A 288,358-nucleotide genomic window follows, 5' to 3' on the forward strand; every position below is an offset into this window, starting at 1 on the left:
CCAAAATATCCAAAACAAGTACAATAACCCATTCCTGGGCCACATCTTATTTACCTGGAATACAAGACTACAGGTTTAGCCTTTACTTTGGCCCGTATACATCTCAAAAGAAACGTAGGCCTACGGTTTCCTGGCGTTTCGGTTCAAGTTCATAGTTATGAAAACCACCAGGTGTGGCTGTCTCTTCATATATTCCTTAAAGGGATACTTCACCCAAAATGTGAAAATTCTGCCAATTCCTTCTGATGAACACAGAGAAAGATATTTGGAAGAATGCTTATAACCAGACATATTTTGCCACCAATGAAAAAACACAATATAGTACCAGTCTAATCCCTGTATGGGAAATTGTCTTTATAAAATATTATGCTTACAAATGTCAGGAGGTATAGTGTTATCCTAAATGTGAAATAAATTCATTGGTGACGGTCTGCGAAACAGAAAAACTCTTCAGAACACTGAATCGGAACCAAAAATAATCAGTTTGACTTGCTTGAATATATTTGATGCATTGATATATTTTTGAAGGGAAAGTTGATTGTTTGTTTTTGTGTGCATACAATAGAGGTCAGAGGGGTTTGGCTACCAACATTTTTCAAAATAACTTTTGTGTTTTGCACAAAGTTTTCTGGTGAATTAATTTCTTTAAATATAACTTTTTTTGCATTAAATTGTTGTATTTCCAGTGTTGCCGTTGTGAATTTCTTGCTCCTCAAAGTCCACAATTTTAATTCCAGTTTACTGGAACAGGTCCCCCTATTGCATCACTTCAGACAAACAGATGAAAAGATGTGTTCACGAGTTCACTTTAGCAAATAATTAAATATGCGGCAATTAATTAAGCAGAGAATGTAGTATGTGTAATATTTGGAGTTAGATGTCTGATAACTGATGCTGCTGCCAACATGACAACATGTGCCAGCATCCTGAATCTGCGGCACACAACTGCATAGCACATGCTCTAAACCTGGTTGTGAAGAAGGCAATAGAACAAACACCCGGAGTAGTGGATATTACACTAAAGGCAAGAAAAATAGTTGCTCATTTCAGTTCCAGCACAACAGCAAGAGAAAGATTATTGGTGTTACAAAATCAGATGGGCAAACCAAATCATAAATTGACACAAAAAGGTTTTTGTTAAATTGCTTTACATTCTGACTTCATTGAACATGCCTTCAACAAAATAACTAATATATGTTTAATTAATGGCTAATGTTTTTACAGATCAAGTCGAGGAAAAAGTATGGAATCACTAAATGTTGAGTAAAAATTGTGGAACGTAGCACCGCCTGTACTGCTGTGATTGCTAATGACAGGCAGCTGCGTAATTATGTGCACGTGCTCCTCCCAAACTTTGTTAATAAAACATCATGCCTACATAAGGCACCTGTACCGCTCTGGCAATACGACAACATTATCTGAATTGGTCTTTTAGAAACGCTGCAATGTCTAACTGGTTTGTCTCAGCGGCTCTTCTGTGCCTTTTCTGTAGAAGTCAGGCCACGGTGTCAGAGTGCGAAGAGGTCACAAAACCACTCGACCTGAAAGATGACTACAAAAGTGTAAGTGACCTAATGTTTTTTTGTACATTTTAAATTCCATTGGACACTTGTCTATTGGTTAGCCATATCACAATTTTCAGACTGTTATTGCATTGCTGTATTTTCTTTTACCCAGATCATGGGGGAATGGATCTTCCTTGAGGGCATAGCTGATCACCATTTCTACACAAGCATTCTGAAAACAGTGACCAGCGCCTGGATAGTTTTTGGTCCCAGTTCTCATGAAGACACTGTGACCCTCAGTCAGGGGACCATGCTGTAAGAGTTTAAAAACGTTACGTTCCTTGTCATGTGTGTTCTGGTTAAGTCAGTATGACAATTGTTTTGTGTTTACTAATATTTGATGATTCGTCCCCGTTAGAGGAGGAAGGTGTGCTTATAAGACCCTTAACATAACTGTTGAAGACAGTACAGGTTATGCTAATGGTAAGTTATAAATCTTTTTAATTTAAGACTCCGATGTTCTGAGCTTTAATATATTTTATGCTGATGTTGGTTAATAGAGACAGACACATCAAAAGAGGGAAGATTTTTGCCGTCGTGTCAAAACTGCCTCACCATTAGCATGAACGGCACAGTAGAAAATGAGACCATGAAGTTGCTCTACTTGTACAGTAAGTTACTTGTGGCATGTAGACTGTTTGTTACATTAGATTTTTCAGATTCATAGATGAGTCTTAAGGTTAGACCTAGACTAAAATGAATGTTTGAACTATCTTTACTAATAACTTGGCCCTGACAACCTTTAAAACATGTCAGTGCCCTTTTGTCAAGATGCACGCCAGTAATGTCTTATGCATTTTTATAAATGTGACAAATCTTTTAGTTTAATTTGGGTCTAGTCCTGGTTCTAGCTAAACCATGTCTGTAAAATCGGGCCATTGTCCAGTAAGTTAATATTATATAGTGGTTGACTGTTGTTGAAAAACATGTGCATATGATATTTCTCATTTGGTGCTACAGCGAGAAAAGGTCACCAAAATGAAACCGATTTGGCCTTGTACTGGAAACAAGCTCAGTGTCTTGGCTTCAGAAGAGAACCCAAGTACTCGTATGATGGTGTATCAGGTTTGGCCAAAATAAAGACTAATTCACTTTAGAAATTGTTCAAAATATAAACTGAATTGCAGTGTAAATTACATGTTTTTCTTTGACTCTCTGCAGACTTGTGTTATATGGAAGAGACTGACCAGGAGAATGTGGACAAATTAGGTTGATTCTAAATGATGGAAAATAAAATTATTATAAAAAAATGTCTTGTTTGAAATATTTGAGTATCTCAAACTTGCCTCATCACCACATATACAGGTACATCTCAAATTTGAACATGAAAAGGTCAATATTTTATTAATCATTTCAGAAAGTGAAAATCATATACTATATAGATTCATTACATGTAGGGAACTATTCAAAGCCTTTGGCTTAACCGACGGTCTGCTTGCCGTCTCTCGTTGCAGAACACACTAAATACACATGCGCTAATACTTTCTCCCAAACATCATAAAATAGAGAATGTGTCTGTCCCCCGGATTAGCAAACATAAAATAATGCATAAACCTCTCAAAGGTAATTTAATTAACGTTTAACTAAACATGAACATATTACAAATAATCAACTGTAACGACTCGGATTGCTAAATATTAGATCTCTCTCTAATAAAGCACTTTTTGTTAACAATATGATAACCGATCATAAAATAGACATGCTCTGTCTAACAGAAATATGGCTAAAGCCAGATGATTATATTGCTTTAAATGAGTCTGTCCCCCAAGATTATTATAAACGCGAGCCTCGCCTAAAAGGCATGCTCACCGTAACTCTTTTAGCATTTCTCAGAAGTCTAATCCTAAATACAATTCTTTTGAAGTCATGGTACTTTCATGCATCAATACCTAATACTAAGGACAAAACATCTAAAATTTATTCTGGCTATTGTATATAGGCCTCCAGGGCACCACACAGATTTTATTAAAGAATTTGGTGGGTTCTTATCAGAACTAGTACTGGCTGCAGACAGAGTCCTTGTTGTTGGTGACTAACATTCATGTAGATAAAGATACAGACGCTTTAGGAATGGCTTTTAAAGACACTCTTACTCCATGGGCGTTAGTCAACATGTGTCGGGACCTACTCACCTTCGTAATCATACTTTAGATTTAATATTGTCTTACGGTATAAACGTGGACGACGTAAAATCCTTCAGCAGAGCGAAGACATTTCGGATCATTATCTGGTATCATGCTTGCTTCACTACCCAATGGTGGCAAATCAAACTCCTAGTTACAAATATTGTTGAACAATAACTTCGACTACAAAAGGTGCGTTTCTTGATAATTTGCCTGAATTGTCTCAAATCTCTAGCATGAGTAATAACGTTGAAGATCTTGACTTTACCATTGAAAATATTAATGCCACCTTCTCAGAAACGCTAGACATAGTTGCTCCTCTGCGCTTGAAGAAGATTAAAAATGACGGACCGACACCGTGGAATAATGAACTCACTCAGGCTCTAAAGAAAGCGGCACGAAAAATGGAGCGCAACTTTAAGAAAACTAAATTAGAGGTATTTCGTACTGCCTGGAAAGATAATATTAAAAAATACAGAAAAGCTCTAAAAACGTCTAGATCTGCCTACCTTTCATCGCTAACAGAAGAAAACCAGCATAACCCTAGGTTTTTATTTGATACAGTGGCTAAATTAACCAAAAATAAATCGTCAGCGACTTCTGATTCTGTATACCAGCATAGCAGTGATGATTTTATGAACTATTTCACAAATAAAATCCAAGATATTAGAGAAAAAATTATAACTATGCAACCAGAAGTGAATCCCGCTGAACAAACGACTAACTACAACGCCTCTGAGGAGAAATTACGTTTATTTTCTACTATAGATCACGATGAACTCTCTAAAATCATTAGATCATCTAAATCAACTTCATGCATGTTAGACCCTATACCTACAAATCTACTGAAAGAGATGCTCCCAGAAATAATAGATCCTCTACTTAGCATTATTAACTCATCTCTGACATTATGACATGTGCCTAAAGCATATAAGGTGGCTGTTATAAGGCCCCTTGTCAAAAAACCCCATCTGGACCCTGGAGAACTAGTTAACTACAGACCTATTTCGAATCTGCCTTTCTTATCTAAAGTTCTGGAAAAAGTAGTCTCAATTCAAATATGCTCCTTCCTCCAAAGGAATGAGATAAATGAAGATTTCCAGTCTGGATTTAGAGCACATCACAGTACAGAGACTGCTCTGATTAGAGTTACAAATGATCTGCTTATGGCGTCCGACCGAGGTTGTATCTCCTTATTGGTGCTGCTAGATCTTAGTGCTGCATTCGACACCATTGACCACAGCATGCTCCTACATAGACTCGAAAATGATGTCGGTATTAAGGAAATAGCTTTGAAATGGCTTAGATCTTATTAATGCGACCGTTTTCAATATGTAGCGATAAACAATGAGGTATCACGCAAATCGCAAGTCCAGCACGGTGTACCACAGGGCTCAGCCTTAGGGCCTATGCTCTTCGCATTATACATGCTACCTCTAGGAGATATAATAAAGCGACACAGAGTAAGCTTTCACTGTTATGCTGATGATACGCAACTTTATATTTCCTCGAAGCCTCATGAAACACAGCAATTCCATCGACTAGTGGAATGCATAGTCGATATAAAAAAGTGGATGAGTAGCAATTTTTTATTACTGAACTCGGACAAAACTGAAGTGTTACTTATCGGACCGAAAACCCCCCTACGTAACAACCAAGAATACTGCTTAACTATTGATGGATCTTCCATAAAACCCTCATCTTCAGCTAAGAATCTTGGCTTTATATTCGATAGTACTCTGTCATTTGAGAACCAGGTCGCCAACACCTGTAAAATTGTGTTTTTCCATCTTAAAAATATATTAAAAATATGGCTGTCACCATCAGATGCAGAGAAGCTTATACATGCCTTTATGACATCAAGACTAGATTACTGTAATGTACTATTAGGTGGTTGCCCTGCAGGCCTATTACAAAAACTCCAACTGGTCCAAAATGCGGCAGCTCGAGTTCTTACGCGTACAAAAAAGTATGAGCATATCAGCCCGGTTCTATCAACCTTGCACTGGTTACCTATAAAGCATCGCATAAACTTTAAAATCTTGCTTATTACATATAAAGCCTTGCATGGTTTAGCTCCTTACTACTTGAGAGAACTTCTAACGTATTATAGTCCATCACGTACACTACGCTCTCAGGTGTCAGGTCAGTTGGTAATACCTAGAATTTCAAAATCAAGTGCAGGCGGCAGATCCTTTTCCTATGTAGCGCCTAAACTTTGGAACAGTCTTCCCTGCACTGTCCGGGAGGCAGACACACTCTGTCAGTTTAAATCTAGACTAAAGACGCATCTTTTTAATCTTGCATACACTACACTATCATAATATATATATTTCAAAGATCTAGGCTGCAGTTATATCAACCGGAACCAGGGACACTTCCAATAACAACTGATGCATTTATTGCATCAAAGAGTGCAGAACAGTACTCTATTCTCAGCCAGTCTTGTCTCATTGTTCCAAGGTTACCAGAGCGGGCAGGATGCAGTCCATGTCATGATTCCGCTATCATGTAGTTACACTGTACTTGTATATGTGTAATGACAATAAAGTTGAATCTAATCTAATCTAATGTCATGTTTATTCTTGGTCTTGCAGCGGAGTCATGGCATAGCCTTAGGTTTTGTGTGAGAAAGACATGGCTTTGTTTTGATTCTGACTTGCCATGTGCTTTCTCGTGTCTCGTCAGTGTTTCCCGCCCTTTTGTCTCGTTAACCTTCCCTGAGTGTTTCAGTACCTGCACCTGCCCCTTAATTATCCTGTGTTTGGTCCCCTATAAGACATCCTCGTGTTCATTGTCCTGTGCTCGTTCATTGTATGCTGTACATGTTTCCTGCACCATAGGTAGAGTTATTTGGTCATGTCAAGTTCTGGTCTGTTAATGTTAAGTTACCTAGTGTTTTGTTATTTTTGCCCCCCTTGTGGGAAGTGATTGTTTTCGGTTTTTGTATTTAGTTGATTTAGAGTTTTCCCCCATCGTGGGTGTTTGTTTTGTATCTATTTTGTTATTAAAGTCTGTTTGTTAACCCCTTCATCCCCGTGTCTGCCTGCACTTGGGTTCTTCCACCACGTCCACCCTCCACGTTCACGACAGAATGAACGAGCCAAAGCAGAACCCAGCAGGCAGATTGGAGGCAAGGCGAGCGACCCAGGCTCGTCGCCTCCTGTGTTTACGTCAGGGGCACTCTGACGTTTTAGAGTTTGCGGACCGCTTTTTTGAGGTGGCAGGGGAGATAGCCACAGTGAGCAGGAACAGATGGTCCTGTTCAATGGCGGACTCAACCAACCTCTAGAGGGGTGGGAGATGCAAATGCTGAGACTGCTGGGCTTCACTGACCTGATCAGGTATGCCATGAATCGGCCGGAGCCCAGGGTCTCAGCTCAACCCAGTCTTTCCCCCCCGCTGGCCGCCATCCCCGAGGGCCGTACCCTGCAAATCGGGGTTGTGGGCCTCTCCTCACCCTCTGCGACCTCCACCTCATCCACCACACCATCTCCTACAGTCTCCCCACCTGCAGTCAGCCTTCGGGGCAAGAGGGGAAGGCGAGAATCTTGGGGGTCCTCGTCAGAGGCCTCCAACCCGGAGACAGCCACGCCATTCACCTCCTTCCTCCAGCCGACCACCAGACGGGTGCCTCGGCTGAAGAAGAAGAGGCAACGGAGGGTGGTCTCAAGTCCGGTGGTCTCAAGTCCGATGGTCTCAAGTCCGGTGGTCTCAAGTCCGGTGGTCTCAAGTCCGGTGGTCTCAAGTCCGCTGGTCTCAAGTCCGGTGGTCGGTCCTGCCTTTCAGCCGGCGTCAAGTCCTGTTCCTCAGCCAGCCTTTCAGCCGGCGTCAAGTCCTGTTCCTCACCCGGCCTTTCAGCCGGCGTCAAGTCCTGTTCCTCAGCCGGCCTGCCAGCCGGCCCCTCCCAGAACCTCTGGGACTCTGCGCTCTCGAGCGCCGCCCCCCAGGGTGTCCCCTAAGTCCCCTGGGACTCCGCACTTCCGAGCGCCAGGGACAAAGACTGTTCCCCCTTGTCCCAACCCCTTTGGACTTCCCCCCTTTGACTCATTTTTTCCCCCCATGAACTTTGTTGTTCCCACTCCCCCCCTCCCTTGTTTGTTATTTTAATTATGTCACCTCAACCCTATTGTTATTTATTCTTGTCTGCCCATAATCTTGTTTAGTATGTTTTGCCTTGTCGTTGTCCCAGTCTGCCTTGTCTTGTCAGTCTACCCCTTGATGAACACCTGGAGGTGTTCATTTAAGGGGGGGGGGGGGGCTTATGTCATGATTCCGCTATCATGTCATGTTTATTCTTGGTCTTGTAGCGGAGTCATGGCATAGCCTTAGGTTTTGTGTGAGAAAGACATGGCTTTGTTTTGATTCTGACTTGCCATGTGCTTTCTCGTGTCTCGTCAGTGTTTCCCGCCCTTTTGTCTCGTTAACCTTCCCTGAGTGTTTCAGTACCTGTACCTGCCCCTTGTTAATTATCCTGTGTTTGGTCCCCTATAAGACATCCTCGTGTTCATTGTCCTGTGCTCGTTCATTGTATGCTATACATGTTTCCTGCACCATAGGTAGAGTTATTTGGTCATGTCAAGTTCTGGTCTGTTAATGTTAAGTTACCTAGTGTTTTGTTATTTTTGCCCCCCTTGTGGGAAGTGATTGTTTTCGGTTTTTGTATTTAGTTGATTTAGAGTTTTCCCCCATCGTGGGTGTTTGTTTTGTATCTGTTTTGTTATTAAAGTCTGTTTGTTAACCCCTTCATCCCCGTGTCTGCCTGCACTTGGGTTCTTCCACCACGTCCACCACCACGTTCACGACAGTCCAAGGTTACCGGAGCGGGCAGGGCGCAATCCATTCCCAGACCTGACAAATGCTGGACGAAGGACGTGGCGACTTTACAAAACTTCAGTCGCTATTAGATTATTAATGATAATTTTAAATCTAACTTTTTTTATTTTGCCTTGTTGTACAAGCACTGTCGAGCTTGTGCAGAGGCAGCAGTTTTTGCCAGAGGGGAACTGGAATCCTCTGGTTAGGCCTGGTTTACCTCTGAGGTTTTTTTCTCCTCCAATTGAGTTTTGGGTTCCTCGCCACCGTTTGCATACTGTTTTGCACTGTTTGCCTGACCGGGGGGGGCTGCTAGAATTTGATAGTCTTATTTAATTAACACTGCATATAGGAATTTATTGTGTGTCTGATATTTGACCTGTGTTTTGACTTCCATAACCTTTTATGTTTTACTTATTATAGTCAATGTTTTCTTGTACAGCTGCTTTGTAACAATGAAAATTGTAAAAAGCGCTATATAAATAAAGCTGACTTGACTTGACTTTATCTGTAAACCAGCGCAATTACAAGAAGTAAAGAGAACACCAAATTCTGTCTCAAATTACAATATTTAATGGCATCAATAAACAATTCTATTTAAACAGAAACGTAAGGCTTCTGAAAAGTGTTCATATCACTCATTATTTGGTTGGGCCTCATTTTGCATAAATTTTGCACTCTTCAAGACTCTGGGACCTTGATTTCCAAATGAAATGCAAAATTACTTTCATCTGAAAAATGGACTTTGGTCCAATGTTTTCCAAAGTATATATCATATATGGGTTTCACTTTCTGTATTGAGACAAAAAATATTGACCTTTTTCACCATATACATTTTTTTAGATGTACCTGTAAGTATATAAGCATTTGTGCAGATGGTTTGAAATGTGAAGATGAAAAGTTTAAAATCTGAATGCCATTTCAAGCATTATTTAAAGTGAAAATAATAAAATATATGTTAAGTAGGGTGGATTTCCGATGTGCTAAATTTGAAGACTTTTGATTTTGAAGTATCATATCCACAGTTTAGCAGCAGATGATATTATGCATTGCAATGCAAAAGACGACAGTGTGCTTTGTATGATTCAACTTTACTCTCTTCTATTTTATTCTTAGGCAGATTTTCTTTTAATAATAATTTGCTTGCTGATTGTGATTTTAGTTTCTTACATATACTAAAATAAATGTAAGAGCTGTCCATATGGAAAACAACTTGTACGGACAAATCTTAAAATACATAATTGTTTCCTCTCAAAATGCACACATGTAATGTTTTTAGGAAGTCGTGTCTGTTAAAATCACTTAAATATCCCAATTAAACTAAAGCCTAGTCTTGGTTTAAGATAATCCACCCCGTTATGAATTAAATCACATTTGTGCAAGAGATCTTTTGATCTCAACGTATAACACAATAAAAATCTCACAAATATTAATATGTAATATTATGTACATGTGTTATTGCCACTTTATTTGGCACAATAAAGACAGACGCACTTAACTGTTAATCATTAAAATTGGGTCATTTGGTAGTATACAAAACCAGAGGAAAATATTGCAGGATTGACCTATCCTCAAACTTCCCAAACCATCTGACCACTGTATTTTCATGACTTTGTCTGTCATTTAAAAATCTGTTCCCACCAGACAAAATAGTTTTAATCTGAGCATAACTAGAACACAATGTGCTCATAATATGCAACATTCCATGACTTGTCAATGACCTTTAAGAATTGTATTAAATTTTCATAATTTTTCCACATCTGGAAATCCCAGTTTTATAAACGGACCATTCAAGGTTTTACATGTCCTATTAAAAGGACACTGTACATAAATACAACTTTGTAACTTTTAAAGTTGTCTTGCTTTGATCAGAAACTGAATGCCAAGTTCCTAAAGTTGTTGTGTTAAAGTGACAGTTAAAAAGTCATAGTGAGCAGAAATAAAACAAACAGTAGTAACAGAAAGTGTCCAGTAGGGATCACTGCAGTGTTCAGACATGGACAGTCCCAGTGATGATGTTTATCTCGGTCCGATCGTTCGATCTGATTTACATAACAAACATAAAAGTAACATAAACTAGATGATAAAGGGTGTTGGACTACTGACCACTAATAAAGATGATGGCATGATCTGCGTGTCTCTCCAGAACAGCTCGCAGAGGAAGAGAAGACGGAAGAGCTGAGCAGACCAACTCTGCTCACACCCCACATACTCTGCCCTGAAGAAAGAATGAGAGAGAGAAACTAAATTTATATTAATCTAACCGTTCATTTTTTAACGCTTCAATCTCAAACTTTGGCTGTATATCGTAATCTTGGGTTGAAACGTAAAATTGCAGGTTATTTTATGAATTTATCTTTACTTGGATTAAAATCACATTTTACAAAATTTTGCCCCGACAGCTCAATTTATGAATCATAAATATAAGCCTACCAATGAGAATATTATAGGTTAAGGAACATTTATAACCCTGTGCCAGGAGGTTAACATCAACATACATCCCAAAATATCCAAAACAAGTACAATAACCCATTCCTGGGCCACATCTTATTTACCTGGAATACAAGACTACAGGTTTAGCCTTTACTTTGGCCCGTATACACCTCAAAAGAAACGTAGGCCTACGGTTTCCTGGCGTTTCGGTTCAAGTTCATAGTTATGAAAACCACCAGGTGTGGCTGTCTCTTCATATGTTCCTTAAAGGGATACTTCACCCAAAATGTGAAAATTCTGCCAATTCCTTCTGATGAACACAGAGAAAGATATTTGGAAGAATGCTTATAACCAGACATATTTTGCCCCCATTGACTACCAATGAAAAAACACAATATAGTACCAGTCTAATCCCTGTATGGGAAATTGTCTTTATAAAATATTATGCCTACAAATGTCAGGAGGTATAGTGTTATCCTAAATGTGAAATTAATTCATTGGTGACGGTCTGCGAAACAGAAAGACAGGTCCCCCCTATTGCATCACTTCAGACAAACAGATGAAAAGATGTGATCACGAGTTCACTTTAGCAAATAATTAAATAGGCAGCAATTAATTAAGCAGAGAATGTAGTATGCGTAATATTTGGAGTTAGATGTCCGATAACTGATGCTGCTGCCAACATGACAACATGTGCCAGCATCCTGAATCTGCGGCACACAACTGCATAGCACATGCTCTAAACCTGGTTGTGAAGAAGGCAATAGAGCAAACACCCGGAGTAGTGGATATTACACTAAAGGCAAGAAAAATAGTTGCTCATTTCAGTTCCAGCACAACAGCAAGAGAAAGATTATTGGTGTTACAAAATCAGATGGGCAAACCAAATCATAAATTGATCCAGGAGGTGGATACGCGATGGAACAGCACATATGCCATGTTAGAGCATCTTTCTGCTCAGAGGGAGCCAGTAGGTGCTGCTTTGGTAACTTTGAAGACAAACCTCACACCTTTGACTTCAGTAGAGTATCAGATAGTAAATGAATGTCTTGGTGTAATGTGTCACTTCAATGAGGCTTCCACTGAATTGTCAGAGGAGAAGAGAGTGTCAGGGTTAAAGGTTATTCCACTAATACAAATGCTGAGGCATGCAATGACCTCAAAGAACTCACAGGTTCAAAATGAGACAGCTTTGCAATTGGGCAAATTATGGAATCAACACACTTTTAGATGATGTTCATCAAGGTTTTTTACTTTATAGCAAACAGAAAAATCACAGATGTGACACAAAAAGGTTTTTGTTAAATTGCTTTACATTCTGGCTTCATTGAACATGCCTTCAACAAAATAACCAATATATGTTTAATCAATGGCTTATGTTTTTACAGATCAATACGAGGAAAAAGTATAGAATCACTAAATGTTGAGTAAAAATTGTGGAACGTAGCACCGCCTGTACTGCTGTGATTGCTAATGACAGGCAGCTGCGTAATTATGTGCACGTGCTCCTCCCAAACTTTGTTAATAAAACATCATGCCTACATAAGGCACCTGTACCGCACTGGCAATATGACAACATTATCTGAATTGGTCTTTTAGAAACGCTGCAATGTCTAACTGGTTTGTCTCAGCGGCGCTACTGTGCCTTTTCTGTAGAAGTCAGGCCACGGTGTCGGAGTGTGAAGAGGTCACAAAACCACTCGACCTGAACGATGACTACAAAAGTGTAAGTGACCTAATGTTTTTTATACATTTTAAATTCCATTGGACACTTGTCTATTGGTTAGCCATATCACAATTTTCAGACTGTTATTGCATTGATGTATTTTCTTTTACCCAGATCATGGGGGAATGGATCTTCCTTTTTGGCACCATTTCTACACAAGCATTCTGAAAACAGTGACCAGCGCCTGGATAGTTTTTGGTCTCAGTTCTCATGAAGACACTGTGACCCTCAGTCAGGGGACCATGCTGTAAGAGTTTAAACGTTACGTTCCTTGTCATGTGTGTTCTGGTTAAGTCAATATGGCAATTGTTTTGTATTTACTAATATTTGATGATTCGTCCCCGTTAGAGGAGGAAGGTGTGCTTATAAGACCCTTAACATAACTGTTGAGGACAGTACAGGTTATGCTAATGGTAAGTTAAGAGTCTTTTTAATTTAAGACTCCGATGTTCTGAGCTTTAATATATTTTATGCTGTTTTTGGTTCATAGAGACAGACACATCAAAAGTGGGAAGATTGTTGCCGTCGTGTCATAACTGCCTCACCATTAGCATGAACGGCACAGTAAAAAATGAGACCATGAAGTTGCTCTACTTGTACAGTAAGTTACTTATGGCATGTAGACCGTTCATTACATTAGATTTTTCAGATTCATTGAGTCTTAACGGTTGGCGTAGTTCAAACATTCATTTTAGTCTATCTTTACTAATAACTTGCCCTGACAACCTTTCAAAACATGTCAGTGCCCTTTTTGTCAAGATGCACACCAGTAATGTCTTATGCATTTTTTTAAATGTGACAAATCTTTTAGTTTAATTTGGGTCTAGTCCTGGTTCTAGCTAAACCATGTCTGTAAAATCGGGCCATTGTCCAGTAAGTTAATATTATATACAGTGATTGACTGTTGTCTATTGACTATTTCTCATTTGGTGCTACAGCGAGAAAAGGTTTCCAAAATGAAACTGATTTGGCCTTGTACTGGAAACAAGCTCAGTGTCTTGGCTTCAGAAGAGAACCCAAGTACTCGTATGATGGTGTATCAGGTTTGGCCAAAATAAAGACTAATTCACTTTGCAATTCAGTTTATATTATGAACAATTTCTAGTGTAAATTACATGTTTTTCTTTGACTCTCTGCAGACTTGTGTTATATGGAGAAGACTGACCAGGAGAATGTGGACAAATTGGGTTGATGATAAATGCTGGTATCTTTTAGAAATGATGGAAAATAAAATTATTAAAACAAATGTCTTGTTTTCATAAGCTGTTTGAAGTATTTGAGTATCTCATCTTGCCTCTCATCACCACATATACAGGTACATCTCAAATTTGAATATGAAAAAGGTCAATATTTTATTAATCATTTCAGAAAGTGAAAGTCATATACTATAGAGATTCATTACATGTAGGGAAATATTCGAAGCCTTTATCTGTAAACCAGCGCAATTCCAAGAAGTAAAGTGAACCCCAAATTCTGTGTCTCAAATTACAATATTACAAGGGATCAATAAACAATTCTATTTTAAACAGAAATGTAAGGCTTCTGAAAAGTGTTCATATCACTCATTATTTGGTTGGGCCTCATTTTGCACACTTCAAGACTCTGGGACCTTGATTTCCAAATGAAATGCAAAATTACTTTCATCTGAAAAAAGGACTTTGGTCCAGTGTTTTCCAAAGTATATATCATATATGGGTTTCACTTTCTGTATTGAGACAAAAAATATTGACCTTTTTCACCATGTACATTTTTTTTAGATGTACCTGTAAGTATATAAGCATTTGTGCAGTTGGTTTGAAAGATGAAAAGTTTAAAATCTGAATGCCATTCAATCATAAAAGTGAAAATAAAATCTATGTTAAGTAGGGTGTATTTCCGATGTGCTAAATTTGAAGACTTTTGATTTTGAAGTATCATATCCACAGTTTAGCAGCAGATGATGTTATGCATTGCTATACAAAAGACAACAGTGTGCTTCGTATGATTCAACTTTACTCTCTTCTATTTTATTCTTAGGCAGATTTTCTCTTAATAATAATTTGCTTGCTGATTGTGATTTAAGTTTCTTACATTTAGTCATTTAGCAGACGCTTTTATCCAAAGCGACTTACAGATGAGGAAACATTGGAAGCAATTATAACAACATAGGCCACAAAATACGTAAGTGCATCAAACTAGTCCATTAAAGCCTAGCACAGTATAAAAAGCTAAGAATAGTGAGGTTAGTACCTTTTCTTTTATAAAGGAAAGGGAAGAGAATTAGGAAAAATTAATCAACGACGTGTTGACGGAAGAGATGCGTTTTAGGCGTTTTTTAAAGATGGCAACCGAGTCTGCTGATCTTGTAGCAGCGTGTAGATCATTCCACCAATGTGGAACAGATCCAGAGGTATGGGAGAGTGACTTTTTTCCTTTTTGGGATGGTACCACTAGTAGTTGTTCCTTTGCAGACCGCAGTGATCTGGCAGGAACATAGATCTGCATTAGCGAGTGGAGATACGATGGTGCGGACCCGGTGGTGGTCTTGTAGGCCAGGAGCATAGCTTTGAACTTTATGCGGGCGGCAACAAGGAGCCAGTGTAACCTGAAGAAGAGCGGGGTTACATGCGCTCTCTTCGGTTCATTGAAGACCACTCTTGCCGCCGCATTCTGGATCATCTGGAGAGGTTTGCTTGTGCAAGCAGGAAGTCCAGCCAGAAGCGCATTGCAATAATCCAGTTTGGACAGGACAAGAGCCTGGCCTAGGACTTGCGTAGAGTGCTCCGATAGGAAAGATCTAATTTTCCTAATGTTGTAGAGAATGAATCTACAGGACCGGGTGGTGCTGGCAACATGACTTGTGAGGTTAAGCCGATCATCGATTACCACTCCCAGGTTTCTGGCTGTGCTGGACGGTGTAATCGTTGATGAACCTAGTTGAATGGCAAGGTTGTGGTGAATCTTTGGGTTGGCTGGGATCACAAGCAGTTCCGTTTTTGCAAGGTTTAGCTGCAGGTGATGATCCTTCATGCAAAGCGAGATGTCACTCAGGCATGCCGCAATGCGAGCAGCGACCGTCGGATCGTCCGATTCAAATGACAAGTAGAGTTGTGTGTTGTCGGCATAGCAGTGATAGGAGAAGCCATGCTTCTGAATGACCGAGCCGAGGGATGTCATGTAAATGGAGAAGAGTAGCGGTCCAAGCACTGAGCCCTGTGGCACCCCCGTGTTGAGCTGTTGGGACGCGGAGAGCTCATCTCTCCAGGATACTCTGAATGACCTACCCGAGAGGTAGGATGCAAACCATTGCAACGCCATTCCAGAGACACCCATAGCACTGAAAGAAGCCACGAGGATGTGATGATTGACAGTGTCAAAGGCAGCAGACAGATCCAGTAGGATGAGCACAGATGACATGGATGATGCTTTTGCCAGTCTCAGGGCTTCGATGACTGAGAGCAGTGCAGTCTCTGTGGAATGACCGGTTCTGAACCCAGACTGATTGCTGTCTAGGAGGTTGTTTTGCATGAGAAAGGAGGAGAGCTGGCTGAACACAACTCGCTCCAGGGCTTTGGCGATGAAGGGAAGAAGGGAGACAGGCCTGTAGTTTCCTAGCAGTGTAGGGTCCATGGTGGGTTTCTTTAGAAGCGGTGTGATGCGGGCCTCTTTGAACGCTGTGGGAAATGTCCCAGTGGTGAGCAAAGAGTTGATGATGTGGGTCAGAGCAGGCACAACCATTGGAGAGATGGCCTGGAGGAGATGGGTGGGGATGGGATCAAGTGGGCAGGTGGTAGGGTGGTTGGAGCCAATGACCTTGGAGACATCAGCTTCAGACAGAGGAGAAAAGGTGGGGAGCACACACGTGTCAGGGATGTGGGCGGGTTCGACAGGTAGAGAACTGGCTGCTGATGGCAGTAGTTTTCTTTACGAAGAAAACTACTTCTTACATATACTAAAATAAATGTAAGAGCTGTCCATATGGAAAACAACTTGTACGGACAAATTTTAATATACATAATTGTCTTGTCTCATAATGCACACATGTAATGTTTTTAGGAAGTCGTGTCTGTTAAAATCACTTAAATATCCCAATTAAACTAAAGCCTAGTCTTGTTTTAAGATAATCCACCCCGTTATGAATTAAATCACATTTGTGCAAGAGATCTTTTGATCTCAACGTATAACACAATAAAAATCTCACAAACATTAAAATGTAATATTTACATGTGTTATTGCCACTTTATTTGGCACAATAAAGACAGACGCACTTAACTGTTAATCATTAAAATTGGGTCATTTGGTAGTATACAAAACCAGAGGAAAATCCTGCAGGATTGACCTATCCTCAAACTTCCCAAACCATCTGACCACTGTATTTTCATGACTTTGTCTGTCATTAAAAATCTGTTTCGACCAGACAAAATAGTTTTAATCTGAGCATAACTAGAACACAATGTGCTCATAAAATGCAAATTCCATGACTTGTCAATGACTTTCAAGAACTGTATTCAATTTATATTACATTTGTAGTGAAATTTACTCACTTACTTACTTCAATGAGGCTTCCACTGAATTGTCAGAGGAGAAGAGAGTGTCAGGGTTAAAGGTTATTCCACTAATACAAATGCTGAGGCATGCAATGACCTCAAAGATCTCACAGGTTCAAAATGAGACAGCTTTGCAATTGGGCAAATTATGGAATCAACACACTTTTAGATGATGTTCATCAAGGTTTTTTACTTTATAGCAAACAGAAAAATCACAGATGTGACACAAAAAGGTTTCTGTTAAATTGCTTTACATTCTGGCTTCATTGAACATGCCTTCAACAAAATAACTAATATATGTTTAATCAATGGTTTATGTTTTTACAGATCAAGTCAAGGAAAAAGTATAGAATCACTAAATGTTGAGTAAAAATTGTGGAACGTAGGACCGCCTGTACTGCTGTGATTGCTAATGACAGGCAGCTGCGCAATTATGTTCACGTGCTCCTCCCAAACTTTGTTAATGAAACATCATGCCTACATAAGGCACCTGTACCGCACTCGCAATATGACAACATTATCTGAATTGGTCTTTTAGAAACGCTGCAATGTCTAACTGGTTTGTCTCAGCGGTGCTTCTGTGCCTTTTCTCTAGAAGTCACGCCACGGTGTCGGAGTGTGAAGAGGTCACAAAACCACTCGACCTGAACGATGACTACAAAAGTGTAAGTGACAATTTTTTTTGTACATTTTAAATTCCATTGGACACTTGTCTATTGGTTAGCCATATCACAATTTTCAGACTGTTATTGCATTGATGTATTTTCTTTTACCCAGATCATGGGGGAATGGATCTTCCTTGAGGGCATAGCTGATCACCATTTCTACACAAGCATTCTGAAAACAGTGACCAGCGCCTGGATAGTTTTTGGTCTCAGTTCTCATGAAGACACTGTGACCCTCAGTCAGGGGACCATGCTGTAAGAGTTTAAACGTTACTTTCCTTGTCATGTGTGTTCTGGTTAAGTCAATATGGCAATTGTTTTGTATTTACTAATATTTGATGATTCGTCCCCGTTAGAGGAGGAAGGTGTGCTTATAAGACCCTTAACATAACTGTTGAGGACAGTACAGGTTATGCTAATGGTAAGTTAAGAGTCTTTTTAATTTAAGACTCCGATGTTCTGAGCTTTAATATATTTTATGCTGATGTTGGTTCATAGAGACAGACACATCAAAAGTGGGAAGATTGTTGCCGTCGTGTCATAACTGCCTCACCATTAGCATGAACGGCACAATAAAAAATGAGACCATGAAGTTGCTCTACTTGTACAGTAAGTTACTTATGGCATGTAGACCGTTCATTACATCAGATCTTTCAGATTCATAGATGAGTCTTAACGGTTGGCGTAGTTCAAACATTCATTTTAGTCTATCTTTACTAATAACTTGCCCTGACAACCTTTCAAAACATGTCAGTGCCCTTTTTGTCAAGATGCACACCAGTAATGTCTTATGCATTTTTTTAAATGTGACAAATCTTTTAGTTTAATTTGTGTCTAGTCCTGGTTCTAGCTAAACCATGTCTGTAAAATCGGGCCATTGTCCAGTAAGTTAATATTATATACAGTGATTGACTGTTGTCTATTGACTATTTCTCATTTGGTGCTACAGCGAGAAAAGGTTTCCAAAATGAAACTGATTTGGCCTTGTACTGGAAACAAGCTCAGTGTCTTGGCTTCAGAAGAGAACCCAAGTACTCGTATGATGGTGTATCAGGTTTGGCCAAAATAAAGACTAATTCACTTTGCAATTCAGTTTATATTATGAACAATTTCTAGTGTAAATTACATGTTTTTCTTTGACTCTCTGCAGACTTGTGTTATATGGAGAAGACTGACCAGGAGAATGTGGACAAATTGGGTTGATGATAAATGCTGGTATCTTTTAGAAATGATGGAAAATAAAATTATTAAAACAAATGTCTTGTTTTCATAAGCTGTTTGAAGTATTTGAGTATCTCAAACTTGCCTCTCATCACCACATATACAGGTACATCTCAAATTTGAATATTATGAAAAAGGTCAATATTTTATTAATCATTTCAGAAAGTGAAAATCATATACTATATAGATTCATTACATGTAGGGAAATATTCGAAGCCTTTATCTGTAAACAAGCGCAATTCCAAGAAGTAAAGTGAACACCAAATTTTGTGTCTCAAATTACAATATTACATGGGATCAAGAAACAATTCTATTTTAAACAGAAATGTAAGGCTTCTGAAAAGTGTTCATATCCCTCATTATTTGGTTGGGCCTCATTTTGCACTCTTCAAGACTCTGGGACCTTGATTTCCAAATGAAATGCAAAATTACTTTCATCTGAAAAAAGGACTTTGGTCCAGTGTTTTCCAAAGTATATATCATATATGGGTTTCACTTTCTGTTTTGAGACAAAAAATATTGACCTTTTTCACCATGTACATTTTTTTAGATGTACCTGTAAGTATATAAGCATTTGTGCAGTTGGTTTGAAATATGAAGATGAAAAGTTTAAAATCTGAATGCCATTCAAGCATTATTTGAAGTGAAAATAAAATCTATGTTAAGTAGGGTGGATTTCCGATGTGCTAAATTTGAAGACTTGATTTTGAAGTATCATATCCACAGTTTAGCAGCAGATGATGTTATGCATTGCAATACAAAAGACGACAGTGTGCTTTGTATGATTCAACTTTACTCTCTTCTATTTTATTCTTAGGCAGATTTTCTTTTAATAATAATTTGCTTGCTGATTGTGATTTAAGTTTCTTACATTTACATTTAGTCATTTAGCAGATGCTTTTATCCAAAGCGACTTACAGATGAGGAAACATTGGAAGCAATTATAACAACATAGGCCACAAAATACATAAGTGCATCAAACTAGTCCATTAAAGCCTAGCACAGTATAAAAAGCTAAGAATAGTGAGGTTAGTACCTTTTCTTTTTTTTTATAAAGAAGGAAAGGGAAGATAATTAGGAAAAATCAATCAGCGACGTGTTGACGGAAGAGATGCGTTTTTAGGCGTTTTTTAAAGATGGCAACCGAGTCTGCTGATCTTGTAGCAGCGTGTAGATCATTCCACCAATGTGGAACAGATCCAGAGAAGGTATGGGAGAGTGACTTTTTTCCTTTTTGGGATGGTACCACTAGTCGTTGTTCCTTTGCAGACCGCAGTGATCTGGCAGGAACATAGATCTGCATTAGCGAGTGGAGATACGATGGTGCGGACCCGGTGGTGGTCTTGTAGGCCAGGAGCATAGCTTTGAACTTTATGCGGGCGGCAACAGGGAGCCAGTGTAACCTGAAGAAGAGCGGAGTTACATGCGCTCTCTTCGGTTCATTGAAGACCACTCTTGCCGCCGCATTCTGGATCATCTGGAGAGGTTTGATTGTGCAAGCAGGTCCAGCCAGAAGCGCATTGCAATAATCCAGTTTGGACAGGACAAGAGCCTGGCCTAGGACTTGCGTAGAGTGCTCCGATAGGAAAGGTCTAATTTTCCTAATGTTGTAGAGGATGAATCTACAGGACCGGGTGGTGCTGGCAACATGACTTGTGAGGTTAAGCCGATCATCGATTACCACTCCCAGGTTTCTGGCTGTGATGGACGGTGTAATCGTTGATGAACCTAGTTGAATGGCAATGTTGTGGTGAATCTTTGGGTTGGCTGGGATCACAAGCAGTTCCGTTTTTGCAAGGTTTAGCTGCAGGTGATGATCCTTCATCCAAAGCGAGATGTCACTCAGGCATGCCGCGAGCAGCGACCGTCGGATCGTCCGATTGAAATGACAAGTAGAGTTGTGTGTCGTCGGCATAGCAGTGATAGGAGAAGCCATGCTTCTGAATGACCGAGCCGAGGGATGTCATGTAAATGGAGAAGAGTAGCGGTCCAAGCACTGAGCCCTGTGGCACCCCCGTGTTGAGCTGTTGGGACGCGGAGACCTCATCTCTCCAGGATACTCTGAATGACCTACTCGAGAGGTAGGATGCAAACCATTGCAACGCCATTCCAGAGACACCCATAGCACTGAGAGAAGCCAAGAGGATGTGATGATTGACAGTGTCAAAGGCAGCAGACAGATCCAGTAGGATGAGCACAGATGACATGGATGATGCTTTTGCCAGTCTCAGGGCTTCGATGACTGAGAGCAGTGCAGTCTCTGTGGAATGACCGGTCTTGAACCCAGACTGATTGCTGTCTAGGAGGTTGTTTTGCATGAGAAAGGAGGAGAGCTGGTTGAACACAACTCGCTCCAGGGCTTTGGCGATGAAGGGAAGAAGGGAGACAGGCCTGTAGTTTCCTAGCAGTGTAGGGTCCAGGGTGGGTTTCTTTAGAAGCGGTGTGATGCGGGCCTCTTTGAACGCTGTGGGAAATGTCCCAGTGGTGAGCAAAGAGTTGATGATGTGGGTCAGAGCAGGCACAACCATTGGAGAGATGGCCTGGAGGAGATGGGTGGGGATGGGATCCAGTGGGCAGTTGGTAGGGTGGTTGGAGCCAATGACCTTGGAGACATCAGCTTCAGACAGAGGAGAAAAGGTGGGGAGCACACACGTGTTAGGGATGTGGGCGGGTTCGACAGGTGGTGGCGTAGAGAACTGGCTGCTGATGGCAGTAGTTTTCTTTACGAAGAAAACTACTTCTTACATATACTAAAATAAATGTAAGAGCTGTCCATATGGAAAACAACATGTACGGACAAATCTTAAAATACATAATTGTCTTGTCTCAAAATGCACACATGTAATGTTTTTAGGAAGTCGTGTCTGTTAAAATCATTTAAATATCCCATTAAACTAAAGCCTAGTCTTGGTTTAAGATAATCCACCCCGTTATGAATTAAATCACATTTGTGCAAGAGATCTTTTGATCTCAACGTATAACACAATAAAAATCTCACAAATATTAAAATGTAATATTATGTACATGTGTTATTGCCACTTTATTTGGCACAATAAAGACAGACGCACTTAACTGTTAATCATTAGAATTGGGTCATTTGGTAGTATACAAAACCAGAGGAAAATCCTGCAGGATTGACCTATCCTCAAACTTCCCAAACCATCTGACCACTGTATTTTCATGACTTTGTCTGTCATTAAAAATCTGTTTCCACCAGACAAAATAGTTTTAATCTGAGCATAACTAGAACACAATGTGCTCATAATATGCAACATTCCATGACTTGTCAATGACCTTTAAGAATTGTATTAAATTTTCATAATTTTTCCACATCTGGAAATCCCAGTTTTATAAACGGACCATTCAAGGTTTTACATGTCCTATTAAAAGGACACTGTACATAAATACAACTTTGTAACTTTTAAAGTTGTCTTGCTTTGATCAGAAACCCGAGTGCCAAGTTCCTAAAGTTGTTGTGTTAAAGTGACAGTTAAAAAGTCATAGTGAGCAGAAATAAAACAAACAGTAGTAATAGAAAGTGTCCAGTAGGGATCACTGCAGTGTTCAGACATGGACAGTCCCAGTGATGATGTTTATCTCGGTCCGATCGTCCGATCTGATTTACATAACAAACATAAAAGTAGCATAAACTAGATGTTAAAGGGTGTTGGGCTACTGACCACTAATAAAGATGATGGCATGATCTGCGTGTCTCTCCAGAACAGCTCGCAGAGGAAGAGACTCTGCTCACACCCCACATACTCTGCCCTGAAGAAAGAATGAGAGAGAGAAACTAAATTTATATTAATCTAACCGTTAAAAATTTTAACGCTGCAATCTCAAACTTTGGCTGTATATCGTAATCTTGGGTTGAAACGTAAAATTGCAGGTTATTTTATGAATTTATCTTTACTTGGATTAAAATCACATTTTACAAAATATTTGCCCCGACAGCTCAATTTATGAATCATAAATATAAGCCTACCAATGAGAATATTATAAGTTAAGGAACATTTATAACCCTGTGCCAGGAGGTTAACATCAACATACATCCCAAAATATCCAAAACAAGTACAATAACCCATTCCTGGGCCACATCTTATTTACCTGGAATACAAGACTACAGGTTTAGCCTTTACTTTGGCCCGTATACATCTCAAAAGAAACGTAGGCCTACGGTTTCCTGGCGTTTCGGTTCAAGTTCATAGTTATGAAAACCACCAGGTGTGGCTGTCTCTTCATATATTCCTTAAAGGGATACTTCACCCAAAATGTGAAAATTCTGCCAATTCCTTCTGATGAACACAGAGAAAGATTTTTGGAAGAATGCTTATAACCAGACATATTTTGCCCCCATTGATTACCAATGAAAAAACACAATATAGTACCAGTCTAATCCCTGTATGGGAAATTGTCTTTATAAAATATTATGCTTACAAATGTCAGGAGGTATAGTGTTATCCTAAATGTGAAATTAATTCATTGGTGACGGTCTGCGAAACAGAAAAACTCTTCAGAACACTGAATCGGAATAAAAAATAATCAGTTTGACTTGCTTGAATATATTTGATGCATCGATATCTTTTTGAAGGGAAAGTTGATTGTTTGTTTTTGTGTGCATACAATAGAGGTCAGAGGGGTTTGGCTACCAACATTTTTCAAAATAACTTTTGTGTTTTGCACAAAGTTTTCTGGTGAATTAATTTCTTTAAATATAACTTTTTTTGCATTAAATTGTTATATTTCCAGTGTTGCCGTTGTGAATTTCTTGCTCCTCAAAGTCCACAATTTTAATTCCAGTTTACTGGAACAGGTCCCCCTATTGCATCACTTCAGAAAAAAAGATGAAAAGATGTTTTTACAAGTTCACTTTAGCAAATAATTAAATAGGCGGCAATTAATTAAGCAGAGAATGTAGTATGTGTAATATTTGGAGTTAGATGTCTGATAACTGATGCTGCTGCCAACATGACAGCATGTGCCAGCATCCTGAATCTGCGGCACACAACTGCATAGCACATGCTCTAAACCTGGTTGTGAAGAAGGCAATAGAACAAACACCCGGAGTAGTGGATATTACACTAAAGGCAAGAAAAATAGTTGCTCATTTCAGTTCCAGCACAACAGCAAGAGAAAGATTATTGGTGTTACAAAATCAGATGGGCAAACCAAATCATAAATTGACACAAAAAGGTTTTTGTTAAATTGCTTTACATTCTGACTTCATTGAACATGCCTTCAACAAAATAACTAATATATGTTTAATTAATGGCTTATGTTTTTACAGATCAAGTCGAGGAAAAAGTATAGAATCACTAAATGTTGAGTAAAAATTGTGGAACGTAGCACCGCCTGTACTGCTGTGATTGCTAATGACAGGCAGCTGCGTAATTATGTGCACGTGCTCCTCCCAAACTTTGTTAATAAAACATCATGCCTACATAAGGCACCTGTACCGCACTGGCAATACGACAACATTATCTGAATTGGTCTTTTAGAAACGCTGCAATGTCTAACTGGTTTGTCTCAGCGGCTCTTCTGTGCCTTTTCTGTAGAAATCAGGCCACGGTGTCGGAGTGTGAAGAGGTCACAAAACCACTCGACCTGAACGATGACTACAAAAGTGTAAGTGACCTATGTTTTTTGTACATTTTAAATTCCATTGGACACTTGTCTATTGGTTAGCCATATCACAATTTTCAGACTGTTATTGCATTGCTGTATTTTCTTTTACCCAGATCATGGGGGAATGGATCTTCCTTGAGGGCATAGCTGATCACCATTTCTACACAAGCATTCTGAAAACCGTGACCAGCGCCTGGATAGTTTTTGGTCTCAGTTCTCATGAAGACACTGTGACCCTCAGTCAGGGGACCATGCTGTAAGAGTTTAAACGTTACGTTCCTTGTCATGTGTGTTCTGGTTAAGTCAATATGGCAATTGTTTTGTATTTACTAATATTTGATGATTCGTCCCCGTTAGAGGAGGAAGGTGTGCTTATAAGACCCTTAACATAACTGTTGAGGACAGTACAGGTTATGCTAATGGTAAGTTAAGAGTCTTTTTAATTTAAGACTCCGATGTTCTGAGCTTTAATATATTTTATGCTGATGTTGGTTCATAGAGACAGACACATCAAAAGTGGGAAGATTGTTGCCGTCGTGTCATAACTGCCTCACCATTAGCATGAACGGCACAATAAAAAATGAGACCATGAAGTTGCTCTACTTGTACAGTAAGTTACTTATGGCATGTAGACCGTTCATTACATCAGATCTTTCAGATTCATAGATAAGTCTTAACGGTTGGCGTAGTTCAAACATTCATTTTAGTCTATCTTTACTAATAACTAGCCCTGACAACCTTTAAAACATGTCAGTGCCCTTTTTGTCAAGATGCACACCAGTAATGTCTTATGCATTTTTTTTAAATGTGACAAATCTTTTAGTTTAATTTGTGTCTAGTCCTGGTTCTAGCTAAACCATGTCTGTAAAATCGGGCCATTGTCCAGTAAGTTAATATTATATACAGTGATTGACTGTTGTCTATTGACTATTTCTCATTTGGTGCTACAGCGAGAAAAGGTCACCAAAATGAAACCGATTTGGCCTTGTACTGGAAACAAGCTCAGTGTCTTGGCTTCAGAAGAGAACCCAAGTACTCGTATGATGGTGTATCAGGTTTGGCCAAAATAAAGACTAATTCACTTTAGAAATTGTTCAAAATATAAACTGAATTGCAGTGTAAATTACATGTTTTTCTTTGACTCTCTGCAGACTTGTGTTATATGGAGAAGACCGACCAGGAGAATGTGGACAAATTGGGTTGATGATAAATGCTGGTATCTTTTAGAAATGATGGAAAATAAAATTATTAAAACAAATGTCTTGTTTTCATAAGCTGTTTGAAGTATTTGAGTATCTCATCTTGCCTCATCACCACATATACAGGTACATCTCAAATTTGAATATGAAAAAGGTCAATATTTTATTAATCATTTCAGAAAGTGAAAGTCATATACTATAGAGATTCATTACATGTAGGGAAATATTCGAAGCCTTTATCTGTAAACCAGCGCAATTCCAAGAAGTAAAGTGAACCCCAAATTCTGTGTCTCAAATTACAATATTACATGGGATCAAGAAACAATTCTACTTTAAACAGAAATGTAAGGCTTCTGAAAAGTGTTCATATCACTCATTATTTGGTTGGGCCTCATTTTGCATGAATTTTGCACTCTTCAAGACTCTGGGACCTTGATTTCCAAATGAAATGCAAAATTACTTTCATCTGAAAAAAGGACTTTGGTCCAGTGTTTTCCAAAGTATATATCATATATGGGTTTCACTTTCTGTTTTGAGACAAAAAATATTGACCTTTTTCACCATGTACATTTTTTTAGATGTACCTGTAAGTATATAAGCATTTATGCAGTTGGTTTGAAAGATGAAAAGTTTAAAATCTGAATGCCATTCAATCATAAAAGTGAAAATAAAATCTATGTTAAGTAGGGTGTATTTCCGATGTGCTAAATTTGAAGACTTTTGATTTTGAAGTATCATATCCACAGTTTAGCAGCAGATGATGTTATGCATTGCTATACAAAAGACAACAGTGTGCTTCGTATGATTCAACTTTACTCTCTTCTATTTTATTCTTAGGCAGATTTTCTCTTAATAATAATTTGCTTGCTGATTGTGATTTAAGTTTCTTACATTTAGTCATTTAGCAGACGCTTTTATCCAAAGCGACTTACAGATGAGGAAACATTGGAAGCAATTATAACAACATAGGCCACAAAATACATAAGTGCATCAAACTAGTCCATTAAAGCCTAGCACAGTATAAAAAGCTAAGAATAGTGAGGTTAGTACCTTTTCTTTTATAAAGGAAAGGGAAGAGAATTAGGAAAAATTAATCAATGACGTGTTGACGGAAGAGATGCGTTTTTAGGCGTTTTTTAAAGATGGCAACCGAGTCTGCTGATCTTGTAGCAGCGTGTAGATCATTCCACCAATGTGGAACAGATCCAGAGAAGGTATGGGAGAGTGACTTTTTTCCTTTTTGGGATGGTACCACTAGTAGTTGTTCCTTTGCAGACCGCAGTGATCTGGCAGGAACATAGATCTGCATTAGCGAGTGGAGATACGATGGTGCGGACCCGGTGGTGGTCTTGTAGGCCAGGAGCATAGCTTTGAACTTTATGCGGGCGGCAACAAGGAGCCAGTGTAACCTGATGAAGAGCGGGGTTACATGCGCTCTCTTCGGTTCATTGAAGACCACTCTTGCCGCCGCATTCTGGATCATCTGGAGAGGTTTGCTTGTGCAAGCAGGAAGTCCAGCCAGAAGCGCATTGCAATAATCCAGTTTGGACAGGACAAGAGCCTGGCCTAGGACTTGCGTAGAGTGCTCCGATAGGAAAGGTCTAATTTTCCTAATGTTGTAGAGAATGAATCTACAGGACCGGGTGGTGCTGGCAACATGACTTGTGAGGTTAAGCCGATCATCGATAACCACTCCCAGGTTTCTGGCTGTGCTGGACGGTGTAATCGTTGATGAACCTAGTTGAATGGCAAGGTTGTGGTGAATCTTTGGGTTGGCTGGGATCACAAGCAGTTCCGTTTTTGCAAGGTTTAGCTGCAGGTGATGATCCTTCATGCAAAGCGAGATGTCACTCAGGCATGCCGCGATGCGAGCAGCGACCGTCGGATCGTCCGATTCAAATGACAAGTAGAGTTGTGTGTTGTCGGCATAGCAGTGATAGGAGAAGCCATGCTTCTGAATGACCGAGCCGAGGGATGTCATGTAAATGGAGAACAGTAGCGGTCCAAGCACTGAGCCCTGTGGCACCCCCGTGTTGAGCTGTTGGGACGCGGAGACCTCATCTCTCCAGGATACTCTGAATGACCTACCCGAGAGGTAGGATGCAAACCATTGCAACGCCATTCCAGAGACACCCATAGCACTGAAAGAAGCCATGAGGATGTGATGATTGACAGTGTCAAAGGCAGCAGACAGATCCAGTAGGATGAGCACAGATGACATGGATGATGCTTTTGCCAGTCTCAGGGCTTCGATGACTGAGAGCAGTGCAGTCTCTGTGGAATGACCGGTTTTGAACCCAGACTGATTGCTGTCTAGGAGGTTGTTTTGCATGAGAATGGAGGAGAGCTGGCTGAACACAACTCGCTCCAGGGCTTTGGCGATGAAGGGAAGAAGGGAGACAGGCCTGTAGTTTCCTAGCAGTGTAGGGTCCATGGTGGGTTTCTTTAGAAGCGGTGTGATGCGGGCCTCTTTGAACGCTGTGGGAAATGTCCCAGTGGTGAGCAAAGAGTTGATGATGTGGGTCAGAGCAGGCACAACCATTGGAGAGATGGCCTGGAGGAGATGGGTCGGGATGGGATCAAGTGGGCAGGTGGTAGGGTGGTTGGAGCCAATGACCTTGGAGACATCAGCTTCAGACAGAGGAGAAAAGGTGGGGAGCACACACGTGTCAGGGATGTGGGCGGGTTCGACAGGTAGAGAACTGGCTGCTGATGGCAGTAGTTTTCTTTACGAAGAAAACTACTTCTTACATATACTAAAATAAATGTAAGAGCTGTCCATATGGAAAACAACTTGTACGGACAAATTTTAATATACATAATTGTCTTGTCTCATAATGCACACATGTAATGTTTTTAGGAAGTCGTGTCTGTTAAAATCACTTAAATATCCCAATTAAACTAAAGCCTAGTCTTGTTTTAAGATAATCCACCCCGTTATGAATTAAATCACATTTGTGCAAGAGATCTTTTGATCTCAACGTATAACACAATAAAAATCTCACAAACATTAAAATGTAATATTTACATGTGTTATTGCCACTTTATTTGGCACAATAAAGACAGACGCACTTAACTGTTAATCATTAAAATTGGGTCATTTGGTAGTATACAAAACCAGAGGAAAATCCTACAGGATTGACCTATCCTCAAACTTCCCAAACCATCTGACCACTGTATTTTCATGACTTTGTCTGTCATTAAAAATCTGTTTCGACCAGACAAAATAGTTTTAATCTGAGCATAACTAGAACACAATGTGCTCATAAAATGCAAATTCCATGACTTGTCAATGACTTTCAAGAACTGTATTCAATTTATATTACATTTGTAGTGAAATTTACTCACTTACTTACTTCAATGAGGCTTCCACTGAATTGTCAGAGGAGAAGAGAGTGTCAGGGTTAAAGGTTATTCCACTAATACAAATGCTGAGGCATGCAATGACCTCAAAGATCTCACAGGTTCAAAATGAGACAGCTTTGCAATTGGGCAAATTATGGAATCAACACACTTTTAGATGATGTTCATCAAGGTTTTTTACTTTATAGCAAACAGAAAAATCACAGATGTGACACAAAAAGGTTTCTGTTAAATTGCTTTACATTCTGACTTCATTGAACATGCCTTCAACAAAATAACTCATATATGTTTAATCAATGGTTTATGTTTTTACAGATCAAGTCAAGGAAAAAGTATAGAATCACTAAATGTTGAGTAAAAATTGTGGAACGTAGGACCGCCTGTACTGCTGTGATTGCTAATGACAGGCAGCTGCGTAATTATGTGCACGTGCTCCTCCCAAACTTTGTTAATAAAACATCATGCCTACATAAGGCACCTGTACCGCACTGGCAATACGACAACATTATCTGAATTGGTCTTTTAGAAACGCTGCAATGTCTAACTGGTTTGTCTCAGCGGCGCTTCTGTGCCTTTTCTGTAGAAGTCACGCCACGGTGTCGGAGTGTGAAGAGGTCACAAAACCACTCGACCTGAACGATGACTACAAAAGTGTAAGTGACCTAATGTTTTGTACACTTTAAATTCCATTGGACACTTGTCTATTGGTTAGCCATATCACAATTTTCAGACTGTTATTGCATTGATGTATTTTCTTTTACCCAGATCATGGGGGAATGGATCTTCCTTGAGGGCATAGCTGATCACCATTTCTACACAAGCATTCTGAAAACAGTGACCAGCGCCTGGATAGTTTTTGGCCTCAGTTCTCATGAAGACACTGTGACCCTCAATCAGGGGACCATGCTGTAAGCGTTTAAAACGTTACGTTCCTTGTCATGTGTTTTCTGGTTAAGTCAATATGGCAATTGTTTTGTATTTACTAATATTTGATGATTCGTCCCCGTTAGAGGAGGAAGGTGTGCTTATAAGACCCTTAACATAACTGTTGAAGACAGTACAGGTTATGCTAATGGTAAGTTAAGAGTCTTTTTAATTTAAGACTCCGATGTTCTGAGCTTTAATATATTTTATGCTGATGTTGGTTCATAGAGACAGACACATCAAAAGTGGGAAGATTGTTGCCGTCGTGTCATAACTGCCTCACCATTAGCATGAACGGCACAGTAAAAAATGAGACCATGAAGTTGCTCTACTTGTACAGTAAGTTACTTATGGCATGTAGACCGTTCATTACATCAGATCTTTCAGATTCATAGATGAGTCTTAACGGTTGGCGTAGTACAAACATTCATTTTAGTCTATCTTTACTAATAACTTGCCCTGACAACCTTTAAAACATGTCAGTGCCCTTGTTTTGTCAAGATGCACGCCAGTAATGTCTTATGCATTTTTATAAATGTGACAAATCTTTTAGTTTAATTTGGGTCTAGTCCTGGTTATAGCTAAACCATGTCTGTAAAATCGGGCCATTGTCCATTAAGTAATATTATATACAGTGATTGACTGTTGTCTATTGACTTTCTCATTTGTTGCTACAGCGAGAAAAGGTCACCAAAATGAAACCGATTTGGCCTTGTACTGGAAACAAGCTCAGTGTCTTGGCTTCAGAAGAGAACCCAAGTACTCGTATGATGGTGTATCAGGTTTGGCCAAAATAAAGACTAATTCACTTTAGAAATTGTTCAAAATATAAACTGAATTGCAGTGTAAATTACATGTTTTTCTTTGACTCTCTGCAGACTTGTGTTATATGGAGAAGACTGACCAGGAGAATGTGGACAAATTGGGTTGATGATAAATGCTGGTATCTTTTAGAAATGATGGAAAATAAAATTATTATAAAAAATGTCATGTTTTCATAAGCTGTTTGAAGTATTCGAGTATCTCAAACTTGCCTCTCATCACCACATATACAGGTACATCTCAAATTTGAATATTGTGATAAAGGTCAATATTTTATTAATCATTTCAGAAAGTGAAGGCCATCTACTATATAGATTCATTACATGTAGGGAAATATTCAAAGCCTTTATCTGTAAACCAGCGCAATTCCAAGTAAAGTGAATCCCAAATTCTGTCTCAAATTACAATATTACATGGGATCAATAAACATTTCTATTTTAAACAGAAATGTAAGGCTTCTGAAAAGTGTTCATATCACTCATTATTTGGTTGGGCCTCATTTTGCATGAATTTTGCACTCTTCAAGACTCTGGGACCTTGATTTCCAAATGAAATTCCAAATTTTCTTTCATCTGAAAAATGGACTTTGGTCCAGTGTTTTCCAAAGTATATATCATATATGGGTTTCACTTTCTGTATTGAGACAATAAATATTGACCTTTTTCACCATATACATTTTTTTTAGATGTACCTGTAAGTATAAAAGCGTTTGTGCAGTTGGTTTGTAATATGAAGTTTAAAATATGAATGCCATTCAAGTATTATTTAAAGTGAAAATAATAAAATATGTTAAGTAGGGTGTATTTCCGATTTGCTAAATTTGAAGCCTTTTGATTTTGAAGTATCATATCCACAGTTTGGCAGCAGATGATGTTATGCATTGCAATACAAAAGACGACAGTGTGCTTTGTATGATTCAACTTTACTCTCTTCTATTTTATTCTTAGGCAGATTTTCTTTTAATAATAATTTGCTTGCTGATTGTGATTTAAGTTTCTTACATATGCTAAAATAAATGTGAGAGCTGTCCATATGAAAAACAACTTGTACGGACAAATCTTAAAATACATAATTGTCAAAATGCACACATGTAATGTTTTTAGGAAGTCGTGTCTGTTAAAATCACTTAAATATCCCAATTAAACTAAAGCCTAGTCTTGGTTTAAGATAATCACAATAAAGACAGACGCACTTAACTGTTAATCATTAAAATTGGGTCATTTGGTAGTATACAAAACCAGAGGAAAATCCTGCAGGATTGACCTATCCTCAAACTTCCCAAACCATCTGACCACTGTATTTTCATGACTTTGTCTGTCATTAAAAATCTGTTTCCACCAGACAAAATAGTTTTAATCTGAGCATAACTAGAACACAATGTGCTCATAATATGCAACATTCCATGACTTGTCAATGACCTTTAAGACTTGTATTAAATTTTCATAACTTTTCCACATCTGGAAATCCCAGTTTTATAAACGGACCATTCCAGGTTTTACATGTCCTATTAAAAGGACACTGTACATAAATACAACTTTGTAACTTTTAAAGTTGTCTTGCTTTGATCAGAAACTGATTGCCAAGTTCCTAAAGTTGTTGTGTTAAAGTGACAGTTAAAAAGTCATAGTGAGCAGAAATAAAACAAACTGTAGTAATAGAAAGTGTCCAGTAGGGATCACTGCAGTGTTCAGACATGGACAGTACATAACAAACATAAAAGTAGCATAAACTAGATGTTAAAGGGTGTTGGACTACTGACCACTAATAAAGATGATGGCATGATCTGCGTGTCTCTCCAGAACAGCTCGCAGAGGAAGAGACTCTGCTCACACCCCACATACACTGCCCTGAAGAAAGAATGAGAGAGAGAAACTAAATTTATATTAATCTAACCGTTAAAAAAAAATTAACGCTGCAATCTCAAACTTTGGCTGTATATCGTAATCTTGGGTTGAAACGTAAAATTGCAGGTTATTTTATGAATTTATCTTTACTTGGATTAAAATCACATTTTCCAAAAAAATTGCCCCGACAGCTCAATTTATGAATCATAAATATAAGCCTACCAATGAGAATATTATAAGATAAGGAAAATTTATGACCCTGTGCCAGGAGGTTAACATCAACATACATCCCAACATATCCAAAACAAGTACAATAACCCATTCCTGGGCCACATCTTATTTACCTGAAATACACGACTACAGGTTTAGCCTTTACTTTGGCCGGTATACACCTCAAAAGAAACGTAGGCCTACGGTTCCCTATCGATACTTCACTCGTGCTGCGTAGCAGGACGCTATGGGGAAAACTCCTTTTTCTCCGATGACTGAAGCAATTCAATAGCGCAGTAAAAACTGCACGGTGATTGGTTGGAAAAAAGTAAAACTTTAAACCAATCGTAGCGAAGCTGCCGGACCAATGGCGATGGCACCCGCCAAAATGGACGGGGCTTATGGCTATATAAGCAGACACATCGCCATAGGGTCTTCAGATCTCTTCTCCTTCAGCGACGACCTAATCTTCGCTTCCTGAGACTGACTGCTTCTTCGTCGAGAGAGCACCTGCAGCGGATTCGACCTCCTGCTCAGCGTCTTCGCTCAGCGGCTTCGTTCAGCACTTCCCCTCCGGTGGATTCTGTTGACGGCTTCGATAGCGAACGGTTCGCTACTCAGCTACGGTCTTTTCCCTGCCGCTATCCGGCGACGCTAAAAGAGTAAATTTCTGAGCAAATTTCCTGCGGTAATTACGTGCAGTTTTCACTGCGCTACAATGCCGCGTCGTCCCTGTCGCTCGTGTGGGGTCTTCCTACACGCCGCTGACGGGCACGACGAGTGCGTCTCATGCCTGGGTCTCTCCCACGCAGAGAACGCGCTCAAAGAGACGGAATGCTCTCACTGCGAGAGTATGAGTCTCTCCTCTCTGCGCTCGCGGATAGCTTTCTTTTCAGAGAGTGACTCCACCCCTCGATCCCCGCCGACTCTGCCCGCACAGGCCTCTGTGCGAATGAAGCAGCGGGGTAGAGGAACTAAGCGCTCGGGGAAGCGCGAGCTCACGCCGGCTCGCCGTTCCTCGCCTTCCCCGGAGAGAAAGCTTTCCCCGGTCTGTTTCACCCGGACAGATCAGCGTCCACTGGCGGCCGCCTGTGACATGATCTCGTTCGGTGGAAACGAACTCGGGGAAGACGACACCATGTCGTTAGCGGCTTCAGACGGGGAGGAGCTAGCGGGCTCGTTAGATGACCTCGCCGTCTCCAGAACCCAGCGGACACGGCTCAAGTGCGGACTCCGAGCTCTTCCGAGTCCTCACGAAGGCAGTCAACGAACTGGGTCTAGAGTGGTCTCCCCCAGAGGAACCCACTCGTAGCCGCCTGGACGAATGGTTCTTGCCGGGGCGCCGTCAGGCCCCTCGTCAAAGAACTTCACCGTTCTTTCCGGAAGTTCACGGCGAACTCACAAAGTCATGGCGCGCCCCCTACTCGGCCCGTCTTCGACCTTCTTCCTCCTCTGCTCTCACCTCCGTGGACGGCGCAGAGGAGAAAGGGTATGAGAAGCTGCACATCTGTGTCCGCCCACCGCCATCGGATGGAAGGCAAAAGCATCTCATCCCTCCAAGCCGTGCAGTACCACCTCGGCCCTCGCTGGACGCGCATACTCGTCCTCAGGCCAGGCGGCTTCAGCGCTACACTCCATGGCGGTGCTCCAAGTATACCAGGCCAAGCTCCTCCAAGGAATGGACGAGTCCGACCCTGACCCTGTGCTCTTCAGAGAGCTACGGAGCGCAACGGATCTTGCTCTACGCGCCACCAAGGCCACGGCCCAGGCGATAGGGAGATCCATGGCCAGCTTAGTAGTGCTCGAGCTTCATCTGTGGCTGACGCTTACGGAGATCAAGGAAGCAGACAAGGTCCCCTTCCTAGACGCTCCTATTTCAACTACCAGCCTCTTCGGACCGGCGGTGGAGGGTTTCGCAGAACGCTTCACGGCTGCGCAGAAGTCTTCGCAGGCCATGAGACACTTTCTGCCAAAGAGACCCGGATCCAGACCGGTGGCGACCCACCCTAAGCCAGCTCCGACGCAACAGCCGGTGAGAACCCCTGCTCCGCAGAAGGCTCCTCGAGCTGACAGCCGTCAACGCTCCCGATCTGGACAACGCTACCCGCATCCTCCACGACAAGGTCCCCGGCCTAAGATCACGCTGGACCCTACGCCTCAGGCCCCATCCTGAGACCGATGCGAGGAAGAGGAAGGCTACAGGGCCCGCTCCGGCTGGCCCTCCTTCAAAGACTGCTCTCATGTCCGCCTGGTCACCCCGTTCAGTTCCGGGTGCCGGCAAAATGTTGACAATGTGCAAAGTTGTAAGTGCGGGGCCTTTTCTAACGCCCACACCACATTCTGCAAAATGTTTAATAAAACACAAACATTGTCAAAAAAAGAGCGAACTTCCTCTTCCATTGTCCTTGGGAGCCAAGCCCCCAAAAGGTGACCTACCTCCTCATTGCACCCAAACCCTTGCCACCCGGGGCAAGGCCTGGAGAGCCATCCCCGGTGTGTCAGATTGGGTTCTGGATATAATATACCGAGGATATTCACTCCAGTTTGCTCGTCGACCCCCGCGCTTCCGCGGGGTCGTCCCCACCCGAGTACAGGACTCAAATTCACACGTTCTGCGCACGGAGTTGAGGAATTTACTGGGAAAAGGAGCCATAGAAATGGTTCCCCCAGACCAAATCGAGTCAGGCTTCTACAGCCGGTACTTCCTCGTGCAAAAGAAGGACGGCGGCATACGCCCCATCCTCGATCTCAGACATCTGAATCGCGCCCTATGAAACGGTGCATCAGAATGCTCACGATGAAGCAGATCCTCTCGCAAATACGCCCAGAGGACTGGTTCTTCTCTCTGGACCTGGAAGATGCTTACTTCCACATTCAGATAGCCCCCCGTCACAGGCGATTCTTGAGATTCGCCTACGAGGCAATTGCTTATCAATACATGGTCCTTCCATTCGGACTCTCTCTAGCTCCCCGCACTTTCACCAAGTGCATGGATGCGGCTCTTTCCCCTCTCAGACAGAAGGGAATCCGCATTCTGAATTACCTCGACGACTGGCTTGTCCTAGCCCAGTCGGAGGACGAGCTAAGGTCCCACAGATCCCTCCTCCTCAGCCACCTGGAGTGCCTGGGACTCAGGATCAATCTTGCCAAGAGTGCACTGTCACCCAGCCAATGTATTTCGTTCCTGGGGACAGTCTTCGACTCAAAACCCATGACCGCCAGAATATCGCCAGAACGAGCTCTGGTCACTCGACGGCTTGCGGCCTCATTCACACCCGGGGTTTCACGCCCCCTCAGGGTTTTTCAGAAAATGCTGGGCCTTATGGCCTCTGCATCTCAGGTGCTGAGTCTGGGCATCCTCCGGATGCGCCCCCTCCAGTACTGGCTGAAGCCCAGAGTTCCTCCACACGCTTGGCGTCTTGGACGTCTGCGTGTTCTGGTGAACCAAGCCTGCGTAACCGCCCTAGCCTCGTGGAAAGATCCCCTTTGGCTAGAGCAGGGTATACCCATGGGCTCCACATCCAGCCGGAAAGTGGTCACGACAGACGCCTCCAACACGGGTTGGGGGGCTCTGTGCGATGGCGATCCGGCCTTCGGCCTCTGGTCGAACCAGGAAAGAAGCCTCCATATCAACTACCTGGAAATGCAGGCAGTATGGTTGGCTCTCCGCTACTTCCTATCGGTGCTAAAGGATCGTCACGTCTTAGTCCGATCAGACAGCATGACGGTGGTATCTTACATAAATTACCAGGGAGGCCTCTCCTCAAGACGCCTTTTTCCCTAGTATTTCACCTCTTGGAATGGGCCCAGTCTAATCTGCGCTCACTGAGGGCAACTCATGTTCCAGGCAAACTGAACCGGGGAGCAGATATGCTATCTCGGAGCAATGTTCCTTCGGACGAATGGACGCTCCACCCCATGTCGGTTCAGCAAATCTGGCAAATCTTCGGCAAGGCAGAAATCGACCTTTTCGCCTCAGAAGACAAGACTCATTGCCCGACGTACTTCTCGAAGGGCAAGGACGCCTTGGCCCACACTTGGCCCAACCGGCTCCTCTATGCTTTTCCCCCGATCGCGCTCTTGCAGCAGACGATCAGGAGAATCAGGGATCAAGCGCACCGAGTGCTATTGGTAGCCCCTCTGTGGACAAACCAGCCTTGGGTCGCAGATCTCTCCCAGCTGCTAGTAGCAGCCCCGTGGCCCATTCCCCTGAGGCGGGACCTCCTCTCTCAGGCAGGGGACACGATATGGCACCCCCAGCCAGAGCTGTGGGCTCTGCACCTTTGGCCTCTCGACGGGAGCCTACGGACCTCCCCGAGATTGTTCTGAACACCATATCCCAGGCTAGAGCCCCGTCCACTAGATGCCTCTATGCCCTCAAATGGTCTATCTTCGCCTCCTGGTGTGCACCACGCGGCGCTGACCCGGTGTCCTTTGACATATCGCTGATACTGTCATTCTTACAAGAGTTGTTGGATAACGGCCGTGCCCCTTCCACGCTCAAAGTCTATGTGGCAGCTATTTCAGCCTCACATACCCACATCGGAGGAAAAGGAGTGGGCAAGAACGACCTTATCGTTCGTTTCTTGAAGGGCTCCAGGCGGCTACACCCCCCTTGCCCTATTACAGTTCCCACTTGGGATCTGCCCACGGTCTTGAGGGCTCTAAAGGGTCCTCCCTTTGAGCCTCTGCTATCTGCGGACCTCCGTTCATTAACGCTCAAGACCGCTCTGCTTCTCGCTTTAGCATCGGTGAAGCGTGTGGGTGACCTACAGGCTCTCTCTGTGAGCCCACCCTGTCTTGAATTTGGGCCTAACGACGCCAGGGTCGTCCTCAAACCAAGGCATGGCTATGTACCTAAGTTGCTCTCTACTCCGTTCAGAGCACAGGTTATTACGCTCTCTGCTCTCTCCTCCTCCGAGCGGGACCCAGAGCTTAGTCTGCTCTGCCCAGTCAGAGCATTAAAAATATACATTGAGCGCTCCGCCCTATTCAGACGGTCGGAACAGCTCTTCGTGTGCTTCGGTGACCGCACCAGAGGGTCCTCGGTCTCGAAACATAGACTATCAAAGTGGATAGTTGAGGCTATATCGCTGGCGTACTCTTCCTTGGGCCTTCAATGTCCCACGAAAGTTAGAGCCCATTCCACTAGAGGCATTGCCTCTTCCTGGGCATGGTATAGCGGTGTCTCTATTAAAGATATCTGTGCGGCGGCCTGCTGGGCTTCGCCGTCCACTTTTACAAGATTTTACAATCTGGATGTTCCGGCCCTTCAGGCCCGGGTCCTTTCTACTTGAATTAGGTCGCTGAGCCCTGGCTCTATAGCCACGCCAGCGCTTAATAACTTTGGGACGATAACAGGACTAGGCCACCTACTAGCTTGGCCTTCTCCGCATTTCAGGGTTTCCCTGTTTTACCCCGTCTCCGAGCCAAGGCTCTGAGACTATCTGTGTTTTTCGTTCCATCTGTAGCACGGCGTGATTATACTGGTTCCCCATAGCGTCCTGCTACGCATTACGAGTGAAGTATCGATAGGGAACATACTCGGTTACTAACGTAACCTCGGTTCCCTGAGATACGGGAACGATTACTGCGTTCCTTGCCGTGCTACGAGCTGCATTGTCGTCGCTTCAGTCGAAGTAACCTGAAGACCCTATGGCGATGTGTCTGCTTATATAGCCATAAGCCCCGCCCATTTTGGCGGGTGCCATCGCCATTGGTCCGGCAGCTCCGCTACGATTGGTTTAAAGTTTTACTTTTTTCCAACCAATCACCGTGCAGTTTTCATTGCGCTATTGAATTGCTTCAGTCATCGGAGAAAAAGGAGTTTTCCCCATAGCGTCCTGCTACGCAGTACTCGTTCCCGTATCTCAGGGAACTGAGGTTACGTTAGTAACCGAGTACGTTTCCTGGCGTTTCGGTTCAAGTTCATAGTTATGAAAACCACCAGGTGTGGCTGTCTCTTCATATATTCCTTAAAGGGATACTTCACCCAAAATGTGAAAATTCTGCCCAATTCCTTCTGATGAACACAGAGAAAGATATTTGGAAGAATGCTTATAACCAGACATATTTTGCCCCCATTGACTACCAATGAAAAAACACAATATAGTACCAGTCTAATCCCTGTATGGGAAATTGTCTTTATAAAATATTATGCTTACAAATGTCAGGAGGTATAGTGTTATCCTAAATGTGAAATAAATTCATTGGTGACGGTCTGCGAAACAGAAAAACTCTTCAGATCACTGAATTGGAACCAAAAATAATCAGTTTGACTTGCTTGAATATATTTGATGCATCGATATATTTTTGAAGGGAAAGTTGATTGTTTGTTTTTGTGTGCATACAATAGAGGTCAGAGTGGTTTGGCTACCAACATTTTTCAAAATAACTTTTGTGTTTTGCACAAAGTTTTCTGGTGAATTAATTTCTTTAAATATAACTTTTTTTGCATTAAATTGTTGTATTTCCAGTGTTGCCGTTGTGAATTTCTTGCTCCTCAAAGTCCACAATTTTAATTCCAGTTTACTGGAACAGGTCCCCCTATTGCATCACTTCAGACAAACAGATGAAAAGATGTGTTCACGAGTTCACTTTAGCAAATAATTAAATAGGCGGCAATTAATTAAGCAGAGAATGTAGTATGCGTAATATTTGGAGTTAGATGTCTGATAACTGATGCTGCAGCCAACATGACAGCATGTGCCAGCATCCTGAATCTGCGGCACACAACTGCATAGCACATGCTCTAAACCTGGTTGTGAAGAAGGCAATAGAACAAACACCCGGAGTAGTGGATATTACACTAAAGGCAAGAAAAATAGTTGCTCATTTCAGTTCCAGCACAACAGCAAGAGAAAGATTATTGGTGTTACAAAATCAGATGGGCAAACCAAATCATAAATTGACACAAAAAGGTTTTTGTTAAATGGCTTTACATTCTGACTTCATTGAACATGCCTTCAACAAAATAACTAATATATGTTTAATTAATGGCTTATGTTTTTACAGATCAAGTCGAGGAAAAAGTATGGAATCACTAAATGTTGAGTAAAAATTGTGGAACGTAGCACCGCCTGTACTGCTGTGATTGCTAATGACAGGCAGCTGCGTAATTATGTGCACGTGCTCCTCCCAAACTTTGTTAATAAAACATCATGCCTACATAAGGCACCTGTACCGCACTGGCAATACGACAACATTATCTGAATTGGTCTTTTAGAAACGCTGCAATGTCTAACTGGTTTGTCTCAGCGGCTCTTCTGTGCCTTTTCTGTAGAAATCAGGCCACGGTGTCAGAGTGTGAAGAGGTCACAAAACCACTCGACCTGAACAATGACTACAAAAGTGTAAGTGACCTAATTTTTTTTGTACATTTTAAATTCCATTGGACACTTGTCTATTGGTTAGCCATATCACAATTTTCAGACTGTTATTGCATTGATGTATTTTCTTTTACCCAGATCATGGGGGAATGGATCTTCCTTGAGGGCATAGCTGATCACCATTTCTACACAAGCATTCTGAAAACAGTGACCAGCGCCTGGATAGTTTTTGGTCTCAGTTCTCATGAAGACACTGTGACCCTCAGTCAGGGGACCATGCTGTAAGAGTTTAAACGTTACTTTCCTTGTCATGTGTGTTCTGGTTAAGTCAATATGGCAATTGTTTTGAATTTACTAATATTTGATGATTCGTCCCCGTTAGAGGAGGAAGGTGTGCTTATAAGACCCTTAACATAACTGTTGAAGACAGTACAGGTTATGCTAATGGTAAGTTAAGAGTCTTTTTAATTTAAGACTCCGATGTTCTGAGCTTTAATATATTTTATGCTGTTTTTGGTTCATAGAGACAGACACATCAAAAGTGGGAAGATTGTTGCCGTCGTGTCATAACTGCCTCACCATTAGCATGAACGGCACAGTAGAAAATGAGACCATGAAGTTGCTCTACTTGTACAGTAAGTTACTTATGGCATGTAGACTGTTCGTTACATTAGATTTGTCAGATTCATAGATAAGTCTTAACGGATGGCGTAGACTAAAATGAATGTTTGAACAATCTTTACTAATAACTTGCCCTGACAACCTTTAAAACATGTCAGTGCCCTTGTTTTGTCAAGATGCACACCAGTAATGTCTTATGCATTTTTATAAATGTGACAAATCTTTTAGTTTAATTTGGGTCTAGTCCTGGTTCTAGCTAAACAATGTCTGTAAAATCGGGCCATTGTCCAGTAAGTTAATAATATATATAGTGATTGACTGTTGTTGAAAAACATGTGCATATGATATTTCTCATTTGTTGCTACAGCGAGAAAAGGTCACCAAAATGAAACCGATTTGGCCTTGTACTGGAAACAAGCTCAGTGTCTTGGCTTCAGAAGAGAACCCAAGTACTCGTATGATGGTGTATCAGGTTTGGCCAAAATAAAGACTAATTCACTTTAGAAATTGTTCAAAATATAAACTGAACTGCAGTGTAAATTACATGTTTTTCTTTGACTCTCTGCAGACTTGTGTTATATGGAGAAGACTGACCAGGAGAATGTGGACAAATTGGGTTGATGATAAATGCTGGTATCTTTTAGAAATGATGGAAAATAAAATTATTTAAACAAATGTCTTGTTTTCATAAGCTGTTTGAAGTATTTGCGTATCTCAAACTTGCCTCTCATCACCACATATACAGGTACATCTCAAATTTGAATATTATGAAAAAGGTCAATATTTTATTAATCATTTCAGAAAGTGAAAGTCATATACTATATAGATTCATTACATGTAGGGAAATATTCAAAGCCTTTATCTGTAAACCAGCGCAATTCCAAGAAGTAAAGTGATGCCCAAATTCTGTCTCCAATTACAATATTAAATGGGATCAATAAACAATTCTATTTAAACAGAAATGTAAGGCATCTGAAAAGTGTTCATATCACTCATTATTTGGTTGGGCCTCATTTTGCATGAATTTTGCACTCTTCAAGACTCTGGGACCTTGATTTCCAAATGAAATGCAAAATTACTTTTATCTGAAAAATGGACTTTGGTCCAGTGTTGTCCAAAGTATATATCATATATGGGTTTCACTTTCTATATTGAGAAAAAATATTGACCTTTTTCACCATATACATTTTTTGAATGTACCTGTAAGTATTTAAGCATTTGTGCAGTTGGTTTGAAAGATGAAGTTTAAAATATGAATGCCATTCAAGCATTATTTAAAGTGAAAATAATAAAATGTGTGAAGTAGGGTGGATTTCCGATGTGCTAAATTTAAAGACTTTGATTTTGAAGTATAATATCCACAGTTTGGCAGCAGATGATGTTATGCATTGCAATACAAAAGACGACAGTGTGCTTTGTATGATTAAACTTTACTCTCTTCTATTTTATTTTTAGGCAGATTTTCTCTTAATAATAATTTGCTTGCTGATTGTGATTTGTTTCTTACATATACTAAAATAAATGTAAGAGCTGTCCATATGGAAAACAACTTGTACGGACAAATCTTAAAATACATAATTGTCTTGCCTCAAAATGCACACATGTAATGTTTTTAGGAAGTCATGTCTGTTAAAATCACTTAAATATCCCAATTAAACTAAAGCCTAGTCTTGGTTTAAGATAATCCACCCCGTTATGAATTAAATCACATTTGTGCAAGAGATCTTTTGATCTCAACGTATAACACAATAAAAATCTCACAAATAGCACAATAAAGACAGACGCACTTAACTGTTAATCATTAAAATGGGGTCATTTGGTAGTATACAAAACCAGAGGAAAATCCTGCAGGATTGACCTATCCTCAAACTTCCCAAACCATCTGACCACTGTATTTTCATGACTTTGTCTGTCATTAAAAATCTGTTTCCACCAGACAAAATAGTTTTAATCTGAGCATAACTAAAACACAATGTGCTCATAATATGCAACATTCCATGACTTGTCAATGACCTTTAAGACTTGTATTAAATTTTCATAACTTTTCCACATCTGGAAATCCCAGTTTTATAAACGGACCATTCCAGGTTTTACATGTCCTATTAAAAGGACACTGTACATAAATACAACTTTGTAACTTTTAAAGTTGTCTTGCTTTGATCAGAAACTGATTGCCAAGTTCCTAAAGTTGTTGTGTTAAAGTGACAGTTAAAAAGTCATAGTGAGCAGAAATAAAACAAACAGTAGTAATAGAAAGTGTCCAGTAGGGATCACTGCAGTGTTCAGACATGGACAGTCCCAGTGATGATGTTTATCTCGGTCCGTTTCGTCTTTGTGTCTAATCTGACCGACTATTCTCTCTCCTTTCTCCTTAAGTTCATGTTGACCAAAGTGAGAGATCAATGAGATGTCACCGGGGCTATAAGATGAAGGCTGAGGGCAGTCCAACCAATCAGTGGCCAGAGGACGGGGGTATCCATCTTCAGGGGTGGAGCCAGGGTGAGTAAATTTCCAATAGGAAGCGCCTTTGAAAACGTAGGTTGAACCTGAATGATACAGAGAATAAAATCATACAAATACATCAGTATTCACTAATAAATATTTTTGCTTGTGTTATTTCAAATCTGTATGACTTCATTTATTCTGCAGACAAAAGAAGATCTTGTGAAGAACACTGACAACAACATTGACCTCCACTGACTTCTCTTGTATGGACACAAAACCCCTGAGGCATCATCTCTCAAAACATCTTCTTCTGTGTTTCAAAGTCATGTACAGGTTTTGAACAACATGAGGGTGAATAAATGATGACAGAATTATCATGAGTTGATAAACTATTCTTAATATCACCTTTGAAATGTCCATCCTCGTCTCTCTCGTCATTCTCTGTGATAATTCCGTTCACTCCTCCTTCAATGAGCTCTCTCCAGACTTCACTTTCCTCTGGGTTTCCCCCCTTTTCTCTTTCCTCAATCATGGACCCCCACACCACACCCCGTGTAGGATCCCAGTGCAGTCCTTGCCAACCTCCTTGTGAATCTTCTGCATCCAGAGGCTGTGGAAAGCCTTCTTGAAGCGAAAGATCCTTGAACAGCCAAATTTGGGACTCTGTACATGTACAATACAAAGAAAGCCATTGGTGGAACTGATTTACATAACAAACATAAAAGTAGCATAAACTAGATGTTAAAGGGTGTTGGACTACTGACCACTAATAAAGATGATGGCATGATCTGCGTGTCTCTCCAGAACAGCTCGCAGTGGAAGAGAAGACGGAAGAGCAGACCAGAGTCTCTGTATAGAAACAGCCCGGATTGACACCAGACCAACTCTGCTCACACGCCACATATTGTGCCCTGAAGAAAGAATGAGAGAGAGAAACTACGTTTATATAAATTTGCTAACCGCTTGTGTGTCATCACCCTGCCCACTATTATCTTCCCTTGATATTTCCCTTATTTAATGCCCTTGTGTTGGCGTATTCCCAGTCCTTGTTTTTGCCCCCACCTGGGTAGTATTTATGTTTCTGTTTTTGTGCCGTTCTTATTTACACCATCGTGGGCTTTTGTTTTGTGTTTCAATAGTGGTCTTTTGTGTAAAGTAGCGCTGACTGCAATTGGGTTCTTCCCTCCCCGTTCCTGACACATCAGTATAAGCCTACCAAGGGGAATCATATAAGACAAGGACCTTTTTTTATTTAAATAAAATTCTTTGATGTACTTGTTCAGTACCTGAGCTAATGGATTTCATCTTACATTTCTAAATATAAATATAAAAATAACACAAATATCAACCTTTGAAAAAGAAGATCTCTCCTCGGATCTTGGCAACGGCATCGAAACTGGAATTACAGCGATCCACGGAACTTAAGACAAAAAACTGAGTTTTGTTTTCTCTTCATCACGATTATTGAAATGATTTGAACTGTAATATACTTCTTAGCTCAAATAAATCTTGTGTCTGTACATGTGTGTGAGTCTGTGTACACCGCCGTGTCGATGTTGTAGTTGAGGTTCCGTTGCAACAAGAGGACTGTCAGTTGGAATATGGTTTCCCCTCTTACCTAAACAGAAAACATTTTCAATCTTCACATAAAATTATATGTGAATTGCAAAGCTTTCAAAGAATAAAAAAATATTTTCGACAAGAGATTTACCATAAAGAGCTGTTATATGTTGAAGGTCATGATGCCCCAGGCGGAAGTGTAGGGGGTCTCCCAGAGGTCCCTGGTAGTACGGCCGCATAACAGATTGTCGTGCCGATGAATGAGTCAGTCCGAGGGCGTGACCAAGCTCATGCACAAGCACTGTAAACAGATCTGTCCCCTCTGTTGCTATTTGCAGATGAACACACAATGATAAATGCAAGTCTTATTCAGATCACCCTGTTGAGGTAAAATTTGTCTACCAATCGTCCGATTATATTGCTTATGAATGTTAAGTGAAGTTACCTGGTTGTCTGAAGACCCATTCCTCATCTGCATCCAGGTGAACTCCACCCGCCCTGTCTGGATCTGACGGAAAGAAAGCATGACCAACAGATCCACCTGCCCCATCAAAGGAAAATCCATCTCCATGGGGACCACGCAAGAAATCTATCTGGAGGTCAGCCCCATCTGGTCCTCGCACCTATTGGATAAACATACGAATAACGTTTTGAATGTGTATTGCATTAAATAAATAAATTATACAAGATTTACTTAGTGAATAAAATGACTATAACAAATATCATGTGCGGGTCAGAGAAGTCAGTGCTTGTTGAGAATCTTAAAAGCACACACAACCTCATGGAATTCAAGCAATGTCTGATCAGCCCACACTCTCAGCGAGTAGTACACCAGGGAGCGAATCATTTCTCGTGATAGTTTGGAGGATTCTGGGTAAGAGCGCAACCTGAGAAAAACAAAAGAAAAACCGCTCAAAAAGGAACTCTAATTTAGCTCAAACTCTTATTACCTGTTGACTATGAAAATGACGGACGGGTGTTAGACTGGAGCTGATGTTTCATTCATATTGTTGTATTATTTTGAGGGCCACAAATAATAAAATCATAAATGGCATCAGTCAACAACAAAAAATGTTTTATAAAAACTGTAAAGTGTCTTACATTTACATCCTACAGGACAAAGATGATTTGCAGTAACATGTTGCATAAACAGTAGCAGTTCAGTGTTATATTTTCTTATATACTTGCACTTTTTCTCAGGCTAATTAAAGCACTGCTTCCACTTTATTTGATCATTTTAGGGCAAGGATCAGGGCGGCATGAACACCCCAGATTCTTTTCTTTTCTTTTTTAAATATCTAATCGTGAATATTTGTGCCTAAATTAAATAAATATATTTTTAACTCGAATAACATTTTCAAAGCAAATAGACATTGATTTAGGTGCATCATCTGACGCGTTGTTCGGCATTAGATTAGTTTGTTTGCATAACTGTTGGCTGTCTGCTCTGTGTGCTTGGATATAGTCTTGATTTTTGAATAGAGCCCTGGTGGCGGGCAGGTGGTCTTCTTTTCACCCCATGATCCCACTAAAAGTTAGAAGTAAGGTCTGTACTGTAAGGTGCGTGGGTTGGGAAACAGTGTAGGCCCTAGATTTTTTTAACATTTATTTCAAGTATCTAATGGCGAACACTTTTATGGCCTAAATTAAATGAAGATCTTAAAAAAATATTCAATGCAATCAAGCCGCTTAAGGCCCAAAAAGAAAAATATTCCTTCTGACCTCCAGTTGATATTTCGTCTGGCCCAGGTTGACATGGCCCTTTTAATCCTTTGACTCTGTGTATCACTGTGTAACGCTGACAACTGAACAGTTTGGTCATCCGGGAGTGAACATCGAGGGGTCTGAATTAATTGAAGTGTCTCTTCATCTGTGACAGGAAAGAGGAACAATTTAATGAGGTAAATTGGAAAGGCAGCAAAGGAAAAACAATGCTTTTCATACCTAAAACTCCAGTGTCATCCAATCCAGCAAATCTCTGCATTTGCTTCACCGCTTGAGTGACAGCTGTCCAGGCCTGTAACTGACCCGTTGATGGATCAGGGGGTGGGAGGTATCCATATTTTGTGAGCCAGTCCTGCCGAAATTTAGTAACACACATGAAACCATAAAAACACTTCATGCATAATCATACAACTGTATATAATGATAAAACTTCAACGCTGCTAACAGCACTGCATTTTTTTAGAGTTAAGGGTTCTTGCTATTATTGATTTTAATGCAGAAAAACATATACAAATATATTACATTGCAACGCATGCTCTTACCACAAGTTTGATACTCTCATCTTCTGTTGGTTTAATAGTGGATAAAATAGTAGGCGTCACAGCGCTGGTCAAGCTGGCTGGTTCCTCCTTACCAGCTGTTCCATAAATTTCCACTGTGTTACCACATATGCATACAACAACCGCTGTCCAAAACACTGTCATCATACTTAGAGTACATGGATCATCAGTTTGGAACCCTTTACCAACAAAACCAATGGCAATTTTTGATAGAGATTAATAAATGGCAATCCTCTTCACTCCAGAAGTGATTCTGATGATGTCATCTTTGATCAATCTGGTCTGCCTTGTGTTGTAGAATTTTAGAATTGATGCCAGCACTGTAAATACACAATGTAGGGATAATTTAGTGATAATTATAACAAAACCACACAGAATTATGGTCTATAAATAGGCGTAAAAATTAAAAGATGAATATTGCAATCACAATAGTAAAGTCATATAACAAATCTGGTCAATCCATATAAAGTCTACTAAGAGCAATGCATTTTTAATACGTTACTTCATTGATGACTGGTTATAAAGATGCATCATTGAATTGAATTGCAGATGCTTTATCAAAGACTGGGGATGTAAAAGGTTGCAGAGGCTTTATGTGTTTCATTTTCTAAAACATGTAAAAGACATGGAACTCAGGGCATCTGAGCCTTTGATTAAATTAAGAGGTGTCGTTTCATTAAAGAAATGGGGACAATGGGGGTGGCGGCAAGTTGTAAGACTAAAAGAAAACGGATGCAATGACGGCATGTAAAGGAAGAGTTATGGAATAATGGAATTAAATGAAAGCGCTGCTGTCCCAGGGGACGACTATACAGAGGACAAGTAAAAAGGGGAGTGACGGGAATGATAGGAAAAACGGGAAATGACACATTTATGAAAGATGAAGGTAAGCATGTTCCGACCCATTCTGGTAGTGGATGCAAGTCTAGAGTAGCGAAAACATGTATATAATATGTATCAATTTGTGGAAAATATACACTGTAAAATATTACCGTAAAAATACGGCCAATTTTAACGGCAAAATACTGTTCTTTTAAAAAACGGTTTAATAATGTTAATTTACAGCCATTGATCTGTAAATTAATTACTCGCTAGTAAAATTAGAACATTCAACTGTAAATCTGTTTACGGAATTTAACCGCAAAGAGCTGTATAGCAAACAAAGGCAATCAGAGTTAATCTTTTTTTAGTCTGGATTTACATTTAAACAGAGTAATTCAAAACATTACTGTGATAATTTACACAATCCTTTATTACAAAGTAAAATAAGTTTGCACAGTAAGAAATATACAAGTTGTACAATTTAACTTTGCCCTCAGTTAAAACAATTTCCCCATGGACAAATAATTAAAGGGATAACATAATTAAATCCCCTATTTAAAGGGTTTTTTCAGGGGTGAAACAAAATGACCCCATGTTTTACTCAACCTTAAAGTATCGATGATCCTTAGACAAATACAGTCGATGATATAGAAATAAAGTTTGGAAGAGAAAGGCTAACGGGTATGATAACTCAGAATGTATTCATAAAAAATACACCCTTTAACAGAGACATCACAGCCAGCGGTGAGTTTAAGAAAGACTTGCCGAGGTGAGGCTGCGTTGGGCGGGGTGCATAAGTGAAATCGACTCACTTGTCCGAAACAGTTGGAGCAAATTTTTTAATAGACGCTATCTTTATTAAACGACAGCAGATCTGAACTTTATACACATACATTCTCGTCTAAACAACTCTCAAAACTACATTTTGTTACACAAAACAGTCATATTTTGAAGCTCTTGGCTCGATGACAACAGTAACGTTACTTGCGCAACTAACGTTAGCTAATTTACGGATGACGTTTTTACAAGTCAACGAGAACACGAGTACGCCAGGAGACGGCCATATCTTCCAAGACACTGTCAAGGTAAGTGTTTTTATTTGTATTTATCTATTATTTTATTATATTGCGCTTCGAAACTTATATATTTTGACTGAGCTGCGTGGCGCGAATTACCTAGACTGACACACAAACCAGAGAGTTCTCAAATGGCCACCACTGACGAGCATCAGAAGCGGTGCGGAAGGGGGAAACTGTTAGATAATTCAACGACACTCCTTGACTAAAAGTTGTAGTAGAAACGTTACAGATTCAATCTCAAATTGAAGCTATTTACAAGGTAGTCGATCATGGGAACTAAACCAGTCTAGTTGCTCTCCCCTCCCCCGCCGCTCGGGTTCTTACTCCGCAGCACAAGAGTCAGTGGCGGACCTGCTGAATGAATTCTAGTCAGTGTGACACCTCGCGGTTTTCGTAGCTGCATACATTTTATTTCAAGTCTCGTCTGAAGAAACTCATGGGATTCAAGTTTGATTATTAAATGAGTTTTGTGTCTCCACACACACGTTCTGTTGCAAATACGGTACAGTAGACTGGTGGTTTGCTTCGTTAAATTGGCGGTAAGCGCATGCAGTACAACGTCGATATATAACATAATAATTTACTTAATAACTTCAAATAAAGTAAAAAATACAGTTTTGTGTGTGTTAGCGCAATATATTACATGTGTGGTATGCTTTTGTACGTTAGCTAGACCAAGAAGACTTGGTAAATTGCCGTAAAGTGACTATTACCTGAGGTAACGTTAAATCCCTCCAGATATAAATGAATGAAATTCAGACTTGTGCTGTTTCGTGGTGTTAAAGATAAGCAATGTTTTTTTGCAAGCTTTGTGGACACATATGTAGTACTACACCTGCATTTCTGAGACATATGCATGTTTCTCATGTCAGGTTTAATTGTGCCTGTTTGCAATAAGTAACTCACTGTTATCCGATCTGTGTCAGTGACCTTATTTGAATTAACATCTAATGTTTTTTTTGTGTCAAGTCAGGTGTAAACTCTGAAGGACCTTTTATAAGCACCTTAAATCACACATTAGAGACGGGAGGAATGAAGACTGTTCTGTCCCATACGGATAACACAGAGATGGCCCACCTGCTTATCAATCTTCAGCGGTCCCGTTTTCAGGAACATGAAGATGGACTTGTTTTATGCATTTTCTTTCCACTAGTAATTTATAAAAATTTCTGTATTGAAGTAATTTTTTGATGTTTTTCCATGTATTGTGTTTTCTCTACAGATTACTGCATCTTCATCTGATGTTGAGAAGACACTCATTCTACCTGCCAGTCCTCGTCTGATTATGCTCGGTTAGTGTCACCGGTAACCGGTTGTTCAAATGAAGCAATCTCAAAGGCAGTTCATTGAAATTATAATGTAAATGTTTTTTTTTTTCATTTTAGACATTGGAGGGCAGGCAAATGTTGTAAGATGGATGCTTAGTCTAGAGGGCCGTATTATATTTGAGTGTACATCTTCCATCTGCAGTATCAGGAGGAGGCTGGTTGCACTTAAGAATTTCTTCAAAGGTACGACCTCTAAGAGTTTTCCATCCTTTCACTGTTTAGTGTATATAAATTCTTCAATCAGAATGATTAACAAATGGTTATTGTATTCTGTGAAAATTTGTTGAACCTAGACGCTTAATTGGAATTAAACCAGAACGAGTCTCCAATACCTGCAGAGGAAAGGTCTCCAAGAAGACCGGCAAGGTGGTGAGTAAAAATATTCATCAGTTAATCCAAAGGTTGCCTCTCTACTGAATTGCATTCTGTTATAAAAGCAGGCCGTTTTATTAAGTAATGTACTCTGTGTTGCTGAACACACCGCGTTTTTATAATTTTGAGCTCCATTGTCTTTCTCATGGATCAGCATAGTCGTGGCTGTTACACGAAAATTCACAAGTTACACAGGCAGAGCATCATCATGCAACAAGTCTGCGTTATTTTTGGGGCAATTTGTTTGACGTGACCATCGACACACAGTGCACATTTCATTCATTTTAAACACCGTGGCGAGACTGTAGCTTTCCAAGAGTAGGGTTAGAGATACCTTCTATAGATACTCTGCTTAAAGTTTTTTTTCCTATCTTTCAGACTACCAGCATGTGAAGTTGGTCACAGATGGTGGAAAGTTCTTTGCCCATTCAAGGTTTAATAATACAATGTTTTCTATTGTTTAAGAAGTTTAGATAATATGTCTATAGACTGTTCTTTTTGCACAGTATCTGTTTATGGAGAAATAATAATAAATTTTTATCTGTTTAAATATGTCTATAGACTGGGTTCTTTATGCACAACATATCTGTTTGGTAATTTTATGGTTCCTCTTCTCATCTTTGCCAGTCTGTTGTTTAATTTATTTAAATAAAAAGCATTCATTCAGAAACTCTGCTGCTAGTATTTTACTGAAAATATGCTATTTAATAAAACTGTAAAATGATGGTACGCAGCTGGAAACCATATTGCCAGTACTTTACCGTTAATTTACAGAAAGCCGTAAATGAGTGAAACCGTAAAATTACGGTTCGCAGCTGGAAACCCTGCTGCCAGGATTTTACCGTTAATTTACAGAAAGCCGTAAATGAGTGAAACCGTAAAATTACGGTTCGCAGCTGGAAACCCTGCTGCCAGGATTTTACCGTTAATTTACAGAAAGCCGTAAATGAGTGAAACCGTAAAATAACGGTCCGCAGCTGGAAACCCTGCTGCCAGTATTTTACCGTCAAATTACGGCAGAATTTTTTACAGTGTATATATAACAATAATATATATTTAACTATATATATAACAATAATATGTTCAATTTGTGGAAAATATGTCAAAGTCTTGCTGAACTAAAATGACATTGTTATGCATTTATAATTCATATCAACATATTTATCATGTGTTTTTGACTGCCTTACAATACTATACACATAACATTGTGAATAGACCCATTTTAGCTATACATTTACATTCTGACGTGCAGCACTTACAATAAACATCTCACTATTTACATACAAATCTTTTATTTTGCCATGATGGCCAAAAGACAGAGATTCTAGTTCCACTTAATACTTGGTACGTATTGTTCTTAAAAACGTGATTTAAAGCTAAAATAAAATTGTGTATGACAACAGGACTATAATCATAATCATTTAAGCTCAGATAATTTATACAGCAATGATAAGTTACTAGAGTTTATATGAGAACAAAATAAAAGTAATCATTTAAATCACAATACAGAAAAACAAAACTTGCTTACCTTTCCACTTTCAACAACTTCAGACTCTTTCCTCTTTTGCTCTTGCATGATCTGTCGTGCTTGTCCTCCTTCTCTCGAACAGATGTGTTTCTCTCATCTCCTCATCCCCTCACCCCTCACTCACTCCCTCTCTTTCTGCCTCTGCACTGGCACAATGGACTCCTAATACCCCCCTCAATAACGTCCCACCCGCCCCTGCTAAGTGCATCAGGCATTTGTCACTCTCTCTCTCTCTCTCTCTCTCTCTCTCTCTCTCTCTCTGTGCTTGAAAGATACTAGTGTGAGAAAGCCTCTTTATATCGAGTGAGGAGATTTAAAGACGCTGTGGGCTCTCTGTCGAAGTGAACCAGACTCAAACTATTTAAATATAGACTTTAATGTGCCTTGTAAAATAATAGACACAATTAAAGCGATAACAATAGTTTATACACATACTAACATATTGATATTTTATTGTGAAACCAAGATCTACTGCCAGATTAGTGTTTTGCTTTATCTTTCGTTGGTTTTGCGAGTGGGTATGTTTGGATTAAATCCTCTTAACGAAAGGATTAACAAAATTAAATAAAGATTTGAACTGATCTAGCTAAATGCATTGTTGATGTTGGATGTCTGATGCCAAATAGCTCAATGATATGTAGTCTATCTATTATTCTTTCTTATTTTAAAAATGTTATGATGAAAAACATGTATTCATTATAATTTATAATCAATAATGAACAAACGGTGACGATTTTGTGGAGGGGCTCTTAAATATCTTGAACATAAATTTTAACTTGTGTATTATGACAGTGAGCAAGAGAGAAAAGCACATATCCAGATGGGCTATCTGTGTTTTTGCTGGATAATTCTGAGTCCCAGGAGAATGGTCGGATTGAAAAAGCATACTTTTGAGGGCCACTGAGGCATGCGCTGGATGTTTATAATGCTGTTCTGGTAAACTTCTCAGTGTATAACCTGTACAAGAGAATTCCAAGGGGACAGAAACCATATCACCTGACCTCTTGATATCATTGAAAAGCAACAATCCGACATATTTAAAATAGCTTTTGTAACGTTTCTTACCCAAAAACAGTATGTCTATTCATTATTGAAAAGCATAAGCGAAGAGGCATTATTGCCCCGGATACGATTTGTGACACACACGAATGGGCCAGGTCAAAGTGTGTGAACTAGAGGGCAGATGGGTAGTGTTTTATGTATTTTTAGACTGATGCACATGGCAGGAAGTTTATCAGTGAATGGATGTGTGTTCGAAAGAAAGTGTTCATATACCACAAAAGACCAAGTGACCTTCCTTGTCTCCAAGACAACTGAGATCTCTGTTGGAGAACTTGGCCACACAGATAATCATTGTAAATCCAGGACATGGGCCTCAGTCTTGCTCACTTACAGGGGCGGCATTGGAATTCTCTCATAAATCCCCCTCTGACTAATAATCTAATAACTGACTTATAACTAATATATTTAAAGCAGAAAACTTTGCATATCTTGGGACTATTATACTCTAAACGTGCTGTTACACTTGACGGGTTTTTGTGATGTGGAAAAAAAGAGAACGAAAAAGTGGAGATGCCGGGGATTGAACCCGGGGCCTCATACATGCAAAGCATGCGCTCTACCACTGAGCTACATCCCCGCCTCTTGTAATAGCGAAATATAACCTATATCAAATGACTACCTCAGAAATTAAAGCTCTATTACACATTTAATGACGTTTAACCAGAACACATGCAGCACACAAATATAAAAATATTGAGCAGCTAATGACTTTGTATAATTCGCCTTTATTAACACCCTTCCGCATGAAGTGACAACATTGCGTTACACTTGCGGAAGTTCATTGCTCGTCACGTTTCACATCCTCCAATAGCGAAACAAAACATTTACACACATACGATATATAGTATTTACATATTTGACGACGTTGTGTCTTGTTATGCCGAATGCCTGACGGCAACTTACTGACGGAATTGCTCATAAATGACTACAAACTCTTCTTCATGTGTGTTTTGTTTGGGCGGCACACATGCATTCGTTAGCTTGCTTAACCCGGCACATGTATAACTTACTCGACTGTTCCCGCTTTTTTTATGGAAGAACCTTTTTCTCTCTTGTGAAAACCTCCGTCATCACAAAAATGACTTAAGGTGATGCAGATCATCGTTCGAACGATGGCGGACATTATTTCTGTCAGCTCGGGCAGCGACGACGACTCTGACATAATGCTTATAGGCAGTTACAAAGAAGCCAAAGAAGACGCCATGCCGTTTATCCGAGAAGAATGGCTCCCGGTTACACCTGTAAGTTTGTGCCCTCGTTCATCACTGCTGCGGCAAATAGAGCGAGTTTACATATGTAAAACAAACGATTTCGGTATGTTTGCTTACGCACATCGGTGCTTGCATGCAATAGATTTAAACCACGCGAGGTTTTCTTAAACACAGCACCACTTTTTAACAATCTTGCGCTGACGAACGTAAACAAGCTGATTTCCCGGGAAAACATCAAAAAAGATGTAATTTAACGCTGCGCGCGAGATCGCAGGCCTTACGTTTACCCTCTGACGCAGGTGACGTTACTTTGGCACGTTTGAAAAATAAATCCACACAGTAAGTTTGTTTGTTTAAAATATCGTCTAGACGTTTTAACAGAAAAAAATAAGCAATGAATTTCTAATAAATGAATCGAGAGCGTTTTTGTATGGTCAGTTGCTCGTGCAAATTGTAGCTGTGTTTTCAAGATGTTGAGTTAAATTTATTTCTTCATACATTATTTTGAATATCGGGGTAGTCGTATAGTTGCATGCTAAAATATGAACGAAATTGTGATGGATTTAAATGGAAACTGAATGGGATCTCTCCATTGTGTCATCCGAATCTGTATCGGTATGCTTTTGGTCGACCACTGTTTATGTTTCTCTTTCTCTTGGTTATTTTATTTTCATCTGCCCAAAAAACTATTCTTCTTCACTCATGCCTGCTTATTTGTCTCAGGTCCTCATCGATATCACACACCAAAAGTTGGTCTCTTCAATTCGAAAAGGATTAAAGAAAGATAATATTTCTCCCATAGTTATCGATCTTACAGATGTTGACTTGGAGCCGCAGGATTCGTCCCAGGCTCTGCCTTCAATAGATGCCATATACAAGCACGTGGGATACCCTTCACATCCAATAACAACATCTTTTGGAAAAGCTGAACAATCTGAATGTCTGATCAACAATAATGGAAAAGATGTGGCCAGTTCAGAATGTAGCCAGGACAGTGTGCAGTCTTCAAACGAAAGGACTTTGGAAAGTTCATCTGAAGTATTGAAAGACTCTTTTGCAGTATCACTGAACACCAAAGAGACACGACTCTCACCGACTGGGTGCAGCGTAAGAGCAGACCAAGAGAAGGAACAAAATATTGATTCTTCACAAATACAGGATTACATTATTCAATCTCCTTACAGCCGTGATAGTCCATATTACTGTCCAAGTGAAGTAGATGCTGTTCTTTTGTCTGATGAATCCAATAATGATACCACCTTCAAAACATGGTACAGCCCGCAGTCACCTCAAATCTGCGAACTTGAAAGTCATACTGGATTACAGTCCAAAACAATTTCATCAACAGAGGACGGTGCGGCTGTAAATACTGGCGACAACAAAGACGTAAATCAAATGTTGGCAACCCAGATTATGCTTTCATCCCCCTCCACGCCTTCCTCACTGGGTTTATCGCTCTGTAACCCTGAACGTTCACCCAACCAGAATCAATCCAGCAAACCAAGCAGTCCCACCTCTACAGAGATTCTCGCCAGTGACACAGCGGCACACTCGCCTGGTCTGTCAACAGTGAGCTTATCAAGCAGCAACTTCAATTTGCCCATCTCCCTGCCTCTCTCGCCAACTTTCTTAGATGTGGCGTCCCGGGAAAACTCCCCCACTAGACTTCGGCAGATAAGCATCGGTGAAGACCATAAAGATGATGCTGTGGAGTCAAATGTTTCTGAAGAAAACACACAACATATATGTCTGGCTCAGTTCAGAAAACTGAGGCAGTGTGTGGTTGGCACGGTTTCACAGATGGTAAGAATTGTTTTCAACTTTATTTAATTTGAACCACTAGGGATGCACCGATTAGGTTTCTTTAACATCAGAGGCCGATAACCGATATATTGGCCGGTGTAAAGTATATTAATATAAAAAGGCAAAAAGTGGACAACTGCTTTTATTTGAAAACATTGACTGCGGAAATTAGTTCGCTTTATTCCCTGAAAACCATGTACTTTACACTAGTAAACAATTCTTTAACCTTCAAAAAGACAAATTATAGATGTTTCTACAGAGCAATCCAGAAAAATGTTCTTAATAGCCACATCACTAACAGGTCTCAGGACAGAAAGCAGTATGAATCAAACAATATGCTTTTGTTCCTTTAATTTACACATTCATAAATACTCTGCATATGTACCTACATCAACAATGTTTTGCGAATAGCAGTAAGTGAATGATCACGGCAGAAAGACAGTAGCCTACAGTCTAGCTGCACGAAGCATGCAGTTAAAATCCAGTAAAGTAGTTTAACCAGAGGAAATGATTTATCGGCTATAATATATCAGCCTAAATATTAAAAATCTATATTATACCGATATGGCCAATAATTTATCGTGCATCCCTATGAACAACCATAAAAACAAATGGCATCTGGACACACCCTGCTGCCGCACCCAGGTCGTGTCTGTACAATGTTTACTTTTCTTTTTTTACATGTCATTAGAGATGATTTCTTACGTAAAGAGAACGTTTTATAGGAGTTACAATTCACAAATTGAAGTTGAAAATAACTTCTTCACCCTTAAGATATTTGCGCATTTTAAAGCTCCCCCAAAACACTACAATCATGGCCTAGAATATTTCATTTGACCATTTTATGTTTTAGCAGCTTGAAGATGGAGAAAATGATGAAGACTTTGGTTCTCCTGAACCACTTTGTCGACAGAGCCTCAGCCTAGTATACAGCACCATTGAGGAGAATTACCCAGAGGGCACTCTTCAGCTTCTGGGTGACTTTATTCAACCTCGATACTACCCACCTGTGGGTATCACCACACATCTGCTGAGGGGGATTTTCTTGGACACACAAAGTCCTTATGTCCTAGCCATAGAGGCCTATAACCTGTTGATGAAGATACAGAGGTAGTGTGATCGCACCTGCTTCGAGTTGATACCTTTGCATCTTATTTGAGTTTTAACAAAGTAAAATGAATGATTAATAATGTTGTTTTGTTGTCAGATATCACCCTGCAGATAAAGCAATGATCCCGTGGGATTGGGAACTGCTGTCGTCGGTTATAGAGGAAAAGGTAGGAAGACCGTTACATAGTACTGTTACACAGTATTTATATACCTAGAATGTTTAATCAACAACGTCTTGTTTTAAGGATGACACTAAGAGGTTACGGACAGAGGTTCGCTGTATGCTGCTGCAGTATGTGTTGCAGGTTTTAGAAGATGATTTCCAGTTTAAACTGACAAATCGGCATCTTGAAAACTCTGTTGCAAAGGCAATGCTTTCTTGTGACCAGAAGTTCAGACGTGTCAAGTAAGTTACATTTGTTGCTAAAACAAAAACCTCTCTAAATGTATTTATTATTATTATTAGCTAAAATGTGTATACAAATTGGAGATGTGTCTTTATTCTTGCTCTTAGGGATGTAATAAATTGGATATTAAATGCTGTTAAGGAATCAGTACACCACTCAGAAAATGTGCAATATCCAAAGAGAGAGAGCAACAACTGTCTTAAGTAGGTGAAGTGGTAGTTGTATCATCATTTGCACATACAATTCCAAATAATGATCAGTCCATCCAATGCTAAATAAAGACTAGGTTTACATTGTCATTGTTATAGGATTGTATTGTCACTTCAGAAGATGTTGACGTTGGCACTGGAGGTGGACAAGGCCCCCCATCGCAATTCAAACAAACTTTCACAAGAACTTCTTAACACAATGTCACCTTGCAGGCAGATAAGGTAAAAACAGAGCAACAGAACAGCTGGTTTTCGTATTACAATCCATTAGAATTTAAGATTAAAGTTGCTGTAAATGAAGAGATTTCTGTCAATGTCTTCTGACAGTGATTAACTAAACCTTCCATTCTTGTTGTGTGGCAGACTCTTATTTTTAAGCACTTTGGAGAGCAAACTGCTGAGATGTAAATTATTGGACATGCTGTTGGATGATGCTTGTTCTCAGAAGAGCACCTTGCCCATGTCTTTAAGCAGGCTACTACACTACCTCCAGAGCGCCACACTACCTTCAGATCCTTCTGTAAAACAAAACAAATAATTCGTGTTTTATAGCAGATTTTAATATTGCATTGATCTCCTTTGTTATAAATAAACTAAACTGATATGATCTCCCTTTGTGTTGTCAGGATGGAGGAGAAAGATGGAGAAAGTGGGATGAACTTCTTCAACTTCTATGGATGCTGATGCTCAGTTATGAAGAGGTGGTGACAGGTAACGATTGCCTATTTTCAGCTCGTACATGAAGTACACACAAACACCTTTATGCTGTCAACATTTGTTTTCCAGGTTACCTACAATATCCCATCACTGTGCGTTTTAATAAGACACACTCTCCATTGTGGACGCAGAATGACCAGGTGAAACGGTCAGTGGTGCAGAGGGCGGCAGAGGTCTTCCTGTCTCGTGCAGTCAAAGACAGTGGCCATGATCTTTCAATGGAGATGAAGGAGTCACTGTCGCAACTACAGGATCACATAAATGACACATCCAGTGTTATTCAGATTCATTGACTTTTGATAATTCAAAGTTGTTTTGATGTTTTTACCTTTTAAATATACTTTTAAATGACTTCTGTTTGTTCAGCAAAACTGTACAACACTTGATCGGTTATTTTAGTTTGTGCTATTTGATGTTTATAAGGCAGCTTTGTATGGCTTTATGTTCAGCATTTCTAGCAAAAGATCAACACCTCAAATCTCTATCACTACCCAATAAAACCACAGCAGCACCTTCTGTACTACACCTAAGATTGTTTGTCTAAGTTTGAACTGTTCATTAATGAGCAGTTAATTAGTTTATCAGGTATCAATTATTTATTGTCAAACAAAACTTTGGTAACCACCAAACTATTAATTACAAAAAAATGTAAATGATTTCCTACATGAGAACAATACTATTTTAAACCCACGTGAAAAATCCCACAGTGCACTGTAGTATTTAATATAGTAAATTCTAGCATGCACTATAGTCTATTATTAGTCATAATTAATTGTAGTAAATGTCGTACTACAGTATTTAGGTTGGTAAAATTAAAAACAAGTATTTAGGAATTTTAATGCAGTTTACTATAGTAAAAAATACTATATATTGATGTAGGAATGGTCACATAATGCCATTAACCTATTCTGTGTGTGTGTCAAGAGTTTTCAAAGCAGTTTTGACAACATTATGAAATGTAGAACCAACAGGTACGTTCTAGTTGGGCAACTCACTAGGATTAAGACACGACCTGGAGATGTGGGCACATGGACCCTTGTTTTGGAAAGCACACAACATCCTCAGACAGACATCTGTACAAAAACTCTCCGCCATGATGCTAAGCTGCACCCTGTAGCTGCACAGCCGCCACGAACGAATGAACTAAAGCCTAAGTTACATTTGAGACACAAAATTTACTTCAGGAGTTGGTATGCTATTGGAGGTAATTCTGAAACATTACTTTTTTATATAACGATTTGTTTTGGATTTGTCTTTTCGTTTTGATTTGCTATGCAAGTTAGCTTTAGCTAAACTAGTTAACTTGGCATATATCTCTTTTTTTTTGTGTCCAGGGGAGACTATAATGCTTATTGTATTGTTTTTTGAATACTTGTACATGTTTAAGTGAATATCGTGACGAGTGCTCATTGGTCATACGTGTGTTCATTGAGAGCTAAATCCTTCAGTGGATTCCAAGTTCACCAGCTAATGCTAGCAAACAGGGTTAGCCGTAAACCAACACACTTCCTGTTACAAACCCAGACGCACGACGCATTGCTTTCTCAAAAGTGAACTTTTCAATTATTATTTGTTGTTGCTAATTTGAGTTTTTTTACGGCATTGTTGGGTTAACATAGGTTATTAGCGTAGTTTGGAGCTAGTTGTTTGTTAGCTTAAATGCTATGTAGTGTTTCTTTATTTTAGTCAGAAAATAATTGTAATGCTATTTCTTTGGTATTTTAAATATGTAGTTGTTTTATTATAATTGTTGTTTTATTAGGGGTTTGTAATCGATTTGATACGGTGCTGTGAGGAGCTAACAGTTGTGCTTTAACTTTAAAAAGTTGTTTGTTTTGACACTAGTTCCTGTACCGAGGTCACTTAGCAAAATATATATACAAATAAATAAGTACTATTAAACACAACTATTTATCGAAACAAAGACGACAGGGGGAATAATTTAAAATGTATTTGTCTCGGTAACGTTAAAGAACTCGCTGAATGTTACGTTAGACTCGATCATTTCTTTATCACTTTGAGGCACTATTAATAAAAAGAATTCAGGTCTATAATGTGGACTGGATATTTATACTTTTACTAAGGCTTTGATATGTCTTAAATATTTTGTGAAATTGTGTTGTGTTTAGGTTTCACAGCGGTCTAGTGATGCCCAAGGAGAAATATGACCCGCCTGATATCCGGCGGATGTACACTATCATGTCCAGCGAGGATGCAAACAGTGGGAAAAAATCCATCTGGGATGGACTTGAAATAACTGGTATGGTTCTCTAGTTCAAGTATACAGCTGAACAAAATGTGGGTTTACCAAGTCTGCATGTAGTTCACATATAAACATTATCGAGTAAAAGTAAACATTGCGATGCACACACATGTTTGGAGGGAAAGAGTGCTGACCATTGTAACCAACATACAGACTCCATAAACAACATTAACCAAACATTTTAGAGGTGTGCTAGCAAAAATGTTGATTATAGTTATGTGATCAAGGAGATCTCTATATCTGATAATGTACTATTATGTTGAAGCAAAAAAATGTTTTGTGTCTTGCAGGTAACGTTCGGAGTCTAAGCCCAACCCTTTGGTCGCTCACTCACCTCACCTATCTGCACCTAAATGACAATTGCCTATCACGCATCCCACCCGACATTGCCAAGCTGCACAACCTTGTGTTCCTGGACTTGTCATCTAATAAGATCAGGAGCCTGCCAGTAGAGCTTGGCAACATGGTGTCTCTCAGGTGAGCTGCTTGGAGCGAAGCTGCTTGCATTCTTTTCATGGATCATTTGTTTTGTGTAATGTGGAAAAAGAATAATGGGTATGATTTTTTTATGTATCTTAGTCATTTATGCCACTAAAATGACCTTGTTTTAAACAGGGAACTGCATTTAAATAACAACCAGCTGCGGGTTCTGCCTTTCGAATTGGGCAAATTGTTTCAGTTACAAACACTGGGCTTGAAAGGTAAGCGATCTCTTTGCCAGAAACATCGACATGTTGAGATCATTGCGTAATAGAATATATTTGCCGTTAGTTTTTCTCACTGTATTTGTCTGTACAGGCAATCCACTCAGTCAAGAAATCATGAGCCTCTATCACGAGCCAGATGGCACCCGCCGACTGCTGAACTACCTTTTGGACAATCTCTCCGGTGCTATCAAGTGCAGTAGGTGTCATTTAATGTTTGTTGAAGAACTGCCATGTAACCGAAGTATATTCAGCGTTGTCTTTAATGTTACTTACTAAAGCTGATAAACAATATTCTAAAATGATGCATGTGCCTTTACTGTTCAGACCCAACAGAACAACCATCCAGATCCTGGATTGTGCTGCAGGAGCACGATAGAACGAGACCAACAGGTAAACAATTCTTAAAAGAACGATTACTGAAAATCTGAAAGGCAGAGGACACCTATCCTGATTGTTCTTTCTCGTCTTTGCACCGCCAGCCCTAATAACTGTAATGTGCTACAACATGCTCTGTGATAAGTACGCCACTCGCCAGCTCTACGGCTACTGCCCGTCCTGGGCCCTTAACTGGAGCTACAGGAAAAAGGCAATCATGCAGGAGATCCTCAGCTGCAATGCAGACATCATCAGCTTACAGGTAAAGAGATTACAGTCCTAATGGGTGAGGTGAAGTGTTTTTCTCCTGAAGGGTTTTGCTTTTTTTAGATCAGTGGTCAGGTAGCTCGGAGTAAACACCTAACACTGTTAGAGGGCTTTATCTGCTGTGTTGTCCACAGGAAGTGGAGACGGAGCAGTATTACAACTACTTCCTGCTGGAGCTGAATAAACAGGGATACGATGGATTCTTCAGCCCCAAATCGCGAGCCAGAACCATGTCGGAATCGGACAGAAAACATGTCGATGGATGTGCAATATTCTTCAAGACGGAAAAGTGAGTAAAAGTTTGTCATTAACATTCATGTGCTGTTTTTTTGTGATGTGTTCTGTGACTTGGAATGTTTGTTTAAATGGAACCTGATTGAAATATTTTTTTGCTTTTAGGTTCAGCATTGTGCAGAAACATACAGTAGAGTTTAACCAGCTGGCTATGGCCAACTCTGAGGGCTCGGAGGCTATGCTCAATCGAGTCATGACCAAGGATAACATTGGGGTTGCTGTGTTGCTGGAGCTAAAGGAGTTACTAGAGATGTCATGTGAGTCTCTGGCTATATGTACTCGCATATCTTATGTGGTAATGTATAACAACAAAACAAATCCAAATAATGTGACTATTGCAAAGTAAAATTTGTTTTTCTCCTACAGCAGGTAAATCCCTCCAGGAGAAACAGCTCCTACTAGTGGCGAATGCTCACATGCACTGGGACCCAGAATATTCTGATGTGAAGCTGGTGCAGACCATGATGTTCATGTCGGAGGTGAAGAATATAATAGATAAGGCATCTCGCAACCTGAAGCTCTCCGGAGAAACCAGCTCCATCCCTCTGGTGCTGTGTGCTGATCTCAATTCACTTCCTGACTCGGGTAGGCCTTCTTAAACAGACAGCTGGTCTAAACATTTTTATTTTGATTGATGTGTTTAGGTTTTTGACAGTGGGACAGAATGTGTGGTGGAACTGGTAGCTTGATTTTTCTCTTTGGTATGTTGAGCAGACATTATGAGTTGTTAATGTAATAACAGGTGTGGTGGAGTACCTGAGCACTGGTGGAGTGGACTGCACACATAAAGACTTCAGAGAACTGCGCTACAGCGACAGCCTGACCAACTTCAACTGCAATGGCAAGAACGGTTCGTCCAGCGGTCGCATCACACATGGTTTCAAGCTGAAGAGTGCCTATGAGTATGGCCTCATGCCTTACACCAATTACACTTTGGACTTTAAGGTAAGAAAAGCAAGGGCAGGTCAACCACAGTTTTTCGTTCACAGCTCTTGCCAGAGATCACTGCAAATATGTTTTGTAAAGAATATTTTTCATTCTGTATTTACGGAATGGTCAGAAGGTTTATTAAGGTGTATTTTGTGTGAATGTATTGTTGGCTGTAGTGATGGGATACTTCACAAACTCCATAGTTTCATAGTTTTTATGCAAGACATGGTTTTTAAAGTGGCATATGTAAAACAAAGGTGTGCTTACATCTTTGATAGTGGATGGTTGGCTTGTGTGTTTAGCTGAAAACAAATAACGGGCACATGGATAGTCACAGCAACAACTCTGATGCTTATTGCTTTTGTCAGTTACAATTCCTTTAAATTTAAGTTTGTAGTCTCGCCCACTGTGCAGTCTTATTGCTTTAAAATTCTACTCTATATAGCTTTATGCTACACTTTATGCTTTACTTCAAATGTATGTTTGCAAATCCTGAATCTCCTTTTGTCTGAACCCCATTTAGGGTATCATTGACTACATCTTCTACTCCAGGCCACAGCTCAGCGTGCTGGGCGTCCTGGGTCCGTTGGACAAAAACTGGCTCATGGAGAACAATATCTTTGGTTGCCCACACCCTCATATTCCCTCCGATCACTTCTCCCTGTTTGCACAACTGGAGTTGGCCCTGCCTTATCCTCCCTCTCTAAATGGAGTCCACTTACCTGGACGCAGGTAGTGAGTCCCTCCAGCCAGTCGTGGCGCCGCAGAAGTTTTTCTGAAAACATACTGAAAACGATAAAACCTCGAAGCGATTTTTATATAAATATTTTTGTTTCTATCTTTATTAATTTTTAGGGTCCAAGCATCTTTGTATTTTGTCAGGGAGTTTTTTAGGCAATGATTTAATTTTTTAATTGTCCCGGTCATGGATTTTTGTTAAAACAATCCCTCCCATTGGCTTGATTTTATATATTTTTTATAAAGATGAGGGTAACGCACTTGGTCACACACTCAAATGGATTACATGTTTATAAGTTTCATTTATGGTCCGTTATAATTCAGATTCTGGTTAAGCATATACTTTTTCCTGTCTCATGACTAAATAGCTCGGAAAAAAATTACTAAAAAAATTGTGCGCGAAAGTCATTCTATTTATTTCTTTATACAGTTAGCAATAGGTGCATTATAAATTCAAAAGCTTGTTTGCTTAGCTTTTAAATTACGGCCTTTTGTTTTCAGTTGTACTTCACTTCATATGCACTTGCAAAACTTTCCTTTGAATGAGTGACCAATGTGTTATGCAGACCAAACTAGATGGTGAATCCCCAGCGGTGTAGGATTGTGGAACACCGTCCTTGTGCGGTGCTGAAACTTGCTTTACATTGGTGCTGCGTCTAAGTTTTATCCTCCCATCAATGGTGCAATATTCAGAACGGGCTAAAGCTAGGGCACTGTTGTTGAATGTTTTTAAACAAGCTTAGGTATCGTAAAAAAAGCACTTATACGTCTTTCTCTCTCTGCCTGCGTTAGGGTGGGAGTTTGAAAGATGTAAGCTTAATCGCTCAAAAGGTAAACCAAATTTTAGAATTACTTAATTTTGCGGCGCTGCTTTTTGCACACGATTGTTTTAACCCTTTGTACAGAGGCAGGCTCTCTTTGGTTCTTTGTTTGACAGGCTATGTGAATTATTTAATCTTCACTTGATCTCACTGTGGAATCTCTCCGGGTTTGATTATAGATGGGAGGGGGCTTTATTTCTTTTAGATGGCGAGATTTTATAGAAAAACAGAGTCTTTTAAACCAGCGATTTCTCACTGTATTTATATTTCCTGTTTTTTCATCACACGCTTGAAAGATCTGTAGCACTGTTCTCGAGGCTAGTATTGTTCTGTCCTTGCTGTAAATCCCCCTATATTGTATCGGAGCAAAGGGGTCTTCGCAGGTCTTTGTACAAATTTAATCAAATATATAAATGACATATTTATGCTTGACTTGATTGTGTATGAGCCACATGCAAGAACCTTTTTTAAATGTTTTTTGTACTGAGAATAAATTATGATCCAAATTCAAACGATTGTATTATAAGCTACGTTTTTATCAAAATTAATCAAACTGACCAGCTTGTGGAAAAGACAAAGAGGTTGTTCCTGTTCTCGCTGCCATACATTTGCACTCATTTCGCACTTTTTGTTACTATAGTACTTATTTTTGTTACTTTCTGAGCACATTCTTTGGTATATTCATACCTTAGAATTGCAGTTTGTCCAGTCATCCGTCTCGAGCTGTTTTGAATTGTGAAGTAATCGTTTTATATTATTCCATCTATGTGTCAGTAAAATGTTTGTCATTGCATTATATACAGAGCTTGATATGATGCATCTGTGTTTTGCACTTCCTTCATGTGAGAAAATCTACAACCTCTTGTCATGTAAATAACCATTGTGGTGGAAATTTTGTGTAGCTTTCTTTCGGATTAAGTTCTGGTGATTCTTCATTTTATGCTGTTCAAGTTTCAAGAAATCAGGTAAAAGGACAACATTTTTCGCTTTAAAGTAATTTTGATCTGCATTTCAAACCAGATTTTTTTTTCAACTCCAAGCTATGTTGTATAATCTAGTGTGCTTTAATACTCCTCCATGTCTGCCCATAATGTCCCCTACATAGCCATCAGCCTTTATGTGTAGAGCCAGTGTGATGCATGCTGCTGTGAAGCCAATTGTAAAAGACTTTCATCCTTTGGTTCCTTTTAATTAGTTGAGATTTTTTATTTATTTAAACACTCCATAATATTAGTTATAAGCCTTGGGACCAAAATATAACCTTTATAACTGTAAATGACACCTGGTCTACTTGTGGTGAGGTGTTTTAGTGCTTGATGTATTTTGGTTCACTAAACCTTTGTCTGCATGACCATGACAAGCTTAAAATGTCATAATCTGTTTATTTTAACTATGCAGCAGAATTCGAGTCTTTGTTTTAGCAGGAAGGACCAGAACAGTTTGTTATATTGGGCCTCTTAAATATTCACTTTTTTTGTCTTTTTAAATGACCATAAATTGTTAATAGAAGTATAGTCGAATTGAGATTAGCTTTTTGTAAAGTGTGAACAAAATGTGTATTGCATATTTTCATTTCTACAAAACATGAATTGTGGTCTGTATGTGTATATAATGAATTGCCTTGATATTTTATTTTGTTCGTTTTTATTTGTTTTTCCCAAATTAACATTTTTCCTAAAACAGATGATTCTCGGATTGCAGCCGGTTCCATCACCACAGACTCGCAGTGAAATCTTGTTTTATTAGTAAATGTGTACTGTGGTGTGAAGACAGGATAGATTTGTGATTGAAGTCAGTTATATGTTGAAGTATTTAACTTGATATCAGTGCATTTCAATCAGTAATACGTGGCGACACACGAAAAATTTAGACTAAATTCAGAGACCCTTGTCATTCCCTTATTGCAGTTCATGCAGTATTGTTTTTGCCCCTCATTCTCTTAGGCTGAGATTGTAAATGGTAAAATGCATACAATTTTGATGTTTATTTACTCTATCCCAGAGTAATGTGCAGAATTAAGTTATTTGTAGGTTAATTCATCCACATTTGCTTTCTAAACTTTTCTGTTAGTCTGTTTTATTTATTTTGGGCGGCACTATATGCATGTGCAACTTATAGCAGATTGGTGAGGCGTGTCTTCAATCTGTTTGGTGACACTAGTAGCACAGAAATATAGAAAAGTTTCAGTAGTTAACACACATCTATGTGTAAATTATTAATAATTTGTGCAGTTAATGGATCAAATGTTTTTCACAGATCCCCAATTTTTCTTTACATCTTTTTTCCCTCTCGCTATACCATTTACAATGAAACTTAATTTTTTCTCCAGCCTTCATTTTTGATAAAAGAAACCCTGCAGCAATTAAACTAGATTATCTAAAACCTTTTATATTTCACCTCAGAATCCTTTTTCATAGTTTTTCATAGGCCAACAACCTTGTGGAGTAGTTTCTCTGTACTAACACATACAGTCTAAATATTGCCCACGAGCCATTATCTAATATATGGGATCAACTCTTGTTTACCATGCAATATAATGCCAGCAGTGATAAACAACAAGCATTAAAAAACCTTTTACAATTGTCAGTGAATGTTCAATCTGTAATAAAATCCAAAATAGGCAGCTCTTTTTAAAGATGTCGTCTCTGGAAAACAAATGGTAAACAACTATTTTCTGCCTGTTCTCTGTATTCTTGGTTCTAGAGATCTGTACATAGGAAAATACATTAGTGTAAAGGAAACTATCTATGGTTGATAATAAATTATTTCTGCTTCTGATCTGCTGTTTTCTTTTAATCTGCTGGAAGAATACAAACAAGGTTTTCTGCCACATCATATTCTTTAACTGCAAGATGTTTAATGTTACTGTGAGAGCGAGCTACTGAAATTTGACTTCATTAAAACATTTAGGTTTAAATTGATAAAAATGTTTGTGCTTTTGGTACTGTTATGCTGAAGGTGTAGGGTGATATCCACAAGGGGGCGACATATAAGCAGAAAGGAGCACAGAGAGAGTTTGAAATTGAATTGAAATTGAAAATGAGATTCGTGGGTTTTATTTTTCACTCCATTCTGTTTAATTGTAAACATGTTTTTCACAGAAAGATCTAGCTTGAACATGTCAGATCTCCCTGTCGCTTTTTCCTGTTATTTTGAAGGCATTGCCCCTATCGTTCTAGTGTAGGCCTATATAATCACTGAGTACAGATATTTGAAAACAAAAATTGAATCTTAGCTCTGTGTCATTTTGACTCAAAATAATTTGTGTCAATTTGACTCTGATCTAATTTAAGGTCATGTCACTGACTTTTTCACATTTTTGTAACCGTGTGAGTAGACTATGCATAAGAGGTGTCACAATAGGCCGGCATGGTCAATAATCGTGATATTGACATTTTCAATATGATGGTAATTTACAAATAATATTTTACACAATGGTTACAGACTCGCCGGTGCACACTCTCTTTGCCTCACTGCACTCATATTTGAAGTGTAATTCAAAATAAACAAAATTAAAGCTTACTTTGGTTTGTTTATTTAAAACAGAAACTGCACAATTGTTATCTTGATTTTTTTGGGCGATGATGACCGTGTAGTGAAAATCTGATTTTATCTATAGTTTGTTTAGCCAGAATTAAAATGCTGTTGTCAACAGTTAACAATGAAAATGAAACAAAATCTGGCACCACATCTATCAAAGTACACAATGCACATAAAGCACTTTTCTGTAAGGAAATTGCAAGTTTAACTTGAGTTTAAACTGTGTACAACTCTCCGTGTGTATGGAGCTCAGCGACATAATAATTTTGAGGCTTATTGGAGAAAGCCCAAATCTTGATTCGAATTTAAACAAATTTTAAGTAAAAGCACACCATTTGTTTATTACATGCAGTTGTTGTACGGCTTCTATTTTGGCTGTACTTTCTTTTTGCTCTGAGGTCTTTCATCTCCGGCAGCAGACTTTTATGGACAGTTTGAGAGTCCACAGTCCAGTGTTTTGGTCCTGTTGGTTATTGCACTGACGTGGCAGAGTTCAACATCTTGCTAAGAGTTTGCAGATGTGTCACGCATGTTAGCATCTTTTCTGTTTCTATCCTCGGAATATGACAACACCATTACACCTTACCACAGTTCACGAAGAGCCCTGTGGAAAACATGACAGACTGTCTTTACACACGAATTACTGCTCTCAAAGATGTGTTTTACATTGACATTTAAATTTAGTCATTTAGCAGATGCTTTTATCCAAAGTGACTTACAAATGAGGTAAACAATGGAAGCAATTGGCACAACATAAGGACAACAAAAATCATAAGCGAAGTATAACTGGTCTCATACAGCCTACAATAGTATACAAAGTAAAACTAATTTTAAGGATAGAGTAGAAATAAATAGAAGTCAAAACTAATAGGACATTTTTTTGACGTGAAACATTTAGAGTTTTTCAGAAGCTGTGTGTGGACTGGGACCACACTTAAAACAACATTTATTGTGAACAGGAGTGTTTAAAAATCTGTTGAAAAAGCTTCTATTTAGCAAAAAATCATTTAGGTTATAGTTTGAGTGAAATGTCTTAATATTTTGGTTTGTCTCGTTTTGACTGAATGACAGAATGCTCTCAATACGCTTTCAAAATGTTCCAGAGCATCTTACATGCTTCAATGGAACCAAGGAAACATGACCTTTTGTGCAAAGGGTTTAACATTAATGGTCAATGTCACAAATTGCTTGCTTTGTTAGGGAGATAGAATCATAACTGTTTTTTTTTTCTTTACATCATTATTTACATCATCTATAGGACCGGTGTGTAAGATTAAGGAGGATATATTGCTAGAAATTCTATATAATATACATAAAGTAACTGTCTTCAGATGTGTATAAGGCCTTTCATAAGTGTTATGTTTTTATTACCTTAGAATGAGCTATTTCTATCTACATACACCGTGGGTCCCCTGCATAGAATTCGCCATGATGTTTGTTGCCCTATACGGACAAAATGCTCTAACAGAACGAGTTTCGTAAATACTTTATCTCCTTTGGCAAAGAAGTGAAAATGTGATGACATATTTTCCCTTTGTCAGCCACCCTAGTACTTTGAAAGGGAGGGGTGGATTGAGCTGTTGGTCGCAATCTCACCACTAGATGCTGCTATATTTCACTGACTGGTCCTTTAATTGTCGAAATACTGAAATACTGACCGAATGACTACTCGATGGTTACCTGCGATATTATAATACACTAATGAACAAAGGTCACAAATGGCATTTGCCGGTGATGCAAATAAATGTTAGTCAGATGAAAAGGTCTTATTTTTAATTATCAGTGTTGAGGACCCTACCTTTCTCATGATGGATCTGCTGTTCCGTTGTCTTGGTAAAGAGGACCACCTGAACTTTCGGGGATTAGCCGTTGTCAAGGGTGAGCCAGGCAGACTTGCTCTCCCCGGCAACCGTGAAATTAGATGTGAAATACAAGGGTTTAGGTAGCCTTGACGACCACAAACAACAGCTGAGGCTTTAAGGGGCTTCCAATGGCGCGACGTCTTTCCTCAGAGAGCTTAAATGTCTCATCTTCATCTTCTGTCTGTTCTCCCTTCCATTTTTCTGTGATGACAGATGATTGGCCCAGTGGTCTTCTTCATACCAACCTACCCATAATCCCTCAATTCCTCTGGCTTTGAGTACAGTGCCATCTTTTTCCTTTTTATGTTCATGGTTTGTGTTGAGTAGTGCTGTAGATCATGCAGGAGATTAGAAGATCCTGAAACATTCTGGCACACTATATGTAGGGATGATGGGTCAAACACTTCAAGCTTTGCTTCATTCACTGGAGTAAATATAGTTTTTCTAGCGTTGATGCTCTTGCTGGTTCATTCCTAGGCCAAGCCTCACATGACACGCCCATGAACTGCCCACAGCTCCCTCATAGACTGCCTTATGGACATTGCAGACAAATTGATTTTGCCAGGGCCAATATGATAATATATATATTTATGAGCAGAAATGTGTGTTTAACACATTCTCAGTTTTCTCATTTAAGTGTCAACCCCTAAAATTGCTTAGGAGAAATAAAAATCAAATAATACAATTATTACAAGAGTATGGAGCTGTAAATGAATGCATAGGTATTGAATTGTATAGGTAAAATGATCTGAATTTGGGTATGTTTAAGGTCAATTTAGGAAATAAACTTCAATAATAATGACTTTTGCTCAATTTGAGACATTGTTGAGATGATTTCTGATTGTTGAGATATTTGTGAGATTGCTGGCTCTGTTTCTCAGGAGAAATTATGAGAGAGGCAAATTTCCCCTACATGCTCTCATGTAGTGTTGCTGCCTATAGGAGAAATAGAGATATGACAGAGATCTCATCTGTGACTTACATTAATTTGTGACTGAGATCATATACACCTAGTAAAATTGGCGTGAGAATGTGTTAAACCTGTTTATTTAATAATTTAACTGTCGAAAGAATGATACATAATAAAGTGGGCAAAATGCATCAAACTTTACACCGTTATTTTTAAGTAGTGTACTGTATATAAATTAAAATGTTTATTTTACAGATAAATATATTGCACTTTCTACTCCACATGTTTCAATTATTACTGAAATCAAAGCTCATGCAGTACATGTTGTTCATGTGCACTCTAAAAAAAAGGATGCTATATAGCACTTGTAATCATAGGGGAACCACTTTTAGTGCTATATAGCACCATATCTTGGTGCTCCAGTGGTTCTTCAGAGGTTTGTCAGAGGTTCTTTGGGCTGACCGAGGTGCTGTACAGTTCTGTTTCCATATAAAGAACCTGTTATGCCCCTGTATGGTTCCTCAGCGAACCACTGAAGCACCAAACTATGGTTCTATATATTCCCCTATGATTAGGGCCAAGATTCACTTCTAGTGCTATATAGCACTATTCTTTTAGACTGTATATGTTGATCAGTGTATGTTAATGCAGCCTTATGAAGATGCTTATAATATTGATCACCAGATTTGGCAAGCAGCACTCAAGTTTGTTCAATGAGGATTTGATGTTGTAACTATGGTTACCTAATGAGGGTCCTTTTAGGACATTGCACTGGAATTTGATTGGATGAGGTCTTTGTAACCAAACCAAAGGAAGCACTGACTGAAGTTTAGCAAATGTTTTTTTCTGTTTATCCCCATATCCCGGTCGACAGTATTGTTAGCAAATAATATGTACATCAAGAAATGTTTAAAAAGTTTGTATCACACAGCAGTCTGTAACAGTCTGTATCTTCCTTGTCAATTTCACAGTGTTTTATCACATTTCTGCCATAGAAAAGACATAGAAACAATTCTTTGTTTCTATTTATTGCCACTTGTTTTCCTGTTAAATAAGAGAGTGACACTTCGGCCAAATATAAACAGTCTTGAGGAAACTTTTGATTTATTGGACTTCTTGGATGCAATGCAAGATACAGATTTTGGAGACAAATAACAGCCTCTATTAATACTAATCTAGATGTTCATTCACAGATCACTTACAATACTTCTGAATACACGCTGGTCACAAAAAACTCACCACTCAGATGAAAATGAATTACGTATAGCAAGCTTTCTCATTGTGTATTCAAGAGATCCACAGGCCTCTGGCACTTTCCAAGTTTCAGGGTCATCTGCATTTTCAAAACAAGAGGCCACCCTGTTTCAGTCGCATACCTCTCTACGCGGTGTCAATCTGTTGTGTGTTTTGGCTTTTCGTTTTTTTTACATGCCATACCTGTGGAAGGATGACATTGTTTTGGGTTCTTGTCCATTGCTGCAACATTGTGCAGAGAAGTTATTGCTATTCAAGAGCAGCGTTGAACTTCGTTTCCACGAGAGTCTGTTTTCTCCACACATTAGAAAAAAATTGCATTTATGGCAAAAACATTTAACATATTTAGGCGCACAACACCAGTCAGAAGTTTGGACACACTTGACTAAATCTATTTCCATTCACTTTTTTTTCCAAGGAGTTGGACTTGATAGCTCCTTAATGCTGTGTCAAAATCATCTCATGAAGTTGTTGGAGATCATTCTAAAAGGGTTGTTTTAAAATAAAACTTGAATCACTTCTATGTGATGTTACAAAGATGTTATTCCATGTGCTTTAGCTTGAAACGCCTTCTGTCATCTTGTTTGTTAAATATAAAGTCTTGCTTTTCTATAAAGCATGTTTGTGTATACAATAAAGGAAAACAGGGAACAATCGCACCTCAAAATGTCATATAGTCTTTTACATGATGAATGGGACAGTTGCAAATGTCTGTTGCATAACGCTAAAGTCTTTGAACCTTCAGATTATGTGAGCTGCATTCTCCGAAGAATGACAGCAAACCCAAGGCTGAGGTCACTTAAAGCTGTGTGTTCAATTTACTTGAGCGACAGTGTTTGTTTCGTGCAGCTTGAACCCGTGTTTCAGAGGAGATTGGAGCTGGTGCGGCAAATGTCAGTGAGCATTGTAATCACATCTTCACATGTCCGTCTCTGTCATTATATTGGCCTGAGAAATATGGACCCATGACACAAAATGGGTCCTTCGCTTTATCTGTCAGGCGAGTTTTGTGCGTTTGCTTGGCACAGCATACTTCTGTGTTTTATGCAGTTTTAAAGTTACCTCAATATAATTTAAAGGGATATTTCACCCAAAAATAAAAATTCCTTCATCATTTACTCACCTTTAGGATGTTCCGAACCTGTATAAATGTATTTGTTCCGATGAACACAGAGAAAGATATTTGGAAGAGAGTTAGCAATTTTCAGTTCAGGGACATCATCCACGACCATAGTAGAAATCTAAATATTGTATTGTTCTGTTCTGTTGAACCCAAAATTAGATATTATGAAGGATTTAGGAAAACAAACCGTTCTGGGGCAATTTCATTTTTCATTTACCTGAAAATTACTAACATTCTTCAAAATATCTTTCTCTGTGTTCATCAGAACAAAGTAATTTATACAGGTATGAAATTACACGAGGGTGAGTAAATGATGACAGAATTTTTGAGTGAACTATCCTTTTAAGCATTTTTTACATTCCTTTTCAAAGATCTTATGCATTTTTAGATTCCATAGACCACTTTGGATGACGTAAGCAACTCTGGTTCAGAAGAACTTCCGCTTTCAGTTTTGGACGCTACACAAAATACTTATATTCAAATCAAAATGTTTAACGAATATATTTCAGATTTAATTATGTATGCAAGATCTAAGAATAAATTAAATTAAAAGGAAACCGGAAGTGCCTCTGGACTCTTGCAAAGTGGTCTATAACTGTTTTGTAGAAAATAGCAACTCATTTATTACTCGGAAGAAAAACTCAACAATGTGATTAATGCTTACATAGTTTCACAAGAACCTTGAATGTTTTTTCTCATTAAGGTTAAAGAATGAATTTGTAAATACAAATGTTATTGTATAAATGTAAAACGCTTTATTGCTTGAGCCAGTTAAACAGCAGAGTGAATGTCTATACAGTAGGAACTTGCAAGGTGCAAAGACCAGTGATCCAATTAAAGCAAACACGGTTGTAAAACATGACCCATGCTATTGTACAGAGAATTGTATCTCTTTTGGAAAGGTTTGATTCTAATTTAGTTATTTTATGTAGTTAGTTTACTGTGGTAAAATACAAATCTAAAATATTTCTTCGAATCCCTTACACCACACAGCTTGTTCTAATGGGATTGTCCCGCCGCAAAATTTTAAATATATAAAAAATTGAAAAATACTTCAAGGCGCTCGTCTGGTATAGTTAAAAAGCCTTCAATAGACAGGGCTACATGGTTTAAAAATATGAAAGAGTTTCCTGAAGAAGGCTGGGTAAGCCGAAACGTCTAGATTTACTCCTTCATATTTTTAAACAACGTGGCCCTGTCTATTAAAGGCTTTTTAACTATACCACACGAGTGCCTTGGAGTATTGTTCTAGTTTTGATACGGCAATACCTCGGATTATCCAAAGAGCAACGATGATGATATGAAGAGACCTGTGTAGCACTCTTTGCCTTTTTTTTGTGTTCGTTCTATGGTCTTTTGAAGCATCGCGCCGCGTCTGGTGTAGACACGTTGTCAGAATAAAGTGATACCTTGTTGTGTTACCACTTTGGACACATTGGAAAATTGTAAAATGTATATAAATATATCTTTCCTGTCGCTCAGTGGTTAGAGAATGGTGCTAAAAACACCAAGGTCATGGGTTTGATCCCAGCGGATTGCAAAGTGTCTGCCAAATGTAAAAGAGTGTGTTATACAACTGTGTGTTTTATTGATGCAAATTTGGTATATACAAATATTTTTTATTATCACTTTGAAAATTCAAATATATAAACTTAGCACTAAAGTGCAATGTTTCGCAGCATTTTAATGTGCGAGGATCCTGTGCTAAAATAAATCTCGACATCGCAACATTTCAAACAACATGTGAGCAGCACACAGATAGAATAACCAAATTTTCTAACTCATGCACTGCAATCCTCCGGTGCAATGTTTTTTTATCATCATACATTAATTCTTGATGAAACTGTTATTGTGTCTGTCATTGAAACTTTAGGAAACAAGTAGCTGAGCGGGATTTAAATATTCAGTAAGGTGGCAAAGCTTTCCTACCTGCTGTTATCACGCACATAGGCTTACCCCACTTGTTTCTATGGAAACACCTGAGGAAAGAAAGGAAGATTCAAGGACAGGTATGTTTTTAAACTGGAGCATGAGGTCAACCTTGTGTACACGAGTATGCATTCACAGTTTATCTTAATCAAGGTCAGTGTGATTGGATTGGTCATACTCGATTACAAAATCTTATGTATAATTTTTTGTATTGAGGTTTTCAAACATCAAAAATAAAAATAACAGACAAAAAGACCCTTCAAAAAAATAAATAAAAAAATTAACAAACAAATCTGTGCAATGTGTAAAATTAATCAAAAGTACTATAAAAAGGAAGACGTACATAAAGGCAACCGCTATTACAGAGTATAATAACAATAATTACAGAAAGTGATTATTACAGATCAGGAAAACATAAATAAGTAATTTAATCCTTCTGGTTTGACAAAAAAGTAAAAACTGGTTCCCACATCTTATCAAATTTTGCAGGATTCCCGGATAAAGAGTATCTAATTCTTTCAAGATTTAATGTAGAAGTGAGTCCAGTTAGCCAGTCAGAAAAAAGGGGTCTGGTATTTTTCTTCCACAAAAGCAAGATAACTTTCTTAGCTACAATCACACCATATTGAACGGGTAACCGTACCTTTGGCCTAAGAGCCTGCAATGAGTCCGACCAACCAAGAATTGCTATGAATGGGTCAGGAAGTAAAGCACAATTGTAGACTTTGGCAAAAAACTGAAAAATTTCGATCCAAAAACTCTGAATTTGTGCGCAGAACCAAAAAAGATGCGCCAAGGTACCCTCAGCAGCTTTACACTTATCGCATATAGGAGAGACGGAAGAATAGAATTTACTAAGCTTTGTTTTAGAGTAGTGAAGTCAATGTAATACCTTGTACTGAATAAGTTGGTGAATTTATCGAACAAGAATAAATATATGAAAGACATCGGTCCCAAACCGTCTCAGAAACCTGAATCCACAAATCTTCTTCCCAAGCCTTTTTCAAATGAAGAGAAGAAAAGTTTGTATCATCTTTAAACGCATTAACAAAAAGGGATATTTTGCCCTTAGCATCAGGAGAGTTAGAAAATAAATCAAATATTTTACATTCTAATGGCAAAATTTCAAAGTGTGTAATATTTGTACGAACAAGAGTCCCTGACTTGAAGATATCTGAAAAAGTGAAAAGAGGGAAGGTCAAATCTTTCCCTGAGCTGAGAAAAGGAAGGAAATGCATTATTAATATATAAATCTTTCATAATGAGAATACCTTTACCTTGCCATTCCCTAAAAACAATATCTGAAAGGGAGGGTTTGAACGCATGATTATAACAAATAGGAGAAAACAGAGAAGTATTTGGTAGCTTAATTACCTTTCTGATCTGATACCATATTTTGATAGAGTTGTTAAGGATTAAATTTGTTTTAGGGACTTCTTTACTAGACAAAGGTGCCGAAAAAAGCAGAGCAGAAAGAGATGAGTGGATGGCATTTTGTTCTATCGCTAGCCAAGAGGGGGTTTCCACTTGAACAATGTCTGGAAAAGAATCCCGCCAATACATTAATGTTCTGCAGTTCGCTGCCCAGTAATAATGACGAAAGTTGGGCAAACCCAAACCCCCCAAGCATTTTGGTTTATACACATGGCTTTTGGATATACGAGCGACTTTATAGCCCCAGACGAAAGGCATAATTATTGAGTCAAGAGTACTGAAGAAAGATTTGGGTAAAAAATCGGGCAAATTTAGAAAGAGATATAAAAATCTAGGAAGGATCACCATTTTAATTGCATTAATGCGGCCGATCATTGAAATAGGGAGTGATCTCCATCTTTCTATGTCTTTCTTTAGGTTGTCTAATAAAGTAAAACAATTTAATTGAACTAAATCCTTTGGATTCTTAGGGACCACCACACCGAGATATTTTATCTTGTCTAAAGTGATTTTAAATGGCAGGCTCTTCATAAAAACTGGATCTATATTATCGCTGACGGGCATAAGTTCACTTTTTTGCCAATTAACAGAATAACCAAAAAAGCTACTAAATGAGTTTAATAAATCTAACAGAGGGGGCACAGAGCGTCAGGGTCTGAAAGGTACAGAAGAACATCGTCAGCATAAAGAGAAATGATTTGATCAATCTGACCTTTATTTAAGGGCGGAATCTGTGGATGAAGTCTAATGGCTGTTGCCAAAGGTTCTATGGCAATGGCAAATAACAGGGGTGAAAGTGGACACCCCTGTCGAGTACCCCTATGCAACTCAAATTCCGGTGATCTATTGAGATTAGTTAATACTGATGCGCAGGGATGATGATACAACACGCTGACCCAGGAAGAAAACCTATCGCCTAAATTAAATTCTTTAATAGTGGTTAAGATGTAATTCCATTCAACTTGGTCAAAAGCTTTTTCTGCATCCAATGCGATAATTGCCAATTTAGAGTGGGAATTTAGCTTAGAATAGATTATATTTAGGAAACGTCTAACATTAAAAAGGAAAATCTTTTTGGGATAAAACCAACTTGGTCAGGATGAATAATAGTTGAAATACATTTGTTTAATCTTGTTGCCAAAATTTTTGTGAACACTTTTAAATCCGAATTGAGAAGAGAAATTGGACGAAAAGAAGACACATCAGTCTCATCTTTGCCTTTCTTAAGAAGTAAAGAAATATTGGCGGAGTATAGAGAAGAGGGAAATTCCTGCTTAATGAAAGAGTGATTGAACATCCGTAACATAAGGGGTACAATTTTATCTGAATATTTCTTATAAAATTCTAAACTGAAGCCATCAGGGCCAGGAGCCTTCCCATTAGGAAAGGCATTAATTGCGTCCATTAACTCTTGAATTGTAATATCAGCATTCAAGATTTCCTGGTCTGCTTCACTTAATTTTGGGAGGGAAAGTGAACGAAGAAAGTCAGAAATTACCTCAGATGATACAGACGTCTTAGATTCGTACAAGTCTGCAAAAAATTCCATAAAGCGTTTATTGATATCCTTTGGATATTTTACCATCCTTGTCAGCTATACTATGAATTGATCTACTGGCATAAGAACCCCTCAGCTGACGAGCTAATAATTTATCTGGTTAATCCCCAATCTCAAAATGTTTTTGCTTAATTTTTAATAACAAATTATTCACCTGGTCTGACATGATCTTATTTTATTCATATTTAAGTGACCTAATGCCATTTAGAACACAGGAGTCAGTGGTATCCCTATATCATTTTTCCAACTGGGCAAGACGAGCATCTATCTCTACCGAGCGTTTCTGTCTGTGTTTCTTTACTGCTGACTCATAAGAAATAATGTGTCCCCTCATCACAACTTTAAAAGTTTCCCATAACACCGAATCAGAAACATCTCCTTTATCGTTGATCTCTATAAACTCTGTCAAAGAATCCAAAATATGCTGACTACATTTTTCATCAGCAAGGAGGCAAGTATCAAATCTCCAATTATAACTTGGCTTTGCCCAGCCGAAATCTAAAGATACCGTAACAGCGGAATGATCAGAGATCAGTATATTATGGTACTTGGATGAAGCGACGTTCGATAATAATTTAGAGTCTATTAAAAAAAATCTATTCTTGAATACGACTTGTGAACATGGGAAAAGAATGAGTACTCCTTATCGGCCGGATGTTGAAGCCTCCAGATATCAACAATATCCAGTGACTCGGAAAGATGTTTAATGACTGAGGTAGAATTGAGAGAAGGATCTGAACGGACAGGAAATTTGTCCAGAACAGGGTCCAATATACAGTTAAAATCGCCACCAACTATAAAGTGAGTATCAGTTTGAGAAGGTAGAAGATTAAATACTTTACGAAAGAAAGCGGATCGTCATAATTAGGGGCATAGAGATTTAAAAAAGTAAAATGTTGAGAAGCAATTATGCCAGTGACAAGAACATAGCGGCCGTTAGGGTCTGTTAACGTAGATATATGTTTAAACGAAACTGAGTTACGAAATAATATTGAAACCCCTCTGGCTCTGCACGAAAAAGTGGATTGAAATACCTGGGAAATCCAGTTACACTTCAACCGATTCTGTTCACCATTTTTAATGTGCGTCTCTTGTAAAAAAATTATGTCAGCCGAAATGGAACGTAAATATGAAAACACTTTAGCTCGCTTCACCTGACTGTTCAAGCCGCGCACATTCCAGCTGGCTAAAGTAATGACACTTCCCTGTGATAAAATCATACTAGATGCCATTTTAATTCAACTGAAAAAATTGAATAGCACAGGTAAAATGAAGGGTGAGCATAGACAAACAACCGTAAACAAAGAGTACAACCCCCCACCCCGTCCCAGCTGCTTCCCCAAACCAAGCAGTTTAACAAACCCATATTTCCTGTAGAGCCGAAAGGCAACACAAAGAGTAGCACCGTTGCAAAAAAGAAAACGAAAAAGAGTGGCTAGTAACTGAGGTTAAACTACACCTCAAATCCCATTAACATTACAACAATAACAGAAAAAAAATTGGACATCGGAGAAATAAACACTTAAAAAGTACTGTCACACTTTGTGCTCTTACCTGAATAAAAATTAACAAGCAATACAACACCGCGAGCCTTGCCAGTCTACTGACTAGTTATACAACATGGTTATGAAGACTGCACCGCCCTGACCTCACCAGTGATAGAGTCAGCAAAGGCTTGAGCCTTTTCAGCAGAGTCAAACACATGTTTGGATGAGTTGTGAGTCATGATGAGTCGGTCAGGGAATAGCAACCCATGTCGAACTTTCGCCTCCTTGAGACTTTTCTTCACGGCATTGAAAGCCTGACGCTGCTTCAGAACCTCGGAGGTGAAGTCCGGGAAGATGAGTATGCGCACTCCGTTGTACATCAGAGGCGACGACAGCCTTGCAAGACGCAGAATCTTCTCCTTATCCGGATAGTGATGCAATCTGGCCACCATGGTCCGAGGACGGGAATGTGCATTTCCTATCGGGCCCGTGCGATGGGCACGGTCAATCTTCAGAGATTTTGGAAAATTACTGGCGCCAAAGATTTTCACAAGAAAGTCGGCTACGAACTGAGTTGGGCGGCCCTCCTCAACCTTTTCGGGTAGACCAATGATCTTAATATTTTGCCCTTAAAGGTCATCTAATTTGGATGACAGAGATTTACATGTTTCGAACCAGTCGCGGCAGTGAGCCTCTAGTTCAGAGATTCGGCCCTCGTAATCCGCACTAGCCTTTTCGAGATCCGTTACTCGTGAAGTAACTTCTGATAGCGAGACCAGCGTCTGAGACAGCGTAGATTCCAGAGAATCGAATTTTTCATTCATGGAGCCGTTCATCGATTTGATAGCCTCCATAATGTCTGCGAGATTGACCGGATCCGTGGAGTTAGCAACGGCCTGGGCATCGTCTGACTGACAGGCACCTTGTTCACCTGCATCCTCCACTAATTTGTCTCCATTTTTGGATTTTGATCTGGTCATGTTGTCTGCGGATGTAAGTGAAGTTAATGAGCAGATTTCAAGAGAAAGAAATATTGGTGAAATTAAAGAATAATAAGGGATTTGAAGCGTGCAAAAAAAACACGACTACTCCATGTGGTGCTCGCTAGCGCCCCCCGATTACGAAATCTTGTATGCCTTGTTTTATTTTCAAGATGAATTCAAAACAATGTCATTGTATTTTTTCTACTGTTGTAAATAATTCATGCAAAATTTCCCATCAGTGCTCTACTGCAGACATCACAGGAAAATACCACAGGGGCTAGTTGTCACACAGCAGTGGGTCAGATTGGTTGATGGGTCGTTGCACAAAAACTGGACACTTTCCCTTTAATTCCTCAGATTAATTGATATAGCTCAAATCTGCCAATTAAATAGATAGCAACCCCCCAACACATACCGACTCATCTTTAGCAGAACTCAACATGACACCAACCTGATTTCCCTGGCCATTCCTTTCTGTGCCTTTACAGGTGCCATACCCCCTCTTTGATCATGATCCTTTGGAGACATGCTTATTAAAAGAATACCGTTTGTACGCGCGAGTGTGTGCGTACGTGCATGCCGAGCTTCGCCTTTAATGTTCTGTGTCTTTGCAACTGATGAGACGACTCTATTATCAAAATGTCAGTTGGTTCTATCTGGATTCTGAGTCCAGTCTCTCTCTCTCCCCTCACCTGCTATTTCTCTGTTTCTGTTGCTCATAAACTAGAATCAGGCGTACACGAAGACATCTTGAGAATTTATTGAGCTTGTAGTGGCGGGAGGAAGATGAAGTGGGGTTATGTAGGGTAACCAACTCTGCTAATGTGTCAAAGTCAATGCTGAGACCAGAATATGACTTTGCTTAGATTTCTTTACATGGGAGATTCCAATTAGATATATTAGCTTTTTGTCTTAAAAACACATTGTGACTTGATCGTTGTTTCTCCGACAGGAATTCTCTTAAAAAAATTATTGAAACTTTTGTGACAGTCGCTAACATTATGTGATATATATTTACGTTTATGCATTTGGCAGACGCTTTAATCCAAAGTGGCTTACATAGCATTATTTTATACATTTGTTTCTAAGTGTATGCAATCCCCTGGGATTGAACTCACAACCTTGGCGTTGTTTTAAGCCAATTGCTATTAAGTAAGCAATTTACGGCATGTCGCGTTGCTCCGAGAAAACATCTAGAGCCTCTGGCCTTCAGCGTTCCAGTGATCCTCAGCTGCGTCTGCTGCCACTATCATAGCCAGTGAGACAGACATAGTGCTCATTCCCTCGTGCTCTAACGCTTTGTGTTTTTCTGGACTCTGTTTCTGGCGCAGGCCTTCACACAAGGAAGTGCTCAGCCGCTAATACAGCACATATGGGATCCAGGCAGTTTGGACTAGCGCACGGGATCACAACATGTTATTATAGATCGGAGAAGTCAGACGTGTCGAGTTGACCAATATAGTGATGGAAAGAAAAATAATTGAGGTTTTATGTAATAGAGAAAGACTGATAACATTGGGGTGGGGAGTAAATATAATGTTTGCGCAAAACCATCTGTTATGTGTTGCGTGTCTGTCGAAGACATGAAACAAGCATTCGTCATGAATTTTGACTTATAACTAATAATGTTTAAATAAGAATGTGAAACATTTTCAGGACAAATATTTTGTTGACCACAAGAAGAACCCTGAGAGCATATTTCTTGTTCTATTTCAGTTCAATCCAGACTGTAGAGTTACCAGATGTCACTTTTAGTCTTGGGTTTGAGGTTGTGGCAAGTTTTATATACCTTCTATTTCGGACATGTGCTTTCATTATGTTCTGCATTGTCCGTAAAATCAGTTTTGAACCTTCAAGCATTTCCAATGGACAAAAGTTCACATGAATCTATGAGTGCATTCTCAATATTGTCTAAATAACATCACCCGCATCCTGTTTTGCAAGCTGGAAAACCCAAATATGACAAATGTGAGAATCTGTAAAACAGATTGAATTAAATGAGGACATTATTAACCTTTGCACAGTTTATCAACGGATAGACTGAAATGCAGAAACTATTTCTATTTTCTAGGATTCTTACAGATTCAAGTTTAAATGTTAAGAGTCTAAATCTACTTATGTTGCCATATTCCATCTCCATATTCTGACACTTGCCAAGAGGCTCGAGTTAATGCATCTGTTTGCTCTGTACATTGGGACTTTATAAAATCCCAATGTAAAGACACAGACACCTTGTTCTTCCTTTCGTTTAAGATTTGTTTGTTTTAGATTAGGTGAAGATGAAATAATTCTGACAGAGATGAGAACTTCATCTGCCAGCTCTGAATTATTAAAACAGGCAAAGCAAATCATTCCCGGAGAGTTTGATGAGGGAAAGGTAAGAGAAAGGGTGAAAGAGAGAACGAGAGAGAGAGAGAGAGAGAGAGAGAGGGCGCGCCAGAGTTTGTTTGTACAGACATTGATCCACGGACTCCTGGGTCTGCGGCTGCCGTTTACCAATTTGTGTCTTCCCTTTTTCTCAGCACAGCTCGGCGGGAACAAACATCCACGCTCGCCAACACTAGACCACACGTTGCTCGGCAACAGCACACTGGTGGGATGGAGGAGGGAGAGACGCTGTGACAGGATAGAGATTCGTGAAGAGGGAATCAAGGCCTTTATTAGCCATGAGTACAGATCCCTGTTCCACACCTCTGTACTTCTCATGACCCTCATAACAGCAGTGAAGAAGTCTGGGGTTATTGTATTCGTGTAATATTTACGAATCTAGGTATTTTATGCAGTTCCAAATTCATTAAGTTAACTTAATGTTATATTTTATGTTACAGTACATAAAGCATTTACTTCTAGTATTAACATCCTTTTTACTTCATACTTATATGTGACCCTGCCTCTGAAAATCCAGCTTATTTTGTGAAAATATAACCATTATATAAATTTGACTAATAAATATGTATGTACGTATATGCATAAACCTTTACATATATATACATATATATATATAGTTACAGACACATGTTTCTATGTAAGCTAACTGATGTTTACTAACTTTAATTCTTAAATAATTATGTTTTAATTATATTTATTTGAACTCCTTTTCTTTTAAGTTCTAGCACCTCTTTTGTTTTGCAGAAGTGACGAAAACACACCGGAACACAAGAGGTGTTTCATGAAACAGACTAGTGTTTTGGGATTTTGTCTTTAATAGTAAAAAAAAGAAAACGCGTAAACGTAAGAAAGAACAAAACAACTTTTTAGTCTAGTTTTTCTACCATATTAATCAAGGCTTTTATAAAACATAGGATGTTTGTTAATGGTTTTTCTGCACAGCTGAAAGTGGTGATGCATCCCTTTAAGTCCACAGATTGCTCATGCATGTTGATAAAAATACACCATTTAAAAAAAAGCAGTTTTTATTACCTTTTATCTGAAAAATCTACAAAAATTATACCGCATTTTAAATTGCTACAAAGTAAGCAATTTATGGCATGCTGCGTTGCTTCGAGAAACATCTAGAGCATCTGGCCTTCAGCGTTCTAGAGATGTTTACAGCTGCGTCTGCTGCCGCGTGTCTGCCACTATCATAGCCAGCGAGACAGACATAGTGCTCATTCCCTCGTGCTCTAACGCTATGTGTTTATCTGGACTGGTTCTGGCACAGGCCCTCACACAAGGAAGTGCTCATCCGCTCATACAGCCCATATGGGATCAATATCAATCATCTCTACATTCTGAAAGCAGATTAGGACTAAACTAAAGTAACTAAAGTCATATTCATGTATACATGAAGCATATCATAACCTAATGTGTTGCATAAGGTTCCACAAAATCATGAACAACAACTACCTCTTTTTTGGAAAGAACGCAATGTTCATTTCAGTATAGTGCACATATGTTGAGGAAGAGTCAAGCTGTGAGCAGGAGAACTTGACCTTATTTGGAGACCTCAACCATTTCCTGTCAATTGCACTTGTTCTTTCGGTGAGCTGTAATCCATTGGAATCGTATTTGTAACAATCATGTTCAATAGATCTGTGAACAAATCCTCTGTATGAGTTCAAATCAGGGCATGTTGAGGCTGAAGCCACCAAAAACATTCACAACGTTTTGAGAAATCTAGTGTGTCTGAAAATGTAGTTTCCAATTGAAACTTTCGTAGTCTTTTAAAACAAATTAGCATAGCTGTTTTATTTAAAGGTATTTCAGACGCAATAGTCGATAACATGCGGATTATATTTCATCTGACTGCACAATTTATAATGACTTCAGGAAGACCTCATTGATCTGTGAGTTGTGTATTAGCTGTCCATCCAAATTACTCATTGTTTTGATCGTGTGTGTACGTGTGAATGAATGAACATGAAAGAAACGAGGTGAAGCAGAGTACTGATCAATTCGAGATTTAATCGAGTACATGAACGAGACAATAAAATCATTTGCTTTTGTTACAGTCCCATATAGAAATCTTAACACTTTTATTATGCAATTGGGTCCAAAAATATGAGATTCTGAAAATCTAGAATTCAGAACACTAACCAGAAATGAATACTGAAAAAAGCAAAAGAGAATTCTTTTTTGTACTGGTCTCAGGCTGAACCTTGTTGCATATTGTGTTTGACAGTGTGGGCCCTTCCACCAGATTTGTTTTCCAATTTATTTGCTTGGCTGTTAATTCACAAGACACTATGTCAATATGCAAGCTTTTCACTAAAACAAAATGTAAATAAAAACCTCTCCTCAACGATTAAACGACTCTGTTCTCATTCAAAATAATTCAGCTCCAAATACTCTAGACGCTCCTTTCCATTCCCTGCATGGCTTTACTGGATATGACAAGCATATGCTGAGGGCTGTCTGTGTAAGGTTTACCTCGGTCCCTGGACGAATAAAATACAAGGATTATTGGATTAGGAAGGAGAGAGGGATGAGTATATTGCCTTCTCTTCTTGTCATTTCATATTCGGGTACACTTTCAATTAAAATAGGCAGTCGGTCGTGGATTAGAAACGGCAGACGGATATATAGCAATATATGACAGAAAGTATAGTTTATTCGTTATTTTATATTATTATTTATTTATTATTATATATAATATATTATTATTATGTCTTAGATTTTAATGCAATGTTGTAAATATGCATGTGTAAGATTTTGTTGAAGTTTACTTGTAATTCAGATAAACTAATGCATAAAATTGAATCAGTGGCAGCTGCCCCTGAAGCTATAAAGATTCCTTACTGCGTTTCTCCTGAATCCATAAACTGAAATGACATCCATGTGTCTGTTTGCACAAAGGTCGCTGGATCACAGATACACCTTCCAATTTAACTTTGCATATGCACACCACCAAACCACAACAATGCTGCGCTCCAAATTTTCTATTCCTGCGGAGCCGTTTTGTTTTGTCTTTTGCTGAGTCTATTTTGGCGTGGCTTCTCTTCTTGGGCCGATATGAGAGTTCTTTTCCAGACTAAAGAATGTAATCACACGTTTCAAACAAGTGAACCTTCCAGAAGCCCTTGAAGCTCCCAGTTCTACAACACTTCCAGCCACAAGATCATAGGCTCTACATACGGCAGGAAATATAAAAGTGCACTTTTTTAACAACACCTACATTCTCTAAGGGCTATGAACGATGCTTCTTTAAGTGAAACCATATGTGTGCTTAACTGTTACCTGTGCAAAATACCTGGAATGCTTTTGAAATGGACAGTAAAAGTCAGTATTTTGGCAAGGGTTTAAATCAGTGTAAATATCTCATATCTGAGTTCATGGATTCATTGCGAAAGCATATAAGAGACAGAGAGAGAGAGAGAGAGGATGTCTTGAAAGTGTGTTATAAAGTCTGAATTGGATAGTACAGTAATGATGGTTTAATTTACAATTACAAGTCTGGGGTGGGGGTGGGAATATACTTCCTGAGGGTTGGATTGGCACCGTGCTAGGTTTCGTGCCAGGTTTTTTGGTTTTCTAGTCATTCCTACATGGTTGGTTACTGGCCTAAGTTAACAAAGCCCATGTCTGTATATATTTGTTTATATCTGTGGAGTGAGATATTCTCAAAATGTTAGCCCTTAATAGGTTTAGGAAATAAAAAAGTCTTAAAAGAAATATAAAAAATAAATAAGCACCCCTTATAAATGTGCTAGAAATGGTTCTTCACTGCGATGCCATCTAACCATTTGTGGTTCCTTAAAGGACCATTAACTTAAAGGTTCTTTTAAGAGCAATTCATTTACTTTCTTTTTGATAGTGGAAAGACCCATTTTGTCTAAAATCTCAAAATCTAGTCGAGATAACAAGCATTAAAGTTTGATTATAACTATTATTTCACTATGATTTCAATGTTTGACTCGGCCTCAAAATTAAAGATGTCAAGCTTTTCACAGTATGTAGGATGATTTTGTGAAGAAAACAGTAAATCACAAAAAACAACTTTAGCCAGGTTTTCACAGGCATGTGAATTTTCATTTCAGATATTCTATTACATCAAACACACCGACAATCACCAAAGAAAGCGTTTGCGTGCAGGCCTTCTTAGTTTCCCTTAGTTTTAGCATTCCTGCGGTACTTCTTGTAAATCCATTCACGAACATCTCACATGAGAGTGTGAACATCAATTTGTGATCCTTTTAACCAACACATGGAGCCAACAGTCTATTTTCCATGAGGGGATCAATTTGAAAATGTGTGTTCGGGTGCACGTATACACTAGGTTGAGTTTTATTGAGTCGCTTGATGGTGTGTCTTGCTAACTAGAAGCATTTGTAAAGCACATCATGTTTTTGACACAACCCGGCCATCTCGCACAACACCCATTTGAAACAGCAGTCAATTTTCTGAGCCAATCCTGCACATATGCTAAAGATTTCACATTCACTTCATGTTGTAATTGGGATGAATCAGATCTTATATTGACCATAAACATTAGCGGATGAATCTATTTCAAGCAGTTACAGTGCCAGGTCACACATGGACGGCTGTGGGAAGATCACAGCGCAGGTCCAGTCAAAGCTTCAGCAGTCATTTAATGAGCACCCAAACATAGATGATATAAGAAACAGAATCATTAAGCCTGCACAATACAGACCGCTCTGTCTCCAAGCCCATCTACCATCACTGTAGATGAAGATGCAGTCAAAGGTTCGCAGATTTAGAGTCACAAATCTGTTAAATAGGTGGAAAGCTGAGCTTGCGGAGGCGTTTTAACTATATGTCATATTCCCTGTATTGCTGTATTATATTTCTTACTGCTTTCCTTTGGCGCAGTGGTTAGAGCATGGCGCTAGCAAGGCCAAGGTCATGGGTTCGATGCCAGGGGATTGCACATAGTCAGAAACAAAAGTATTGTAGAATGCAATGTAAGTCGCTTTGGAGAAAAGCGTCTGCCAAATGTGTAAATGTAAATGTCTTTTCTTCTGACGGTTATAAATTTTTCGACCTCAAAGGACTACAGCTAACCTGTGTTTGTCTGTTTAGAGCTAACAACATGGCGAATTACAAGAAAGATGAAAGGAATGGTTCACATTCAACATACATTTTCATGTTAATTTACTAACGCCTGTAGTCATCCAAAATGTTTATGTATTTTTTTCTTTAGTCGAAAAGAAATGAAGGTTTTTGATGAAAACATTCCAGGATTATTCTCCATATAGTGGACTTCAATGGACTCCAAAAGGTTGAAGGTCAAAATGACAGTTTCTGTGCAGCTTCAAAGGGCTTTAATCGATACCAGACGATGAATAAGGGCCTTTTCAATGTAATTACGTAATACGCGAAGTCGTGATCGTGGTTCGCAGAACAGAGCAAGGCGAGCATTTGCGTTTATAAAGCATATACATTTAAAAAAAAAATGAATGACCGTTTCGCTAGATCTGAATTCAAGCCACAGTACACTGTGAAGACAGTGAAGCATGGTGGCCCAAGCATGGGAATGTTTCTCATACTATGGTATTGGGCCTATTTATCGGATTCAGTTTGAGTACCGAGGTCATGTTGCTTTATGCCGAAGAGGAAATGCCCTTGAAATGGCTGTTTCAACAGACAACAACCCCAAACACCATGCAGTAAGGGAGCAGCATCTTGGTTCCAGACCAACAAGATTAACGTTAATAAGTGGCCAGCCCAATCTCTAGACCTTAATCCAATTTAAAACTTGTGGGTTAAATAAAAAAACGCTGTTTCTGAGGCAAAACCAAGAAATGAAGAGGAATTGTGGTCAGTAGTGCAATCGTCCTGGGCTGGAATACCTGGTGCAAGAAGTTGGTCGACTCCATGCAACACAGATGTGAAGCAGTTCTCAGAAACCGTGGCTATGCAACTAAATATTAGTTCAGTGATTCACAAGAACGCTAAAGCTTCAAGCATTTTTCCATTTATACAGTAAATGTTTGCAGACACTGCTATTTTTTAAACAGCCTAACATGCCTTTTTCTTCACTTTCTGTTGAGTAATAACAAATATTTTTATAATTCGTTCTTTATGTTTTTTGATTTAGAATGAAATATGCAGTGTTCCCAATGCATTTCTGTATTGAAATATTATTGAAAAGTTATTATAAGGATTTTGAGCACAATGCTCTTATTTTGAACACAACTGTATGTACTGTATATGCATTTGATCTATTTAAAACTTTCATTTGGCCTACAGGTCTACAAATTGTGTAGCTATTATGTAAGTAAAATAAGTTTGATAGCCTAAATAAACAAATGAATGAGCTTTTACATCTAGTCTTTCTTTAGCGCGTGATGTATTTCTGGCGATGGACCTGCTGATATTTACTGTTTTTATTCAGAAGGTCATTTCTATTTTTATGATGTGCTTGAAAGGTAAATTAATGCTCTTTTTTTTCAGAAGCATGCCTCTGAAAATATCCCACAAAAAGATCAATAGAAAACCTCATACAAATTTCAATTTAAATCATTATGTACCGTAGCCCTCATTGACATTTTTAACATTCCATGATTCATGCCCTCGTGCAAGAATAACTAAATCACAACATGTTCTAAAAAGAGCTTGACTTTATAAATATAATGCATTTTATTAATGTTTAATTTGCAGTAAACCATTCCAAGCTTGAGCATTGACATAATTTAGTAACTCCTATTAATTCTCTCTTCAACAGAAGTTGAATATTGAATTTAGATTATGTTATTCCAAGAGCTCCAGCTTGAGACAGTGCCGTTCACAGATGGTCAAATTGTGTACACCCAGACCAGAGGGTGAATGGGCCAAGCAAAGGGTCTACAGAGAAAGGATGTATACTTTCAGATGGGAGGACTGCACCAGCTGGCACCTGGCAATCTAACATCAGCAGCTGCCCGATCAGGTGCACATACCGCACGCTAATATGGAGGAACAAGACCACCTTAAATCTTAAAGCAAGCCAGAGTAGTTCATGTGGGTAAGAAGTAGTTAGAAACTTTATTGGACTTTATTGTAAATGGACTTTTTTTAAAGGAAATAAACAGCAATAAACAATGGTGTGCGTGTACTATTTTGTACATTTAAATTTTTGCAGTCTTGCAGTATGTCTAGAATAAAGAGTGCACATGACGTGAGAAGAATCACACAAGGCAAAATAATGTTGTTTTAATTTTGTTTGTTTAAAAGTTTCTACCATTATTTATTGATTCTCAAATTTGTCAAAGCCTGTATGTGCAGCCATGTTCATAGAGCACCAGACAATGGTTGTTAGTCCTTTATTTAGTACACAAAGAAAGATATTTGGAAGAATGTTAGCAACTGACAGTTCTGAGGCACCATTGACTACCTACATTGTAATAATTGTATTTTTTTTGTTCTGTTGAACACAAAATAAATTATGTTGAGGAATTTAAGAAAGCAAACAGTTCTAGGTTATTTTATTTTTATCTGCCATTGACTTTATTTCTACTATGGTAGTCAATGATGCTTACATTTTTCCAAATATCTTTCTTTGGGTTCAACCGAACCAAAAAATGTATACAGGTTTGTAACAACTACAGGGTGAGTAATTCATGACAGAATTAAACATTTTTTAGTGGTCTTTCGCTTTAATACGCTTGTGTTCACGCACAGTTCGGTAATTAACAGGTGTTACAAGCGCATTCTGCCAAACTCACACCTGTAAGTGAAAACAGTTGTCAGTCCTAAAAATCGACAGTATAAACGTGGCCTATTTCTTTTTTCTGTGGAACACAAAGATATTTGAGAAATGGTTTTGTGTCCATACATGGAAGTCAATGGAGGCAATGTTCAGTTACCAACATTTTATGTTCTGCCAAAGCAAGACCATAGAGGTCTATTAAGAGGGTGAGTAAATTATGAAATAACTTTATTTTCAGAGAACTATCCCTTTAAGAACCTATAAAGGACTGAAAATGAACTGTCCAGCAATGGATATCTTGTTTAGTTGTGTTTGTCTGTCATAAACCTTTACCTGAGGTAAAAGAAAATGTTTGAGCAAAAAGCACAATGGTTACCTCTTATTCATCACTTGTTAATGCCTCAAAGACAGGTTGAAAAAAAATCATTACTCTGTGATTTGATGTATCTGGAGTCACTAATTATGTTTCTATAGACTATCGAAGGGAATGTTCATCTCTGTGTCTGCAGGCTTTCATAGACTGATGGATTCCTTGGCAACTGTTTTTCTTGTTTTTTTTCTCACACACTTTTTTCCCTCCTGCTTTTTTCTCTCCATCTCCCTCTTCTCTTCTTTTAATTAGAACAGAACGTCAGTGAAATGCCAAGTGTCAGAAGCAGAGAGGATGAGAATATAGTATAAACGACCTTTTAAACTTTGCTGATCTTTGATAAGGCCACAAATGGTGCATCTCTTGGTCCTTCCTCTTGTGTTGCTTGTCTACCTGGACCGTTATCTAACAGGTGGAGGGTTGAACATCCGTGGACTGTGATGAAAATATAGAACGCTAGAAGGTCTAAGCACATCATGAGATGAAAAGAAGACGGATATAACTGTGTCTGTTTATAATAAAATTGTGGTGCATTGTGGGTGGTCACTAGGGTATTGCTATATTGTTGCTAGGGTGTTCTTGTTGCTTGCTAGATTGTTGATCGTCCAAATCAAAACATAAATGTCTGCTTGCTTAATAGCACACATCTCCTCAACAAGCCGCATGATTTAAAGTATCATTCATGCTTAAGGAATAACCTAATAATGATCTCATTTTATAGTTATTTTCATTTAATAAAGATTTGTATACACCTATGGCCTGTCATGATTCGTGCACACTCTTTCCCATCGAGAAGGGAAGAACTCCTGCTGTTTAGCAATTAAAATTCACAAAGACATTGTGGCCAAATGTCTGAACTTTCAATGACATTAGAAGCCTTTGGGCTTTGCTCCTCTCCGGCTAGAATAATCACCTACTTTTGGCTTGGGGCTATAAACCAGACTTCATAGAGATAGAGAATCCAGTCTGACAGTCAGTAAGACTGGTGTCAGGACATTTTATTTAATCGCACATTATATCAGACAGAATTCAGATCATGTTTTGGTCTGGCATTGTAGGACCAAAATCCAGCAGTCTTGGATAGTATTTGTGTTTTAAGGAGAAATTTGCATTTGGGTAGTTGACAAATAAACCATCCTCTGTGTCGTATGGTGTGACAGCAAGCATTTGGAAATAAAACAATGAAAATAATCATTTTTGCTATATCACACCATAACTATATTAATATTTTAAACATCAAAAATTACTACCGCTAACACTATTGTTAGTATAGCTACTGCTTTTTAAAACTCTAACGACTGAAAATATTTTTTTTACATTTTTCTGTATCTATCTATGGGGTATGAAATAGACGACAATTATACAAAAATGATAAAAATGTAAACATTTGTGTAAAATGTAAAAGTAAAAACATGTTTGACCAACAAATATTGTGAAAGTCAAAATAATAACATATTTCCAACGTGGCAACTATAAACAGGGTCTCTAATAACATTTGTATAGGTTTCTTTGACATGTTCCAGCATGTTGGGTCATTTCAACCTTTGTCTTTCATTCTTATTGTCAGCCTGCCTTGCGCTAGACATTGTGTGGGCTCAGATATTTCAATTTGGAGAGAAAGACTGCAGTCTTCTCCAGAACGAGTGGGAGGGTAAAGCACTTGCACCTTGCGGTTTGTTGTCTTTTGGAAAACAGAAAAGAATACACAGCATTTAATCTGCAGCATTAGCATTGCATTCACAGCGTAATGACATGAGACAGGAAATTAAAATTGCACACAGGTTTCTATGAATTACAGGAATCCGTACCCAAGAGGTGATTTTACTATATTTACTAACTATATTTCTGGACACTTGTTTATTTTATTAAAATGAGAATAAATACCCAACAACTACATTTTTTATATTATGTAGAAGAAATATGAGCACTTACAGTTTCAATACTTGCCTGCAGGATGTTAAAGATTGTTTAAAGGTTGTTATGTTATGTGTCCTGGGAGGTTCAACTTAAAAGAGGCCAGCCCAAAGTCTCTATTATATTCAATTCTGTTATCAGTGTGTATATCTGGTTGTTTATGATAATGTTTGCTTTGTCCCCTGCTTCAGGGAGTACAGATTCTAAGTGGCACCCTGACACTTACTGTCAACATTCACGCCAGTTTCTGCAATACAATAATCTGCTGAAACGGATCGGCTCAGAGCCATTGAATGTGTACAGTGCCTATGGGACGCTTTCTTTTTGACATCTATTCAAACTTATGTTTTGAAAGAAGGACAAACAGCACGTCTCTGTGCATAACAATGTAAGCTGTTCTTCTGGTGATGTCCTATGTTGTCATTTACTGGCAGCAACGTTTGCCAGCGTTGAGAGAATCTGGGCTCAACACTTCAGCGCTTTGTTTAGGAGAGCAAAGAATTTAAATGAATAAAGATGAAAGCATTTGTTTTGTAAACATATCATCGGTTGGAAAAGGAAGAAAGGGAGTCATTTGTAATCAAATAATCACCAATATAGTTCTCTCTCAAAAGTTTCCCAACCAAAAAGCATTAAGACTAGATACTGTTTAAACATATTAATAAGGTTGTGAAGTATTTTATAAAGATTTTCTGTAATGTTAAAATGGGGCTGGACTTGAGTTGTTATGAATTGATGGTAGTGAAAAAGAGGACAATGCATTTCAGAATGAAACCAAGTTGAGGGTTAAAAGCAAGTGTTGCTCTAGACATCAGATAAAAAGAAACTTGTTTTATAAACAGTTTAGATTACCACATTTTGTGATGGATTGAGAAAGGACAGACACAGTGGGTGGTGGGTAAGGGCATTTATTCAAAGAACAATGTTGATAACGGTTATATATTTATACGTTGAGTTGTCGGGTACAAGTATGAGAAAATGTCAGTTTGACCGAATTTGACTCATGTTGGCTATGTAAACTAATTTGCAATTTTTATATTCCAAATAAAGATAATAATCAAGAGACAACATTTTATTGATTGGAGATATTTATTGATTAAAATATTAGGATTTGTTTTTTTTCTGTGCACAATAGGACCAGGGATATATCTAGTTTGGACTTCATAAACCTCAGACGAATTGCCCCTACATCAGATTGTGAATAGAACATTTGGATAAAATTCTCTGCACTTCCCCTTAGAAATCAATTACATACACCACCCAGAACCACATTCATGATAAGTTAGGAACCGAAAAATTGTGAAAATAGTTGATTTACTGTTCGGTTAAGAAAACGGGTTGTGGCTAAAAAGGGTGTTTTAAATGGAAAAATGAAGGAAATTGGACAGTGGCCTGTTCTCTATTTAGCTGGGAATTTCCACCCATCCAACAAAGACACACAAATAAGGCCAATATCAACTTGGCCTTATTTGCCCTTAACAATAACTGCCCTAAACAAAGACAGTCCACACTCTTAAAAATAAAGTTGCATAAATGTTCTTTATAATGATGCCATGGGTACGGTGGCCGGAAATGTGTTTTCTGACTTGTCGTTTTGTGTTCTGACTAGTCGATGTGGTTTCTGACTTGTTATTTTGTTTTCTGAATTGTTGTAGTGTTTTAAGATTTGCTTTTCTGTTTTTAGATTTGATATCGCGTTGTCAGATGTGTCATTTTTATTTAGAATTTAGTTTTTAGTTTTGCAACTTGTTGTTTTGTTTTGCACTTCTCGACCACGATACATATGAGAACCATTTTTTGTTCCATAAAGAACCATTCAGTCAAACGGTCCCATCTCTTTCTTACCTTTTTATAATGTGAGGAACTTCTTTTGCCACAAAGAACCTTTTGTGAAACAGAAAGGTTCTGTGAATGTAAAAGGTCTAGTGTATGAAATTAAGGGACACCTAGAGGTGAGGAAACCAACGGCTCACTCCACCGGTTCTTCTATGGCATTGTGAAGCACCTTTATTTTTAAGAGTGTAGACCATCTACCAAATACACCTATTAAAAAATAAACAACATGCCCAGACACAACAAATACAGGGAGATGAAACATGATATTTAATTCATTTCCAGTCACACATTTGTTTTAATATATGTCGATTATGTAATCGATTATATCTCACATATTGATTGTATAATCATGGAGCAAGTAGGTCATCTAATATGAATATCTGCGAATTATGGCATGTTTACATTGGAGAGCCTTCCAAATAGGAATTGTTGTGAGAATGAGCCTATCCAGGAGAGTGTGGGTGGATGTATGTGCGGGTGTGTTTGTGTTAACGGGGATATGAGAGTATGAAGAGTTCTGGCAAAACGAGCATGGGTGGCAAAGGGAGAGTGAGGGACACAGATGGACTGCGCTTGCAAAATGTGGGAAAAAGTTATCTAAAATAAATTGATTAACACTCCGTCAATCTCACAGCACCACATTGTAGCCATGCTCTCGAAAATCAATATACAGGGGATAAAAGAGACAGATCTGTGTATACAGGAAGTACTGCAGGAAGTATTTTCAGGAAGTTCTGCATGCGTTTTTAACATTTAAGGGGTAGTTTACCCCAAAATTCTGTCATCATTTACTCATCTTCTTGACATTTCAAACCTGTATGACATTCTTTATTCTTCACAACTCAAAAGAAGATATTTTGAAGAGCTTTGGTAACCGAACAGCGCCGGCACCCATTCACTTCTATTGTTAAGACACAGAACCAATGCAAGTGAATGGGTGCCAGTTAACAACATTCTTCAAAATATCTTCTTTTATGTTCTGCGGAAGAAAGTAAGTCATACAGGTTTGAATTGACAAGAGTAAAATTTAAAATAAATCAAGACAGAATAAAATGTTTGGGCGAACTGTCCCTTTAATAATAAAAAAGAGTGTATATGGTATTTTTATGCAGTTTCTGCTCACCATATAGTTCTTCACCATTCATTTTATTTTGAAGCCAAATAATCCTGCAATGTGGAAAGAAATATGAATATTACAATAAAGTCTGCAAATCAATGTGAGGTCTATAAACAGGTGCATTTTCAATGTCATTTGATGCCACATTTGGTGCCAGTGCCACAGAAATAACTGAATAAATGTTTAATCTACCACTGACCTCTTCCCTAATAGTTTTCATACTGCAAAATTATTCTCTCTACTTGTTTACAAATCAGTGTTTGACATGCCAAAACAAACAAGCCTTGCCAAAAAAGATTGTAAAATAGTTGGCGTCAAATATCTCTTCCGCCATCAAGAAACACGCTCAGAAAGTAATGGTGAGAAATTTCAAAAGCAAAGCAACAGGAAGGAAGAAATAAAGAAAATCAATCAGGGAAAAATAGGTCAAGAGGAAGAACAGACCTGTTCAGACCAATGGTCTCAAAGGTCTGTTTCCGCTCTAGAAGGCAGAGTAGATTATTGACGAATGTCTGTTGGCTATAACCTGCTGCGAAGAGGACACGTGTGGAGATGGTCTGAAATGGTCAACCTGAAAGAGAGGTTTAGCATTATTATAGCATTATTACATTATTGCTAGCGGTTTTGGTTTCTGCACTTTTGTGATGCTGTGTCAGGCTGTGCCGCTGTGACTTACACTTTCTGTCTGGCCAGTTTATTGAGAACATTCGGTTCTTTTCTTTTTGAGACTGAATGGACCGGAATTACTTCTTGAGAACGTACGGGTGTATCCAATTTTGTCTATTAAAATGCTTTTTAGACACCACATGCCTCTGACTAGCAAGTAGCCTATCCTCACTGTGATAAAAACTGTAGGCCATTGGCTACTTCAAGGGATCTTCATATTGTGAAGAAACATTAAATGTCCTGTGTATGAAATTTAGCGGCATCTAGCGGTGAGGTTGTGAACTGCAACCAACGGCTCACTCCAACCCTCCCTTTCAAAGCACTATGGTGGCTGACACAGGACAAAGATGTCGTCATGTTTTTTGCGGAAGGAGATAACATATTTAAGAAACGCATTCCGTAGAGCAGTTTGTTGTGTTTAGGGCTACTGTAGAAACAACATGGCGAATTCACGCGGGGTGTGTAGATAAAAATAGCTCATTCTGAAGTAATAAAAACATAATGCTTCATTATGTAAGGTCTTCATACACCTCTGAAGACGTAGTTGTTTACATTATATTGCATTTCTGTCAATAGATTCTCATAAAATTACATACAGCATCTTTAAATAAATATTTTAGTAAAAAGGTTTTTGTAACACTGACTGGGATATAGACCTGAGATTCTTATGTGCACAACTACTGAAAATGCTGGAATCAAGCTTGATACATTTGTTAAATAATGATTGTACTTAAGAAACATTAAATGTCTATATTATTTAATGGCACTAATAATAATAATAAGATTATTGATTTCATCTTTACTGTTCAACATACACAAAAGGAAACGAGGTAAACGTTGTTAACACACCGAGAACCAGTTTCCGTGGCAACTGTGGTTGTACCTGCTCTGTTAAATTAGAGAAGGTGCTTGCAAATAAAACCCTAGGGATTCTTTATTGATATCATTTCAGAAAAGTATTTCATTACTCAAATATTGCATCATTAAGGATTTATTTTGTATGATCTGTAACAATCATGACACAATACAGAGGTTCCATTTATAAAATGTTTTCAGATGATTAGACATGACATAAAAACAATGATTCATGACATTTTTGAATAAGCAACGTAAAGACATGTATATAGACTAAATATTAGGGTCCTTGAAGAAAATGCAAGCTCTGACTTGCAACCATACATATTTGTAAGGTAGAGGTATATCGTCCATATGTGTGTATTTGTTTGTTGGTGTTTTGATTGTGTCTGTCTTTCAGATAGCTTTTGTAATGTGCCGCTGTTTTGTGCGAGCTGCAGGGCAATTCCATAAAGATTAATTACATGTTATGCTCCCTTTGGATAAGAGAAGATTAGAATAAAATTAAAATGTGTTGGCGAACAAGTGCTCTTGTGATACGGAGCACAGCTGAAGACTTTGTACCATCCGTATACATCCCTGATGCCTAGCCAGGAATTCAGTGGGCAGATCCCTGCTCACTAAAAGACATTAGGTGAGTATTTTTAGTCACTTATGAAGTATTCAGAAATGCTTATTTGTATCATATTACATAATATTAAGCTTTGCAAGAGCAGCATGAGATACTGACATAAGGGTTTGTGACAAATAACATTAAAATGAATACATAAATACTTAAATAATTTAATCAGACACATTTATGAAAAACAATCTTTACATTTTTCTAAGATTCTCATCCGCTTCTAGGTTTGTAACAGCCTGTATACACACTGCCTTAAGCCTGGTTAGCTGTGGTGCAAAATGCTTCATTGGACCCTCAGAAGAAGATGCTATTCAACAGTTAATTTGACATGACAGACATTCCAAGAATGAAGATATTTTTATAACAGCACAAAACTTTGTATTGTTTATGTTACCACAATCAATGTCTGCTGCATTCTAGACAGGCTGTCTATGTGTTATCAGACAGTCAGTCTGTGAACAGTTGATCTGTTAAAAATCTGTGCATTTTGTTAAGTATAATTATGTGTAAAGGTAAATTTAGAACTGTTGCGTAAAAGTAAAAGTTTTGTGTCATTAAAAAAGTAGAAATAATAGCTTGACCACAGCCTTGTGCTTTTGAAAAGCATTGTTTTGGTTTTAACAGTTGTTTTTTGGCTTTGTCTGAAAGTAACAAAATTAGGTGAGCTTGGCCGTAACTAAGCAACAATTTAACAATTCAAAAGAAATACAATTCCTTGGTAAAAATGGAAAGTTGGAAAAAACAGGACATTTAATTTCTTTCAAAAGCTTCATATTTTTTTCAAACAATGACAAGTTGTTTAACATAATAACAACCATATGCACATAATTGTAGGAGATTTGAAAGCAAAAGATATGTGTTGGTTTCAAACAAGGCCTTTCCTGCCTTTTTTGAGGTCACACTCATGAATATTATAGGTTACTTTAGCATTATTATTTTATTTCCAAAAACATTGCAGACAGTGGTTAATTATTTCACCACTAAAAGTGACGTGAATACAATTATAGTTTGAAGAGGTATTGAATGGAAAGTAAAACAATAAGAATTAAAAAATCCCCAAAATGACCAACATTCAAAACACCATGTCTTTATACTGTTTGATGTCACCTAACATAGTGGAGATGGGTTTCGGTGAGAATCTATTATTTAATAGTGTGTGGTGTTGTTGAAAACTAGGAGATGCAGATCGGCTCCTTGTTATTCTGAGGAATGGTGAGTTCACTAATAAGACTAATGCTTTCTTCACAGGGATGCAGACGCCAGGATTTTCCCATGGGGCACAGATGTAACCATTAATGAAATGTTCAGGTCTAAAAATATGATTGGCATAAGGTATGCAATTACTCAAGGGTTGTTTTTGAATGAACCACCGCATGTTAACTGTAATTCTGTTACGAAGTTTTGTCTTCTTTCAAAATGAAAAGGTGTTTACTCTGTTAGGCTACTCATTCCAAACACATACAAACGTAGGCCTGCTTAAATGATTATACAACAACAATATTGACAGGCGTTTCTGAGTGAGGCGGCAATGAGTGATTTAATTTCTGATTTAAAAAAATTGTGCGTCCTCGTTTATAAGTAAAGAAAATAGTTGCGTTTATGGCAAGCCGAATTAGCTTTTAATCATTCTCAGGATATGAATTTTTTATATCAACAATTACATTTTTACTAGTGCAAATATAATTACTGATATCAAAAATAGCAATTGTTACTAGAAGAAATTCCATTCTTGATATCAAGAATTATAGTTTTCACTAGTAAAAATGTTATTGTTGATATAAAAAATTCATATGGTGAGAATGATTAAAAGCTTCATGCAACTCAGACCGTGCGAAGACCGATCGACTTCTGACATTTAGTGTCGAGAGAGCAATGCTCCGTATGCTTTCACATCGCTCTAGTGGTACTTTGATGTCATATGCCAACCAGTCTGCGCAGCAACGTATGTTGTCAAGTACATCTATGGTCATACACACCTAGCGAGAATGGAGGTATCGAAGCAATGTGTAGCCTATTTGTACACGTTAATATCTATGTGCATTCATGCGACGTCAATTATTGATGACTGTTCGTAGCTAGTTTACCTCACTGGGCTTTAGGGATATACACACTTTAATCGCATAACATCATTTAATGGAAACGCAGTCATTCGCACCGATATTTTAATCGGCAGCAATATTTACGCAGCCATATTTTAATCGGCTTTAATAAAAAATCACTGAAATTATGCGCAAATCTGTAATGGGAATCTGTCTATTTACGGATAAATTGAAATACTGAGAAATACTCACGTGTCAGTGGCTGTCATGTTATTGCATTATATTATACTTGGTAAGTTTTGTGGTTTTAATAAAACAGGTGGTTGTGCAGGGCGTGGTAAAAAGTGGCCATGTCTACAGAGAAAGGGTCGCATCAGTGTAAGGCAAAAGTTTTTTCACTAGACAACTGGTAAAAGTTTTCCTTGATACACAGTATATGATCTGCCACATTATCGCAAAAATATACCTTTTTTTTGTATCTCCAAGGTATCGTAGAATGTTGTTGCTCAGCAACTGCACCTATATTCCACGTTAACGCTAAAGGTGAGTTCATTCAGACGGGATTTATACCTACTCATTGTACTGAGACACTAGTTAGCCGCTGACTAATTGTTCTCTTAGGGTTCCAAAAACATGTCCTTACCAAGCTAATCCCTCAACCCAGAGGTTTTTGTTACTTATACCTGCTGCATCTTCGTGAAATTATACTTAAGGCTTAGTTTTCATTTGTATGATTAAGAAATACACTGTGGCTTTTTATCGCCAATGCATGCAGATGTTGTCTGAGTTTTATGAACTATTCCTTTTGATGCACTTTTACTTCGGGTCAGGCTTTTTGACTTGTAGGCTAAGTATTTAAAATATCAATTATGCAAGCCTATTGTTAATTCCAGCTCATTTTATATGACTGAGACGAGATACATTTTCTTCACGGGGAACAGTGACAAAATTCACCCACATTTCTTGCTTCGGATCTTGACAAAGTACACTGCTGTTACATTAATGTACTTGATAAATTCACTGTGTCACATATGACCTTCCAACATGTCTTTCAGATATCTTTTATTAAAAAAGTAATGACAGGGTTTCTCAAACATGCTGTGACTTGAAATGACTACGACGGGGTGTTTATGTGAAACATTTTGGTTTTAATTAAGCTATTATAAATATGACAGGCAGTTCACATTACAATAGGTACAACTAAGGCCAAACCAAACTAAAGTAGGCTACTCTGTAATAGCTGTGCAACATTGAAAGTGTTTTGTGGGTGTGCGTGTCGCCTTTGGTGAAGATGTGGGTAACAGTAGTTCAAACTTCTTATAACCATCAGACATTGCTATTTTGGGGCTGTGTTGACACATGAGTCCTTGCTTTACAGGTTGGTTAGGTAAAAATGTGCTCCACATTTACATTTATGGATTTGGTAGACGCTTTTATCCAAAGCGACTTACATTTCACCATACAATTGCATTAAACCATATAATGAATTTAGTATTTTGTTGTTGATTTACAGACGGTAGGCACTCGCTGACACACATGTTTCTTTTGTCTGTACTTCACTATGCTTTCATCGGATCTGGCAGCTTTTTAATGAGTATGTCAGATTAATTCTGACACTTTCTAAACCTGATGCTCAGGAGTCTAACCTTTCAAGAGCAAAATTAAAATCCATCCCATCGCTCATTAGGTATGTTAATGCATGCAAACGAATGGATGCCATTGACCCTACCAAGGACATTCCCTGTCCACATCTCAGAAAGGCTATCGGCTCGTCTGCCTTCTCAGAAGAAATCTACTCCTGACATAAATTCAACCAAAAAATCACAGTAGAATCAAACTGAATCCTTTAAGTGAGTAATGTTGCATACACTCCCGAATATAAATTCATATGTTGTAAATACTCCAAACGGTCATACGGCTTAATACCATCAATGTTTCCACCTTTTTATAATTGTACAAGTGGTTAGCATGAGCATATTTCCAGAGCAAGTTATATTGTGAAGGGACCTGACTTATTTCTTATCGTATTTTTATACATACAATCAAGTTATGCTCACACGTAAATAACCCCCCACAAATTCTGCAAATCATTATAGCCTATCTGGTCTATATGTTGGACTATATGGCATAGTAAACACTTTATAGTTCTTTCCGTGTGATTCAATAAGTGAAGGTCCCTTGCGCTCCACGCACATTTGTGTTCAAGGGGGCGCTATTGCTCTAGCTGTGGCTTTGCTTTGACGTGACGAAGCGCTGCTAAAAGTTTCAGCAGGTCATGCTGAACACAACATTTACGCACAGAATTTTAAAAAGTTATAAGAAATAAAGCAGCAATATTGAAGACCCCAGAATATACTCGTAACGCATAATCTGGATTCCCTAACGTCTGTAGACGACAAAGAATGCAATATACCACTGTTTAGATATGCGCTTTCTGGAATTCCGCATACCTCCCGTCGCCTTGCGCTGCGAGCGCGCTTATCTGGAGCGCTAGTGTAGTTTGTGAGTGCGCGTTCAGGTGTTGACAGAAACCTAGTACGAGCCGGTGAGAGGAGAGAGAGGGAGTGTGTGTAAGAAAGAGAGAGAGAGAGAGTGAGAGAGGCACACGCACTCTCCTAGTGCACTTTGCAGTAAGTTGCAGGCGGCTGTTGCTGGCGTGGCGCTTGCTGGTCGCGCAGGGAACTTTAACACCCTGGATCCCAAAGTCCGTCTCTCTTACCTGCGCAGTTCGGAGCTGCCATGGATTTCGCGCCCGGATTTACTATCCTAATCACACTTCCGATCTTTCTGCAGACGAACGGTCTTTATATCGCCAGTAGCATAGGTACGTGGGGCTGCTGTATTTATCTATTTACACTTTCATCCCATCGCAAGATGTCCTGTCCGGCGTGGTACCACCCAAGTGCCCAGCAAACCTGGACGTGTGCGCACTGTCCCCATCCCCATCCCTCCCTAAGAGAAACTTGTGGCAGTGGTTATTTCAGTTCTTTTTAGTCTCCGCACCCCTTACATTCTTGTTTGCTGTGTCATCACTCTTTGTTGTTGTAAAGTGTGCTTTTGAATTTAATTTTAAGAGGAAGCTCCGAAGGTCTCGGTTGTGCAGTAAAATGCTATGGGTGTTTTTTCTTCGCGTTTGCATGGACGATCTTAGACGGACGCGTTATTTAACTGTTTGAGAGAGGAAGTATCCCACTGTATTGATGTCCCCGTTCTGTCGTGCTTTTTTCAGGCGAGTTGCTTGCTTAGCGTGTGTTTTTTATCAAGAAAGACCCATAGCTTCGAATTGAACTTTTGGTTTTGGAAAAACAAGACCAGAATGTTGCTTTCTGTTTAAGCATTTGCTGCAAAAACTATGAAGATGACTTGTTATTCGTGATAAATGTGTAAGTGCTTTCCTCAGACAAGCTCAGCATCACTTCGCATCTTGAGCACACTGACATCGGCCGACGGCCGTGTCTCATATCCAAGCGAGCTTCCTACATAGGCAGCATTTTTGAGCATAATAATTCGGGGCAGACTTTTTTTAGTGTTATAGGTGCATAGGTCTTGTAAGCATCACAGGTGGCTGCGGCGATTTTTGGCGACTTTATAGGTGTATGCAGCACTTTTTGGAGCCATATGCAGTAATTATAGGCATTAAAGGAGGTTAAAGGTTTACAATCAGTTTAGCAGGCTATTCCCAAAAATGCTGTTTCTTGGTGGCCACCTTAGATCAGCATCCCTCAGTAAGATCATTTTGTCTGCTTTAAATTGTTTTGATTATTAGTTCTTCAGTATTCAGTTTTGCCAACATGTCTTTCAGACATCTTGAAACCTTTAATTTAAACCAGGTTATCGGAAAAAATTAGGGGAAAGTAAAAAATGATTATTTCTTATAGCATTTCTTGTGCAAGGCAGGTGTACCAGATGTACTGTTACGAATACAAAATTACACCTCACGGTTTTCTCACAGTATTACATTCACTGCATAAACAGGCATCATTAAATTGGTGTCAAACAAGTGCTCATGTGAATTTTCACTGTGTCGCTGTTTGACCCCTGGCTCCTCATGTGCATTAACCGGCTGCATGGAAAGACAAGCTTAAACTTGTGTAGGGGTAAATGTCTAAATGTTAAAAAAGATTTAGAAGAAGAAACACTGTTTCACCAATCCATTCCATGACAGTTTTCTGTATATTGATATCAATAATAGATGGTAATGTACTAGAATTCTCGCGTGATGTTTGACTATAATCTTTTTATTCTTACTCCTCGCAGATTCCCTGCAGCATGTACTGGGGGACTTTGGACTGGTAAAGCCCATTCTGACTGATGCAGAAGGCCGCTTCCTGTCGCATGCGGTATCGGTAGGTCCAGCAGATGGGCAGTTCCGTAGGCGCTGGAGAAGAGAGGCGGCAATGGCCGACCACGCCCACCACAAATCTGAAGAAGGCACGCTTGACCGGCTCTACTACAACGTCACCATCTTCGGCCGGGAATTTCACCTGCGTCTGCATCGCAACACGCGACTGGTGGCTCCCGGAGCCAAGATGGAGTGGAGTGAGTCCGGCAGCATGCATTCCGAGCCTCTGAAGAGCGACTGCATGTATGTGGGTGACATTACGGACATACAGGGAGCCTCAGTAGCTATTAGTAACTGCGACGGTCTGGTGAGTGGGCACACTTGCCTTCATATGTGTGTAGCATGCAGTATGTCCTGTTAATTCACACAATCCCTGCATGAAGTTTTCCTGGTGTGTCAGATGAAAATGGTTATCACAACTGTTAGTTCTGGTCATTGAACGAGAGACATTGCAGGAACGCTGTTATAACATCCGAACAGCACTGGGGCTGTTACTGTTTGTGGCAGTCAGGTGCTATTAGGTGGTTGGGAGACAACGTTAATTTTACTTATTTATTTTTTGTATCCTAATACGAGCCATTTTACAAAAGAATCTTGTTTTTTTGTGATGTAGCGTGTTAAATGGACCCAGGAAAGTTGCCTAGTTGGTCCCTGACCCAGCACTGAAACTTTCTAATACTACTTGTCTTCTGAACATTGAATATTTTGAATTTAAAATGTAAGTGATGTTTTTAGTACATAGAATAGTCATGGATTTAGTAAAGATCTTTGAGATTTCGTAATACAAGTTAGAGTGGCACTCTTTAAATTGTTGTGTAGACAGTGGCCACAGATGAGGAGTTGAGGTCTCTTTTTAATGATAAAAGGTTTTTGTGGAATAAACTATCATTTATACAGCCTAGATGAAAAGCTCAAACATTCAGAGATCACCGTACGGGCTGAGAGAGGTCAAAGAGGTCAAAGAAAAGTTGTATACATTAACCACACATTATGCCAGTGCATGGCTATGCTGTATTACGGTTTGGTTTGGCATCATGGCCCTTGTGAAAAAAAGTGCACTTAAGAACACTATTAATTTTAGTTAATAAGTACTTAAGTATGCAATTAAATGAATTTAACTTTACAAATCTTGTACTGTTATAGAATATATTTTGTGATATACATATATATTTATCTGTCCCTTTTCCAAATCACTACATCAACTGCAGAGCTAATAACATAGTATATTATTTGCATAACAAGTAGCTTTTTAAAAAGTACACTCACAAGGGGGTGGACAAAAATAAATGCTTTTGATGCATTGAAAAAAATACTGCATTACTAAAGCTGTTTGAGAAGAATAGCATAAAACGATTTACCTTCCTTTCCAAGAGGTAAAATATCCATTGTATCAGTCAATTATAGATTTAAGATGTTTTATTTGCCACGTACACATAAAGACTATATAACCAGCAGTGAGATGTGAAGCATATATACAGAAAATAATTAAATAACATAAACCTTGCAGGACAGAGGCTCAGAGGTACAGGACAATGACGTGTCTATATGCCTCTTTCATTTGCTTGCTGTGTGCTCTATATTGGTCCGTATGTTCTTCACATCATAACCTATAGAAATGTGAGGTCATGCTTACAGGCATCTCTTTTCTGTGTTTGTGAATGCGGACAGGTATGTGCACCCTTGAAGATGTGTGTGTATGTGTGTGTGCATGCTCTAGTGGGCCTGGTGCCTGCCCATAGGATTAAATCCAGTCTCCATGCTGTCCTTCAGCTTCAAACGTTCAGGGTCATCCAGGGCTACAGCCGTGGGCATCTTGCATAAAGAACAGCAGAGGTTACAGTTCCTCTGAGGGTGATACTGCTCAACAAAGAGAATACATGCAAGCTTAGTTTGACAGCTCTTCATATTTCAGGTTTAGGTTTGTTTGCGGAGAAGATTGTTTGTAAATGTGATGGTGCCGCAGAATAAATACTGGTTATGCTAAAATCAAAAGTTATTTGATTGTATAGGTATCAAAATTTATCCTTATACTTTTTTTTCAGTGAACCGATGGACCGATTTGAGTCATTGAGTTTTTAGATTGTCGTGAAAAACGTACTTTGTGGCAGAAGAATACAGCCTATCTTTAAAGGTTTACCCAAAAATTCAAATTCTCTCATCATTAATTCATCCTCGAGCTGTTCCACATATGTATACATTTCTTTGTTTTGATGAACGCAGAGAAAGATATTTGGAAGAATGTGTGTAGGATTTCTTAAAAATAAATTAGTTTGTTCTGTAGGAAAGCAAACAATTCTGGGGCACCTTTGACTACAATTGTCATTTTTCCTCTTGATTTATTGTATGATGGTAGTGAAAAAGAGGACAATGCATTTCAGAATGAAACCAAGTGGAGGGTTAAAAGCAAGTGTTGCTCTAGACATCAGATAAACTTTTGTTATAAACAGTGCAGATTACTACATTTTGTGATGGATTGAGTAAGGACAGACACAGTGGGTGGGTAAGGGCATTTATTTAAATAACAATGTTGAAAACTATTACAAGCAATATGAAAATGTCAGTTTGACCGAATTTGATCAGAGGCAGAGGTAGTCAATGGTGGCCAATAACTATTTGGTTACAACCATTCTTCCAAATATCTTTCCCTGTGTTCATAAAAGCAAAATATGTATACAGACTCGAGGGTGTTTTCAGGTGAACAGTCTTTTTTTAATAATTAATTTTAACAAAATGAGGTATATTTTCCAAATATTTGATTTTATTGTAGCTGCTTTTAAAAATAAGGATTTTGTGGCTTGGTGGGCTGCTAGGCTGTTGTTGAATACGAGTCTCATTGTTCAGTTGCTTCAAAATAACTGAAACCAATCTTCTCATTGCGCAGGAGGTCACGTAGACTAAAGAGAAATTCACTTATGTGGTGTTATGTTTTGACTGAGACTTCTTTCCCCGTAAATCAGAGGCAGTTATTTTGTGCACAGGTGTCAGGGGTTGGATGTGTCCTAGACAGGGATCTTTCCGTATGTGTTGAAGGTGTCATTTTCTTTGGTGTTTGACAATGCAATGTACAGTATGTGAAGACATTTGTCATTTTAATTTATTAAATGTTTCACAAGTGTAAGGCTGTTTTTGAGAACGCACGTTTGTTTTGACAAAAAGGTTGCTTGTAAATCTATTTATGAGCTAAGAGAACAATTTTGTCCGACTCCTGTATACACTGAGGCTAAAGTATTATTTTATTAATAGCAAAATGTTGACTGTGCATACATCTGTTTTATTATGGGGTATGACCCAATGTTGCAGGTTATGTTAGTAATTCTATAGACTCGAGGGAATACTCTTTATTGTCTATACGAGTTAGACAAATTAAGCCTGTCCACTCAGAAGATAACAGGGTGTTCTGGATCTTATCCACGTTTGTGAAATGATCTGCCCGCTGCTACACGATCAGCAGATTCTTTAGCCATCTTTAAGAATTGGCTGAAAACACATCTCTTCCGTCAGCACCTGACCGATTAGTTCTGACATCTATCTCATTTCTACTCTTTATATCCTTAAATCGTAGCTTTGTATAGTGTTGGAGGCTATATGAGACCAGTTTTACTGCGCTTATGCTTTCTGTTATCCTTATGTTGCGCCGATTGCTTCCATTGTTTACCTCATAAGTCGCTGTGGATAAAAGCGTCTGCTAAATGACTAAATGTACATTTTATAATGTAGACAACAAAAGGTGAAACTATCTTTATTGATGTGTATTTCAAAGTCTATCTTAATCTTGATACCTTTGTTTGTTTGGTGAGATTAAAGTGATACCTCATCCCCCCAAAATACTCACCCTGGTGATGTCCAAAACCTGACTCTTCATATTTCATATGAAAGACTATTGTTAAATTGTATCTTTTTCTGATACAATAACAATGATCACAAAGTACTGTACTGTACTGAACTGGTGAGAAATTATATCACAATTAAACATTTGTTGGTGAATTAATATTCTTAAAAAATAATAATTTGTCCTATAATCTTGGTGTTAAGCCAACTGGAACATTTACCAGCCAGATTTCTGCCGGCTTTCTTTTCTCTGGCCTGTTGTTCTTACACAGGACGCGTTCAGAGAACCAAACAGGGAGTTGAAATAAGAAAAGAAGAAACAGACATGTGAAATACGCTGCCATGGATCTCAGGGGATCGCCCTCATAATATCGCCGAACTAATGAAGATAGAGACAGAGTTGAACAGCTGAGCAGGCTGGTGGAGGACACGCCACGGTTGGTGAAAGATAAGGCCGGGGTTTTGATAGCAAACAAGCAGGGGAAGAGAGGAGGAGCGATCTAAGATGAATGGCACTGTCGATGCGTTGCTTTCAGTACACACGCTTATCCCCGGGTGGGGCGTTTTTTTATATGGGTGTGCTGAAGAGTGGTCAAGGACTAATCCTTTCACACACTTCACTGCCAGACGCAATTATACGCGCGCCTCTTCTCTTTGGGGCGAATCTGCATCCAGCAACCCTCTCATGTCGTCAAATAAGGGCCTCTGCCCATCACCATTGCATTGCTAGCGGAGTTGACAACCATATCAACAACTCAAGGAGATGGGGTCCACTGGCGTTGGTTACATTTAACTAAGCAGAAATGTTCTCACTTTTGGGGCATTTTGTTTTTTTTGTGTACTATTCGTTATACTATTACTATTAACTTTTTTTGTTGTGCTTTTGTGAGACCAGAACTTTTGTTTGTGCTAATGTTAGCATTACTTACGGTATGTTAACAGGCATGCTTACTATATCAGGTATATTCATTATTGCTCAGGGTTGCAAGGTCTGCAGTTTTACTGTTAACTGTCCATGCACGTTGCTTTTTAAATTATTTGGAAATTTTAAATAGCTGTCATTCTTAGCTGTCAAAGTTATTTATGATAAAAGAGTTTTGTTATTTACAGTTTTGTTATGCAGATTTGGCAACCCTGGCGTCACCTTGAATCACCACCTTTTATCGTAAGTGAAAAACTGCAGTGTTTAACTGCAACTCCCTTAGAGGACCTGTTGTAGTAGCTAATTTTTCCTTGACACTTCCAATGCTCGTACGGCAGCGTGTCTAATTTTGACAAGGCGACGAAGAGCAAAATCCCACGTGGAACATTAGCACCGTTCGCTTCACAGGCTTGGAACAGCTGTTTCGGTTGCTTCGCATTTACTTGCGCTTGGTGTGAAGTTTTGAGGCGATGTTTATTTGATCTCGCTGAGCTGCTCTCATTCCTGTAGCGTAAGGGAGGGCCACTCCATGTATAAACTGTTCCGAGTCCCACAAGTGCCTCTCAGTCATCAAATAATAGTTGTAACAACTCGGCAGAGTCAATGGTTTATTTTAGAAGTTGATGATCCGATAATGACACAGGTGGTTTCATTTGCAACCATTTTTTAAAGTGAAAAGTGCTAGCGTCAGCATGCATTTAACCATGGTTGGTGAACGGAGCTAGCGGAGCTCAAGTGCCATTTACTTCTGAGTATAATCATTATATCAATTTTCTACTGAGCAGCTGTTATTGACCCCTTTTGTTCAGATTTGTGTGAATTGGCTGGTGCTGGGTATGAACAATCAGGAGATTACACTATGATTGCAGACTCCGCCCTGACGTGCGGCTCTCATACACACAATTACTCAACCAGGTGGCTTTTATCAGCCAGTCGGTGGCTCAGAGCGAGGGCAGGAATGTTTTTCTTAACCTGCAATTACCAATTATTACCCACTGCAATTCAGAAGCCATTTCACTGCACAAAACGGATGACAAAAATAAGGTAGTTTCCTTCTGTAATGCATAAGGGCATTCCACATGAGTAAAGACATTTTGTGGTTGGATTTTTTTAAGAATAGTTCTCCACAAAAGTCAAATTAAAGGTGCTGTGTGTAATATTTAGGAGGATAATATTTTATCTAATACATAACTATATCTTCAGAGGTGTACCTTACATAATGTTTTTATTACCTTAGAATGAGCTATTTCTATCTACATATACAGCAGGTCCCCTTGCGGGTAATTCACCATGTTGTTTCTATAGTAGCCCTAAATGGACAAACTTCTCTACAAGAGCGTGTTTCTTAAATATGTTATCTCATTCGGCAAAAACGTGAGGACATCTCTGTCCTGTGTCAGCCACGGTAGTACTTCGAAGAGGAGATAGGGTGGGCTGGAGCAACCTCACTGCTAGATGTCCCTAAAATCCCCACATTGCTCCTATAAGGTACATTTCTGTTTCTGATGGCAGTAAATGTCATGCTTTATTTTGTAGAAATCCATTTACTGTAAATTTCTTACCAGAAAAACATCTTGCTAAGAATACATTGTGCTGTTTTGAAGACCCAATTCATAAAAAATAAATGTAGCAAATCAGATAAGGATGCCAATATGCCTGCAATATCTGTGAATGAAGTTATGCTTTTTGTAATATGCCGGAACAGTTTTGTTTTTTTGGAGATGTTTTTTCTATTGGACAAGCTTATTCTTCCTCAGACCGGAGATTCACAATACCGGTGCATTTACAAGGGTGTCAAATACACGACGTAACTGACAAAATCTAAAAAACAAACGTATCAACATCACGTTTTGAAGTGTTTGACCTGATTTAGTTCTTCCTGATCCAGACCGCAACACTATTGTGTCTCACCCAATATCCATGGGCCTTGATGCATTTAGCAGCCTGCTCACCTGTAGCTCTAGAGATCCTTTCTCTCCATCTCACTATGTTATTTCTATCCGTCTTTTCCGTTCATTAATCTATTGGGGATGTAGTGTTGTTGGAAGTTCAGTATAAGCAACAAATCAGGCAATTTGCACTGTTTTTGTCCGTTTCACACCTCTAGGCATCCAGATGTGTTTTACTTGTTTTTGGTTCTGATGCAGCACATTCTTCAAATTCTTTTGCTACGGTTTGCTTTTAGATTTCAAATTTCACATATTTAAATTACTTTTTTTTAAATCTGGTCAAATTCGTCAAATCTGCCTTTTAAGGGTTGACTGACACAGTAAGATATGTTGTAGATTTGCAAACAAATCAAAAGATTGTAGTATGATAGGACTGCATATAGAGTTTATAGAGATGTGCATGTTCTTTAGTGCTTTTTCGTGATATGTTTTAATACGCCAGAATGTTATAAGTTTCATCTAAAGCTCTTGAATATGGTCCGAAATAAATTAGCATATTTTAAAGTGTAATATTACCGCACTAAGAGCAAGGGTAAGAACAAATTGAATTGTGTGCATACCTGTTTGCACCTGAATGAAAGCTGCTTCTGTTCAGAGAAGAATGCTGGCACATAATTATTTGTGAATAAGTAAAGCATTAAGAACATTCCAGATCTTATCATGCAAAACAATGCCTTCCAAACTGCTTAAAGCAGGTACTGTTTTTCTTTTTGCAGTTATCGGTAACACACTGTAGATCAAGCAATTGTTTGCCCAGGAGATCAGTTTAATTTTACTAGGACCCAAAAGAGTATCCAAGCTGAATTTTTCAAAGCAATGCCTTGATTTACATAAAAATAAAGTATTAAAATGTGCTTAACGCAATAAAACAAATTATTTATCCATACAGATCTCGTTAAATGAAAGTAAGCAAAGTTTGAAGGATTTAGTTTACGCATGTTTTAAGACCATCTACATGCTAGTTTGACTTTTGTATTTAAAGCCCTGCATGGTCTTGCTCCAGTTTATATTTCAGATCTTATCTGTCCATACTCTCCTCGAAGATCTCTTAGATCATCATCTGAGAATTTATTAACTATCCTGCATTCTCGTTTGAAATCTAAAGGTGATAGAGCCTTCTCCGTTTTTGGTCCTAGATTGTGGAATTTGTTACCTCAATCTGTCAGGTTGTCTTCTTCTCTATATATTTTCAAGTCAGCTCCGAAAACGCATCTTTTCTCCCTAGCCTATTCTTAACTGTGGCTTATTTAGAAATCACTATGTAATTTGTACGACGTTCTTGTTTTATTGTGGTTTTATTGTGGTATTATTGTGTCTCTGTGAAGCACCTTGGTCAGCAGTAATGTTGGTTTAAGGTGCTATATAAATAAAAGTGACCTTGACCTAGTTTATTCCTAAATGTGAGCATCTTCACACTTGTCCAATCAAATTGAAATAGGTTGAATATGTCCCTGTAGAAATTCATGGTTGCTATTGGCAGCTTCAAGGCTCTTCGGGAGTTCTTTAACGTGTAAATGCATGTTTGCTCTCCATGCTTATTTGCTCAAGTCAAATGCTAATCCTTACCGATTTCTGTTCTTCTGTTAGTGAAGAATCTCACTCCATGGGATCCTGCTGTGGTGAGATCTGTTGCCTCTCATGTTCCCGTGCTATTTTCTCTATAGTTCTGCTGAAAGATGGCTTGGCTGATCTATAATGCCCATTATTCAGTCTCTATATCACCAGTTCAGTACCACGGGCCATTGTTATTTTTATGTTGGCTGTTTTGTTAGGCTAAGTTTTAAGTCAGCTTACAGTAATATGCTTGGATGGGGGAGATCAAATATTTTGTTTGGGTAATGATAATTCATTGCATGCATTATTTTACATTTGTGATTAAATTGGCAGATAATTATTTAATGATTAAAGTATTTAATGTTTCATTTGGGCTTATTGTCAGCTGTATTACCTGTAGTGAAGATGTCATTTTCCTCATGTGTGACGTTTCCTGAATAGTTGTCACTTGGATTCCTAGAAAAAGCTTTCTTTTTTCCATATTATATTTACAGCCTCTCTCTCTCTCTCTCTTTTTGTGTCTTTCCTCTGATAACTCCACCTCCCCCTTGAGCTTGGGGACTCGAGCTGTAGGCTGTAAATTCAGATGACTGATGCTGTCTGATCTATCTCCACCATAAGCTTTCAGTTCCCCTGCCCATCTGAGCTTCTAATGTGCCGCCGTGGGAAGAGCGGCAGATTTGCTAGCAATACGTTTGGTAATTGTTACAGCAAAGTCAGTTTTAAACAAATTTGATAGGGCGAGAAAGCATCAGATTCATACAGATGCTGTATAATTTGTGCCCGGGGTGAGCCGGGTGGCATATGCGCAGCTTGTAAGCGACATTTAACAGATAGATTTACAGCGCTGCTGTCCTAATAAGCTTAATATGATTAAAGCTCCTCCACATAAAGCAGAAGTCTGAGGAGAATTGCAATAAACAGACCATATTCTCCAAAAATGCCTCTGACCTTTGAGCCGGTGGACGTATCGGTTGGGTTCTTCTTTGTTGCTTGGCCAGCAAACAGCTCGGATGTGTTTAAGATTGTGGGAATAGTGTTTAGACTTAGTTTCTCTGGTAGTTGCTATGCTGGAAATGGGAGTGATTTGAGAAAGTTGGATTGGGGCGCGTCCTCGAAGAGGTCAAAAATCCAGCTGAGTCACAAGCTGGAATATTTCAGGAGATCACGTATTATATCTTCTGTCACAGGAAAAGCACACAAAAAATGACAGTTGCTTTTGCTATTAAGAACTGGACATGTGAGGCACGTGCCACAAGATCCCAGACTTTCAGGACACATTAAGTTTATCTGTTTTAGTTATTTCTTCATTTCTTCAGTTCTCGTTCATTTTATTTCAGTTTTGAAATCACTAGTTTTCATCTTAAATATAATTTGCAAGTAGCTTACAGTATGGCTGGGCGAACTTCCCCCCGCAAAAGCATATCACGATCTTCATAACAAAGAATCTCGATCCTCGATCTGAATTGAAAGGCCAGACAGTTTTACAGGTAGCACAAGTATAAAACGTCTGTTATCATCACCAAAAAACACGAATGCAGGTCATCGCATAAATAGACTGGTTAACGACAAAGGATGTTATATACAAATGGATTCATTAGGGACATCTACGTTTAGTTATAAGACTACTGAAGTATACTAGCCTATAGTATTTACTAGACCTATAGTAAACTGCTGTAAAATGCCTAGATAATATAGTGTTTTTGAACCTTAGTAAATATGAACATATACTACAGTTGATCAACTTACAACAAAAATACCACAATTTGGTATATCAAATACTATAGAACACTTCAGTGATTTTTCATCCAAGCGTTTAGGTTAACCAGTGTGTCATTTTGACGGGTTGTCGTGAAGACGTTCCCACAATACACTTGACACTTGAGTTTCAGTGTATGTAGTTTTTCTCAAACAGTTAAATGCACCTGAAATAAACTCTCAAGGCAACTCTGGACATGATGTTCAAGTGTTTATGTTCTCATACAGTGAGACACATACAAATCCTTGAGCATCGCGCGTTTAGCACGTTAAACTGTGCAACACATTAAACTGTGAAACACATTCACTAATACACACAGAACCGGCAGATGACAGATTTAAATAACAGGATCCTCGCGATTGAAAAGTGGATTAATGACTCCTTCGAGATCGATTGCCCACCCCTAGTTTACAGACTGAATTGTGTTTGTATTGTGACATATATGTATGTTAAAAGGTTTACTGTAAGTATTCCTGAAATACACAATGCTTATTTTATTTCACATCCATACAACCCATTCAATCTCATCCAAAATTCAATGGTATTACAACTCAAGACTGCATTATTCTGAAAGAAGAAAGTCATATACAAATAGGATGCCTTGAGGGTGAGTAAAACATGAGGACATTTCGTTTTTTGGCTGTATTGTCCCTTTAATACTGTGTCAGCCACTGAAGTTCTTTGAAAGGGAGGGGTGGAGTGGGCCGTTGGTTGCAATTTGCAACCTCAACGCTAGATGCTGCTAACTTTCATTCACTGGATCCTTCATTCAACAAATATACTGAATGTTTTAAACATTAAAATGTCAAGGCTGGTACCTTGTTTCCTTTGTATCCTCAGCCAAGCTCAAAATCAAGTTTCATTCTTCATAGACTTCCATTCTTCAACAGTGCTGATGCTCACATTATGATGTCATTCATTAGGTTGACAATCTGCTCACAGGCTTGAATCCAAAGTAACCCGGTATCAGGTTAATCCTGCAGGGTTTGGCATCAGCATCCCATCAAACCCGGCTGTCAACCGCAACATCGTCTTAATTTAACCGACGCCCGGAGGAAAGGACCTCTGGGCTCGGCCATTTCATCTTCTTGTTGTCCAAAACCCAGGACAACTGTTTGCAGTGTTAGACGTAAGTGTGGACAGTAAACCAGAGGTTGAGAGGAAAGTCAATACACATTAATTGCGAGCTGCCGACCCCCTCTGCTTTTGAACCTTCATCGACGTGGTCACATTTCCTGAGATTAAGCCTCTGGAGAATTTGCTCTATTGCATCTGATAGCACGTTCAGGATATTTCGACTATAGTATCTACTGTCGTCGAGCCTTGACATCAAGGTTGTGTCTGTGTTTGACCCTGTTTTAGAGGCAGAATCTAAAGAGGCTGCAGTAGAGTCGAGAGGGGTAATCGAGTTAAGGAGGTTAACTGTGAGAAATGACCACGCTTGGTGCACTGTTTTGACACTTTCCCTTTTTCCAGCTGTAGCCGTGATGTATCGTGGTAATTCGACGAATCAGAGGCGGCGCATTACCGATCCGCATCAGCTGGGCTCTTTTGCAGGCAGGGCATTCATACTGTATAGATGGGAATAATGGGCAAAGTGACAATTTCCTTCAATGCCGTGCTCTAACCATTGAAATCGCATTGACAGTGTTTATATAACAGAAATATCACTTGAAGTACTGTTATGGAAGTCGGTCATTTTTAGATGCACATACTGTGGAAAACTGAGGCCGCCTGCTGGAGTTCTCCCTCATGGGCATTTGTTAAGGTTGTGACCTCTGTTATTTTCTTAAAGATGACACGACACATTTTGTTTCTTTCTTTGAGATAATCCTCGGCTACTGTGTTATTTTGTAAGATAAATCACATAAGTATCTGCTGAGAGACAAACCACCAGTGTTGTCAGATCATATCTGCCTCTCGCTGGATAATACGTTACATAAATAGCATTTGGAGATCTATAGACGTGTCGTGCAATGTACTTTTTACTGGTGAAATTACCTCTATGAAATTGTTGTCGGCTCGGTGTATGTCATTTACAATCATTTCGCACATTCTTTTAAGATAAGTTGCTGCAATTCATAGGTTTTAAGCAAAGTTAATATAGTTTACATTGGCTGTTCTTGGTTTCTCTCATATAGTGTGTATTTGCAAAATGACTGAGACCTCATAATATCATTGCGGTGTATCTAGAGATGGCTAAAATTATAAAACAAGTTAAAGTGCCATTTAACACCCACTGGATGTAATTCGTTTTCTATCACGCTGCATGATATTAGCAATAGAAATCCACAGACATCACATCAATCACTGGACAGATGCATCGGGACTTTGAAGGGAAATCTTGATCTTATATTCACTACACAGACTCAGTTTTTCAAAACTGGTGCGTCTCGAAATTAAACAGCATGCATAATTTCCGCTTTCAACACACTTACTTAAACAAAGACCGCATCCGGACAGAGCTTACCCTGCTTTAAAAATCATGCTTTTATGGTTAAATCCAGAGCTTGTTTATCGTTTATACATTTGTGAACCCTATTGACAAATTAGCAAACCTATAAGCTTTAAATATGGCATCTCTCCTCCCATCCTTCTCTCCTAGGTTTGGAAGTGTGTGTGCCTGCCTGCGTGTGTGTGTGTGTGATCAGTCTCTGGGGATCTCACCAGGTTGGAGTCAGTGGTAACTTCACTTTGGTTGATTTATTACAGTGGTTTTGCTTCATCAACATTAATAAAGAGCATCAGTGCAACAAGCATCAGCATTTCCTTTATAAACTGCCAGCATGTGGCTAATCAATGAAGAGTCAATAATGAATTCTGGGAAGCGTCTCCGACTCGCATTCTCTTACAATGAACCGTTTAATTTCAATCAGAGCTTATCGTGTATAACATTTATTCCTCATTATGACTTTAATGAAAGGATGATAGTCATTACTTGTCTAAATGTTGAAAATGTGACGTCTAAATCACGCTTAAAGGTATGGTTCGTTCAAAAATGTAAATCTTTTTATAGATGTCAAACTTCTATAGATGGTTTCAAAGCAAAAATGTAAACAAATGTTACGGCTCATGCATGCTTTTGTGGCACAGACCTGAAGTTCACTTGAACTTTAGTCGCCATATACAGTCATTGCTGGGAATCTTGAATTAGTGTTAAGATTTGGGCTTGTGGGCTTCATGGGAGAAAGTCATACAGGTTTGAAACACATAAAGGTGGCTAAACAATATTTTCATTTTGGGGTGAACTGTTCATTTTAGAGTGATGCCGTTAAAGTGCTGTACTCAGCTGTTTCTCCTGCACATTAGAGAGTAAAACAAAGCAAAATACACAGAAAACTGCATACATATACATATACATATACATACTCACCTAAAGGATTATTAGGAACACCACACTAATACTGTGTTTGTCCCCCTTTGGCCTTCAGAACTGCCTTAATTCTACGTGGCATTGATTCAACAAGGTGATGAAAGCATTCTTTAGAAATGTTTGCCCATATTGATAGGATAGCATCTTGCAGTTGATGCAGATATGTGGGATGCACATCCAGGGCACGAAGCTCCCGTTCCACCACATCCCAAAGATGCTCTATTGGGTTGAGATCTGGTGACTGTAGGGGCCAATTTAGTACAGTGAACTCATTGTCATGTTCAAGAAACCAATTTGAAATGATTCGAGCTTTGTGACATGGTGCATTATCCTGCTGGAAGTAGCCATCAGAGGATGGGTACATGGTGGTCATAAAGGGATGGACATGGTCAGAAAAAATGCTCAGGTAGGCCGTAGCATTGAAGCGATGCCCAATTGGCACTAAGGGGCCTAAAGTTTGCCAAGAAAACATCCCCCACACCATTACACCACCACCACCAGCCTGCACAGGGGTAACAAGGCATGATGGATCCATGTTCTCCTTCTGTTTACGCCAAATTCTGACTCTACCATCTGAATGTCTCAACAGAAATCGAGACTCATAAGACCAGGCAACATTTTTCCAGTCTTCAACTGTCCAATTTTGGTGAGCTCCCGGTGGGGTTTTCTGCTGTTGTAGCCCATCTGCCTCAAGGTTGTGCGTGTTGTGGCATCACAAATGCTTTGCTGCATACCTCGGTTGTAACGAGTGGATATTTCAGTCAAAGTTGCTCTTCTATCAGCTTGAATCAGTCGGCTCATTCTCCTCTGACCTCTAGCATCAACAAGGCATTTTCCCCCACAGGACTGCCGCATACTGGATGTTTTCCCTTTTCACAGAATTCTTTGTAAACCCTAGAAATGGGTGAAAATCCCAGTAACTGAGCAGATTGTGAAATACTCAGACCGGCCCGTCTGGCACCAACATACATACCATGCTCAAAATTGTTTAAATCACCTTTCTTTCCCATTCGGACATTCAGTTTGGAGTTCAGGAGATTGTTTTGACCAGGACCACACCCCTAAATGCATTGAAGCAACTGCCATGTGATTGGATGATTAGATAATTGCATTAATGAGAAATTTAACAGGTGTTCCTAATAATCCTTTAGGTGAGTGTATATATATATATATATATAGTCTTTAAACATACAAAAAAAGTAGTGTATGTAGTTATTTCAAATTGTATTAGAGAATGATGTTTGCAAAGTCCTGTGCGGAAAAAAATAGGTGACCATTCCACGTTTTCATTAAATCAGCATTTCTAGATGTATTGTGGCCATTTCAGTCCAGTATCTGTTGAATTTCAACAAAATCAAACCTCAGGAGTGACAAAGTCATCCAACAGCAATGTGAAAGACTGACAGCATGACGACACGTGTGAAAAAACGCAGTTATCACAAAAACAATATTTTTTAACTTTTCCTAAATACATTACTGTTTTATTGTTTGGAAGTAAATATTAAATTGTTTTCTTTGCAGTATTTGAGGTCTGAAAAAATACAGAGCATCTTTTCTGTTATTTTAACCTCTTTCTATGGTTTTCATTTTCTTAAAAAAAATGCAAATAGCAACAATAAAATTCACCTAAAATTCAGTTGTATTTATAGGTATGTGTTTTACCTAAACCAGAAAAAATCTCTTGTTGTCGATCTCAGTTGTATACCATTGTCAAAGAGTTTTTTTTAATAATCAAATCAAGTCAAAAAGCTTCATTTAGAGACAAATATAACACAGCGTTGAGCAACCCATTAAAATACCTAACAACTACCTGAACGTTCTGCATAGCAATTCTGTAAAAAAAACTTGCAACACCTTTGAAGCCGCAAAGTGGAGCACTGACAACCTCCCGCCACCTCCGTGATATCTAAGGAAATTCAATACTATAAAAATCTAGTTTGCAGATTTGGCTAGGTGTACTAGGTTATCTTCATTACCTGTTTTTACCTCCATCACCTCTCTCTCAAAGTTCGCCTAATTGCTCTGCGTTAACTTTTACAATGATGCCGATGGATGAAAGCCACAGATTTTTAACAGCATTTTAGCAGTAGAGATTCCGCAGTCATGTGACACGTCCACCCTGCCCCTTCATCTCTGATGAAGTCTGAGAAGAAGAGAGGAATACATTAAGCAGGACTAAAGGCGTTGCCTTGCCAACTGGAAGTAGAGTTCTTCTAGCTCTCCTGGTGTCTCTGCTTTATTACATGTCATCATTAACCAATTTGATTTGAAGTATATAGATAAATATTATAGCTGTAGCATACCCAATGCAGCACCTTACAGCCTTTCTATTTAAACTTTTGTATTATTCCTATTATATCACAGGTTATCCAACATAAAGTATCTCATATAGCAGAATGGATCAAATATAAGCAGCCCACATTGGTTGTCTCTCTTGTCTTCATGTTATTGCTGGAGCGGGGCCCAGTACAGCAGGCGAGGTGCTACGCAGGCCATTTGCATTGACATATTGACACCCTTGTCAGGATTTATATGTACAACGTGGCAGGCTGGCCGGGATGAGGATGGCAGAGCAGAGCAGAGCAGAGAAAACCCATTTGAAACACTTCGCTCTTCACCTAACCAGGCTAAAATCGGACTGTTATCAAGCGCTTGCCTTGTGAATTTGTGTTTGAGCTGGACGTCTTATTGAAATCTGTTAAAGAGTTCATGAATAATAATATTTTCTGATGGCGAATGTTAAGAAGACTCTAATTCTAATTTGCTCCATTCGCTTTGCTTTCTAGCGCTCTGGCATTCTTTTCCTGCTAGACTCCCTCGAGGACCCCGCATCATTACAAAACTCGAGGCTGAATTGCACATAATCAAATATTTGACGTAATGAGGCTTTTTAATTACTCTTCCCTGCCTGCAGTATCGGCACTCTGATCCTCTTATTTATTGCCACAGCCATTTGTCACGCTGTTGACAGGCGGTTATGTATACTTCCCATGGTGCACTTTTGGGCCGGGTGAAGCTTGCTGTGGTAATGTTTGGACATTGTAGAAGTGCGGAATGGAATTACTGTTTGTGGATTGGGATGTTGCTGCTTCACGATGCCATCGAAAAACGTCCTTTGTCTAAATGGCTCCATAAAGAACCTTAAAACCCGAAAAAGGTTCTTGGTGGTGAAAAAAGGTTCTACAGATTTTATAAAGATAAAAAAGCTATGGTTCTTTAAAGAAACTTTGACTGAATGGTTCTTTGTGGAACTAAAAATGGTTCTTCTACGCCATCGCTGTGTACATCGTCAGAAATCAAAAAAGAAAATGTCATCAAGCTGTCACTGGGGTAGGTTGTTTATCATTTAGCAGCATCGGTCATGGTGGACAATGTCAGATTTTACTGTTCAGTGTCTGAAGATATTAGCATGAAATGCCAGACAGTCTTTACACAGGGCATCACTTATGTTTCAGTGTGAATGGTCTGTGCATCACAACATTATACAGACAGTCCGCTTGCAATAGTTGTTTAGAATGTCGTGGGTTTGTTGGAGACGTTGCCGGACAGAAGCCGAGTCTTAACTTTGCAGCCGTGACCTTGGCAGAGTATGAATGCAAATCAGATAAGCTTGTGCGATATCTGCAGAGATGCTCGGGACCTAACACTGGTTGCTTTCATTAACAGAAGATTTTAGCAGCAGTTTATACTCTTATTTGCATACAATTTAATATGAGGCGTTTAAATGGTTTTTGGCCTAGTTGCATTTTTACTTGATTTCCGCATTTATTACATTTAATTTGTGTAACATCTGTCTCTCGGTCTCATACTGTACCAAATAACAATACATCTTATTATCATTTATTTGATCTTAACACCTGCATAAATTTGCACATTTTTGTAAATCATAGTACTGTATTTACAGACTTTTTAATAAAAAGTGTTTGTGGTGTAAGCACAGAAATATTCTTACAGAATTGGGAAGATCTAACCTAGACCCTTATGTCACTTTTTTACCTCTGTTTCTTTTCCCAAGGTGTATGTCCACTTGTGGAATTTTGTTCTCAGTTGAATAAGAAAAAACTAAAGCTATGGCACCTGCTTGGAAAGAGCAAGACAGAAAATGAGTGTCCTATTTGCCCATTAAAATTGTGGAATGATGTCATTAAAAGGAAATAGAATGAAATGGCCAATCGGGGGTTTTGGATTAGCTTTAAGGGCCGTTTATACCTTGTGGGTAGGGAAATATGCTCCAAGGATTAAAAAGCCACCAAATGGGGGAATGGAGATATCATTGGATATATCAATCACAGTAATAAGAGATAATAAATATTGGTCCGTTTGTGCGAGGGATTTTACTGCGCAACCGAGAGAGGCAGAAAGCTCCACTATTTACCACAGGTGTAATCCCCCAAAATCAAACATACCAGAACATTTAATGCTAATAAGTCTACCTCTTTTTTCATATTGCTCGATACATAAAACAACAATTAATTTTGACATTTACTCTTTCCCTGCAGTCTCATGCAGATTATGATGGGAACTGGAAATCCTCTGCCCAGAACTATTACAGGTATTTAAAGTTAGTAGAGCAACTTTTATTTAAAAAGGAGGAATGAGAAAATATCTAAAAAAAGATACAAATGGACAATAAATCCATAAAACAGTTTCTATAGATGTGTACCCTGTAAAATGATTACTGGATTAATCAAACGTCTGTTTTCTAATTTCAATTAGATTGCACAAAATTCACACGTTATGTTGCCCTAGATCACTTTACTGTAGTAAATTGAGGGAAATATCTTTTTTTCGAGTGTTAGACAAATGTTTTCTTGAGTAATGAGAGAGAGCCCTTATAACCTGTTGATGCGGCGTTACCACGGCAACGTTGTTTGTTGGAATCTGAGGAGATGCACAGTAGTCTTGAGTCGACCCCGCCTTGCAGTGACTGTCAGCATGCACACCCCTATGTGTGGAATGTGTTGAAATACTTACTGTATGTATTCATACTGATAAATTAAATCGATTATTAAAAATGTCTCGTAGAAGTTACGTTTCTTTATTTGTTACATTTTGCATGTTTGCTACTCACTTGAAAAGCAGGAATTTTGTCCGAATTTAAAAAGGCATTCGCAGTTCAGTTCTGAATGGTGCACCAACCTGGCACTTACATCACAAGTATGTGTATCAGTGAATCATACTCGGGGCTCCTTTGTGCTCATACAATGAGTTACAATACGGCCAAAAATAATCACAATGTGTTTCTGTTTAGTTCCCAGTGTGCCACCACCAGTTTGTCAATGAGTTTTTCTTTCATGTTAAAATCATCCAGCTCTGCAGGAAGTGGCCCTCTTCCATTCCGTGGGCCCTTTGATGCCACTCATGTCAACATGAGGCATCAAAAGCCAAACAGAGACCCCAGCAGAAGCACACTTGGCTGATTGTGGTTTGTCTCTTTCGGTTCTGTGCAGACACACAGCGCTTGTGGAGATCTTGGCCAGACTTGAGCTTTTGATGTATCGGGTGGTGAGCTATTCTCACAGCCGGCCACAGATGGACTTTCTGGGATTTTAACCAGGATGGAAGGGGTTGTAGATTGGACGACGGAAGCGTGGATGAGAATGAGATAAAGACCAAAAAAATATAAATTTTCGATGTTGCCTTTATTTGTTTAGACAGTAACGATATAAAGATCATTTTGGCTATTATATTAATTTATGATGACAGATGAGTAACTCATGGAATAGTCAAACTTTTATTGACTTGAGAAGTTTGGCGAGGGCTGTTGCATGAAATAATAGTTGAGGCTGTAATGCCTGCACAAATTTTTACGCAGAAATGTACGCACTTGTCTATTTGTTTAATAAAATCAATTGTACTAAATGAACACTTCATATATCCCAACTGTATTTTTTCAGGCACACATTTGAGGTGATTTGGTAAAACCTAGTTAAACGACCAAAGCTCAAGTGTTTTGGAGGATACAGGGAGATAGATGCACCACGGATACACAGACGTTCAGCCGTTGAGTACACAAACAGAGAGATGGAATAGATAAGAAACAGACCACAGACAGATGGAGACAGAAAGATCAGTGGCGGGGACTGTTCATAAACTGCAGTCTTTCTGTCTGGCTTCTGACGGAGACAGCAGGTAATTAAAAAGCAAACTTAGGGGTTGTGGGATGGCGGTCGACTCAGGCATCAGTAACGTAGTACTGGTCATGGTGAGAAGGAAGAAAAACGTGCAGCTCCTTCGTGGAAACCTTGTTTATGAAAGGAGTATGGCCTGATCTATTCTGCCGAGGTCAAGGAGGGAAGGGTTGAGGAGGGATGCCGGGCGATTCGAGAGCTGATCAATATTAAGGCTCATTACAGATATGTTTTATATTTTAACGCTAACACTCGGCTTGTTTTGTTCGCTCTTTGTGCCCTTTGGATGGCTGTGTTTTCTCCTCTGCATCTGGAGACTTCTTTGTAATGGCATTTTTGATGCTGTTATTGACTTCCTGTCAGCCAGAGATCACATTTAATGGCTAGTTATCAAATATACTTAAAACAATGAGGGCGGAAGGGATAGAAAGAAAGTTAACTGCGGAAGATGAGAGCAAGAGGACAACTATTGTGTTCTAGTCAAACCTTTACAATCACAATTTTTTTTTCTTCTGATGTGCTCTGGAAGACAACACGCACAGATTGTAATAAACAATAAATGTTGTCTCAATGAAAATGTATGCATTGCAATGCATGTTGCATTGATGTAATATGTGTAGGATGTTTGCATTAGTGTGTATGAGTTTGTAGAGATTGAGGGTGTTTGTGTGCGGGTACACTGCAGTGAAGCGTCCGTCCAGCATTGAAATATTTAGGTCTATCTGTCATGCTGGCTCAGTGAAGACTTGGCTTCTGGGCACATTTGCCACAGAAAAAAAGAGGAAGATGGGCTTGAGACAGAAAAGGAGGATGAAAGTGAATTTGAATAGAAAGATGAGAATTGTGGGCAGAGATAAACTTGGACAAGACGGACTTTATAACAAAAAGAATAAACAAAATATGTACTGTATTTGGCAGAGGATTTTATCATAATTATTATGTATACTTTATTTTATCAGTATGTAAACTCCTTGGGGTTAAATCCATGAGCTTGGCATGGCTAGTGCAGTGTCTACCATTTGAACTACTGGAGCATGAGTGCTGTGCAGAACTTCCTTCTCTTTCTTTTGTGCTCTTATGAACAGGGATGTTCTCAGAGTCCATCTGTGAGTGAAAAACAAATTAAATGTTGGACTGATTTATGTTCCTTGTTTTTGTTTGGCGTTACTATGGAAAGAGGAACAAAAACAAAGCATCACGCCAGTGGACCCGTGATTATCTGTTTTGGCTTTGAGTTAATCTGTGTGGTTTGGATTCATACTCGGAATGTTAAAATTACACCTTCAGTTCAGAAGTTCAGTCCTGTGCTGTTATGAAAAGTGCTTGTTCTTGCTTGACAATGCTCTCAACAGCAATTGCATTTGTTCTGTAAATACTGCATTGTCTTGCAACAGAGTAACACACTCTATATCATATATCATATCATATTATATATCATATCATATCATCAAGGCCGTCCTTGACCGGAAATGGTGGATATTTATTCAAATAAAATACTATAAAAATAATATTTTTGTATATTCTTGTTCTTTTCATCTTGAGCTATTTTAAGAGCTTTTCCAAATTTATCATTTCAGGTGCGATAAAAAACGGCATAAGAGTATATGATGACAGAATATTTAGTTTTGGCTGAACTATTCCTTTACTGTCAGTAAGAACTCACCTAGCCTGCGAGAAAAGTCAAAATCAAAGATGGATCCCAATGCACTATTACCGTCCTAATTCAGCACCACTTGATCCTTTATGGTCTTGAAGACTGTGGTTTAATGACTGATTTACAGATACGTTGTATTGGGTCTTAGAGATAAACCAATTGCAGTCCATCTTGCATTAAGCAAGGATCACTGAGGTGTGTGTTACACAAAAGGGGGTTTTAAGTGTAAAGCCCAGGTCACAGTCTGGCAGACACGATCCATCAATGTGCAGCTAGAGGTTATAAATCTCATTCAATTGGATGTTGGACAAGAGTTAAAGGCTAATAATTTGTTTAGTCAACTCAATTGTTTTTGACTGGTTTCTTTTTGGTTCATTTGAAATTTGGAGCTGTAATTTGGCAGGCCTTCTATGTAGAAGCTAGATTTTTAAAGAAGTAAACTTTTTAGCTCCTCAAGGAAGACAGAAACATTTAAGTCTTAGCCTTAGGTGTTTAAAGACTGCTGTCTCATCCACTGGCTGTTACAAAAATGGTTTGAGAAAATCTGATTAAGTGGCTTTATGTAATTTCTTAGTGAAAGCTTTCGCAGTCCACATGAATACAGTTTCATGGTAGGAAGTTTTAATTATACTATACACGCATAAATTACCATTACCACTGTGTAGTTCCTTCCTCGCTCAATGTTGTTCTTGGCTGTAAGTAGATCAGAGTTTGAGCCGCTGTTGTAAAATTAAGCTTCGCAAGACTAGAAGCTTTATACTATATTGCCATGTAAACACACTTAAATGGTGCTTAGATGGTACAGTTTACATTATGTAAGATTTGGAAAGGATGCACCAACTTCAGTTCATTAAACCAGGACAAACCTTTGTGTTTATGCTTGTAGATAACCATGGGTAGCCTGTGTAATTCCACGTGTATTTTTGCCCTTTTAAGTAGGGAAAAATAGGCTACAGTAAGTGCAGGCTCATTTTTTCCCTTTGGCCTCTCTAGCATCAAGGCTGGGAATTATTCAACGGTGGAAGGGTTGCTTAATTTTTCAAGCGCAGCACGAACGAGGTGCCAGCACTTTTCCAGTGACCATTAACATTAGCTGTCACACTCCTCCATCCCTTTCCTATTCATGTCTTTGCTGTCGGACTGTATTTCCATTTTGAGCACCCTTAAAGAGATATTTCACCTTAAAATGATAATTCTGTCACTAGCCACGTTTCCATCCAAACGTGATGCAAATCTTTTTCAAATTTCGCAATAACAGGAGGAAAGAATAATGCGAAATTGGTGAGTTTGCATCAAGTTCCTCGAGCGTATCACGATGGTATCGGTAACCTAACAAACACTAAATAAATAAATCAGCCGCTTCGCCTCGTGGCTTTAATGTTCGCTACATCTGAAATTATTCGGCAAATGCGTTCCATCTTCCATTTTCATGAAAATGAAAAACACCTCAAGTGAGCGTAAATTTCGAACTTTTATTTAGAAATTTGATGTTTCTATCACTCGTTTCTGATACAAAACTTCCAAATGAACCAGGTCGATGGAAACCCGGCTGTTGTCACCTCACCCTGGACGAGAGTGAGTTTGGTTCTGTGGAACACAAAGGAGACATTTTAAAGTTTTGGATTAGCCACAGACTTCTGTGTCTAGCAGTTATAATATATTATTACAGTTTTTAAAAATAATCCATGACATCTGTTTTATTTCAGTTTATCATCACATTTTAGGGTGAACTGTTCCTTTAATTTGACCTCTTGTCTTATAGGCCACAGTTATTTTACTGTGCTAGTGAAAAACCAGATGTTATAATGACACGAAAATTGGAAAAGAACTCTGACATTCCCTCTGATACATTGCTTCTATAGTGAGTCTAAAAGAGCTTCTTTTCTAACTGAGCTTGCTTAGATTTACAGCTTGCACACTACATCCTCACACTAGCCTTAAGGGACCGGGTCAAACTCTCTACAACTGATCCTCTTATCTAATCTCTCACTGCTGAGGAAGACAGAGTGGAAAGAGAATGCATTTTGGAGAACTGTAGTGGGTGCTGGTGTTGAGTGTTTAAGTTAAAGAGACTTGTGATAGTGAAAGATGGGTGGCCACAGTACTTATTTATGTGTTACACTTGGTTTCAAACAGTGGCGGCGTTTCACCACAACCTAGGGTGTGGCTAAATTTTCTCTGGCCATACAACAATGACATTCCAAAGGAACGGAACCATAAGTTATACTACATCATATCTAAGCAAAACATGTACAAGAATCCATGAAACTGAAAGAATGCACGAACATGCATAGAGACTTACAGATAACAAACCCAACCCTCATATGGTTTCAGCAGCAAAAGGGCGACTGCAACAAAATATCTAATAAACCAGCTGTCATTTATACTCTGTGTGACAATCGCTTCAAACCCAAAGCCAGAGGTTTTATAACAACCAACAACAACTTGTAACACTCCCGTCCGTTTCCCTACCTGGGCACTACAGCGCAAGCAGCACGAGTGCGCCCTCGGGATTCCGCCGCAGCGGAATATGGAAGGCCAAGAGGGTCAAAATCTCCGGCCTTCCCGGGCACAGCTACCGGTCCTGATCGCACCAGAGGCACTCCGGGAGTTGGATCCCCTCTGGTGTTCCGAGCCTGCGCCCCGATGCACTCCCGTGCCTGCGCCCCCATGCACGAAACACGCCCGAGCCTCACCAGGCCTCCGTACCAGGCCTCTGTACCCGTGCCCGAGCCTCACCAGGCCTCCGTACCCGTGCCCGAGCCTCACCAGGCCTCCGTACCCGTGCCCGAGCCTCACCAGGCCTCCGTACCCGTCTCTGAGCCTCACCATGCCTCCGTACCCGTCTCTGAGCCTCACCAGGCCTCCGTACCCGTCTCTGAGCTCTCTCCAGAGCCCAAGGAACCCCAGGGGCCAACCCAAATGTTTTTTGGGGGGGTGCACATTGCCTATCCGGGGAGCCCGGCACCCACCAGTCTTTCCATGGCCCCGGATAGCCCAGAACCCAAGCCTCCGGACCCACAGCCCGAGCCCAAGCCTCCGGACCCACAGCCCGAGCCCAAGCCTCCGGACCCACAGCCCGAGCCCAAGCCCAAGCCTCCGGACCCACAGCCAGGGGAAGCCAGCTGAGAGACTCCCTGTCCCGTCCTAGTTTGTATGTCCCGCACGAGTCTCTCAGCTACCCACCCCCCCTCCCTGGTGTTTCGTTGGCGCGAGGACGCGCCTTTGGGGAGGGGGTTGTACTGTAACACTCCCGTCCGTTTCCCTACCTGTTTTTCCCTATGGACTTCATTTCTCACGATCCCGCACCTGTTCGTCATCCGTAATCACCTCGTTTCCCGCACCTGTCAGCCATCATTGCCATCACCAAAGACTTTTTATACTCTGTGTTTCTGTTAGTCCCAGGTCGTTTATTGAATGTCTGAATGTCTGAATGTCAAACATTAAAGAGTTACCTGTTTTTGTAAGCCTTGGAGTTTTCTCGTTTCTGAGGGCGTGACACAACTACGTTAATCGGGTATGAGGCTGAAATAACATTAAACATTAAATGAAATGAACAGCAAACACGATTAAATATAAAACATGTCTTACCTTGTCGCAGTGCAGTTTATTGCATAAGTAGCGGCGATGCTGACACGGTGCAAAACCTGTGACATCCAAATGATTACACAGGTAATCCGCGGATATTAGGTGCAATGAACTGCGACTGCGCAACACTGGCACATGGAGTTCATTTTTTTATTATTTACAGATAACTTAACAAATACTATTCATCTTGCAATATTTATACATCTGGCTCGGGCAGATGAGATTGTTATGCGACTGTTAAAATAATAAATAATAATTGCCAATTTATTGGCATATGCCGACATTAAAGACCTCACTACCACCCCTTACCATACTTACTTTTATTATTAAACACCTGTAAGGCATTAGTTTCTTCATTTTGTTGAAAATAAATGCCTGCATGATTTAATGTGTTATGTGAAAACGTAGACAAGGTGGATTCGAACCTGCAATCGCAATAGTGTCAAAATGACAAGTTACGCATCTGACTCACTTCAACCATTGAAGCTCTGAATTTTGTCTGAATGGTAGGGTATGGCAAATGCCATTCTCCGCCATACGCAACTGCTGCCCCTGGTTTCAAACCAGGATTGTGTTTAAAGGTATTTTAACATCGAACGTGCACATAAATGTGTTTTCATCCTCCTGATGGTGTCATTGCTCCTGTTTTAATTCAGAATAAAATGAAATAAACAGCAACTAAATAGCTAAGATGGTTGCTTTGAGAAGTATCATTGCGTTGGCTAAGAAATAGTTTTTCGTTTATTGCGGTGTCATCTTGTTGAGGACTTTAAGTATACTTGACCTTTAAGTAAAAACGAACTAAAACTGGGCGTATTAAATTTTTTTGATAATTGAAGAGGACACATGGTGTACATCTGGGACTGTCTGGGACTTGTCACCCAATGAAATATAATATTTGTATTTATTTATTTAAACACTTTTAGGCATTTGGCAGACAAGTTTACCCAAAACAAACTATACATAGCAGTTAGTGTTTTCTGAAAACGGCTAGCGCCACAACTAGAGCCTTAAAAGATGACTTATCTGTTTATAATTTTAAACAAATTTGATTGAACCTGTGAAAGACGTTTTATGGGTTTGCTTTTACGAATTGCTTCTAGTAATGTGTATATAATAGTAATGTGCCTTCCATGCTGTTGTTTCCAATGGTTTCTCATTCATATTGGATTTGTTTTGTGTTCTGCATGGGCAGATTCTGCTGCACTTCAGATGTCTAAATGCAACCAGTGTAACTACAGCTAATTAAAGCTGCATTATTGATAGGTCATTGAATTATTCAGCACTAATAATAAAAGACAGTTCAATGATGAGTATGGTGTTAAAGGTATTCCTTATAAAGGAAAAAACCTTGCCAAGTGTTTTTTCACCTTACACAATGGTTGCCTGTTTTGTTTTTAATTGTCTCTCTCTCTTTTTAGCAGAAATTGTGTTCTCTATTGAATCAGTGTATCATATACACGGGTTCGGGCACTGGTAAGGACCCTTGCTTACTTCACATTGGGACGCTGTTCACTTAATTCCCTGAGAGGCGTAATCACATTTACATTTAGTCATTTAGCAGACGCTTTTATCCAAAGCGACTTATAAAGAGTTCGGGGAGCAATAAGCGATATGTCATAAAAAGAGCAATAGTACAATAGGTGCTAATACAACTAGTTACTAGTTTCGATAATACTATAGATACTACTAATCACATTGTGATACTTCACAGCTGGTATCATCTATCTGACTTTATTTTCTTTTACTATTTGAAGTACATATGAGAAACACATATATTATTATTCTGTTATATTTCCATGGACACATATGGTCGATTATTAATCTTTGGGTAGATTGTCTAGCAATTTGTGTTTATACTGTACATAAAATAAACGTTTGTCTTTTCGAAGGTTCTGTCGCGTTTCATTAAGATTATTGAGTCGGCTCGTGCCATTTTAGTTAAACGGCTTCCAAAAATGTAGCATTGATGCTCCTTGATTTTTGCGTTGCATTGTGGGAATTTTTAGGGAATGAATGTTTTCAGTGCACTGAAAGGGTTTTGCGAATGCGACAGCTCTTAAAATGGCCGACTCCCTGATAAAAAAAAGCTGATTGAGACAAACCCATAGACACACATTGAGAGCTTTGACCTGTTGATGTGATACATTTATAAAACACACAGTAATATTAACATTTCTCAACCTATTTTAATACTTTATGACATTTACAGGATTTCGGTCTGCAGACTCTTAAACTCTTCTTACAATTGGAAAATAACTCATTTCAAATTGTTGAATACAGTTGAGAAAGATAAATGTTGATACAAGTTTATTGTTCTTGTTGAAACATTTGTGGAACATTATGACAGTGCTCCTCTGTTTACATGTACTGTATGTGTTAATAGGGCACTCTTGGCTGGTCTATTATGGCGAAGACCCATAATTCAGTTTGTGAAGTGACCAAGGGGATGTATATATATTTTCGGCAAAGATCCCCTTATGCGCTCTGCACACTTCATCTGACAGGGCAGTACCATTCCCAAAAGAGCTGCTGTGGTCATGAGGTGCGGGGACTGTCAAACTGTCTTTGGACAACCGAGACAACTATCAATACTTAAACATTTGTCTTTTACAAATGAGATTAAAATGCACATAGTCTGCACAGATAAAAACAGCTCACCTTATGTATCCGAGAGTGCACGAGAGAGAGAGTAGTTGCCTATCTGCTGTGTAAGTTTACCTTTTTTTTACCTGTACTATGGTTAGTTGGCTCATTAGAGCTTTGGGAACCAATTATAACCCTGGTATAATTGTTTTTAATGTTTTTGCAAATGGCCATCTAGCAAACTGATTTAGCCCCAACCCCCGTCCCCCCGATGTCATCATCCAACGCAATGTTTCACTGTAGGCATGGTCCGAGGCCAATTTGGTAGCCCAACATTGCCCAACCCTACATGAGGACAAATAACGACAAGTGTAATTTGGTGCACTGTGCTGCTGCTTAAAGCATCTGTTAAAGCAAACCTTTCAAAGTCAAGTAGACATAAAAACACAAGTAAAACAAAAAGAGGAATTTTGAAACCTAGACACCAGATGATCAAATCCCTTCCAGAGTAATAGCAGAGCACTGAAATGAGTATGGACAGAACATATGTTCTATTTTCCTGTCTGACAACCTGCCAACTTAACGTTTAATATAAACCTCTTAGAAACTACAAAAACTGAGAGGAAAGAGGTGAGCTTCTCATCGTGATCTGTTCACTTGTATTCTGTGGTATTTTGAGAAACAGGGTGTGGAAGTAGACAAAATAAACAGCGATATTCTTTTGGGAGGTTTGATGATTCTGTCTCATCTGTAGATCACAGGCAAGGGGTTAAACCTTTGGCTCAGATTGTTGCTTTGGACGACTAAAGAAACCTGTGCAGTGCTTGAGGAAACTACACATGTAGGCCAGTTCTATATTAACACAGGCAGCGAAAACGAGATGAGAACATTGTTTGCTTTTTATGAGAAGCTAAATATACGGTATTTGCTGTTTACATATTTGAACACTTTCATAGTATGTTCTAATGGATGACCCCTCTAAGTAAGGAAAGTAAAAGAATGTTGTTATAATTGCTTCCAATGTTTCCTCATCTGTAAGTCGCTTTGATAAAAGCGTCTGCCAAATGACTAAATGCAAATGTTGTAAACACAAATTCCCAGACATAATACATTTATTGGCAACCTCTTTGGAGCTGTGTTTCGTAAGGCAAACAGACTTACAACAAATATTTGCATTTATGCATTTGGTTAACTCTTTTATTTATAGTGTCCTTCACTGCATTCAAACTTACATTTTATTCTATTCTATTTTATTTTACTTATATGTTAATTGACTTATATTTTAAAATTTTGAGATTATCAGTATTAAGCAATACCTCGGTTTTCTTGGTTGAACACTAGCGGTGTAATTTACCAACCATTCAGACAGAGAATATTTCCTATTGTTTCTTTTCTTCTTTTATGGTGACGTAAGTTAATAGTATATAAACCATTAACACATTAACTGTTTTTAATCATAATACAATATGTTTAACTAAATTATTTTTAAATACTAATTAAATAAATTATATTTTAGTTTTCACAAAAAAGCTTATTATTTGAAATTTGAAAAAGTTTTCTTTATAATTATTCATATTATAAAAATGATAAATAAGTTTAATGTAATTTGAACTATATTTTAACACACACACAACGATCACTAGTCACCCTGCCATCTCTGGTTGACAGTCATGATTATGTTCGACTGACTTTCTTGTGCCTTCAGCGAGCTTATTAAGAAGGAATAGCTTGTCTTAAGGTGGCACAGCAGGGGTTAATTTAGCTTTGACTGAGCCTTGTAGGGAGGCGGTGGTATGGAGGGATTGAAGGATAATGAACCGGCAGGAGGAGGCATGACTGACCATAATATTGGGTTGATTAGAAGACCACGACGAGGCGAGATCCGCACGGTGTTGTGTTGTACAATGAGCTAACTTCTTGTGCCTTTTGAAGTAAATGAGTGCTAAATGAATGGAGAAAGAATGTTTTTTTTGCCAGGGCTGGCTGTGATTTTAATGATTCGCTCGGCTGTTTTGTTCTAGGGGAGTCATATGGCAGTGACACAGCTGTCTGATAAGGGTACAGTGGTCTGATTTGATTTACCAGCACGTATTGTCTTTCCTCCTGCGTTCGACAGTTTGCGAATTATGGGAATCATTTGATTGACAGGTGAAGGCTTGTGTATGTATGCGGGTGTATGCTCTTTATTTGTATGCCATGTAGGGGCTGATCTTGCCATCATCTTGTCATTTTTTCTCTCCTGTTCTTGGGTGGGGCACAGTGCCTGTGTGTGTGTGAGGTGGGTATGCATCTCAACAGGTCCTTTAGAACTCTGGGATTGGTCCAGCGGGCGCCCAGGGAGATGCGGTTCTTTGCGCTGCATTGGCTGACAAGCTGAAGCTGTCACTGTGCGAAAAGGTGGAGGGCGGGACAATGTCTTCCACTGTTGCTAGGTTACAGGTATACCTAATAGTCGAGATAGAAATAGAGATGGAGAAAGAAAGAAAGAATACAGGAAGGAGAAGTGCGAAACGGGTAATGGCATTCCTAAAACTTTTAGCCGGTTGACAGTGTTTGTATTTAGCTCTTTGTAAAGTTTTCCTCTCATTCAAAGTTCTTAGTTGTGATTTATTCCTAATGTTGTTGATTGATGCTCCGCTTTAACAAGGTTCGAGTGTTATTTGTCACTTTAAACACGGCTGCTTTACAACATCGTGTCGCCTATTAATTGAATATTGGCTGGTGGGGTGGGACCGTTTGGGGGTTTTTTTACGACCTGAATGCAATTGGCTTGTACAGAATTAGCGAGCGCTTAAACATTCATCACGGCACTGTGTAAATATAACCACCGCCAAGCTCACGGTCCTCCTTTCTCATAGATTACTGCTCGGAACCAGTCAGTCCGGCCTAATTGAGGTAATCTATCAACACCCCCTTATCCGAAGTCAAGAGGAAGTGATGAATGGGCGCCTCACCGTGCTTGTGTTTCGGCATTGAAAATAATGTGGCAGATGAGAGTCGGGATGCCAGCATCGCAAGTTCGGGACAGGGCTGTATCAGTAATCTGAATCGCTAACAAGAGTCCATTTAGAAGTGCCAGGACTGCCAACGAGGCGAGCTTCCCAACACACGCCAATCAATATGGTCCTGTCAGGCTTGGCCAGGGCTCTTCAAGTACATGCTGTTAGCGCTGCCCAAGACACGCTACACGGTTATGACATGAGACAGTAGAGGAGGATAATGAGAATCTTGACGAGAAAGATGAAAACCACATGAGGTCAAAGTTTTTTAGGTAATATCTGTTAGCTGTCTACTAGAAGGTTATGGAAATATCTTTAAGCAGATAAATATGCACCGAACAACTGAAAAAAGTCTCTCTTTTGGCATATTAAGATGAGATCAAAAAATAACATCAAGGAATTAGACACTAGTGCGTTAGTACCGATTAAAATGTTGGTTGTTTTTAAGACCGTTTTTCATCTTAAAACTAGCTTCTTCTCTCATTTTGTACGTCAATCCATTAAAGATGAAAAGAATTTCTCTTTTCATAGTGCTTCAAAGCTTTACGATGTGTGTGCGCAAAAATTTTGCTTTCTGTTACTATGAGCTTTCATTCAGTCACCGAACAGTTTTTAGTTTCTGTGATATATTTATTATGACTAAATAGCCTTTTAGTGAAGAGATGTATTTGTGCGTACAGGATTTGGCAGTGAATCGGTTGTTGCTTGTGCCGCTTTCTAAGCCAGCTTATTCTTGTGGCGTGACTCGACTGAACTGGGTTCAATTGAATGTAATTTAATTAGAATGGGTCATAAGCCATAGAGGCCAGAATCAAGGCAACCAACTGCAGAAAATCTGATCGTAATGTTGCTTTCTATTAGATAGCTTCATTACAGTCTACTCTGGCTGAATATGAGTTAGTATAGTATATTAACATAATGCATAATGGAAATGAATAAATTGAGAGAGCTGTTGTTTTTGACCCATGCTGAGTAAATATTGGACAGAGCACACTGATGGGCAAACAATTACCCATTTATTTTAACCAATTTGCTGGGTTGTCTTTACCCAACCATTAGTGTACACACGCAAATGTGAACATTTTTTCATTTTGTTCCGAATCTTTTATACTGTACTGTTATTTTAAAGTGTGAAAAGTTGATTTACTCTAATGAAAATTCATGACATAAATTCAAAACATTTGTAGAAAAATGTGACTGTTAACGGTGAGTACAGATTATTTTCTCTATTTAGCTAAAGGAAACCAGGAAGAATCGAATCAGTACTTTTTTGTAAAGAATTTTTTTTTTTTACTTTTGAAAACTTTTGGCCTCGATTGTCTCTGTGGAAATGTGACATTCATAGCTTTTCCCTTCACGGATGCTCTCTGTTTGACTGGATCAAACCATCAGCCTCCAGCACCCTTTCAAAACATCTACCTCTCTCTCTCTCTCTCTCTCTCTTGCTGTCACTCATTCGTTGTGGCTCTCTCTCCCTCTGTCACTTACTCTCTCTGTCGTTCACTCTGTCTTGCCCCCCCGTCATTCAGTGCTCTTCACCCCCTCGTGCAGAAAAGCCCTGAGCTGACACCAATTACTCCACACCGGAGCATCAACCCACCATCTCTCCTCACACTTCTTCTATACACTGATACACACATACATTTGATTCTTCACATTTATCTCATTATTATGCAATTATCTTTCAAAAACAAGGGACCTTTTTCACAGAGAGAACTGTCATTACGGGTAAAGACATTCTGTTTTAAAAGCGATTATACAAAGTTTCGACATCTGAAGTGACTCCAGTTTGTAATTGTAATTGTCTGTTTCTTTAAACGGCTCATTTTCTGGCACGTTGGTTATTCATTGCACAAAAAAACCTCTTTCTTGTGTGTTTGACTAACACTTGTTTGTTAATTTGTTCACACCCAGGTTTGCGCATGTCGTTTGTGCGTTCACCCTGTTGATATTCAATATGAAATAATTTGGCATCACTTCCCTTCACCGCAAGCTATGTCAGGGTTCAGAAACAATGGCTGTAGTCCAAAACTTTCTATAAGGTACATAGGGAACACGACTCTAAAAATCCTAGTGACACAGAGTGCTACTCACATAGTTAAAGGTATAGTTTACCCAAAAATGTATAATCTGTCATCATTTTCTCACCCTCAAGTTATTTCAATCTGTATAAAATGATTTGTTCTGATGAACACGGAGAAAGATATCTGGAAGAATGCTGACAAAAATGGTGCCCTAGAACGTACTCGGCTACTAACGTAACCTCGGTTCCCTGAGATACGGGAACGAGTACTGCGTAGCAGGACGCTATGGGGAAAACTCATTTTTCTCCGATGACTGAAGCAATTCAATAGCGCAGTGAAAACTGCACGGTGATTGGTTGGAAAAAAGTAAAACTTTAAACCAATCATAGCGGAGCTGCCGGACCAATGGCGATGGCACCCGCAAGAATGGGCGGGGCTTATGGCTAAATAAGCAGACGCATCGCCGTAGAGTCCTCAGGTTACTTCGACTGAAGCGAAGACAATGCAGCTCGTAGCACGGCAAGGAACGCAGTACTCGTTCCTGTATCTCAGGGAACCGAGGTTACGTTAGTAACCGAGTACGTCTGATCGTCTGCTGTAAGAGCGCGATCGGGGGAAAAGTATAGAGGAGCCGGTTGGGCCGAGTGTGAGCCAAGGCGTCCCTGCCCTTCGAAAAGTATGTTGGGCAATGAGTATTGTCTTCTGAGGCAAAAAGGTAGTTGATGTGGAGGCTTCTTTCCTGGTTCGACCAGAGGCCGAAGGCAGGTTCGCTGTCGCACAGAGCCCCCCAACCCGTGTTGGAGGCGTCTGTCGTGACCACTTTCCGGCTGGACGTGGAAAGTGTCAAAGTGCGGGCAGCTAGAGAGACCCGAATGGAAGGGCCATGTACTGATATGCAACCCCCTCGTAGGCGAATCTTTTTTTGACAATGTTTGTGTTTTATTAAACATTTTGCAGTATGTTGTGTGGGCATTGGAACAGGCCCCGCACTTACAACCTTGCACATTATCAATATTTTGCCGGCACCCGGAACTGAACGGAGTGACTGAGCAGACATGAGAGCGGTCTTTGAAGGACCGCTCCAGCTGGCCCTGTAGCCTTCTTCTTCCTTGCATCAGTCTCAGGAGGGGGCCTGAGGCGCAGGGTCCAGCGTGATCTTAGGCCGGGGACCCTGTCGTGGGGGATGCGGGTAGCGCCGTCCCGATCGGGAGCGTTGACGGCCGTCAGCTCCCGGAGCCTTCTGAGCAGCAGGGCTGTTGCGTCGGAGCTGACTTGGGGTGGGTCACCACCGGTCTAGATCCGGGTCTTTTCGGCAGAAAGTGTTTCATGGCCCGAACACAGAAATTGATAGTTGTTCTACAACTGAAATATTTTTAGGGACATTATTTTAAGGTTGAAAAACTACAATGTGTTGCTTTAAAATGCTTTTAAAAAAGTATAAGATAATTTAGTTTATAGGAATGTTTAATATGTTTAAAATAGCTACTTGTTTTTTATTTAAGGTTATACACCTCTGATGACATAGTTATGTTTATCATATCGCATTTCTATCAAAAGATACTCCAAAAAATGACACACTGGTCCTTTAAATTGTCCTGGCCGTGGTTTAGGGAACTAGCGGCCGGGCCAGCAACTTGGCTGTAGGGGTTTCCAAAAATATATAACACCAATGCTGGCTTATAATGAATGCATACAGTATTGATAGATTAATCGTCTGTATGTGTTTCAGTCTAGGCAAAGATTTTCAGAAAAATATGTTTGCTTCTCTCAAAAAACAACAGCATATGGATTTGGAACGACACACGGTGAGCAAAACATGACAGGGCTTTCACGCACCTTTGCTTTAGTGAGATGGCTCAACTTGTTTTCACTCTCCTAAATTCAGATTTCTTGACTTTCGCACCTCTTCTTTCTGAGTGTCCATGTCTGTCTGTCTGTCTGTCTGTCTCTGTCTTTGTTCTCTGTTCTCATATTCTAAGTCTCTCAGACGTAGACAACTTTGTCAGCACGTACTGAGCCTGTCTTACACTCAAAAAGCTGACTGTCGGATATGCAAAGTTTTGCTTTTACTCTTGGCTCAGGAGGATTTACTTCGTCTTGTTAAGGTTTCCATTCATTGTGTCTGCCAAAGATCAGCAGATGGGTTTTATGTATATGTTTGTACTGTATATGTTTAGCTACTTAAGTCATTAATCCAAGCAGATCATTCGAACTATGCTGAATAAAAGCTTTTGGAAAGACTTTCATTTGTATACACACAGCCAGAAGTAAAGCGAAGCCTCACTTGTAAAGACAACTTAAGCACTTTATTAAGAAAGACCCATGCATTTTTTTGCAACTGTCTAACATACTCTGTGGATTGTGTATTCATTTTTATGTATCATTTGGCGTGAGGGGTCAGTGCGATGTCTCTGAGGAAACACTCAGTGTAATGAAAGGGATGCTGGGATGGATACACGATTGCGTCAATAAGTCTCTAACGGTGTAAATCGGCCTGACATCTGCCATCTCTTGTGAGAATTTATGAGTTTGTGTGAATAAAAATGGCTTGGGGTGTGTGCATGCGTGCATGTTGGCAAAACTAGGGCAGACGTATAAACACGCACGCACGCACACGCACACGCACACACACACATCCACTTACTAACCTTAATACAGATGTGGAGCAGACACATTGTCAGATTGTTATGGCTTTTAAAATTCTTGTGATTTCTTGGCATATGGAGCTTTCTTAAGGACACTAGCTCTGTTTGGTCAGCTGGAATGACCATCTTAGACCAGGATGAATGGAATAGTTTTCCCCAAAACACATATTTTCATTTGCAAAATCTGTATGACTTTTTGACTGTGGAGGTTGAAAGAAGACATTTTGAGTCATGTCTCTGTGGTTTTGTGTCCATAGAATAGATGTCAATAGGGGGCAATGTTGTTTGGGTACCAACACTCTTCAAAATACCTTCTTTTGTGTTCTGCAGAAGAAAGAATCTTAAAATGATGGTGAATAAATGATGAACTGCTGGAATTAGAAATTCACTAGAATTTCCAAAACTGTTTACCAACAGATACATTTCAATAATATGTTTCAAATTGGCAATAAGAGGCGACAGCAATGGTATTTTAAAGGATTCTGCATTTGCTCAAATGCCAAGACATGTATTTTTCAGACCGACCGTGTTCACTTGATTCGGTTAGAGTTAAAAAAAATGCTATTAACACCACAGGAGGCATAACTTTGCCTGACAAAGATAGAAACCGCTTTCCATACTTAAAAGCCTCAAAGCTCACCAGTGATCAGGAGAAACCAGTATAGATCATTAGATGCTTTTCTACAGCAGAATGATGGAAAGACCAATTAAGAGCCGCACACCTGCAGACAGGAGCTGTAACAAGCATTTTCAGTTCATCATTCGCTGGGTACAGAGAATATAAATGGTGCCTGTGCAAAGTTTTTGATTAACGTCAAAGAAAATGATTTTTTTTTTACGTGAGGAATTCAGTCTGTGAAGGACTTACTAACGCATTTCTCTTAAAATTGCATCTCATTTGTAATTTAATCTTTTTGATTGTCAATGTGTCTGAAAATCGGTGCATCAATTTGTACCTATTGAATGAGTCTTCTGTGTGTGTCTAAGAGAGAAAAATACAAATGTACCCTATGCCCCGCCTTGAAAGACACACTCTCCTCCTTTGTTTTCTTTACACAAAGCGTCTCTCTCTGCTGATAATTACTGCAGGCATTCAACTGTATTCAGAATCGTTCTCCTCCTTTGGGCTGCCTTGTGTCCCCTTTATGACTGTTTGTGCCATTAGGCCAGGGCGGCCTTTAAATCAGATTGTCTCAGACAGACAGACGGAGAAAGATATGATAGAATGGGATTAGACCTTAAAGCTGAACACAACATTTTCCAATTGATTGCTATTGAATCCCAGGTCACTGTTTTTTACTGTAACAACATTAGGTATAAATCCTCAGTAAGCTCATGTAAATTGTTACGAGACGGGGATTTAAGAGATGGAACGATTTGTGGCATATTACTCCGCATGCCATCCTGAGATGCACTTTTAAGATGGGTTACAATATTAAAATTAAAATTTGCATTATAAAATAGGTGTTTGAAGCCCTAATATTGATTTACAGTAAAACAGGGCGAATATCATTTCTAAGCGGCAAATTGCTAAAACTTCTAAAAATGAAAGTGTACACCACAAACTATAAGTATAAAGCTAACTCCAACAATGCTGTACTTGTTCTAAACTTTTACATTTTGAATAAACGAGCTAGATAGATTCATAGATTCATCAATAGATAGATAGATCGATCTATCGATAGATAGATGATAGATAGATAGATATATAGACAGACAGACAGACAGACAGACAGACAGACAGACAGACAGACAGACAGACAGACCGATCGATAGATAGACAGACAGGTAGACAGACATTGCACTGACATCTTAAAATATCCTAATTTAACTATGGCCTAGTCCCAGCCTAATCCAATCCCTGTCCATGAAACCACCTCAACATCATAAAAACAATTCATAATGTCTTTTTTTTAATAATTTGTTTAATATACATGTAAAGGGTGCAAAATATTCATAATCTGGGTTTAAGGTTGTTATGGAACGTGGCCTGTCTCTAACCGCAGCCTCCCCACTGTTCAAAATTACAGCTAGTTTTTTTAGGTCCCGCTCACCTTGAAATCCATAGGCGGCGCTATGGAAACCATCTTCAAAACCCTTTGACACCTTGCGCAAATGCTAAGTGTCTATTTCATTATGCAGAAACGTGTTTCGATCAAACCTGGTATCAAGTGAGCAGCTGTTGTGGTTCAGTCGGCGGGTCTATTCGTGGAATAACAGTTTAAGTCACAAAGCTAATGTATGGGCTTACTGCATGGTGTACTGTATTTGCACAATTCTCGGGAAATTTGTCACAGGTAGTATGGTGTGTTGGCGTGGAATTTGAGAATGATTGTATTAATAATGTGCACAGCTGCGGTTCAGGAAAAATACGTGATTTTCAGTTATGTACGTGTTTTAAAGGTGGTTATTGCAAAAACCCTTTTGATATACAGAATGAAAGGTATAAGCATCTTGCGTTTCGTATATTGTCATACTGGAAAACAATGATGACTCTTTGCAATGGCTTGTCGTGTTTGTTCTAGGATGGGATCGTAGAGGTAACTGGGGTGTGGCCTTCTCTCCGACCCACCACGAGGCTTCTGTGGCTTTCTTTATAAATTGCTGGTTCCCATCCGCTGAACTCGGAAACAGGAGCGAACAGAGAATACTCGCGACAAGCAGCCATTTTAGCCCTCTGTGTTTTTCTACCTGTCTCCTATATCCTGTCTTGGAAGTGAACACAGTGTTCTTTCGGCTCCGGCAGGCCTCTAATGTTTTATTCAGCTTCTCCTCTGAGAGCTGAAGGGACAGTGCTTGTCCGGTTCAGCGATCGATACGTCCGTGTCTCAGAGCCCCACGCGTCATCTTTTCTCCCGAGCAGCGCACTCCAGGCTTCCTCTGTTTGGTATTCCAGAACGGGTGTAGATCCATCAGCAAGACCTGGAGATGAACCAAGAACCTTCTCAGACACGTTGGCAACTTTTAAACTCTTTTTGCTTGCTGGTTTGTCTCTCTGAAGTGTGGTTCTGTGAGCTGTAAATAATAGGCTGATAAACTTGATTTATGATGTAAATACAGTAAATCACAGTCATATGGTGTGTAGGCATTCATTATTGAGCCTCAGTCATAAATCAGGACATTGACAGCGTAGACTCGTAATAGTTTGCGTATGTTGCTCTAGCCATATTTAATCCTTAATTTTTATGGAAAGGTTATTGTAAGTCTGATGTGTATAGGAGGGTGAACTGTATGTTTTGTTAGTTGTTAAAAATACAGACCATAATTCATTATAGCAAAATAATATTTGTATAGTTTTATTTTAAGAAATAATGTGGAGATTTTAACGGCATGTAGTGGTTGCGAATTTCAACCAACGTCTCACACCAGCCCTTCCCCTCCCGTTCGAAGCACTACGCCGACTGACACAGGACAAACACGTTGTCACGTTTTCAATTCTTTACAGAAGGAGATAACATATTTACAAAATGCACTCTGTAGAAGTAGCCACCTTGTCAAATGGTTACGAATTGTGTTGAAAGTTACAGATTGTCTCAATTTGTCAGATGTTTAGCCCTTGCCTTCAAGTGCCAAGACATTAATATTATAAACAGATTAAAATTTTAATACAGTAGATTGTATTTTTACATTTTAGATGCCATCCACACGGAGACCGCCTTAGCTCTGTACGTAAAAAATAATTATCGTATCGCAATCCGTCCACACAGATTTGCCGTTTGGCATCCTGAAATCGGTTCCCAGAGTGGATCGATCTGAAAATGCCACCCTTGCGTTTTCGTGTGTAGAGCCAATCCGCATATTTTCTGAAACGATGATGTCATCACCCCAGCGTGCAAAGTTTATGCGCATGCTCCAAATCTTCTCCGTTTCTCTGTGGCAGAATTACAGTGCCACATACAGATTTGGCTTGAACACTACATTGTTTTGAGACGGATTAGCGGTTTCTTGAGCCCATGCCGTGAAAAGGAAAAAAACATTGGATAGGGAAAGCGCTGGCTTTGTGTGGATTTGGCCTTAAAGTTGAACTATTAGATTGTGTAAAGTAATAGCACAGCATATATTATGCAATGCCCATATAAGTTTACAGCATGTATAGAACTTCACACATTTTTCTTATTATGACAACACGTCTAGCACATCTGATTTTTTGCAGCACCCAGAAGTTTAAGCAGCACTAAAATGATGTTGCTGGCCAGCAGATCATTCAACCGTCCCTGTCTAAGGTGTCAGCATGGTGAGCAAAGAATGACAACATGCATGTGGAACAAGCCCGAGGCATGACTATATGATTGTGTGCGAGTCAGCGTGCACGATTTCCCCTACGAGCGCTGTGTGGATCTAGTCAGGGGAACTGGTAATTACCAGTCGTCTAAACAGACAGATGGAATTAAGGAGAGTGACTGGCAATTTTCTGAGCGCTTGTTTTGGAGCGCAGAGCTGGAGAGTGCAGGAGTGAGAGAGGAAGATTACCTGACATCGCACGTTAGCACCTTCGCTTGACGTTTTTATCTCTCACTCTCCTGTCACCAGCATCTGGAGCTACTCTTTCACCTTCCTGACAGGATACATCTTGCCCTCTGGCCTTCTTCCTTCTACCTTCCGTCATGTTTTTTCCTGGTTTTCTGTCTTTCCTTCTCCCTCTCTCATGGAAAAGAAGGTCATTCAGGGTAGATGCCCTTCTGAGATGGCTTACATAACTCAGCCTGACATATGGATGTTTTACTGTGTATTTGCGCAGCAAACTCCAACTGTGCTCAGTTTGGGTAGTGACGGCTCCTGGCTAAGCCTCCTTTCGGTGTTAATCATGTTAAGAACGCATAATTTTCAGCGACCCGTATGAAAGCTGCGGCCACCGTGTACAACAATGGTGCCTGGGTGGTTTGCACACACAGTATGTCCATTTACGGATCCCGGCTCATGTTTTGTCATGCGATTGTGAGTTTTGTAAGCTAAATTCACTTACCAAATCTATTTTTGAGAACTAAAATAATTATTGCTATAATGACTGATACATCAATGATACAGGAACATAATGCTGTCAAACAAACTAAAGTGTATTGATATGTGACCTTGTCTGTGAAAACACAGCTAAAGCACAGCTTTTTTGTGATTTACTGCGCTAGCAATGCCAAGATCATGGCTTTGATCCCAGAGGATTGCACGTAGTCAGAAACATATGTTTTGTACAATGCAATGTATGTCGCTTTGGATAAAAGCATCTGCCAAATGCAAAAATGTGATAATATAATCTTGATATTTTAATTATTCACTGAGAAAGGTCATGTCAAATATTGAAGTCATAATGCAGTTAAAGTGATAGTTCACCCAAAAATGAAAATTCTGTCATCATTTACTAACCCTCTTGTTATTTCAAACCGTTGTGAGTTAGTTTCTTCCGCAGAACCCAAAAGGAGATATTTTTAAGAAGGGTTTGTAGCTGAATAGCACTGGCCCCATTTCCTTCTCTTATATGGACATAAAGCAAAGGCAAGTGAATGGGGTCCAGTTATCATCATTTTTCAACATATCTTCTTTTGTGTCGTGCGGAAGAAAAAAAATTACAGGTTTGAAAGAACAAGAGTTTGAGTAAATTATTGATCACTTTAATGGTTGAAATCAAACTTAGATGCCAGCTATCTCATAATTACATTTTGAGACTTTTATTTTACATTTATTAGTCTGTTTTTTCACAGACTGGGTGGCATAAATTTGAATTTATGAATCCTTTTCAGTTTTAATTGGTTGGAATTTGAATTAAATTATTGCATTTAAATTATAACAAATATTACAAATGCACTCTTCAAAAAGGAGTTTGTACAAAAGTACAAAAAGGTATCAAATGTATACTATACGAAATGTATTCTATATATAAATATATCTGAGTCATATCATGTGGTGCTGTCGAAAATATAAATAATTGAATTGAATTAAAAATAATAAAGTGTTTGTGCATGAAATATGAATCTCTGAGTACGCTCAAGTAAAAAAAAAATTATAAACATTTTTATTATTAGAATGCGATTTATAGGAAGAACTAAACAGAAATATGAGAAAAAATATGATATGATTACCAAAACTTAAAGAAATGCAAATACATTGTTTCTAAACACTTACAAATGTTAAGTGTGTCATGGAAATGAATTAATTTGAAGATAAATCATGGTTGCCCCACATTAAATTTTTTAAAGCTATGGCCTATCATAGATAATCACTTAATAATAAATTGTAGTCTGTATTTATGTGTACACCACATTCTTACCGTCTGAAGAATGGCAATAGATATGATTGATTTATTATTATTTTAATATGGGCATGTCGGAAATCCTTACATATGCCATTGACCCATATATGCACACTAAATAAGTTATATGGTACATGTGGTATACATTTGGTAGTTGGTGGTGCACAGCTCAGATTAATAGTAAATGACAGCGGCTGCATTTGTCAGCACAATCCATGACTGCTTACCTGTAGCGTCTCACAGTAGTACACACTACAGACATCTGCACTAGTACTCCAGCCAAACGAAGGCAGACGATCCGTCTCTTTTGGGAATCATTGTAGCATATCACTCTCTAGGGGTGCTTCACAAATCCAGTTTCTATAACCTTGATGTGCCACAGCTGATTCAGAGCCAGTTTTGTTATTAATGTCCCGGTGTTTAAGATGCAGGTGGTATTCGAGGAACTGATCCTAAATCAGGCATGAGACCAAAATTGAGATTAGACTGACTAAGGGTGGATAGCAGAGGGAGTAATGTGTCTCAGAGCAAGTGAAACGGCGCCTAAGGGTACACTAAACCTTTTTAAGTCTAAACGCTGGATAGAGGATTTCAGAACTGTGTTAACATTTGCCCAGAGGAGAGTTCTCCTTTGTGCATGAGCCTGTATTAGGAATGGGAAGGTGGTAAAATGGAAATTCTGGTGTGAAATTGCATAGAAACAAGATTGAATGCGCACACGCGGGCTCACACGCAGGAACAGAGTGGCCAAATTATTGTATTGGCATACAAAGTGAAGCTTGTTCCCTTTTGGCCATGTGACCTTTTCCTTATTGAATTCAGTGTGATATCATTATTTTGTTGTTGTTGGTATTTATTTTGTTGTTGTTGTTATTTATTTATGTAGAACCAGTCACAAGTTTGAACATGCATGTTGCATATATATTAAATATTTGTAGTATGCATTGCAAATGGCACAGATGCCATTTTTTATCAAAAGGCATCTGTAGTGAATCAGAAACACTTTTGTTTATCATTTGACTCGCTGCATTTTTCTGAGTTTTTCTTGATCTTACAGGCGGGGATGATCAGAACCGAGCAGGAGGAGTTTTTCATCGAGCCGGTGGAAACAGGACATCATGTGATAGAGCTGGAGAAGGACGTTGGGGGACGTTCTCACATTGTGTACCAGACAGCTGCTGTGAAGAAGCCTCCTGTTAGCCCGCTAGCCGCAGACTTCCACTCCAGAGGTCAGTCCTGTTCAGCGGCCTTCGCTTCTAGCATATAACTCACAGATCCTATTAAATCTTCTTGTCAAGCAAGCTATTGTTAGGGTGTTTTCAGACTGGGCACATTTGATCGGGTCGTCTAAAACGCATGCGCAGGTAACTTTTTGAACCACTTCCTGAACAAGTGCGCACCCGGGTCCGTGTTGATTTCACATTCACGGCAACCACGCCACAGTTCCACTGCAACCGCACTTGGTGCGGACCAGAGTTCGCTTGACTACTTTCACTTTAGCGATTTTTCATTCAAACAACGAAATAAAGAAACAAACAAAGAAAGATATTTGGAAGAATAGTTGTATATAGTTTTTGGCCACCATTGACTACCATAGTAGAAATAATTACAATGGTGCCGCAAAACTGTTTGCTTTTCTACATTCTTCCAAATATCATATTTTGAGTTCAACAGAACAATGAAATATATACAGATTTGGAACAATTTGAGGGTGAGTAAATGATGACGATTATTTTTAAGTGAGTTGTTCCTTTAAGGCTTATTAAACAGTTTGATCAGTCAAATTATTATGCAGTAAGTTGTAGTAAATGTATATTTATCCTTGTTAGTCCCCATTACAAAGAAGTCACCAGAAAAAAATGATTTTTGATCAGATTCATCAGTGTTATCATTTATTAAAAACATGGCCTCAACGGGTGCCTTTGGCAACTGCCTGCAGCGATTTATCTTCAGTGCCCACTTCAATTAGTACATTTAGTGAGTTGACAGAGCGAGAATCTGCCAAAAAACAAGGCGTTTTTATTTCAGTTTTAGCAGATTTTGCGAGCATTTGTAAAATGTAGCAGCCAGTTAAAATCCAGACAGTTTTCCTATTTAATCTGTCCAGTGTACTAACATTTACTGTCAGTGTGATTACAACTAATGGTTCCCGTGGTAGACATGCTCAGTTAACCCAAAGAGTCAATAGAGGCCTCTGGTCTCACAGAAACAGAAGATAGCAGGTTGGGTTTGACTGTGGGGATCCTTGCCCAGCTGAGTCCGACAATGTGTCATACTGGATTTAATAAACCACTGTGTTGAAGAAGGATAGAGTGAGTTCTCTTCCTAAATGATACATGTAATTGAATAGAAATGTGGGCTATGAAATCTGTGAGTAATTTAAGAAAGTTAATGGGATTGTTCTGTCATCATTTACTCTAATGCTATTTTTGTTCTAAACTGGACAAAATTCTTTGTTATGCTTAACACAAACGAGATGTATATAATATGTCGTTTTATATGGAACCAAAATGTCAGAAAATTGGTACCATATATCCCAATTTCTATTTAAAAGGTGTTTTTAGAGGAACCTAAATGAACCACTTTTCATGTTTCCATAAAGGATATTTTAACAAACGAAGAATTCTGTTGCACAAAAGTTTCTTTAGACTACAAGAATGTATGAAGTAAATGGTTCTTTAAAGAACAGAACGGTTCTTTGGGGAACCAAAAACGGTTCTTCTATGGCATCGTTGTGAGGAACCTTTTGTAGCTTGTTTAAAAAATGCAAGTAGGAAAATGAGCTGTATGTGATATCGAATTGTGACCTGATATTTAATATGAATGTTGAATGATTGATTGTTTAAAACAGTTTAGAGAATTGTGTAATATTTTCATATGTTAATATGGTAAGATCACAAGGAAAGCCATTTGAAGGCTTATTTTCTGAGAAGTGTAAACAGTCTGCCATTGTGGTGCTTTCAAAACACCCTGACACATAGAAACATTGTCTAAGTTTGGACCTGGACTGTTAGCAAACATTACACATATATGAACATTTTAGGAAACATATTACATAAATTTGCACATTTAGATCCCTTGTTTTTGTATTTACATCTGTATTTGAGATTGCTGTCGCATTTCGATATTTAAGCATGCCATTGAATGTTGGCTGTGACATTTTGCAGCTCTTATGAACAGCTGTTCTAGGCGAGATGTTGTTAGCTCCATGTGGTCATGTACCTATTCAGCAGCAAGATAAATCAATTCAAAACATTTCCTCCGTTGCTCTCTGTATGCACAAAGCTTAGTCATGTTTCGGTTGTGTTTTCTCCTGTTTATGGTAAAGCTGCGGACCTACTCAACCCTATTTGAAATTTTACATATCAATAAATCTGAATGTAAACCCTCTGAAATGAGTGTCATGACATTGATTTGTGATATGTTCTCTAATACAATAGAAGTTCAAAATTATGCTACAGGACGTTGCCTGTTTATTTTAGTAAAATACTTTTGCGCAAAATGTGAAATGCATTTATTCTAAAGTTCACACATATGGACTTTTTTAACATCACATAAGTCACCTGTCTGTGGGCTTTTGTTCAGTTCAGAAAAGCAGATAAAAGTGATGCTTTCTGTCAGCCCGTAACAGCCGGCACAGCCAGTAAGGGATTTTGGTTTTACAGATTTTTAGAAATAACATTTGGTTGCCTTTCATAGGAGTGTCAGCCATATGGGGGAGAAGAACTGTTGCACATGCAAATAAACAATTATGAAAACGTTTTGTTTCTTCATAATAACCCATTTACACAAGCCGTTTGGTAAAACATTTCAATCATAGCAAAGAGATAAATAACATTTGATTATAAAACAGCTTTTTACCATAGATTATACAACCTGCAATTTTTTTTATTTAATCCGTATTTCAAGTTGTACTGTGGCCATTCCAGTACAGTGTCTGTTGAATGTCAAAATCACACCTCAGGAGTGACATCCTACAGCAATGTGAAAGACTGACAGCATGACAGACACATGGCAACTGTGATAAAAACAAGGTTATCAAAAATATATGTACATTTTTACCTTTCCTAAAAACATGTACAAATATTTCCGCTGTATTGCTTAAAATTGAATATGATTATTCTTTGCCGTATTTTAGGTAAGAAAAAATACAGAGCATCTTTTCTGTTATTTTGACCTGTTTCTCAAGTTTTTTTCTGCTAATAAATGCAATTATGAGCAATATTTTTATTTGAAATTTGGAAGAAATATTGTTGGTAGTTCACAGAATTAAACAAAAAAATGATCATTTTACCTAAACACATACCTACAAATAGTAAATTCAGAAAAAATGGTCTCATATTTTTTCCACGGCTGTATAAATGAACCTCACTTGCTGGGTAATAGTGTGTACAACATGTTTTACTTGTTGTTTTTGTTACTTGTTTAAAGGTTTTTGACATGACTTTTACTACTATTAATTAATTAATGCTTCAAATTATAAACTTTATAGTGTTATACAGCTTGTTATTAAAACAACACGATGAAACCATAAGCATTGGCTTTTATCACGATTGAGTGATTATTGCTGAATGTAAGCCAGCCACTTTAGGTTGTATAAGTGCATGTATAGTATCCTTCTTCGGCCGTGTCTCTTTGACCAGAGATCAATAGAACGTTTTGATAAACACTAGAGACGATTATTGAATACATATATGTATGTGAATGCAATCAGATAGAATGTTAAAATATATATCTCCGTGTCTAGGGGCAATGCCATAATGTGCCACAGTCATCCTCTCATATACTTTCATATATACTCTCATATAATAGCTTAAAGGCCTTTGGATATGAGCTCGCTCAAGGAAGAGCTTACCTTTGTACTGACTTAATTTATTCGCCCGTCGCTTAGAAAGGCAAAGCGGTCTGTCCTTGGCAACACAATTCTCTGTACTGGGATGTGTGTTTCTCCATTAGATAGATATATTAGATGTCAGCTCTTTCAGCTATTGACAGAAATTAGGAAAAGATTGCACGCTCACAATCAGAAGGTTGTAATGTGATTTCCCCCCCATGCAGTTCATGAAGTTCATAATGCAAGGATGCAGAAGAATCCACAGATGGTAGCCAGCACGTGCCTGTCGCCAACACTCTTCTAGTGCGTGTGCTTCATCTAGTGCGAGACACCCTGCAAATCTGCATACTGTACTTCTGAGTTACATTAACTGTGTGATTATATTTTAAACGTTCAAAAATCATACTTTACTGATCCTTATCAGTCTGCCAAATGAATAAATACATGTAAATGTACTGATCTTTATGCCATACATTGGAACCGTCCGAACCAGAATGTTGTTTAGTGGTACCTTTTGAATTGCATTAGTTTTGTGTGAATGGGTGCCACGGCTGTTACCGACTTTCTTCAACATATCTTGTTTTGTGTTTTGCGGAAGAAAGAAAGTCATACAGGTTTGAGTAAATGAAGTTCATCACTTTAAGTAAAGCTGTGCTTATATAACATAAAGTTGGTGGGACCGAAAACTTGTCATTCCACTTCAAAAGTCCGATTGATCAGGCAAAGTTCAATCAATTGCGACCTTTAGCGCCAGTGCGATCACGCGCTGTTCTCTGGTATTAGAGGCATCATAACTTTGTGCCGCCTGTGCTGTATTGTATAGCCGTGCATTGAGCGCATCCTGCAGCGTATGTTGAAAATGGGGGATTATGAAGGTCTATTCTGAGCGATGGCGCCTGACACCAGAGCCACCAATAATAAAGGAATAAAAGAAGCTGCGCAGGGGGAAAATGAGTTTTCATAGCAGTGTTTGGCAACAGGATCTAGACAGTTCTTGGCGTGCTACGGACGGGTGTTAATCCTTGTTAGTGACACCTGCTTTTCTTCTCATCCCTTTTCTAGAGTGTAACGGTATGTGCGATGTTAAATGTTTGTCTTTTTGTGTAACAACCTACAGTAACGATAACACCGTATTGAGCCACAGATCCAATTGTGAATGCTTTGGAACACAAGCACAAACGCTGTCTCCGGACGCAGGCGCATAGTTGTCTCCCTGTTGCTTGGTGAGCTGGAGCACGCACCGAGGAAGTGCTTGGGCGAGTCTGGATGGCGTGGGAAGCGACGCTTGGGAGGTGGTCGTGCTGCACTCTGCTGTGAAAAAGCGGAGATTTTCATGGCCAGACGGTCACGTGACGCAGAAAGAACCTGACTGCGTGTTGCGTTCTTGTTGTGCCGCATTTCTTCTTGCAGATTTTCATACTAGGAGCCATTATCGATTAACAGATGTTAAAATTTGCAGCAGTTGAATGGTAGTTTAATAAATAAATACAAATCTTACAATGGTAGTCAATGATGTCCAAGACAGTTGCTAACATTTTTCCAAATATCTTTTTTGTGTTCAACAGAACAAAGACATTTATACTGGTTTGGAGCAACTAGGGGGAGAGTAACTCATGACAGAATTTTCATTTTTTGGTGGAGTATCCCTTTAATGGCTGTGTACTGTAAAAGCGTTCAATATTGTTCATATTACAGCGATTTAATACACTTTTTATGGCCTTATGGTTTCCTAAAAAGTACATTTTTAAATTGGTTTCTAATTCAAAGAGAGATGTATAAAGAGCATCTCTGATTTAAATCATGTTATGTTTAGACCGTCATATGCATTGACAGATTGACCCCATGAGACGTATCCCACAATGCATCACACGCTTTAACTGCAGTCTCACCCCGGAACGTTCTGCATGTGAATGCAGTTTGTCTGGTGAACGCTGTACTTTTGGTTTTTAATGGATGTGCTGCTTTTGGTCGACTTGAACTCTGTCTGGGTCCTCATTTGATGGTTCGTAGCATTTGCTGTCCAGACCTTTTCATTTTACACTGCATGTTTTTCTGGCTGTTTTGTTGTTTGTCTGGGAAAAGTAGGTTGCAAGTTGAGCGTCTAAAGACCAGTGTAGTAGCACTTAATTGTCACATTGATAGTCTGTCCATATTGGCAAATCCCTTCTGAGATGATGTGCACCACCCACATGGTATTAGTGACTCAGCGAATCTCATGTGTCAGACATGAGATTTATGAGTGAGGTGTCTTCATTGTTTCATATGCTATTATTATGTCAACCCAATTTCCTTATTACTGTTTTCATTGCAATAAAACAGAGTAAAGACAGATTTAAGACATTTTGACATAATAATCTATTATGTTCCTTTCATCAAATTTTAGCTTCTGTATCAGCATGTCTCTATACTTAGCACCACCTCTTTCAGGAATCATTTTGGAATTTTTGTTATTACTAATTATGAGTACTTAATTTTATTATGCTTTTATAATGTAAATTAATCAAAATATTGAACAGTATCTTTATTCTACGTATATATCTGTCATATGTACCGTGCTTAACAAATTCATTAGACCATAAATAGAAGCAAAAATGTTTTAGGAATCTTTCAAAAATCTTGTTTGAAACCAAAAAAAATGTATTGTAATTTACTAAGCAAATAACAGACAGAAACAACTAAATAGTCTTTTGATATTCACATTTTTAAACCCAAATTTGAGCCGACACAAACCTTACATTGGGTGTTTGTCAAATATATTGCTTAAGCAATATACATTAAATATAATCTTTAAAAAAATAATTTTGTAACTAATAGCTTACTAGTAACTAAAAAACAACTTGTTAAAAAAGGAAAAAAGCAGAGAAACATCAGAGATCTTTGTAACTGGCCTTCCCCTGTTGCGACTGTTTCTTTAAGCAAACCTACAGGTAAAATGAAACAGCTATTTAATCGTGGCTGTAAAGAGAACCACCTACAGTGGCTGTCCAAGGCCATTACATCATGTCTTGAGAGAACTGCACACTGAATGGACAGATGTGAGGATGAAGAACAGGTAAAGTCCTGCTTCCTTCTTTTGGTTGGTTTGGTTTTGGATGTTTTGTGATGATTGTGCTGTATTAAGTGATAATGAAGTGTAGTAGAAATGCTTCGGTTGTAGTGTACTGTGTTACACACACACACACACACACACACACACACACCGTTATAAATGTTATCTATCCAACTCAATTAATGGTTGTAAACTCTCACACGTGCACAGATGGCACAGATCCTGCTAAATTGGAACTGGAAGCCTGTGAGAAAGCAGCTTCACAAGGAGCAGGATGACGCCACTTGGGATGAAGTGTTTGGACGTTTTCTGCTTTCTCACTAATTTAAAAAAGCATTTTGTGTTTGTAAATCTCAATTAGTCACCAAAAAATACTCTATTAATAGAATGCTTGCACTCTTGGAGTGAAAGAAGGAGCTTGTGATCAGCCTCCAAAATAGGAAAATCGCGATAACATGCAACATGGCCTGTATACATTTACATTACATTTACATTTATTCATTTGGCAGACGCTTTTATCCAAAGCGACTTACAAGTAGTTTTATACAGTGGCACATTACTGCAGAGCAATCAGGGGTAAGGTGCCTTGCTCAAGGGCCCTTCAGTCATGACCTGCTGGTACTGAGATTAGAACCGGCAACCTTCTGATCACAAGCTCAACACTCTAACCATTAGGCCACAGCTGACTGTATACGTTCAAGATTATCCAAAGATTATCATTTTTATATAATTCTTTTCATTTTAAGGTCACAGAAAGTGATGGAAACACCCAAGATGGGTAGCCAGTCCATCGCCAAAATACTGCACAGAACTAAGATGTCTTCGCCTTTTCATTTCTTTTGTCGAAAGAGATACAGTAACGCATTTATAAAATGGATTCTGTAGAGCAGTTTCTCCATTTAAGGCTACTTTAGAAACAACATTTCATGAATTCCAACTGCACTTTATGTACATAGAAATAGCTCATTCTAAGGTAATAAAACATAACGCTTCATTATGTAAGGTCCATATACACCTCTGAAGACAGTTATGCATATTATGTTGCATTTCTGTCAGTAGATTCTGCAAAAAAACGAGACGATGGACCTTTAAAACCTTGAAACTTTATATTGACTTTTATATTTTTGGAACTTGGTAACTGTTGGCTTTATTGTATTTTAATTATCCTATTCCATGACATAAGGATGACGAGAGAATTTTGGCTTCCCATCCGGAAACCCTAATCGAGCTTTACCACAGTTGTTTTTAACATCAGCTCTCCTGCACCTGTTAGATGGAAGTTAAACCCATTCCAACTGTGGACAGTAATATCTGGGTTTGTCTCCGTCGTCCTTGGCAACCCATGCTCATGGTCTGACTCTCTGTAGGGACCCTCGAGATCTGGAAATCTCATCTGTCAGTGCTGGCTTTCGTTTGTCAGGAAAAGGAACTGTGAGAACACACACGTGTCCTTTGAACTGCGTCCATGTAAAACAAGTGTTTGAGTTGCACTTTTAAGAATCGGCTGTTTGATTTGAATGCTTTCGCAGATGAGCTACACCCTAAAAGCGATTCATGAAGTACTGTTTATTTTTATTCTATTTAATATGGAGTCGTACTGTCTCTGTTGGAACACGGCTGACATTTAGGGCAATATGACCATTCACAGGATCCAATACACCAAATTAGATGTTGGGGTGTATTTATTATGATTATTTGATTTTTTAATATGTTACCTGTAAAAAACAAATTCTATCATTATCTACTTACTTCCAAACTTGAATATGATTTCTTATTAGCTCATTCTTAGGTCATAAAAACATAACGCTTCATTATGTCAGATCTTTATACACATTTGAAGACATAGTTATGTATATTATATTGCATTAGATCCTCCAAAAAAAGACACAAAGCACCTTTAACGTACAAGACATAAAAAAAGATTTTTTTGAAAATGTATGTTATTTAAAATAGTCATCTTTCCTGTTACAATGGCAAGTACTTTGTACCTTATATAATACGTGGACCTCTAAAGTCATACACAAGAGTGTGATAAAAATGTGTATGTATTCCACTGTGACAAAGTCTTAAAATCTCATTCACATTCTCTTATACTGTATGTCATAACAAGCCTTAGGCTGACGTTTTATGGAAAGGTCTATGTCATGATCCTCAAGACATGAAGGTGACTAAATAATGACAGAAGTTTAGTTTTCGGGTGAGCTGTTGTATAAATGAAGCAGCAGATTGGTTGGCCCTGTTTCTCCACAGGTGGTCAGCTGGTGTTCATAGCAGTGTACTATTATTTCACTCCTGCCATTCCCATCCAACAGCTCTGGAAGTGGTTCAGTGGATTTGTTTGAACTGGACCGATTACAGGGAAGCACCAACGCAGGTTTTAGTGGTCTTTTTTATGGGATCTTGACTCCAGAACATCTGTTATGGAAGTCCTTATATTGAAAAATAACAACACACCCAGTATTCCCGGAGATAGACCCAATAGAATAACTGAGATTTGGAGAAAGCAGCTGTCTCCTTTAACACATCATACACTAAAATTCTTTCATTTCCGTACTACAAAGTTTATTCATTTGCATCCATTTATTCAGAAGGTTAAGCTTAACACACAACTAGAAATTAGCTGTTAGATTCTCATTCTCAAGACTGTGAGAGTGATTCAGGCTAGTTTTGTTCTCAGTGGGTCTGTTATTGAGTTGTCACTCTCAGTGCCACACCACTATCATTATTGGGAGGGGTGGGGGGGGGTTGCATTGTGGGAAATAGCAGGGTATGTGTCCGCCTGAGCATCTGGGATAAACATTCCAAAACTGGTGATTCTAGCCAAAACGGTGTCCATGAGAACACACAAATATTTCTAAATGTTTCCACCTTTTGTAGCCGTTTATAGAGATCCTGTTCGTTACTTTTTAAAATGCATGAATGGGAACTAACTGAGCACGACAAAAGAAAACTTGTGAGATTCAAATGCTTTGCCTTTTTTGGGGAAATGCCACACAGATTGACCATGTCAGAGGTGTATTGGAAAATGCACATCAGCTGTTCAGAGTTAGATGTGCGGTTTGAGCGTACACAATCACAATCTTGGCATTCATGTTTGACACGTCTCGTTTTCGGCCCTCTTTTCACTCTCCCACCTTTGTGTTTCATTATGCGATACATATGTCACATTTTTCGTAGAATTTCCGGGAACATGGCTAGTTTAATAGACATTCACATGGCCTTTAATTAGAGATGTTCCGGGGTAATTGAACGCCCAAATGACACCCCTGGCCCATTAGAATTCATTAAATTGTTGTGATTAACATTCACAGCGCTCCCTGGAGGCATGACGTCTGTACATTCAGAGCTGATTACAATTGCCAAACCAGTGCTGCTTAGTCTGGTTACACACTGCGCACGTGAGAAAAGCGGATGTGAAGTGACACCGTTTCTGCTCCGTAACAAAAAACGAAATGCAAGCCAGTGATCTATAAACGGTACTGTTGCTGTGTAATTACAAGGCAAGAACAGGCCACTTCATGACACTTTTATCTGATGATATAGGGCTGTTCCCTCAGCTCCAGATGGTTCCCTTGCTAGGATGATGAAGCATGCTAGTTATGAGCATGAGGGATGTTTATCTGGTAGAGGTGGAGAAGCGTTTAATGTTCATACTAGCTTAAAAAAACCTGCGGTTGAATGATTTCAGGTGTGCAGGTGTCAATACTGTTATAGTAGCATTGATTCACGGCAGGTCTGGTGTGTCACCCTAAATTGACATTAGAAGATGTCCTATAAGTTATGCATTCATGTGCAGCTGTTACCCATCCATGTTCCGTGTTACTGAGCTTAAAGGACTATTGTGTAATTTTTAACGGCATCTAGCGGTGAGGTTGTGTATTGTTCTGCCTCTCCACCTCCCTTTCGAAGCACTACGGAGGCTAAGAGAGAACTTAGATGTCGCCACGTTTTTGTGTCTTTCCCGTTCTGTAGTGCAGTAGTACTGTAGAAAAACAAAATAGAGACATGGCAACAACAGACTTTGCAACATTGAATTTCTGTCCAAAAACATCCTTTAAAGCAGACCGCTGATGATGTGCAGTCTGCTCGATGCATTCTGTTAGAGCTTCAGAGACCTGCGTTTTCTCTGGGCTGTTGATTATTTGATATGCTATGGCACTCTTTGTCCACTCTGATCTGCGGTCAGACGGCTTAGTGATTCTGCAGTGCAGTGAGAGCAGACAGGAGTGAAAGATTGACAGTAGTAATGTGATATGAATGTATGAATACTTACACAACTGCCCGTATTCACTGTATGCATAGCTCTCTCTTTCAAAAAAATAGCTAATGTGCTAAAGCCTGATTGAAAAGATGATCTCCAGTAATTTGAGCGAGTTGATGCTACTGTCCTTGAGGCATGGTTAATTGAATGAGCACTCATCTGATTTATCCTTTCTTTTTTCTTTTTCTTTGACTCAATAGCATGGGGGCTTGACGACCCTAGGAAACCTTGATAATGAAGTAGTGGTAAAGAATAAAAAATGTGCAAACATCTCATTTATGTTTTTGACTTACAGTGTAGTTTACTGGAAAGCAGATACAGAGAATTTGTTGGCGTATCGATCTTATCTGAGGTGTTTCTCTAGCAATTAGATTGTATGGCGACCAAGGAGAAGCAATGTTATGTATGTACGTAAAGTATGTACAGTATGTATGTGTACAGTATATACAGCCATGTAAAAATTAAGAGACCTTTCCAAATTTTCATTTAATCAGGATTTATAGCATTAACCTCAGTGAATGAATTTAAACAAAATCAACCCTCAGGAGTGATATAACGTCATCCAACAGGAACGTGAAAGTCTGACAGCATGACTGATAAAATGTGAGGTTAATCAAATAAAAAAATTAATTTATTAATGTTGAATTGCTTAAAGAGGGGATTTAACGCTGTTTTATGCATTCTGACTTCTTTACAATGTTAAACATGCTGGCTTCTCATGTTTAACATGGTCAACTTCAAATTGGACGTATTACGTAGTATTTCTGTGCTCCATACACTCCCTCTAGATTCGTATACGTTTTGGAAAGTTTTTTTAACTTGAAAAACTGTTATGTAACAATTTTTCTTATTCCTTTATTGGGCAACTCCCACGGAAAAGCACGCCCATGGCAAGGCAAAATAAATAGCCTGGTCACACATCAACCGACTAGCGTTAGGAAGACTCGCCTACCATCAAGATTGGCTGCGCTGTGGGCCTGCAGCTCGTTACTCTTGCAATAGTGAGAGAAGTTAAGGTGTGTTCGTTTATTCACGGCATTTGAATGAAATCCATTAACGCTGGATTTGCAGATCGTTTGAAACTGATAGATAGTGCGGTAAGTGTAACCCCGTGCAGGGAGTGAAACTAAGTCATATGTCATATATTGTTGGCAATCAGCGTGTACGTGCATAATTTCAACAACACAAACTTATAGTGTATCAAAACAGTTATACAGGGATAATGTGATGATTTATTACTCGTGATTTAGTTCCTCCCCCAGCTCACCCCCAGGGTGTCGTATGTTTTCTGAAATAATTCTACAGATGTATCTCTCTTTTATAAATGTGATCAAACTAAATACTCTTCGAAGAAACGTATGCATTACTACTCTATAGGTACTCACGATTAATATAAGACTGGCAGAAACTGCCCGTTCAACCGGAACTTTAAAAGTAAATATGAACCTGTTTTCTTTGCAGTATTTAAGGTCTGAAAAAATACAGAGCATCTATTTTGCCCCTGTTTCTTCAGTTTCATTTTCCGGAAATCCATGCAAATAGAAATAATAAAACCTGTCTGTCTGTCTGTCTGTCTATCTATCAGGGCGAGTGAAGGGAAATATAAACAGTCTAGAAAATGTTTAAAGCGATGAACCGAAACCTCTACTGGCTTTCTGAGTAATTGTGTGCTGGAAAACCATAGGACCTCTTTATTGCAGCCCCACACCTTTACTGGAGCGAATCTTGTGTTTGCAATACCCAGATCAATTTTACCCCATGTGATGGACATGATTTATTCCCACGAGTCTGAGCTCCTTGTATTGATATTCTGTTCAATTTATAGTAGCACACCCAGGAAGAAATAATACCTTAAAGGTATATTCACCTTTGCCTTTGAAAATGGTATTTTTATTTTGCTGAAAAACTGTTCTTTGAAATGTTACAGGCGTACTTTAATTTAAAACCAGTAATGACTATTTACTCTGTTGATGGTTGTGTTAGAGCACTTGGCCAAGCAAAGTACCCACTGTGATATTCTCTTTGGGAGAAGTTGTCAGTCGCTGGAAGCGACTAATGGAGCATAAGACACCTCACCTCGGTATATCAGCGTTATGAAGAGAACAGAGAGAGGGCTGTCTCCTTTAAGTGTTTTTGGCAGCTTAACTGATAGTAATGAAACATAACAGCCAGCTATAATAACTGTCACTATTACTTAGGGCGGCTCTGAAGGGAAAATGAGAAACTCAAGCTTATACTCCCGCACTGTGCTGTGCTCTATATTTGCCAATAATTCCAGTCTTAAGTTGCGCGCATGAAAAGAAAAGTCAAACTTTGATGTGAAAATAGCCTAGCGGGTATTGCAAGCTAGTTTTTTAATGTGTCTGTAGGGTGGTCATTTTTCTGTAGCTTAGTTTGTAAAGCATTGCACAAGCAGTGCAACGGCTGTGGGTTCAGTTCCAAGGGAACACACATACTTACAAACTACTCCTCTACCAAATGCATTAATGCTTAGGGAGTGCTTACTACCCTAGTTAGGTGTCATGTCTGCTTATCATTAACCTCCGAATTCTGTCAACTTCTAGCTAAAGATGGATCACACATGGCCAATGTCTCTCTTTTGAGCTGAGGAAATCCCTAGTTCCATGCATGGCTTAAACCAACCGCGCTTCCCCACAATCCGGCTGTTGCTTCTTATGCAAAAGGGAGACTGGAACATGTCTAATGTTTTGTGTTCGAGTTGTCACGAAGTGCACGGCAAACAATGCAGCAAGTAAATAATGGTAATTTAAATAGATGTTACTTCTTATGAATGAACCGTGGATTGTAATTTGTATCTAAAATGAAAGATGATTGCATGTTTCGTATCAAACAACGCTGTTTACTTGCTAATAAATACATTTCGAGAATGTGTGGATGGTGTCCTCTTTTAAAAAGTGCAGGTTTGGCATGTTTGTTGGCATGTGTCTGTGCTCCTGAGGTCCCCTGCCCTTGTAGTCATGCTCATGTTCCAAACCTCTGCCCAATGACTTTGAGCATGCTGGGCAAACACTGCTGCGTCTGGCATCAAATGAGGCCAAGATGTGACTTCTAGAAACTTGCAACAATTTCTGCAGATCGCAAACCTGTCTTGTTCTCCGTATCCGTCTTTTCTCTCAGTCTGATGCTGTGTTGTATAGTACTTAAAGGTCCATTGTATGGATTTTGCAGCATCTAGGGGCGAGGTTGCAAATTGCAACCAACTGCTCATTCCACCCCTCCACTTTAAAGCATTACGGGGGCTGACACAGGGCAAGATGTCATTTTATTTACAATAGAACCTAGATAACATAGCAAATGTTTAAACTGAGAAATTTTACACTTTTATCCACTAAATTAGCTCATTTTAAATGTAATGCCTGCTACAGGTCTCAAAAAAGTTGGGACGGGGGCAACAAATGGCTAAAAAAAGCAAGCAGTTTTGAAAAGATTCAGCTGGGAGAACATCTAGTGACTATTCAAGTTAATTGATATCTGTTCTGTAACATGATTAGCTATAAAAGGGATGTCTTAGAGAAGCAGATTCTCTCAGAAGTAAAGATGGGCAGAGGCTCTCCAATCTGTGATAGACTGCGTAAAAAGATTGTGGAATACTCTAAAAACAATGTTCCTCAACGTCAAATTGCAAAGGCTTTGCAAATCTCATCATCTACAGTGCATAACATCATCAAAATATTCAGAGAAACTGGGGAAATCTCTGTGCGTAAGGGACAAGGCCTGAGACCTTTATTGGATGCCCGTGGTCTTTGACGACAACTATCACTCATCGGCATGATTGTGTCAATGATATTACTAAATGGGCCCAGGAATACTTCCAGAAACCACTGTCGGTAAACACAATCCGCCGTGCCATCAGCAGATGACAACTAAAGCTCTATCATGCAAAAAGGAAGCCATACGTGAACATGGTCCAGAAGCGCCGTCATGTCCTGCGGGCCAAGGCTCATTTAAAATTGACTATTTCAAAGTGGAATAGTGCTCTATGGTCAGACGAGTCCAAATTTGATATTCTTGTTGGAAATCACGGACACCGTGTCCTCCGGGCTAAAGAGGAGGGAGACCTTCCAGCGTGTTATCAGCGTTCAGTTCAAAAGCCAGCATCTCGGATGGTATGGGGGTGCATAAGTGCATACGGTATGGGCAGCTTGCATGTCTTAAAAGGCTCTGTGAATGCTGAAAGGTATATAAAGGTTTTAGAGCAACATATGGTTCTCTCCAAACGACGTCTATTTCAGGGAAGGCCTTGTATAGTTCAGCAGGACAATGCAAAACCACATACTGCAGCTTTTACGACAGTGTCCGCTTTAAGTATTTTGACTTTAAAGTACATATTTAAATATCTGTGATTTACTGTAAAATACAATATATATTTATGTATTTAATATAGTGTGAAAAATACACTTTCTACATTTTCTAAAGCATTAATCATACTTTTAACTTTAGTTTTTTTACTTTTTCACACTGAAGTACATTCAAATCTAGTATTTTACTTGCTTTTTACTTTAAAAAATGCCTTGTACATTTTTAAAATGTTTATTAAGTAAAAAAACATGTAAACATGTATTAAGGAAATGTAGCTTTATAATGTAGTGCAGTATTTTTTTTCCAAAGTAAAAATGCCCTCATAAAGTGCAGATATGAAAAACTCTTAAATGCTGTACAACACTGACTGTTCCATTCATCCAAGTGTTTATTCTTGAAAAGCCATGATTTAAACATCAGTTTTCACATTTGAAATAGCAGATGACATAACTTGACAAGTGGGACATTTCTAGAGGGGCTTTGTTTGATGAAACGCTTCTCAAGAAATATGCTTCTTGCTGTCAGTTAAACTGTAATCCAGCAAGAGTGTTCGCTATGATCTTGTCTCGATTTTAAAGATGTCTTAAAGATGCTTTAAACAAACCCACTCGAGTGTCTGTGATGTTTGTCAATCAGTTCCAAAGTCAGATAAATAATATATAATGCCAACCTCAATGTTATTTTGAACACTCTTTAATGACGACTGGCATCTTATTTGCTGATAAAATAATTAAACAAATACAGTTTTGTTTATGGGTCTGTGCTTGTTTAACTGAAACTGGCCTTGAAATAGTAACTTTGTATTAGCACCTATTGTACTATTGCTCTTGTATGACATGTCGCTTTTTGCTCCCCGAACTCTTTGTAAGTCGCTTTGGATAAAAGCCTCTGCTTAATGACTAAATGTAAATGTAAATACAAGCCAGGTCTTTGTTTCCATTTATAAGAGCACGTTTGTGTAGGATTTGTCCAGCCAAGGGATGTAGAATAACAGCAATTTTGGCAAACATATTAAAGACTCACTCACAAGGTCTCGGTCTAAACCATGTATTATGCCAAGTGCAGTTTACCTGATGCTCAGAGTGGAGCATAAATGACCTCAGCTGGCGAGCGTGTGTATCTGTCTGCGCTTAAGATATTGAACATCATGTAGTGGGCATCTGAACAGACATCAATTTCAACATAAGGTTTTGATATATTGAAGCTCAACATATTAAATGACAAACCACAAGATGTGAAATGCATCTTGTGATTTGACAGCTGATGGGGAAGAATGCTAAAAAGTCTGTTGTGTATTTTTCATATTTATGCAAAATTTTCCCCATCAGGTCCAAGATTCATCAGGGTTCAAGAAATGTTTAAAGGCGTGTATCATGTTACTCATGTTCTTTTGGATAGATTAAGCTGTAAAGTCTTGTTTTATAGCAAGTCCTGGTTTGATTTATTTTTTGTTCATATCTTCTCCAGCAGCTGGATGAGGGAATTTCCGGTGCATGTGAAGGGTGACGTGGGTTTGCACATTAGAATAAATGAAATATTGATGCCATCAGTCAATTTAAATTCACCATTGGGAAAATGATAGGGTTGCTAATAAGATCATTTCCATTTAATGCAGTCAGTCAGAAGAACCGTCCCAGGTCTCTTGTGATTGGATCTTAGACAGGAGGTAACAAGAGCAGTTTTCAGTGAGTTTTCTTGCACATAGGCTAATTTATCAAGGTGAAGGTTGCTATAAAATGTTTTAGGAAGAGTGCATTGGATGGCTTAAACAGAATATAAAATTTTTATAATAGCATTCAAGTTATAAAAACATTTTTGTTAATTTGCCTTCTCTTGTAAATATTAATTTTTTTTGAACATCCATCCATTCTCTCTGGTGGAGGCCTGGAGCCTTTCCCAGCATCTCGGGCCACATGGTACACTATGGATCGATGGTAAATGAAAATATTTTACTGTAAATTATTTTATAGAAGAAAATTCATAAAGATTTAGTTTAGGCCAAATTCAATTTTCCTATTAGTTCAATTTCATTTCAGTGCCACCCATCAAATGCAAGCTTTCCGTGCCAGTCGATACTTTCAATACTCCCATGGTTACAGTTCCCAGAATGATCTTCATCCACCGTCTTTGTAACTTGTAACACCTTTTAGCGTTAACAACTTTTATGGAGGACAAAGAGCCAGGTTGTTACGGTGTAGCCGAAGCATATTTTATGCAGAGTCGAGTGCAGAGTGCAGCGTGACCCTGAAACCGCATTAAACTGCAGCGCCACGCTGATTACCTCTCTTCCTTGCTGTCTCAAACACGCAGGCAACAATAAATCACCCCCCGCATCTAAGAGCCTCCCCAGCTCTCTCTGCTACCGTAATATTAGCCAAATGGCAATTGAAGCCACTTCTGCTACATTTACTTCTTTTAACATGTTTAGATTCAGGCCAAACCAAGATTTTGTGTAAGGCCAGGCATCATTTACCACCGTAGTGTGCTTTTTAAATGGACAAGTGTGCTTGTGTTTGTTAATGTAAATCACATCAAAATATTATTTGCACCTGTAGTATTGAGTGTACAGGTATAGAGATTGAGCACATGGAAGGTTCATGTATTGTATCGCTGTACATTACCATAATAAATGCAGTAAAGGTCATTGCAAAACAAGGCAGTTTAGAAATGAGCAGTGTATTCATACAGACAGAAATTACTTATTACATCAGATCAGTCATTGCACGTAGCAGCTGTCTATGGCTGGTGGTTTTGACAGTGCACGGCGCAGGTTATTTTTAATGAACATATGAGATTACCAGCTGTGATATATCAGAGAACCATCAACACTTCAGTGTAAGTCACAGTGTTATTTTAAGGGGTCTATTTTTTATGCGTGTAATCACAGCGCTGTTTCACCCGAGGCATGGTGTCAAATCTATTAGCGATGGTTACAACTGTTATGTGCAGACTTTGACAGCGCTGAATTGGGTTTGTGTGTCTTCTGTTGGATTTCATGATAGTGGCCACGATGACTAAAGACTTTTAAAGAGATTGTTTACCCCGAAAGGATTTTTTAACAGACCCTCATGTCAATCTAAACTTGTTTGACTTTCATCTGCGCAACACAGTATTTTACGGAAAACAACACGAAACTCCATTATGCGGACACAAAAATCTCTCAAAACATCATCTATCGTGTTGTGCAAAATACAAAGGGTCTTATGTGTACCGGACAAAGTACAACAAAGTTTGTAACCGACCAGCGCCGGCACCCATGTCTATTGTATGGACACAAAACAAATGCGAGTGAATGGGTTAACATTCTATCTTTTGTGTTCTGGTTTGAAATGACTACAGGGTGAGAACATGATGACAGAATTTTCAATTTTGGATGACCAATCACTTTAACTTAAGCACAGTTTTGCATGTGTCGACAGAAAAGGGAGGTACTTACAGCAGAAGTACATTCAATGTTTAAATCTTTTGATTTCTTACAAGAAAAATGCTTGAGTGAGTCCTTTACAATTAAGCTGGTAACATGCATTTAAAGGGACAGTTCACCCAAAAGTAAATATCATGTATTCACCCTCATGTGGTTCAAAATGTGTATGCTACTTTTTACCCTGTGGAACACCAAAGAAGATATTTGAGAAATGTTTCAGTGGTTTTGTTTCATTCATTCATTCATTCATCTTTTATGTTCTGTAGTAGAAAGTCATATCAGTTTGAAATGACACAAGAGTGAGTAAATGATGAACACATTTTTCTGGGTGAACGGTACATAAACGATAGGTGATCAATCCAATCAAGATCAATCAAGATCTCCAATGGTATGCTTATAACAACCATTTGTAAGGTGAGCTGTTGGGTTTGATTTTGCAGGTCATGACCTGAAAATAAGTTTTTAAACAAAGTTGTCGACAGAGGCAAAAGTTACATATTCCAGCTCTAACAAAATAAATAAGTTTCATTCTGATGTTGACTGTGTGCTGTGCTCCCAAACTGGGACTGTGTACATTTGATTACTTTGTGTTCACAGTCTAGATTGTATTGTGATGTGAGCTTTCGTGTGGCTTGATGATGCCACCAGCATGTGCTCAATAAATCACAACCTCTCTCACACACACATTTAGAGATTAAAAGGCCTCAAGGGCTACGGGCACACACGCACACTCACGTTCACATGCAGAGACCAAAAGGCAATTTTCACCAGCATCGTAGTGAGACCCACTTCATTAAAATTGGATATAGAATGGCGAGCCTGCGCCTTCAGAACAAGAGAAAGGTGGGGGGAAAGGAGAAGAGAGATTCAGAAACCGATTCCCCCGCCTCCTCTTTCTTGATGCTCTTCACTGCCATCCGTACCGTTCTGTCAGGAATAGCAGGAGAAGGGAAGCTATCTCATTACTTCACATTCCCAGGGCTACACGCTTTGGCTTCTGGGTAGGAGCTTTAGAGCTTGAATTAGCACATGCTCGATACATGGCTGGTTTAATTGCGTAGCTCGCAAGGCAACAAAGTAAACGCGTCATGTTGTCAGAACAAACGCGCGGGCCGTGCGCTTGCTGTCACCGTCTGCTGCGCTTTGCTGCATTGCTGCGTTTGCTGTGCTGTGTTTAATGAACTCATTTGGGGCATGCACTTTGTGCAGACCTTTTGTAGACCACCACCCAGAAGTGGTTGACCTAAGTGTCGTGTGCTGGACGAAGTATCCAGGGAGGGTCTCTGATCCCGGTGACACTGGGGCCGTAAAATGTAATCTCATGATGGAGAACTACAGTGTTGGTAAACATAATGAGATCTCAAAGCTTACAATGAGTGCGTTTACATTCACAAAATAAACATATATATATATAAAAAATCTGATTATAAAAGTAACCTGTTTTCACGTGTTTATATGCATAGTAATAAACCGGCTTTGCGGAAAACCGCGTTTACATGGAAGTTTGACACTTGCCAGGTTTCGCGCGTGCAGTGACGTCACCATCGATAGTCTGTTTAGTAATTAAAAATTCAGCGGGAGAACTGTCAGAAATTGTATTTTATCTTTACTTAAACTCTTCTTATGTCCGGTGAACATTTTTTATTTGGTCGTTTCTAGATCAAGTGCATGATTCGAGAGCAGACTTTCATGTGTTATTTTACTGTTACTTCCGATTGAGACTTTTACTTTTGCTCTGTCAGACATACGCACATAAACAAAACTGAGTGAAAACCGGTAAAGACGTTTACATGCAGTATGAAATCGGAGTAATGGGCAAAACACTTTTTTGCTTTCGCCGTTTATGACCTTTCCCCGATAAAACGAAATTACTTGTTATCATCTTATTTAGCATAATCGGAGTAAGATGCGAAGAGAGAGGCTATACTGTGTTGTTTTTGCACTTTAATAGTTTTATTTAAAACTAGAATTTTATGGTTTTATTTAGTTAACACCGCATATAGGAATTTATAGTCTGTCTGATATTTGACCTGTGTTTTGACTTGCATAACCTTATATTGTTTGCTTATAGTCAATGTTTTCTTGTACAGCTGATTTGTAACAATGAAAATTGTCAAAAGCGCTATATAAATTAAACTTTCTTGACTTGACTTGACGGAATGGTTTTCCCCAAAATGTATGTTACGTTTTTTTATAGTTTGTATTTTTTTGTATTTGTTGCTTATTTGGAGTGTTTTGTCTGCAGCGCAAAGGTTGTGGATTTCCATTTTTAAGTAGACCATCCCTTTAAAGAAAGTTTATATGATATGAATGCTGTTGGATTAAAGTACATTACCTGTGCAACAAAGCGAGGAGAACTAAATAACACTCAGTGTCATGTTCAGATTGGAAATGGGAAAAATATTCCTCTTTGAAGGCTGTTATTAAATTTCATCAGAGAAAGATAAGCCCCAACATTTCCCCTTCCTGGTTCTCCTGCTGCACATTCAGCTCTCACTGTCCAAACAACATTACTGTCCTGTCTAATACCACAAGCCCTGTGTACGCTTTTGTTTTAGTAATGCATGCACACGTTTGATTGACTGAACTCTTTATCACCTCTCAAATTCTCACATACAAGCTGTTGTTTATTTGATTTTGCAGGTAGCCTGTGAGGTATCTCATTATTCTATGATTACTGAACAAATTATTATTGAGTTGTATCATTTAACACAAAGGGATGACGCTGTTTTTGAATAAATGTAACATTCTTTTCCAAACCCCGCCTTATAGAGTATAGAGACTTTACCGTTGCTGTTGACAGCTGTTGATGCCACACATGTAGTCTTGTGTGTACTCATTCATGTGAATTGGTCTGCAGTGCATGCATGAATAGCCACAGTTATCAGAGATGAGAGTAAACAGTGTTTCTGAAAATCCGATTCCTCTCCAAGGATTCAGAGAAAATCCAGATTTGTTCTGACAGTGCCATGGGAATGACACACACTGGACATCTGCTCGGGATCGCCAATCCGCCACAGATAATCCCATTAAAATTGCAGTTTATTTAAATGGGAAAACACAAGAACGGCTATTGTGTTTCCCTTTGGTGCATGTGGAGTATACAGTTACACAGGGATTCAAGAGCGTATTGATTAATGGAACAGTTGGAAACTTGGATGTCATGGATTGATAGTGTTGTATAATGGAACTGCTAGTGACCTGTGTTTGTCGATAGAAATGATCTCATGTATTTTTATGTTGGAGAAGTTTGATCGTTTATGTTATTGTTTATGTGATATGCTGATTCATAGATATTAAATGATATTTATAGCAGTTCATTAATATTTTCTGAGAACAGGCGCTGAATGAGAGATAAATTAAGACATTACCTTATTGTGGCTAATGTTTAATTCACTTACAGACATTACAACAAGTTTCTCTAGATGTCAACATGTTCTTAATTCAAATATAATACAACGTAAGCTGGCCTACAGTCTAAATGTTATCCATCAAGGTGTATATTTGAAAAATCATGTTTTGGAAATATTTCTCACATTTTGTTCATTTTTAAAACGTATGCATTTGTTTAGTAGGGTTCAGAATCTAGTACAGCACTTAAAGTTTTAGTAAAGTTACAATATAGCCATAGTTCAGTTATGTTCATTACATATAATAAACCTTTACAGTGTTTTCCTACTTGTAGAATGATTCATTATAAGAAATTCTAGTTCTCAATCCTGCCATAAAATATGTTTGTATAAAGTTACATGACCCATTTAACAAATTGTTTCTTTAATACAATTATTATGCAATAAAATATTAATATAAATTGATTCTAATATTTTATTATCAGGCTCTAGCCAGACCGATTAACAAACACAGATCGGATTAAACTTTGGGCTAGGCGTGTGCGTCCAATAAAACCGTTTATATTCTAGTAAACCACGGTCTTGTCTTTCGAGAAACATACTGTACATTCCTTACCCGAACGGATGCTTATCTTTATTTTAAAGCTTCCTGTCATAGGTTTGCTCAATTAAAGAATATAACCAGCTGATGAATTACCATAAATCATAACTGATATATTTCCACATTCCCTCTGAGAACTTCTACTCGAGATCATTTGCATACATATTGTCTCACACCTTTTGTTTTTCTCAACTCTTGTCGCCTCTATTCAAGACCTTTTCTACAATCTCTCGCAGTTAAGATGGCTGTATGTGTTATCTGAAAAAATCTCGTCTCAAAATCAAGCCTGTAAAGTATATCGTCACGTTGTAGTTTTGTCATTCTCAATCTGATGTTATTGAACGAGTGCATGAGGATGAGTTTGGACTTGCTTGACAACTCATTTGCCTTTCAGAAACAAATGAAAAGAGAAAGTAGTTATAATGTAAGAAAGGCTTTAAAATCCAGACTGTACAGTACAACATCCTTTATCAGCAAAACACAATTCTGATGCCATTTCTCACCTGTGGTTATGTGACATTGAGGTCTCTTACTAATGCTACATATTGGTTGCAATGCAGAAAGATTTTTTCTCTTCATATAAAGGGTCATGGACAAATGGTGAATTAATTGAATAGGTTAAAATTCACACTGCTAAGTGTAACCTTAGAGAAGAATGAATAGCTCAAATAAACATGTTCTTTGTTGTTCAGTTCTGTGGAAATGTGGGTTTTCTAAGACCGGATGTCTTATTGCAGTCATGAAATGCTTTTAAAGAATTCTCAGCCTTAAGTGTAAAATCTTTTTAAATTGAGTTTTTTCTTTGACCCTTTTGCCATTACTTGGATCACAGTAGATAGGGACATCTTTTTTGCTAAATTGCAGGAAATGTTATGCAAATGTTTCCATCATCAATCAAATAGAAAATATAGCTGCAAGCAGCAATTATGGGGTCAAACCCTTTCCACAGGGAAATATTTAGAAAAAACAAAGTCACTTAGATCTAAATAAAACTTCTTAACCCCTTTGGGCCTTAATTATAACGTACAACTAGGATTTCCGAATGAGATCAGAAGAGGGGCACTAACATGGTAAATATGGCAAATATTCCATTACATATTCTAGTATGTATTTTTCTAGGTTTTCGGATTGAGTACATTACCATGACATGGAAATGCTGTTATAAATATGGTCATCATTCAGTAACATGGTACAGTTTATATCAAATGATCATGTGTTATATATTATACTACACAGTGTTTTCGCTGGGGAAAATAATATTAAGATTTATTTACTGGATTTTTTAACCAAGCAGTGACTTTTAAAAATGCTGAAACCACCTAGCTGAAATAAAAAGGTCTTATGTGACTTATAATGAGTAAATGAAATGGACCGTAAACTGCTTGGTTGCAAATTTAAATTACAGTAAATGCTTAACTCAACAAATAATGTTGCTTCAGAGAGCACCAGTGGCTACTGGCATTGTTTCCAGCTGATAGCAGGCGGAGTTGCCTTCCAAGATTTCTGTTAGCCAGAATATTTCTGGAAGAGGCACCCTGTTCCTGCAACGTCCTGTTGTGGCTTTGTGTAGAAGAATAGGAGTGCTCTTATTAAAATCGTTTGGAGGTCACTGTGGCCTTGTCTGTTCCATCTATTGATCCGTCACTTGTTCTGGGTTTGATCAACTGACCTGGTTGGCTCACATCCATGGACAGTGACGCTTACTGTACTGTAATGATCAGACCTATTTTTATATTCTGTTTAGCAGATGGGATGTCTGGGAAATCTCTAGAGGTTTGAAATTAGAAATAGTAGTAGCAGTAGTAACTATTAGAAGTTGTATCGAATGCCACCACTTACTCTCTCCTCTCACACTCTCGAATTACCTTAAGCGGTATTGATGCACTGGAGCGATATATTAATGCCTGAAAAAATTATAACATAGTGTACAAAACAACCATTTCAAAAGAAGCACATACTTTTTGTTCTTTATAGTTCAATATTAAGATTGATGTGTGTGCGTATGTAAACCAGTATCCTTTCCACAGCATCTTTCATTCTCTCTCGCCACTGATAGACGGAAAGAAAGAGGTGTAAGAAATGAAGAATAGAAAGCTGACCTGTGGGAGAGCGGGCGTCTGGTGCAGAGACGCTGGGAAGCGGCAGAGCCCCTCCCACCACAGCCTGAGTGGGTGGAATTTTCTGTTTATCTTCGAGATCTGGCAGTGACAAAAAAAGGCTGCAAACTGTCTTTTTTTCCCCTGTTCTTTTATTTCATCTTATGGCACTCTTATGAAATCTTTCCCTTGTGTAGACATCCAGAGTAAAATGTGTGAATTGCTTGGATGTCTTGATATAGCCCAGCAGAGCATTTCTCCCATGATGCTTTGCAGTAGCTTATACAGTATGTGTCTGTGTTTGAGTACAGTCAATGATTTGCTACACGGAATACGATAATCTAAACCCTTAAGTGAAATTTAAATAGTTTAGCACTAAATGGAAATAAATGATTTAAGAAATCTCATCATTCATGTGTGTGCATGTCTCATTGTTCTTCTAATAGTCACGTTACAGCATCCTCTATAGTAACATAGTCAGTTTACTTACTTCATAGTAAACATTTGTGCATTGTTGGCATTAATATAGAGTTTAATCAAATGGCATACTTTATTACCGCTGGAGATGATTTAGTTACTGATATCATTACCGGCTCTCTATGGCCTGGTCCTAAAGGCTTAATTTGATCTTGGCTTTTACAACACACCATTAAAGATTAAAAGGCTGAAAGAGCATTAGTTGAGAACTGGCTGTTAGAAAATGTGTGTAGCTGGATCTGATTTCCCTAAGGTTGTGATACCCTTCTTCAAGAACACAGAAAAGCTCGCTTGTACATCCTCTGCGTGTAAACACTTTTTCACACTTTAACTAAAACGTTGTCTGACATCATTGGCATACCGCCAATGTTTACCAACAGTTGCATTTCGTACTTGCCACAAAACTTAATATTTTGTGAATACTACAAATTACTTAAATCTTTTTGTCTGTCATTGTGTTTTGAGAGATAAATGTCAGTCTACATATTTGTGACGTTTCGTCTGCAACTTCAAATTCAGAACACAGCATTGTGATAATTGTCTGTGAATCTCAACATCTCAGCTTGGATGAAAGAGCATCACCTGCAGCTGAACCCGGCCAAGACAGAACTACTCGTGTTTGCGGCACACCACGCGGTCTCACCATCCAGCTTGGCAATTCCACTATCACTCCCTCCGAATCAGCCAGGAACCTCGGAGTCATATTTGATGAACAGCTGTCCTTCAATGATCACATTGCAAAGACAACGCGATCATGCCGATATGCCATAATTAACATCCGAAAGGTAAGACCCTACCTCACTGAACACAACTCCTTGTCCAGGCCCTGGTAATCACAAGGTTGGACTACTGCAATGCTCTCCTTGCTGGTCTTCCTGCAAAGTCTATCAAACCACTTCAGCTGGTTCAAAACGCAGCAGCACGCCTCATCTTCCAACAGCCCAAAAGGGCTCATGTGACATCGCTTTTCATCTCTCTCCACTGGCTACCGGTTGAAGCCCGGATCAGATTTAAGTCACTGATGTTTGCATACAGGACTATCACTGGATCTGAGCCGGCATACTTTCACACCCTCCTACACCCCATCAAGAACCCTACGTTCAGCAAACCAGTGGCGCCTTGTAATGCCTTCTCATAAGGGCACTAAATCCCCTTCCCGCTCATTCTCCTTCGCAACTCCTTCCTGGTGGAATATTCTTCCCAATGCGGTCCGGTCAACCACATCTCTCACAACCTTCAAAAAACGACTTAAAACACACCTCTTCTGCGAATACCTGACAGACAAATAAAAAAAACTCTTTGTAAATCGCTTTGGATAAAAGCGTCTGCTAAATGACTAAATGTAAATGTAAACATCAGAAGTTCTCACTTTAGAGGTGTTTGTGTTATTTTCAACGTTCCCACAAATCTATACAGTGCAAGCTTTCAGGTTTAGCAACACGCTCTAATGTTTTAGTTTGCGTATTCGTGTGCATTTTTGTATGCCTGTGTGCTTTAATGTCAGTACTTGTCCGTGCAGATACATCAAACTTTTATTCCGCCTCAGTCCTTTTCATTTTGTTGTCCTGGTGACTCGTAAAACTGTCACTCAGTGAGACGGGCATGCGATTCGTTTTAGAAAATGAGCTACTGTGCATGTGCAGAATCAGCTGTTGCACATCCACTCGAAGGAAATCTTTAACCCGTGCAATGATATCAATCTTTTTTAATGTCCTGACCAGCCTTCTCTCTCCATCTGGTGTTTCCTCCATCTTTCTCTCCCTCATAAGTTCTCTTGACATTTGCAAAGGTTGAAAGACAAAGTAGCTCTGTGTCCTGATAAGGGCGAGGGCTCCTCAGCCTGAATGTGAATGTTCTCTCATGAGACCAAAGCAGAGTCGGCCGTGTTTGACAGAGGGGGCTATGGGTCAAGTTTTGGAGTATCTTGTAATAGAGCTGAACGGGGGTGACAGGAAAAGACAGACGTAGTAGATGAAGGACTGCCATCACCTGTAGGCACAAAATTGAGGGATGAGGGCAATATACAGCATTATATTGGCAACGTTTAAAGGGACAGTTCACCTAAAAATGAATATTCCGTCTTCATTTACAAACACTCTCGTTCCAAATCTGTATAGATTCTCGTTCTGGTGAACACAGAGAAAGATATCTGCCAGAATGCTTTTAACCAAATAGTTCTAGGCCACTATTGACTACCACAGTAGGAAACTTTGCTTTATAAATGTCTTTGTTGAACACAAAAGAAGATATTTTGAAGAATGAAGGAAAGCAAAGAATTATGGGGCACTTTTGACTACCATTGTATCTTTTCCTTTTTTGTTACAAGCATTCTTCCAAATATCTTTTTCATGTTCATCGGAACAAAGAAATATATACAGATTTGGAACTCGAGGGTGAGTAAATGATGACAGAATTTATCTCTTTAAGTGAAAACGTTTTTTAAAGAATCATTTCAGCATAAGGTGTACAGTATTTCACTTAATTTTTTATTGATTTGAACTGGTTTTTGTATGTGAAGTTGAATTAGTCATTGGAGTAATTTTTTAAATCTTTTATACTAACTTTTCTGATAGAAATTTGCATCCAAATAGTTCATACTTTCTGTTCTTTATTCACATCTTGTATAAACAGGTTTTTATGTTGCAGAATTTCTTCTGACGGCACCTAAACTAAAATTGTTTGGTAAACAAGATGCTTTAGAGCTACTGCGACATGATGGCTCTTTCTCCAGACTATACCATAATACAATTATAATGAAACAGATACTGTTATTTGTAAAAAAAATTATAAGGATCAGGACACATTAATGTAAAACTGTAGCTTATTTTATAGGCTCTTGTACATACTGTACAAAAGAGCCAAGGTCACGTTCACCGTTTCTGTTGTGCAAGCTTTCTGCTAATTTTGAGTAAAAAGCTGCTGACACGGGCTGTGAGGACCAGACCACCTGCTGGCGAGGAAATTTACAACCCTACCAAATAGCAACAGCGTTGAAGAAAAAAACATATCTGTTTGTTTTATTTGGAATTTTCTGTGCCTCTGTGGTCCTGTAATAACGTGATACTGACTCTCAGTGCATGATGAATATAGTTCTGACTCGCGGATTATCATCCAATAAGAAAGTGACTGGTGAGCTAATATTAGTCTGCACCGAGCGTTGGTTTACCCATGAGCAGGTTGCCTAGGAAACGTTACATAATTGGAGCATAGAAGATGCCCCCAGCTGATTGGGTGATGTAGACAAGGTGATAGATCTTCCTCAACGTCTTCTGTTCACCGTGTTCCATCTATCTGCCTGGAAAGGAAATGACCTTGTGACAGGCCAAACAGTGGCTAGTGTTGTGATATCTTTCTTTTTACAATACAGGGTGGCTCTACCTTTTATCTTTTTAGTAATGTGTGACTAAATAAGTCGAACCAAAAATGCAAAAGTAAAAGTGCACAATTGAAACGAGAATTCAAACAATTGTGCATTTTTCTGTTTCTCCACAGGTGCCGATCTGGGTGGTCTGATGGATCTTGAGACTCTCTACCAGGGCGTGGAGCGAAGCATAAACCAGAGTCGGCGAACCCGCAGATATTCCCCCGAGCGAGTGTACAACATCGAGGTTCTGCTGGGGGTGGATGACTCTGTGGTGCAGTTTCACGGGCAGCAACATGTGGAGAAGTACCTCCTCACTCTTATGAACATTGTAAGTGTGCTCAAGCCACCCACGCTGCCTGTTGTGTTTGGGATACCCTTGAGAAAAATCTAAGAATGATAGAAACTACCCTGTCAACAGCAAGGCAGTTCTGCGGGCGGAATACAGCATTATAATAAACAGCTAAGATAAAACTGGCTTGTGCAGAAACATTAGAGGCAAGGTGTTGACGCCATTTATACTCAGTTCTGTTATGTTTTGAAAGGGTTTTTTAACACTTCATTTGATTTCATGAGCTTTTCTCTAGAATAAGAGTAGTATATAAAAATAGGAATTTAAGGGATGTTTCACCCAAAAATATTTTATAATATACTCACCCTCATGTCATTGCAAACCTGTGAATTTCTTTCTGCTGCAAAACACAAAAGAAGATATTTTGAAGAATGTGGATAACTATACCTGTCACAGTGCTACATTGAGACTGTGACTACACACACACACACACACACACACAGACCCATTTACCCACATACAAATATGGACTTGTGTTGGTGTAATGAATATATGTTAATGTCTGTTAATTGCTTTACTTTGTTGCTTTGTGCCCAGGTGATGTTTGCTGTATTTGTCTACCAGGTTTATACCTGTAATTTGTTAGTTTATTTTATTAGTTGGTATTTGGTTTAATAATTTAGAATGTTGAAATGTTAAATGTACTTAATATACCTACCTCCATTTGTTCCAACATGGTATGATCCAAGGGCGGGGCCTAGAATATAAAATGGCTCCCAAACACTCACTCAGGGTGGTTGAAGTAGGTTGGTGTGTTTTGTAAAGACAGTTTGAACTGGAAACTATAGAAGCTGATCAGGTCCATAGGATTTAGCTGAACAAGCCTGTAGATATTGTACAGTTTATTTTTTCTTTTATTTTTGTGTCACTTTGTTACACTGTTTGCTGGATTCTTTTTGCACTGTGGAGAAGAGGAAACAATAAATCAATCTGTTTCCACCTCACAAGCCTTTGGTCACTGTCCATACCCATTGCTCGGGTCATCCTGTTAACATTTGGTGTCAGAAGTGGTCCGGAACACTAACATTCAACACTTTGTAAGTTTCCGAAGAGTGACAAAGGCTACCAGCATGCCACCCAAGAAGAAGAACCAGCTAGCAGCAGATATTGATGAGGAGCAGGATCAAGGTGCCACATCTGATGATCCAGTGCATCCTGTGGATATCACTAACCCCACAGGTGATTCAGCAGTTACAGCTCTGGCAGGGATGTTTCAAGCATTTCTACAATTTCAGAAGGACAGAGATGAGAGGCAAGAAAAAGAAGCAGCTCGACGGGAACAACAATACAAGGTCCTTACTCATCAAGTTACTCAGTTACAGATGGATCTGGAGCAGAACCGACTAGGAGCTAAGTCGTCTGAACACTCAGTAACTCGAGTTTTTGACCATATGCCTCAAATTTCAAAACTACAAGATACTGATGATATTGAACATTTTCTCACTACTTTCGAGAGATTGGCAGAGGTGTACAAATGGCCAAAACAAGACTGGGCCATTCATCTGGTTCCCCTACTCACTGGCAAGGCAAGAGCTGCATTTGTTGCAATTTCACCTACCTATATGTCTGACTACGGAAGAGTTAAAGAAGCCATTCTCCAGAAATATGAAATCAATGCAGAAACCTACAGACTGAGATTCCGAACTGTGAACACACCTGTTGATGAGTCACCAATGGAGTTGTACGTCCGCTTAAAGGATTTGTTCTTCAAATGGGTCGACTTTAAGGAAAGCAGCAAGACGGATCTGATGGAAACCATAGTTCTGGAACAGTATATGCGTGTGCTTTATCCAGATGTGAGAACATGGGTGAAGGAGAGAGATCCCACTACAGCACAAGAAGCAGCTAAAATGGTTGAAGCCTATGTTGCAGCTCGTAAGGGATTCTCTGGAACATTCAGATATGCTGGCAGCCTACAAGCCGTAAGAAGTAAGTCTGAGGGGTATGGGGGAAGTTCGTACTCTAATAGTCACTCCCAGATTGTACAACCCACCCATGTAAAGATGTTCCCTCAACCGGTAGACACACGTCAGAAGTTATCCAGCAACGATGTAGTTTGTTATAACTGTGGTAAACCAAGTCACATCAGCACGCATTGCCCACTTAAGAAGCCCAAATCAGCCAAGTTGTGTTACATACCTAGACCCACCCCTACAGTTTGCAATTCTTCTGGTACAGAACCCACCATTACAGTTTTATTGAATGGGAAGCCAGTAACTGCCCTGATTGATACAGGTTGTGCAAGGACCTTAGTACAGTCTCAGTACATAACCAGGGATTTGTGGTCTGAGGACACAGTTTTAGTGTGTTGTGTCCATGGGGACAAGACAGAGTTACCCACTGCTGAAGTTTATATTGAGGTGAACAAGCAGCCATACTTAATGAATGTGGGTATTGCAGCTAATTTACCCTACCCAGTGTTGCTAGGCACAGATATGCCAGTTCTGGCAGACCTAGTACAGGAGACCGCTTGGTGTGGAGTGGTTACTAGAGCTCAAAGACAACGCTTAACTCAATCACCCTTAGATACTGTAGAAAGCACCCTTTCAGAAATGCCCTTTTTCACTGAAGACAGTGTAAGTGAATTAAGTGTGTCAAGGGAAGACAGACTGGAGAAACAAAGAGATTTGATTACAGATCTAATTGATGGGCCAGAACAGCTTCAATTTGAGTTAGCAGACCCGGAAGTTGATGACAGTGAGTTTTGCATACTCCATGATTTGGCTAAACTGCAGAAAGATGATCACACGTTGTCTGAATGTTTTCAGAAGGCTAATAAGGCCACAGTCGGCACCTCACTGTGTGATGAGGTGTTTGTAGTAGACAATGATCTTCTTTACAGACAGTCTAAGGAGGAGGGAAAACAACTTTTGGTTCCCAAACTGTATCGTAAACGAGTGTTAGAAATGGGTCACTCTATTCCATGGGCAGGACACTTGGGATTCATGAAATCCCTAATGAGAATCTCTAAAAGATTTTATTGGCCTGGAATGTATAGTGAGGTAAAAGATTATTGCAAGTCGTGTCCGGAATGTCAGTTGGCAAAAGGAAGAGCACCTGCTATGGCACCACTTGTACCGATTCCTGCAGTAGAGACTCCGTTTGAAAGAATAGGAGTAGATATTGTTGGACCTTTTGAAAGAAGCCAGAAGGGTAACAGATTTATACTTGTGATCTGTGATTATGCCACTAGGTACCCTGAAGCATACCCCCTTAGAGAAGTAACGGCTAAACAGATTGCAACAGCAATGTTACATTTTTTCTCCCACGTAGGCATCCCGAAAGAGGTTTTAACGGATCAGGGCCCTAGTTTTATGAGTCGTACACTGCACCAAGTCTATCAACTGTTAGGTATAAAGAGAGTACGAACAGCTGCCTATCACCCTCAGACTGATGGATTGGTGGAGCGATTCAATCAAACACTGAAAGCCATGTTGAAGAAGTTCGTATCTGAATCTGGAAAAGACTGGGATAAATGGTTACCTTACCTTTTATTTGCTTACCGTGAGGTTCCCCAGGCATCCACTGGCTTCTCGCCTTTTGAACTGCTCTTTGCACATCAAGTAAGAGGTCCTCTGGATGTATTGAGAAGCAGCTGGGAAGACAAAGACAAACCACGAAAGCAAAACCTCCTTTCCTACGTCCTTAAAATGAGAGACCAGCTTCAACGATCATCTGACCTGGCTCATCAGAACTTGAAGGAGTCCCAAGCCAAACAGAAGGTTTGGTATGACCAGAAAGCAAGAGCAAGATCTTTTCAACCAGGTGATCAAGTCCTTTTACTTCTTCCTACAACGGAGAACAAGCTGTTGGCAAAATGGCAAGGTCCTTACCAGGTAAAGAGGAAACTTGGGCCAGTTACCTACGAAATCACTATGCCTTCAAGACAACCTCCATTTCAGACCTTCCATGTCAATATGTTGAAGCAGTGGCATAAACGTCCTTCTCAGGCAAGTGCACCACCGCAAGCAGTGAAAGAGCTTTTGGTAAGATTTGTGGAAGAAGATGAGGAAACAGAGGAGCAATACTTACCTATGCATCAGAGTGAGTGCCACGTGGACCTTCAGCATTTGTCAGCAGGGCAACGTCATCAAATACTAGAATGCATCCCTGGTCAGTTGTTCCAAGACACACCTGGAAGAACAAACCTTGTCCAACATAACATTCATTTAAAAGACTCAAAACCTATTCGGCAACCAATTTACAGAGTGCCAGAAAGACTTTTACAAGTAATGAAGCAAGAGCTACAGTTAATGCAGGAACTTGAAGTTATAGAGCCTTCAGCTAGTGAGTGGAACAGCCCCATAGTGCTGGTACCAAAGAAAGATGGGTCCCTCAGATTCTGTCTAGATTTCAGGAAGCTCAACTCTGTAAGTAAATTCGACCCGTATCCAATGCCCAGAGTCGATGAACTCGTGGAGAAACTTAGTAAAGCAAAGTTCCTCACAACACTCGACCTATGCAAGGGTTATTGGCAAGTGCCATTAAGTCCGGACAGTAAGGAGTTCACAGCGTTCAAAACACCATTCGGTCACTTCCAGTTCAGAGTCCTTCCTTTCGGTCTCCATGGAGCACCTGCCACCTTTCAGAGGATGATTGACCACATACTCCGTGGAACTGAAGTCTTCGCTGCAGCATACCTGGATGACATAATCATTTTCAGCACATCTTGGCAGGATCATCTGCAGCATCTACAGGAAGTGCTAAACAGGATTAAGTCTGCTGGACTCACTATCCGTCCAGATAAATGTGCCATTGCCAAAGAGGAAACTTGTTACCTTGGACATGTACTGGGACATGGAGTCATTCGTCCACAGGTGGGGAAGGTTGAAGCGATCAAACAAGCACAACGGCCTACCACCAAGAAACAGGTACGAGCTTTCCTTGGCTTGGTAGGATGGTATAGACGATTCATCCCCAATTTTTCAGAAAGGGCTGTAGCCCTCACAGAGCTAACTAAAAAGGATAAACCCAATACTCTAAGCTGGACAACTAAATGTGAAAGTGCTTTTATAGACTTAAAAGATGCTTTGTGCAATGAAGCCGTGTTGCAGAGTCCAGACTTTGAGAAACCTTTTACAGTTCAGACCGATGCATCAGAACATGGTTTGGGAGCTGTACTATTGCAAGGGGAACAAGGAAAACTTCAGCCTATTGCTTATATTAGTAGGAAGTTACTTCCTCGTGAAACACGGTATTCCACCGTGGAGAAGGAGTGCCTGGCACTCAAATGGGCCATGGACTCTTTCAGGTACTACCTTATTGGTAGGAAGTTTAACTTGGAAACAGATCACAGAGCTTTAGCTTGGCTAAACCAAATGAAGGACACAAATGCCCGAATCACCCGTTGGTTTTTAGCAATGCAGCCTTTTCAGTTTGAAGTGTCATATAGAACTGGCCGGGAGAACTGTGTGGCAGACTTTCTCTCTAGAACACCACAGAGGGTGTCTCGAGAAGGGGGAGGAAATGTCACAGTGCTACATTGAGACTGTGACTACACACACACACACACACACACACAGACCCATTTACCCACATACAAATATGGACTTGTGTTGGTGTAATGAATATATGTTAATGTCTGTTAATTGCTTTACTTTGTTGCTTTGTGCCCAGGTGATGTTTGCTGTATTTGTCTACCAGGTTTATACCTGTAATTTGTTAGTTTATTTTATTAGTTGGTATTTGGTTTAATAATTTAGAATGTTGAAATGTTAAATGTACTTAATATACCTACCTCCATTTGTTCCAACATGGTATGATCCAAGGGCGGGGCCTAGAATATAAAATGGCTCCCAAACACTCACTCAGGGTGGTTGAAGTAGGTTGGTGTGTTTTGTAAAGACAGTTTGAACTGGAAACTATAGAAGCTGATCAGGTCCATAGGATTTAGCTGAACAAGCCTGTAGATATTGTACAGTTTATTTTTTCTTTTATTTTTGTGTCACTTTGTTACACTGTTTGCTGGATTCTTTTTGCACTGTGGAGAAGAGGAAACAATAAATCAATCTGTTTCCACCTCACAAGCCTTTGGTCACTGTCCATACCCATTGCTCGGGTCATCCTGTTAACAATACCACATTGGCCACCATTGACTTCCATTTTATGGACAGAAAACCAACGAAACATTTTTCATAAAAAGGAAAAGTTATGTTTTGAACAACATGAAAATAAATTTAAGTGAAATGAAAGATGTACTGTATACAACATAAATTAACTTTGACACAGATTCACATTTGCACTCTGGCACCCTGGCATGCTGCAGGTCAGACCCTCTTAGATAACACAGAAACACACATAAATATGTGCTGTCCTGTTAACAGCTCAGACCCTTAGAGACTTTAGATTAAAATCTGTATTTTTCATGAAAATGATCCTAGTGTCAAGCTAAAGCTGGATCTGGCAGATCAGTGGCTTTGCATCATGTGGTCCGAGGTGACAGTAAGCCCGGGGAACAATATGCCTGAGGACGAAACATCACTCATCTGCTCCTCACTTTCCATCCTTTAATCTTCGCAAATTAAACCTACAGAGAGAGAGATAGAGAGAGAGAGAGAGAGAGAGAGAAAGACGTTCTAGCCAATGACAAAAAAAACACAAGATGATATTATATCATCAGTAATGGTCAATGATGGGAGGTAAAATCGGAAACATATTAGATCAGTTCAGCAGTCATTTTTCTACATCACGGATCACTCCATCTAAGATAAAATGTGATGGGATTAAAAAGGCTGGTGAAAAATCGGTTATACCCTCACAATTTGTCTCTATATTGCATATTTTCTTCAGTTACCACGGGTCTCCGAACGTTTTCCGCAGCTGTGCCACTGTTATTTCCTTTTCTCCCGTCTCCTTTCGTCCTAGGGGGTGTTTCAAACACAGCATTCGGAATAAATGACAGAAAAACAGATAAACAGAAATATATAAATAACATTGCGTCTCCTCTCTCTCCCACGCGTTGAGTTGTCGCTGCTTTCTTCTTGAAAGTTTACTTTGCTCACTTTCACATGGCATGTCTCACTCGCTCTCCGGGAGTCAAGGAAAGAAAAGCGAGAGACATTAAAGAATGTGACGAGGTGTAAGAGCAAATTTTTGCCATTTTCCCTCCAACTATTTTCCCTGAATTTTCCTCTTAGCTGATCGTCTTTTTGCATTTGTGGGCCGTGTGATGATGTGTTATGTGTTTGTCATATCGTATTGGGTTGTGCGAGAATGCTAAAGTGAAAATAGAGCGGCTGTTCGTTCCATCAGCGGTGTTTTATTCAGGTCTTTTGGTCAGTGGCTGGTGTCTCAGAATACAGGAAGAGAGAGTACGAGATGTCTGAGTAAAGCTAAGTTTACTACGGGCATCAGGACTGCATGTGGGCAACACACAGCCCTTTCAGAAATGGCAAAATTGATGTGTGGGGTGTGCATAATCCTGCAGATGTGTAAGGATGTTGTCCACCTTCATTGCTTTAGACCTGTTGTTCTCAACTGGTCTGTTCTGATAAAAAAGGAATAAACTGTGCTAAATGCAGATAATACACTGTACCTGATAATACTAGGTAGATGCAAAAGATAAAAAGATAAAAAACAGGCTATGCTTGTAAACAAAGCTGTGTAGACTTTACTGGTAGAGGTTACCGCCCACTATTCCTATCCACCAATCAGCTGTCATTGACCACATTCACATCCTTTTGAGAATATGATATTTCCCAGTAATATATTTTACCATATTTACCATATAACGTATACTGTTGGATACCCAGCAAGTATTTGTTTTACAGTTTTTCTGTTTTATCTTGAAAAATCTCACAACCTGCTGATCTAAGACCAGTGTTCCTCTTCCTGCAGATCCTGAAACACACTACCACAGTGTCCGTGTTCCCCTCGCGCTTGTACTCAGACTCATTTCACATATTTACTCTGCGTAATAGAGCTGAGACCTTTGTGTGTAGCATTAATTGTGTGAATTGAAAGTCGACTATATTAATTGCTTCCGTCTATTAGTCGTTCCTCAGGTGTAAACAAGACGTGCAGGCGGGCAGACGATTATATAATCAACTTTTCATAGACACGTTGTTCTCGTCCTCAAATGTCAGGCAGGTAATAATGGTCCAAAATGTCAAGCGAAAATGGCAGAGATTCAGAAATGAGTCTGAGCAAATACTGTCCATCGGTGTGTGTCCCCCCTCATGTCTCTGAGCATTCCTGTACATACACATCAATGTAAAGACGACCACATTCAATGTCCAGTGAAACACCAATGGTGATTCAGCATTATATTGTATACCTGTTGGATGTAAAGATAAAATCAGTGGTGTCTAAAGATGCTAAAATTAAGTTTGGATGACAGGCGGTCATATATTGATATATGATATATTAATATGTACTGTGATAAAATATAATTGATAAACTTACTGTATTTTTACACATTTATTATTGTTTATTCTGGGGAACACAATGGTGTATTTTCAAGAGTGGACTAACTGTATCATGGTACAGTAGCTAGTCTGAAGACAAGCCAAAGATAACGTCTCGGTTACGTATGTAACCTCCGTTCCCTGATGGAGGGAACGAGACGTTGTGTCGACAGAATGGGGTTTGACTTGAGAACCTACCTTCTCTGACTGACTTGAACAGGCCAATGAAAATTGGCGAATGAAATTTGCATGCCGGACTCCGCCCCCGGATATCCGGGTATAAAAGGGAGCCGGCGTGCCGCATTCATTCACCTTTTGTGCTGAGGAGCCTGAGGATCTTGCCCCGACTGCTGCAGCGGGCGGCCAGTGTTGTGGCATGAAGGACACAACGTCTCGTTCCCTCCATCAGGGAACGGAGGTTACATACGTAACCGAGACGTTCCCTTTCTGTCGGTCTCTCGACGTTGTGTCGACAGAATGGGGTTCCTCGGAAAACGCCACAGCGCTGTGCCGCGTCACAATTCCTCGCGAAGCGACGCTGACTGGCCTGGGCGTGTCAGACGTGAGCGCTTAGCATGAATTGCAACCTTCCAGCGGAAGGGAAGGAGTCCAGAGCTTTCAAAAAAGATGGGAGCCCCTTCCACCGGCCGTCACGGACGGCGGCCTAGTTCTCTTAACAGCGAGAAGCCGCCCGGCACCGTAAGGCCACTGGGAAGCGTCATTCCCCCCTGAGGGAACGCGCTACGGAGACCACTTCCTACCGCAGGGAGGAGCTTTAGTGGAGATTCACACGCGGTCTCACCGGATAGGGGAGAGCACGTGGGAGACATGCAGACACGAGATGGTGTCGCGAGCAGGTGAAGTACACCTGGGAGAGGTCATGGGCCATCGATTGAGAGCCATTCATGAGAAGACATCAGACGGAACCGCCCTGTGGGGGGGTTACTACGTGTGGAGCACTAGGCCTTGTTTGAGTCACTGCTAGAGCTCAGAAACAGGCCAAGGGAGGCAGGGCTGCTCCGCCGAGCCCGCCGCCGAGGAGTGCTTAGTGATGGATGGAATGCCTACTCTTCGCCCACGTGGGGGGAAGAGGGGAGGCTGGATAGCACCACGTCTCACCTATGGAGGAGTGCTATCGCAGGCGTACGCCCACCGGCTGCCGGACTTACCTGGCGGTGTCTTGTAAGACTCCGGCTGATACCGGTTCCACGCGGAGGCTGTAGAACCTCGCGAAGGTGCTGGGCGTAGCCCAACCAGCAGCTCTACATATGTCTGCCAGAGGGGCGCCCTGCGCCAGTGCCCACGAGGAGGCCACACCCCTGGTGGAGTGTGCCCTCACTGCAAGCGGGCACGGGAGATCCTGTGATCGGTAAGCCATTGATGGCGTCCACGATCCAGTGCGCCAACCTCTGTTTGGAGACAGCCCTCCCCTTGTGCTGACCTCCCAAAACAGACAAAAAAAGCTGCTCAGAGCTCCAGACGCTCTGCGTGCGGTCCAGGCAGAGGCGCAGCGCGCGCACTGGACACAACACGGAAGGGGTTGGGTCTTCCTCCCCAGAAGGGAGCGCCTGCAGGTTCACCACCTGGTCCCGAAAGGGAGTGGTGGGAACTTTGGGCACGTAGCCAGGCCGGGGTCTCAGGATAACGTGAGATTGACCAGGCCCGAACTCTAGGCAATCCGTGGCCACGAAAAATGCATGTAGGTCCCCTACCCTCTTGGCGAGCGCCACTACGAGAGCCGTCTTCATCGAGAGATGAGAAAGAGCGGCATCTTCGAGGGGCTCGACGGGGGGCCTCTGGGGGCCCGCCAGGACCACATTGAGGTCCCAAGAGGGAACGGGGCACGGACGGGCTGAATTCAGCCTCCTCGCGCCCCTCAGGAACCTAATGACCAGGTCGTGCTGTCCTAGAGACTTCCCACTAACTGGTCCGTGATGAGCGGCAATAGCGGCTACATACACCGTCAGCGTGGAAGGGGAGAGATTGCTCTCGAGTCTCGACTGCAGGAAGGACAGCACGCTCCCGATCGAGCATATCCGTGGGTCTTCTCCACGAGAAGAACACCAGGACGAGAAGAGGCGCCACTTCAATGCGTATAACCGCCTCGTGGCCAGGGCCCTAGCCTGAACAATGGTCTCTACCACCGCTGGGGGTATACCACTCAGGATCTCCTCGTCCCGTCCAGGGGCCAGACATGGAGGTTCCAGAGGTCTGGTCTCGGATGCCACAACGTGCCCTTCCCCTGAGAAAGAAGGTCCTTCGTCAGGGGAATCTGCCAGGGGGGAGTTGTCGTCAGGAACATTAGCTCCGAGAACCAAGTCCGGTTGGGCCAGTAAGGCGCAACTAGTAGCACTTGATGCTCCTCTTCCCTGACCTTGCACAGGACGTGTGCAATGAGGCTCACTGGGGGGAAGGCGTACTTCCGCTTGTCCCGCGGCCAGCTGTGCGCCAAAGCATCCGTGCCGAGGGGGGCCTCGGTCAGGGAGTACCAAAGCGGGCAATGGGTGGTGTCCAGGGAGGCGAACAGGTCCACCTGTGCCTGCCCGAACTGCACCCAAATGAGCTGGACTGCGCGGGGGTGGAGCCGCCACTCTCCACGGGGCGTCGACTGACGAGAGAGCGCATCGGCTGTCTGGTTCAGGTCGCCCGGGATGTGAGTGGGTAACAGGGACTTCGTCACCTGCTGGCTCCACAGGAGGAGGCGTCGGGCGAGTTGCGATAGCTGCCGTGAACGAATACCACCCTGTCGGTTGATATACGCCACAGCAGTCGTGCTGTCCGACCGGACCAGCACGTGCTTGTCCTGCACGAGGGGAAGGAACCTCCTCAGTGCAAGCAGCACCGCCAACAACTCTAGGCGATTGATATGCCAGCGCAGGCGGGGGCCCGTCCAGAGACCCGACACTGCGTGCCCGTTGCACACAGCACCCCAACCCTGCAGGGAGGCGTCGGTCATCACCACGACGCGCCTCGAAACCTGCCCAAGAGGGACCCCTGTCCGCAAAAAGGGCATTGAAGACCATGGGGTTAGGGTGCGCCGGCAGAAGGGCGTGATCGGGACGCGCCTGCTGCCGGTGTGCCACGCACTCCAAGGAACTCTGCTCTGTAGCCAGTGCTGTAGCGGTCTTATGTGCATCAACCCGAGGGGGACCACCCCCGCCGAGGATGCCATGTGTCCCAGGAGCCTCTGAAAACGTTTCAGGGGGACCGCTGGCTGCTGCCTGAAGCTCCTTAGGCAGGTCAGCACCGACTGGGCATGCTCGGAAGAAAGACGTGCCATCATGGAGACAGTGTCGAGTTCCATACCGAGGAAAAGGATGCTCTGCACAGGGGAGAGCCTGCTCTTCTCTCGGTTGACCTGTAACCCCAAATGGTCTAGGTGCCGGAGCACCAGGTCCCTGTGTGTACACAACAGATCTCGCGAGTGCGCCAAGATGAGCCAGTCGTCGAGATAGTTGAGTATGCGCACCCCCTGCTCCCTGAGGGGAGTGAGGGCGGCCTCCCCGACCTTCGTAAAGACTCGAGGAGACAGGGACAGACCAAATGGGAGGACGCGGTACTGATATGCCTGTCCCTCGAAAGCGAACCGTAGGAACGGCCGGTGACGAGGGAGGATGGACACATGGAAGTACGCGTCCTTCAGGTCGATCGCCATGAACCAATGCGCTTCTGCGTTAGCATCCTGAACAGCAGCTTGTGTAGGTGCCTGTTCAGGGTACGCAGGTCCAAGATGGGGCGCAGCCCGCCACTTTTCTTGGGGACAATGAAATACGGGCTGTAAAACCCGGAGTACATCTCGGCCAGAGGGACGAGCTCGATCGGCCCCTTCGCCAGAAGGGTAGCGACCTCGGCCCGAAGCACGGGAGCATCTACCCCTCCCCTGAGGTGAAGAGGACGCCCCGAAACTTGCGCTTGGCGAACTGAATCGCATAGCCGAGACGGATCGTTCGCTCTAGTCACCGTGCTGGTCTGGGAAGAGCCAACCAGGCTCCCAGGTACCGAGACAGGGGGACCAGAGGTTCGATCTGAGTCATTGTCCCCGTGGGGGGTGGTTCGATGGCTGGCAGTACGGCTCCCTCGACGCGGGGGGGGACCCCGGGTAGGAGAGCGGCTCTGCCGAGGTGCCTGTCGGGCGATATCGCGGCATACCGCACCGTCTGACTGAGGGTGCTGGTGGCCACTGAGAGTATACCCAACCGTGTGTCTCGCCGAAACACAACGTGGGGTTGCCGAGCACCGTCCTGCGGAGGGTGAGAGCGGCTGTGAGAAAGACCCAGGGAGAGAGAAAGCTCTTTCTGCGAGAATGTGGGCACCAGGCCCTGATAGGGGCCCGGCTGGTGTTGCTGGGACGGGGCAGGCACCGTCCCAGTCCGACCCTCTAGCGATGTAGTTGCTCGGGTCGGGCCCGGTGAACTCGATCTCCCTGGGTTCACCCCGTCAGAACACTTCTGCTTCCACGGAGGTTGGTGACGGGATGGTGCTCGCCACTTCGACATCCTTCTCCGGGAGGCCGCCTGTGCAGGGGCGCTGGAGCCGGAGTCTGAGTCGGAGAGGGGCGCGGCTGCTGGGAAGCGGACGCCGCGCGGGACCTCGACGGACGATAGGCGGCCGGGTCGCGGCGGGGCAGAATCGCCTCCGTCTGCTTCTGTACAGTCGAGAACTGCTGCCCTCGACCGTATCACCAAACAGCCCACCCTGCGCGATGGGAGCGCCGAGAAAGCGAACCTTCTCAGCGTCCCGCATCTGTGCAAGGTTCAGCCAAAGGTGTCTCTCCTGGACCACCAGTGTGGACATCGTACGACCCCAGGGCTCGCGCCGCCACCTTTGTCGCCCGAAGAGCGAGGTCAGTGGCAGTGCGGCAGTAGCCCAGGGTCGGACTTTCCCTCGTGCAACTCCTCCAACGCCCTGGCCTCCTGCAGGATGGCCATGGCGCGAAGAGCCAAGGCAGCTTGACCCGCAGCGTTGTAAGCCCTCGACACCAGCGATGCCGAAAACTTACCAGCCTTGGAAGGGAGCCTTGGTCGATCTCTCCAGGTGGCAGCTGTCTGCTGGCACAGGTGCACCGCGACTGCACGTTCCACCTGAGGGATGTCGACGTAGCCCTCAGCTGCCCCGTCATCGAGGGAAGTCAGGGCGACCGAGCTAGTCTGACGTGCACGCGCCGAGAAGGGGCGTTCCAGGTCCGACTGAGCTTCTCATGCACTTCCGGGAAGAATGGTACCGGTGCCGACCGTGGCTTAGAGTCACGGCCGGTCCCCAGATACCACGTGTCCAACCGCGAGCGTTGGGCGGACTTACCTGGCAGTGCGGTGCACTGCAGCCCAATACTCGCGGCGGCCCGGGAAAGCATGGCTGACATCTCGACGTCCGCTTCATCCTGAGCTCGACCCCCCGGGGGAGGAAGCTCCAAGGAATCGTCGATGTCGGATGCCAGGAGGTCGCCCTCCGATGCTGCGAGCGACATCTCATCGTCGTCACGCCCCGAGTCCGAGTACGTGACGGAGGAACAAGGCGGCGTACCGCCTATTCCGGGACGGCCAGACGAGCGAGGCGGGGCGTGAACGGTCCGCGAGCCGGTGGCTGACGGATTGAGGCTCACGGTAATTCCCCGATCACCCTCGGTGCTCGCCGAAGCGGACGGCAGGGCTGATGCCACTGCTGCCGCAGAACGGGAAGCACTCGAGGTGGCGGCTGATTCTCGGAAGAACGCAGCTACCCGTGAACGCAACGTCTGAATTACCATCCGCCCACATGTGCGGGCAAGATGTATCCACAAACGCTGCCTCAGCGTGCTGGAGTCCCAGACACACGAGGCAGACATCGTGTCCGTCCCCTTCCTCGATGAGTGCGCCGCACCCATGAGCACAGCGGGACATGCCGCGCTGAAGAAATATTGAGCCCTGAAAAGGGCTCGCTCTTTAGAGAGATGCCTTGGAAGTTGCCGAGACGCCCAGGGGAAGTCACAGGAAAAGGGACAGTCCGCTGCACCACGTCGTAAGACCAGCAACACGTAGATAGTATCTGCAGAGTCGTCAGCATCAGGATGCGAAGGCTCCGAAGAAAAAAAGGTGAATGAATGCGGCACGCCGGCTCCCTTTTATACCCGGATATCCGGGGGCGGAGTCCGGCATGCAAATTTCATTCGCCAATTTTCATTGGCCTGTTCAAGTCAGTCAGAGAAGGTAGGTTCTCAAGTCAAACCCTATTCTGTCGACACAACGTCGAGAGACCGACAGAAAGGGAACAATGAATTTCCAAAGTAGTATTTTTGTCTTGTTTTGCAGTAGTACAAATATCTACAAAAAGAGTCTAGTTTTCTGAAAAATAAATCATCAAAATGATGTGAGTTAATGCTTTAAACTGCAACTTTAAAGTAAACTAAAGGCTTGTTTTAAGCTTACACTTAATTTTCTTTTCAGAAAACAAGAGTGACAGTTCACCCTAAAATGAAAATTCTGTCAAATTAGGTACCCTTTATAAAGCATCTATAAATGAGTTCATTAATTTCATTTACAAATGCATAATGAAGCAGTTATTCATTACGGTTCATTCATCATGGCTCCTTTCACATACTCTTTTTTTTATTTATCGGATATGGTAAAGTTTAATTGACTACACATTTTACATTTTCCCCATCATTTTGTCTTGTACTACCCAATATAAGTCCTACCAGTTCACCTCCAACCATATCATTCCATTTGCACCCTTGCTTTCTCCTCTATCTTCTACAGCAGTGAAGCCACAATGCCCCCCTCCTCTGCATTATTAATGAGATATTAATGATTTTCTGACTTCCTGACCTCCAGGTCTCCATTAGTAACCTGTAGGCTGAGAAAACCCAGTGCTGGACAAGGCTGGCCGAGCTAATGAGACCTACATTCTCACAGCCATTAACACAAACATCTATTCTGTTAGAGGTTCCGGAACCCTGTTTGTGTTGCCGAAGATGTGCCAGTCAAATTTATAATACAATATCCATCCGACTTGTTCGATCTTTTTGCCGTATGCATACAGGATTTCAGGGCAAGCTGTGGCTGTTTTTTTCTTTGAACCGGAGCCTGGAAACAAGGCAGTATTCATTTCCCATCATGCAATGGTTCTACCGTGGAGTCCTGAGGTGTTGCTTAGTGTGTGTTCTGCATGAAAGTTGTGCCTCAGTTTAACCATCATTAACACTGAGAACATTAGAGTCATGGTCACCTGGAAGTCATCTAAGCCTTTAGCAGTCATCTGTATTAGCACGGTTACTAAGGTAACGGAGACTAAAAGCTCCGCTCTTTCTTTCTTTCAGAAGAAATCTTGGCGAACAGTCAGGAAAAGTCCAATAAAGTAGTTTCAAAGATAAGCTTTTGTCAGGTGCAGACTTATATATTGGTTTGAACCTTTTGTATTCAAAAAGGTTTGCAGCCGGTTTTTTAGAATGCTGGGAGTTCAGAAAGACAAAGCGAAAGAAAGGATAAACTCCACCCTGTTCTGAAGTTTGCAGGTTGCTTGGTAACCAATGAATCGTTCATATTAAAAGCAGGTGAGCTGGTACGGCGCATGTGCTTGTCTTGTATAACTCTTTCCTCGCTCTTCTGTCCCCTTTTGCACCTTTCTTTCCTACCGGCCTCCTTTAAACTCCCTTTTCTCCGTCTGCGTTTCTTATTCCTGCCCCCCCCCGCTCTTTGCAGTCTGTCCATCAGAAATCTCATTATTGTTGGCTGTGTATACATCTCAGTGTCTCATTAGCAGGCTTCCAGAGAAGCAGAGGACACCATGTCTGAACTTCTGTACCAATTTGTCTGTCTCTGTCTCCCTCTCTGTCTGGGAACCGTGTTTCCCACAGTGCATTAGGCCCATCCTTCAGTGAACTGAATAAGTAAAGATGGCTGAGACGCAAGGTGAAAAGTCAAACTGCAGAATCATGGGAAATGAAAAGCTCTCTTGTGCGTTATCGGGTCTTGTGTATGTGGTTTTATGTGTGTCAGGACTTAGGTTTTGCTCTCTTTGTGAGGATTGAATGGTAACATATAAATGCTGAGGCTAGTTGACACATGGGAAATGCTTGTATATATTTCCGTGTACAGTACTGCACAGTATGTTGACGTAAAACAATTCAGATTTTCTTTAGTTGTCCTAAATTAGACTTCTCTGACTTCTGTTTTTCAAAATAAGGTAACAGCTCAGTGATCCCACTCTCGGGTAAACAACACATGTGTGTTTTATTTATTTAGCATTTCTAGATGTATTTTGTCCATTCCAGTCCAGTCCAGTGTCTGTTGAATTTCAACTAAATCAAACCTCAGGAGTGACAAAGTTTTCACAGTAATGTGAAAGACTGACAGCATGAAAAGACACATGAGAACCGTGATAAGAATCAAGGTTACAACATAAAACATATTTGTTGAACTTTTCCCAAATACATGTACAAAATAAGAGTTTGGTTCCAAAATGAGATAAAACAAATTAAAAAATCATATTTTTTTATTGTGTTTTATTGTATTAGTTGGCTGTATTTTTTTTAGTTATTATGGCTCAAATCAAACCAAACGGAAGTTTGATTGATATTAATTGGACCGCACAATAAAAACATGATTTCTTAGTCATGTTGGAACCAAACTCTTCAAATAATACTATAGTATTGCTTAAAATTGAATAAATACTGCCGTATTTGAGGTCTGAAAAAACACAGAGCATATTTTCTGTTCTTTAAACCTGTTTCTCTCGTTTTCATTTTCTGAAAATAAATGCAAAAAGAAACAATATTTTTATTTGAAATTGGGGAGAAATATTGCAAATAGTTAACAGACCATTTTACCTAATCACACTAGTAAACTCAGAAAAACAGAAAATCATTTTGAAATGGTCTCTTAATTTCTTCCGCGGCTGTATTTATTTGAACTATTTAATGGCATATTCCATGGTGACTTATTAACTCTACAATTGGAGCATGTTGCCACTAACTGAACTACTGTATATCCCAAGGACAGCGCATGACAACCAAAACAAGCAAGATGAAGCTTAAACGTCAGACTTTAGAAAAGCATAGTTTTGGGCTGAGACAGGTGTGACATTTCATGAAACATACACGCTTGAAAAATGTTGCATGATATGCAAATGACAAAACTACTCTATAAGTGAGATTGAAATGTTGGTTCTGAAAACATTAGCTTTTAGTCTTGTATACTTTACAGTGTGTTTGAGTTTAAACTGACAGACAAATGAGAAAAAAAAACGTACACTAACCCTCTTCTCTCAATAGGTAGTGGTCTAGCTTTTGTTGAAACTAGTAACTTTGTATTAGCACCTATTGTACTCTTTGTAAGTCGCTTTGGATAAAAGGGTCTGCTAAATGACTAAATGTAAATGTAAACTTGTTAGAGATTTAAGAACCCAAATACAATTTAAAAGAACGTATTCTATACTAAGACTTTGGGTATTTGTCATGTTGAATCTAACACAGCTTTTTCTATTCACAGGTGAACGAGATCTATCATGACCACTCTCTTGGGGCACGAATTAACGTGGTGCTAGTCCGGATTGTTTTGGTGGATGCCAAAAAAGTAAGCATGCATTTCATTTGTAACCTAAAAATGCTTTTTCCCTTTCAAAGAAATTCACAAACGATACATCTCAGCGTTCACTGTATTCGTTTAGCACCTTTGCAGTTCTGTATCGTGACAGTTTGACATATCGTATCTGCTGTTAACTGTATAGGCGCACACACCCCTTTTTCTCTCCTATGCCGTCTTTCGAACACACACACCTGCACAAACACATAAACACACTGCCAACTTGGCTTACGGTACATGCACATATTTTCCACCTCTTCTGTTGGGTGCTCACCATGGCCTAGGCCTGTTATTCCACCGGACTGAACACAACGGGAACTAAAAGCATGGCGTTCCCAGAGGAGTCTTTTCAAAGTCACACGCCTTCACAGTTCAACACCAAAGCACACAGAGTGCTGATGTTATGCAATTGGCTTCTGAACGCCCCTCCCTAACACGTACACATACATAAACATGCACACACATATACGAGCTATGGAGCCGGCAAAGAATTCTGGGAAGAATGAAGAATTAATGATGACCCTGCCTCATTCATTAAAACTGATAAAATCGAGGTTACCACATAAACATTTTTTTTGAACTTTTCCTAAAAACATGTACAAATATATCTGTTGTATTGCTGAAGAGGAAATATGAACTTGTTTTCTTTGCACTATTTGAGGTCTGAAAAAAAGACAGAGCATTTTTTTCTGTTATTTTGACACGTTTCTCCGGTAAATAAATGCGACTTTTTTTAATTTGGGAGAAATATGGTTAGCAATTCACGGAATGAAACAAAAATTATCATTTTACCCAAACACATTATAATAAGTTCTGAAAAAACAAGATTTTAAAATGGTCTATTTTAAAATATATAGTTGTGTGTGACTTTGTGGGGCTTTTTGGATTAATAGCTAATACGCAGTGTTTGGGAAACAGATCTATTTGATCTTGCTAATGTAGTCTTTAAATGAAACGCGACTGAGAACGCCTGAGCTTTGATAGAGCCTCTTTCGAACAATAAAACCTTTCTTTAGAGAACATCTGAATCATTTGATGTCTGGACTTGTAATTGCAGGAATAAATGGCGAAGGTAACATATAATCCACTTATTCCATCAGCATCAATGGTTCACCCAGGAAGAATCTTTTCCCCAGAAGTGCTATCTGGATATGTAACCTGGAAGGAAGATATTTTTAAGCCATTTAAACATGACAATCCTTCACTTCTCTATCTCGGCCATGGTGCTCGCCATTACCGCAGATGTCAGTTCACCAAGACTGAGGAATAGCTCACAATGCTATAGTGCCACACATTCTGCTCTTCATTCTGAGATGCACAACCACCCCCAGCCATTATGATAAATGGTGATTTTCCTCTGTGACAGATAGTGTGGGGGTTTCATGGTGATTACATGCGGTTTCGGGTTAGAGAGAGGTCTGCCGCGGGTCAGGCAGATGGCGTTTCCTGGGCTGATTTGTGGTGATTGTCCCCCTGGCCTTGTTTTTTCAGGATTAAGTTCTTAAAATGCAAACTGTACCGCATCAACACACCAGGCGCTTGGCACACAGGTCTTTCTCTGTTTACTTCTATCGCTATCTCTTCATCTCCATTGCTCTCAAAATCTCTCTCTTTACATTTGGGGGACACGTCGTATCCAAAGCACCACATTTTTATTAGGGTGTTCCCTCGGTATTGAACCCATGACCTTGGCATTGATGATGCTACACTCTACCAGCCGAGTTACAGGAACACTGTCTTTAGCTCTCTGTCTGTTGCTCCTGACGCTTTGTCTCTTCTTAACTGATTTTTTACTCATTCAGGGATGGATTTCCCATAAGGAGCTCCCAGACTTTTCCCAGTGGGATGGTCTGCTTGTGGGCTTGCTGTTGAAACCAAATTTAGATACAATGTACAAAGATTTCAAATAGAGACGAAGTTCCGACATCAAGTCATTTTAACAGTGCCATAGGTGACAACCCTCACATATCCCTTTATGGCTCATTTATGGTGTTTTGGATTGAATCAAAATTTGTCCAAGAATGGTTCTCCATTCCTTCACCTGTTTCCTTCCTTCACCTACACAGATGGGGAGTTTTGGATATTCTGTAATGGTCAGTTTAATGCCCAGTGTCGAAGACAAGACTTAAGGCTAGTCTCAGACTAAAATGAATGTTTGAGCTGTCCTTACTGAAAATAACTTGCCGTGGCATATCTTTAAATATATCAGTGCCATTGCTTTGTCTCAAGAAACAGACAAGAAATGTTGTAACTTAAATATCCTATTTAACCAATACTCAGTAATTATTTCTTAAACACAAACATCTACACTAGAAATGTATTATTTAATGCATGAGCTAACTTTAAATGAATAAATGCTTATTTCCATAACCATTTCAATATCTCGTATTAGGCAGACGGGTCTGGAGATTTTTTTACTCTCGAAACATCCCTGACTCAATTTATATGTTCAATTTAACAACGTCTGATTTGATTGAACGCGACGTGCAGTATTTCCCCCAAAGCTTTCATAACATATTTGAGATGTTTTGGCAGGATTATAATACAAAGTGTTAAAATAAACTAGGTTTAAATATATTTGAGACGTTTAAACTAGGTTGTCTAAAGGTACTATTTAACTATTTGCTTTTGAATGGAAACCTACTAACAAACACAGAGGTTTTGTTTCTACTTGGTATTACCGAGGATGACAACAATTATGTCATTGTTTTTACAACATCTCCTGCTGCTATATCCGGCACACAAACCTGTTGACATTATTATATAACTAGAATGAGATTTGGCTTTTTGCTAATGAGGATCGCCTACAAAGTCTTTAAACATGATCAAAAATGTCGTCATTATGAGTTTGGTGGAACCTGTGCACGGAGACACGAATGGACTCATGGCTACCATAACTCAAATGCTGTACGATTAGACTGGGGTGTGTTGGGATCATAAAACTGTCATTGACGTTTCTTCTGACATGTGGTAGGCCTTGATTTGTTTATTCCTGGTAAATAAACAGATATTGCTGAGATGTTTGCAATGTAAGATCCACTGTTGAGTTTACACCGGACCCAACAGCCCATAACTGATTATCATAAACAAACAAAAATGTCCTTGAAAAGAAACAGTCAAATACATGTTATGTTCAGTTTAGAGTGATGTCTTTAATGACTAAGATGTAAACACTGATGCCGATGCACTTCCAGTTTCCTTTTTAATTCTTACATGTACAATTAAATATTAAATATATACGTTCAAAATTTTGATCCGATTCTAAATGTTCTGATGGTTGTATTCTGTTCAAACGCTTCTGGACCAGAGTTGAATCAGCGTTGCACGTTTTTACAAAGTGGTCTATAGAAACTTTTTACGGGAAGGTTCCAAAAATTGGGTTGTACTAAACGGCATTTCTGCAAACGACTCTTCCATCTTTATTTTTAAGAGAACAACCGCTCTAGATCACCCACCTATTTCAACAGCACAGCCTTTAAGACTGTCAGGTATACATCTCTCCCCCTCTCTATTCTCTCCACCTCTCTCTCTCTCTTGCTCTCTTCCACAAACGCCTGGTTCCTCCACACCCACTCCTCCCCTCCGCAGCCCCAGCCCCGATCAGCATGCAGCCTCGCCGTCTTGCCACCAGGTTGTCCATCATTCCCAATTACTGTGGCAACCGTTGCTGCCGGCTGCGGCACGCACTGATCAACACACTGACCCTGCGCACCTCCAACATCGCGGTCTCTTCCGCAAATCTCTTCTCGCAGAAAGAGACCCTGACACGCTATAACCCGCATCAGTCCGGAGAAAGAGTGTGTGCGTGTGTGTGCTTAGGTGCGAGTGAAAACATTGTGCGTTATGCAGTTGAGTGCAGATAAAGATGCAGTGATGTTCTTGTAATGAGGACGCCTGCACGTCTGTCATGTCTCGTGTTCACGAGAACACTCTCCTGCGAGAAACACCCTTCTCTGTGATATTATCAACAAATATGTCAGCATGGTGGAATGATGTGATAAGTCGCTGGGAAACTATGTACACAGAACTGTTATATTGATGTTATTAGTCTGCAAATTTCATAAACGCAAATAAATTGAAGCGTAATGAGAGAGTAAAGCAGCAGACGCACTGGTGCTGGGAGTGATGCTGAGCTGAGTTATCCGTATGTTGTGTTCCCACCGCCCTCTTTCTCAAGGCGCTTCAATGCAATGTATTGGAATGAAGATGGCGCCCCCTATAGCATACTAGAGGTACTACAGCATTTTGCGGGGTAGTTCATGAACCTGATAGGATGTAAAAAGCAATTGTGGGAGTTATTTTAGGACACACAGCTGGAAAGATTTTTTAAGCTTTATTTAGTAACAATATACACAACCGCTGCAAAAATATAGCTGATATATAAAATAATAGCCATTAATGTAAAAAAACGAAAAGAATAAAGAAATCAGGGCATTTAGGTCTAATCAACAACAGCAATTACCAAAAAAAAGTGTTTGGTTAAAAGTTCAAGGCTTTGCAATAGTCACATCTGGAAAGAATCTTTCACTTCCATGACTCGTGTGGCCACGTCATCAAAATACAGCAGCACATGCATGCCTGAATGTACCTCTCCATGCATTTTTTTCCATGCACAGATCCGGAGCTGTGTTTTTCATTTGTCCACACAAGCTTTGTATTAACTTGTATTAACAAGATCTGTGATGTGACCAGACGTGATGCACAATTTGGAAATAGGGTTTTATGTCGCTTCGAGCATGACTAACACCTTTCTGTTCATTTTCCAGTCCACGAGCCTCATTGAGCTGGGCAACCCATCCCAGAGTTTGGAGAATGTGTGTCGCTGGGCTTTTGAACAGCAGAGGAAGGACACCAATGATAAAGAATACCACGATCATGCCATCTTTCTCACTCGCCAAGAGTTTGGGCCCACGGGAATGCAGGGTAAAATAAAAAACAACAGACACACACCAGCACAGCATCATCAACATCTAGAGACTTCAGCTTGTTTATCATTAAAATGTAAATAGGCTTGATATAAGTGCCACAAAGTGCTTCAAGTACCACAATGACCTGGATAAGATCTTGACCTCAGTCCTCAAAATATCAGTGACATGAATGTGTGATGAAGATGTGAGGAAGACGAGCTCAATCAGCTGTTGTTATGTGTTGCTAGGTTACGCTCCTGTCACAGGCATGTGTCATCCCGTGCGGAGCTGCACCCTCAATCATGAGGACGGTTTCTCTTCTGCTTTTGTGGTGGCGCATGAAACCGGCCACGTGTGAGTATCTGCTGCACTTTTGCATGCCTGCTTGAAGATGTCAACGTGTAGATGCTGTAAGCATGTTGACATATAAAGCAACTAATTTTGGGTCCCACTAATATAGCCCAGTCATACATTCATATTAGTTTTTTAAATAAGAAAATCTAGATTTTTCATGGAAATATCTGAAGAGTTTGGTTCCAAAATGTGATAACTCAACAAAAATCATGGTTTTATTATGTTATCATAATTTAGTTGTGTTAGTTACTTGTGTTTTTTAAGTTATTGTGGCTTCAACCAAAACAAACCAACTGCAGTTTGATTGATATTAATGCACAATAAAACAACATGATTTTTTAAACATTTAAGACACCTAGGTATCAAATTTTGGAACCAAACTCTTCATCTGTAGTAAGTATCAACAAATATTAATGCTATGAAGTGTTTTATTAATCAGGAAAACCATGACCAGTATTTACAAAAAAAAGTGGGAATGTCATGGAAAAGCTGTATGATGAATTTTAAACTAAGTGATCCCTATATTAAGTTGTAATGAAAGGTTAAGGGTACAGTTTAGTGTAAGATTTCTTTATGTTTTATAGGTTGGGAATGGAGCATGATGGGCAGGGGAATCGTTGTGGAGATGAGGTGCAGATGGGGAGCATCATGGCCCCACTAGTGCAAGCTGCTTTCCACCGGTTCCACTGGTCCCATTGTAGTCAACAGGAACTAGACCGCTACCTAAAGTGAGTACTAGCACGGCCATCGACAGGTGGAACAACCTGGAACATTTTTCCACTTTGGTCCAACATGCTATACTGTAGTCCACTCTTTGGGCCTGGGTAAGAAAGGCCCACCTTGTGCCGGCTCCTGCAAATTTATTTGGCAACATTGAATGCAAATCATGCATACTCATACATAACACAACTAACCGCTGTTGAGTATGTAAAAAAGTATGATTGCGGATTACACACCATCCCATTCTTCCACTGTAGTTCATACGATTGTCTCCGTGATGACCCATATGAGCACACATGGGAGGAGCTTCCAATGCTACCCGGACTGCATTATTCCATGGACGAACAATGTCGCTTTGACTTCGGGGCAGGATACATGATGTGCACAGCGGTGAGTGTTACATTCGCTGCTGCACAGTGTTTTTCTTTCCACATAATGCATTATTACTGAGATTGTAAAATCTCTGAGCATGTATAAACTCCTTTGAAAGCCATCAGCTTGCCACAACAATCACCATTTGTGAATCATTGGGTTTACAGTAGCTTACCGTGACCCAGTATGTGTTATACATGCCAGTGATGCATTATGAGTGTTAAGCAACTGTGTTTTGATATCTGTACATGCCATAGGAAAGAACAGATGAAACAGATAGTCATAGCACAGTATTTCTTTAAACAATTGGCAGATTCACACTTAGAAGCATTTTTTATAAACCTCAATTTTTTTAATTAGTATTTTTTGTCAGAATTTTCGGTCGTTATAGACATTTTTTGTTATACATCCAGTTTAGACCCTGTTTTATATAAATTAGGGGTATCATTTAGTAATAAACATGGCTATATTTTGTATTACTTTACAGAAAATCTGGCTTTTCAGATTATCAAAACCAGATGGCAAATGTTTGAAATCACTTGATATTTGATGTCGCATCAAGAAACTGGATTAAAAATGATTTCAAGAATCATTTCTGTTCACTTTGAACAAATTAAATTCCAGTTAAACAGCACTGCTTGGTCTGTACTTCACTGTCTTGTTAAACATTCCCTCAGCTGCAAAAGGTGGGGCCATCCGGAGCCCAGGTAAGGTGTTCTAATCAGTTGCCATGTGGCCTCTTTTGTTTCAACATGGTTGAACGTTCTTGTTACTTGTTTCATTATGTGTTTTTGCTTGTGGTTAAACCCATTGTCGTTATTCAGACATGTACGCAGCGGGATCCTAAACCCACAATCTGTTTCTCATTCCTCACTCGCTACTGACACTCACATGGAAGACGGAATTATTTGATACCGTGTTTTATTCATGTCGTTTTGTCTTTCCACACGAGTTAAATTTGTAGGCTGCGTAATGTGAAGTTAAAACATGTTTTGGGTTCAATGCAAAGTAATTATTGTTTTGAAACTAAAACCAACATTAATGATAGCATGATTTAATTGTAATAAAATCACATGCTAACATTTGTCTGAAACATCCGTTTGGCCCGCGCAGTGTCAGTAAACACAAGGAATTTAGCTTTATGGGATTATTTTTGTGTCATTAAAAATTAACGCAAACCTAAAAAAAACGAGCAAACATGTACAATGAGAAAGAAAAAAAAAACACTTTGATATTGAAAGCAATAAACTCAATTGCAAGAATGTGACAAGATTTTCTTAACAATTTTCTAAGTTTCGTCTTTGCAAACAATAGTTTTTGAATTCGCTGCTAGAGTTTTCCTTTACGCTTCTCAAGTTTTCATTCGCCTTTCTGGCAAAAATCTAGTGAGTTTTTGATTGACAGCTCCAATCATGAAGTGCAAACCTGGTGTTTGTACTTAAAATTACTTTCTTTTTAAGTTAGTTAGTAATTGGTATTTGAAGTTGTAAATGAATGTAGGCTTAATTGAATGAATGTAGGCCTAATTCAGATAATATGGAACATCTTTTATTCCTGTACAGTAACAATTCTGTCTTAGCTTGTTCATTATGTGCTTCATATTTTGTTGTATTTTATGGACTATAAAGATTATTTTCTTAAACAAGAACGAAGAACATAGCATTCAATAAAAAGAGAAATGACAGATTATTGGGTAGTGAGAAATGAAAGGGCTACATTAAAACATTACTGCATACTGTGCGGAGATTACAACTTTTCGGTTAAATTAACGTACTTCGGTGTCCAGATGAGGATGACGACGACAATGTCACTCTTGCATACAGTCTCCCTTTAAAGAATTAAGTGCCCTTATAAGTCAAGTACTTTATCTATATTTTTTAAACTCATGGTGAATTTACAGTATCATACCCCTTTCTTTGCATACAAAGAAAGTAGACCTCATAAAATAGTATCAATTCAATTTTATATATACAAAAAAATTCATAAGGTGACACAATTGGAGGTCTTTTGTTTTGAATGTTTTATCTACAAAGTCTGCCTCTTGCAAACAACTCGTTCATTATGTATATACACACACCTACATAAAACAGGTTAAAGAAAAGCAGAAGAGAGACTTCTCATAATATAAACAAACATTTAAAGATAGAAACAATACGTACAATTCGTGCACGATTATTATCTATGAATAACAAATATAAGCTGAAAACATATATTATGACTTTCTGGTCAGGGAGCTGTCAATCCAAATCTCTCTAGCCACTAAGAGAAAAGTGGCCCGCCCATTTAAAATTCGAGAAGCGTTAACGTAAACTCGGAAAGTGAAAATGATCTAGCAGCGAATTCATAAACCAGTATTAGCAAAAACCAATACAGTTTATTTGGAAGAATGTCACATTTTTGCATTTGAGTTTATTGTTTTCATTATCAAAGTGTTTTTCTTCTTTCTCATTGAATCTTTAAGTTTGCGTTCATTTTTATTGGCACAAAAATAATTCCATATGTGCAATAGCCAGAAAAGGCTGTAAGAATATGTTAACAAACTCCACACACAGAAATGACACCAGCCATACGTAGCATAACATAAAGATCAGTCCCGTCACTTAACGGACAATAAAGATACATTTCTAAAATTTTTCTAACAAAAAAACATTTCATGATATTCATATAAGTGCCAAACGAGTAGATGTGTGGATTTTAGCGGCATTTAGTGGTGAGGTTGCGAACTGCAACCAACGGCTCACTTCACCTTTCAAAGCACCACGAGGTCTGACACAGAAAAAAAATCACTTTTTGGCTAAGGAAATAATATATTTACGAAACGTGTTCTGTGGAGCGGTTTGTCAGTTTACGGCTACTGTAGAAACAAAACGAATTCTGTGTTAGGCGACCCGCGGTGTATGTAGATAGAAAAAGCTCATTCTAGGGTAATTAAAAGGTCTTTATACACATCTGAAGACATAGTTATGTATATTATATTAGATCCTCCTTACTCCTAAACATTGCACCTTTAAACTTTCTAGAGGCATTACCTATTATAAGTGCTTTGCTGTAAACTATTTTAAGGGTCAGAAATGTTTTCTGTTGTAGTGGAAAGCACACCAGTGAATAAGACTACAAAAGTTATTTTGTATTGAGCCCAGAACATTTCCCTAATGTCAGCTTAACCAGGTCATTGGAACCTGCGGGGCTATTCAATGAATGTTCTGCATTTATTAGAAAAGTAAAGCAATGAATAAACTGCAAGCTCAGAGTTCAACACAATTCACCCAACATTTCAAAATCTCTACAGGTGCTAAATAATTGTTTCAGAAGCAAACTCTTATTCAAACAGAGATCACAGTAACCGAAATTATTTTGCACTTGATGTTTTGATGTGTTTGAAAAGCTTGTTGGGTTCAGAGTCCTGCTAAATTGTGTGTCAGCTTTCTGACATCATAAGCACTACGGATTTTGGTCTTCTGCACCTTACTGAGGGAAAACTAAATATTTCCTTTAACCTTCATTAATGGGAGGCCATCTCCCATCACTGCGCAACATTTCGTCATTCTGCTGTGGTCTTGGTCGCAGGCTGTACCAAAACTAAAACATTTACATCTTTGTTTTGCATGAAATATGTTGCATATACTGTATAAAATTTGAGTGGGTGTAAATGTGTAATATTCTTCGTTTTATTGAGCCTTAACACCGTACACAGTATCTGTCACACACAGTTTGCTGTTAATTTGACAGGAGTCCTGTTTTTTTATGTCCTGCAGGAATATAAATGTATGAATTATTGCAAATCAGAGAGAGGGAGAGGGTTGTCGTATACTTTATTGTATTAGTTCTCAGCTGGTTTTGGACATTGCGTGGTGTGCAAACACCATACTGGTAGAGCATTGTGCTAGCAATGCAAATGTCGTGGGTTCGATATCAGGGAACATGCATACTGATAAAAAGATATGTATAGACTAAATGAACTGTAAATGTAATGCCCAATGCAAATATACAATTATTTTGTGCTTTCTGGATCAACTGCATTTTACCTTCTATACAGACGTGCTCTTATTTGTTGGTACCCCTTTAAGCAAATTGAAATAATGCTTCATTCCTACTGAAGAGTGATGAAAATAAAAGCCATTGTATGATGTATATTTGCATGCCTTTGGTATGTGTTAGAATAAAGCAAAGAAGCTGTGGAAAGAGATGAATTATTGCTTATTCTACAAAGATATTCTAAAATGGCCTGGACTCATTTATTGGTACCCCTTAGAAAACATAATGAGTCCTGATCTGAATCCAATCGAACATCTATGGAAAGAGAGAAGTGCAGAAGTCTCATCGAGAGCTACAGAAAACGTTTGCTTGCAGTGATCGCCTCTAAAGGTTGTGCAACAAAATATTACGTTGGGGTCCTATCATTTTTGTCCCTAACATTTCAATTTGTTTTATTATTTACAATATTATGTTGAATACAAAATCTAAAGCAAAGTCTGATTTCTTTTAAATATGGAATAAACAATGGTGGATGCCGATTACCTTAGTCAGTTTCAAGTTACTTCAGAGAAAATTGTGCATTCTTCGATTTTTTGAGGGGTACCAACAAATTTGAGCACGTCTGTACATTTGCTCGCATTTTGGCATCTGTCTTCTGTGCACATATTAAATGAAAAGTTCACCCAAAAATGAAAATTCGGTCATTTACTCACCCTTGTGTTGAGTTGAATCCGTATACATTTCTTTGTTCTGATTAACCCAGTTCTTGACCACCATTGACTACCATAGTACAGATTTTTTTATAAAATTATTTGTTCTGTTTAACACAAAAGAAGATATTTCGAAGAATGTAGGAAAGCAAACAGTTAATTATTTTCTGCTATGGTAGTCAATGGTGGCCCAGAACTGTTTGGTTACATTCTTCCAAATATCTTTCTCTTTGTTCATCAGAACAAAAAAAAACGAGGGTGAGTAAATTATGAAAGAATTTTTATTTTCGGGTAAACTGCCCTTAAACATTTATATATTTATATACACAATCTGATGTGACTCTGAATTTGACTTGCTGCATTTCTTATGTCAGAGAGTTTGAGAATAAATTTCTCTTTCTGTTCCTCTGTCTCTCAGTATCGCACCTTTGACCCCTGTAAGCAGCTTTGGTGTGCTCACCCGGACAACCCCTTCTTCTGCAAGACCAAAAAAGGACCGCCCATTGATGGCACGACATGTGGAGATGGGAAGGTACCGACACACAGACTCTCATGCAGATATGCCCTGAGGTTTCAGACCCGCTCACTTCCTCTCTTGTGTCTCAGCACTGTTTTAAAGGGCACTGTGTGTGGCTGACTCCAGACATCATTAAACAGGACGGAAGCTGGGGCATGTGGAGTGAGTTTGGCGCCTGCTCTCGGCCCTGCGGAAGGGGAGTGCAGTTTCGTACGCGACATTGCAACAATCCACTGTGCGTACGATTGTGAATTTGTGCATTTTGTATGTCGAGATTATGTCAAAGTTTATCACCGTTGTGTTTGAAACAGCAGACTTAAGTTCTCCAGTTAAATTCAAAGATTCGCTTAATAGAACTCGGTGTTATAATCCCACTATTAAATATAAAATCTGTGACTATAATACAACCATTGACTATAATTTGAACAATTATTAAAATCTTTTGGTTCTCTCTTATGGTAATATTTTTCCTAAATTCTTCTAAAATCAGAGCTTTAGTTTATACTCCGAACAGATGCATTCAAAGTTTTAATGCATCTTAAATAAAATATTTGATTAAAGAGATAGTTCACCCAAAAATAAATCTCCCTCATATGATTTAATACCTTTATTATAAATGACTTTGTTTTGATGAACACATTAAATTATATTTGGAAGAATGTTCATCATTGAATCAGTCAAAGGTGCCCCAGAACTGTTTGTTTTCCTTAATTCTTTAAAATATTTCATTTTTCTTACTATGGTCGTGGATGATGTCCCAGAACTGATAATTGCTAACATTCTTCCAAATATCTTTCTCTGTGTTCATCTGAACGAAGAATTTTAAACCGATTTGAATCAACCTGAGGGTGAGTAAATGATGACGGCATTTTTAGGTGAACTGTCCCTTTAAAGTCGGAAAGCGTTGACTAACATTCATTTCCTGTTTTACTTTATTGCTTTTACTTGATCGTTTTTCACTTTCTTTAACTTCCTCCAGTCCAGCTAACGGTGGACGTTCTTGCTCCGGTCCGAGTGATCAGTTCCAAGTGTGTAACACTCAAGCGTGCGAGGACCCATACCAGGACTACAGAGCCGAGCAATGTAGCATGATGTACAACAAGTTTGAGCACCAGAATACCTGGCACCACTGGCTGCCTTATGAACACCCTGACCGTAAGTGACAAAAAAAAACCATTACAGACAGATATAGATTTAAGACATGGCTGTGTTTAAGACGGACTGGAAATTTTAAGAAAAACGCTTTTCATTTTGAACAGGTTAATAAAATTGGGTTGGAGCTACTGTGGCCCCAAAATATATTTTTTTAAGGAAGACATCAGAGGCCAAACTTTTTACGTTCTGTTCAAATCTGTATTTTTAAGGATTTAGATGTTGACGTTAATTCTGGACGAGTCTGCAGCATGTCAGGATTCTGGTATTAAATTGAATTATTATCATGCTTGCATTAGATCCTTTCCCAGACCGTTTTGTTCAGCTTTATTCGGTTCAATGTATTATCCAGGTCTATAAATGAGCTGATGTAATGTTTCTCTCCACACAGCTGTTCTCGCTTACACTGTGGGCATACATGAAGTTGTGATTTCATCCACGTATTCTTCCACACAATAATGACATCATCGCACACATGTCAGTGTAGTACATACAGTCCCCACAGAGTCATCTGCACTTTGTACATCCTTGGTTTTATAATCAACATAGACAAGTCCAAAGTAAAACTCATTCGAAGAGAGACTTTGTGAGCCTTTTATAATATGTTATGAAATTTATAACCAAGGATACACAGAAGAACTTGTGGTTTGGGTCCTACTGTTTAGAAGGGATTTGGATACCCTTGAGGAAATGAGACAACCAATTTTTGCCTGATGCTTTTAACATCTTCCACCTGTTAGAAATCAACACTATTGTTCTATTGATGTTATTGTTGATTTATTCAGACATGTGTGGGTAAAAATGTCCATGTTTTCTTTTTAACTAAATGTTGCCAGGAAGTTGGACAGGCATCTTATTGTTCATGGGCATGTTTTGGGAAGTTAAGCTGAACCCTTCTGGAATGTAAATGTTCCTGGAGGCAGTTTTGGAATTGTACACGGACATTCTGGGAATTTGTCTGAGATTATATAATGCACAATGAGTCAACAGGCCATCTTGGGGTTATGGAGGTGCATTCACACTTTATTGTTGTTAGTTTTGCACTAGGCTAAATAAAATATATATTTATTCCATTAAATACACTTTTACCAAGCCAAAGACAACAACTACTAAGATAACATTTTAACGTCCCTTCTAAATTTAAGAGAGAAGAACTGTACTAAATACATTTTTATATAATATCAAACTAATATTGATATATAACGTTATTTTATGTTATATGTATATAATATTATTATTTGGATCACTTTCAGAGTGATTTTTTCAAGCTGAAGAACAAGAAAACATTGACAGCCAATCAAAACATTCAATGTAAAATTGCATTGCACAAGCATAACATTATCATCCTTTCGTTAATATAGTTATACTGTGGTTATCTTAAAAGTTATCCTTACTTTCTTTATTAAATAAACCCATCGGCTTCCGTACAGGGAAACAGTTTCTTCTCAATTTGTCTCAACATGCACTTGATCTTGTTGTCGTTTACTTCTCCATCCATCATTCAACGACTACCTTTTTCCGTTTTCCGTAGCTAAGCAACGCTGCAAATTGTACTGTCAATCCAAAGAGACTCGTGCTGTAGTCTACATGAAGACTCTTGTGGAACCTGGAACACAGTGCTCCTACAAAGATCCCTACAGCGTGTGTGTGAACGGAGACTGTGAGGTGTGTATCTTGTGTGTATGTTTTGTGTGTGTGTGTTTAGTTGCCTGACGCTGACGGTGTCTCTCTCCCTTTAGAAAGTGGGCTGTGATAATGTGGTCGGATCAGCTCAACTTGAAGATAAGTGCGGGGTCTGTGGGGGGGACGGAACCAAGTGCAAAACTCACAAGTTCAATTTCACCTTTGTGGAGAAAAAAGGTACGTCTGTGTAGTCTTTGCAGGTATGTAGGCTCTGTACCAAAAACTATGTAGGTATCTATGTAGCCAGCATATTGTATTATAGGTTTCGACAGAAAGGCAGCATGATCGTGCGGTCTTCTAAGATGCCTTTATGCAAAGAATACAAGCGCTTGATCATCAGAATTTGGTCAAAAGAAATCAATCCCACGATGCATTGTGACAAGCTCAGTAATAAAACGGAACGCAAACTGGGAATAAAAAGCAAAGGGTTTTGACAGAACTGTATTCTATGTAGTGTTAAAACAGCCTGTTGCCGTAAGAAACAGATGTTCTGCTTTGATTTAGGTGTCATTAAAGTGCTGGAGGTTCCCCGAGGGGCGAGGCACCTCCTTATCCAGGAACTCAATGGGACTTCTCATATTTTAGGTGAAGCTTTATTATTTCCTGTAGGATTTAATGAAACGGCTGCAGTTTTCACTTAATGAAGCACTCTCTCTCTCTTTATGTGAATAGCTGTCAGGAATAAGGCATCAGGTGATTTCTTTCTCAACGCACACGGTGACTTCCCAGAGACACGCTCAGTTATAGAGAAAGGGCTCGAATGGGAGTACGAAAATAAAAACAATAAGGACACCATACAGATGAACGGACCTCTGAAAAATGATGTGGTTGTCATGGTAATGTCACATGAGTAGCTCACACGCACGTCAATATTTAAGAAATATATAATAATGACTTATTTGGCATTTGCATTGTATTTGTGTTTCAGATCCGAATGCATGGGACGGCCAAGGTGAAGGTGTCAATCAAATACATCACCGACAGTGACAGGCTAAGTGACAGTGCCAATGAAAACAACATGGTGCCAGATAATGCTGTGCCATATTCCTGGGTGTTGAAGAGGTGGACTCCTTGTTCAGAAACCTGTGGAGGAGGTATTTCATTGTTTCACCACAAGAGGGCATCATGATCTCTCTTTTTTTGTAAAATGTTTTATAGGGACATTTGAACATCTATAGCCCTATGGTCCAATTTCAGATGTGTAATTAGTTTTAGTCTCGAATTTGATACTCTGCATTTGTGTTTTTTATAACACATTAGTTCCGTTGAAGATTTGCCATGTCATTTCAATAAAATTTTTCCTTTTTGTATCCAAGATGTGTGTTTCAGTGATGAGTTCTTCTTGTGAACAGGTATTCAGAGGACGCGGTATGGCTGCCGAAAGAATGCAGAGATGAGGATGGTTCATCGCAGATACTGTGAGAAAGTCAGACAGCCTCCTCCACTGTTTCGAGACTGTTCCATGAGAGAGTGTGCTCAGCCCATGTAAGTGGTCAAAGTTAGCAAAACTAACCTACCTGAACTAAACCTCCCTTTGGGGACATCCTTGTGGAGGAATTGTCATAATAGATCTGAATGGACAGAAAACTGTGCAAATACATTTAGTTTTTTTTTTAGGTTTTCTTTGTCTAATATTAGGATTCTACCAGCGTTTAGGTGTGATAGTTGCTTAAAATAGTCATGGATTAAAATATATGAGTTAAGTTATCCATTGTGTTTTATTATAAATAATTGAACAGAAATAATCATTTCCTAGAATTTTGTAGGCTGCATTTGTATTCACATCCTGCAGATGTCAGCACTAGTATTTCAAAGACTACGTTCACGCTGGTAGAAATATATAGAAAAACAAAGAACATAACTAAACCACTCAATGGCTTCAGGTTATACAGTCAGGTTCTCTCCTTGTTATCATTTTTTTCCCTCGGTTAATTTCTGACCCTGATGTAAACAATGTATGTTGGGAAACGAATCCGAAACTATCTGTTAATGGAAAGTTGTTTAGTTGTTAAGTGTAACGTTAGAAAGTAGGTAGAGATAACACTATAATGGTATGGTTCAACAGACTGAGTCTGACTTGAAATGGCTTGCAAGCAAGCGTGTAGGTTTTAATGTTTGTTAACCATTTGTTTAGCAAATTGCAGCAATCCATTTTCTTCTTTTCTATCTTTCGCCAGTCTTTAAAAAATGATCCCTGATTTCGCACAGTACGATCAAACACAAAACACCTTTTTTTCCATTCTAAACATAGTAAAGACACAGGTAAAGACTTGCTTGACTTTTGTGTGCGGTGACGTCAAGGGCAAGCAATGCCGCCGAACGTCAAAATAAAAGCTTTGTTCAACAAGAGGTGAAAGCAGATGCCAATCAACATAAGTTGCGTATCAAATTTTGGGGTGACACCCAGGGTGGTCAAAGGTCAGGGGTGTTCAGTGCCACCTTGGACCCCCCTCTGGCTCCGCCACTCACTCCATGCAAAATCAGAATTGAGTATTAAGGCTGTCAGCATGAACGGTGTCTAAATTTAAGGTTGCCGGTGTGTTTGTGTGTTCAGCTGGGTTGCTGGAGAATGGAGCGAATGCAGTAAATCTTGTGGGAAGACGGGCACTCAAACACGCTCAGTTCGCTGCGTGCAACCTCTGGGAGACGGCAAGTTCAAATCCATTCGCAGTCGATACTGCAGCGACGAGCGCCCAGAGTCCCGCAGGGACTGCAACCGCAACCTGTGTCCCGCTGAATGGAGACTGGGACCCTGGTCACAGGTGAAGACATCTATCACAAGCACACTAATATGATGTTTTGCCTATGATTTTATATTTGTGACCCTGGACCACAAAACCAGTCATAAGAGTCAATCATCTGAAAGCTGAATACCATTTCCATTGACGTTAAACTTCCCATTGACGTATGGTTTGATGATAGGGCAATATTAGGCCAGATACCACTATTTGAAAATCTGGAATGTGAGGGTGCAAAAAAAATCTAAATATTGAGAAAATCGCCTTTAAATTGATCCATCAGAGGCGCTGTACAGGCTGCTGCTAAGAAGAAACAGGTTCATTTTAATGCTGTCTGTTGGCTTACCACTGTAATGATGTTGTGGAAAGTAGATGAACCCAAAAGTGAAAATTCTAAGTGTTACATAGATACCAAACTTGAGTTGGTATTTTCTAAAGAGCGGGCAATTTTTTATAAAAAAGTTTTTTATATACTTAAGGTAGAATATTTAAAAAATTTCTTTATGGAACACGATCTTGTTTTAACTTATGACTAGTTTTGTGATCCATGGTCACATCATAATAACACAAATATGTATACATTAAATATGCATTAATGTATAATTTTACAGTTTTTTACTGCGCGTGTGTGTTTGTGCTATTCTAGTGCTCTGTCACATGTGGGAATGGGACTCAGGAGAGGCATGTGCTTTGCCACACTCGTGACAACACCATCGGACTGTGTTTGGACTCCAAACCAGCGGCATTTAGACCCTGCAGAATAGATCCCTGCCTAAGTGCGTACATACATTTCTAGTGATGCTTTTAGTAATTATACATAACCATAATGCCTAACAGATCTTTTTTTTTTACTTTTCCCCAAAGGCATCATATACCAGTTTCAGTCCTGGCTCATTTGGTGCCCTTGACATTACCATTAAAAAAGAAAAAAAGTTTATTCACATGGTTTATTGATGCGTTTGCTTTTATAATGATCTGTTAGACATTATGTACAAAATAAACTTGCTTTGGTTTTGCCGCACAGTTTTGAAAACTAATAACAAACTAATTCATTTTACATCAACAGATGCACTAATACAGCTGACCATATTTCTTCCTCTCTCTTTCGCTTTCTCCGTTTCCTGTGCTTCCTCCTTCCCAAACCGACTCTCCCCTCGCACACAATAGGAAGCACTTCCGACTTCAACACGCATGGCAACTTCCTGATACAGTGGTTATCGCGTCACGACCCGAAATACCCTGTGCAGAGGATGACAAGTAAAGCTTCTCTCTCCAGCCACGTGGTGGCGTTGCGCTGTCTGTCGTCTCTCAGCTGGACCTTCCCTCTGTCGCTCTGCCTGGCTCTGCAAGGCAAACTCCCCTGACTGGCTTCCTTTTTCGAGGCTTGCACGCTTCTCTTTTCTGGGTGGTGGTCCTCCCTTATGGGGCGTTTCCGATAGGGGGAGTTCTATATGTTTCTCTCTCTCTCTGTCTCTCGCTCTCTCTCTATCTCTCTCTCTCTCCTTTGTGGAGCTCTGTGTTGTGAACGCTGGCCAGTAAGAAATTGTTGACAAAACAAAACATAAAAAAATTTCGGAGGACGTTTGTTGATTTGTGATCGGACAGGCAGTTTGCGAAGCTAGCTGAGGTTTCCGCGGGGGGCGACGCATCGTTGTGAATTACTGTCCGCTGCACGCTGCGTCCGTATGGCTCGCGCTCCTGAGGCAGACACGTTTTGAGGCGTTGCCCGAGCAAACGTTGTGAGAGAAAATATAAAAATGAAAGTGGCTAAAAAAAAGAAAAATTTAAGCTTTATTGTGAATGTGAACTTGTCACAATGAGGAAATCTTTGCTAAGTGCTCATTCCACAACCTAGTTCATTCTCGACAACCGACGGGACAAGCAAACAAACACACGAGATGGCAGAATTTACGCTATTAACATGGGACGTACTGTTGAACCACCGCCATACGTGGCCGATGGTGAACATGAGGTGGCACTTGATAAACAGGGTCGCTTTACTACACATGATCGATTGCCATAACCACCTCATCCTCCATCTTCTCTTTGACTGTTAACAAATTCAATAAATGCAGCTTATTTGTGCTTGCAGAGTTTAAACAAACATATGAATATATTTGTATTTATATATGACTATACATCTATATGGGTACCAATAATATGAAATATTAATAATTTGTTTTACCATGAATAAGCTGTAGCTTATTAGCCTAACATTTTGACTGCTATCGATTGCTTTAATTCTTGACTGTTACGTGTATTTTTTTATTGATTTTACATAAATACAGAACTATTGCTATTTAATAACAGAGGTTAAGTGTTGGGGGGCGGGGAAGACATATATTATGCAGGACTTGCTCAGCCAGTTTCTTCTCAGTTTTTCCCAAGAGAAGCGATTTCATTCTTCGGATTCATGGCGGGTCATATCACATGTCCATTGTTCATTGAACGATGTGATGAGAGCGTGCACGTGTGTGTGTGTGTGTGTGTGTGTGTGTGTGTGTGTGTGTGTTTTCGAGCGTATGCGACGTGTGCGTGTGTGTTCTCCAGCATGCGGTCTTACGACGCTTACCAGTGGTCATATTATCGGAACAACGACACATAAATATACCTCATGAATTTTCATCTCCATCCAAGCTCTTTTTTTTCTGCGACAAAACACAGAACTCAAGAACAATGCCTTACTACGTTTGAATGTATTGGCATATGTGTGTGAAAGTGATGGCTTTCTGCACAGAAACGTGGTTTGTCACACCTGAGGCAGCTTCAAACTAAACGTATTACACAACCGACCGATCAGCCAATTGTCATACACATCCAAAAACGATCGCTGATCCATTTGGATACGGTGAGCGTTTTAACGGAAACCAACTCTTGGCATCTCTTTATCATGTCATTGTATTGTGAAACACATTTCTGTTGTGACTATGTAGCGAGCTATCCGAATTTTCATGCTCAACGCCGTGGAGAAAAAAAAACGACGAAAAGCCAGACCTTGCAGTGAGATACTGTAAATAAACGTTGGTGTTTACTGTATTTAATAACATTTATGACTGTTATCTCCTTACTTATAAGAAAAAAAATGCTAATATTATATACTATGGGTAACTGTCATGTTACTTCACTGGCCTAACCGCGTCTTGGCTGGCTGTTGTGGGGAAATTGTCTGGGGAATATTCAGATGGACTTACGTGCACTGCGTCTATATGCACTTTGATTTATCAGGGAAACTTTGTTAATGTTTTGTAAATGTTTAATATATGACACATGTATGTGCCATGCTAGTTTTTACATCGTCACAGAAATCCTGTATTTTATTTAACCAATGACCTATTTATTTATTTACCTGTTCATCTGAATTACTAATGGATTAAATGTTCTCAAAGTAATGAAGTGTTTAACCAAAGTTACTGTGAACTTGTACCTTTCAATACAGGTGATTTATTTTTCTGAAGAAGACAACTCTATCTGTGTGTTTCAAGGGGGGTGGGAGTGCATTTCATTGTTAAGTTTCTGTCATGATCGACAGCAAAAGTAGGAATAAAAAAGTGTAATAAAAACGGTAAATGGTGTTTCTTCTGGTGTGTTTTTTAACTTGTTGCTTTGCTTTCTGCTTGCTCCTCTATAAAGGTGGGACTTGTTTGACTATTTTACAAGCCATTTTTATCATGCACGTTTTCAGCACACAACTAGTATACTGCATGATGACCCTCAGCCACTAACTCAGTTGATATCGACGTAAACCCATATGGGCTGACCATTCATTTTGGTAAATTGTGTAAAATGTTTAAGCTGTAGACTACACACCAATAAATAAATCTTTGAAATGGACACACAGGCAAAACTACATTTCGTCGCCGTCCTTCCAAAACCTTGTTTTTCAGGCAATGGAAAGTTGAAAAAGCACTTTTTAATACTTCTTATTGGTTAGATATTTCTAAAACCCAGTGCCGACATGAAAGGGTGACTGTTAGGGGTGTAACAATATACCGAAGTGTCGCAAATCGCAGTACAAAAACATTCAGATATGAATCCATAGAGCTATTAAGATATGTATCGCAAAGCTATGGCAACATATTTTTAAGTCAAATATAGTTAGTATATAGTTTAGTATCGTAAACCCAGTATCGTGTTTCGTATCTACTCGTGAGCGGAGCATATTCTTACACCCCTTGTGACCAATAATACTGTTTAATGGCAAAAATAAACGTACAAAATATGGAGATATGAGGTTTCAGAAGGACAGCAGCGATTTGCATTTTACTCTAACTCATCCTTTTACCATTCTTGAATTCTTAAATATTCTTCCACTTCTTACATTTGCACGGTCAGTTCATGTGATTTCAGTTTTTCTGCATTTGTTTTGTTTTTACATCTCTCTCATGCTGATTTGTTTTTAGTTGTTTTGCAAATTTTTTTGGATAGACATAAGAAATATACATGAAACATCTTACAGAGCATGTTAACATGCAAATGTTGCATGATTATATATTATGTACCATTTATGTTTATTTCAAGCAAATCCCTCTTGTCTTGCAGAATACCGTTGCCATGGCGACCGTTCTACATTCTGTCGTATGGAAGTGCTGCAGCAGCATTGCGCACTGCCAAGCTTCCAACGTTTGTGTTGTAAGTCATGCCGACCTGGGAATTCCTCAAAGACGGGAACTACAAGTAAGCCGCGGTCCCCATCGACAAAACCTAACCAGGGAAGATCAACTTCCACCACAACCCGTGCTCCCACACGCACAGAGACCAGCACATCTTTTTATAAAACCTCCACAACTACTTTTCTGGCATCTACAGCAGGGAAAGATGCTACTTCAGTTGGCACGCCTTGGTTTTATACATCTGTGTCGACAGGTACTCCTGAATACACTGCAGCTCCTGATCCCCAATACACTACAACTCACATCCAAGTGCATGCTACTCTGGATCTCCTGTCAGAAGAGAACACAACGTATGTCATTCCCACATCAGGTCCCACCATCACATCTCCGTCGTTCCGTAATGTGAATGACCTCCCTCTCAATTCTAGCACCACCGTCCTGTTCGCAAGGAGTGATATTCCACATGTGGATAATGCCAGTGAAAAAGAACTAACCATCTCAGACCTGACGGATGTCAGCATTCCCTTGACGTTTACAGGAGAGGTGCCAGTTACCACTACAACAGCCACTCCAAAGAAAGCAACTTTGACATTGACAACATCTGGTACACCGAAGGCATCTTCAACTACAATATATATGATGATAGAATCAGCGAAGATGACCAGAAGGCCTCAAAAGGTGGATGAAATGAGCGAAAGCAATGCTATTGATGTACCTTTCCAAACAGTCACATTGGACAACGAGTTTCCTCAGAACAACATCATTTCCCGAAGAGGATTTGTGTTTCTTCGTGAGAGAACGCGAAATAAACGCATCCAAGAACTTCTTGAGGAGAAGCGGAACTTTTTGAGGCGGATGAAAAGGGAGCAGGGGATTTAAACCCGAGGTTCTCTTATAGAAATACATCTGAGGCTGACAAAGGCTACGTCTGAAGCCAGACTCCAGACTCCATCTTGGTGCTTGAGTCAAGACCTGGAAAAATGGCCACAAAATGTTTGCAAACTCACACTCCTCACTCACACTCTTTTTAATTTGCTGTAGGTTATGTTAGACAATTCGCCATGTGCTGCTAAATTCTACTGAATAAGCACACGCCATCTCACCCAAACTCTTCCTCCAAATGATGTCATCAACCGGAAAAGAAATATAATGTTAAATGATTGGCTGAAAGACGTGTTTGCTGCTTTCCTTATACTTTATTGCAGTATTTAGGGTTGTCACAGGGTCAGGTGTGAGTTCTCAGGACATCTGTATTAGTGATATCTGTCAGGTAGGACATTTCTGTGTGCTTTTTCACAAAGAAATGTGGTCTGCGACACCTTTAAATGGTATGGCAAATTGATTTTTGTGGAACAGAACCACTAGCTAATGTTTGCACATTTTACCGAAGTAACTTTTAATATGAAAGAGAGTGAGTTTAATTATCATTTGCACAAGTCTATCCTTCTCAATGTATTTTACCCCAAATAGGCTTAGTGACAGATTCAGACAAGGAGGCACATACAGATTTTTGCTAAAATGGCAATTTTAGGTATTGTAATATTTTATTCAACTGACACTAGTTTAACATGTACATATGGGCACTGTATTTTTCAGCTGAAGAGTTTATCATTACAAAGTGTCTATTAATTCTGAATGGGTATTAAATTTGGTGATGTGGCACATTCATACAGTACATTACAATCTTTCAAATGACTCCAGTAATAGAACTGCAAGGTGAAGCTGCGTCAAACTCAAACACTACAGCATTGTAGTCTGACATGACATACAGTTGCGGAAGGCATTTACTAGTCCCTAAATTCTTGCAATTTCTCCTTACTTGTATCCGTGGCAAATGATGTTGAAACGAAATTCAGGGATACACCATACTTACACAAATTCGAATTTTATCCTTTTGATTCACGTTTCTTAATTATTCCATTGTTCAAACCTTTGTTGAAAGTTTACCAAGCCAGATCAGTATGAGTTATATTTTGATTGTTGAGATATTGATATGTTATGATAATCACCTACCCAGTCCTTAAAGTTCTCACCATTTCCTTTCATGAAAAGCAGAAAAAAATGTCAAAAACAAAAATAAATGTTTATATTGCAAAAATACATTTTCAAAGCCTCATTCATTTCATCAGACGCATTATATACAAAAGTCTGAGACTTTTAATATAAGGGTCAATGAAGTATTGTATAAAGATTTTCGTCTTGACAATTTTAAATAAATTATAGTTATTAACTATAAAGAATAATATATATTGCAGAAATTGAAACGTTAAGAGTTTGGTGTACATTTTGGGTTGAATTAACGTCCTAGAATTGCTTACCATTTTATTTTCACTAATCTTTAGTATTAAAAGTGTCAACAAATTATTTGCATTTCTCTGAGTTTTGGTAAGGAGTCATATCATATTATTGTTCTCTAATTTTGTCTTTTTAAATAAACAAAATATTACCTTTAGTTCCTGAAACTCACAACTGATAAAAACATTTAAAACACTATTTACTTATACGTCAGAGATTTGTATTTCATATTTTATATATTTGATAAAATTATTGATATTATTGGTACCACATGATAAGTTGTTATACGTTATTGACCCATATATTTCCATTTTTTATCAAATTTATAAACAAATCCAGTTTGGATGTGGTCTTGAATGTTTGACCCCTGAGCTGAGTTTGGACCTTTCAATGATTTGGAATGACTCCAACAAAGGCGAACTTTAGATACGTCATAAATGAGAAGCATCTTTAGCAATTTAATTCAGGTAATACTTCTGTATGAGTAGTCATGACCAACGTCTGTAATCTAAAAAAAATCTAATCTAATTTAATGAAATGGTTGATGATATAAAGAATATCGTTTTTTTTAGTTTAGAGCACTTGTGGCATCATCCGTTCTGGTCCCATTAAGTCCGTAAGTCCTTAAGAAAGAGTCGGGCCAGTTACAAGAGTGGAAATTAGAACTGCGCCTCTGCTGGGTCTCCGCTCCTCATTTCCTTCTCTTCACTAACTTTCATCCCCAGCAGGAGAAAGTGGATGTCTGGATGGATCAGCTGTCACATAACTCCCATGCTGTCCTTACAGACTAATGTCCTAACAATGCAGGAATAGATCAGAGGAGCATGATCTCAAGGCTAGGCTGTAAAAGACATTTTAATGTGCTCTTTTCAGTGATGTTCTTGTAGTCAATGAAATGTAGATCAAAGTCATAAATTGTTCTCGGTTCAAATGAAAGTGGGTTGCCGTATGTTGTACTGTTTTGCTTTCTAGATACAACAACGGTGAATCTTACGTTGAGATGTACATGATGAGAATTGATCCTCGTGAGCCATCCGTGCCTCCAGCAGATGGAGATATTTTACAAGAACAAACATTAACAGGTAGACAGGTGAGGCCTGTTATGTCTGTTTAAATAATGCAACAGAAAAAGATGTTCTCTTTAAGTTCATTGTGGTTTTAAATATTTGATACAATACAATTTAAATGTGTGAATTATTATTATTATTTATTGATTCCACAAGTTTTTGAGTGTGCATGCTACAGACCCATGTGTGAGGCTTCTTGCTGTGAAGTGTTTTTAAAACAGGAATCCAGCAACATTTACCGAGACATATTATTGTATAGATAGTATCATATCTTTGTTTTTTGGAAGCAAACTTTTAAAAAGTTGTGCTTCAAGTACGTGAGGAGCAACCTAAACACCGGCGAGGACCGTTTCTGAAGTTTGATACGAGAAAATGCATCTTTATCATCTTAAAATGGTCCACTGTTTCTTTAAAAAAAAGCTTTAAAGCATTAAGATTCTGTACTTAATTAAAAGTAGATGAAATTTCTTATGAATGGAAAAGAATTCACAGAACCTAGCATTTGACAAATTTATGGCCTAGTTTAATGTTTTTAATGTAAACAGATTTTTCAAGACGTTGAAAAGGGCCAGTGAAGTCAGTCTTCATTACAATTTTATATTAGGAAATCAAAATCCATATTAAAATTATTGAGGCTAAAATGACAACACACGGATTAATTGAATCTCTCATTTAGAAGCATTTATAGTTGGCTGTGTTCAGGCGTGATTATATAATTTTCAGGATTACGCTTTGACTTATTATTTGTATAACAGAATGCTGGTGCTGTCCAGAGACAACTGTTTCGTGACTAATTTCATTTGTTGAATCTGGCTGACCATCTGTTCCCCAAATACCTGTGTTTGTGTGTGTGTGTGTGTGTGTGAGAATGCGGTGGTCTGATCCTGAATCAGATATAACTTTATTGCATTGTCACAATATGGAAAATCTCTCAGTGATCCATTATTGTTCTTTTGGTTCTTTTTGGTGATTAGTAAAAAGCAGCATCATATTTTTATCAAGAGAAGATGATTCACTTATCCCAAGATGGCCACATGGAAACATAACATGAATGGTAAGGGTGAGCAAGGACATTCTCTCATTGGCTTTAATAGTCTTAAAATAGAAAAAAGAATTAGATTGGACTGTTACTGAAATTGACAATGACCCCAGCTCTGCATTTACTCTGTAAAATCCTGAGAAAAAATGCTAAATTTGGAGGAACATTTCAAACTCACTTATGGCTTTTGCATCCGAAAAATATGTAAAGTATATGTTTGTTGATTTAATATTTTTACGGATACAACCCCTTTGAGACAATTCCAAAACTAAAAATAGAGCGTTTTCTCAACAATATTTGATTTACATTTTGAGATTTAAATGATTGATACAGACGTGGAATGTGGGAGCTCAGACAGCACCATCCACTTTCTGCAGTGATCGGTGAAGCCATTCTGCTGTCTTGACACAAGCAAGCGATGCTATGGCTGACAGAATTCATAACTGATTAAATCTTATAAAGTGAAACTGATGCGGTGGAAGACAGATTATACAGAATTCTGCGAATGCTTATCCCACATCCTTTCTTTGGCACTGCAGCTGTGCCAACCATAAGCTCCTTGTATACGTACACTCAGCGCTTACAAATAGAAATACATATCGTATTCTATTATTCTATTGGTGAGATTTTTTATCCCCTCAGCTGTGACAAATATTGCCGCAATTTCTGTTAAATCCTTCTCACATGCTCGAATACAAATATGAAGCTGTGAATATTGTGTTTTGCATGCAATAAATATAACTAATGAAAGCTAGACCTTGAGAGATTTTTCTCTTTCATTCACTGTTTTTGTAACAAATATTACCGCAGGACACAAACTTTCATTTTCCTGAAACTTTTATTCAAAGCAACTTGCATTAAAGGTCGCATCACAGGTTTTGGAATAATACAGGGCTTAGGAAAGTGTTGAAAGAACATTGGTTTTTGGATGATTTATTTCTATAACTGTTGTGGCAAAGCAGCAAGGTGCAAAAGTCAAATGTGTGAAAAGTTTAGAAAAGCATACCCAATACTGAGAAAGGCACAGAACCAATTGTTTAAAAAAAATTACTTTTCCTTTTCGAGAATCTTTTGAGGTTTATGAAAAAGAAGCTGCAGCTGAGATTCTGATGTTCTGATGTTGAAGCAAACACCTTATCTAGAATAAACAGACCCGGTCCTGAAGATTTGGCCGTCATGTGCACTTGAAAGGGCTTCTAAACTTTGCTTTTTTCAAACACTGTTGCAGAACTATAGAGACAATAAAGAAAAACATTTTGTTATCTAAGACTGCACTTTAATTTACTGTAGGTGTCCTTTAATATTCATAAGAAGAAACAAAAATAAACAAACATTTTATACTAAGAGTACAACCCAATATTTTCTTGTAGAAGAATTTAATATGAAATGTTTGACGTCATATTGAAATCTCAAACTTTTGATTTCAGATTTCTGTGCCTGAGCAAATCTACGATTTTAGTCATTGCTGAGGGGAGAGAAGCAAGAGTACTGGGGTCTGTATTCCAAGAGAAAAATCTGAGAACAAGAGCATGTAAGCAAAAGTCTCCATCTTATCTCATTGTAGTTAAGGAGAACCAATTAACATTTTAAGTATTAATAATAATGTTAACAATATATTTAAATTATATAGCGGCTTTCCCAAGCTTAAGCACTCTATACATACACAATCGATTCAGTATATCAATCATTTTATAATCAGTTTAACAGTTAAGTGGACAGTTAATAGACAATCGATTAACAAATCATAAACAGACATTTCGCTATCCATTTGACAGTTAAATGGACATCAAGGGATGGCATGACTGCAGTTGCCTTTCATGGTGCAATAATGTAAAGTAAACAGAGATACAAACATGACAGGCTATTAGTAACCATAAAAATGGTTTCATTCCTCTTGCTGTGAATAATGTTTTGTTCTGGTGTTTACCTTGGTCAAACCATCTCAGGCTTGGCCTTTGAGGAGATACTGAGCACACACCCAATATCTTCTGACAGTGGTGCGTTGGTTCTTCTGAAGCCAGTAGACCTGTTTACATAGTGGAATGATTCGAGACTTAATATTTATTGAAATAACGAATAAACAAACAAATGAACAAACCCCTCCAGATGTTGGGTGCAGATAGGACTGTGGGTCCCTTTGAAGCAGCAGTAATAATAACACGGAGGTCTTTGAAATCAGGGATTCTCATTCGTGCACCCACTTGATTAAGAGTGGCGGCATCTATTTCACAGCCCCGCGTTTGTCTGGGTGATGCAGAAGGAAATTGTGTGTCAAGACTTATTCTCTTCTGCATATGTGCAAGTACTGTACCGTTGTACTTTTGGTCTGTTCCAATCGATCTATCTGGCGATCGAACTACGTAAACGTTTCTGTTAACATGTTATCAATTTTGTAAAGGTTTGACTGCCAGTACAACACAGAGTGCCTCAAACCCAATCTCTAAATTCACTGTAAACCACAGCTCCATAGGCAATAACACGCAAAGGATTCTTCCACATAGCAATGTACTTCCTCAGTAGTGCAGCAGTTGCCGAGCAATGTGGTGGCGTAGGAATTCTGATGTCATTTTGTATCGACTGAACTAGAATCCTATAATCAATTGACTTTTTTTAAGTAAAAATGTATTATAATAAAAGCACCCTTGCATAAAAACAAAAACGGGTAAATGAAACTTTAAACTTGGTTTAAAGTTTAAACTTGGTTTAATGGTACAAAAATGGTTTGTATGAGTTATTATAGTTTATTGTAGTTTTCTCAATATTTGATTTCATTTTAAAGCTGCAGTCCGTGATAATTTGGGGTAAAAATCATTTGAATTCAATTATTGAGTAAATACATAGACAGATCCGTGTTAATCAACGGTAAACGAAAAATAATGATTTATAATTTGCACTTTCCCATGCCGGAAATCTTAATTTGGGGAAGTTCCTCTATGCGTTATTACATCCCGTCCACAAAGGAGAGGATCCGGCTAGTTTATCACATGTGTGTGGATGGGGCTGTAGCGATACTGCTGCGGGTGAAAGAGTTTTGTTCATTCTTATAAAAAGTAGCTTAGTTGATAATCTGGGGAATGTCACGTAAACATCTCAATTTATTAACTTCTGACGCTGATTACATCTGGGAATCACTTGTTGTCAATTAATTGTATTATTATAATTGCAGTGCCTTAAACTTATTTCACTTTATTTCTGATGCAACATTTCAAGTTTTTCCAATCATTTTTAGGCCAATATTTTAATTGATTTTAATAAACAGAACCTTTTTTAACATTTTAATTTGAGTAAACTATATTAACCTTGGTACATATCAACGACTGAAGTTCTGCTCTGGTTAGGCCTGCATGGGTCGTGATTCTTAGTTCTGCAATGTCCTTTTTGCTGTCCTTAAATGTTATTCTTCACGTTTAAGACATATTGAATCGCCTTGAAATCTGCAGCTCTGTCATCTGAAACTGGAAATTAGGGAGAGACATATTGAGTGACTTATAAAATAGCCAATAGCAGAGATGAACACTAGATTCTTTAGTGCAGAATGATGTCATAAAAATAGTTAATTCATTTAGGTGGAAATGAGAGACTGTAAGTTTTGAAAGCTTATGTCACTTGTAAAGACTAGTTTACAGTTATCCTTTAGGCACATTAATTCACATTCATAACACATTCGTACCAAAAGCCAAAACACATCCATTTTGATTTCATGGGGACTGTTGAGAGGCGCATTCGTTATTAAGTTCATTATCTTATGTAAAAAAAAGTTGATTTTACTGGAAAGAGTATTTCACCTTCAAAAATGAAACATCTGTCATCAATTTACTCACCATCTCGTCATTTTTAAACTGTATGACTTTCTTTCTTCTGCAGAAGAAGATCATTTGAAGAATGTAGTTAACACGCATTCACTTGCATCGGTTACAATAGAAGTAGTGCTGTTCTTTTACCAACATTTTCAAAATATCTTCATTTGTGTTTTGCAGAAGAAAGAAAGTCATACAGGTTCGAAATGACAATAGGGCGTGTAAATGATGACAGAATTGTTTTAAGCAAAACTGAATATGTTGTCCTAAAGTCACATGAGGTCATTTGGTTTCACAATGTTTGTCCTTTTCCACTCGGCATAACCATTTCTGTCTATAAAGAGTTGTGTGGTTGTTTTGTTTCACCACTCAACATCCACACACTCAGTTTAAATCAAGTCTTATAACTAAACTGTCAGAACCACTGATCAAATGTGAAAAGAATTGGGCAGTGGCACGCACCCAAGCTTTACGCATTGTACAGATTTGATATTTAACAACGCCGTTTATCATTAGCTTCAGATTATGTTCCTGAATTCTAACTTGTTTGTTGCTGTGCAAATGATGCAACCTCATTTTCCATAACCTCAAACTGACCTTCACTGCTTGTTATTACTGAGAAATCCATTTCCTCACCCATAACAAGATCATTTCAACACTTCTGTCCTTGTGATCCAACACACTTCATCATTATTGACTCTTTTCTTCGAAAGTGATACATTTAAATGTTTTTTATCAGGATTTTGGTCTGAAATTATATTTACATGAGCTTTGATTTCGCTTTTTACAGAGATGTCATGTTTAGTTTATAAATCTACTATGTCAATGCTCTTTCTGGGTGCTGGTTAAACCGATGTCGCTTAGTTAAATTGCTCTATTTCTACTCATGTACAGTATATCATGTGTATATTATATATATTTTTTTGTATTGTCTCATAGGTTGTGGTTGTTATAATCAATATTACAATATGCTGTTTTAGACCATGACTCCCATATGTTTTATTGATGTATTGCAACCTTCTATATTTTATTTGAGGTTTTATTGATTATAGCTTTGCCATGCTGTGGTGGATTGTAGAGGTTTGTGAGTTCTCTCAGGTCAAAGTTTTTTATGTTGCATATACTTCACTTGTGGCTGTCCAGGAGATATAACATTTTTGTGACCCTGTCAGTGAAAATCCAGCAAAAGTTTTGTGTGATTTACTACATAAAATCATTCTTTGTAATGTAAAGAACGTTCTGTAAAAGTGTCTTGATATGTTTAATATTGACAGAGTAAGGCCATGCCAAAGATTGAAATCAATGTTTAGGAAGCCATCTTTTTCATAATGTTATAGAAATATATAAATAATAAAACTGTAATAAAATGATTAATTTCAGTATAGTAAATGAAAATTCACAACACATATACCCGTTTTTCCTCTACCTCGATGATGTTCCTAATCCCATATTTAGATTTTGAGACTTTAGCCTATTGTGTATTTCACAGACAGGGTGACATTTAGAGATCTGTCTGAATGTACAGTATAGCTGTGTGTAACCTCCTGCGGTCTAAATGATCATTCCAGGTGTCTGATGCACAGATAGTGACATGAAATTCAGCTCTGCGTGGTCTCGGTTTTTGATCATTCTGTCTACTAGCACACTTTTAAAGAATCAATACCTTTGAAAATACATTTATACTCAGTTGCAAATAAAAAGAATTACAGCGATAACTTGTTCACCAATTTTGCAGGAGAAGAAATAAAACCTCCTGTATGTCAATTACATTATTTGACCAAAATCATGTCTCCAGTTTTCTGGCTTCTGCTCTCACCACCTCCAGGCCTGCATCAGGGCGACTTAATGAATTTGCTGGACCCACCGGCACTGTGCCTATACCCATTCTCGACTTCGCTACCAATTACCCAAATCTAACATTAAAGAAACACACTGAAATCCCCCACTGCGTTCAAGACGGGCACGACTTTCTGCAGCGGTGAAAATTGAGAGAGCAGGAAACAGAAGAACTGGGACAGTCGCTGTCTGGTGCATGCTTACATCACCGAACAGCCTCCCGAGGAAAAACCAGACACTTTCTCTCTCTTTAAACTTCTGTCTCTCACAGACCCTGAAAGCCCCCGTGTTGGTTGTCACATGGTTCCACCCGTATGCTCCTTGTCGTCCGCTCAAGAGGAATAAAGAATCACGGATCTGTCAAATCTCTCCGCAGTGCGGAGGCGAGGCTCGCAGGACTTGACGTCTCATCCGTGGCCTTGTTTTCTCAGGTGCCCTGGGGTCGGTGCATTAACAATTTCAAATCTCTATTTTTCCCCATGTGAACCCAGCCGAGGGCTCACAGCTACACATACAAACATCACGGCAGGTTATAATAGTTACATCGAGTGCAGAAGTTGATTCTGATGACTGGAACGTCTCGCACAGCTGTAGCTGAACTGATAAGAGGAAACACAAACTCAGATATTTTAACATCTGTATTACAGGAAATTACTGTAACGTAGTCTTCAGACGTGACCATTTTTGACTTGAGTTTTATTAATATTTATTATTATTATTATAATATTATATTAATATTATAAAATCATTACGAATTCAGAGTAGCCGTGTTTTGTGCTGTTTACGTTAACGTTGTATTTTGAGTTTTCTATGTTTGCAAGCATTACATCAGTTACAAATATTTCATAATATATTGTTGTAGATGTTTTTTTTCTGTGGGTGGGTAAGACGGTGGGTGGGTGATATTTGTGAAATTCTCTTACATGTGTAAAATGGATGGACTTCTCCCTGTCTGGTTCCTTAAAAGACCTGGAAAGTCTTTATGAATACAATACAAAGAAATATAATGCTTTTCCATGCAGACTGTAATTTTTTGTGCTTTAAAGGAAGAAGCTTCTGCAGTAAAGCCTACCATTTAAAAATATAACTGTATATATCCTTTTCCTTCCAGCTCTCAACATTTAAAGAATCAGTAGTTTTTTTCAGTTTTCTACTATAAAGAAACTCCTTATCATCAAACCTGTCAGAAACCATCGTATCTCCACACGCTAATGCAGACATATGTTCCTGCCAGATCACTGCGGTCTGCAAAGGAACAACGACTAGTGGTACCATCCCAAAAAGGAAAAAAGTCACTCTCCCGTACCTTCTCTGGATCTGTTCCACATTGGTGGAATGATCTACCAGCTGCTACAACATCAGCAGACATCAGCAGACAGTTGCCATCTTTAAAAAACGCCAAAAAAACGCATCGCTTCCGTCAACACGTCGCTGATTGATTTTTCCTAATTCTCTTTCCTTCTTTAAAAAAACAAATCAAAAACACTTACTAACCTCACTATTCTTAGCTTTGTATGTGCTAGGCTTTAATGGACTGGTTTGATGCACTTAAGTATGTTGTTGCCTATGTTGTTAAAATTGATTTCAATGTTTCCTCATCTGTAAGTCGCTTTGGATAAAAGCATCTGCTAAATGACTAAATGTAAACGAGGATTAAAAGCATACATCTTCTGCCTCAGCCTTGTGATATTCATGCTATTTCTGTCCCGTCGACCAATCAGGTTGATTAAATCACAAGTGGACTTTGATGCGGCTGTCCTAATGAACGATTCATTAACTCTTTTGCAAACTATGTGCATGAGACTCGGCACAGATGGCAACACTGATGAGTTATTGATATGGAGGCTGCACAAAAACCTCAGAGACTTCGATCAGAACAGCTTTGAGCATAATAGCATGTGGTGGTTGGCTTTGAAGACTTGATTCTCTTAGTGTCACAACACAATATATACTCTTTATTGTAAGCTGCTATAAAAGAAAAGTCCCTGTCAACAATGGATATGTAAATGCAAATGAGATTCCAAATACAAAAGAGGATGGTTGGGGAAATTCTGTTACATTCAAAGGGAACTGCGGCAATGATAAAAGGCTGACAAATATTAAATGATAAAGAATGCATTTTAATGAGCAGATTGTCGTAATGGGCAGATATGAACCGTGCAAAGCAATTCCCTATTAGATTTCATTATGACACACTAATTATTGTTGTAAGATTAATTATTATCCAAGTCTCGATACTGATGTCCCTTGGGAAAGGAGAATTTAAAATGCCAATTATTAATCTTGCAGAATGACAGACCTTTAAAAATAGGTCTTGTGTAAGGACACTGGCTCTAAGAAAGGATTTGTAGTGGATGTAGCTATGGTAAAGGTTAATACAATGAGACTTAATCATCAGCTAACAGGTAAATGGAATCAGATAAGATTGTGATGTTAGACATCTCTAAAAACTGCCTTAAGGGAATAGCTCTTGATAGAGATGTGAACCAACAGCAGACTTGAGAGGTTACAGAAAAACACCCTTCTGTGTCAGGAGATTCAATAAATGATGCTTGGAGCTATTTTTAATGGCAAAATTTAGCTGAAGCCTAGCCATTAGATGTCAGTGTTAGTCTTTGCTAAACTGATCAAGATTGTCTTCTATCTATCTAGCAGGATAAAAGAGATTCATCAGTTGTATGCGTATATGTATGTGCATAAATGCACGCATGGCTTTAAAGCACAGACATCCAGCAAATTCCAATTGTTTGACTAATGCATTCCCATAAAAAGAATATGCTTCATTTTATTACTTTAACATTACTTTCTATAATAGGTATTTGTACCAGTACTTGTTAGTGTACAATTTGAATACTTGCGGCTTATGCCATGATCGCGACAAAGCCAGGTGGGAACACACTAGTTTGAATGTCCAACCTCCAACCTCATAGCATTCCAGACTCCAGTCAGCCACGAGTCACTGCACATAAAGAGCGCCAGAACTTTATTTATTAATTTAATAAACATGGGTACAAAATTTGGGTACATCATTTCTATCTGAAGGTATAGGCTACTTTCTTATTTTTAAATAGCACGCTTGAATTAACTTCTTTGTAAGGAATACGTACATGTCATTTTATGCTGGAAATAATAATAATAATTTATTTTCTATTTTCCTGATCAGTTTCATACGACTAAAAATGATGGGAACGGCAACTGATTTGCATTGCGTAGCTGTCAAAAGGTGTTTACTTATTAAATTAGTCTTAAAACTGAATGTATGCGCATTTATTTTACAGATACAAGTGGATTACCTGTGAGGAATCATTCAACTGTGGTTTAAAACAGTGTGAGTCCAGAAAACAACTGATCTCATGAAGCCCTCAGGCAGTTACACACGCTGAGATGGACTGCTGCTCCAACGGGGAACAAAAGTGGTGATGACATTTTTTGCTTCTCCTGTTTTCTCAAGTTTTTCTAATGGAAACGTGTTTACTGGTACGGCGCTTTATCACACAGCAGACAGCCCTGAACACATTGCAAGTATTGTGACATGCTAGCTCTGGGCGATTGTGCATATGGTTTGCCAAGGACTTCCGGTTCCATCGCTCCAAAGTCTATGTTTTTTTTAAGCATTTTTGGTAAATCGCCCGAAAGAAGGTCTATGGTAAACAGAACCTCTAAATGTTCTTACGTTTCATTCTATGACACAAAACATACCAATAATAACCCGCTTGTGATTTTTGAAGCCTTCTGGTGTCTTAAAAATGGTCAAGTTGCTAAAAAGCGACAACTTTTGGCGGGGACGTGAGACATCGTCACGCATATAAAGCCCTGATAAGTGATTACTTACCAGAGAACACATTTTTAATAAAGTTTGAAAGGGTTGTAGGAGGCTTGGTGGTGGTGGCGGCGTTGATATCGAGCCACCTTAGTGTAGTTTACAGCATCATGTTAGCTTTTTACCTATGCGGATTGTATTTCGGCTTCAAAAGTAACAAATGTGGTGTTAATTTGTAAAGATGATCTTGATAGACAAAATGTGTAAACATCATAAACCTTTGCTATTCAAAGAGCTTATTTTTTGGGATCTTCCAAAAGTCTATGGGAAAAATGGGTCACACTTTTGAATAGGGACCAATTCTCACTATTAACTATTGACTCAATAAACCCCTAAGTACTGCTTATAAGGTAGTTTTTAGGTTTTGGTATTGGGAAGGTGCCGTGTGTTTGTCAAAAGAAGTGTTTTGTCAATAGAATATGTTTGCATTAGTCATCTCAAACGTGGCATCTCGTGGCATCTGCCAACAAACTTTCTCAATAAAAAATGTACTTTAAAACTAATTTTAACTGTAAATGCCCCAACCTAATACAAACACATCAAGTAATTGTTAATAAATAATACAATTCTAAATCTTGGGTAAAATACAAACAGTGTACAATATTTATACAGATTTCATATGCTGCCCGACCAAATGACAGATTCAGAAAAATGCTGATGCCCCGGCGTCTACAGGTTTGATTGGCAGCCCTTAACAACTGTGAGATTTATAAATCTGTTAAAATGTAAATCTATGCCATCCGTTCGTTGCAGCTTGGTTTGTTTATTGCTGGAAAGTGAAATATAGTTGTGGTAGGTGTCTGAATATATGTTTTGTGCAGTACTGTGTGTGTGTGTGTATACACTGCACAGTATATACTGTACATCTCAAGCAGATGATTGTATTACAACAAGTAACCATTAGTTAATGAGTTGTGCGTGCCCGGTTAGACTTCAAAAGCTGTCATTTCTGTCAAATGACGGTAAATAAAAAAATGTTTGAATGGAAAAATCCTTTAAGAAAACATGTGTAAGATGAAACACGGCCTGAATCTTCAGCAGAATTATTCAGGACTGTGATTTGCATGTTGCTTACTCCTAGTTCTGTCTGTACCTTCACCCTCTATGCCTCCCGCAATAAACCTGAATTTTCTTCATCCACAGGCAATATTTTTTCATCCATCTGCCTTGACAGGACTGGGATGTTTCTCCTAACCACAACCCCCCCACACCCCAATCCCTCCTCTCTTCAGCGGATATTGAGGTCACATTACCAGCCTGTTCATTACAGAATGGACTGATAGGATGTTGTCAAGCAGGTAAAGGGCTCGTTCTCGCTCTCCACACAGCATAGATGAGCTTACCAGATACCAGACAAATCAATCACCGTAAGCTCACATGCCCACAATGTCACTTCAAGAGAACTGGAATAATGTCACAAAGCTCTTTTCATGAGCCGCCATGGTTTCTATTCTTTGTATCTGTATTTTACGATGCTGTGATATTACTCTAGAAATCATCTTAATTCAAGGTGCTCTCTGATGTTAAAGTAAAACTTAACTAGCGAAAGAGAAGTGATCGAGTACAGCTCAGTACCTTGCCAGTTACAGTGTATTAGCAAAAAGTCTATTTTCTTGCCGTCAACTAAAGCTGGAAAAAGAAGAGAAGAAAATTGCAGTGTAGTCACTTCTCAGATGATAGAGTTTTAGCTTATCATGACTTTCCTGCGATGTAACAGACTCTTGTCAACAGATTCGAGAGACCCAAGAAAAGACAACAACAAAAACGCATCCCATAGGTCAGATGTACTGAATTAAAATAAACATGTGAGGGTGTTCCTGTTTCTTCAGCTGAAATGGACTTCAATAGCTGTCTTAAATAATATCTCAAATCAGACTTAAGGGTTAATCTTTTTTTCTGCACACAAGAGTAACATGTTTTGTTTGAACTTTTATTTTTCACACAAAATAACATCATGCAGGTATGTATGCCGGTGAGTAAAAATGACAGATTTTTCATTGTTAGGGCAACTGTACCTTTAAGGCCTCAGTCTGTAAGTAAAGCTAATGTTATTTAAACAATAACGTTTAAACAGATAAGAATATGTTGAAAAAAAAATTCGATTCCCCATTGTCACAAGATTAAAATACTTTTTAGTTCCTTTTCAGTACATCTGAATATTCTGCAGAAATAAAAAAAGGGATTAGAAAAACAGATTATTTGTCATGCAGCTAAACATTTTCAAGGTGACACAAATACATATAATCCAAAGATTTGCTTTGCATCCATTTCTCACAAATGTAGCATTTCTTAAACTTTGAACAAAAGCTGCCCCACAATAATCCAGCATCTCAAAGTTCGCTCTTGAAATGCCAGAGTTAGCAAATCTGTTCCCTGTAGTCCAGACTAAATTTCAACATTTTATCCGAGCCAAGTGTCCATCACTTAGTTGGAACCGAACGCAAAGGAATTGCAAAACACTTGAGTTATGAAATCTTCTGACTCCTGTGTTGGTGAGCTTCACAGAAGACTTCAGAGAGCTCTTAAATCTGTTTAATCAAAGACACATCTGGCTGAATATTAACTGAGCTGCGGTGCCTTGTATCCTATTTCTATTTAAAGACATGTTTTTGCTCGACACCCAAAACAAACACAGAGATTCTCATTCGGTCTTTGTCCCGATTGCATATTCAGATGCCTTGCTGCATTCCCCTGAAAAGTGATTTGCCGTGAACCCAATTATTGGCGAAAACCATCACCTGCCCATGTACATCATTCATCATAAAAATGGAACGGATGTCGATGGATTCATAAGGTTGATAACAGTTTCCTGTGTTATCATAACACATTTAGGTTCTGATCAAATATAGACCAACAACTGCAGAATTCTGTTTGGTTAACACTTTTTCAGTTTGGTTAACTTTAACACCACATTAAAGCCACATCTGAGTATATATACATATACATAAGTATACATAAAATGGAATAATGTACAGTTAATGCAGTAAAGAAGTAAAACACTTCTTCCTGTCAGCGCAGCAGATGAACCCTTTTAAAATTCCATCAAAGTAAGCAAGACGCTAAGACTGCATGAACCACCAGCAGCAGAAAAGGTGAGCCATCACTGTTTTATCCATTTAATCAGATTTTTGCTGTTCCAAACCAAGAATTGAAATGTGAACGTTATATCAAACAGCCCGTAAAATGATTTTATGATCTCTGTTAACAGGATGGAAGATTTCTTTTTGGAGCTCAGATGAATAAAAAAGTAACCTAATGGTCTAAACGAAAGCTCCTTAATCATTTTACTCATGCAAAGTGGAGTGACTTTTTATTCGTATAGATCTTAAGTGTACCTAAAAGACATTTTACAAATCTGAGGTAACAGAACTTATGAAAACAGGTACATTGCTGAGACAAACATTTTGTCTACCCAATGATGCAACAAAGTAGCAAATCTGTGTTTCTATCAGTGCTATTGATTTAAACAAAAGGCTATTGCCTATTTCAAAAAAAGGAATGGGCTTTAAAATGCGTCCTTGCCTACTAGACAGCATTGTAAACGCTGGATTAAAACCCAGCCAACTTGTGAAGGTCCTGTGTATAAAATGTAGCATCAAGTGGTGAGGGTGTGAATTGCAACCAATGGCTTACCCTCCTCCCTTTGGAAGCACTATGGTAGCTGACACAGCACTAAGATGCCGTCACGTTTTCGCTTCCTTGACAAAGGAGATAACGTATTTACAAATGTGCTCTGTAGAGCAGCTACTGTAGAAAAACCTGGCGAATTCCATGCAAGGAGACCCGCGGTGTATGTAGATAGAAACTGTCATGATTCTGCTGCATCATGTCATGTTTCTCTTGGTTTAGTGGCAGGATCATGACCGAACCTCATGTTAAATGTGGAGAGAGTCAATTGTTGTTCTTATGGCCTTCCATACTCTCTCCGGTCTCGTCATTGTTCCCATCCTCTTGTTACCTCGTTATTGATTAATGCCCTACACCTGTTTCCCTCTTGATTTGCTCCCTTATTTAATGCCCTTGTGTCTTGTGTCTTCTGTCTTGTGCTGGTTCATTGTGGTTGTGTGGTGAGTCCATGTGTCTTGTCAAGTGCAGTGGATTTGTAGTTCTTGTTTTGAGTTTATGTTAAGTCTTTGTGTAGTTAGTCTTAGTCATGTTATTGTATCCATGTTTTGTTCTGTAACCCCCTCGTGGGTCTTTGTTTTATTATTTATTAAATTATTTGTTAACCCCTTACCCGCTGTCTGCACCTGGGTCCTCTCTCCGTGTCTCACCACGAGAATCATGACAGAAACATAACGCTTCAATTGCGAGACCAAACAGCACTTCAATGAACCCGAGAGAGCACACATCACCACTCTCGTCATAGCTAACATTGGCTCCCTATAGTCGCTCGCATCAAATTCAAAGCTCTGCTCTTGGCCTACAAGACCACCACTGGTTTGGCACCCCCATATCTTCACACGCAAATACAGAAGTATGTACCCTCCAGATACCTGCACTCTTCAAATGTCTTGTGTTGCCATCCACAAGGGGATAATCACTCTCGCTTATCTTCTCTGGATCTGTTCCACATTTGTGGAATGGTCTGCCCGAATCAGCAGATTCTGTAGCCATCTTTAAGAATCGGCTAAAAACACATCTCTTCCGTCAATACCTGACTGATTAGTTCTGACTTCTATTCCTTTTCTACTCTTTTTATCAATAAAATAACAATAATAATAATAAAAACATAGCTTTGTATACTGTGCTGGGCTTTATGAGACCAGTTTTTACTGCCCTTATGCATTTTGTTGTCCTTATCTTGTTGCAATTGCTTCTATTGGTTCATTTGTAAGTCGCTTTGGATAAAAGCGACTGCTAAATGTCATTTGAAGAGATAGTTATGCATATTATATTGCATTTCTGTCAATATATCCTCGAAAAATAACACACTAGACCTTAAGAAACTTCAGATCTTATGAAGATATAATTGAAATAACTGTTTATAGGCAGTCCTGGCGGTAACACTTCGGGAGTGAGTGTGTATTGATATAATTTCATTAAAAGCACTTTCCGCTCTTTCTATTTTTAGCTTTCTGCATTTATTTCCGCCTCCCTTCTGCTTCCTTTTCATTTAATGTTTCCCTCTGTTTAATGGCTCTATGATTGGATAATTGTTATGTTAGCAAATGCTTTGGAAGCTGTCACAGCAGACTCAGCTTTGATTCAAATGGCTGTTCTGCCTCTAGCTTAGCAATTATTGTGCAGTGTCTATTTTCTGTATGTCTCAGCAGTGGATTGTCAAATTCAATAGTTATTCTCACTGTGACAGGTTAAAGGTTTTTAGAATTTTCATTCTGAACTACGTGCTGAATAAATTGAAAAATGGCAGCAATCTTTGCTGTAAGTGTATGAAAATATATGCGGATGCTTCCAGACCTTTTACCTTCAGCTTGTAACAATTCAAGTTAACTTAAAGGTAACAGAATATCTTATGGTAGTATTGTCTCATTTTTATTATCGTGATTTTAAGATTTAGGATCCCATTCATTCTTTGTAGTATGCTGCATAGCACACTTCCACAACCATGTGCTATATTTAAAACAAGACAACTTTAACAATTGTAATACAAAAAGAGCTTCCTCTCTTATCTTCACAGCTAAAGAGAATTTGTTCCGATGTGATTGATATTCATAATCGAAGGGCAGCTGCAGAAGTGATTGCTGCTGGGTGTTTCAAATCCAAGAAAATCTATTTCAGAAAGTGGTCCTAAATGTGGTGTTTAATTTTCACCTTCATTCGTATTCTTTGAATTGTATATGCCTCATGCATGGTGACATTTGAGATGAAAATCTACGCATGTTTAAAGAAGTTATTTTTGAATGCTTAAGAATTCCTTGCAGAATTCCAAATATTACTGGTTGGAATGAAGAGTCAAAGGACACTTTATTGTGTTTCACCTCTAGGGGTCTTTAGGAACCGCAGAAAATGATGCAGAACATTAATCTGCATTGTAAATATTCAAACCTTACCAAACAAATCTGCAACCTGTGTCTGTGCTTCAAAAATCATGTTTTGTGCATTATTGTGGTTAAATGGTGAAATGACAAGTAAAATGACTTGCTTTTCACAGGTGAACTAAGCAGTCACGTCTCTCTTGACCACTGATGCAGTTACAGTACATTTACATTTACATTTAGTCATTTAGCAGACGCTTTTATCCTAAGCGACTTATAAAGAGTTCGGGGAGCAATAAGGGATATGTCATACAAAGAGCAATAGTACAATAGGTGCTAATACAAAGTAACTGTATATAACACTTGTGTTGTGATCACTTAATTTTACTACATATGAAGCCAGTTAAACTGTTATCTGTTCAGTCAACACACACCTCCAATAACCATTTGGCTTGCTGTACTGTACTTCAAAACCCTGGACTTTCTTTCAGACACTTGCATTATAAAATAAAATAATCAATTTAGATTTCATGTTGACTTTATTGGAAGTCAGTTGATCTCCAGCAAGATTAAATATGTGTTTTAAACTGTATAGACTTTGCGCGCTCTGTATTAAAGTCTGCCCTAAGGATCCGGTGCATAAATCGGTTTTGAACTGAAACATGTTATGACTCTAAAACAGGCTTGTTAGATCTGACCAATGTTATTTGCATTCTGCTGCCCTGCATGCGGAATGTATGATCTTGATGTATACATTGGCTTGCATATTAATGAATACATATGGTGAGCGATCTGAATGCTCTTGAAATAAAGCCTTTTTATAGTCAAAGATAAAGTGAAGCTAAGCTTGTCTTCATTGCATTAAACAAAAACCTTTTTATAAACACACTTTCTTGCACTTAGACTTAAAGGACCTAGTTCCTGGAGTACAGACCTGTTGAAAAACATTGATGAAGTCTGTGAAACTTACATGGCTATTTGTGTTTTTATTCCTGTTTCCAGTGATTTAATGTGATGAATATTCGTTCAGTCATAAACATCAAGTCGCTTAGAAGCGCATGGTTGAAATCTGTGTGTCTATATTTATATAAAAAACTGAATAACCTGAATAATGGATTTAAACATCGTAAAAATGTTCAACGGAGCTACCGGGCTATGCAATGGTAGGCACATTAGAATTACAAAAAAACATTTTGATTGATTGTAATAGATCAATGCTCTCTTCTTTCTTGTATTGAAAATATTAGAACTTTTCTAATTTGTTCTGCTGCATTATATATATATATATATAATATATATGATTTACATCTATTTATATTGATGAATAAATTGTACGTGTCCTGTGACATTTCAACTGTTACTATGTCATCGTTTTATGTTATTAACATTTATATTTATCATATGAAATAACATGAAGGAGATTTTACTTAATTGTTTCCCGTTTTTTTTTTCATTTTGCCATCACAGAACAAATTTGCATAGAAGTTTATCAACTGGTTTTACTGAGCTCTCTTATTTTATTAAGAGCCATTTGCCATCTCAATTCATAATCGAAAGCTAATTTATTGTTAACAGCTAAAATTAGTTTACAGTGTGCTCTTTTTCACCTTCCTCTTTCTCATGACCTAGTTGCATTTCTTATGATATGCTCAATATTGCTATACACGCATGAATCTTGTATGTCATTTGGGCTCAAATGGCAAACTGAAGATGACTGCTTGTGCTTTAGGGAGTGGATCTATTTACAGACTGAGGAAGAGAGAAACAAGGGTGGGCATTAAGATACAAAGATGATCTCCTAAGTTGTACCCAGGAGGTCAGGGTTTGGCTAGGGCCCGCATAAATCTGCTGTAACTTTCATATTAGATTTTTGTAACAGATTAATAAGGCCTTTTTAAAGCGTGAAATTGACATTTATTCTTGTGTGCTGCTTTTTATGAAGTGTCGGGACTATTGTAGCATTAAATCAGTCAACTAACAGTATCATGTTGTGTTCCTTACAGGGATGCATCACATGTCATTTAATTACGGCTCAAATGATTGGCTCAATAAAACTTGGATGCAGAACTAAGGTCCTTTGAGCAAAGAAAGCATATTCTTTATAATCGTGCTCGAGTCGAGTAACTGCTGTTTTCATGAAGGGATGCAAATTCTTCAGGTATTAGCTAACTGTAGTTTGACACATCACATGTACACAACACATCTGGCCGTTTCACCTTTTCCGTTTAACCCCTTTCTCTCTCTCTTTCGTTCTCTTTGTTCGACTGCTGTTTGATACTGACCTTATTTAAATTCTTACAAATGCAAATGAAAGATTCTCCAGAGCAGCAAATCTTGAAAATACTTATATTTGAAGGCAGAACTTCATCACGATTTCTGTATATGCAAATAAAATTCAAACATCACACAGACACATACTTAAAATGCAATTTTGAACAAGATTTGTTTCTGAAAAGATCATTCTCACATAAAAATGAGTGCCATAACATCAATTTCTATTCTATTAGCCCTGGTTGCTTAGCGAAAGAGAAAGTAGTGACATGAACATTCTTCCCATGACAATACGTCCCATATCCCAGGTGTAGCAGGTGATCTCGGCACCCAGCCATCTGTTTCTTTTCTCCCTTCCCATTCGTTTTTGATGGATTTCTGGCAGATCTATGAGTCATTAGCAGGAGATGAATAAAACATGTTTCAATTAGAGGAGTTCTCTTTGTATAACTGAAACAGGCTTTATTGGAAATGCAGTGTAGTTACAGTTGCATCCAGATGTGGGTTATTGCTTTAGACAAAAGCTGTTAATGTTAGTGTGGAACATTTGGAAAGCTTTGAAACAAACCATCAGAAAATAAAAAATGTGACACAGTTAGAATTGATTCGTGATCAGAATGGATTAGTCTCCGTCTCAGATGTCACTTCCATCATCTGTTTCCTGAATCTCTGAGAAGGAAGGAAGGAAGGAAGGAAGGAAGGAAGGAAGAAAGGAAGAAAGGGAGGAAGGGATGAAGGAAGGAAGGAAGGAAGGAAGGAAGGAAGGTGTTTTTACCTGTGTAGTTCTGTTTTCTATTGGTTCTTTGTGATTGTCTACCCAGGTGTTTCTTGTCTGCTTGTAAACCTCATTTGTTCTGTCTGTATGTGCCCTTTTGTTTCACCTGTTACTTGTCGGTCATTGTTTTGCGGTGTTACCCGAGTTTGCTTCTTTACCTGAGTTTTGTGCCATCGTTTTGTTCTTTGTTTTGTTTACTTTATAAACTCATTTTTCAAGTGGTTCCGCCCTCTGCCTAGTTACTGCACCGTTACTTGAAAGAATGAAAAACGAAGCTAATTTACACACGAGAGAGTCTACAGAAATGTAATAATGCATTTAACCCAGCCGTTTATAAAGGTATGATACAATTTGGCACATATCTAAAACCATTATATGATATATTTTTCATAATATTGAAGTAACCATGGGTAATCCATCATTCACAATCTGCATGGATATACAAGAGTGGCTTTAAAGTGCTCCTCCCTATAGCAGAGCTTAACAATAAACATGGCCTCAGGCTAGTCTGAGAGATTCAGTGGTTTTGTGTCAATGCTGGCCAATGTTGTTTGATAATTAGCATTCTTCAAAATATCTTCTTTTGTGTTGTGCAGATGAAAGAAAGTCATACCGGAATGGCTTCAGGATATACTTGGGTTTATATACAATATTTGTTCTAATAAATTGATTTTGCTACGTAGTTACAGTTTTTTCATATATGTTTTTTCATGTTCATTTGAGAAGGTGTGTGTATGGGGATTGTCAGCAGTCTGTAAGATTTATTCATCCATCCTTGGACTTTTGATTAATTTATTGAGTTACCACCCTGAATCATGGTGCATTCAGACTTTTTTTTCAAATGTCAACTAGGACCATGCAATTTAAAACAAAAAGGATGAGAACCAAGATTGATAAGAATTTGTTCCCTAAAGGTCCTCTTAAAACTTTAAAGATCAATATTTCCATTACTATAGGATGGTCATCATAATGCTACTGATGGGCAACGGTTCTGGCAGAAAGGACACATCCAATTTTGTTGCATGTGCACTGAAATCTGCAAGCAATTGTTTTTTTCATCTGCTTTCCGACAGAAAAAAACTTCATTCAGAAAAGATAAAGAAGAAATGCCAGGATACATTATAAAAAAAGGTCATGAGACTATTATGGCTGTTGGACTCCATTTACCAAAGCCTGTTGATTAGACTAGTAAATCTGCAAATTGATGATTATAGAATATATTCTCAACAATATCAATTCATCATGCTGCCTTAATTTTGGTAACTTCTCAAGAATCTCTTTTACCAGCATACACCATCTGCCACTGTGGCATATTAAGAGGACAGTTTCCCCACTGAGTCAGTGACCCAGAGCTTACAGTGTGAAGGTCAGACTTCGGTGATAGCATGAGGGCAAACGGCCATGATGTTTCTCCAGCCTGGGTGTTGTGTCACTGTACTGTGATCATGGAAATGTCATGTAGATGTGGGTGTACAGAGCAGAGAGAGACATTGGAATGAGTCATAACAATTGGCCTGCGGAAAGGTCGTCTACACCGGCCAGGTGACAAATCTTGAGTGCCTGATGAATGTACTGTAAATTGCATCAGTTAAATCGACTTGCAATATGCACATCTTTTCTTTTTTATAGCCAGAGTTCCCTTCTGACCGTACAACTTTCAGTTACCAGCCCAGGAATAAAGCATCATCCCATACACTTTTCATCTTTGATTTTCAAGAGCTGTGGTTCATGTAGTCCCTCCCCCAGGTATCTGGGCATGTGTGCGCGCTATCACTATTTGAGCAGCTGTGCGCTCCATAATCCGCACGCTCGCCGGAGAACATAGCGCACCGCCGCCTCGCGTCGCACTGTTGATCTGGATGCGATTAGACTTCTTGCAATTCATGTCCAAAAACTCGGTCAACTTTCTTTTCACTTTTCTTGCAACAAGGAATTGCGCAGCTCGTGCAAAACGGCAAAGAGATTTGAACTGTTGTCGGATACCTCCATTTGCATCAAAATATCACAGTCTCAATCGCCGTTGCCATGCAAGTTCACATCGCCAGCATCCTGATGTGCGGGGTGTCGAGTGAGTTCATTTTCACCTCTTTAAGTTTTAGATTGTTTAGGTTATTCACAATACATTGAACTGTACTCTTAATACGTAGAATGTCTATACTGATTTCACTGTTAACACTTATACATTTCTGACGGATAAGTGCGATTTATACATTTATATTTTTCAGAAAGTGTAGTGTCGTGAGTCCTTTAAGTGTTTAAATTGTTGTTTTAACAGAATGGCGAACAATGACCATGTTGAATAGGTTTATTGATTATTAATTCGTTTTTTGCGGATCTGGTGCAGCCATTTATCACTAAGTGGTCTGTAGTTAGGTTTAGGTTAGGATGACGGTATTATCTCTCGTGACGTAGTGCAACGGGTGCTACAGTTTCTCCGAATTGGGAATATTAAGAGCACTTTGAGGTTGTGCCTGAAATCCTAGTGACCTGACCTCCCTACATAGGCGGCATCATTCCGCGCTTATTAACGCAGCTGCAATGCCCCATTCCGTCAGGGCGAGATTGTGTGTTTTGTTATATCTGAATAAAGTTTAAATCTGTAAAAGCGTGAGAATAGGCTGCTTTTAAATCTCGGTTTTCTATGTCTTATATTCCATGTATTTATAAATACCAAAACATAGTATTCTTCTGTTTGATGAAAGAGCTGCATTCATGCATATATAAGTTTAGTTCGTAGTCTAAATATGTGAAACAGCATTAGGTAGGGGTTGCGTTTGCCCACTTCAAAGAAGACAGTCTGTATCATTTATAATATAACCTGTTTATCTCTTTCAATGTTTTAATCTGATCTGATTATAATAATCCCTCTTCCAAACATTTGTAAAATTGTGTTTATTACAGTGACACATTTCGTGTTAGACCGTCTCGGTTCTTTACGGTTTAAAATGTACAAAAACTGTTTTCATTGTGTACATTGCATGCATATATTGGACTCCTCTCCATTCATAAGATATAAAATATATTTAATTGTCAAAGAGCTTAATGATTATTATCTGGCAAAACAAGATCCTGCAAGCAATACAGTTTGGGTTTTAGTGATTTATCACAAATAGAGAATGAAATTCAGATTGTTTCGAATTTTTTTTACTTTAATCTATAATCTTTGATGTCTCGCTACACAACGTCCACCATCCATTTCATTTGGCTAATATCTAAACTCAGTCTAAACCTTTGCTGCTTTTTTCCACGTGAAAACACAGTGATGAATTTCCCCTGCTGTCTGCTCTCAGTTTTTAGCTACATAAGGCAATTCTTCACAATGACACACAATACTACCAATGTTGGGCTGTTTGTTCATGGATTTATAGGTTGCCATAGGATGACGCACAGTTATTTCATTCATAAAGAAAGGCAGTTCTCAGAGAATATAATTCTTTCCATTATGCCTGAACTAAGTCTGACATCATGACTAATGCTCTTATGAAGAGAGATGTTGGACTTGTGTTTAACCTGTAGAAACCTACCATTCATCTGTTTAATTGGTACATCCTGTAATAAAAATTTTTTGGAAAACGCTTTATAATATAGTACAATACATTTATTTTAAGCATTTAATAATTGAAGAAAAAATACTGAATTAAAAAGGCAGAGGAACAGTATATATATATATATAAGTATACAAGCAGTAGTTATAATTTGAAAGGAATTAAACAGCACAGTTTGTCAAACACATGAAATAAAAGAGACAGCACCTGAGACTGACTCTATAAAGCTGAAATTCTTTGTTTTCTTGTGTCCTTCTGTCTCTTGCAGTGGTGTTGACTAGGTTTAATGTATCAGAGGACCGGGCACACTGCCCGCTGGGCTACTTCCCCTGTGGAAACCTCAGTACCTGCCTTCCTCAGCTGCTACACTGCAACGGTGTGGATGACTGTGAGAATCAGGCAGATGAGGAGAATTGTGGTTAGTTTCCCTGCTTTGATTTTTACCTTATTCCACAGCTTGAATACTTGATTCTGATTGGTCCGTTGTAAAATAATTAAAATATTTAATTTCCACATATTTATTCATGTACGAAACCCCTCGAAGTGACATAAGACCCATCTGCTCCATGTCTTGCTCCAGGGTTTATATTCTCAATAATGATTGCCAAACTGCACATTTACATTGTACTTATCATTTAAATCTATCAAATGAGCACTGTTGTATGGTACAGTATGTATTGTGCTGTGGCATTTAAATTGCTCACAATTCTTGACCTCTTTCTGCAGTAGTCCTACAGCACAGATGTGTATTGTACCGCTGCATATGTGTTTCTTGATCCTTTCTTTGCTTCCTGTTGATATCGCCATATTTCACACTGTCGCTCGTCTATCTAAAATCTCCCTTTTGATTTCCGCATCCTTTGTTCCTTCCTGCTGGATTTCTGTCTCTCTTTTGCTCTGTTCCAGTTCACCTCTCTTTTTTCTTGAATTCTCTTCCTGTAAGGTGCACATGAGTTCACTAACTTCCACTGCTGACTAATGATCATATTCAATCACATTACATTAGCTTCGCTTTCCGTCCATAATACCCACTCGGCTCTATAAATTGTTGCCATATTTCATTGATCATCCCATTCATCTTTTTGGAGACGTGTGGTTCCAGAATATGTGCACTGTTATGCTTGGTTAGACACTGACAGCATCCAAAATGTACACCTTTAGAAATGTTTTACAATTCTGTTGAGGTTAATACAACATTTAATTGGTAGTCATACATTTTTAATAATAATAATTCATCCTATAAAATGGATTAAATGTTTAAAACAAACACATATGCACCCATTTTCTTCTTTGACTAATCGAAACAGTTTTGACTGCATATTCAGTACTATTAGCCATCCTTTATGTTTGTCTCTGGGTTTTGCAAAAGTGTTTGTCAGCAAAGTATTTAAACATTTAAAAAAAATCAATTTCTGGGGCATACGGTGTCGGAAAGATGATATGTAAATAGTGCAAATGCCTTGGGTTTTATTAATACTATTAAAATAACTTTATTGAACTCCAAGCTTAATTTACTTAATGTTTAAGAAAATTGGCCATTAAAAAGTGTTTTTTTCTTCCTGCTATGGGATTCTGTCTGATTTGATCAAACTTGCTCACCTGCAGTGCTATCCTCATATCTGTCCAATTTCAGTTCCATCCATTCATTACATTGTTTAAATAGACATTGAAGCATACAATATCAAAGAAAAAAATGAATGCACACACTACATGCCAATAGGATCTCCCTGGACAAATACCAATGAAATGCATTTGTGGCTTAAATAACCAAAAATCAAGGCTGTCAAAGTTAACGCGTGCAATTCATTTTCTTCAGATTAACGTGTTCAAATATTTAACACAATTCATCCTTTGTGTACCGTTACATTATAATCAAGCTCTTATTCATGTATAACGCTTCCGTCTGGTGTATACAGTCACAGGCTAAAGGCTGCGTCAGTGAATCTCTGTCAGACAGTGCAGTATTAAGTTCTCTTTCGTGCTTTAATGAACAAAACCACACAAGATTATGTCAGAAAGCCTTGTTTGTCTGGCATTTTCATAAGCACAGATTTCAACGTGTTAAATCAAAACCTAGATGAATGCATAGAGTTGTGAAAATGTGTACGGGGGTCTTAAACCTGCTGCCGTGACTCACATCATTAATGTTTGTCAAAGAACTGAGAAATTCAATGTGTTTTGTAGCTTTAATTCTGTATTGATTTTATAATTTAGCATTAAAGGCTGTAAAGTATTTGAGAACTTGATTCCATTTCTGTATATTTCCTCCCTGTTAGACATGAGACCTCAGTTATTCTATACTTCAATGTTAAATGGCTATAATTAATATATCAATTATTGAAATTATTAGAACGTAAAAGTATATTGAAAAACACTAATGTGATGTGCAATTAATCGTGATCTTTTTTATTCATTGACAGCACTACCAAAAATGAAAAAAAAATTCTCCACCATATAATCCTCTAATAGTCTCAAAGGTGTGTGTGCTTTAAGACAACTAACGGTAATGAAGAGGTTTTTAATAATTACTTTCCAATGACCAGAGAAAAGCACAATGCTGTTGAGACACAGCGTAACTGAGCGGAAATTTCCCATCAATCGTGCTGTAATTATTTGCTCAAGCTGTGTCACGTCAAATTATAATGGCCCTCGAGGTGATTTGGGTGGTTCTGATAATGTTGTTCATGTCAGAAATGTTGCATGACAAACCATTTGGCAACTGTCTCACAGCATCCATCACCACAACTGTATCAAGCTCTAGAGTGTCAACATTTGTCCCCTTCAGCAGTGATCACCGTGTTTAACCTTGTCTTGCTCACTCTCACGGCCTTTGTACGATGTCGAACACGGTGAAGATTCAAGGCCCTGTGTCAGCACCAGACTGTGAAAGGTCAGAGCGGATGGAAATGTCACAATGCACATAATATCTTAAGACATTTATTTAGCCCTGTGTGTTGAGCCAAGCAGAACAAGATAGACAGGAGCGTTGATATCCTTCAGCAACATCTAATGCTATTCCAAATCCCTGAGATTGGTATTACGGCGTATGAGATTCACTTCCACATTTCTTATCACATTTCACTTGTCATATCTAACGTTGTGAAGAGGATGCACGGCACGTTGAGATTTAGACTGTTCCTTTAAAACGTAGATGAAAAGCCGGGGTGACCTAAACGATAAGCAGAAATTTGAGTTCCTGAAAGATCATACAGTGTTTTAAAAAAGGAAAGAAAAAGTGGCTTTGAGATTTTATAGATAATAAAGTTTGGGATAAACAATTGAACCCTGAATCGAGACGCGGGCCCAGCCGCAGTCAATTTCATTCTCTCTCTCGTTCGCTCTCATTGGATGAAAGACAGGTTTTTACTCTGGGTGATGCTACAAAGAAAGATATTTGTCATTTTTGCCATGAACGCTTTGAACCTCGAGAGCTTTGTCAGATTGTAAAATCTGAGCCTCTCAGAAACAGAAGGTCCGTCTGTGGTAATGGCACAAAGCTTTGATTTGACTGTAGACAATCCATTACGGTGGTGGTCCGGTCTGTTTAATATTATCATCGGTTGTTTTGATCTCAAAATGAATTTTTTCTTTTGCATCAATGCTGATTTATGTGGGGTCTCTTTTCTAAACTTCCTTTGTGTAGCTGTTGTATGAGTTGTTTTGAACCATGTGATTGTTTTGTTAGCTGGAGATTAGACTGGGAATTTGTTGTTGTAAGGTGTGAGTCTCCCTCTTTAATACTGTTAATCTGAAATAACTCCCAAGACTTTGCATCACAGTTCTGATTATTGAATGTTGCTATATCAAAGAAAAGGTATAAGGAAAATTCTATGGGACAACGCACTTTTGTGGTATGTGCTGCCTGCGCTGCGATCATATCTGCAACACAAGCGCATGCACGGATGGCCAGTGGCGGCCCCCCAAGTGCTGACCCTCAAAACAGTCAGAAATTTTGATCTAAATATGTGCAACACCATTTCGACAATGGGCCCTCTCCTTAGCTGGGCCCTCTCTCCTCGAAACAAACAGCGGCAGGCTTTGGCTACGCCCCGTCTGTACTTTGTGTTTTTTGCGCGTTCTTCAATCCACGGCGTCGGAGTGCGGAGTGAACTTCAGAATGAAAGAAAAAGTTGTGTGTCTTTACTGCTATGCTTTGAGATCTGCAGTTCTTTAAGTTTTTCTGTACCTATAAATAGTACATTTAGAAAAACTGAAAATAATTTTGGAGTGGTCTCTTTATTGTACTAATTAAATTATTATATTATACAAATATTCTTATTTGTTGAATATACACGAGTGAGAATTGAAATTGCTCATAGAAAAACTTGGGTACAGTTTGCATATTTGGATTGACTGCTATAATGCTTTTCTACCTGTTTTTGGTGTCTGTGTCTAAAGTTTATTAATATATTTTCAGCAAAACCCCCGAAATGCATCGGGAATGCATTTATTTCCACACTTTCATTATTAGTTTTGATGTCAATGTGATGAAAAGTAATTCTGTTGAAGATAAAAATGGTAATGGTAGCTCCACTCGGTACGGCAAAATATAATAAATAACCTTGTTTACATTCAGGAGCAGAATTCGATTATGCAAGTTCAGAATGTTTAGTTTGCCATTTATCTGAGAGTTATCCAAAATGTTTATCACTTACAGTGTTTATCACATACAGTGTTTATTTATCACATAGTGTTGTTGGTTTCTTGGGTGTTTTAGAGTTCATTTATATTTCTTAAAGATGAAATGTGTGCCTCTTCAGTTAGTTCGAGTAAGGTTAAATGTAAACTGGGGGAGAAGTGGTTCTTCTGGAGTTGCAGATGTTTGTGTTACTGCTGTTTTTTAATAGCTTTGAGTTTGGTGGTCACAAGGTTTCAAGGGGAAATTCAGGAGCAACAGATTACACATTTGGAATGACATGAGGGTTGGTAAATAATGGCAGAATTTTCTGGCAGCGGTATGACTGAACACTGAACTGTAGCTCAATAAAGAATTGAACAGACTGTATCTGTGCATAATGCACATACGAGAATATCCGCTGTCGTCATTTGTCACTGTGAACCTCAGTATGTGGAAGCGAGCCTGTGCGAAGGATTTCACAAGCACATTAATTATAGTTATCTTAGACATTCCATCTTCTATAAAGCGACCATTTCATGGTTCTCACTTCCCATCCGCTGGCCCCAAAATGAAACCTATCAAACACAGAAACCCATCAAACATTTAAAGCAGAAAAGAAGGGCGATGTATTTGTTTGAAATGGGTCCTGATAGAGCCTCTGATTTTCTCTCTTGTGACTAATGGGCCCATCATCCTCCCATCATTTAATAGTTGATGAGTGTGTGGAATGAAAGTCTAAGTTGAATGCAAAACTATTCCTCTGGGTCTTTTTTGTTCATTCAGAGCTAACCTTTTGTCCCTTTCACTCAAACGTGTGGCACTCAAAAAGTAAAAACGCATTTAAAATCATAAATAGTTGTTAGCAAGTTCACAATCTACCAGAGATGCTTCACAGATTTCAAGTTATGAATAAACTGAAGTGTTGAACTCAAAATATTTTAGTATTTTTGTTCTGACCAACAAGGTCTATTTTTGTAGAGTGATCTCATCTGAAACCCAATAGGAGATATTTGAGATGACTCTCATTTCGGTCTACTGAGATATTAAATAGATCTCCTTCGCTGTCTTTCTTTCCTGTGGGAAAAATTCTCATCCGAAGCTGATAGAAATGATTCTTTGGAATTCAATGCGATCTGTATATTGCCATTGTCATGGATTGAAAGCTATGGTAATGTGGTTTTATATATTTTTTGGTTCCGTCAAGTACATTGTGAGGTGCACCACGGGAGCTCTGTGATAATGCATCACACCAGTTAGGTGTAATTGTGTCCGGCATCTGTAAGAAAGGTCATCTGTGCTTATGTAGAAGTGTTTGCTTTCATGTGAAGCCAGCGCTTAACACCGTTATCATTTGTCATCAGTATCTCTCTCCCAAGGCAGATATGCCTCATCTTCTTATGAAAACGAATGCACTGTGACCTCTATCATTTATATTAAGATGGATGAAATGGTCACAAAAGAGGAGCACGATCTGTTGACAATAAAAAATGTCAATGAGATCATAACCTGAATGAAGAAGCTCATCTTGAGTTTCATTGCTTAATCTTCAAGTTGATCACTCGAATTGATGAATCATATTCTGGGCATAGATCATTTCCAAGAGACAATGTAAATATATACAGCTGCGGATAAAATGAATAGACCATTTCAAATATGACATAAAGCCATCCAACAGCAATGTGAAAGACTGACAGCATGTACCAAATGTCCAAAATACATGTGTTGTAATGCCTAAAAGTGAATATGAACATGTCTGCACTATTTGAGGTCTGAAAAAAACCAGAGCATCTTTTCTGTTATTTTCTCCAGTTTTCATTTCCTGCATACAAATGCAAATAGAAACAATATTTGTATTTGAAATTTGGGTGAAATATTGTTATTGTGTTTACACAACGAAACAAAAAGGATCATTTTACCTAAACACACACCTAATAGTAAATTCAGAAAACTGGAACTCATTTTGAAACGGTCCCATAGTTTTTTCTGCGGATGTATAGTGACATACTATAACATGTATTTGTAAAGACTTTAAAAATCGTAAAATGAAAATAGCTAGTTAGCAACGTTTATAACAACTGCATGAACTGCATGTTAAAAAGTAAAAGCAGCACAATTTTAATCTGCATTCTAAAATTCTTTATTTTTAATGAAACCTTTGGCAACATTAAATATTTCTTTTCTCAAGAATCCTGGAAAACAACATTAGTAAACATTACAGTACTATATATCTAATGCCTTTCTTTGTTTGATTTGGACTGTACTTTAAAAGATTACTACACCGTCCATGACATATAACTTTAAGCTTTGAGTGAGTCAAAGACCCAGAATGCAGTGCCCTACTCAATAACTACCAGTACTTCATATTTGTCCTGCAAACAAGGATAGTGTTGATGTGTTAATGTCTGTATTTGGCAGCATAGCATAAAATACTATATTCAATTCATAAAACACCTGAACTTGATAATATGCTTGTAAATGTTGACAATATCGCATATCAATCCCACTTTGTTCAGTGCACTCTGTTTTGGAAGTCTTTTTTTTCAAATGAACATGTCTGTAAATCAGTAAAAGTAATGTATTATTTTGGGTTTCTCATGAAAGCAGTGGTAATAAGGACGGTCTTTTCTTATGCTTTCTAAGCACATAATGAGATTATAAGGCTAAAAGAGAAAAATGACTTATTTCAGGGCTTCTGGGACAAAATAGCCTGATTATCCCGTCGATGGTAGCTTAGGCTGTCCCAAAAAGAACTGCAATGCTGTTCACGCATCTAATGTGTAGGGCTTTGTTAGAATGTTTTCTTCAAGTGATAGTATAGTCGCATAAATAAATTTGTTCTCAAAATGAAATAATTTACATAAAAGTCACCCTTCAATTCTGTTGAGAGGAGTATAAATAAAATCATTAACCATACTGGTTTGTTTTTCAGGACATACATAATAAACCATGAATCACAGCAGATTAGTTTAGGGTTTAATTAATTGATGGCTAAATAAAAACATTAATTAACTTTGATATTATTGAGATTCAAGAAAAAAAAGCTATTTGCTTTCCTTATGCTAATAATTTGTGCCATTTCTGTATGTACCTCTTTTCATACTGGCAACGAGAACATATGAATAGAGCTTGTGATTGTTTTGGTTATTTCTTTTGTAAATTGTCGGAAAGTGAAGTCATTTATTTTTTTGGGTTGTCAGATGCCTTCATTGTCGGATGTGTGACAGGAAGCAATATCCAATTCTTTTCCATTAGAGTTTATGAAGGAAGTCATTTTGACATTTCAGTTCACAATGATAAATATACCCGCGAGAAACACCTAGATTGAATCTACGGTACCAAAGAAAATACCCCTAAAAAATGTCATGGATGCATAATAGAGAGCATTTGACAATTTAGATTGATATATCCAATATGCGAGTTATCTAAAATATCTCAAATAAAGCTTTATTCACATTCCATCTAATTTGTTTTTGTCTTACATACAATCTCGACACCATGTTATGATCTACTTACATTTTGCATGTAAAATGAAGGTTTCAGTTCCAGTGTTTCCAGTTGCCACATATAGTGTAAATGAATGAATTTCGACACAGCTGTAAACAGTATAACCATTTCGAATTTCAATTTACACATGGATCTACAGTATTCTATTGTATTTGTATTTTTCAGGTATAATTTTTCTGTTTTTTTCTGTCTCTTGGTAAAAAAAGGTGCCTCACATTGAAAGGAGAGTTTATTTACTTCTGAAATTGTCTGTGCTCTTTGTAGCACGGCTTAGATGTTTAATTAACATTTGCATTTCATCCACGCATAATCAATTGCCTCCATGACACAGAAGAAACACCATAGAAAATTGATAGATAATGAGTTCAATGTTTTAGCCCAATAGAAATCATTTCCTTTCTGCTTATAATGTCGTTTTAAATATGTTTTAATGACCCCAGAAAACGTTCCACATATTTAACCTTCACTGAAGTGAAAAGCTCGAGTGCAACATTGACAGTCCTGTCTGTCATCGAGGACCACATGCAAATCACTTTTCGTCTTGTTCATATTGAATCAATTTAGATTTGAGACTGAGTAGAGACAGCGCTTAAAAGATTCATTTGGGTGTTTATCTCTGCTTTTGTTATTGTAAAGGATTACTTCAATTTAACTGGCCGTAGTTGTACTACCTAGCTCATCGGAAATTTTATTCATTTATTCATGAATATTATGAAGGATGTTGTTGCCATGTTAAGCAGTGAGTCAACGTGTACAATGGCAATCGTGTCATGTGTCATCAAGTTTAACTTAGCATTTTTATCATTTGTTTGCCAACACTGAAAACAGAATAGAAGACGGTCACTGAATATGTCAGTTTTTTGCCAGACTTATTTACTTTTAAAGTCACCCTGTGGTGAAAATCATTTTAATGGTGTTTGAATGTCTATGTGGTGTTTTTTAAATATGCTTTTTGATAATCCATGTGCAAAGTCTGCAAACTCACCAGAAACCAAAGACAGTTTGAAAATGCATTTTGAAATGGCCTTTGTTTGCTACATCATTACCCTGCAACCAATCACATTAACAGATTTGAGCCATAGACAGGGCCGGCCCAAGCCTTTACGGGGCCCTAAGCAGAATTTTATTTGGGGTCCCCCTGTGCACCCAATACAATCAACTATTGCCAATGTTTGATTATTTGCACGCAAACTTTCAATCTAACACACCCAATTCTATTAGTTGAAGCTGTGTTTGGGATGCAGGAATGTCATAAAAACAAGTTTATTGTGATTGTCAAAACTTATTTAATTATTGAATGTCTTAGTCACTGACAGTATGTCGTGTGCTGCAACACGAGCATGTGCTGTTCAAACATGCACGTGTAAAATGTAAGACACTCTGTCATTTCTGACAGCGTTTCGTTCTTATCGCATGATCTTAAGTATGCATGAACTGACATTAATGCTATCAAACTGGAAAGCAGCCAAAACAACAGCGTCGCATGACGAAAAACGCGTCATCATTTTTAAAACCCTTTTTCCTCGTCCAAAACTTCAATGTGAAAACAGCGTTTTAAAATGTATCCACTTTTAAGTTACGTTTTCAAATGTTATGTTTTCAAAAAGCTCCATTTTCGTTGATGAAAAAAGCCATCTCATTGTGGAGGAAAGGCCTCAAATTCAAATTGACTCAATATGATCAAAAGATAGCAAGATATAAAGATTATATCGTATAATTGTAAATAATCTAATTTAAAGGAGTGGTTCACCTTCGGAATGAAAATGCTCTCATCATTTACTCACCCTCTTTTCATTTCAAACCTGTATGACTTTCTTTCTTCCGAACAACATTCTTCAAAATATATTCTATTGTTTTCCGTGGAAGAAAAAAAAAGTCATACAGAATTTTCATTTTCAAGGTGAACTAATCCTTTAACAAGCCATAGTTATTGTAACATCTATTCTTATTATGTACTTGTTCATGAATATTATGAAGCATGTTGTTTCCATTCTATATTTTCCAGCAAAATGTTGCTATATATCACTACTGGGAAATCAAACGATTACAGTGAAGCCCAGCCCTATCCTTTTTTATTATTTCCGCACAGTGCTAAATGTGTTATATGTGAACGGACATGTCCATGTGGTTGTGGCAGGGTTGAAAGGTGTTGGCAGATCAGCGTCTTTCTATGTTGATCATTTGTGATGCTCAACCGGATTATTCTCAATCTGGTGTTTCTAAGTGGCTGCTTCATTCAGACTCTGAACATGTATGGCATTTTGATCACAGCATGACGGAACCTTTCACCAGATTATCTTCTACATTACAGATATTTTAAGCCTCTGTCCACAGTGACAAACAGCATGTGGGCGCAGCTTGTTTTAATGATGCTCTTGTGTCAGAAAAGCTGTGAGGTGACACGGTTCCGATGGTTTATGATAACAACTTTTCTCTTGCATTGTTAAGACCGCAGATGGAGAAGGCTGGAAGGTTGAGATTCATTTGTTTGAGATGTTAGATGTTGGGAAACAGGAAATGACACGGAAGACGGAAGTCACACCTATTGGCAGGGTGACTGCTGCATTTCCTCCGTGACTTTTGAAGTTGGAAACCAGAGTCAAGATGATATTGCTGAAAAATGCAGAAAGCACAATTTTTTTTAATCTCTACATGTTTCATTCTGGTATTGACCTATTTTCTTGCACATGTGAGCTCTTGTGACACAGCAAAGGGCTGGTTTTGGTTACAGTCTGTATGAAATATTTGCTTATGAAGTTTTTAGCAAAAAAAGTGTTTAGTTTGATTTGATAATCCATTACTCAACTATTCTCCTTGTTTTTCTTGCAGGGGACAATAACGGATGGCCACATCTCTTTGATAACTATTTTGGCATCCCCAGCAATAACCTTGGGGCCAAGTCAAACGCCTGCTGTGAGTATGCTGTGATTTTAACATTTCAGAAGCTTAAGCTAAGCCACATTTATAAGAATTTGCACCCAAAGGGGCATTATGCGTAATTTGTATGTTTGCTGTGTGGTAATTTTCTTGGCTGTGGTCCCAGGAATCAATGCACAATGTCAAAAATGTCCCTTTTCTGTTCTGCAACAAACATTTTTAAATGGGGATATAACAATGGGGATGATGGTCAATTAGAATGAAGGATGGAAAGAATAAGACACAAGATTTCTTATCATTCGGACATTATAACTGTGATAACCTTCATTAAAATATCAAACTAAAATGTCTGAAGAGAAAATGGGAGCGATATGCCAAGTGTCTGAACACTGATTAAAGTGTCTGGTCACGGATAGATGCTAAGTTCTGGTTGTTACGTTCATTTAGGAGACACATCTATCCAAATAAAAGAGCCTTGGATGCTCATGTGCTAGTGTGCACATGCTTTTGGAGGCTGATTTTTTTGTTCCCTGAACATAACTTTATTCACTTTCATTGACTCTTTCATTGGTTTGTTAATGAACTGTTTGAGAGCAGAGCATGCTGTGTCATATATTTAGCAGTACTGTATTGCGCCATTTTACACACTTGATTTAACAAATGAGCAATTAAGAAGCATCATCTAAAATTAAACTAAATGTGAAGAGCAACTGAGTTACAAACACGATGCTGTGAGGTTTGAACTCATTTGATTTTCATCATCTAAATTAAAAAATTGACAGTTGATGGACAGTCTTAACTTTCATCTTGAATTTGCTCGTATCGACCACATTTTTTATTTTTCAAGCAGCAAGTTTTTATCAACCAAGCCTCTCTTTTGAATATTATCCTAACTGGCAAAACTAACATTTTTACAAGAATCATTTTCCTTGTAATGGCTCTCGGTGCCGCCTGGATTTACATTTACAGTACATTTACTTTAGATTTATTGATTTAGCAGTGCTTTTATTCAAATTTATTCAAATATTTAGTGTAGATTAACAAAGTCTAGATTTGTTAAAAAAGTTGTTTCTCAAAACATAAATCTGAGGTATTACATTCCGAAAAATATGACATACATGAATGGAGTACATTTTAAAGGGATAGTTCACCCTAAAATGAAAATTCTGTCATCATTTACTTTCCTGAAGATGACCCAGTTAACGGTCTGTACATTGCTGGGACACCACTAACGTACTCGGTTACTTACGTAACCTCGGTTCCCTGAGATACGGGAACGAGTACTGCGTAGCAGGACGCTATGGGGAAAACTTGGCTCGGAGACAGGGTAAAGCAGGGAAACCCTGAAAGCGGCGAAGGCCAAGCTAGAAGGTGGCCTAGACCGGTTATCGTCCCAAAGTAATTAAGTGCTGGCGTGGCTATAGCCATGGCTCAGCGACCTAATTCAAGTAGAAAGGACCCGGGCCTGAAGGGCCGGAACGTCCAGATTGTAAAATCTTGTAAAAGTGGACGGCGAAGCCCAGCAGGCCGCCGCACAGATATCTTTTATAGAGACACCGCTATACCATGCCCAGGAAGAGGCAACGCCTCTAGTGGAATGGGCTCTAACTCTCGTGGGACATTGAAGGCCCAAGGAAGAGTAAGCCAGCGATATAGCCTCAACTATCCACTTCGATTGTCTATGTTTCGAGACCGAGGACCCTTTGGTGCGGTCGCCGAAGCACACAAAGAGCTGTTCCGACCGTCTGAATAGGGCGGAGCGCTCAATGTATATTTTTAATGCTCTGACTGGGCAGAGCAGACTAAGCTCTGGGTCCCGCTCGGAGGAGGGGAGAGCAGAGAGCGAAATGACCTGTGCTCTGAACGGAGTAGAGAGCACCTTAGGTACATAGCCATGCCTTGGTTTGAGGACGACTCTGGCGTCGTTCGGCCCAAATTCCAGACGGGATGGGCTCACAGAGAGAGCCTGTAGGTCCCCCACACGCTTCACCGATGCTAAAGCGAGAAGCAGAGCGGTCTTGAGTGTTAATGAACGGAGGTCCGTAGATAGCAGAGGCTCAAAGGGAGGACCCTTTAGAGCCCTCAGGACCGTGGGCAGATCCCAAGTGGGAACTGTAAGAGGGCAAGGGGGGTGTAGCCGCCTGGAGCCCTTCAGGAAACGAACGATAAGATCGTTCTTGCCCACTCCTTGTCCTCCGATGAGGGCATGTGAGGCTGAAATAGCCGCCACATAGACTTTGAGTGTGGAAGGGGCACGGCCGTTATCCAACAACTCTTGTAAGAATGACAGTATCAGCGATATGTCACAGGACACTGGGTCAGCGCCACGTGTTGCACACCAGGAGGCAAAGACAGACCATTTGAGGGCGTAGAGACGTCTAGTGGACGGGGCTCTAGCCTGTGATATGGTGTTCAGTACGCTCTCTGGGAGGTCCGTAGGCTCCCGTCGAGAGGCCAAAGGTGCAGAGCCCACAGCTCTGGCTGGGGGTGCCATATCGTGTTCCCTGCCTGAGAGAGGAGGTCCCGCCTCAGGGGAATGGGCCACGGGGCTGCTACTAGCAGCTGGGAGAGATCCGCGACCCAAGGCTGGTTCGTCCACAGAGGGGCTGCTGGTTCGTCCACAGAGGGGCTACCAATAGCACTCGGTGCGCTTGATCCCTGATTCTCCTGATCGTCTGCTGCAAGAGCGCGATCGGGGGAAAAGCATAGAGGAGCCGGTTGGGCCAAGGCGTCCTTGCCCTTCGAGAAGTACGTCGGGCAATGAGTATTGTCTTCTGAGGCAAAAAGGTCGACTTCCGCCTTGCCGAAGATTTGCCAGATTCGCTGAACCGACAAGAACCACTCGTCCAGGCGGCTGCGAGTGGGTTCCTCTGGGGGAGACCTTCGTGAGGACCCGGAAGAGCTCGGAGTCCGCACTGGGGGCGTGTCTGCCGGGTTCTGGAGACGGCGAGGGGGCGGGGTCATCCAACGAACCCGCTAACTCCTCCCCGTCTGAAGCCGCTAACGACATGGCGTCGTCATCCTCCGGTTCGTTTCCACCGAACGAGATCATGTCACAGGCGGCCGCCAGTGGACGCTGATCTGTTCGGGTGAAACAGACCGGGGAAACATCTCTCTGCGGGGAAGGCGAGGCACGGCGAGCCGGCGTGAGCTCGCGCTTCCCCGAGCGCTTTGCTCCTCTACCCCGCTGCTTCGCTCGCACAGTGTCCTGTGCGCGCAGAGGCGGGGGGGGAGGGGCGGAGTCGCTCTCTAAAAAAGAAAGCTATCCGCGAGCGCAGAGAGGAGAGACTCATACTCTCGCAGTGAGAGCATTCCGTCTCTTTGAGCGCGTCCTTTGCGTAGGAGAGACCCAGACATGAGACGCACTCCTCGTGCCCGTCAGCGGCGTGTAGGAAAACCCCACACGAGCGACAGGTACGGCGCGGCATTGTAGCGCAGTGAAAACTGCACGTGAATGCCGCAGGAAATTTGCTCTAACACTCTCTGAAAAGAAAGTGTGTGAAAATATGCTCTTTCAGCGTCGCCGGATAGCGGCAGGGAAAAGACCGTGCTGAACAGCGAGAACCGTTCGCTCGCGAAGCCGCCCACAGAATCCGCCGGAGCGAAGCCGCTGACGAAGCCGCTGAAGCGAAGGCGCTGAGCAGGAGGTCGAATCCGCTGCAGGTGCTCTCTCGACGGCGAAGCAGTCAGTCTCGGGAAGCGAAGACGAGTCGTCGCTGAAGGAGAAGAGATCTGAAGACCCTACGGCGATGTGTCTGCTTATATAGCCATAAGCCCCGCCCATTTTGGCGGGTGCCATCGCCATTGGTCCGGCAGCTCCGCTAGGATTGGTTTAAAGCTCTGCTTTTTTCCAACCAATCACCGTGCAGTTTCACTGCGCTTTTGAATTGCTTCAGTCATCGGAGAAAAAGGAGTTTTCCCCATAGCGTCCTGCTACGCAGTACGAGTGAAGTATCGATAGGGAACCACATTTAACAAAACGCATGAAAAAGTCTTTTTCAATTTTTCCACAAAAAGGGTCAAATGACATGCAGGTTGTTTTTCATCTTTCATCAATGACTTTTGTTTCAAACTTTTATTACACTGAGAATCGGGCAGGAAATGAAAGAGAAGATTACTAGACGCTTTCATATCTTGAGGGGGTTATGTGCTTTATTCAAGTAATCACAAACTTTGAGGAGATATGAAGTATTGATCAAACATGTTCAGAAGCAGCTGCTGCTGGGTGTTTAAAGACCCGGTGCATCATTGCTCAATATTATTCATGACATAGCTTTAAAGGTCCAGTGTGTAGGAGGATCTATTTACAGTGATACAAAATAATATGCATAACTACGTATTTAGAGGAGTATTATAACCTTACATAATGAAGCGTAATGTTTTTATTACCTTAGAATGAGCTATTTAGATCCACATACACCGCAGGTTCCCTTACATACGCCATTTTGTTTCTACAGGCGCTCTTAACAGACAAACTGCTCTACACAATGCGAAAATCTCCTTCGTCAAAAAAGTGAAAGAAGTGTATTGCTTTGAAAGGGAGGGGTGAAGTGATCCGTTGGCTACAATTTACAACCTCACCGCTAGATGCTGCTATAATGATGCACTGGACCTTTAATCAAACGTCAGTTTTGTTTAATTTTGACAGAATAATTTATAATATCTATTATTTTATGTACCTATTAGTTCAAAAGTGTAATCACATCTGACTGACTAAGAATATAGTGGCTTCTAAATAAGCATTAGAAAAAGCATAGCAATATGATTATAAATCAAATGTGTGCAATAAATGAAATATTTTATGAATTTCTCAGTAGACAATATGACGTGTGAGCTAAACCTAAAGTTCTGGGTTTTGACCAGCGTTTTGTTTAGTGTTTTTACTTTAAATAAATATTTTGTTAACTGTTTCCTGCTTGCACTTGGCTTCTGTCCATCCCGTTCCGTGACAAAAATAAATAATGTGATAATACTTTGTAATGTAATTAATAAATATTAAGTTTTTGGAATAAAGTCAACAGAATATTAAAGAGTAACCATTACAATGTCCTTAAAATGACATTTCATGCCATATGTAATGTTTCTGTGTTTGAATGTAAGCAGTATGCCAAGTTGTAAAGCCGAAAGTGAACAAATAACAAAGTTATTGGTTTGGGGAAAAAGGAGTCGACTCTGAATCACGCGAACGAGTCGTCTGCCGTTCCAATTTCAGTTCCGGGTCAGATTTGCGTCACTCCATGTATTCCCCGCCTACGTTCCATTTACGACTGCGGTCTTATGGTAGACCAATCACAGCAGACTAGACCATCTGACCAATCAGATCAGAGAGAGCTGATAGAAAAGAGGGGATTAGAGAGATGAATCGCCGAACTAATCATTTGAGAGTCAGTCAAGAAGTAAGATAATAATAACTGCCTATAATTAGAAAATGAAAGTTTTTTTACACCGTCTATGTACGCAAACTTGTTGTTGGTCACTCCTTAAACCAAAGTAGGACCTTATAAATCACAAAATATTTACTCTATAAGCATTACTGCTTTCACACTTCACTGCGCGCTAATATTTTCTTCCAGTGAGCTCAAGACATTTACATAGCAAAAGGGCTGAGGCAGTTTCATTATAGTAGATGTGATGAAATGGAAAAGTACAAATGCCCTACATGCACTCCAAACACATGGACAATAGTCAATTAATGAGGTACAAGCAGACCTAAGCAACCCAGTCTAAAACGGTCTGGATAACAAATTTAAATCCAGTCTCTGTTTTGAGACTGATGGCTTGTTGAATTCACTCCCTCATTACCAAAGATTGCTTTGAAAATCCCATAGAAGTGTTTAGAATGCAATATGAGCTTTTCTAAAGGCTTTACCTTATTATTTCTCCACCATCCCTGCGTAGATTGCTTGTCATTTTCCCCCTGGGTATAGATACCAGGATGGCTCAAGATTATTAATTTCTCAAAATTCCCTGTCTTTTTTTATAAAGGTTAATAAAGTTTAATAAAGGCGCACTTTTAGCCTTAATGTTCGACAGAGAGCCTGTTAGAGAGTCATGTTGGACCACAGATGACCTGTCAGAGGTGTCAGAAGCATTTGCATTCCCTGGATTTGGGACCAGTCATTCGCTCTGGGTGGCAGGGTGCGTTGAATTATCCAAGTGCTGAAAACATCCAATTGCACTGATTTGTTGACAGAGTTCGAGGTAAATTGTGTCCGGGCCACTTGAGCTGCAAAAATATAGATTTTTCTTTACACATTTTCTCCAACTGCTTTTGGTCGGATCAGTAGATCCCTAACCCTAACCCATCTCAATGACACGGGTCACCCAAAAACTAAGATTCTTTCATTGTTTACTCACCATTTCCAAACCTGTATATGACTTTCTACTTACATTTAGTCATTCCGAACCTGTATATGACTTTCTACTTACATTTACATTTAGTCATTATACTTCTGCAGAACACAAAAGAAGATATATTTTGAAGTACGATATTCGAAAGCATCTTTGGTACAGCACCTGTATTAGTTTGGCCAACCAGAATCAAGATTACAGCTAACAGCATTGTCTTTTATTGGTCCTTGGGCCAACCAGAATCAAGATTACAACTAACAGCATCGTCTTTTATTGGTCCTTGGGCCAACCAGACTCGGCATCATCTTTTATTGGTCCTTGGGCCAACCAGAATCAAGATTACAACTAACAGCATCGTCTTTTATTGGTCCTTGGGCCAACCAGACTCGGCATCATCTTTTATTGGTCCTTGGGCCAACAAGAATCAAGATTACAACTAACAGCATCGTCTTTTATTGGTCCTTGGGCCAACCAGACTCGGCATCATCTTTTATTGGTCCTTGGGCCAACCAGAATCAAGATTACAACTAACAGCATCGTCTTTTATTGGTCCTTGGGCCAACCAGACTCGGCATCATCTTTTATTGGTCCTTGGGCCAACAAGAATCAAGATTACAACTAACAGCATTGTCTTTTTTTGGTCCTTGGACCAACCAGAATCACCGTTCTAAACGTCATGTTAACGAACGCAAAGTGGCTGTCGAAGAAAAAATGGTGTTGATATTTATTATTCAGTTCACCCATGTGATCAGAACGACTAAGTTATGAGAGACAGTTGCCAGTCTCCCTTTTGAATTTTCCCTTCTAGGGTTCTGCCCTTCTAAGTGTGTAAGGTACTTGGGTGCGATTGATTTCCGTGCGAAATTTCAGTCCCAGAAGCTGTAGTTTACAGATGATATTTAATCATTATTTTGTAGACCGATCAACTGCTTCATAAAACATGAATATATCTCCAGAAGCCGCGGGGATTACTTTTGTATTGCTTGTATCAGTTTTTTCCCCTTTCTGTTTTATGAAAGTTCCAAATAAAAAGAAAATTTTATAGCTCACATCAATCAGGTCCTGCAGTTTATTTCTCTTAAAAACTCTCTTAACATCAGTCCTGCGCTTTATATGCTCAATCCTGCATGTTTCAAAACCTCAGACACACAAGCACTTTGTTTCCGATGGACCAGTTTGTATTATGAAAGACTTCGGAAGGTGCGCCTCTCAGAAAACCTGGACAAATGAAGATCATTTTATATGTTTAATCTCAAGAATGTGAAGATCTCAAATCCAAACAAAATCCATATTTTTAACATTTTCCTGTAGCTCAAAATTATTGTCACGTGATCAGCTGCTACTTCATAGGTGTCATGTGGTGCATTTAAAAAACAATGACAAAAGAAAATGACAATACGACCCCCCCCCCCCACCCCTGTTGTATGGCTGTCATCTTTTTCACCTCTTCTGTGTTTGCAGGTCTGAAGAATTTTATATGTGAGCTCTCTCTTAAATGCAAACATGAGGAATTTTGGACCCTACTGATGGGTGTTTTAAACACTTGTTTAACGGTTTTAATTGCAAAGTATTTTAAGTGTAAAAATATTATTTTAGCTATAAGGATAAATTGAGATCAAATGCATGTGATTAGGGAAATCTTTGTGGAACTTCCAAAACACTAGTCTGCTTAAAGCACTGTGCAGAAGGATTATAGGGGTTATTTGTTCAGCTTGACTATTTACATATTAACAAATATCACAACTTTAAAGATCAAATGCAGAACACATGAAGTAGTGCATCTAAAGAGCTTTTATCTGCGATGTCTTTCCCTTTCCTATCTCCATCCCTCTCTCTGTCCTTATCTTCATTTTCCTCTCTCTATCCTTTCTATTCTATCACCCAGTGATTGGGACCGTCCCAGCTGACTGCCAGTGCAGAGATCTGGAGCTCGACTGTGATGGTGCACACTTCAAAGACGTACCCACTGTATCAGTTAATGTCACCATGATGTGAGTTTTAAAAAAAAACAGCTTTTTTCATATCGCTGTACAATCTTCATTTTCTGCCGTTTCCTAACTCTCATGTAAATATATAATAGACAAAAATAAAAGAAAGTATGACCTGAAAGCCATTAAGACAAACAAAGGTATGATTGCTTCCAATTGGAAAATACAATATAAAAAGGCACGATTTCAAGTAATCAGTAATGTACAAGACTCTTATGTAGCAGACTACCCATATATTCTCTATACCAGTGGTTCTCAAACTTTTTGGTTGTAGGGTCCCCTTTGTGTAGAGTGCATCATTTTGCGGCCCCCATAGTAAACACTTATAATCTTAAACTTAGAATTATAATCAAAGCATAACATATTCATTATAAAATGCTGGAACATCAATTCTATTGGTTGGTGGCCTTATTTGTCAGAAAATTGGTTGCACAATATTTAGGATCAATTTCTATATTTCATAAAATGCAGGGTTCTTCATGGGGTGTAGGAAGGTGTGAAAGTATGCCGGTGCTGATCCAGTGATAGTCCTGTAGGCAAGTATCAGCGACTTCAACCGGTAGCCAGTGGAGAGAGATGAAAAATGATGGAGTGGTTTGATAGACTTTGCAGAAAGACCAGCAAGGAGAGCATTGCAGTAGTCCAACCTTGAGATTGCCAGGGCCTGGATAAGGAGTTGTGCCGCATGCTCAGTGAGATAGGGTCTAAACTTTCTAATGTTGAATAAGGCATATCGGCGTGATCGCGTTGTCTTTGCAATGTGATCACTGAAGAACAGCTGAGCTGAAGTACAAGTCAAGTATGACTCTGAGGTTCCTGGCTTTTACAATATATTGATTGGATTGGATTGGATTCAATTTATTGTCATTACACACATACAAGTACAGTGCAACGAAATGTATTTTTAGAAGAAGATAAAGCATAACATGGGGAAGGTGAGGAGAAAAACATGTACACAATACACCATAGACAAGACTTGCAACAGGGATAAGTAATACAGTTCCGACAAGCAGCCATCTGATCCTGCTGCCATGGTGGCGCCGTATACAGACCCGATTGTCAGGCTGGCGGGTCAAATCGACGGAGGCGATGGATCTGGGGATGGAAGACCGCCCTCGAGTGCGGCCTATGTTTGTGTGTGATACATTGATGCACTAAAGTCAATAGTTTGTATGCATTTTGAGTGATTTCAGTGAAAACATACATACAACAATTACATACAACACATGAAGATCATTGACTACTTAGAAACGTTTAACAAATTAATAACTAATAAAATTGTAGTCAGTGGATTCTTTTTTTCCTGTGGGCTTTTTTCTAAGCATATAATATTTGTTTCAGTTTGTAAATTCAGTCAAACCAAAATGTATTCAGACACCGATAGCATTTCGCACATTATCACAGTTTATTCACTGTTTAGAATATGATAATAAAATATGACAAGAATTCAGAGTTCGTCTGTATCAGGAAAAATTCATCTGGATAATATCAGATAACTTCGATAGAAAGTTGGATGAGGTTAAATAGGTGTCAGGTGTTAAATTTAAATACACAGTAAGATAAAACCAATTCGGGGCTGTATACACAGTCAGTGTCCTGTGAGCTTTTTTCTGTTCATTTTCTATATTTTCTTTGTAAATAAATACCTAAAAAGTTAATAATTTTGTACCATTTTGTACCTCCTAATTTGATGGTTCAATCGATTAAAATAAAATATTATACGAATATGCTCCCCCAGATCACTTTCCCCCAGGCCATTGCTGTAGGATTGAGAGAAAAAAGCAGTGTCTAGACCAGCGGTTACCAAACATTTCAGCCCGCAACCCCCAAAATAACAGTGCCAGCGACTCGGGACCCCCACTATCCTCGGGGGTATTTTGAAGTATACAAACGTTGTGTGCAAATGCGCTCATGCACCTATTCAAGTCTTCTCTGTCAAAAAGTGAAATCTACCTTTGTACAATTAAGCAAGATGTGATGTGAATAAATGCAATTTCACCCTCTGATTTGAGGTAGAGAGACAGCGTGTCATCTCTCTATGAAAATCACTGCTTTTTAACCGTCTCCTGTTATTGAGCAATGTTACTTTTGTTTTAGTGATGTCAGACGTTCCCTTTCAGACCGTGTGTCTTCCTGAATTCACATGACTAAATACAGACATCTAATCCAGATACAGTATGTCCAGTGTCAAAGAACGAGCTATTTTGAAAGTATATAAAAAATATGTGTGGCCTTTATTGTTCAATGGCCTACTTCAAAGATTGTATTAAAAACAATAATTTTATATAATATATATTCCAAAATAAATAAAGATTTTGAACTATATCTCAGATGGGATTTGTGTTGCTGCGTGGGATGGCTGTTTAATCCTTCATAAAAGAAAACATAAGCACACTATTTTTTTCTTCCCATTTTTCAGATGCGTTTGCTTAGTTCAAAGCTAATGTTGCGGTTCATCTCAGAGCTGGTTGGCTGATTCGTGGCATGAACCAGCTCTTTAACTGCAAAAGTTTTTGTCACGTCTATAGAGAAGATTAATGGGAGAAACTTTCTGAGCCACGGCCAGTGTGAAATGTACTCTGTTGCACTATATAACAACAAACACACACATTTCGCCAAAACAATTTCTTGGTCTCTTGTACTCCTTTCAGGTCTCTCCAGAGGAACCGGTTGAGAATGCTGAATCCTGATATGTTCTTCAACTACCAGAGCCTTCAAAAGCTGTAAGACCATATCAGCTCCTCCAAAAAAACTCTCTTGTTATTTTTCTTTATAGATGCTATAATGGTGCAAATGCATTTTGGCTTTATCGCAGATGTTTATAAAAATTTAGCTTGAGAACCGCCCTATGGGAGCTCTGTAAAGTATAAGTGAGATAAAACTCTCCCTGTGGAATAAAACCTTCTGTTCTCTGCACTAGTTTTATCTGTGCAGAGACAAACAAACCGAGGAACTTAAGAGCGTTATTTTTTAACCTGACAAATCTGTCTCAATGTTTTGTTTAGTTTTTCTTTCCCCATGCTGTTGAGTTTTTGTGTGCTTGCATGGCTCACCCAGATGTTTTCTTTCGTCTGGTGTTCTTGTTTGGTTCAGGAGCGCCAGCTGACTCTGACGGAATCAAATCCGTATTTTTGTCCTCTAGCTAAACATGCATTATCTAGTGACAGATGGTGGCTCAGTTGTATGATCGGACTTAATCCTTCAGCTGTGGCAAACAATCGTTGTGGGAATAGAAAGCACAATGCCTTCATGGTCAAATGGCTTGTACAATACAAAAACAATCAACTTTTCTAGATTATTGCTTCTACAGAATAAGTGTGTAAGAACGCTGTGGCGTGCAGGGCGAGTCAAGAGCCGTGAGGTAACGGGGCCTCAACACCGGCAATTTCAACACCGCTCGTGCTTTGAAAAGGGGCGGAAATTGTAAAAAACCCCGGGTTTGTGAAATAAAACCTGCCCTCGACCAGGTTAGGTTGACAGAGTAGGTTACAATGGTTACTCACTCTGAGCATAAGATACCTCGATTTCTGAAACGGGCTTGACTTACCCTGCGGTCGCGGGTTTGACATAACTCGCGTTCTGAAACCGAAAACCCAGAGTATCCCGTTTTCTGGGGTTAACTTCTGAGTTTGCTCTTACCCTGCTTTCCCCCAGGCCTGGACTTTATGTGACGTGTTATTGTGTTTGTGTCGCATTTTAAGCTTGATGTTTGTTTTGTCATATTAAAAGTTGTTTTACGTTCACCTCCTTCCTTCCTTTTATTGAAACTTGCTACAACCACATGCTAGGGTATTGTGGGTGGTTGCCAGAGATTGCTGTTTGGTTAAAGTCTTCTGAATAGAACGAATTCCATTATATATAATCAGAAAGCCAAGGAGGACAGCATCTTTCACGAATGTGATTTCTATGCGTGTCATGTTTCAGATATCTCCAGCACAACCGAATTAAGGTGGTGCACCCCCATGCTTTTGGAGGTCTCTACAATCTTACGAGACTGTGAGTTTTAACAACAGCAGACTTCAATATCCATTTCGCGAATACTTTAAAACTCTTGGATTAATATTATGTGTCTCCACCCTGAAGTTTTTTCAATGGATCTCTTCTTTTTCAGATATCTTAGCTATAATCGAATCACCACTTTACTTCCTGGAGTATTTCAGGACTTGAACAAATTAGAATGGCTGTGAGTGTTTTTCACGATCTCATCTGATTTGTAGGTGTCAAAGAAATGTTTAGATACATCCAGAGGTACTGTAATGCTTTACGGCAGTCAAAAGAACAAAAGCAATTGCTTAGTTTAACCTCAATACCTTAAGTCTCCTGAATGATTAAAATCCCTGAAATTACTGATATCGCTTCACATTTTAAATGGTGAGATCAAGCAAGCAAAACCTTTGTTCTCACCCTATTTCATATGTGGGTCCTTTATTACTCATTAGCAGTCTATGAACCCTTCACGCAATGTTCAGACCTGCTCTAAAGATGCCGGAGTTTTGATTGAACTTCCAGCACACGTCTAATTGAATGGCATTGAATTATGGATCATAGCCCTTTTGCATCAATTAGAGAATTTGAGCAAATATTGGACAAAACACTTCAGACTGTGAGGCAGCAATGTTTTTTTAATGAGCTTCTCCGTTTTTGTTCCTGAAGGATTCTGGAGAACAACAATATTCAACACATCACATCTTTGACCTTCTCTGGTTTGCATTCACTCGTGCTCCTGTGAGTACTTGGCTGTTTCAGTCACTCACATTTTAAAAAGCCTTTATTAACATTATAAAAAAAGGTGTTTATATGTAAATCTTGGATTCGACATGAATGCATTTGAAGGATTTGTAAGGATTGTTATGTTTGGATTTAAAAGTGTGCTGTGTGTCTTTCAGGGTGTTACTAAACAATGCCCTCACAAAGCTTGATGATATTTGCTTGGAGATGCCACGATTAAACTGGCTGTGAGTTTGAATGCAACGCGAACACACAAAATGCACTCTTGTTATTCCCTGTTTCATCATCCGAGAAATGTTAAAAGATAAGAAGAAAATGTGATTGTTGTCTTTGGCTTTAATAGAAAACTACTTTGTCCTCCAAATCCAAATCAATAAGTAGAATAGATTTTTCTTGACATTTTTCTACAGTATCTCTTGACTCACACACTTCTTTCTTTGTGCGCTTATGATTACAGAGACGTTGAAGGAAATAAGATAGAAACTGTGGGAAACGTAACGTTCAGGTCCTGTAACATGTTAACAGTGTTGTAAGTGTTCCCACCCTTCTTTTTTGTAAACCAAGGCTATTAAGGTTATTATACTGTATAAAGTTAAGATCCTTCTTTCCCAAACCCCTGAAATCGGTTCAAATTCGATTTTTAGGAAAAGATTTAAGTCTCCTCAGTTTTTGCTATTAAAACAGCAAAGGACTGATGGTGTTCCTCAAACTGTGGGCACTTTTATACATTTTCAAGTTCAGACACATTTTTCAGTATATTTATCCACCAACAATGCCCAACTCTGGATATACACGGATGTTGTCTACCCAAACTACACTATCTTAATTTATAAAAAAAAATTACATACACGCCCACGCCACCCGAGTTCGATTCCTATTTTGACAGTCCTTTGCAGATCCCACATCCTATCTCTCCACCCAACGCTTTCCTATACTGTAGGCCTATACACTGTAAAAAAGAGCTGCAATTTTACAGAATTTTTGTGTTGTTTTTTCAAACAAAAAAATTGAAACTGTAAAAACTAATTACAGAAAATGACTGCAAATTCATAAGAAAACCACGAAAAAACATCTAATTTTACATGAAAGAAATGTTATTATGTAATTCGGCAGAGTAGTTCTGTCGTTGCACAAGATTCACAAGAACTGGAATGGAAAAGGAGGATTTTTGACCGGCAAATATGAGTGTTTTTTCGATGAAAAATGAATTAACATATAAGCGATATGACACATACTCTTTACATTAATGAGCACTTCGTTGAGACAAAACAACTCGATATGTTATACGACCCGAAATTAGTCGGCAGACTTTGGCATCGCAAAAGCTAAACGGGGCCATCTTGTGCGACTAGCCCGTTACAGGCATAAAAAGCCCATAAAATATAGCTTTAAAAAACAAGTTTTACAATTCAAACAAATCCAGAATCCATTGTTTAGAATATCATAAATTTCAAAATGTTGTTATTCATATTTTATGATATATGTTGTTTTAAAATAAAAAATATACATAAATAATAAAGAAATATTACTGATAATAACATGGTACAGTAAACTGCTTCCAGCAGAGTTAAATCTCTTTTTCATTCAACAAAATGAAATATTAAATATGCTAGTTCGAAATAAATAACTATTGAGAAATGAAAGTGCAAGCAGCCGTGAAAACACTCATTTACATATTATACATATTAAGCAAAATAACAAATTGTGTGGACTTGAATCATGAATATGATGCAATATTATCCTATTATAATTTCATTATAATATAATGATTATATGTAAGAATGACTCTCCTGATTAAAGGTCAGATACCATTTATACCTTCTGTAATTGTTTATTCTCATCATCATGGCCATGTTGTGTACTTTTGTTGTGTAATGAGTTCTAAAACATTCAATTTCTCTGAACTGCTCGATGCGTTTCTGTCCAGCAGAGATAAATGTTTATTCGTTTTTCAGGGTCCTCCAAAGGAACCACATTAGTTACATCCACGAGCGAGCTTTCTCTCTTCTTCCAAAATTGGGCGAGCTGTAAGTTCTTACGAATTTCCATCATAAACGTTTGCCAAAATAATTACCAGGAGTACCTATTGCCTATTGGAGTAGCTATTTCCGTGGTCTTTTTGAGAAATGAGCAATGATAAAAAATAATGCTCGCATAGATTTTCTCATTCATTTCAAAGTCAACACTTCAATCCGTCGCCGCCTGTTACACCAGTCATCAAAGAGTTATCTGGAAGACTGGCTTACTCATCACTTCTGTCAACAAAGGCCTTTCTGAATGCATGCGGCATAAATGTTTTTTTCTCCCCATAGAGATTTGTCCAGTAACAGAATTGAAGCGATTCCCACTGACCTTTTCATCAGTCTTGGAGATTTGCTTCAACTGTGAGTCATTATTTACTGTAGATTGTGCACATTATCAATGTAATGCCTGTAAACAGAACATTTATTGTAGCTTTGATGTTTATTTTCAACACGTTCTCTGTGCCTTTCGTCTCCAGGAATATTTCATGCAATCCCATCGTGGACTTGAGAGTGGACCATTTTCACAAGTTGCATAAACTAAAGTCACTGTAAGTGTGAAGTCAATGTGAACAATATGCTGATTATGTGATTTTTTTGCATTGAATAACAGACATTTTTACGAAGTAATTTTCCTTTTCCTTTGATTCAACTGCTCTCCAGACACTTTTTCTTTACAATAATTTGATAATGTATTATAACCACAGTTAAAATCTGAACAAGTGTGTCTTACAAATGTTTTGCTTGAAATAATCAGTGATAGCATGACACTAAAATATTTTCTGTCATATATAAGACAAGCACAACTTGAGCATATAGACAAATACCCATTTTTACTTCTCTTACACTGGCTCACTTACGAATTTCTCACATTCACATGAAAACACCTGCAATTTTAGTAATGCGCCGGACCCTCTCAGCACAGCACAAGGCTCGTACCCGAACATCACACTGTACACGTTGTCTCTACCTCTATTCACTATAGAGGACAATCTGCTTCTACGGACACACTTCAAAGATTTCCAGAAAACACCTTGTAAACAAAACTGCAATTTTGTAGGAGAAATAACAACATGAAGAGGGGTAACAATTTGTAAAGTGAATCCCAGAATGTTAACAGGGACCCCTAAGAGAATATTTTTCTGTGTCACAGGAGCATTGAAGGAATCGAAATTGGGAACATTCACAGACAGATGTTTGAGCCTCTCAGAAATCTGACTCACATGTGAGTGCTGCTTTATGATAGATATTAAAGTTTTTTTTGTGCTTCTCACCCACTTGGATGAAAAGCATTCGGTTTTGCATGCCTTGTTGTTAACATTATTTTTCATTTAAATCAATATATCAATAATAAATCAAATGATAAAAACCCAATGTCTTCTTATGTTTGTTTTTACAGTCTCATTAAAAATGCATTAAGACTCTTTAGTTCTTGACCCCGAAAATTGACTCTAAGATTTTATATACTAGGAATTATTCATGTTAATCCTTTTCTCACACAAACGGATGTAGTAATTGGGGATGATCGTGACTTATCGTTCTGAAAGAACCTGACAAAATAGCAGATGTCTGGAATATATCTTTGAGTGTTTGCAATTCTATTTTCAATCTACTTCGGCCACTTGAGGATATGATGTCTTGGGTGTCTGCATTGCATATGGTGCATGTATAGTCTCACTGTTGAAAATGAAAACGCCGTGTGAAAACTTTCAAGTAATTTAAAATGTTTCCTATCCGGTTGGAGTGAAGTGGATATGCTTTTTTGTTTACTATGAAATTCGTCTCAAAACATCCTTGCTGTCTCTGAAATACGTTCATATATCATATTGCAAGTTCATATCAGTCTCTGATATAAACATGTTTTCTAAGTAAGGACATGTTAAGTTTCAGTGCTGAAAGTAACCAGTTCACATGACAGTTAAAAAGTGATCGACATGCAGACAGATAGACATATTATGCTGTGAAAATGTTTAACATTCCCCCCTTTGTTTCCAGCTATTTTAAGAAGTTTCAGTATTGTGGATATGCGCCTCACGTCCGCAGCTGCAAACCCAACACTGATGGCATCTCATCTTTCGAGGACCTGTTGGCCAACATCGTGCTGCGTGTCTTTGTCTGGGTTGTCTCGGCAACAACTTGCTTCGGCAACATCTTTGTGATCTGCATGCGGTCCTACATTCGCTCGGAGAACAAGCTTCACGCCATGTGCATCATCTCCTTATGCTGTAAGACATTTTGCAGCAGTTTCAAAGACATAAGTATGTAATTTCTATATTTTTTGGACATCCACAGACCAGAAAAATCTCAAATATTTACCTCATCTAAAAAGTAGATTCAGAAAAATTGTAAGTAAATTGATCATTTTTGTTTTAGTTTGAATACTTTTTGGACAAATTCCAAATAAAAATATGTTTTATTTGCAGAACGAGACAATGTGGTAAAAATAACAAACTTAGCTGCATGCTCAACTCATAAAAATAAAGGTGCTTTGAAGGTTCGTCACTGCGATGCAATAGAAGAACCATTTTCGGTTCCACACAGAACCATTCAGCCAAACATCTCTTTCTTACCTTTTTATAATCTGAAGAACCTTCTTCTTTTCTTTATGGCACCTTTATTTTTAAGATCGTATATTTCAGATATTCACTACTGCAAAGAATTTCATATTCATTTTTAAACATCGCCATACTAGTGTCTTACATGAATCTGTTCAAAATGAATATACAGTATAATTGAAAATGCTTGTTTTTAATGACAGCTTTCATACGTCTTGGCATTTTCTTAGTAGAAATGCAGATTAAAGGCTCAACTTGAATGGCCTCTTTATTTTTCAAAGCTTAATGTATAGCCATAAGCTGTGTTTTCGCATTGGGGCAAAAAGCAATTTCACACATAATTAATCTGCGTCATTGTATTATATTTTCAATTGCTTTTGGCTCTATGATTTCTGCTCAATGATGTGATGTAAATAAGAGGATACTGTATGAAACTTTCCTGAACCTCATACATTTGTTTCTATCAAAGCATTCAGTTCTTTCCCTGACAAACGTTTTTGAACGAGACATGTAAATAAATGACTTGGGAATCATTATTGGCTGCCAAACAGTGCGCCCAGTAGCCGAATCTCCCTTTGGCTAAATTGTTCGAGATCGTTCAATCCTCTTTCCATGTCAGCCTGACCCCCACGGCGAATTTGCCTCGCTTACGTTTCTGTGAGTGAGAAATGCAGTTTTAACTCAATTTTAGGGCACCAGCAGGGGGGAAATGAACCAGGGAGGAAAGTGCCAGACTGCTATTAGAGGCTTTTACATTTTAGCCTACTTTCACTTTAAGTCAAGAGTTTTATTACTCAAATTGCTTACTCGTGGTTTATAACTCAGCATGCTTGACAGCACCGAATGAAGACTCCATTAAAGTGTCAATCCGTTATCTATCTTAAACCAAATCTAAAAGAAGCACGGCTCTTTTCCTGATATGGTTACTAGATGCCTTTTTTATATATTTCATCTTTATTTGCCTAACACAGGTGCAGATGGTTTGATGGGCGTCTACCTCTTCATGATCGGGGCGTATGACCTGAAGTTTCGTGGCGAATATAACCGTCATGCCCAGACCTGGATGGATAGCACATCGTGCCAGGTGATTGGATCTCTGGCCATGCTGTCCACTGAAGTCTCAGTTTTGCTCCTAACCTACCTCACCCTGGAGAAATACATCTGTATCGTCTACCCGTTCCGTTACCTGACCCCGGGTCGCAGACGCACCGTGACTATACTGGTGGCCATCTGGATTTTGGGATTCATCATTCCCTTTCTACCTCTGGTCTTGAAAGGAGTGTTCAGAAATTTTTATGGAACCAATGGCGTATGTTTCCCTTTGCATTCAGAGCAGCCGGAAACACTCGGTGCGCAAATTTACTCCATCGTCATCTTTCTTGGTGAGCGTGGTGACCTGACATTTTAAAAGTGTAAAAGTAAACATCTTTACTCTATTAGAATTCTCAGCGTGCTATTTCAAATGTATATTTTTCCTTCATCTTGTTTTGTCATTATGGTAAGTATTGTTTTAGATATTGTTGCAAAAGATTATGCTCTATGCGGTTGCTCAATTTGTTGGGTATGATAGAGGTCAATAGAGGTCAAAGTTAGGACTGGATTCGCTGACCATATTGCGAGAGAAAATAAGTCGAGAAAAAATTCAATCATTTACACATTCACGTAATATTTCTTGACCTGAAAAGTGTTTAAAGAGTATGGCACTATTCTCAAGACCTAGTCAACAATTTTTGAAAAAGAATCTGCTAGTGCCTGTGTTTCATATTGGAGCAATTTGATCATTAATTGAGTATTTCCACTTTTATATACGGTATAATAAATCAAAATAGTCTAAACATATCCTGTGTTCTAATAGGTCTGAATCTGGTGGCTTTTCTCATCATCGTGCTGGCCTATGGAAGCATGTTTTACAATATCCAGAGGACAGGAACACAGACGACCAAATATAGCAACCACATCAAGAAAGAGCTGACAATTGCCAAGCGCTTTTTCTCCATCGTGATCACTGATTCATTGTGCTGGATTCCAATTTTCATCCTCAAGATCCTGTCGCTAATGGAGGTCGAAATTCCTGGCAAGTTGTTTGGGCAGTCATTAAAAAGTCTTCAGCCCATCCTCAAAGATAAACTTCAACATTGTTTTGCTTGGTTGGCTTATTTTTTTCTTTTGTTTTCACTTTGCCACAATGTCTTATATTGAAAAAGTTAAAGGCATTCAAACAAGTCAGATGTGCATGTAATACAAAGACTCGTTCACTTGTGAAGCGATGACCATATGATTCACGGCTCATATTTAAATGCGTTCAGTATGCTAAAACACTTATAGGCTTTTCATCCACATTATATGCAACAATTGCTGGGTGAATTGGTTTTACTATATGGCATGGTCATGGTCATGTCTATTATTTTGGCGGCACTAAGCAAAGTCAAGACCTGAGGCCCCCCCACATACATAATTACATTACACCGCTAGTGGCCATATGATGGATGTATCCAAACACACATCAGATGTTTTTCGGAAAAACCCTGTCCCCCTAACTTCTCTTTTTTCTGATGATAATTCAAGTGGACTTTTCAGAAAAACAAAAAATGACCACAAATCCATCATTTTTCTTCTCTTTATGTCCTTTCTGCAGGAACCATCAGTTCGTGGGTTGTTATCTTTATTCTGCCCATCAACAGCGCTCTGAACCCCATTTTGTACACACTGACTACGCGGCCCTTTAAAGAGACGCTTCTGCAGGTGTGGTCCAACTACAGACAGCGAAGACCCCTCCTCAGCAACCACCCTGTGCATTTGCCTTCATTCACATGGCAGGAAATGTGGCCGCTGCAGGAAAACAGCCAATCACTCTGCTCACCTGATTACCTGCCACACCCATCTGAAATGGCCAATACCTCCGGGACGAACCAGTTACTGCCTGTGGAAGTGTCAAACGGGACGTGAGGTGGTCCGGTTGGAGTCCTGCTATCCACACCACCTCATAGCCAGGGTTCATGATTGACGAAGCATACATTTTTGTATGTTTGTTTATGTGCATGAACTTACTACAGGGATCATAAAGAAACACTGCATATAAGGAATGCTTGCTTTTGGGTTTGTGTGTGTTGGGGGGAGTGCTGAGAGACAAGAGCAGGAGATACAAAACAGACAGTGGCAAGATGTTTGTAACAACAGCTCACTCAGGACCATTGAGGTGATTCTGTAATACATTAAAGATGGGGTAACATGCTATTTCGTGTATACTTGACTTCTTTACACTGTCAAACGTGCTGGCTTCTCATGCCTAACATGGTCAACTTGTTAAAAAACTAGTTGGACGTATGACGCAGTATTTTTGTGCTCGATACACTCCCCCAGCACTTGTTTCGGATAGTTTTTTATAAGTCTGGATCCCTGTTTCGTAACAGGGATCCTATTCCTTTTATTGGACATTATCCTGGAAAAGCACGCCCACATATCATCCACCGTGTGAAAGACCAATCGCTAGCATGAGAGAAAGAGCACACCCACGCTTCACTCGGTTGATGGAAGTTTAACTGTGTTTGTTTGCTCATTGCATTTCGGTGATGAATGTAATATAAACGGTGGATATAATGCTGGATTTGGAGATTGTTGAAACTGATAGATGTCACAGTCCCGGTGCTAAATGTTGCCGGACATGAACCGCACGCGGTAAGTCATTTGTCTGTGTTTTGTTGGCAATCGGCGTCTACTTGCATAATGTAAACAACACGAAGGAATAATGCGATGATGCGTTGTGTGCTCGCGCTGTAGTTCCGTCCCCACAGGCTGCCTACAGCAGCTCATATTATTCCGGAAATAATCGAACAACTGTATCTCTCTTTTATACATTTGATCAAATTTAATACTCTTCGAAGAAACGAAGTATGCAAAACTACTGTATAGGTACTCCAGATTAATATGAGATTTGCAGAATGCGTGTGTTACCCCATCTTTAAGAAACGTTATGAATGAACGCTTATACAACACCAATACCTTCCAACAAAAAACCTATTGGGTCACATTGTTAAATGTGTACGATTGATAAGCGTGTGGAGTTATATTCTTAATTTTACTGAAGTGGAAGAAAAAAAATCGGCATATAAAGCATATTTTATGTGTAAAATGCGAGAATATATTCTATATATATTTTTTTGCGGCAATACATAAGGGGTTAAAGACACCAACCACCATCACAATTACTTTGGTTGTATTGATAAGCCATTACGAAGGCTTTATTTGTTTACAAACGTGTACACAGGGTCTTGATTAGAAGACATGACAAATACACTTTTACTGTTAGTGTTACTCAGTCTGTGAGACACATTTCAATGCTTGTTCCACATTGTAGTATTTATTGACATCATGTCTTAGTGTTGGTACTATTGTGCGACTGTTTTTAATGTCTCGTGTTTTTGTTTGGTCATATTTTGCCTTCTTAAAGGTTTATGTAGCATATATTGTATATATATATATATATATATATATATATATATATATATATATATTGTACAGATGTACAAGTCTATATATTGCAATATATTGTTTATACTTATTTTTATTTAAATCACAGCCAAACTGTTTTTAATATTTATGTCATCTGTTGTGTGGTTCCTTTAAGCACCGTGCAGGCACTTTAAAGATGTTGTTGGAACGGACAGCTTTGATTTGTGCTAGAAATGTCAATCTTTACTGTGATACAGTCTTATTATCAGCCAGTCATTTCCATTGATATTCCCACTCAAAGCCATGGGTGGAAGTGAAAACTGTGTTGGATCATCAGAAGGAATATGTCTGGAGAACTAACTTGTTTGCTTTTTTTGGAAATGAATCACTGTGATTTTGTGCATAGAAACACACAGATTCTATATATTTTTAGCTCATTTGAGTGATTTTCATTGAAACTTTCAGCCAGCCGGGCAGCTCACTGGTATAAAGATGATGGTATCTCACCAAACATGTTAAGAACATACCGGGGACATATTCCACAATAAATAAGTAAAATATAAATAAAAAAAAGTTTTTTAATTTGTAGACGTCATGCGAAAGTCTTATTCTCATTCTTAAGCCGTCTTCCGTCATATTGTTTCATCGTGTAATGTGACCTAGACATGTTTTTGTGAGATTGATCTAACCACAACACGTAAGTGATAATAATTAAAGCCCTGTACTTGTTTGTTTGATATAAATGTCTTAGGCACAGCTTTCATGATGAATGACTTACTCTGAATTTGTTGTGCTGTAGGTGTTAAGGGGACAGTTCACCCAAAATGTATATATATAATTTACTTACCCTCAGGTTGTTCCAAAGCTGTGTACATTTATTTGTTTTGTTGGGGGGGTTGTAAAATGTCAATAATCCTCTATTTGCTGCCATAGTAGGGAAAACAAATACTACGGGAGATGAGATCTGTTTGGTTACCAAGATTCTTAAAAAAAATATTTTGGTATGTTTATTGTACTAAAAAACTATAAAAAAGGTTTATGTTTTTTAATAATAAAATACATAAAAAAAATACGGATCAGCCCCACAATTTCATAAGTCAAGGTCCCAATGGTCACCAAGTGATGTATCAAGTTTGGTCTATTACAAAAATCTACTAGGGGAGCATTTGATTCCCATTGGCTTCCTCAATTGATCTGAAATTTGACCACAACAGACATTGAGATGCTTTTGTTTTCATTTTTTTTCATTTTCCAAATTACAGACACAATGAAAAAATACAACAGCACGTCAACAATATAAAAACAATTCATTTGTATGAAACTATACTTTTGCACACTGATAAGTAAATCTACTATCATTTATCAATTATTCTTCCTACATACATTATTATTATCACTGATCAAATGTTTTCTAGACCCTTCCAACGATATAATGTTTGTCATAATAAGATAAGAATTTACATGCAAAGCATTGAAGTAAAATGAGTTGTTCCGAAGGAGGTGTTTATTTTTTATACACACTCTTGTCATTTATGAATCAGTTACTTTTACTACATGCATTATTCTAATAAACACCAATGAAATATGTATTCTATATAGGCTACCAATATTTTGTCATGATTAGTTCAGAATATTTGCCAAAATAACTTAGGCGGGCGGGTCTGTGGCATGGACAGGACATAAACACTCTCTTAACAATGAACAATTCATCTTCCTACATAAGTTATAAAAAAACACCAACGAAATATGTATTCCCAGAGACTTTGACTTTTCCAATGATATGAAGAGTTTTCTTATGAAGATCGTTTTTTTTATCGGGCATTCCAATTCATATCAATCAAACTGCGGCTGGTTTGTTTGTTAATTTAATCCATAATACCTCAAAAATACAGCTAACTAACACCACGAAACACAAAAGAAACATGAAAACATAATAAAACATTTTTATCTAAAACGTTTATTTGGAAATTACATGCACAATATAGCATTTATATAACACGCAACGGTGATAGTTAAGGGTTAAACGTTATTTATGTAATTTAGACTGTGGAGCGCCCCCTACGGTCCACTGTGAATTTCTGCATGATGGATAGTCAGAATGATCGTCTTACTTGCTAGATCGGATGCTTTGCAAGTTCTATTCATATGAATTGACGATTGGCGGGGTTTCGCTCCTAGGTCTTCCGGCGCGTTGTGTTGACGTCATCTTGATACGCGCCTCACAACTTGTATTTGTTATGACATCTGTGTTGTAACAGGGTGATATTTGTTTATTCTACACTATCCACGGAAGGCACTTGAGGTCACAGCCGCAAATCCGTGTATATTCAGCTCACTAAATGTTTCCAGTCTGTAGATATTCCATCCAAGGTACCGTCACACCTTCACTTGACTATCGTGCAGTTGGTTTAATTCTGTAAATCTGAAGCATGTTTGGCGTGAGTAGTATGTTGTCAGTGTAAGTAACGTTATGGGACAAGCCATGTTTTTGAACGGTGAGGTCGTGTTTTGTATGTTTGTCCTATAGCGGTCAATTTTAAGTCTTCATTTGAGCCACGCAGAGAGAAAGTAGGGCAGAGGTCAGTTATATAAATGTAGGTAGAATTGTGCGTGCCCTTGCGTGCGATGTGAACAGTTTGGTTAGATGATCCGCGAAACAATGATGTTTGAAAATATTGACTGTACTTTATTTTCCAATGATGCACTAAATTGACACATTTTGTGATTTATTCATGTGACGTCACAGCTGCCTGATTATCTTTTTATTTTCGTTTATTCAAAGTTTGACAGGAAGGACAATGCTTGCACATCATCCTGAAATAAAACAATAACATAGCACACACTCAAAACAACCTTGTGTACTTTGTGTAAAACAAGCCAAAAAATGTTAGAAATATTAGTTTTTATTTAATATATTTAAAGATCCCAACGGCTCTGGTTCACCCCAAAAGGAACATTCCGTCATCATTCACTCACTCACCCTGTTGACATTTCAAACCTGTATGACTTTCTTTTTTCTGCAGAGCACCAAATAAGATATTTTGATTTGATTCTTGAAAGAAAGTCATTTAAAATGACAGGAGGGTGAGTAAATGGTGACAGACTTTTCAATTTGGGGATGAACTATCCCTTTAAATTGAATCCTGCAGGATTTCCAATACATGTGAATGTCTTGTAGCATTTAACTGACCTTGGATATAAAGTTCTTAGGACAACAGCAGCTCAGTATTTCAAATCTTAATGATTATATACCACAGTGATTTCTTAAGTAGACTCTATTAATGTATTCGTATGTTGTTGCAGGACGGAGGTGTATACATGCACTGAAGGCCGTTCAAGCGGAGCATGTCTGTCCTCGGGTGTTCTCCAGGCGATGCAGTTCCTCTGTGCCACGGATTACCACCCACTACACAGTGTATCCCAGAGATAAGGACTCGCGATGGGAAGGTCAGTTCTGTGGCGTGTTACATAGACCTTTACTGTGAGCAGAGGGTGTATGTTTGGGACAGAAGACAAATTAAAGATTTTCCTGAAGCTCAGTAGGTAAAATGAAGGTCATGGGTTTGATTCCCTCCTATTTTTTATCAGTCGTTGTATTGATAGAGTTGGCGTTTCTGTAACCACCTTGGTTTCTAACTGAAGTTGTGTTTATTAGACAAAAACCACAGGCCAAGTTGGACTTTGCCTTTTTTAGCTGCACTAAAACGATAAGATAATGATTCTTGTTGACCGGTCTATATCATCAGGTGTGGAGATGGAGCGCTTTGCTGATGAGGCAGATGTTGTCATTGTGGGTGCCGGGCCGGCCGGTTTATCGGCAGCCATCCGGCTGAAGCAGCTGGCCAATCAGCATGAAAAGGAGCTGCGGGTTTGTGTGGTGGAAAAGGCGTCCCAGATCGGGGCTCACACATTGTCTGGTGCCTGTCTGGAGCCAAGCGCGCTCAATGAGCTTATTCCGGACTGGAAGGAGAGAGGGGTACAAAAACACACTCACATACTGTGTTCCTGTGAGTCAACTGGTAGTGCATGAAATGAAGAATTCGATAACCAGGGAATGCATGTACATGTAGAGAATGTATATCTTGAATGCAATCTGCTACGAATGAATATGACGCATACTGGTCCCAGCTTTGATCAGTTGAATATTATTTCAAGCCTTTTTCAGTGGTCTAGACAAACGAAAAGCAATGCAAAATAAAATAAAGAAAAATGATTTATGTCTTACAGGCACCACTTAATACTCCAGTAACAGAGGACAAGTTTTCCATTTTGACAGAAAAATACAGAATTCCTGTTCCAATATTACCAGGTAGGTTAAGGTTACTTACATAAGACCAGCTTTAGAGAGTTATGAAGTCGTGGATTATTCTGTAACTGTTGTTAGAGTTTTGGTTGATTTTTTTTCATATGGGTGGTCTTTTAAAGCCATTTGTGAATGCAGGTCTCCCGATGAATAACCATGGTAACTACCTAGTTCGTCTGGGACATTTTGTACGTTGGCTTGGAGAGCAGGCGGAAGAGCTCGGAGTGGAACTGTATCCTGGTTACGCAGCATCTGAGGTTAGAATGTCCCACAAAACACATTATAAGATTTTTATGTGGTGGGTCCCCTTATGTGATGAAGCAGTTCATTTTAATTGGATGTGCATTTGGACTGTGAGTGGTTTGACATACCTGAAAAATCTCAGATGGTAATCTGAAGGTTGTAGATTCAATTCAGATGATAGAAATTTGTAAAATGATAACATTTTGAAATTGTCTTTTCTTTTACAAGACTCTACATTTATATTTTATAAGCTAGAAATGACATCTATGTGGGTTTTAAAAAATGCTTTATCACTCATACACTAAGAAAAGTCATGGAAATAGTATTGTAGGTTGGTCTAAAGATATTGGAACCCATATGTTTTGTGTAGGTTACATTAGATAAAAGCAACAGATTACAGAGTGACATCCTGTGGCTGACCGTTCATTTCCCACCAATTTGGCATCACTAAAGTGGATTTTTCTCATATACAGGTGCTTCTTCACGAGGATGGAAGCATGAAAGGAATCGCAACTAATGACGTCGGCATCGCTAGAGACGGCTCTCCGAAGGTTTGACATCACCAATTGTTTTTATGTATGAATTTACCTTTCCGAAAAGAATATCTCATGGCAGTTTGATTAAACGGTTTCTGTTGCCCTTCAAAATAGAGGTACAATTTTTGCTATAGGTCATTTATATTCATAAGAAAAATTATTAAAGTGTGAAACAATCTGCTGAACGTCCACACTGAGGCTTTGTAAAAGGCAAGCATTCCGCCACCGATCCGTTACCTGCATTTCACGCCCGGTTAAACTCTTGCAGGATGTGTTTGAGAGAGGCATGGAGCTTCACGCTAAGGTCACTCTGTTTGGAGAAGGCTGCCACGGACACCTGGCCAAGCAACTCTACAAGCAGTTCAATCTCAGGGAGAACTGTGATCCGCAGACGTACGCTATCGGACTCAAAGAGGTAAGATCCAATTCATTTGGTGGTTGCATGTAGTGTTGAACTTTTAAACACATCTGCCCTTTGCTTTATTCCAGCTTTGGGTTATCGATGAAAAGAAGTGGCGTCCAGGTCGAACGGAGCATTCGGTCGGTTGGCCACTCAACCGGAACACATACGGAGGCTCTTTCCTGTACCACCTCAATGAAGGAGAGCCGCTGGTGGCCCTGGGCTTTGTTGTAAGTCTGCATGCTAGCGAAACGTCTGAAACATTTTCCTGCACTAGCAATCGTCTTTGAAGCCTTCATCTTAAACGCACGGGGAGCTGGATTGATGTCTTTGTCAGAATTCTTTGATCTGCATTGATGTAATTGCTCATATACCATTGTGTTCTTTCATGAGATAAAGCGACGTGTGAAAAGCCTTTGAAGTGTGAAGAAAGTCTTGGTCACGGCTTGTCATGTGGTCATTTTAGCATCCTGCTGCCAATGTATTTCAGAAATAACACTTTCTTTCAATCAAGAGGTATTTCATGGAATGTTTGTGATTCATTGAGTTTCGCTTCCAGACAGCTTGAGGAGTCGCTGTGATGACTGGTTATTATCCAATGGCGACATGGCCCAGAATGGCTCTCAGTCTGATTGGTCATGGTTGTCTGGACCTATAAATCTGTGTACGATTGACAGAACTAAATCAGACTTCATGATTGCTCTGAATTGTAGACTGTTGAGCTGCCCGCCGATGCATTTCATATATAATCAAAAACAACAGGAAGAAACCATTTGATTAACTCAAGTGTGACAAGTTGACATCCATGGCAAAAGTCTTGCAACACATCGCAGGTGAACTGCAAATATGCATTTGTGTTGTCTCCTCAGATTGGATTGGACTACACTAATCCGTACCTAAACCCGTTTAAGGAATTCCAGCGTTGGAAACATCACCCATCTATAAAATCAACACTGGAAGGTGGCAACAGGATAGCATACGGAGCCAGAGCCCTCAACGAAGGAGGTTTTCAGGCATGTGGAAAACTTTGAGTACTCGATGTAATATTCCCACTTTTCTCTTGTGTAACAATTCACGTCCACATTCTCCCCCTCCAGTCAATTCCTAAACTGACGTTCCCGGGCGGCATGCTGATAGGTTGCAGTCCGGGCTTCATGAACGTGCCCAAGATCAAAGGCACGCACACAGCCATGAAGAGCGGCATGTTGGCGGCCGAATCTGCATTCAGGGTGATCACAGATGAGAATCTGCAGTCGGAAACAGCAGGTAGACAGCACACACATCTTTGCAATTTATTCAAAGCACAACGCGTGTAATATTAATGCGGGCTTGGGACATTGATGGTGTCCAGACTCGTGTTTTTCTAAGGTTTATAGTTCTGACATCTGTATGTGAATTTGCATTTCAAGGTTGCTGTGAGAATTTCGAATGGTTTTCTTTCCTAAAACAAGTTGGGATGTAAGGATTCACCGTGAGTCGGTTGAGATGTTAAATTAACTGCGATAGATGTTTTAAACCGCAGGGGCCGCTGTGTTTACTGAAAACTTGGTACTGCTCATATTTCTTATAATAGTAATAAAAACTAAGTTAGGAAAAGCACACACAAAGTCTTTGTTTGTTGATATTAAAATTACTTGTATTATTCATTTCTTTATGTGATTTGGAATTTGTTTTCAATTTAAATAATTGCAATTTAGTTTTGTTATTTGTCACGTGGGATAAAATATTTGTATTTAACAAGGAAATGTGCAGCATTTGAGAAATATTGAAAAGGCATTTGTTAATTTCTCATTTGTTACAACTCAATTTGTAATTGTCTTGATAAAATGCATTGTGAGATCAGTTATCTGAATCATATCGCACCGTGAGCTGAGTGAATCATTACATCCCTGAAAACAAGGATCACTACAAAAATCACACAGAGGGAAACTAAATTGCTATAAAGTGGCTATGTAAGGATGCTTGAGGAATCATATTATTATTTGACAGGTGACTTCTGTCTGTAAAGTGTTATGACCGTAACTGTTCTTTGTTAGGACTTTATATTCCCGACTATGAAGAAAATATAAAAAAGTCCTGGATCTGGAAAGAGTTGCATGCTGTGAGAAACATCAGACCATCGTTCCATAACTACTTTGGCCTCTACGGTGGAATGTTGTACACCGGAATCTTCTACTGGATTTTCAGAGGAAAAGAACCGTGGACCCTGAAGCATAATGGTAAGAATTTTTGTTTGCTTGCTTACAGCAATATGTGATAGTTTTGCGTCATAGTTTTTCAGTCTTGCACAGCATGCATTTGGCAATGGCCGATATGTTTATGTGATGATGCCTTCAATAGTTTTTCATAATAGTATAGATGGTCATCAGATGCAAGCGCCTGGCCCGAAGTTAAATTCCGGTCTGTGTTTGGTTATCTGTCTGGCTTTTAATTTAATTTAATGTCTATTTAAATTACATTCATTTATATCAATCATTTATTTAGGGCTGTCAAAAGATGAATCGCATCTAGAAAAAGATATGTTTACATAATATATGTCTATGTACTGTTCATTTTGTATTTATAAGAACAGACATATTTAAGACATTTTATTTAAATCATATATAAATATATACAGTATGTAAGTATTTCCTAAATACGTATACTTGTGTGTGTGTTTATAAATACAAAATTCATATGCACAGTACACAAACTTTTATTCTGCATGCGATTAATCATTTGACAGCCCTAATTTTGTTGTATATAAATTGTATTAAATTAAAACTACTCAACAGTTATTGATTCTTTGCTGAGGTCTACCGTAAGTTCAGTTTGGGCCACATAACGTTTATGTTGTTGCCACTGAAACTGTCTAAACAAATGATCTGTTGTACCGTAGGTCTGGACTCTGCTCAGCTGAAGCCAGCTAAGGACTGTACACCCATAGAATATCCAAAGCCAGATGGAAAGATCAGCTTCGATCTTCTGTCATCTGTAGCTCTGAGCGGGACCAATCACGAGCACGACCAGCCGCCCCATCTGACACTGAAAGATGACAGCGTTCCAGTGGCGAGAAACCTTTCAATTTACGACGGCCCCGAGCAGAGGTTCTGTCCTGCTGGTATGTACTGTATGCATAATTTTTGTGCTGCATCAACAATTATGACAAAACAATATATGTGTATATTATTTTAGTTGCACCCAACAATGCATCATTCATTTCATTAATTCCTCGACCTACTCGCCAGTGTTTACTTTTGGTTCTACCTAATTGTGTCTCTCCTGTCCTACAGGAGTGTACGAGTATGTACCTCTAGAGTCAGGAGATGGCATGAGATTACAGATCAACGCGCAGAACTGCGTCCACTGCAAAACCTGCGATATCAAAGACCCCAGCCAAAATATCAACTGGGTTGTGCCTGAGGGCAGTGGGGGACCAGCTTACAACGGCATGTGAATTCAGAATTACTTCTAGTTGTTTAAAACCCATATCACACGATTCAAAATCACATGCCTTGGGACGTTTATTAGACTTTCGGGGATTTGTTTGTGTGAAACTGTTAAGGAAAGTCTTGAGTGCTTCTTATGTGCCTGAACAGAACCGAATGTCCTTCATGACATGAGAATAAAGTGTTATGATGTCATGTTGCTTTGCATATTTCAAGGTTGAATCTTGTAAGATCAAAGATATTTTATAAGCCGAAGGAACGTGTTTTAATAGTATACAGCATGTTGAACTGTATGTTACTGTAATGTTGTTAATACAGGACCTGTAAACAGCTTTGTATATATTGTCAAAGTTGGTAACTAATTGGTAGAAATAAATTAATGGATTCAAATTTGTCTGTTCGCTTTCCACAAAACTACAAACAGTTTGTATTAGTGTGAAAATGTTTTATTTCATTTAACAGATTTGGATTAGATCGTTTGCAACTGTGGGTTGTTTTTATAGTGAATGAATGAATGGATAACAGTTAATTGAACACATAGAAAACAAATAGAGCCAATGCAAACTTATTCAAAACATATTAAACCCTGCACGGTAGCATTTAGATCAGCTTACTACAAATGCACATAAACTTCTCTTCCATCACTCACGGACAAAACATATTCATAGTACAGAGTAAAGGGAAGTCTCTCTTTCCAAACTGCATATTTAACTTGTACTTTAGAGACTCTATCTAAAGCTTTTTTTTACTCCGTTCTTCTGTAACGCTGCGTAGTAAGCTTAACCGTTTAAATCGATGTGCAACGTGAGTGATGAAGTGCAGGTAGGTCACTGCGGCATGAGGTCATTGCGGTTTCCATTATGCAAACATTTTGGCGTAAATCTTCTTTTCTTTCTCCTTCTCTTCCTTCACTTGCTGCTTCACTTTTAGCATTTCATTTCCAATTGCTTAAAACCAAAAGGGAAAAGTTCAAAGAATATCAACAACATTTAAAGTTATGAAGCACATTGTTTTGAGTTTGTAAAGACTGGATTTACCTTTGTCCTCTGGGGCAATCTCCTGCGCTTTCTTTAGATCGATCTGAAGTTATAAAGTCAAACGTCAGTGACAAATTGCTTTCACAGAAACTACGAACTTGAAGCAATTTTCTATGATTGTGACACTAATTTTAAATACGTGTCCAGACGACACGTGTTTAGACTGAACTTTCGCTTTGTGAGTAGACTAATTCATGACAGAAGTGTCATTTTTGGGTGAACTATCCCTTTAAGAACGACTGATATGAAATGTGTGATATTGGTACCATGGCATTATTGAATTCCTTCAGTCCCTGCCAGGCCTGGGCTCTTCTGAACAGCGCTTTAGTATTTGTCTGGTTCAGTTCCAAAGCCTGAGAAGTAACAAAAATAAATAAACAACAAAGAAAAACAGCCATGATGACAGACCCTTGTAACAAATTGGTGATTTGAGCTCATTTGAACAATTCCCACATTGTTAAGACACAGTGCATCTGGTGCACTATAAACAGTAATAACCCTGCTATGATTATTTCAAGGCACCAGTTACATAATGCTTCTTCATTGCATGTGGCCCTTTGCTTTTTATCCCCTTTAACACAGATGCAACTGGACACTGTTCTGTGGGTTCAAATGTCAGGAGGTGGCGTGTTACCTCATCACAGCTCTCCATTGCTTCCTGCCAGAGCTTCAGTTTAAGTTTGCATGCGGCAGTGTTGAGAATGCAGCTCAGGGCTGTGGGTTCCAGTTTCTTCTGGGCATTATCATCATCTAAGATGCTGCCGCAATGCTCCAAGTACCTGTGAATCAAAAGAGCCTTGAGTGACATTGCTAGGTCGCAATATTCTATGTCAGTATTTGCTTTTAAAAATATACTTAAACAAACCTTACTTATAAAGTGTTTTAAATCAAATGTTGAAATGAAATCTGAAAAGCCGTCTCTTTATTGTCAGAGTAAAGTAATAACTCAATCGAATGGCAGACTGGTTAATTGTTCACCTGAGAGCTTTTGAATATTTCTTGATGGCAGACTCCCAGTCCTGAGCTTTGAAGAAGTTGTTTCCAATGTTCTTGACATCCTCTGCCACGGACAAGACTTTATCCGCCTAGAAAGAGAAAAAAAGATCATGTCAATTTTCACATGAGAAAATAAGTTGTGATAATATAGTAGTGGCCAAAAGTGATGTTCCAACTTGGGAAAATGTACATCTTTATACATTATAAAATGATCGGCTAATGTTGATCATTTTAAGATAGCATCAGTATATCACTAGTTATAAATAGGGTACGTATTATACATGCACGAATCAGACAAGATGTAGCGATAAACTCACATCTTTAAAGTCCACATCAGCATCCTCGGGGAAGACTGGGTATGCGTCTCCTGAGCCGTCGCTTGGACCGATTCCCCAATCATCTCCCGCTTTGTGTTCTCCACACTCAGCAATGATGCAGGGCTAAAGGACCCACAGATATGACACCTACAATCAATCTAAATGTTCTGTTCACACCGCAGATATAAAAATATTTATTTTCCTCTTTGAGCAGAGGTTCTCTTTTAAAGCGTCCCATACAGTGTCTTCTCTCTTGAAAAATATGAATCCTTCATATTCAGTGAGTTCACCGGTGACAGACTAAATTTCATTACTGTTACATCTTGATTTCTGTGACTAAATGCCTGTGAAAGAAAGATCTGACAAACCTGTCTTTCAAAACCACTTAAGTCTCCGTCAGTTTACATTTCTGTGCATGAGAGTAAATGTTTGCATGCACACGCTCACCTTTACAGGATTTTCCTCTTTCGTTTCTATTCCCTCCAGCATCTTCACCACCCCCATTCCCTTCAGCACCTGGCCGAAGACCACGTGTTTCCCATTCAGATGCGCAGTTGGAACAGTAGTTATAAAGAACTGCGAGCCATTGGTGTTAGGGCCGGCGTTGGCCATGCTGAGGAGACCTGGTTTATCATGCTGAGGAAGAGACGGCAGATAAAAAAAGCATCACATTATTTCCCAAGAAAATCGGAATCTTCTACTCTTTTTTTTCTTACAGCAGACACGGGGAAATGAGTGAATGCCTCCGGGAAAGGCAACAAGTGGTGTGTTTGGTTTAATTCGTCTCAGGGGTGATTTTTGACCAATTATGCGAACAGAATTGTTCATTGATTTGTTAAAATAGTGTACCCTAAAAGTAAAATTGCATAGCAAACGTACAGAGCTTTACCATTGACAAAGCAATTTACCTCATAGTAAAAGTTTTCATCCTCAAACTTTTCCCCATAAATGCTTTCTCCTCCAGTTCCATCCTGATTAGAAAAATCTCCACACTGGACCATAAATTTCTTGATGACTAAAGAATACAATATGAAAAATACTTTAATGCTATTATATGTGTTAAAATCTAAACATCTTCTGTATCAATATCAGACAGAGTGATGTTGTCTTCCATAATGAACATTTACTGAAAATGTCCAGATAACCCTGTACATCACATCATTCAACACGTCTCCATGGAAACGGGAGGTGATGACACTCACTGCGGTGAAACGGACAGCCCTTAAAGTGCAGTGGTTTGCCTGTGCTTGCTCCAATTCCTTTCTCTCCGGTACACA

The 288,358-nt window shown here is 39.2% G+C and overlaps 12 protein-coding genes and 1 long non-coding RNA gene across 21 annotated transcripts in view; 11 read left to right on the forward strand and 2 right to left on the reverse strand.

Annotated features, from left to right (window-relative positions):
* The first annotated feature begins 1,397 nt into the window (after positions 1-1,397).
* LOC306907967 (saxitoxin and tetrodotoxin-binding protein 2-like) lies at positions 1,398-19,187 on the forward strand. 3 transcript variants are annotated; one of them, XM_079480510.1, is made up of 6 exons: positions 1,398-1,562; positions 1,678-1,820; positions 1,924-1,988; positions 2,066-2,176; positions 2,526-2,630; positions 2,727-2,879. In XM_079480510.1, the coding sequence occupies exons 1-6, from the start codon at positions 1,446-1,448 to the stop codon at positions 2,777-2,779; spliced, it is 594 nt and encodes a 197-aa protein (XP_079336636.1). In that variant the 5' UTR covers positions 1,398-1,445; the 3' UTR covers positions 2,780-2,879. The 3 variants fall into 3 exon arrangements, with proteins under 3 accessions (XP_079336636.1, XP_079336637.1, XP_079336635.1); XM_079480511.1 differs by lacking the exon at positions 2,727-2,879 and adding an exon at positions 19,004-19,187 and having other exon boundaries at positions 1,412-1,562; XM_079480509.1 differs by lacking the exons at positions 1,398-1,562; positions 1,678-1,820; positions 1,924-1,988; ... (1 more) ...; positions 2,526-2,630; positions 2,727-2,879 and adding exons at positions 17,677-17,853; positions 17,966-18,108; positions 18,210-18,274; ... (1 more) ...; positions 18,803-18,907; positions 19,004-19,178.
* Positions 12,492-14,579, forward strand: LOC306907970 (saxitoxin and tetrodotoxin-binding protein 2-like). The gene is made up of 6 exons (XM_079480515.1): positions 12,492-12,662; positions 12,777-12,909; positions 13,011-13,075; positions 13,153-13,263; positions 13,601-13,705; positions 13,802-14,579. Exons 2-6 carry the CDS (start codon positions 12,788-12,790, stop codon positions 13,852-13,854), a joined length of 456 nt encoding a protein of 151 aa, XP_079336641.1. The 5' UTR covers positions 12,492-12,662; positions 12,777-12,787; the 3' UTR covers positions 13,855-14,579.
* Positions 19,188-24,531: 5,344 nt separating the features above from the next.
* On the forward strand, positions 24,532-26,624 carry LOC306907428 (saxitoxin and tetrodotoxin-binding protein 2-like). Its single transcript, XM_079479490.1, has 6 exons — positions 24,532-24,699; positions 24,813-24,955; positions 25,057-25,121; positions 25,199-25,309; positions 25,650-25,754; positions 25,851-26,624. Exons 1-6 carry the CDS (start codon positions 24,583-24,585, stop codon positions 25,901-25,903), a joined length of 594 nt encoding a protein of 197 aa, XP_079335616.1. The 5' UTR covers positions 24,532-24,582; the 3' UTR covers positions 25,904-26,624.
* Positions 26,625-29,747: 3,123 nt separating this feature from the next.
* LOC306907664 (saxitoxin and tetrodotoxin-binding protein 2-like) lies at positions 29,748-32,441 on the forward strand. Its single transcript, XM_079479944.1, has 6 exons — positions 29,748-29,914; positions 30,027-30,169; positions 30,272-30,336; positions 30,414-30,524; positions 30,863-30,967; positions 31,064-32,441. Exons 1-6 carry the CDS (start codon positions 29,798-29,800, stop codon positions 31,114-31,116), a joined length of 594 nt encoding a protein of 197 aa, XP_079336070.1. The 5' UTR covers positions 29,748-29,797; the 3' UTR covers positions 31,117-32,441.
* A 7,805-nt stretch (positions 32,442-40,246) lies between these two features.
* LOC306907898 (saxitoxin and tetrodotoxin-binding protein 2-like) lies at positions 40,247-42,363 on the forward strand. The gene is made up of 6 exons (XM_079480390.1): positions 40,247-40,413; positions 40,528-40,670; positions 40,772-40,836; positions 40,914-41,024; positions 41,378-41,482; positions 41,579-42,363. Exons 1-6 carry the CDS (start codon positions 40,297-40,299, stop codon positions 41,629-41,631), a joined length of 594 nt encoding a protein of 197 aa, XP_079336516.1. The 5' UTR covers positions 40,247-40,296; the 3' UTR covers positions 41,632-42,363.
* Positions 42,364-42,429: 66 nt separating this feature from the next.
* Positions 42,430-52,582, reverse strand: mmp17b (matrix metallopeptidase 17b). 2 transcript variants are annotated; one of them, XM_079479743.1, is made up of 12 exons: positions 52,430-52,582; positions 47,283-47,620; positions 46,960-47,092; positions 46,738-46,885; positions 45,794-45,902; positions 45,461-45,638; positions 45,167-45,343; positions 44,977-45,073; positions 44,805-44,875; positions 44,220-44,366; positions 43,861-44,118; positions 42,430-43,556 (listed from the first exon to the last, which is right to left on the reverse strand). In XM_079479743.1, exons 2-12 carry the CDS (start codon positions 47,445-47,447, stop codon positions 43,219-43,221), a joined length of 1,821 nt encoding a protein of 606 aa, XP_079335869.1. In that variant the 5' UTR covers positions 47,448-47,620; positions 52,430-52,582; the 3' UTR covers positions 42,430-43,218. The 2 variants fall into 2 exon arrangements, with proteins under 2 accessions (XP_079335869.1, XP_079335870.1); XM_079479744.1 differs by lacking the exon at positions 52,430-52,582 and adding an exon at positions 49,458-49,585.
* LOC306907569 lies at positions 50,821-51,451 on the forward strand. The gene is made up of 2 exons (XR_013787914.1): positions 50,821-50,898; positions 51,280-51,451. It is a non-coding gene; the product is annotated as an uncharacterized lncRNA (long non-coding RNA).
* A 1,659-nt stretch (positions 52,583-54,241) lies between the features above and the next one.
* On the forward strand, positions 54,242-59,697 carry simc1 (SUMO interacting motifs containing 1). 3 transcript variants are annotated; one of them, XM_079480033.1, is made up of 10 exons: positions 54,242-54,732; positions 55,426-56,505; positions 57,359-57,615; positions 57,713-57,782; positions 57,861-58,021; positions 58,130-58,225; positions 58,331-58,453; positions 58,595-58,751; positions 58,858-58,942; positions 59,018-59,696. In XM_079480033.1, exons 1-10 carry the CDS (start codon positions 54,583-54,585, stop codon positions 59,239-59,241), a joined length of 2,403 nt encoding a protein of 800 aa, XP_079336159.1. In that variant the 5' UTR covers positions 54,242-54,582; the 3' UTR covers positions 59,242-59,696. The 3 variants fall into 3 exon arrangements, with proteins under 3 accessions (XP_079336159.1, XP_079336160.1, XP_079336161.1); XM_079480034.1 differs by having other exon boundaries at positions 54,251-54,732; positions 57,362-57,615; positions 59,018-59,697; XM_079480035.1 differs by having other exon boundaries at positions 54,318-54,732; positions 57,419-57,615; positions 59,018-59,566.
* A 279-nt stretch (positions 59,698-59,976) lies between these two features.
* cnot6b (CCR4-NOT transcription complex, subunit 6b) lies at positions 59,977-68,121 on the forward strand. 4 transcript variants are annotated; one of them, XR_013787942.1, is made up of 13 exons: positions 59,977-60,152; positions 61,078-61,208; positions 61,502-61,688; positions 61,827-61,912; positions 62,010-62,114; positions 62,243-62,308; positions 62,398-62,555; positions 62,695-62,849; positions 62,960-63,111; positions 63,221-63,439; positions 63,597-63,799; positions 64,308-64,916; positions 64,953-68,121. XR_013787942.1 is itself a non-coding variant. In XM_079480269.1 (12 exons), the coding sequence occupies exons 2-12, from the start codon at positions 61,097-61,099 to the stop codon at positions 64,518-64,520; spliced, it is 1,656 nt and encodes a 551-aa protein (XP_079336395.1). In that variant the 5' UTR covers positions 59,977-60,152; positions 61,078-61,096; the 3' UTR covers positions 64,521-66,974. The 4 variants fall into 4 exon arrangements, 2 of the variants coding, with proteins under 2 accessions (XP_079336395.1, XP_079336394.1); XR_013787943.1 differs by lacking the exon at positions 59,977-60,152 and adding an exon at positions 60,366-60,498; XM_079480269.1 differs by having other exon boundaries at positions 64,308-66,974.
* Positions 68,122-103,569: 35,448 nt separating this feature from the next.
* Positions 103,570-218,439, forward strand: LOC306907668 (A disintegrin and metalloproteinase with thrombospondin motifs 2). Its single transcript, XM_079479947.1, has 21 exons — positions 103,570-103,753; positions 105,187-105,578; positions 147,582-147,753; positions 176,429-176,628; positions 194,516-194,599; positions 199,375-199,531; positions 199,764-199,869; positions 200,454-200,597; positions 200,847-200,979; positions 206,065-206,178; positions 206,253-206,398; positions 207,143-207,318; positions 208,847-208,980; positions 209,055-209,175; positions 209,503-209,583; positions 209,671-209,834; positions 209,927-210,092; positions 210,351-210,483; positions 211,553-211,760; positions 212,383-212,512; positions 216,276-218,439. Exons 1-21 carry the CDS (start codon positions 103,669-103,671, stop codon positions 217,223-217,225), a joined length of 3,996 nt encoding a protein of 1,331 aa, XP_079336073.1. The 5' UTR covers positions 103,570-103,668; the 3' UTR covers positions 217,226-218,439.
* Positions 218,440-240,990: 22,551 nt separating this feature from the next.
* On the forward strand, positions 240,991-274,605 carry rxfp1 (relaxin family peptide receptor 1). Its single transcript, XM_079480389.1, has 18 exons — positions 240,991-241,253; positions 242,999-243,148; positions 253,682-253,765; positions 261,966-262,071; positions 264,720-264,791; positions 265,993-266,064; positions 266,180-266,251; positions 266,722-266,793; positions 266,955-267,023; positions 267,254-267,325; positions 268,752-268,823; positions 269,109-269,180; positions 269,297-269,368; positions 269,971-270,042; positions 270,813-271,042; positions 272,344-272,754; positions 273,228-273,446; positions 274,008-274,605. Exons 1-18 carry the CDS (start codon positions 241,211-241,213, stop codon positions 274,316-274,318), a joined length of 2,271 nt encoding a protein of 756 aa, XP_079336515.1. The 5' UTR covers positions 240,991-241,210; the 3' UTR covers positions 274,319-274,605.
* Positions 274,606-277,881: 3,276 nt separating this feature from the next.
* etfdh (electron transfer flavoprotein dehydrogenase) lies at positions 277,882-285,301 on the forward strand. Its single transcript, XM_079480262.1, has 13 exons — positions 277,882-278,191; positions 279,125-279,268; positions 279,568-279,797; positions 280,049-280,130; positions 280,263-280,381; positions 280,841-280,918; positions 281,172-281,318; positions 281,393-281,533; positions 282,173-282,316; positions 282,401-282,569; positions 283,340-283,522; positions 284,182-284,403; positions 284,576-285,301. Exons 1-13 carry the CDS (start codon positions 278,161-278,163, stop codon positions 284,737-284,739), a joined length of 1,854 nt encoding a protein of 617 aa, XP_079336388.1. The 5' UTR covers positions 277,882-278,160; the 3' UTR covers positions 284,740-285,301.
* ppid (peptidylprolyl isomerase D) overlaps positions 284,977-288,358 on the reverse strand; it is a 4,325-nt gene continuing 943 nt past the window's right edge. The window contains exons 2-10 of the mRNA XM_079480263.1: positions 288,284-288,358; positions 287,990-288,096; positions 287,529-287,717; positions 287,082-287,204; positions 286,747-286,853; positions 286,403-286,547; positions 286,035-286,121; positions 285,769-285,811; positions 284,977-285,678 (exon numbers count right to left, since the gene is read on the reverse strand). The exon at positions 288,284-288,358 is cut by the window's right edge and continues 66 nt beyond it. Of these exons, the coding sequence (XP_079336389.1) occupies positions 285,590-285,678; positions 285,769-285,811; positions 286,035-286,121; positions 286,403-286,547; positions 286,747-286,853; positions 287,082-287,204; positions 287,529-287,717; positions 287,990-288,096; positions 288,284-288,358 (965 nt within the window). The 3' untranslated portion in view covers positions 284,977-285,589. The remainder of the gene's footprint in view (positions 285,679-285,768; positions 285,812-286,034; positions 286,122-286,402; positions 286,548-286,746; positions 286,854-287,081; positions 287,205-287,528; positions 287,718-287,989; positions 288,097-288,283) is intronic.

This window comes from Barbatula barbatula (assembly GCF_947034865.1).
Source record: "Barbatula barbatula genome assembly, chromosome: 18".
Classification (NCBI taxonomy): Eukaryota; Metazoa; Chordata; class Actinopteri; order Cypriniformes; family Nemacheilidae; genus Barbatula; species Barbatula barbatula.

What these genes read in the sequence shown, in the direction of transcription:
- LOC306907967 (XM_079480510.1), top strand. Translation starts at nt 1,446, where the DNA reads ATGTCTAACTGGTTTGTCTCAGCGGCTCTTCTGTGCCTTTTCTGTAGA. An exon ending in CTCAGTCAGGGGACCATGCT is followed by an intron (nt 1,821 to 1,923) that starts GTAAGAGTTTAA and finishes CGTCCCCGTTAG; the next exon opens with AGGAGGAAGGTGTGCTTATA. An exon ending in GAAGTTGCTCTACTTGTACA is followed by an intron (nt 2,177 to 2,525) that starts GTAAGTTACTTG and finishes TTGGTGCTACAG; the next exon opens with CGAGAAAAGGTCACCAAAAT.
- LOC306907970 (XM_079480515.1), top strand. Translation starts at nt 12,788, where the DNA reads ATGGATCTTCCTTTTTGGCACCATTTCTACACAAGCATTCTGAAAACA. An exon ending in CTCAGTCAGGGGACCATGCT is followed by an intron (nt 12,910 to 13,010) that starts GTAAGAGTTTAA and finishes CGTCCCCGTTAG; the next exon opens with AGGAGGAAGGTGTGCTTATA. An exon ending in CAGTACAGGTTATGCTAATG is followed by an intron (nt 13,076 to 13,152) that starts GTAAGTTAAGAG and finishes TTTGGTTCATAG; the next exon opens with AGACAGACACATCAAAAGTG.
- LOC306907428 (XM_079479490.1), top strand. Translation starts at nt 24,583, where the DNA reads ATGTCTAACTGGTTTGTCTCAGCGGCTCTTCTGTGCCTTTTCTGTAGA. An exon ending in CTCAGTCAGGGGACCATGCT is followed by an intron (nt 24,956 to 25,056) that starts GTAAGAGTTTAA and finishes CGTCCCCGTTAG; the next exon opens with AGGAGGAAGGTGTGCTTATA. An exon ending in GAAGTTGCTCTACTTGTACA is followed by an intron (nt 25,310 to 25,649) that starts GTAAGTTACTTA and finishes TTGGTGCTACAG; the next exon opens with CGAGAAAAGGTCACCAAAAT.
- LOC306907664 (XM_079479944.1), top strand. Translation starts at nt 29,798, where the DNA reads ATGTCTAACTGGTTTGTCTCAGCGGCGCTTCTGTGCCTTTTCTGTAGA. An exon ending in CTCAATCAGGGGACCATGCT is followed by an intron (nt 30,170 to 30,271) that starts GTAAGCGTTTAA and finishes CGTCCCCGTTAG; the next exon opens with AGGAGGAAGGTGTGCTTATA. An exon ending in CTCGTATGATGGTGTATCAG is followed by an intron (nt 30,968 to 31,063) that starts GTTTGGCCAAAA and finishes GACTCTCTGCAG; the next exon opens with ACTTGTGTTATATGGAGAAG.
- LOC306907898 (XM_079480390.1), top strand. Translation starts at nt 40,297, where the DNA reads ATGTCTAACTGGTTTGTCTCAGCGGCTCTTCTGTGCCTTTTCTGTAGA. An exon ending in CAGTACAGGTTATGCTAATG is followed by an intron (nt 40,837 to 40,913) that starts GTAAGTTAAGAG and finishes TTTGGTTCATAG; the next exon opens with AGACAGACACATCAAAAGTG. An exon ending in CTCGTATGATGGTGTATCAG is followed by an intron (nt 41,483 to 41,578) that starts GTTTGGCCAAAA and finishes GACTCTCTGCAG; the next exon opens with ACTTGTGTTATATGGAGAAG.
- mmp17b (XM_079479743.1), bottom strand. Translation starts at nt 47,447, where the DNA reads ATGATGACAGTGTTTTGGACAGCGGTTGTTGTATGCATATGTGGTAAC. An exon ending in CATTGCTTGAATTCCATGAG is followed by an intron (nt 45,639 to 45,793) that starts GTTGTGTGTGCT and finishes TTTATCCAATAG; the next exon opens with GTGCGAGGACCAGATGGGGC. An exon ending in ACATATAACAGCTCTTTATG is followed by an intron (nt 45,074 to 45,166) that starts GTAAATCTCTTG and finishes TTTTCTGTTTAG; the next exon opens with GTAAGAGGGGAAACCATATT.
- simc1 (XM_079480033.1), top strand. Translation starts at nt 54,583, where the DNA reads ATGCAGATCATCGTTCGAACGATGGCGGACATTATTTCTGTCAGCTCG. An exon ending in TTGGCACGGTTTCACAGATG is followed by an intron (nt 56,506 to 57,358) that starts GTAAGAATTGTT and finishes TTTATGTTTTAG; the next exon opens with CAGCTTGAAGATGGAGAAAA. An exon ending in CGTCGGTTATAGAGGAAAAG is followed by an intron (nt 57,783 to 57,860) that starts GTAGGAAGACCG and finishes TCTTGTTTTAAG; the next exon opens with GATGACACTAAGAGGTTACG.
- cnot6b (XM_079480268.1), top strand. Translation starts at nt 60,419, where the DNA reads ATGCTAGCAAACAGGGTTAGCCGTAAACCAACACACTTCCTGTTACAA. An exon ending in ACAAACACTGGGCTTGAAAG is followed by an intron (nt 61,913 to 62,009) that starts GTAAGCGATCTC and finishes TTGTCTGTACAG; the next exon opens with GCAATCCACTCAGTCAAGAA. An exon ending in ATATTCTTCAAGACGGAAAA is followed by an intron (nt 62,850 to 62,959) that starts GTGAGTAAAAGT and finishes TTTTGCTTTTAG; the next exon opens with GTTCAGCATTGTGCAGAAAC.
- LOC306907668 (XM_079479947.1), top strand. Translation starts at nt 103,669, where the DNA reads ATGGATTTCGCGCCCGGATTTACTATCCTAATCACACTTCCGATCTTT. An exon ending in CGCAGACTTCCACTCCAGAG is followed by an intron (nt 147,754 to 176,428) that starts GTCAGTCCTGTT and finishes GTTTCTCCACAG; the next exon opens with GTGCCGATCTGGGTGGTCTG. An exon ending in GACTGGGACCCTGGTCACAG is followed by an intron (nt 211,761 to 212,382) that starts GTGAAGACATCT and finishes GTGCTATTCTAG; the next exon opens with TGCTCTGTCACATGTGGGAA.
- rxfp1 (XM_079480389.1), top strand. Translation starts at nt 241,211, where the DNA reads ATGCAAGTTCACATCGCCAGCATCCTGATGTGCGGGGTGTCGA. An exon ending in TGTAACATGTTAACAGTGTT is followed by an intron (nt 267,326 to 268,751) that starts GTAAGTGTTCCC and finishes TTCGTTTTTCAG; the next exon opens with GGTCCTCCAAAGGAACCACA. An exon ending in AATGGAGGTCGAAATTCCTG is followed by an intron (nt 273,447 to 274,007) that starts GCAAGTTGTTTG and finishes TCCTTTCTGCAG; the next exon opens with GAACCATCAGTTCGTGGGTT.
- etfdh (XM_079480262.1), top strand. Translation starts at nt 278,161, where the DNA reads ATGTTTCCAGTCTGTAGATATTCCATCCAAG. An exon ending in TGGTGGCCCTGGGCTTTGTT is followed by an intron (nt 281,534 to 282,172) that starts GTAAGTCTGCAT and finishes TTGTCTCCTCAG; the next exon opens with ATTGGATTGGACTACACTAA. An exon ending in TCAACGAAGGAGGTTTTCAG is followed by an intron (nt 282,317 to 282,400) that starts GCATGTGGAAAA and finishes CTCCCCCTCCAG; the next exon opens with TCAATTCCTAAACTGACGTT.